Raw genomic sequence first — 288,358 nt, 5'->3', positions numbered from 1 at the left:
CTATGCTGGAACCATTAGGCCTTCCTACCTCCTTTGGAGATTGAGACATAACAGGTAAATCAGCCATCGTCTCCGTCTTTTCCTTCTCTTCTGTTTTCTGCACCAAAGAGACTTATTGCCTGGTGGTGACCAATGAGATGAGTCAAGAAGATCAAGATTAAGAACTCAAATGTTAAATTGTTGCCAGGTCATGGACATGCACCAGCAAGGCTTATACAGAAACAGGTGCTACCTGATGTTACCTATAACAACAAAAGACTACGATCTGAATTCTTCTAATGGACACCTAAGGTGTCCTCTCATGAGAAAAATGCAACAGTTGAGGAAGATCTTGGATCAGATTGCTACTCCTAACCTGTGTTCCTGATCACGTGAGGTGCTGAGCACCTCATCTGCCACTGATCCTGTCATTGTGAATGATTCCCTTCACTGGGCATGGAATATTTGGTATGCAAATCTCTTAGTGATTCTTTTATTACTTTGCCTTTTTGCTTGCTTTGAGTTGTTTCGATTTTTCTCTGCATTTTTTCATTTGCAACAGTTCTTAAGAAAACATGCTAGAGTATTATGAACCCATTTCCCCCTGCTGAGATAAGGCACAATTAACTGCACACAGGGGATGAGTCATGAAACGGTTACAGGGGATTGTCAACTGGATGCTGTGAATGTCTCTCTTGGACCCTTGTCAGATTTTTCTTTTTTGACTCCTTTGTCTGTTACAGAGTTTGTTCCTTCCCACTCCCTCATCCAAAGAAAAGTAATTATATAAACTGTTTGTATTGCACTACAGAAAGACTGAAAAAGAACACAGCAATGTGTCACTATATGGATTTCCGTGGCCTTACAATTATATTTAAAAAAAAATTTTTTTTACAAGTGAATGGTAGATGAATCGCTGCCATCTATTGGTCAGTTGAGGAATGTTTCAAGAGATATAGTTATTAATCCTAGTTTGTGTCCAATTAGACTCACTTGGGGCTAGAATTGCTAAGAAGACTTAGGTCTGACATTGCAGTCCCTAACTTTAGGCACCATATCATCCAGTAGAAGCCAAGGCCCTGGGTTAGGTGCCTAGGCTCCCTATACAATGCATAGGAGAATTGGGTGCCTAAGAGTAGGATTCACAAAAGCCAACAAGCTGATCCAGGAGCTGCCTAAGCTATCCAATAGGAAATGGTGAGGAGAGAAGTGAGCCCTGAGCTTTGACCTTCAAAGAGTCCAGATGGAGGTGCTTATCTCCACTTTGGATTCACAGCGGTAAACCTTTTTGTGGAATTCGGCACCTCGACCAGGTCTAGCATTGCCAGCCCTCCAGGATTAATCTTTAATTAAAGGTCATGTCATGTGATGAAGCCTCCAGGAATTCATCCAGCTAAAGCTGGCAACGCTAACATGGTCAGCCCTTTCTCACACAAAACTAAGGAAGAGGGTGTGAGGCACCCTCTTATTCCCAAGTGCTCAGTGTTTACAGAGCTCACCCAGGATCTCCTCTCTTGGTTTGGAACAGGGACTTGGAATGAAATACTTCAATATTCATTGAAGCAAGGACTGGAAACCAGCTCTCCCAGGAAAGTGTGCCCACCAAAAGGTTACAGAGTCTCTCTGGCTTAAGTGTTTATGAATGCTTAATTTATGCAAGATGAAACCACTTTGACAGGATAGATTGAAAAAGATTTAACCCAGAATACCCATAGCCCAGAGGTCAGGGCACTCACCTAGGAGATAGGACACCTAGGTCCAAGTCCCTATTCCAAGTCAGGCAGAGGTGAGTTATTGGATATAAGCTTCTCCGTGACCTCCTTAGCCATGTTTTATGCCAGTTAGGCCCCACAAGCAAAATAGGGAGGAGAATGCACCCTTTGTGAACCCTTCTGGGGCATAGGAACTGAGCAGCTCAGCATTGTCTGCACTTCTGGGCATCATAAAGCCAACTTAGCAGAAATTTAGGGGCCATGGGGTCTTTATTGGCAGGAATTTAGGTGTGTACAGGGTTAGTGGCAGGTGAGAAGAGGTTTTCAGGATCAAAATTTTGGACATAGACCTCTAGAGCAGCAGTTAGGCACCTAAATCCCTTGGGTATCTAATCCTTAGCCTATCTGTGCATCAGTTCACGGCTTATAAAATTGAGATAACTGCCTACCTCACAGGGGTGCCATGAAGATACATATCTGTAACACTGTGAGGCACTCGGGTACTGTGGGGACCATAAGTACAAATCGATCACTTCCCAGGAAAAGCTCTCTAAAAATGTTTTTTTCAGCAAAAAAAAGTATTTAAATATATAATGTGTTCTTTAAAGTGAGTCCCAGAAGAATGTATTATTGTGATCTTCTTATGTAAGTTTAAGAAATGCATTCTGGTCATTTTCCACAATCGATCTACGCCTTTATTTTAAAGAAGGAAAATAATGGATTTGGGTAAGGGTTGGAAAATCTTCTGAATTAAGTTCTACTTGCTTCAAACATAAGTGTGTGCCTTCAAAGGCTTCCAAGAACCGTGTTAATAGCATGTGTTAATATTATTTAACACAGCCCCAGAAAGAGCTCAGAATTCATTATCATAAATTTACTGGGGAGTGTTTTAAGATCTCAGACTCAAGTGTCTTTCTGTGAAAGATATCAGAGCTACAGTTTCATAAAAAACAGGGAGTCATTCCAAAAACATAGGATACATATTTTTGATCCAAGTTTTGTCTGGAAGTTGTTCAATTTTCCCTCATTTTGCAACCTAGCAAGGATTAAGAGACTTCCTGATGTACTTCTCCTCACAAAAAAAATAAAATTTCATGGATGACGCACTCGTTTTACAGCATCTTATGTGCAGACACCCAACCAATGCAAAAGTCTTGCAGTGATGCCATTGGTTGAGTTACTGTTTGCTTTTTTCATGAGAAGGACCCCGTGGTGAAGCAGAATGATGAAACTCGTATCAAACTTGAATGGATTTAGGTGAATGTCGGCCAGCTAGAAAGGTAATGAGCTTCCTGTACCCCCTATTGTTTCTTAGTTCCCAGGCTCCAAGGAATAGGAGAGAAAACAGCATGAGATCTTCTCCAATGGCAGAAACAAAACAAAAAGAATAGGAAGGAGACAATGGGTCTCCATGATAAATTATTCTTAACTTTGCTGTGTTTATGAAAGTTGTTCGCGTACAGCGGGGCTGATTTTCCACAGGGGCTTGCATAGGTATATCTGAGAGAAGAAAATAAAAGTCAGGTTCTATAACACACAGAGCAGACTTGATTTTCTGCAAAGAGTCAGTAGCTTTTTAAGGATCTGATTCAGAAGATGACATTTACTCTAAAGCTGGAGTTCTCCATAAATGTTGTTTAAGGCCTCAATCTTGCAATCCATGTGGGCAGACACCTGCTGAAAGTCTACTGACTCCAGACACAGGAGGTGTAAATCTGTCATCCATAAAGACTCGGCAGTGAAGGATCACGTTAGACACATCCCCAGAGGTACCAAGATACCTATATCATTACCATAGTATCTGAGTGCTTCACAGCCTTTAACAGATTTATCCCCTCCATATCCCAGTATAATTGTCCCTATTTTACAGATGAGGAATGGTGGCACAGAGCCTTAAACTGATTTCAATGGACATTACCTTGGAGGGCCTGAGCCAGAGAGGCTAACTGACTTACCCAATGTCATACAGGAAGTCTGTGTTAGAGCAGGGAACTGAACCCGCATCTCTCAAGTCTGGACCATCTTTCTTTGGATAATATAGCTGAAGACCCCAAACAAAGGGTCTAAGGGCCCAAAAGCCCTTAGTCACTTTGGTGGGTGCATCCTCAGATAAGTAGCCTGATTGACTTCAGTGGGACTGTTCATATGAGCGTGTGCTCATCAACGTAACTAAGGTCTCCATAAATGGTCTCTAAAGCATTAAAGGCTCTTTTGAAAAACACCGCAATCATCTTTCTTTCTGTTCAGTTTGATCACCCCCCCAGGTGTGGCCTGGACCTGCTTAGTAACCTGAAACAAATGAACTGCAGCTCTCTGGGACCCTGGAAGACTAAACCTGCACTTAATGATCCCTTTGTTTACATTTCTTCCACTCTCAGGAGAAAGCCCAAAGCTGTAAATAAAATAAATAAGGAATTAAATATGGGGGCAAAGTGCAATTTCCTGTTTCACTTTTAGTTTCTGCTTTGCAAGCAAGAAGCCAACAGCAAATCTGTCACCAACAACTTAAATAATGGTGCAATTTTTGTGTTATATTACAACAGAATCCAACAGAAAAGATGTATTATAATCTCATTACAACTTGCAATCATAGTATGGAAGCTTGTTTTAACCTTAATGCTTTGCAACCACAGGCCAGCTGTGGTGAATGGTGGAAAGGCAAAATTCAAATTCAAGGCAAAATGCTACTCCAAACTGACTGTTTCTGAATCTCAGGCAGACAATGATAGGATATAAGCTTTTGCCCCTAAGTAAAATATTCTTTCAGGGAGAAATTTGCATGCAGTGATACTGAAACTGATGCAAAATGTGCATCCCAAGAAAACAACAGTGTGTATAAATGCCTGTATGTAAATACTGTTCCACATGCAAATGCAGGGCTTGCACAACTCCCTGTGAGAACTCACAGCTTGCAGGTTTGATTTAGGTACCTTTTGATATTTATTTTTATTTTTCATACTTACACCCCATATAAGTAAGATTTTAAACAAAGAAATTCAGGTAACCCCAATATTAAGAACTCAAGGACCTCCAAACCACTGTAAAATCAGGGGGCTGGATAACCAGGAACGTCTCTGACATTTAAAGCCCACAGAAGCTCCTGAATTCTGAAGAAGCAGAACTGCAAAGGGGGTCAGCAGGGGCTCATATCCCAGGCCTGCGCAGCTTGGGAACACAGCTGAGGAAAAGTTCTTTGAATGTTGAGGTCTGACATACTCGACTGAAGCCCACAGCTTCCTACTTCTCAGAGCAAGATCAGACAGTTTAACTCAGAGGAAGGAACAGAACTGATTTTTTGGCTTTTAAAACCAGAACTTATAAGATAAACTTCTCCTTCTTGCCAGTTTTCTAATTGCAGGAAAGTCTGTTCACTGCAGTATGAAAAGACAATAGGCACAAACCACAAACTTAAGTAAGCTGTTCAGTTGTCATAATTAAAGCTTCATGAAGTGAAAATGAAATTTCAGTCACATTCTCAAAGAGCCACACACAAGCATATTCTCACTGCCACACAAACGTGCTGCTTATCATGGCACAGGATTTAATACATCTGACTTGATGCTGTTGAGGTGGAAATGAACATGGTTCGCTATAGGCGGTGGTCATAAGCCAGATAGAAGTGTTTCCTCTGTTTAGAGTGTGGAAACAAACTAAAATGAAAATTTATTCTTGTTCGATGTCCAAGTTTAGTGTAGACAAGGAACGTTGCTAATGGACTCTCTACATCTGCTGTTTGATCTGTTTAACTGAAAGGTTATTCTTCAAAGTCTGAAACTTTTTCTTTTCACTCATGTGCCCCCCAGTATCAACAACCCCATTCAAATGGCAAACACATTTCACTTAGAGGAACAACACAGGACTATATTTTCATTCATACTTGTATATTGTGGATCAGATTTTTCAAAGTAGCTTCTGAGTTAGTGATACTTCTATAATTCTGTGATGGCTCAGGAATGACATGACATCTTATGCTAACATCACAGCATATTATAATGCCTTATTTTTATCCCACGTGTTAGCATAATACACTTTAGTGAGAATCAGTCCCAACTTCCAAGATAAAGAACAGACTGGCCTGGAGAAAGTGACTCAGAAAGGAAGGGAGAGAACTCCAGAGAGCTCGGGCAAACATAAATGAAAGAGGAACATCTCCATCCCTTCCAGCTGTAGGAGGCAAGGATGCCAAGAGCTGTATATTGTACATCAGCCATTTTGTAATTCCTGGGAAACAAGTCACTCATGAAGTTATCCTGATAGTCTGAACTGCAGCAATGAAACACTGGTGACCTGAAAACAAAGAGGATAAAGCGATGACATTTCTTTGCTCTCCTTATTTGAAATATGAAACCAGTGGATGACATTAACAGTCCATCTTAACCAATCAAGTCACCACCATGCCACATGGAGAAGCACTCTGGCTTCATCATTCTAAAGACAAGAAAAGCTCCATTCTCCTCCCATGTCCTCCAGTATATGCCTGCCTTGTGATATCCTGCGGTGAGATACAGGATAGGGGCAGTTCAAGTTATTCAACTCACAGTGATTTTGTAACAAAGGAAGAGGAGGCTTTCATGCATCTCTGGCCTCGAACAATGAGAAAATGAGGTCAGGAGATTCTCTCAATGATAGATATTATTTTCAGGAGAATTGGGAAGAGGGAAATTAATCGAAACATAGGCTCCGACTCTGTGGGTGCTCCGGGGCTGGAGCACCCACAGGGGAAAATTGGTGGGTGCTCAGCACGTACCGGCAGCTCCCCACACAGCTCACCTCCACCTCCACCTCCCCTCCTCCTCCTCCCCTGAATGCGCTGCGTGCCTGCTTTTTCCCCCTAGCTCCCAGCGCTTGCATCACGAAACAGCTATATTGCAGCTGGGGGGGGAGGAGGGGGAACACAGCGGGCTCAGGGAAGAGGTGGGACCGGGGCAGGGATTTGGGGAAGGGGTCCAATGGGGCAGGTAGGGGGCAGAGTTGGGGCAGGGACTTTGGGGAAGGGGTTTGAATGGGGGCAGGGCAGGGAAAGAGTGGCGTTGGGGTGGGGTTGGGCGCGGCATGAGCACCCACCAGCACTGGGGAAAGTTGGCGCCTATGTATCCAAAGGGCGGTCTCCCTTTTGGAGGGCACAGTCCTTGCCTACAAAATGTACAGCAGTATGGTTTTATTACCAGTGATAATACTGATTGTGCCTGCAATTTTGTTCATAAAAATTTGAGTATTTGTGCCTCAGGGAACTGCTGGCAATAGAACTCAGATTTGTACCTGCAAATGTTGCAAGTGGAATTTCTGAGTGGAGTAAAAGATGTGAGTTCTCAGGCTGAAATTTATCCAATAAGTTGCTTTTTACCTTTTCCCCTCTGGTGAGGACAAAAAAAATATCGCCAAATGACCTGAAACTATCTAATCGTGCATATAGTTAATCTGCATAATCACATGTTCCTACAACTTTCATTCCATTGTTTCTTACAGCTACACATTGTGTCTTATCTTAAGCCAGTAGGTGACACACTTTGCTCCCTCTGTAGGCTGAGTTTAGGGTACACACAATGAGTTCCCCATCATTCCACCGCACAAGCTCCTAGTGTGCCAACATCCCTCCCCCCTCTGTTTCACGGACTCCCTGCTACTCTCCCCAATCTGTCCGCTACCAGAGGCTCGGTGTGCCCTCCCATCCCTCCCTCCTCCCATGCCGAAGTCATCCTTTCTCCTCATGCCAGCGGCTGTGGGTGAACCCCATTCCAATTTCCTACCATCCTTGCAGTCCCCCCTTGCTGACCTTGGCTGAGGCTTTATGTGCTCCCCCACACCTCTCCTCCCACATACTGAGTGTCCAAATCTACCCCTGCCAGGGGCTGTATGCATGCCCCCATTCCCTCTCCCCTTCACCTCCTGACCATTAGACTAAGATGCACCAACTCAAAGTGGCACCAGACCCTGCCAGAACAACAGACGAAAAACCTGCAGACATCTCCCCACTGCTCCATGGTCAGCACCCTGCACAACACACCTTTCAAGATTCATGGGTCCTACACATGCTGATCATAAAATGTGCGGTACCTTATCAAGTCCATTAAATGCCCCAATAGCAACTACGTAGGTAAAACCTGATACTATGCACTCCAATGAACTCACAGAGGAAAATGATAAAAGACAAAAACACCCTATCACCTGTGAGTGAACACTTCACAAAGCAATCACTCTATATCATAGAATGTCAGGGTTGGAAGGGACCTCAGAAGGTCATCTAGTCCAACCCCCTCCTACTCAAAGGAGGACCTATCCCCAGAAAGATTTTTGCCCCAGATCCCTACATGGCCTCTGCAAGGATTGAACTCACAACCCTGTATTTAACAGGCCAATGCTCAAACCACTGAGCTATGCCTCCCTATCCTTCAAAGAAACCTGCACAATACTTTTAAAAGACAAGTCTGGGAGCTTACATTCACAATATTGCTAGACACTACAAATCATGTTCTAATAAAGACATTGGATTTATGGTTTATTACAACAATCTGTAATCCACCAGCCCCCATTTTTGTCCTATGACTACAGGGGTGTTAACAGGCCACTTCCCTTTGATTGGTCCCTTAGTGTGCTAAGTACTTATGCTAAACAATCTGTTCCATCTTGTATTTGGCTGTGATATTCTGAGTACCTTTCCCAGACCTCTCTCACCCACAGAAGTTGGTCCAACAAAAGATATTATCTCACCCACCTTATCACTGGGAAATGAGTCATCCATGGTGTCAACATATTAAACTGCGTTGGGAGGATGGGTGGAGATGAGATGGGATATTATTATGCTGGAAGCTGTTAATGGGTGCCATCAGACAGTTGTTTGCTCTATATAGACAATTTTAGAGGTGCTTGAAGATGTAGCTGTGCTAATCAGATGACAGAGATTACATGCATCTGCCTTTTCTCCCTTTTGGTTTTCCAATTCTCTCCTATCTAAATTCAATAGGGTTCTCGCCAAAGCTGCTTAGCGCATTCCCAGAAATGTTGGAATCGGTTGGGTGTGGCATTCATAAGTTATCACATTACTGACAAACACAGAAATGCCATCAAGTTGAGTGTCAATGCCTTTGCAAGTGCCATCATTTACACCTCTACCTCGATATAACGCAACCCAATATAACATGAATTTGGATATAATGCGGTAAAGCAGTACTCCGGGGGTGGAGGGGCCATGCACTCCAGTGGATCAAAGCAAATTCGATATAATGTAGTTTCACCTATAATGCGATAAGACTTTTTAGCTCCCGAGGACAGAGTTATATGTGGGTAGAGATGTATATTGGGTGCTCTTCAGAACAGGGACTGTTTCTGACTATGTGTCTGTACAGGATCTGGCACAATGAGGCACCAACCTAGAGTGGGGCCTCAAGTCATTAGTGCAATACAAATAATAATAATAAATCAGCCCTTACCAGTCTTGTGATTACAAGAGGTGGCAGAGGATGGTAGGAACACAAGGGTGTGAACGAAGAACACACTGTCCTAGAGATAAATTCTTTTAATATGTCGGTTTATTTCTCTCCTAATATGATAAAAGTTACGACTTCCTTTCATGCTTATAAACTGTTACTGCTTCCTACACCTCTTAGGTGGAAATATCAGATTATATCCTGGGCTTTGGTTTTTCTTTTCCTCTCCCCCACCTTGGTGGTTCAAATTTATTTAAAATTACCGACAGGAGTAAAATATCCTATAATACTCAGAAGCAGCTGCCTTTATACAATGTCATAATCCATCTAGAAAGGCCAGTCTGGGAGGTGTTATTGGAGGAAGCATTGTTACTTTTGGTGTCCATAATGCCTCCTGAGCTGACACAAACAGAACAAAATGCCAGAGCAGCCAAAAAAGAATCCCCATTGTGAGACTGGATCAGAGAGAGCTATTTAGACAAAAATTGGCTGTGTTTCAATTTAAGATTGATTTATACACATTTATGACTTGTATGCATATTTTGCTTGTTTAGTTTTATCACACTGTGCATGATCTTGAATTGCTGCCATGGCGAACAGAACTAAAACACAACTATACATTACATTTACATTATAATGGATACACTTTAAAATCCCAGCAACTTCTTTGTGCCCCATACAGCGTGTTGTACTGCCGTCCTTGTGCTTAAAAATATCATGCAAGTAAAATGCTTGCAGGAAAAGGCCCCAATCCAGCAGATATTTATGAAGGTGCGTAACTTCAGTTGCACAACTTGTCTCATGCATATTTGTTTGTGCACAAGTATCTGATTTCCCACTTGCAGTCATGATTAACTTCAGCTCCCATGCAGAAAGATAGAAACATGTTTAAGTGTATTGCTGGACTGAATTTCTTGTCGAAGTGCCCATATGTGCATATAAATGGAAGATATGAAGAAGCTGAAAGCGTGCCTGCAGATTTGTAGGTATAACTTAGGCACTTGCATTTGGAAGGTGAGACCGCTGGATCTATGACTTATTTCTGCTCTTTAGCATATAGATAGAACCTAAAAGTTATTAACATCTGCCCCACCTACACATCCAAAAAACCAGGTCCAGAATATCAAACCCTTTAGAAATACAGATGACATCTAATTTACACATGCAATTACCATGACTCCATATGCAAATCAGGTACTTGCACATACAAATATCTATAATTGTGTCTTTGCACAAGCAATTATCCAGTTACAATTATATAAACTACAGTTAGCCAGCCTGGATATATCAGACTAAATCCATCTTGGGTGGTTCTCCACTTAACAAAATGGAATAGGGCGAGGGATGAAATTTGCACGAGGAATGAAGTTTACTCTTTGTTAAAAAAGATTTTAAAAAACCAGCTTGTCACAAAGATTTCAGGTTTCTTATAACTGCACACCAACAATTCAGCACAAAATGGAGTCTCTGCAATACAGTCATTGTTGCCTTAACATAAGGAGCTATGATCTAACAGCACAGTTTTACTCAAGAGACTATTATCTTATCTAATATTTGGGACCCGCTTAGATGAGTTCAGCAGAGGGAACATGCACCCTGTCTTGAAACAGAACCAGGGATCTTGTCAGAGGGGAAACCTTCCATCCATATATCAGAAATTATTGTTTACTCTCTGATTTTCAGACTTTTCCAATGAAAGGATTCTCCTACCCCCACTCTTTTTTTTAATACCCTCTTCAAAGACTGAGTTAAGTGGTGACTTTATATCTGGATCCCAACAAGGGTAGTCAAGGCCATGGGTCAGGGCAGGGGCAAACCTGTGGCTGGGTGAAGCAGAATAGTTTGTAGTCAGGTCCAGGCCAGGGCCAATTCCAAGGGTCAGAGTGTGAATCAGGTTTCAGAGTCCAAGTCAGGAGACTAAGTCCAAATCAGGCTGAGATCAAGCCAAGAATTCAAGAGCAAGGGACAATCGTAGCAACTACAAAAGATCCGCACTGTTACCTGGACATGTCCCAGAATGCCCCTTGGATTTGTATAGGGCAGGGAGCCAATCAGGCACCACGGGTCACTGTCTGTCAAATCCTATAGGTGGAACTTCCCACAGTCTGTGTCCACAGCAGGTCATGGAAAGTGGAGTTCAAGTTATTTAGAAGCTATTGCTGGGTAGCAGCTTGGAGCTGTCAGCTGCTTAGTAACGTTATGGTCTTGGGTTCTAGACCCATAGGCCTTACACTTAATCACAGTCTATAAATAACTACATTGAGAACAGGTTTCAGAGTAGCAGCCGTGCTAGTCTGTATCCACAAAAAGAACAGGAGTTTTTGTGGCACCTTAAAGACTAACAAATTTATTTGAGCATAAGCTTTCATGGGCTACAGAATAGAATGGAACATATAGTGAGGATATATATATACACACATACAAGAACATGAAAAGGTGAGGGCTAGTTGGTTGGGCAACTCCCACTTTTTCATGATTTTAACTCAACAAACAGCCTATATACATATTTAGTCTCATCTAAACTTATTCTTCATCACAAGGTAAGTTAGACTTTCCTCTTACGTTAGAGGAAGAGAACAAAATTACATTCTCCCAGCCAGCTCCAAACCTCCTGGGAATCTCTTGCCTTTCCCCAATCAGGCGATGATGCCCTCAGCAGAGCCATTAAGGCCACTGACTCTGGCTCTTTCTTTTAACGATCCATTCGGTTGCAATGAGCTGCAATCACTGATCTGGTGATTGTGTCTTGCCTGTGAGTGAAGGTGCTGAAACTGCCTGGTTCCCTCACAAGGTGGGCGAGACAATATCTTTTATTGGACTAAACTTCTATTGGTGAAAGGGACAAGTTTCAAGCTGCATAGAGTTCTTCTTCAGGTCTGGGAAAGGAACTCCCAGCATCACAACCCTAACTACAACGTGGAACAGACTGGTTAGCATAAGTAGTTAACACATATCACAAGAAGCCATTCAAAGTGAAGTAGGCATTTAATACCTCTGCAGTTATAGGACTCATAGACTTTAAGGTCAGAAGGGACCATCATGATCATCTAGTCTGACTTTCTGCACAACGCAGGCCACAGAATCTCACCCACTCACTCCTGTAACAAACCCCTAACTTATGTCTGAGTTACTGAAGTCCTCGAATTGTGATTTAAAGACCTCAAGGTGCAGAGAAACCTCCAGCAAGTGACCCGTGCCCCCCCCCACTGCAGAAGAAGACAAAAAACTACAAAAAGAGATTTACAGATTCTTGTAATAAGCCATCAATCCAGCGTCTCTGCTGAGTCTATGAATTTTAGTGTCTAGCATAATTATGAATTTAAGTGCCCAGGCTTGTCTTTTTGAAGGTGTTGTTCAGCTATCTGTTAAGGACAAGGACTGACAGGTCAGATATGGAGTGATCACTTTGTGAAAAGTCTTCAGCCCAGAGTGATATGGTGTTTTATCGTTTTCCTGTGTGAGTTCATTTGAGAGCATAGTGATTGTCTGGTTTCCCACGTAATTGTAAGTGAGCCATTTAGTGCACTGCATGAGGTACACCATATCTTGTGATATCCATGGTTTGAGGTTTCTTCCCCACTTTGAACTTTAGCGTCCAAAAAGTGGGGACCTGCACGATCACTTTTAAGCTTAATTACCAGCTTAAATTTGATACGCTGCCTGTCATAACCTTAGTCCCAGATTTGGACCTTAGCGTCCAAAATATGGGGGTTAGCATGAAAACCTCCAAGCTTAGTTACCAGCTTGGACCTGGTACTTGCTGCCACCACCCAAAAAATTAGAGTGTTTTGGGGCACTCTGGTCCCCCTGAAAAACCTTCCCTGGGGACCCCAAGACCCAAATCCCTTGAGTCTCACAACAAAGGGAAATAATCCTTTTTCCCTTCCCCACTCCAGGTGCTCCTGGAGAGATACACAGACACAAGCTCTGTGAATCCAAACAGAGTGACTCCCCCTCTCCGTTCCCGGTTCTGGAAACAAAAAGGACTTTCCTATTCCCCCAGAGGGAATGCAAAATCAGGCTAGCCAATTCAACACACACCGATCTCCCCTGATTTCTTCCTCCCACCAATTCCCTGGTGAGTACAGACTCAATTTCCCTGAAGTAAAGAAAAACTCCAACACGTCTTAAAAGAAAGCTTTATATAAAAAAGAAAGAAAAATTACAAATGGTCTCTCTGTATTAAGATGACGAATACAGGGTCAATTGCTTAGAAGAATATTGAATAAACAGCCTTATTCAAAAAGAATACAAATCAAAGCACTCCAGCACTTATATTCATGCAAATACCAAAGAAAAGAAACCATATAACTTACTATCTGATCTCTTTGTCCTTACACTTAGAAACAAAAGATTAGAAAGCAGAACTACTTCTCCAAAGCTCAGAGAAAGCAGGCAGCCAGAAAACAAAGACTTAGACACAAAATTCCCTCCACCCAAAGTTGAAAAAATCCGGTTTCCTGATTGGTCCTCTGGTCAGGTGCTTCAGGTGAAAGAGACATTAACCCTTAGCTATCTGTTTATGACACTGCCACCAGCCAAAAATATAGTGTTTGGCACACTTCCTGTTCCCCCAAAACCTTCCCTGGGGAACCTAAGACCCAAACCCCTTGGATCTGAACACAAGGAGAAATTAGCCTCCCCCTCCATTTTTCCCCCCAGACTTTCCCCTCCCTGGGTTACCCTGAGAGGCTACACTGATCCAAACTCCTTGGATCTTAAAACAAAGAGGAATTAACCATCCCCCCCCCCTCTTTTTCCCCCCACCAATCCCTGGTGAGTTCAGACCCAATCCCCTTGGGTCTTAAAACAAGCGAAAAAAATCAATCAGGTTCTTAAAAAAGAAAGCTTTTAATTAAAGAAAGAAAAGGTAAAAATTATCTCTGTAAAATCAGGATGGAAAATGTTTTACAGGATATTTAGATTCATATAGCCTGGAGGGACCTCGCCCCACCCTTTGCCTGAGATTCAAAGTTACAGCAAACAGAGGTAAAAATCCTTCCAGCAAAAGACACATTTACAAGTTAAGAAAACAAACTTAAGACTAATCCGCCTTTCCTGGCTATTACTTACTATTTTGAAACATGAGAGACCGATTCAAAAAGATTGGAGAAAACCTGGGTGTACGTCTGGTCCCTCTTATCCCCAAGAGCGAACAACGAACAACACAAACAGCACAAAGACTTCCCTCCACCAAGATTTGAAAGTATCTTGTCTCCCCATTGGTCCTCTGGTCAGGTGTCAGCCAGGTTCAATGAGCTTCCTAACCCTTTACAGGTAAAAGAGACATTAACCCTTAACCATCTGTTTATGACACATGGCTTCTACACATGTCTTTTGAAACGTGTGTTGTGTGGGGTAATGATCCTCATAGCAGTGAACAAATACACCATAACGATCAATGATGTCCCTGAAATACATTCGTGAGATTTTCATCCTCTGGACAGATTACCTAAACTCCCTTGTAAATTACAACCACAACTTCAACAACCACCCATCAAACTCTCTCTTGAATACTCTACACCAGCACCAATTTCCTGGACATCATGATCAGTTTCAGCAATGGAACCCTACAGACAACTATATACAAGAGGCTGGCGGATCACCTCAGTTTCCTCCACAGATCCAGTAACCACCCCAAACACACCAAGAAACCTGTTATCTATAGCCAGGCACTCAGGTATCACAGACTATGCTCTGGGGAGAAACTCCAGGATACACACTTACAACCACCTTCACCAAACAAGGACATTCCACCAGAGAAGCCAATCATTTCATGGAAAGGTTACCCAAATACCCCAAGAGCATCTGCTTCAATACAGAAAAAAACAATCCTCCAACCTCATACCCCTAAGTTGTCCCTACGAAGGCGTCAATATGATATATCAATAAACAATTACAACCCATACTCGGATGGAGATGACATCCTAAAAGAAATCTTTCCTGCATGCACATTTCTAGCCTTTAAATAGAGCTCTCATCACCTGAAGCAAGATCCCCACAGACCAAGACACACCAACTCTAAGCAGCACCACACCCTGTCAGAGCAACACATGCAAAACCTGTAGACTTATCTCTACTGCTATAATGATCAATACCCCCTACGACACATCTTTCAAGATCTATGGATTCTACATACATCTATCACAACATGTTGTGGCCATCCAGTGTAATCTCAAAAGCTTGTCTTTTCCACCAACATAAGTTGGTCCTATAAAAGATATCACCTCACACACCGTGTCTTTCTAATATTCTGGGACTGACATGGTTACAACACTGGTCCCCTAATACACCATTCTAGAAGAACCATGTTTAAACCATATTTTAGGGTACAGATCAACAACCCTTACCAAGCACCCCTGCATTCATCTATATCTTGTCAGGAATTTTTCCAGCAGAACTAAAATTTCTCAGGAACTCATTATTTTCATCAAGAAGCTCTCTTCGATCGAGGATGAAATTTCTGATCTTAGCCTTTGAACCTTGGTCTCCCACATTCCAGGTGAGTTCTCTAAGCTCTAAGATACATAGTCAGTCTCATTCAAGCTCCACTATTGGAGCATTTCTACTATGTATAAATAATTAAATATTCATTGGACCAGAGAGAGAGAAATTGACTCCATAACCCCATGGTTAGGGTATTCATGATGTAGGAGACTTGAACCTGGGTATTCCATATCACAAATTTAGTTATTTACACAAAGTGGAACAGCTTCAATAGGAGCAATTATGAGAGATATCCACCTCCCCACTCTACTCAGAATAGCCTATAGCCTGGTGGTTAGGACACTCACCTGGGGTATAGGAGGCCCATGTACAAGTGCCTAGCTCTGCCTAATTCAAAAGGTCTCAGTTTTGTCCCAGTGCGGGAAAAGAAAAAAGGTTGAAATCTTGAAAAATTTTGCAGGATGAGAAAACTGCTTCTCATCCTGCTCTAGATTCACCACAGTAGCCCTTGAGGTAAACTGCCTTTTCAAAATACAGAGAATAGAAACATAGAGTTCAAGGTAGAATACCTTTTGCTTTCCCAAGCAGGCTTGCATCTTAACCACTGTATTTGCTGCATAAGAAGGAATTGCTCCATTCCTAATAATTGCTTAATCATGTCCATAAAGACAAAAAACATTAATTAAAATACAGGCAAAAACCAACAAGTGACTGCAGATGGAAATCTGCTTGGAATAATAGGACCGCAGCTGCCCATTATACTAATACAGCAAAGTGTACACTAGTTAAATAGAGTCTTTCAGAGGGATTGTGATCTAACCAAGCCCATTATACCATATCCAGTTGGTTGGGATCTTTCTCACATACCCCCAGAGGAATTATGGTGCTGAATGGACAGCGCTATTGTGCCGTGTCCAAGTGATGATAATCCCGTCCATTCTCAAGAGATGTTAATTAGTCTCCTGTCCATAATTAGGTTTTACTAAGTAATAATGCTAATTTTATTTGTTTACAAGACAGGTTACCATTGCATGTGTAATATAGCCTTCTTGAGGGTATAAATAAATGCTGTCTTCTGAATCTATTTTGTATAGCAGTTATGGAGCCAGATTTCCAATGAGCCCCTTTAATTATCACCCAGCCAGTTATAGTCACATGTCACACATGTCCTAGCATGTGAAAATTGAGTAACTGAGGTTACAAATGCTGTTTGCAGTGTAGATGTAGGTGTCAGAATATGAGAGAGATGAGGTAATATCTTTTATTGTTGGTGGAAGGGACCAGCTTTCAAGCTTCACCGAGCTCTTCCTCAGGTCTGGAGAAAGTAACCTGAGTGTCTGAGCTAAATACAAGGTGGGGATGGATTGTTAAGATTAAGAGGTTCATATTTGCTGTAGGAGACCACTTAAAATTAAACAGGTAATTATGAGTTAGGAGGCAGTAGAGTGTGTGACAGATTTTTGTAATAACAGAGACACTGGTTTTACAGGTTAAGTCCATGTTTTTTTAATGTATAGCTGAGTTATGAATTTAAGTTTCCAGGATCAACTTTTGAAGATACTGTGCAGGTTTCCTTTGAGGATGAGGACTGAGAGGTCAGATATGGAGTGATCGCTCTGTGAAAAGTGTTTGCCCCCAAGTAATATGGTGTTTTTGTCTTTTATCATTTTTCTATGAGTTCATTTAAGAGCATAGTGTTTGCGTGGTTTCACCCATATAGTTTTTCTGATATTTGATACACTGGATGAGGTACACCACACATTGTTATAGGCTTGTGTAGGACCCAAGGATCTTGAAAGTTGTGTTGTGTTGTGCGCAGGGTGTGGTGCTGCTTTGAGTTGGTGGGCCCTGGTCTCTGAGGAGCTTGCTTCTGGTGATGAGCTTAGTAAGCTTGGGGGAGGTTGTCTGAAGGCTAGAAGAGAGGGTTCAGGAATGATTTCTTTCAGGATATGGTCCCCCATCAAATATGGGTTGTAACGCTTTGATGATACCACACTACATTGCAACCCATCCAAGGTAAGTGACAACTAGAGGTTCACAGTTAGTGGGTTTTTTTTTTCTGTATTGAAGCAGATATTCCTAGGATATTTGGGTGGCCCATTCCATGATGCAGTCTACTTCTCTAGTGAAGTGTCCTTGTTTAGTGAAGGTGGAAGCGTGTTTATATGTGTCACCTGGAATTTCTTTTTGGAGCAAGTTCTGTGGTATCTGAGTGTCCATCTGTGGATAACAGACTTCTTGGTGTTTCTGGGGTGGTTGCTGGATCTGTGGAGGTAAATGTGGTGATCCATGGGGTTTTTGTCTACAGTCATTTGGTGGGTTCCATTGCTAAAGCTGAGCATGGTGTCCAGGAAATTCATGCTAGTGTGGGGGTGTTCTAGAGATATGGGGGTGGTTGTTGAAATTGTTATGGAAATCTACAAAGGAGTTTAGGTTGCCTGTCCAGAGAATGCATCTCACCAGTGTATCTCAGGTATATCATTAGTTTTGAGGTGCATTTTTCCAGAAGTTCTTCTTCAAAGTGACCCATGAAGAGACTGGCAAATGCTGTATTTCACACTCCGACTTCACATGTGCAGATCCAGTGGAGGCCAATGAAAATCAATATATACCTCTTGCAGTACTGAAATATACTATGGTACTTGCAATATTTCCCATTCTATATTTAGGGAACCTGCAAATGCTATGGGACAGTAAAAGCTGATTTTTAATGACACTCATTGTACCTGCGTGTGCACAAGCCAATTCACATTTCTGTAAATGGGAAACTTGCACTTAAGGAGCTTTGAAGCTTTCTCTCTCCTCTGATCATTTCTCCATAATTATTAGAGCTGTGCAAAGTTCAGTGATCTGGATTTGTGGGGGGCTCAATTCTCCTTTCTGGCTGAGCAGAGGCTCTGCTTAGAGGAAGTGAAAGGGGTGTCAGAGAGCCCCTGGAGAACCAGTTGTGGCTCTCTGATTCAAAGCACTGATTCATACATGGGGAAGTCCTAACCTATACCAAAATCTCCACCGAGACAGCCATATTACTCAGTGTTCCCAGAAACACAGCTCTTACACCAGACCCCATAGCATATTGCTTCATTTTCTCTCTATGTAGTGACTTATGTAGATTGCAGTTACATACCACACAGGCATATTGGAAGGGTAATAGGGTCAAATCCTGAAGTCATTAATTACTCTTAACTCAGGCAACGTTCCCAGGCAACTGTAAGGAGTTTGCTTACTGACTGAACCAAGTCTAAATGATTTAAAAGAGTCTAATCTTCCCATACAAGGTGTGTAATGAAAACTAACTTATTGTGCAAGGAGAAAAGGGTTAGGCCTAGAGACTAGATACATGAAGAAGTATTTTTATGAGTTGCTATTTCAGCACATTTGTTTTTATTTTACTGGTCATTACTGGGCTCTCTTTTAAATTACATTATATGTTGCACTCTCTTCCTTTGCTACTTTCCAAGGGAAGGGCGAATGTTATTTTGCTTTCAGACTTCAGTTGGAATGACTTTCTGACCAGGGTTACATTATCTTTGACCGGTGTTCTCATTCCTTTTGACACTGGAAAAGTTTATTTATCATGGTTGGAAGGAAAAAAGTGAATTGAGTCACATGTATCGATTTCTAGGAAAAGCTTTTAAAAACACTCCAAGATGCTTTCATCTAAGTCTTCAAATGTAACATCTGAACATTTGCCAGACCACCATGACCATAGTGCTATCAAATGTAGTAAAGTTTTCTTCTTTTTCATATCCCACCAGTTGGAAGTAATCAAATATTGTTATCACTGTGCGGAAAAGGGCAATATTTAAACCTTAGTAACATTAACCAGTATGTGAGATGGAGAAATACAAAAGACCCTCTTTAACTCTATATGCCATGTTTCCTAAATCATCATCTGTGATGCTTCCTGGGGAGAACCTAGGGTGAGGCACCTTGGGACCATTTGCCCTTAGCAAGAAGGGGCCTTGTCTGTGTCTGCCATGGGTCAGTTCCTTGACCCCACTAGCCACGGGCAAGTGCTCCCCCTTCAAGCTATGTAGGCGGGGTTGTCCCTCTGCCTTAGACACACTCCAACCTCTGAGCCCTCCAAGCAATCCCCTGGAATATCCAGCCCCAGTTCCACAAGACACTTCCACTAGTCACACAGTTGCTGCTCCCAAAGAAGCAGCTTCATGTCAGCTCACCTCTCTGTTTAACACACAGCACTTAGGTTTGTTTAGCGTGAAAACAAGTAAACATTTACTTAACAAAGTCTAAAGATTCACAAAGTAGTAAGTACTGGCAAACAATAGTTACATGGAAAACAAAACCATAAGGCACATTCTAGAGCCTAGACTTCATTTACAATATACTTTCCTGTCTAATGAAGTTTAACTCACCCACTCTTTGCAGTGTTTTCTAGCCAGGTGGCAGTGACCCTCCTTTCATAAAGCAGAACATGGCAACAGTTCATCTCTTCAGTGAAGGGTCCAGGGTATACGCCAAAAAGCCATTGCCTTTACTTATAAGTGGGATATCCTCTTCCTTTTTTTGTTTTTTTCTGCAGTTTCTTCACATGATTTTGCAATCTCTTCATTAGCATCAGGCTCAGTAATGCAAATAGACCTTCCTTGTGAAATGGACAATACACAATACAGACATGATAAGCATCTGATACCTCCTGCCTGGTGGAACCTGCCTAAGGGTATGTCTACACTTAAAATGCTACAGTTCTCCCATTGGTGTAGGTAATCCACCTCCCAAACAGACAGTTGCAAGGTTGACAGAACATTTCTTCCATCGACCTAGTGATGTCTTCTCCTGGAGTAGGGTCAGTATAGCTAAGTCTCTCAGGGGTGTGGATTTTTCACACCCCTGAAAGAAGTAGCTATACCAATATAAGTTTCTAGTGTAGACCAGGACTAGGACATTTCATCTCCTGCTTACCTGCTTTACCTTAAGAACACAACTTTCAGTATAAATATATAACTTTTACAATATTATCCTTACATACATTTTGCAGTGATTATGATGACCAGAGAGCTAATGGCTTTTGGTGGAGACTTTACATGCCACCCTTTAACAAACTATTATGTAGATATAAAACCCAGGAGATCCTTGTAAACCTCTGTGCACCCCACCCCACCCCTTATACTCTCTGTCAGTTGGTCATCATCTAATATCAATTATAAATTACTTTTGCTGGAAAGAGATTGAAAATGCCATTGATTCCACAGACTACAGGACATAGTTTATGTTTCTCTATAGGTAATGCTAGGTCAAAAGATAAAAAATGTAAATGCAATTTACATTTTTCAACATTACTTCAGTGATATGAAGCTAGAGGCATTATAATTTTACCCTAAATGATTTTCTATTTAAAACACAGACAAATAAATACAAGATGAAGGATAACAGGTCAGATAAGGAATGGAATACAGAGATCATTGATTAGAATAAGGTAGGGATGATTTCTGGAAGAAGTGAGTATTAAAGAAGGATCAGAAGGAGGAGAAAAGTGGGCAGTAGGAGCAACAGCTAGTTGGAAAACAGGGACATTTCAACTTTCTGTTGAAAAACCAAAAAATTTTGGACAAAACCCATTTGGCCAAAAAGTTTTCAGTTTGCAACCAAAAAAACAAACAGACATAAAACCCTTTTAAGTTTTCATTTTTTGACAGAGTCAAAAAAAATTCCATGCAGAGCATCCACTTTTTGTTTAGTCAAAGACCCAATTTTCCATTGAAAAAGTTTTGACCAAAAGTCTTTGACTAGCTTTACTAGGAGCACAAGAAAAATCAGACTACCAGAAGGTGGGACTGGATGACAGGAGATGGAGCATGTGATAATTGCCCATTCTGTTCATTACTTCTGAAGTACCTGGCACTGGCCACTGTCAGAAGACAGGATACTGAACTAGATGAACCATGATCTGACTGTTGTTCTTACTGTTGCAAACATGAATGACTGAACACAAAGTGACACAGGGAGGTGGAAAGAAAGGACAAGCAAGCAGAGAGGATCAGGAGCAGCACAGGGAACAAGGAGAGTAGGAGGAAATGAGAACAGTGAGGCTGATGACACGCTGTTTGGTCATCCTGCAGGATCCATCCATTTGAGCCCTGCCTTTTGGAAATCCTCTCTGATCTTCCATCAACAAACTGGGTACTGAGACATGTATGACTGAAATCTATTTCTCAAACAATTACAATAATTTCAAATCTGCCACTAATGGCCACATCACAAAAGTGGTGAGGGAACCTACTGAATAGGAAATACAAACGTGTCACTCTTGAAATGATCACTAGGGTCTTGAACCAAAGCCTAGTGACGTCAAAGAAGGTGTCCTTCTACTGACTTCAGTGAGCTTTGGCGATTAGACGAATTAGACAGAAGCATTCATCTGTCACAGGTTATTCTCCCAACAAGCTTGCTCACATGGCCAGCCCTCCACCCATTCCATATTGCTGCTTGCAGAGAAGCAATAGTCCTGGAGAAGCTGCTCTCTTCCCTCACCATAGTGGCCAACAACAGCTATGAAACAAGGAAATCTTCAGAGCTTAAAGCATGAGTTTCTACAGAGCCAGGCTGTGTATTGCATGGGTCTATAAAAGACACGTATCCTCTGTGAATCAGGTACAAAGGAGGCAAACAACACACATTGACCAGAGGGTTCCACCATGATCTTTGATAAGGATAGCCCAGGCAGAGTGGAAGGAGGTTCCTAATATCCCCTTGCTGCCTTATATCGATACATAAATTGAGGCAATTTTGTCCTAAATAACTACCTAGAGTGCCAAAATGGGTAAATTCTGCAAATGAAGGTGAATAAACTCTTGTATTTTAAAGAAAATAGTTCATGTTTTTCTGGCAAAATCTCAGACATTACTCTGCAGGATCTGCTTATGTTACAGGGCATAACATACAATGCATGGCCGGAAACATCTAGTATGATCTGTCCCAAGCCAAAACAGCAGCCAGAACATTTAGGAGGAAATTTTTATTTATTTCAAAGCCATAACATTTATTCAGTGTCTTAAATAAAGACATTTTTCCTTCTAACAGCTCATGAATTGTGTTGGATTATTGTTGGCTGTCCAGTCATTTGTGGACAATTATACATCTGTTAGCTTGTAAAGATGGGCATTGTTCTATTCTCCCTCTCTAGTTTGGGTTGTTTGGGAATAGACAACTCTTACTTGAAATAAGTTTCATCTTGCCTGACACTCATTTCAAAAACTAAGGAGATCAACACAACACATCTATAAAAACAACACATGGCTTCAGTATAGGAACTGTATGGGCTACCAGCCCTCAGATATTGTCTTTAATCTCTTGATGCAAAGTCCTCCTGCTAATTCCCACCAAATCATTCTGCCATCAAGAATGGCTGCTGCTGCCATGATGTCATGGCACTCCATCTGAAATTGACAAGCGCAAATGTACTTTGACAGCAGCATGACTTAATTTTAACCAGCAGCACTCTAGCAAAAAGAAGATATTTGTACTTGTTGACATGAGACATGTGGAATCACTCATCTGACGTTATGGCAGGGTCATAAGTCTGTCTGGAAATGAGGCATTAAATGAATCATAAAAATGTATAATCAAAACTATAACACTCATTTAAAATTTATAGCTAGTGACTTATAGAGCATATTAAAAGACTGAACTTTAAATCAAATGGTGTCCATTAGTATATTTATACAGACCTTGGTATAAAACTTCTTTTCTTTTTCTATTCCTCCCTTCCCCCCCTCAGTGAAAGGTCTAAACTGTAAAATATCTTTCCATAAATATAGAATCTACAAAAGAAGCTGGAGGAGAGATGTCATCTGAACATCTGTAGATGAAAAGGTAACACAAGGCTGCCCTTGTAAATGATTTACAGTATAGGACGTCCAGAACGTAAAGATATGGGTCTTTTTCAGTTCAGCAAGCTCGACGGGGTCTAGTGAACCCACTCTTCCATAGGTCATTCAATTCAACAGACATCATGCTTCCTGTAGCCAATTATTACTTCTATTTATTTTATTTCTTTAATTAAAAACTTTCTTTTTTCCATCATGCCCTCAGCTGAGTAACCGTGTTATCTTACTGGTGTCACTCCACCCCTCCTCCTCCATTCCTTTCTTACAGTCTGGCCAGCCCTCCGTCACATCTTTGTAATTAACTTGTAAATTCCTCAGAGCTGGGATCCTAGCTCTTTAGTTGCAATGGGAGGTGCTTGGCATATGTTCGAGTTCTATTAAAAACAAAACCAAACACCCCATTCCATAAAGCAGCAATGTTCCCAATTCACTAAAATTCACCACCCTGCTGTTAAGTAAGACATTTGCAAAGAGTTATGTGGGATAGAGGGTTAGTGCACTAGACTCTCCTTAAGAGATTTTGACTTAAGTCACAAGTAATGAACCCTGAAATTGCTTTGTGGTCTCAGAAGTACTAGGCTGATCTCAGTAATATGCAAGAGTTTAAAACAAATTGTGAAGGAAAGAATAAAGACATGGAAGTATGTAATGTAACATGAGTTTACCAAAGGTAGGTCATGCCAGACTAACCCGATTTCCTTCTTTGAGAAAATACCTGATTTTTTTAGACAAGGGAAATGCAGTAAATCTAATATACTTTGACTTCAGTAAAGCATTTGACATAGTACCATATGGCAAATAGGTAAACTAGAGAACCATTACAAGAACTGTAAGCTGAAGAAGGGACTGGCTAAAGGCAAGAAAGCAATGGGCTGTGCTGACTGGTGAATTACGAGATTGGAGGGAGGTTATTAGTGGATGGAGTTCATCAAGGCACAGTCTTGGGACCAATCTGAGCCAATATTTTTATTAATGACCTTGGCACCAAAAGTTGGTGTGTGCTAATGAAATGGGCTGGTGATACAAATCTGGAAAGCATCATCAATACATAGGAGGATTGCAATATTATACAAGAAGTTCTGGGTGACCTTGAAGACTTGATGGATAGAAATGGGCTGAGATTCAATAGTAAAAAATGCAAGGCCATGGATTTAGAGTCTAAGAAGAAGAATTTATTCTACTGTCTGGGGGCTCATCAGCTGGAAAGGACAGATGAGGAGAGAGAGACCTGGGTGCATGGGTTGATCACAGGATGACTATCAATTACCAATGTGATGTGGCTGTGAAAAAGGCAAATGCAATGTTAGGATGTATTAGGCAAGGCATTTTCAGTAGAGATACACAAGTATTAATGCCATTGTACAGGGCACTGTAAGATCCCATCTAGAATACTATGTACAGTTCTGGTCCCCCATGTTCAAGAAGGATGGATTTAAGCTGGGACTGGTGCAGAGAAGAGCTACTAGGATGAACAGGGGAATAGAGGGCCTGTCTTATGAGAGGAGACTAGAAGAGCTTGGATTTAGTTTAGCAAAAATAAGGCTAAGAGTAGACATGGCTGTTGTCAAAGAATACTTTTGGGGAGTAAATAAAAGGGAAGATAAAAGAGCTATTTAAACTAAAGGACAATGTTTGCACAAGAACAAACGGGTATAAACTGTCCAGGAACAAATTCAGGCTGGAAATTAGAAGCAGGTTTCTAACCATCAGAATGGTGAAGTTCTGGAACAGCCTCCCAGTAGGAGTTGTGGGGACAAACAACTTAATTAGTTTTGAGAGAAAACTGGAAAAATTATGAGTGGGATTGTATGATGGACTTTCTTGTGACAGTAGGGGGAAGGGCTCACCAGGACAGAGCTTTATATTCCTAAAGCTCATGCTTCAGGGTTTCCGCTGGCCACCTGCAGGGATCAGGAAGGGATTTCCACCTCCCCGCATGCACAATGTATTCTGTTTTTGTGGGTTTTCTTTTAATCTCCTTCCTTTGAAGCATCAGGGATGGCCACAGCTGGAGATGGGGCATTAGACGGTGTAAACCAGTACTCTGAGGTGGTACCAAGCATTCTCTCTCTCTCTGGAGCTGTCCTGGCTGTTACACACATGCTGGGGATGTAACTGAGGGCCATATTTGCCTCACAGTCAGATTTGCAGTGACCTTGAGGGATTTTCGCCTTCCTCTGCATTTTGTGGGTGAAGGTCACTTACCAGGATTAACTGGGTGTGGCTCCCTTAATCAGTTCCCTGCGAGGTCTTGGGCACTCCTATTCTCTTTGTTGCCTCCTATTCTCTGCCTGTGGCATCTAGTTTAGTATCCTGTGTGCTGCAATACTTAGAATTTTCTTTTTACAGTAATCACAAGACAATCAAACTCCAGCCCTGGCTCTTTAAGAATACATGATCTGCAGGGTACATTCTATTTAAAAGGACCGAGTTTCTAAAGAAAATTACCTGACATCCCCTTCCTGCAGCACAGAAGTCTAGGAAGCTGTTAGGATTTAAAAAAAAAAATCTAATTAGACTGTGAATTCCAGAGGGTTTTATTCTGCAAAGGGCTTTATTGTAGCTTTGCAACAAACACTGAGTGAATGAATGGTAGCATGTAGTTGTACTGGCCCAGAAGCAGACTTGGCACCAGCCTGTGATTCATATAATCATATGCTCTAAGTGTGTGTCAGGAGGGAGAGAAATATGTGCTAGCTCAACACCTGGTGCAAGCTCCATTCCTCTGCCTGCCTCGATGGCTGGCTGGCATGTTGGCAGGGTTGCAAAGCCAAGATTCTGCCTGCTTTCCACCCGCCTCCATCCCGCTGCGCAGGAGAGTCTCACGGAGCCGGTTCTTTCCACCACGGTGCAGTCGCCTGCACAAAGGAGTGCCTCACTCCCTGCCAAGGTAGCGCACAACTGAACCCCAAATTGACCTGGCATGAGAAATGAGGATAATGAACAATGTCTAACTGTCCCTGTTGCTGTGTGGCACAGAAAAGGTTATTAATCCAAAAACATGAATGAGAGAGGGCAGTAACAGAGAGCCAGATCTTGCAAGCACAGTGCGGGTGGAATAAGGAGAGCTCCAGGAAGGCTCTTGGGGGAGGTTCCGTGACCTGTGTTACTACAGGTCGCAGTTCTCCCTTCTGACCTTGAAATCTATGATGCCATGATCTGCCCCCAGATATCTTCTGTTATCTCTAACGTTCTATCCTCACAGATCATCGTCTCTGTGTGTGCCTCACATTATCCTTCATTCCCTACGGTTTGGGCATGACAGATTTTCTCTCCCTCTGTGACATGGAGCACATTGACACTTAGAACAAGTTCTCATACAGAATATGATTCCCTCTGGAATGAAAGCAGACGGACAGAATGTCCCGTGTTGCAGTCCAATATTCAGGGTTCCATTTTATCACCAGGACGCTGGCTGCATCTTCGCTTTTTTCTATTTTTTTAAAAGACTTTTTGCTCTTTCGCTTATTTCTTTTTCCAAAGAATTCAGCTCGAAATCTGTCGAAATGACTCATGTTTTTGCTGTGGAGTCAGTTGGAATAATGTCAACTATCAAACTGAATTTTTACATGCAGTGAGTATTTGTTTCGGTCTTCACTGAGTATTCAGAGTATTCACTGAGTATTCGGTGAGTATTTCTTTCGGTCTTCACTGAGAAGTCTGAAGGAATGTCTAACACAGTGAATGCTTACGGGAAGGGGGTAGGTTTAGAAGATAAAATAAAAAAAGAGCAAGTTAAAAATCAATTAGAAAAGTTAGATGCCTGCAAGTCATGAAATGCATCCTAGAATACTCAAAGAGTTAATAGAGGAGGTATCTGAGCCTCTAGCTATTATCTTTGGAAAGTCATGGGAGACAGGAGAAATTCCAGAAGACTGGAAAAGGGCAAATATAGTGCCCGTCTATAAAAAGGGAAATAAAAATAACCCAGGAAACTACAGACTAGTTAGTTTAACTTTTGTGCCAGGGAAGATAATGGAGCAAGTAATTAAAGAAATCATCTGCAAATACTTGGAAGGTGGTAAGGTGATAGGGAATAGCCAGCATGGATTTGTAAAGAACAAATCTTGTCAAACCAATCTGATAGCTTTCTTTGATAGGATAATGAGCCTTGTGGATAAGGGAGAAGTGGTGGATGTGGTATACCTAGACTTTAGTAAGGCATTTGATACGGTGTTGCATGATATCCTTATTGATAAACTAGGCAAATACAATTTAGATGGAGCTACTATTAGCTGGGTGTATAACTGGCTGGATAACTGTATTCAGAGAGTAGTTATTAATGGCTCCCAATCCTGCTGGAAAGGTATAACAAGTGGGGTTCCGCAGGGGTCTGTTTTGGGACCGGCTCTGTTCAATATCTTCATCAACGACTTGGATGTTGGCATAGAAAGTACGCTTATTAAGTTTGCAGACGATACCAAACTGGGAGGAATTGCAACTGCTTTGGAGGACAGGGTCAAAATTCAAAATGATCTGGACAAATTGGAGAAATAGTCTGAGGTAAACTGGATGAAGTTCAATAAAGACAAATGCAAAGTGCTCCACTTAGGAAGGAACAATCAGTTTCACACATATAGAATGGGAAGAGACTGTCTAGGAAGGCGTATGGCAGAAAGAGATCTAGGGGTCATAGTGGACCACAAGCTAAATATGAGTCAACAGTGTGATACTGTTGCAAAAAAAGCAAACGTGATTCTGGGATGCATTAACAGGTGTATTGTAAACAAGACACGAGAAGTCATTCTTCCGCTCTACTTTATGCTGGTTAGGTCTCAACTGGAGTATTGTGTCCAGTTCTGGGCACAGCATTTCAAGAAAGATGTGGAGAAGTTGGAGAGGGTCCAGAGAAGAGCAACAAGAATGATTAAAGGTCTTGAGAACATGACCTATGAAGGAAGGCTGAAAGAACTGGGTTTGTTTAGTTTGGAAAAGAGAAGACTGAGAGGGGACATGACAGCAGTTTTCAGGTATCTAAAAGGGTGTCATCAGGAGGAGGGAGAAAACTTGTTCACCTTAGCCTCTAATGACAGAACAAGAAGCAATGGGCTTAAACTGCAGCAAGGGAGATTTAGGTTGAACATTAGGAAAAAGTTCCTAACTGTCAGGGCGGTTGAACACTGGAATAAATTGCCTAGGGAGGTTGTGGAATCTCCATCTCTGGAGATATTTAAGAGTAGGTTAGATAAATGTCTATCAGGGATGGTCTAGACAGTATTTGGTCCTGCCATGAGGGCAGGGGACTGGATTCGATGACCTCTCGAGGTCCCTTCCAGTTCTAGAGTCTATGAATCTATGAATGTATTCAATATGGCAACTAGCACCATGACAGTGTTTGAAAGTTCACACAAAGCAAACCCATCTAATCTAACTTCTTCTTCAGTTAGGGGGAGAGCGGGGCTGGGAATCTAGATCTTGTGTTCCATTACCAGCCCTGCCTATCCCCTTGTGTTACCTTGGACAAAACATGTAACTTCACCCTGCCTCAGTTTACACCCCTCCTTTGCTCTGTTATCGTGTCAGAACAAGGAGCTGGAGGCAAACCTAACGAGGGGGAGGGATGAGAGGGATCTGCTATCAGAGCACTCTGCAGAGAGAGGCCTGCTTGGTGAAGAAGGGGAAGAGTTTAAGTGAACAGCTGTTATTGCCTCTCTGGGATGCGGCTGTGGCTTTTGCTGTCTTGACAAGGATGCATATTCCCCTTGGAGTTGTTCAGGGGCTGCTTCACAGGAATGTGTGGTGAGCAGGTGGTGCTGCTGGCGGGCAGGAGAGCGGATGAAAAGCAGGTGGGGATGAATGATTAAAGGAATGTGTTGCCCCTTGGGGAGGTCTGATGCCAAAGACAGCTGTGTTCCCAGCATCCTCCCCCGGCTTTTCACCTTCGAGAAGTGTTGGAAAAGCAGAGTCCTTGTTCAGCTCTGACTTTCTCATCTTCCGCGAACTCCATGTTAAACACAAGCATTTTGGCTTGCAGCTATGTCACTGAACGAAGCGGTCATCATTCCACTGTCCATGCCCTGCACCCTTCAGAAGGCTCTCAATCTGAGATCAGGACATCTGGGAGGCAAATGCCATCACGTATGCCAATTCCAGATGCAGAATGTTACAAAGTGAGTCACTGTTTTCCCCTGACTCATGGAGGCTTCCGATTTGTTCTTGGTGGTTCCCCTTGATGTGAAATCAAAGTCCTCAAGACGGAAAAACACGATTCGCTGTTTGCATAGGGAAACAGTTGCAGGATATGATGCACATTGTGTCAAGCAGTGACCCTTCCCAGAATTAGTACTTACTGCTACTGAATTGCTTTCTGAGCCTCATCCAATTCCCCACTGGAGTCGATGGGATTATTTGAGGATCTTAATTCATGGTCATAAAGATCCTTATATATGGTCTAGGTGGGATGTTGGTCTCTGAAGCATGTCAGAATTGATTAATCTTAGTATTTCTTAGGAAGTTAAGGAGCAAGTTGCATAGCACAAGGATTATGTAGCATTTGACCAACCTGCCCGCCAATCAGTTTTACCCTGTGAAGGAGGTTTGTCTAAGCAGAACATGCCAATCAACACTCTGTATATAATCTGACCGAAAAAATATTAAATAAAAAATTAAGGAGTTGGGGGATTGAAGACCAGAAAGAAAATTATTTTATAAAAATGATGGAAAATATGGGAATCTTTCAAGGGGTGAGTAAATGTGAAGCTCCTTTATGTGGTGGAAAGAGGGCTGGGATACCACAGATGGACTCACTATCAGTCATTCACAGCAAGACGAGGCTACCCAGCTATAGAGAACTCAGGCTACCCAGCTATAGAGAACTCAGGCTACCCAGCTATAGAGAACTCCGCATTTTCCCAGCTATAGAGAACTCAGGCTACCCAGCTATAGAGAACTCAGGCTACCCAGCTATAGAGAACTCCGCATTTTCCCAGCTATAGAGAACTCAGGCTACCCAGCTATAGAGAACTCCGCATTTTCCCAGCATGATTTTCCTCTCATTAACACATAGCTACACACACCCATTGCTTTTAAGTGATGTATTCATGATTTACACCACTGTTAGAGACAGGAGAATTGTGTCTACAGTTTGTATTCTTCCTGTGACCTCATGCATACTGTAGAAAAATTGTACAACCACCAAAGAAACTGAACAGATGTGAGTTTGCATGCACCAAGTCAAAGCCTAAGAAAACTTATCATTGTATTGGAAAACATTTACTTTGCCTTTTATTTGTTCACTAACATCTGGTAACCAGCCCCTGGAGAATAATATTGTGTTTTGCAGCTCCAGGAATCTCTCTGTATTGTCTTTAGGGTAAACAGAGAATCAAGACACCTGTACCTAAAACATAAACGTATTGGAGTTGGATCTGACATGCTTCCTGAGAGAGATTATATTTTTAAATCTCAGGCCCTGACCATTTGTGATGATTAAAGCTCATATGACACTTGTTGCAACATCTGGAGTATTAATCTTAGTATGTGAGTAAAATTCCAACTTGGAAAATTAGCATCTTGTCTTCCTCCAATTCCCCACTGAGTAACCAGTTGGATACATTTTACTTCACTTTCTTGATAAAAGAATCTAATGTGCTGCTGGCACACATTGACTGCTGCTGTCAAACCCAGAGGCAGCTGCATCGCTATGGCGAGCAACTGAATACACTCTGCATAAGCTGCCATCGTAGAGGAAATTATTTGGTTTTCAACCAGCAGGTAGCGTGTGAACATAGATACCTATAAATATAAGGCTAAAGACCCGGTCTCAGGTTTAGTTCAGCTAGGTCCAGCACTGTTGAGGGTTTTCAAGCTGGTAATGGCAATTTAAAGTCAACCCGCCTCTTTATAGGTACCCAATGTAAAGAATAAAGGGTAGGCATGACATAGGCATGATAGTTCAGAACAATGAGCACAGCCCTGGCGCCTTACGTCCTACAGCGATGGAATTACAAAGATGGAGCCATAAAGTCATGCAGTGTTATAGCAAGATCATTCAAGGCACAACAGCACAAATGGAAAAAAAATAACCCTGGCACAGAATGGAAAGAATTTGTGCAAACAGATCCGCAGATTCTTAACCTGCCTCACTGTCTCCAAATGAAAACCTTCCAGCCCCATTGCTGGTATGTATGTTCCCTGCCAGGGTCTAATCAAACTGCTCTGAGTAGCTAGAGAAAATTCAGGGGAAGGGTGCTGTGGGCCATGCCCACATCTCTCCCCATACTGATCATCAGTCCCAGCTGGAGGAGCAAACCTCAGGTTAATCTGAATGCTTGCAGGCACAAGGAAACAATTATATAACAGCTAAGACTGGCAGGCTGAGCCATGCATGACATGCAAAGGCAAGGAACAAATTAAGTGACCTGTAAAGCCAAACATTTGTGTTGCTTTTATTGAAAGAGCGTAGGGTACTAGTGGTCTTGAACAGAATATAATGCTTTGCCCAAAGTCACTGAAAAGTCAGCAGAGTTATCATTTCTTGTGGCCTACAACTCTGCAGAAGTATCTCTGCATTTGTGTGATGTGACCCTGTGATCTTCTCAAATGGAACTACTTCAGGAATAAAGAGGTTAACTGAGATAAAGAGAATGAACAATCATTCCTGAAAAGGAAAGGTGAACATAGGGCTTGGTTCAGGAAAGCATCCCTAATTAGTTCAGTGCTTAAACATAAACTTGACTTTAAGTATCTGATTAAGTCCCATTGAAGCTGGTGGAACATAATCTCATGCTTATCTATTGTGCTGAATAGGTCTGTATTTAAATGTGTGCTTGAGTGCAATCCTGAATTAGAGTCTTAGTTAGCAATATACCAGTCAGCTCTGTGTTCTTGGGGAACCAGGATGCAGTATCTAGCCTGTCTGACTCATGAAAGACAACTTCCCCGCCCCCAAGTCTCTGCTTCAACCCAAATAGATCAGAGAAAAGCAGGGCCGGCCTTAGGATTTATGGTGCCCTAGGTGAGATTATTAAACTGGTGCCCCTGTGCCTGATCTGCTCTTAGCAACACAAACATAAGCTTACAGTATTGGAAAACTTGCCACATTCATGTTATTAAAACCAGTTTAACTTAATTAAGCACACTGTAATGCTGATGGACTAGCACTAAAGAAGCAGCACTATAGAAAAAATTCTGATATGACAGAATGATGCAAACAATTTTTTTTTAATTTATCAAAATTTTATTGGAAATTTATATGAAGAGGTATTGAAACAAAGATTTGTTTTTAATTAAAAGCAATCTTTCTGGCTTTTTTGGCTGGAAAATCAGTAATAATGTCATCGTATGACAAAGACAAAGTCGTGTCTTATTCGATTGCAAGAATAGCAAGACCAGTTAAGCGTTCCTGACTCATTGTAGAGCGGAGATAGTTTTTAATGAGCTTTAGTTTTGAGAAACTCCGTTCTCCTGATGCTGCTGTTACAGTAATTGTCAGTAGAATACGAGTGGCAATGTACACGTTAGGATATATGTCAACAAGTTTGCGGGTATGAATAAACTGTACAATGTCCGTCACCGATTTTGCATGTGGCAACATTGATGACAGTGTACTCAATTCTTCGTACAGTTCAAGTCCATTTAAATTAAAACTATCACTGTGCTTCAGGAGGCTCTCTAAGTTCTTGCACTTTGTCATTAGTTGCTCTTGTTTTCCTATTTTGTTGAATTTAGTTATGTCATACAAAAATCCAAACTGTTCATGGTGTACTTGCAAGGTATTAAACCTTTCATCAACAGCAGATACTGCTTTATCCATCACAACATTAAAAAATTCAACCTCAGATTTCTTTTCTGGATCATCTATAGGCATGATCTGCTGTACAGATTCTTCACAAAGAAGTGTCCCTGGCCTTTTTAACTCATATTAACTATTAACTTTATGAAAGTTGGAGAAAACATTGTGAAAACGTAAAACATTGGCTGCCCAACTTCTGGGCTGACAAAAGTTATACTGACTCACAGGGAAAAAAAAAAGCAGGAGAATCTTAGTACAACATATGGTCACTCTATACCAGGGGTCGGCAACCTTTCAGAAGTCGTGTGCCAAGTTCACTGTAATTTAAGGTTTCTCGTGCCAGTAATACATTTTAATGTTTGTAGAAGATTTCTCTCTATGTCTATATTATATAAATAAACTATTGTTATTATCTGATGTCTTGGCCACCGGTCCTGCTCAGGCCACTGCCAGCTGAGTAAATGAAACCCCAAACCGGCAGCGGGCTGGTGGCTGGAACCCTAGACAAGGATCCCAGAGCCTGCTCAGCCCGCTGCTGGTCTGGGGTTCTGACCACCAACTCCTGCCAGCCAGGATCCCGGCCTCCAACCCCCCCTCAGCCCGCTACCAGCCTGGGATTCTGCTCACCCAGGCTGGCAGGAGGCAGAGTGGGGCTGGCGGCTGAGCTCCTGACTGGCAAGGGGCCAGCAGCTGGAACCCCGGAGTAGCAGTAGGCTGAGTGCTGCTGGCACTCCAGACTGGCAGCAGACTGAGCCACTCAACCCCCCACCGGCCCTGCTCAGCCTGCCACCAGCCCGCTCAGCCCGCTGCCGGCTGAGTGAATGGAACCCCAGGCTGACAGCAGGTTGAGTGATTCAACTGGCCTGCTCAGCCCACTGCCAGACTGGGGTTCCTTGGGGGTCCCCAGGCCAGCAGCAGGTGCTGAGTGGGGCAGTGGTATCCCAGCTGGCAATAGGGCAGCAGCCAGAACCCCAGAGCAGTGATGGGCTGAGCCGCTCAGCCTGCTGCTGCATACCATCAAAAATCAGCTCACCTGCCACCTTTGACATGTGTGCCGTAGGTTGCCGACCCCTGCTTTATACACTAGTAAGGAGATGAGCATATTACAGTTGTTGGAGGGCTCTTATCAGGAGTAACAGGCTATAGGAAAGTCAGTCAACATTTTTTGTTTCTCTGATGAAAACTGGCCCACTCCCTGCCTCAAACCAAACCTGTCACTAATAATTGTCAACAACTTAATTTTCTGTTTTTGGCTAAGATATTGATTTTAAAAAAATATTGAAATTGGTTTCAGGATTGTTAGCAAGAATTTTTGGCAAACAAAGTTGTTAAATGACAATCTAAATGGCAACACAGTACTGCTTTCATGCTTGGCTTACCCCCAGCCTGCTGGTCCAACAGCTGCAGTAGAGGAGGAGATAGGTGAAAAACTGCAGGACCCCAAAATCCACCTCTTGGGGTGCAGAATGGCAACAGCAGCAGCAAACCCTCAGGTCCAATCACACGCCAATGGGCACCACCACCAGCCTTATGGACCATGGTGAAGTTAGCACAGCATCTGATCTCAGGGACAGGGCACCCATGGAGCCACAGCAGCTCATCCTGCCCTGTGCAGCTCCCCCCAGATGAGATGGATCGCTGGCAGCTGCCAGCCCGGGAGAGAGGTGCTCCCCAGCTAGGGTGGCCAGATCCAGATGTCCTGATTTTATAGGGCCAGTCTCGATATTTGGGGCTTTGTCTTATATAGGCACCAATTACCCCCACCTAGAGTGACCAGACAGAAAGTGTGAAAAATCAGGACAGGGATGGGGCGGGGGGTAAAAGGAGCCTATATAAGAAAAAGACCCCAAAATTGGGACTGTCCCTATAAAATAGGGATATCTGATCACTGTACTCCAATCCCCTATCCTGATTTTTCAAACATCTGGCTAACCCCAGCCAAGCCCTATGTGACATTCCAATCCTGGCTGCCTGCCGAGGAAGTGAGTTACTTTCACTTTCATTCCTCAGCAGGCAGCCAGCCAGCCCTCCCCCCACCTATCCCCCAGCACCTCACCCAACCCAGCCCTGACAGAGGGGAGGGAGGAGAGAGAGAGGGGTGCTCCTGGGGAGGAGGGAGAAAGGAGGGGGTGCTCCGTGGGGCGGGGGGGAGAAGAATGGATGTTATGGGGGACAACAAAGGATACTGGTTCCAGAGCCACAGAGCCTGCCTCACCTGACCTCAGCTGGGGGGAAAGAGTCACACTCACAGGTGAGCTCCTTCCCCAACCCCTACCCCCTCCCTTTCCCAGAGACCCCAGCAGCCAATCCCATTCCTCAGACTGTGCTGCATTCGGCTCTCTCTAGGACCCAGCAGCCCTGCTTCTACACTGTCTGGGCTGCCTGCAGAGTGGTGCCACCAGGCAGAGTGAGGCCCTACGCGGCTGCCTATTCTGCCTATGCCTAAGGACAGCCCTGGAGAAAAGGCTTGCAAAGAACAGTGAAGGGCATTGGGAGACACACCTAGACTCCTCCTGACAAGGGCAACAAGATTAAGACATCTCCATTTGCATACAGAATGGAGAACAGGGACAACTCCCCTAGCCTCATCTGCATGAAAAATGGGACAAGGATTCATCTCATTAGCATACAGAATTAGGAACAGGGAACTGCACTGAACTCTGGGACCAGAAAACCAGAGAAGCACTGCATCATGGGGGATCTCTGCTCCAGATGTTAATGAATGTACACCTGCCCACACCAGCTCAGCAGTTATTAGACCAATTCTAGTAATGAATCCTTTACTGGTATCCAAAATACTGAAGCAGCCTAGTTGCATTGTGAGCTCCCCGAAAGGAACACCTCCCATAGCCAAGAGTGATCAGCTCCTATTGTCTAGTCTAAAGAAAACCCTTGATTCATCAGTTTACCTATAAACAAATCTAGCGTTCTCCCTTGAACCATTGTATTTTCTCTACAAAAATCCCTACTCACCCTGCAGTCAGGGTTCTGATGCATGGACCCAAACTCTGCATCAGTTCTACTGGGACTCCATCTCCGGACTGATTATGCTGGGGGCTCTGTCTGTCTCCAGCACTCAGGACCCTGAGCTACCATCATCACCTGGGAACCTCGACCAGTTCAAGCCTTATGGAGTGGGTGAGATCCCTCCCTCCTCTCTCTCTCTCTCACTCTGTGTTTTTTTTTCTACCTCAGGCATTAACCTTTAATAATGTAACTGTTATGTTTCGTTAACCCTCTTTGAGTAGTTATCACTATTATTCAATAAATAACGTTTATGGTTAAGCTGGTTGCTTCCCCATTTACTCTACAGCAACGCTTCTTTTACCTAAGCTAAAGATCCCTTTAGTGCCCAAAAATACTGTGGGGTTTGCTCATCAAGTGGGTTACGAGCAGTACAATTGTGATTTGAAACTGGGGATAGGGACGTGCTGAACCTGTGGCACATGGGAGGACAGCTTGAAAGTGCTGCTTGACCCGGTCCGCTCAGACTTGCTCTGTTAGTGTGCATGTGTCTGTGTCTGTGGAGGAACCCAGCCTAAGGGAACATAGCTCCTGCAGGATAGCTCCATCGGGAGGGGACTTGCACAAAGAAGAAATAGAGCTCCATATAAAAACACATGTGACACAAGCAGTACATTGATAGAATTACAGAACCACTCCCCTCCCCCCCCCAGAAGAGTAACCCTAATAAATGAGCATACCCCAAAGTAACAGGCAAATCTGGTAAGAAATAGCAGATGTTACATTTATCTTGACAAAGTCCATTGCCAAAAGGCAGGACCTAACCCAGAGCCCCAGATTCAGACACTAGGACTGTTCGCAATCCAAACCTGATCTAAATCTGAATTTTGGGACATTAGCTTTTTCCTGAACTAGCTCCTCGGGCGCTGTAATTTGGTGGATCTGTGTTTATTTCAATGGAGCCACAATAATTTACAGTAGCTGAATAACTAATTGTTGATTCTGTCATGTTATCATACTTAACCATGTGTCTACTTTGACTGAATTATTGCACTAATCTCTAAAGTTGGTTAATTCGTCTTCTGGATTAATTTTTAAAATCTAGAGACAGATAATATGCAAGAGAGAAAACTTCACCTGTCAACCAAAAATGGATTGCAATTTTATACGCGTCCTCCACTCTCACAAATTTTGCACCTAGCAAATCTCCAGTTTGCATATATAAGTTATATTTACTTGCACAGTTTCAGTAATAATAACACCTCTAGCTGCCCAATTTGCTTATGCAAGTCATGTTTGCCAGTGCAAATTTCTCCAGAGGAAAGTATGGAGCCTCACTGTTTATTTTACATGAAGAGACTGATTAGGGCCATACAGTTCATAAAATTAGTATTCCTTGGCATTTGGAGATGTAAAGAGATAGCTGCTGAGCATAATTTTGACTATATGTGGAGCCCTGGAAAAACAAGACCATTCTGTCTGCGTGGTTATTTATGCAAAGATCTACTCACTTTGTGTAAAGTCATATCCTAAGGGCATGTTCGTAACAGCGCTGAGTTATTGTTCAAAAGGAAAAGTTGAACAAGGAAGTGTCGTTCCACATTGTACCACTGAGGGGAGCTGCTAATTGTGTTTTTTCTCTTGCATACAGCAATACTGGGTTGGATGAGACATGATGGGGCGGGAAGGCTGATCCAGAAAGAAAAAAGGAGAGGAGTGGCAGAGGCTAGTGAGGATGTATGAGAGGGACCGTTATGTCATATGACTGGGGTTGGCAGAATTCTTTTTTTTTTTTTTTTATAATTTCAGTGGGTGACATCAGTGTTTATTTTTAAGCATTTTTATCTATTGAAATTTTCACAGTTGCTGGAAATTTCGTGGTGTGTGACAGAAAATGGGAGGGGCCCATAATTAATAACAGCAGATGTTAAGAATCAAAAACTTAAAGTTTTATAAGCATTAAACCACAAATTGTCAGCATCACACGTCAAAATATACAAAGTAAACACCCTGGAATCAAACTCTATTAATCTCTCAAGCTGCATTTTTTTTTCTTACTTTGCTCATCTGTAATTTTCCATCATCATCTATGGAAATATTTTTTCAGTTTGTGTGTACAGTGAAATCAACATTTACCAATAAAAATCTAATCCTTCCAAGCCATCATATACCGATGATGAGAAAGCTAGGATTGGGACAAACAACGGGAGAAGAACAGGCAGCATTCTTGCTGGGGGCAGAAACAGGAATATACTAAGTTATGGCTTCCAGAGCACCCTTAACTTTCCTTTGTGCGCTTGGATGTTGCAACACACAGGCTTTCCCATCACAGTAACCTAAACATAAGGCCATTCTGTAAATTTAGGTTGGGCAATTAGTTCTTAAAACATGCTGTATCATGGTGGATGCAAGATTTATAAACTAAGGGCCAAATCCCAAGTCCTTACACATTTTTGTCTCAGTCTTTGACTTACAGAGGAATTTGCTTTAGTAAGTACTGAATTGGGATCCAGATATGGACACAAACCAGAATCCAAGCATTTCCCAAACTTTAGGAAAGTTTATGTTCCAATCTGGTGTTTGTGGCTTAGGCCACAATGAACCTAAGAAATCTTTGTGTTCAGAAGAGCAGTTGTACCTATTTGTAAGTCTTAATAGCAGCTATTTTAACCAGGGAGGACAGTCCTTGGAATAGAATCTATGTTATTGTGGGAACGATGAATGAATGTAAACCTAATTCAGGGAGCATGATTTATTTATCTCTTTTGGCACCAGCTGAACCAGAATTTTCCTCTGGATTCGCAAACCACACTACTGCAAACAATCATTAAATGTTCATTTCACTTATATAGGCTAAGCATGTGCCTGGCTGTATGTAAGGAGTCATCCAAATTACATAAAATAGACACAGAACAGTATGTCAACATCTGGCCTAAACAAACTTTTTATATAAATACAGATGGTTTGGTTTAATAAAAATAAGTGTAAATAACTATGTAAAGTTTTTAGAACACATTAAGCCTGGTTTTCTTTCCAGTTTTTTTTCCCCATGCTCAGTACGTTGTGTTCCTTTGTTATTGCATTTAATCACATTTATATAATAAACCATTATTGGGAAATAGAAATTGCTTTTGGTTTTGCAGAATTTCATTGCTTAAGTTTGCAATTGATCCAAAGCCTCAAAGTTGAGGAATTAAAAGAACTGGCTCTGTTTCCAGCCCACCTCGGATGAAAATTTATCTTCAAATGCTAATCCATATTGCTTAATATGCTTCTAGAAAGTGCTCAGCTACTTGGGTGATGAATTTGGACTAAGAACCTGAATACAACAGAATAGACTAGAATTCACCTACTGGCCAGATCCTGAACTCCTTTAACTCAGGGCTTGACTCTGCAGAAATGAACACCTCTTTCCAAGTGTTGAACATCACAGATCCCATTTGCCTAGGGCCTGATTTGCATTCTTTACTTGTGTTGGACAGCTCTTTGCTCAAAACAAACAGTTCTGTGGACTTCAATGAGATTACTTGTGAGAGTAAGGGTCTACTCAGAGTGTATAAAGGTATTAGTAATGAGTCCTTAAATGAGAGTTGATGTATATACTGTACCTTGAAGGACGAGGCTGTCAGATTTTAAGATTTCTTACCCAGGCAATGGGAGTTTTGGCAGAATAAAACAGAGTGCCAGGTTCAGAATTGGTACAATTATATGGCATTCTCCACTGGAAACTTCACACATTAGCAAAAGAGGTCGGAATTTTCTAGGAGAACTGAAAAATACATTTTACATAAATGGCCCAAATTTGGGCCAACCAGATAGAGACATCTCCAAGATTAACTGATGATTTGGGTTAAAAAAATAATCTACTAACACAGCTTATTTTGGCTGACAAAAATACTGAAAATGAATAATTCTTCAGCATAACTTCAAGACGTCTGCATAATGTATGCCTCAAGCCTGACACTTGCAATGACCATTGATGACTTCCATCTTGCAAACATTATATCACGAAAACTCCATGCTCCAGGGCTAATAATCCAATAAACCCAAATCTTTGCATTGCTTCCTGTTTTGCTAGGCTTCCGAATCTCTCTCTCTTGCTCACTTTTCTTCTTTGTAAACAAAGCCGAGGGATTAATTTGCCAGATGAAACATGCCTTGTCAGAAAGCTCTTGGGGCCAACAACACAACAATACTCTACATGAGAAACTAATGAAAAGTATAGAAGCTAAATATGAAAAATAGAGTTAGGCCCACTGTTATCTGGAGAGGCAGGGAAAAATACATTCCTTGGCTGGGAATTAATAGAATGTTTACAGCAGGGGAACAAATAGCAGGAATTAATAATGTCTTTGGTTTCCCTCTCGAAATAAGCCATGGACTGGGAAGATTATTATTTTGGTGTTAATTTTATCATGAAAGCAAAACTGAGCACTACTCTTCTACAATCATCGTCAGCTATTCTTCATTATCATTTTTTAATTTAGATAGCGTAACCTGAACTTTGCAGAAAACATACCCACTACTAATGTCCTAGCTCATTTCTGGGCAACTTTAAGGACATTTGCATTCATATTATGCACCCAAAATGGTACAGTGCCCATTTTGTACTTGGTCTAACATTGTAGCAATGATGCTTTCCGAGCTGCAGGCCTTCCATCATTGAGTGCATTGATTTGGTGCTATCAGCGCTGTACCAGTGTTGATATTGCTGCTGCTCTTTCCTGTGGGGCTTCTGTGCTGCCTTTTAGGGGTGCTGCAAGAAAGACCTGCTACTACATTTTCCTGTGGGGCTTCTGTGCTGCCTTTTAGGGGTGCTGCAAGAAAGACCTGCTACTACATTTTCTCCAGTTGTACATTTTCCCAGAATAATTAGTTCTAGATAGGATTGCACAATCAAGTTGTATCTTAAGGCCAAAACCGCTCTGTCTATTATCAGGACACAGAAATGAAGGATTTTGCTTTCCAACTTTCAGTTCAAGTTACACAAAGTGCTCGCTTTCTTGCCCCTCTTTCTTATATGATTTTTTCTACAGTTTCCTTAATGAATACAAACATAATTAAATAATCCTAAATAAGATTCAAACAGCACTAAACTAGCAACATAAAGTGCTCCCATTCATCCACTGCGTAGGCTAATTTATTCTGACACTGTTTCCTATAGCACACGTACCAGTCTTATATGTTATGAAAGGAGATTATGAGCCTGACTGAGATCAATGGATTTGGCCACCACGGTCCAGATCCCATATTTACTGTGTTGCAATAAAGGGTGGATGCCATTGTGTTCCTCTCCCAGGGCACCCCCTAGAGGCAGGGCAGGGCCTTTGCACTCAGTCAGCTGCTGGTCCATGACATCCAAGCATCTTGTTCCCTGGAATTATCATCTGTCAAAATTAGGCTGAAAACAATAAGCTTGAATTTTAGCCCTGTCCGATCTTATTTTAGAGCTGCGTTACTGGAGGTTTAAATCTGTATCCTTGGATCCAACCCCAACCGCTCTGAGGGTTTGGTTCTTTAGTCTAGTCCAGATACAGCTGACAGGTCATGAGGATGCTCATTCTCATGAGATTTGGACTTGAGGTCTATCTAAATAACTTGAAAGTGCAGTTGAAGATGTTCAGCTAGTTCCTAGCTGGCTAATTATTAAGTTTTGGAAGACAGCAAAGGATCTACCATAATGCAACACTGGTCTCTGGGGCTACTGACTCCCCATACCAGCTGACTGGTGCTAACGGTCTACTACAGTATCTCTCCATTTATTTCGATCTTTCTAATGCACTTATCATCATAGTATCTGTGTTTTAATGTGATAGCTGTCATCTTGGCTGAGTCAGGAGATTGAACTGGGGCCACTTCCGAGATGAGAGTTAATGACAGCTTGAGCTAAAGACCCAGAGTCTGTAGTTTGAGGCAGTAACAGACTCTCATGCTGCACAGATCAGGCACAGAAGGGTGTATATAACACACAATGACCCGTGGGCTAAAGTAACAACCTGAAGCAGAACAACCATCAGATGGTAGAAATCTCACGAGACTTGATGATCATGTGAGAATTCAGCCCTTTTTGGCCAAAATTTCACAAAACCAGTTCATGAGATTTTGATGCTGTGAAATGCAAACTTCAACCCTCAGCTTGGATTCCAAACTTCAAACCCCAGCTTAAAACTAACACAGATCCAAACACTGCCCTCCTTTCCCATCTCCACTGGAAGCAGAGACCTCTGAGAATGGTGTCACAGTGCCAGTCAGTCAGTACTTTTCTAAACCGTGATGCCACTTGTAAAGCAGATCTGAATGTCTTCTCTGTAACACTTAACTCATTACTATTTACAGTATAACTCAGTCCTCCAAAGGTTTTATCAGCATGCCAGAAATCTCCGGATGTTCAATATAACACACCGGCTCTCCCAAGCCTGTCCCTGCTTTGTAGGTTTGAAGCTCTGGCCCTCTGGAGCTCATAAGTTCTAAATAAAAGAAAAAAATACAGTTTAGATACTTTTCAAGATTGAGAAACATACTAGCTCCAGATCTACAGATTATTACTATTTATTATTTGTGTTACCAAAGTGCTTAGGAGCCACAGTCATGAGTCAGGATCCCACTGTGCAAGGCCCTTGTGATGAGTCATCTCTGCACCAGAGAAGTACGGCTGAGCCCAATGAGTCACCCCTCAGTCTATCAACCAAGGCTAAGCCAATCCACAGACAAAGGTTTAACCAGATGCCCCCAAGGTCAAGGATATAGGGTCTCAATGAGAGCAGCCATTCCAGTCTGCTCAACACTGCCATGTGACCAGGAGATTCCCCCGCTGCAAGGTGGTTCTGAGAGACTGATCCTGCTCCTGCCTTATTCAAACCCTGCTCTTGGTACCTGACTCCTGCTCTGACCTCCAGCCCGACCATTACGTCTGACCACCACTGCTCCAACTACAAGCCCTGACTAATGCTCCTTCAGCCACTAGGCCTGACCATCCACGTCTCTGTTGACTACACTGTACAAACACAGTCCCTGCCCTAAGGAACTCACAATCTCTGTATAAGACAGGAGACAACAAACAGCTACAAAGAGTTGGGGGAGCACAAGGAAACAGTGAGACAATATTGGTTAGCGTGACAAGGCAACTGCCTCTGCAGACCAGCAGCCTAAACATTGTCAAGGTATTTGTACGCATCACACCACAGGAGAAATCTGAGGAGGGATTTCAAGGTGGACAGTGAGGTGGATTTGCAGATGTTTAGGAGGGGCCCCTCTGGAGCAGCATGGGAGACAGCACAAAGGTGTTCTTTGAAAACAAGTGGGCTGTGGAGGTTGGTGTGATGGGCCAGTTACAGGTGAGCGTTGACAGCACGATCGCGAATGACAGCTGCTGGTAGGGTGGGGATTTAAAATTCACCTTTGTGCAGGTGTCACACTGAGCCTATGTTCCACTTAAATCCCACGTTAGCCCTCAGAACAGTGGGATTTCAGTAATGCCTAAGCCTTGTGTGGTTCCTTTGTACAGCAGAATTTCAGGCACTAAGACTTTTGATTCTGTCCTCCAAAGCTCCCATACTTTGCAGGATCAGAATTCTTGCACCACGTGGGTCTTGTGGAGCTTCAGTCAAACCTGGCAGGTCATACCCAACCTTAGGATAGCAGAGTTTCTGTTAAATGGGATTCAGATAGTCAAGGTTTCATTGTACAACCCATAACTGCCTTGGGCGATGTTACCTGAAGCAAAATATCCTAAGTTCCAGATGGGAGGTACAGCAGGTGCTGCAGCAAGCCAATTAGACGAGAAATCTAGGAGATATTGTAGGAAAAATTCCAAAAGCTTTCAACTCCATGTGCAGCTGCAATGAGGAAAGGAAACAGGATATTAGTTGCACTGATACAGGAATGCAATAAAACTGAAAAGAAATGGTTATTATTGTACAGACGTCCCCTACTTACTCAGTCATTCCATTCCGGAAAGCCTTGCATAACTCGAATTTTGCGTAAGTCGGAAACCCATACCTGTACGTTATGCAAAAATTTCTGCAACTCGAAAATCCTATTTCTGGCTTATGGAACTTTTTCCGTAAGTGTGAATTTGCGTAAGTTGGGTCTTGCACAACCCAGGGAGCATCTGTAGAAGGAAATTATAAGATCTTGCCTAGAGAATGATCTACGGTAAAGAAACTAGATCAGATCTCAAGTCTTAAGGTAGGCAAAATGTTCAGGACAATGTGTTTATCCCATTACTCCAATACCCATGGGTCAATTGGCTGCAACTGAAGAGGATTTTTTATGTCTTTGTTTTGCTTTAATGCCAAGTTGCGAAAGAAAATTAATAAATTGCTACAAATAAACCTTTGACAAGAGGATCACACCCATTGCTAGTGTTGTTGTCCAACCAGTCACCCAACCACCCTTATTAACGCCACCAAATACCTCACAAAGCAACTGTAATTCAAAAAGTCCCCTTATGCGCTACTGGCAAAAGTATCCCCATGAAGAGCTCCCACAAAAAACAAACAGAAAGGAGCAATACTACCTCTTAGAATAAGGTACGGCACGACTTTGAGATTGCTTAATGACCAGCCCTTCGAGTGAGTCTGCCTTAGTTTACAAAGTAGAGAGTCAGGGTGGCTGAGGTAATATCTTGTATTGGACCAACTTCTGTTGGTAAGAGAGACAAACTTCCAAGTCACACAGAGCCCTTCTTCAAGTCTGGGAAAGGTATCTGAAGAAGAGCTCAGAGTGGCTTGAAAGCTTGTCTCTCTCACCAATGGAAGTTGGTCCAAAAAAAGGTATTACCTCACCCACCCTGACTCTCTAGCATCCTGGGACTGACACTGCTACAACTATGCTACATACAACAATGTTAGTCTGGAAATGTCAGAGAAGGGACAGCGTTCCAAAAGAAGTGAATTTATGTCAGCTGGTGCTTCGCCCTCTGCTATATTTCACCCTCTGCAAAGTTTAAACCAAATATTTTGTAAACATATTTCAGCAAAAGACACACCAAAGAAAGAGAAGAACAAGAAAAAAAAAACCCTGTTCCTACTTAAGCAAATAAAGCAGGGTTGCTTAATAAAAACAGATCCGACAACAAACTGCCCTTGTGCAATGTTAAATAAAGAATTTGTACTTGTTGACCCACTTCTTTTTTAAAGTAACAACATGTACAGCCTCACTCACTCTCATCACAATATTAATTTGAACAGATTTCAGAGACAACATATTATGATTTGTCAATCCAGTCTCTAAAAATTGGTAATAAATAAGTATCCATTATATATATATACACACACACACACACAACAATAAAAAAAGATAAGGAAACAAAAAATCTTTTTGTTCTGGGTTTGAATATTTGAGACCGTGAATGCCAACAATAAGGTGATATATGAAGATATAAACTCACTCCATTCAGGTATATGATCCACTATGAATTCTATAAAAGATATATTGGAAAACTCAGTTATGAATAATTTCCCTCGGCACATATAGTGTGTACTAAAACTATTGGAGCTCACCCCTTCAGGTCATGTCACATTGGATCATGCCATGCAAAATGTTCATTTTAGGACACACAGATTTAGCAGGCTCAGTTCTAATTGTCATTGGATACCGCTGATAAAATTCTCCACTCTGGAGTTTGTTCCAGGGATGAGGCATTCCCGAGAATTCCAGATTTGTTCAACAGAGTTCTTCATTAAGGAGTCATTTTGAGAGGCTAAGTGGTTCAATGAAAAACACCGAACTGTGGATAGGTTTCGTTAACTTTCAGGCCCGTAAAATTGGTCTGGAGTGAAATGTCAGATAGTAATCGCTTACTTGCCTTTAGAAGTATGTAGCTACACAACCAATCCTATTGAAATCAACAGAACTACTAGCAGAATACAGGCTGCCACTCAAGGTCAGTAAGGGAACTGCAATCTGGTCCCTACAAGAGAACAAACTTTTACATGAGATTTCTGTACTTCCTGCCTCTAGTTAGATTGAAAATATCATGAGAAAAACCGAATATTTCAGTGCGTCCTGTCCCAGCTAAAAGCAAAAAACAGCAAGAGGCCCAGGAAAATATAAAAAGTATGGGAAAAAGTTACTTACTTTATTTTAGTCTGTGCTGAGCTCTTATTTATCTGATCTTCCCTAGTTACCAGTGCATCATAATTGGCTTGTACATTTTCAGAGAGTAGCATAGATGTTACACAAACAACTGACATTTTCAATGTCTACAAAAGAACATAGAGGAAAATACTTCTTTTTATTATTTTAAAGGCAACTTTTGTGCTGCAGAATTGCAAGAAACCATTAAAAGATCAGATTTCCACCACAGAAAAAGTCAGCATCAAAGAAGACATTGAAAGGAAACTTGAAAGTGGGGGCAGAGAGAGGAGAAAAAAGTGGAAGGAGTTTTATTTCATTCAATTTTTCAGTCTTTATCTTCACCTTAGACCCTTAAGTCTTCTAACTGGTCATTATCTGACTAAAAACCTACACATGGGTAATTATTTCCTAAGTATTTAGCTATTCATCTTTTCTGTTCTACATGTGGTGACATTTTTTATCTTGAAAAACTTTCTCTGTATGTCAAATACATACCTCTCTCCTTGTTTCTTAATAAGGATTGCTCATTGCATCATCTGCTCCTGCTACCAAATGGAGACCATCTATTTCACTTGGGCTATATTGATTTGTTTTCTGTAGAAGACACAATGTTTTTAATAGCATTTCTGGATTATTATTTTTTCTTAGTTGAGAAAGCAAATGTTTCAAAACGGCATAAAACTCCCACATATGTGAAGGACTGACTGATCTCCCCCTGGGTGCCTTCATTTTGCTTCCCTGTCATTTTCTGCAGGGATGCACAGGAATTCTGGCATTTTCTACGGGCGTGCAGTCATGCAGAATCCCCCCAGGAGTAGTGTGCGCACATGGCCACCTCAGTCTAGATGCCTGGCAATCTAATTCACACCTAAAACCCAGCAGGATCTTCATACTAGGAATTCTGTGTCACCCGATCCAGTAAGTATTCTCAGAGTGTTCCTAAACCTACTCAGAACGGCCAGTGATACGTCTCCTAGAGTGCCCTAAACTCTGTGCTGTGGGTATCCTGGTGCAGGCTTCTCTCAGTTTCAACTGTTAAAGCCATTCCACTGTGTATAAATAATTAAATATTCATTGGGGAACATGAGTCTCCTACATCAGTGCCTTAACCAAGGTGCTATAGAGGCATTTTCACTCACTCTGACCAATGCAGTCCCCTGAGAGGTGGGATAATGAGGTGGGAGACCCATGTTCAAAAAGCGTCTCCACATCAGGCAGAAGAGGGAACCTAATGCAGGTCCCCTACATCCCAAGTGACTGCACTAAAAGATGTAGGGAGGCACCACCACCTTAGGATGGCCAGATGTCCCAATATTAGGGGCTTTGTCTTACATAAGCCATTATACCCCACTGTCACAGGGTACGTACACCCTGTCATGGAGTGTCAGCATGGGCAGTGTGTGAATTGCTGGCTGGGAAAGGCTAGTCCCCAGCCCCCCACTTCCATCCGAGGCCCCACCCCTTCCGCTCCCCCAAACCCAGAGCCCCCCCTCCCATGACCACCAGTCCCCATCCCAGGTTGGCTAGTGCCCACAGGTCCCTGCACTAGCCCCAGAGCACCAGGAGGGAGAGTGCACGGTGACGTTGCTGCAGCCCCGAGAAGGTGGACAACATGGCCCCAGTGGCACTGCTAAAGTGGGCCCTTGGGGGCAGAGTGTGGATGGAGCCATGCCTGGCTGTTTGGGGAGGCACAGCCGCCCCCCCCCCCCAGCCCATCACCCATGAGTGTCTGGTCATATATGTTTGGGGGGAAAAAAAAAACTGCCATCAGTGGTTAGGTTCTATACTGGTGACCCTGACTATAACGCATGGCAGTATGGCCTAGTGTCTGGAGTCAATAAAGTGGCCCTTTCTTACAGGGCTGCATTGGTCTAATGGCCGGAGTCACTAAAGTAACCATCCTCCATGGGGCTGTGCCCCCTATCGGCCAGAGTCAATAAAGTCACCCACCACCATGGGGCTGTGCCCCCTATTGGCCAGAGTCACTAATGGTGCCCTCCTCTGTGGGGTTGTGGGGCCTATTGGCCCATCAGAGAAGAGGGACACCACCTAGGGGGAGTGTGGCATCCAGGGAAAGGGGACTCGGACCCTTCCTGCTCCTCCAAGTCGCAACGCAGGGCCCTGGCAGTGGTGAGGGTGCTCATACTGAGTCAGCAGGGATCCCCCCGAAATATGCTGACCTGTTCTCCAATTCTACAACTAGAGCAATGTCCAAGCCCCCTGGAATGCTTCCTACCCAGCCTTCCACTGCAGTGGTCCACAGTTCCCGTAGGTCTCTGGGTCCTCGGCCTGGGCAGCTCCTAACAGCTCAGTCTGCTCTTTGGGTCTCGCAGGCAGCCTGGGATCCATCTGGGGCTCGGCGTGCCTTGTAGCAGCTTCTGGGCAAGAGCTTGAAATCTGTGTCCTTCACCTTCTGCAGCCTGCCCAAACTGAGCTGGGGTGCTTGCTTTTATAGCCTGTCTCCAGGCTGAGCATGCCCAGTAGGGGCAAAGAGGTGTAGCCTTATCAGCCTGCAATGTGCACTTAACCCTTTCTGGGCCAGGACGTGGTAGGTACACCCCATCACACCCACCCATCTGAAAGAAAAAAAAAAGTCCCTGTTTTTTGCAGTTGCTACCTGGTCACCTTAAACCACCACCTTCTCTGTTTCTTAAGATAAATAGCTTAGGCACCAAACTCCAAGAGAGGGTTTATGGCTGAGAATCCCATTGTACTTCCCTCCAGACTGGACTTGGGCACTTAAGGCCTTTGAGAGGCAGGTTTAGGCCACACCCATTCCTCGGCATTTCCTACAGGCTAGCTTAGTTGGCTCCCTGCTCCACGTGCTGGCTTTGAGGATCCTATTCTGAGGTGCCTCTCCCCAAGCATTGTACATAAGGCCTAACTTGGGACCATGGATTCCATTGAGTGGCAAGACGCAAAAAAATTAGGCCTTGCAACACCTAAGTCCCTTTGAGGATCTAGCCTTAAGACCTGCCCCTCTCCCCCACACATCATGAAGCTCTCTTGCTATTCCACAGCCTGGAGAGGCATGGGGTTTGTTAGCATAAGTAAGAGAGAAGGATTCTAGCATTATCTGCACCCCCAAACCATATGATTCTGCAGCCAGCGGGTGGAGACAGAATTTGGGGATGTTCCACAAGGGGTCTGCAATCACTGTGCATGCTCCCTGCCTGTCCTCATGCAGCATAGTTCAAGAGATGTGTTAGAGTACACAGAGCAGTTAGCAATTGCCCCAGCAAAACTGGGACCGAGGAACAGCAAAGAAGCGTGGCCTGGGGAAGGTTCCTTTTCTCCCAAACTTCTACAGAGGGACCCTGTATCAAATGCAGCTACTCAAGTTTTGTATTAATGTAGCCATTAATGAGCTCACAGACAAAATGATTTTCCCCAATATTCAGCCTAAATTATCTCTCCCTTAATTTAATCTCATTCACCTTACTTTATCTCTTTGTACCATAACCATATCCTTGTGCTGGGATGCGATGTGACCCTATGGCCAACAGCTTCAAGGTAAGAATGTGCTTTTGCTGTGTATAGCTACATGGGGTAGATGCACAAAGCATGGTATGCTTACACAAGCCTTATGGAAGGTTTGCTCCATTGTACAATTGAGCCATTACACACCAAGTTCCAGGAAAAAGCAGCTGTTGGCATTTTACCGCTGAACTGAGGCTGTGTGTCTTTCCAGTTCTGTTTCTCATTCTCCAACCTAATTGTTATTCTTAATGTGGTTACTCCCCCAAAGCCTGCTTTAGAACAAAGTCGTTTGACCTTGGGATACCATTTACTGTGACCTTAATTGAATGGTTTTTTCGGACTTAATTTATGAACATCTGTTTCATATAAGCAGCCAATAACCCAGGACCTGCAATAAATCATAAGCATCATCCAGACATTAGCTTTATCATATCATTATCAACCTCTAAAAACCCTAGTCATTTTCAATTCTTCCTTGCATTCATATGGTCATAATACTCTGTATGATGAGTATAGCATAGCGAGCCATAGACCAGCATAGCATGGTAGCACCCAAATATATGATAGACTAGCTAAGCTATGGGAGAGGGAAAATTCGGATGAGGAGACAACTTGAATGAAAACCAAACATAGAATCTAGTAGGTTTGGTGTCTCAAACTCCAAGGGCTTGATTTTCCAATACACCGAAATCCTATCGACTTCAGGGAGAATTCCCCTCGTGGGACTAGGGAAGTACCAGCGTAACCAACTGCATTGTCAGCAAACACCAGCTCTCCACAACCAAAGCATTTTCCAATCATGGAGAACTCTAAGGTAGGAGTCAGTCAGATCAGCTTCACAGGGTACGTCTACACTTCGAGCTGAGGGTATATATCTCCCCACTCAAGGAGACATATCTGCACTTGCTTTGAGCTAGCATGCTAAAAATAGAATGTAGCTATGATGGTGCAAATGTTGGGGAAGGGCTAGCAATCTGAGGAGAGCAACAGTGCCACAGCCTCTTTGACAAACACCCACACGAACTTTACGAAATTGTCTCATGGAAGGTAGCACAGGCTCACAAGCTTACAGGCAACTAACAACGTGTCCCATATGTCTCCAGATGCAGGAGATTGTTCTTTGTTCTGTAAAACACTTTGGTCCAGGTGCTCAGCTGATGGGAACTGCTGTGCCTCACCACTGAAGTGATTTCGGCACGCATCCATTTCGGCCGATTCACTTCTGAGAAGTGATGCGTACGTAATGCCTAATATCACATGGCACTGAATACTCTATCCTTCCTGGAATGAGTGGGAACCATCCAACACCTTGAAGGGTCAATGCTTTAGGTTCAGCTCCTGCCACACACCATGTATTCACAGAGATCACTGAGAGAAATACAGCAAAGCCAGACCTCAAAATCCTTGGACATGCCATTGCTGAAAGAGCTATCGCTCTTCAAACTACTTGGGTATCCTAGAATAAGAAAAACATGGAACAGAGAAATGGGTTGGCACCATTCCTTGATTCATATTTCAAAAGGGAAATTGAAAACACTCACAATGGGTGCAGCCATGTATCACTGGAAGGATGTTCTTATAAACAAACTAATACAAAACATATTAGGGTCCTGCTGTTCTTGGGCTATTCCATATCTTCCAGTCTATCACTAACTAGTAAAATATCAGAATAAAGAGGGGAGTGTGGAGAGTTTTCCATTAAGTTTTGAAATTAAAAAGAGAGCGAGAATGAAGAATAGCACTGCTGTAGCAGTTTTCCTTAGCTTTTTACATATAAGAGCAATGAGACAGGAAACAGATATTTCCCATCAGCAACAGGTGCTTAAGAGACTCAGTCACAAGAACTATATCTAGTGGCATGACTGGAAATAATCTTTTCTTGGCTCATCAGATTTCATTTAATGGGCAATTAAATATTGATCATCTTTAAACCTACTTTAAACCTACTATTTAAACCACAATAATTTCTTCATGCAAACTCAGCTTCAAAGATAGATTGTTAACAATTAAGTAGAAATCATTTGTAACAAGGCTAATATCTCCATTTTTCTTGTTAATTGCTGGCATCCTCATGATTTTTTCTTTTGCTTATGCACATTAATATCTTCATCTTCTGTTTACTGAGAACAGAATCTTAACAAACCAATGAGCCAGATTCACCACTCTCTCATTCCAATTTTACATGTGTCAAGTTCGAGTAAGAGGTGAATAGGGCCTGTTTGTCTCCATTTTCCTAAGGTTCTTCCCTGGATTTTGGATCAGACACTTAATTATTTTCACTTAGAATCCAGCTAAAGCAAAACTATCTAAATGTGAACTAAACAGGCTATTTCTGTTTCTGCTTTTGTTTAACCCTAGGTGGAAATGAGTGGTCCGTCCCCCTTCCAAAAGACAAGATAACAGGACTCCTTGTCCATGTATTTAAGAAACAAGATGGACAAGACATCTTAAGGGTAAGCTGAGTAGATCCAACATAGATGCAATGGACTGAAGGGCTGGTGTACGTGTTACAAAGAATATTAACTCCCAGCCTCAAAACTAAGGAACCGGCAAGCATAGAAATGAAGATACCCCAGGGAATGACCACTCCAGTTCCTGGTGAGGACACACGGGTAGTAGGAATGGCCTGGAGAAAGATAGCACTGTATCTGTTGAACTTGTTCTGTGTAGAACTTCATTCTCCAGAGTGGCCCATTCTGAAGCTTTCACAAGCACTTATTTCATTAAAAAACGTATGTCCCGGCTCAACCACAGGTTATTGGGCTCAATGCAGGAAATAAGAGATGAAATTCTATGGTCTCTCGCAAGCAGGAGGTCAGAATAGGTTGTTCATAAAGGCTCTTTCTGGCCTTAAAACCTATACATAAAAAAATATCCAAATGCACACTTCAATATTCTTCTTCCTCTACCCTGTAGAAGTATTTCCATGAGCAGAAGCTTGGATGGATTTTTCTTTACTGTAGGCTGAGAGGCATTGGCTAGGTTTAAGAAAAGCTGTGCTATAGAAAAGGAGTGAGAAGCTTATTTATTTAAAATTCCCAGAGATAAATTGTATTTTTATCACTTAACATCTGTACAACAGCTGGCCTTATCCTGTGATTCATCCAGCCAGTGTATCGTGTTACTGGACTTTCTGTTATTTGTAATACGCATTATAACTAAAATCAAGAAAACAAATGCGGAGGGGGGAGAGATGTATTTGCTGACATTGATCTGTCCGTGATTTGGCCACCGTTATACTTTGCAGCCCATGGGAGCCAAAAGGCAATTAGTAAAAGCCATTTGCTGGAGTTTCCTCGTTAAGTTTATTTCTGTTTCTATGCCCATTAGATTCCATGCTGTAGAAACTTTGATGTGATTCTGGTTGCTTCTTAACCAGGCTTTCCAATTGGAACAGAAAAAATCCATCAAAATTTACATAATTCATGGTTATTCCTCCAGGTTCGTGTACTGGACTCTACCTAGGGACAAGACAGCTTTTATTCTAACCGCTCTTGGAAACAGGGTTTGGGCCATTGTGCACGACATTCTACATCATTTTTTGTTAGTGCCTGCAATGTGTTTTTCAGGCACTCATGCTGGAGAACAAACACATGGGGCCCAATCCCCAGCTGAGATAAACTGATGTAGGATCACTGACTTAAAGGAAGCTACATCACTTTATCCCAGCTGAGAAGCTGGTCACATTTATTTACATTATTGAACAATACATATAGTATCCCATTCAAATGTTGAAAATTGCACTTATGTGTTCAATCACCTGGAAAATTTACAGAAAGAAATCCTTTCCTTGGAATGTATTCATGTGATCCATACACCAAATCAGTCAAAACATAATCTTATTAATTGTTTTTCATCAGAAAAAATCCCATTAAGGTGAAGGTCTCATTTTAAATGGTTACCTCGCAAGTTAGCTCAGGGACTACAATATTACTTAACCATTTTTACATAACTGATATACAGGACTAATTATACAGGTTCACCTAGACATTGAAACAAGACGAAAAAGTTCACATGATCACCAGTGAGATCATGAAAAATAATTATATATGTCTACGTAGAGTTATTATTCTCAAATCCTGAAAAAGCCTAGATGTGACCAATTTTCAGAGTATAATGCAAGACCCACCTCTTCTCAAAAGCCAGTTTCCATTAACAATGGCTGACATAATTTCTCCTAGAAAAATCATGATGAGAAGGAGGAGGTAACAGGTACACAGGGGAAAGAAAAGAGAAAGGCTGAAGCAACAGCAGCTGAAGCATATTATGAAGAAGTGCAGGGTCCTTTTTGGACAATTTCAATGTCATTCTTAATTTTGCATCTGATGCTATGATACTGTGGCGAGTGCATTAGAAATGACTGAGGTAGATGAGACAAGAAAGAGGGAAATGAGACTGGAGCTGGCTGAAAAATGGAGGCATTTTCACAGAAAATTTTACAAAAATCATCATTTTCATCAAAATGTTAATACAAAAAAAAATGTGGAGAGAGGAGGCAGTGAATCATGAGAGTTTTAATCCAGCCATGAAGCCCAGGTTATAAAGGAGAATGAGGTCATGAGGCAACTGACCTACAACTCCCATGCAGCACTACAACTGCACAGTCAGAGTAAGGACTTGCTATCTTTACCCCCAATGCTGTCCTGTTAACAAGAAGCATCTATACAGAACCACTGTAGGTGGCACTGCTAGGCAGTTTTCCATGCAGCAATAAAGCTCCATTGACTTCTATAAACTCTTGAAAGGGCAAAAGTGTCATGAAATGGGAAGGTTGCAGTCTGTTTCTCCGGCATGTTACTTTAATCAAATATCTTTTGCTGACACATATTCATTCTTTGTAAATAATCTTGTGCTCCCTTTTATTGTTACCCACAATCCTCATTGTATATTGTGACAAAGTTCCTCCTTTACCTTGGTGGGTCCTGCACTTATTGGCAGATTTGCTCACCTAAGTGATCTTCCCCACAGTCTGGATCAACTCCTCCTGTGTCTTATCCAGAGCTGGAAGGTTTGGGGGGAACAAGGGTCCTCCCTCTACTCCGGGTTCCAGCCCAGGGCCCTGTGGATTGCAGCTGTCTATAGTGCCTCCTGTAACAGCTGCATGACAGCTACAACTCCCTGGGCTACTTCCCCGTGGCCTCCTCCGAACACCTTTATCCTCACCACAGGACCTTCCTCCTGGTGTCTGATAACACTTGTACTCCTTAGTCCTCCAGCAGCACAGCCTCTCCCTCTCACTCTCAGCTCCTTGTGCCTCTTGCTCCCTGCTCCTCACATATACTTCCTCTCCTCTGGCTCCCCACTCCCTGACTGGAGTGAGCTCCTTTTTAAACCCAGGTGCCCTGATTAGCCTGCCTTGATTGGCTGCAGGTGATCTAATCAGCCTGGCTGCCTTAATTGGTTCTAGCAGGTTCCTGATTACTCTAATGCAGCCCCTGCTCTGGTCACTCAGGGAACAGAAAACTGCTCATCCAGTGACCAGTGTATTTGCCCTCTACCAGACTCCTGTATCCCACTGGTCTGGGTCTGTCACAATATATTTATATATGTATATATCTCAGCTACAATCTCTAACCAGCACCTGCAGTGGAAATGGGCGAGCATACTGTACTGTCTGGAGACTGTGCCAATGAGCAGACTAGTTTGTTTTCATGCCTTATACCTAGCAGCCAAGTAACACTTCTTAGGTCATCCTATCATTCACTTTCAATCAGAGAATGTTCCTCTCCCCATTCCTCCATTTTTGATTCAGAGTAATAATGTCCAGTAGCTATTGCATGTAACGATCCAGAATACATTTGACACTGATGGTTAAAATGCTGAGAGGTTATTCATGGTTATTCACGGTATCCAGCTACTAGGCACCAGAATTTCTGCTTATGAAGCAGTCATATCACTCTGTTGACTCAGTTTCATAAGCCACATCACCACAGTCACAGCATGCGGGTTTAGTTAGGAATTAATGCAATTTCAAGGAGGCACCACTGTGCCCACAGGAGGAGGATACATACTAGCAATTCAGGCCAAACACTGGGTGACTCAGGACCTGATCCTGTACCATTGAAGTCAATGAGAGTTTTGTCAATGCTGGTAATGGAGAGGCTCAAATTAGAAACCCAGTCAAACAAATGAGTACATGAGAGTCAAACATACTGAAGGTTTAGTAAGTGGCTACTATAAAGGTGGCATATAAATTGCAAGCAAGGAGATTTTTAAAGGCACAGTTATGAGTTAGAAGCCCAACTCCTATGGACTTTCAATCACATGTAACTGCACTCTTCTGAATCCTCCATTTGGGATGACTGTGACAATGGTGGTCTTGTGCTTAGTCCATTTCTCTTATGCCTTTTCTTTCCTTCCCTGCTTCTTCCACACTGGAAATAAATTATTCCCTCCACACACACCATAGTCTTAATCCTGTAAACTGCTTAAGCATGCAAATGGTTTCCTTGACTTCCATTGTCTGGCTCCCTACAGGAAAAAAGCCAGGAAGAAGAACTAGGGTGGTTAATTAAACACACAACCCCAAACATAAGGAGGATACAAGTTCCACATCAAAATTCAGAAGTGAAACCAGAATAGGCTCCGGAGTTAAACAGGATTAAAGGTGCTCCCTAAAGGACAGAGGAATGCAGAGTAGCGAGAAAGCACTTACAAGTGTGAGGGAATTCTTGTTTCTAACCCATTGAGTGAAGTGTGTGTGGGAGGGAATTATTTGCTGGGGGTCAGAAGACATCTGTAGATGGAGTCTGGAGACATAGAAAAAGAAAGTGACATAATCAAGAGACAAAACAGCAAATCAGAATGTGTTGGGGAGTTAAGTATGATATTATTCCTGTTAAAGTAGTTGCCTACAAACATCAGTCACTTGTCAAAGAGAGCAGATAAGAAAAACAAAAGAGCTGTCAACTTGTAATGCCACCAAGGAAGTCCAGAGGATTGACCCAATGGGTGTTTAAGGAGAACAGATTTTTTTCAAAAAAGTACAAATGATTAAAAAAACTGAACATGATATGTTTAGATTTTATAACGTTTACAGTATAAGGGACTCCCCCCCCCCACACCACACTGCTGTCCCCTCTAAAAGCTCCAGAATCCCAAGGATACCAAGACCCATCAGTAGCCTGTAATGGGGAAGGAAGAAGCAGCTATTTTTTGTAAGTTGTTCACCAATTTATGATTTGATTTTTCACATACCGGGTGAGAGACAATATCTTGGGTCAGAGAAGGGGGGGAAAAAAGATGGAGGACTACTGGTTGGAGAAACCCAATAGGTAACCATTATGTAGATGATCTTCAGATTTGATGTGACCTATCACCAGTCTACGCTTCAGCTGCCCAAGAGACAGAAACAAGCAGGGCTTTTGGAAAGAATCCATTAATAGCAAAGTTTGCCACTGTTTCAATTTCTCATTAACTGCCCAGATATCTAGATCATTTTCACTTGCTAGGTTAGAAATTCTGAGGAGGAACCATGATATGATTGTTCACCCCTGGGCTATGCTGCTCATACTTTAAACCGTTTAATGCATGCCAATTATGGTGGGGCTCCCTCCTTGCTGGTAGCTCATTCCATACTCCCATCCCTTGCCTTGGGGCAAAGATCACTCTCACAGACTTTGGGGAGGCAGAAATTGCTCCAATATCTTCACCAGTAACCAAATAATCAGCTTGCAGGGCACCTGCAATCCCCATCCACCATAGAATCTAAAACTGGCCAGTGCAGCTGCAAAAATAGACACAGCTGGCCAGAGGAAGGGCATGGCCAGGTTCCCTGGATGATGCACTGACACAGACATAACCCAGGTAGCCTCCTCTAGCTTCCTGTGGTGTCCAAGCCACACCTTCAAGCTTAAATGTCACCAGTAGGCAGTGAATCCTTGCTGGGGTGCAACAACGTATTTTGTTCCAGAAGATCAAAGTTGGTGCTCCCTGCTTCAACTGGTATGTATCAAGGCCATAGTGTTTGGAGGCCATTATTGCAGAATTCAGTTACACAGCTTTATGGTGCCCGCTCAATGTTCAGCAATTTTGCACACTCTAGTTTTTGCAGGCACAAAACCTGGATTTGTACTGGCAATTGCATTTGTGCATGAAAGCCAGGGCGTTAGACATCTGGACTGCTGGAGCAAAAACTAAGCTTGCAACCTTGGGGCACAAGTGTAAAGGTTGCCTTGAGGCCTGTTTGAAAATATATCCCATAAGATGGATCAATAGTAAATCTTGAAGGCACTTCTTTGCTAAGGGATAGATGTAGTTGTAATGTTTTCAGTTCTGATCCTGGGTTCATGCCTCAGTCAGAACACCTCTGAGAGGCAATGGGACTTTTACAGATCCAGACTAACACGGCTACCCTCTGATACTTCAGTGCACTATTCACTCTCATTAAAGAGGAAAGCCAAGTTTTTTGGGTTTTTGCTTCCTTCTCCACTAGTTTTTATTGAGCCCCATTTGTCACTCTCTCTGGCAGTCACATAACTGTACATTTTCAGGTCCTAGCAGAGATCACAAGAGACAAACACACCAAATAGCTTTCAGCTTCCCCACTACAAATAATTAAGGGGAAAAAAACATGCCTGTGCCCTATAATCTGGCATTGGGTTGGGGAGAAATGTGTATCCTTAGGGAATTACTGATTTGTTTGGAAAAACAAGAAAAAAATATTTACTCTCCAGCAGGTAAACATAAACTTAAAGGCGAGAACCTAGTTATTCACGCTGTCGCCTACCTCCGCTGCAGAATCTATAAATGAATTCCTTGGGAATTATAATAGAAGCAAATGGAGACAGCGTCTTTTCAACACAAAAGTTTTTGTTTGACTCTTGTAGAGCGGTGGTGCACTGTAAGCATGACATGCCCCCGAGAGAGCCTGCAGAGACACTGGCAACAAAGTCTATTAATTTGTGAAAACCAGCTGATTACTGCTGTGCTATTCTACGCCCAGAGCCCGGTCACTACCATTCAACTCGGGTGTGGGGGAGGATGAACGCAAAGCAGAAAGTGTGTAAATTGCAAGGCTTCCACTTTTAAATTAAAGACTAAGATTACAAAAGGCTGGAAGGGCAGGTGGTATTAATTAGAAGGGAAAGAGGAATCGTTTTTCAGTTTCACCCAGTGAGGCTTTGATGAAAACTCAGCATCTGCCAAGATTTTGGCACCCAGAGGAGAGATATATAGCTCTTGCCCTTCCTCCCTGCTACCCACCAACAGCACCACCTCGGGACTTGCAGCCATCTGTTTCATTTTCCGAGCATCTCCCACCAGCACCGCTGGGCTGTAGGTTTTCAAAGGCCTTTGTATGTAATAGAAACATCCCCATACTGATATGTTTGTCTCCTGCTGTGAAATAACCCATTTATGCAGAGCATGCAGAAAAGTCAGCGTAGCAGAGACGGTGTTCTCCTTTCTGTGCACTGCAGCGTGAAGTGTCAGGAGCCGCTCTGCTCAGCCACTGGCTTGGTTTGGGAGTCCATTCAGGTGTGAGTAACCCACACTGTGCTCTCTCTCACTCACACACAAATTTAGATCTTTTTTCTTTATTGTTGTTTTCCTGAACCTCAAATTAAAGCCAGCCAGCCAGCCTGAACATTTTGCTCTTTGAATATGGAAATAAGAACAATTTGCATTCCTTGGGGCAGGAAAGAAACCCTGGTCCTTAGGAAGCAGATTCTGATTCACTCCCCGTCAGATTTTTTTCCCATGACAGGAGGCATCAGCATAAGAGCCTGACTGAACCTGGACAAGGAAGAACACACACATGCACCACACACACATACAATTGACTATGTGCTCAATCCACTGGAGAGACACACATTGATTTAAGTGGGCACAGCATCAAGCCCTTAACTTACTATAACTGTAGAAGAACTGTTGCTACCTTCTCCAGTGAGAAATTGCCTTTAAATGCCCATTTCAGTTGAGACCAGCAATAGGAAATTCATAGTTTATAGCAGAGGATGTTCCTGGTGAAAGGCAGAGTTGCCTCTAGCCCCTTTTTCTCATAGTGTTTCAGGAAAGAGTCAAGGACTGCCTGGGGATCCTCAGCTAATTCCCAGCATAAACAACACGCCCACCAGAGCCACAAATGGAGAGTGGACAGAGTGGGTGAGGGAGAAGCAGCCTTAGGGACATAATTTCTAAAGTGTATCAATGTGTTGCTCATTAATTGCTCCATGTCGACCCTGCTCATGAACACTAAAAGTTCCCTCATGCACTTTTAACATAGTGCTGTTTTAGCACTATACTAAAGCACATGAGTTAACTTTTAGTGCACCCGGCAGAGTCTACGAGGACCAACATGCACCACATTAGTGCGCTTTAGAAATCATGTCCCTGTAGAGTGCATTGCCACATGGTGTAGACAAGCCCTTAGCTTCCCCCTCCTCGAGATGCCCAGGTTCGGTGCGGTAAGAGCAGGTCAGCTCTGTATACAGTTGCTAGCATCCTGTGCCAATACAGCTCCCAGCTCTGTTAGGAATGAATATTTATCCTAGAGCTCACAGTATGGCTTTTCTCTGCACGTTGGAAAGAATCCAGAGACAGAAAGAAGAAATCTGTAGAGTGACTATCAGTCCCCGGTTCCTGGAAGGTGGCCTGAACCTGCCATGCTTCTCTAACCCAAAAAATAAAATTCAAAGTTTCAGACCTGAAGCCCCATGCGCTAATTATTTAATCAAATGCTTGCAGCTAAATACTTTCCCCTGCAGATGGAGTGCTCATTAACACTTGGGTATAGTTGGAGCGATGAGAAGTAAGCTGGATAACAAGGAACAAAAAACAATTTAGGATCAGCGAAGCAGCAGCAGAGTCCTGCTCCCTGCCTACTTCTGGCACGGTTAGATGCTCAGCCAGCTAGAGAAGGAGAGGGAGAGATCTAAAGCCAGTAGTAAAGGGAGGAGTATAATAGCCACTGGCGATGAGACTCAGTCTTTTAATAACAGGGGGAAGTAAAGGTCTCTTCCCTTTGGGAGAAACAGGAAGTTGGGTTTCTGATGGGACAAAGCATCATGATCACCTTTCTTCCCTTTCCTCAAACAACCCCACTGGTGTTTGGGGACTGGCTTCCCATTCAGTCCAGTGTCCGTTTCAATGTTTTCACAAATCTCCTTGGACTTACTTCAGTCTTCTTTATGGTCTTCATTTCTCAGTGAGCCCAGGTTGCCTCTTTCATAGATTCTGGTCCTGTTGATACAAGAGTGTCTCCTCTGCTGCTCTTGCTGCCTGGATCATCTTCCTCTTTCATTGACTCTTCACCTCCTCCTCCTTTCTAATCCTAGCAGAAAACATTTTCCCTTTCTTGCCCATACTGTACCTGAGTCTCTTACTCACTCCTCTGCCATTAATCATTATTTAGGTCTGACACTTAAAGCTGGTAAAAGATATATTCTGTATGGGACATTTTGAAAAAATTCCAATGTACATTTTTCAATTTTTCAATTAAAATCTGAAAGCCAAAACATTTCACTTTTTGACAACTGCTTTGAGTAAAAATTAAATTAAAAAAAAAACAAAAATAAAAACTGGAGATGTTTACCAAATAGGAGGAAGAGTTGGCTGAAAAGCCATTTTTCATCCAACAAAAATGTTTTGATGGAATAATTAAGACCACTTATCCTGTCAGTGTGTTACTTAACTCTGTTAAAGTGCTGTGAAGATCCAGGGTTTGCATGAAAGCCTGTAGTTGTGAAAAGAAGGGGTCATCTTGGAAACAAAAGCTCATCTATCTACAAAGCAACTATCACGTTCATTGGGCTTCCCAGAGCGCCCCACCACTGACCTTCAAACTGATATGAATTGACTAAGGCAAGCTGGCTTCCTGTCCTTGCTGCTCCGTGTACAATGCTTTTCTTCAGCACAGCAGCCTAGCTGTGCCAAAGTCAGCTGAATCTGACCTAGTTTTCCTCCAGCGAAGACTGTTGTCCCCGAGGGACTGGATTGAGCCAAACCAACTTATTTGACCTGAAACATTGGGTCAGATCCCCAGGATGAAATACTGGCACATACAAGACAAAATGAGTGGAAGAAGGAACACATGGACCTTTCTGTATTACTGCATATGAAAAGGATGGCCTTAAAAACCCCACCAATATTTATATTTCCAGTATATGAATTACTAATATTTAGCTTTTGGAATCATGAATTTGTGACTCATTAATATTTACTTTAGAAAGTCTTTTTATAAAGTTTGACTGGCCTCCCTGCTGGAGGAGCTCATGGAGACTCCTGTCATCAAAGAGCTAGGGAACCCTCCCTGAGCAAACTTTTTTGGTTACAATTTAAACTGGGCTGCTGGATTCTTTCATATCCCCTGAACCTCTAATGCTGCGGCCCTTAGACTGGCAAGTTCTCTCCCAATAGCTATGCAGAGGCAAGACTAATTTTAAATCTGGCTCTCAGAGCAAAGAAAAAACACTTTTTTTTCTTAACTGGCAAATCTGTCAATGCTACATGCTGCTTACAGACCACAGGAGTAGACTGCAAAGAGACACAAACAATTTCTTTATTAGGGACTTAGTATTAATTTTACCTGAGCTCAAATATTATATCACGTGTGGGTGTGTGGGAATTTTGACCTTATCAGTACAAAATGTTCAGATAATTTTTCATTGAAAATTTGACACAATCGACATGCTCTTGCAAAACAACTTAATTGAGTCAAATTGGCCGTTTCCAGTAGAAAAATGCTTCTGTTGGAAAATTTCTCACCAGTTCTACTTATAAAACACTTCTCTTTGGAATAGCCCATCTGTCTTACTGGACCTGTTTAGCCTAGCTTTATCTTACATTTTCATCTTGAAAGGAAAACACATCCTGGTTCCCCAGCTGGGTCTTTGACGCCAAGATTGTTTTATAACCCTTCTGAGGACAAAATAGATCTCCCTGGTGTCTAGCAGAAGTTTGTCCTCAATTCCATTCGGACAGTGTTAACTCCCTGGCACACTCAGCTGCCTCTGCCAAGCTACAGACACCGCATTCTTGGGTGGCTGTGGTTAACCCATAGGTGGACAGCTGTTAGAAAGTGGTCCCCACCCAGAGGCAAGTACCTCGTTCTGTGACATCTCCTACAATGATGCTAGCCTAGATTGCCCATTTGTGAACATTTCAAACAAGCAAACCTCATGCTTTTTCCCAGGCTGCCTCCTTATGCATGGCAAGAGCTCCCTGGAACCATCCACAAAGCCATGTTCCTCCTTAAAATTCTCCGTTGCCGTGCTTACAATGGCCAGACCACTGGTGTGCAGAGACCACTGCTTCCCATATCGACTCTTTTCTTGTACTTCTCGTGTCCCCTCATCTGTTGTCTCTCATCTCATACCTAGATTGTAAACTCTTTGGGGGGCAGGGACCATCTTTTTAGACAGTTTCTGTACAGAACCCAGCACACTGGGGTCCAGATCCATGACTGGGGCCCTTATGTGCTACCAGAATACAAATAATTTTTTAATCTGGCTTCATCCCTCCTTAACTAATAAGGACTCGATCCTTGCCCCACCCCTGCAAGGTGGGTATTCACCACAATTTACAAAGGAGAGCCAAAGAGATAGGCCACTTGCTCAAGACCATAGAGTCATCAATGTTAGAACCAGGAGGGTCCCTCAGGAATTCCTAGCTCTCTGCTCAGAATGCACTTTGCTCCCTCAGGGCCAGATTTGCAAAAGGGTGCCGGCTCACACAGTGGCTCTAAAGGAAATGACAGGGCCCTGAGCTCTTTTGAAAATCTGCTCCTCTATCTTCTTGGTGTAATATGCAAGGGGGTGTGAGAGTAACAGAGAAGTTCCCTTCGTTATCTTACAGTGATCACGCCCATCAAGAGAAGGATTTATAGAAAGCTGCTGAAATAAGAACCTCGAGGTGCTTTGGGCCACCACTTCTCTTAACAATCTATTCTGAGTGTTTGTTTACTGTATTCTTGCAGGGTGACTGATTTCCCACAGCTGTTTTCAAAAGGGGTCCTCTGGGTCTATGATGGACTGTGTTTTCATGATATTTCCAAAGCATTCCTAAGGACTTAGTTGGCTTTGTGAGCTAGGACCTCAATCATCTTTAGCTTGTAGCTATAATGTTCCTTGTGTACCTTGACTTTTAACCCCACTGTAAATAGGCTTATATTTAAGTCTGACACTTAATAGCACTGAGATGTACTTGGCTCTGAAGGAGAGGGGAGATGAGGGAAATTGCATGCAGCATTTCACTGCACACACAGTACAGCCGGTGATGAGCAAATACTCCAGAAGGGGGTTGCATAAGGTATACCTTGTCTGTTGATTCAACTCAGCAACCCTATTTTAACCACAGTCGAGAAGATATAGGGGCTGGTTTCCATTTACACTTTTGTACTGCTCTGGCTTTACACAAAAGGGGCACAAATGTAATTTAAGTGTCTTAAAGAGAGTTTCTCGTGTAAATGAGTCTCAGGTCCATAGCTGGCAAAGTGGTCTTGAAAACCATGCATTCTACAAATCACAGCAGGGTGCTAGATTTTTTGCCGCCCAAGCAGAGAAAAAAAAAAAAAGTCACCAGTGGAATCATGCCACTTTGCTGGTGCCTAGAGCAAGTCTTGGCTTTATATTTATAGCCTCTGATTAAATCAGCCCATTATTAGAAAGAATGTAAGTAAGGAATTGGATGGCTCAGAGACTCTGTAACGTGCCAGGGAGCTTTTTGCTTCTAGACCAGTGTTTCAAAACTTGGGACGCCGCTTGTTTAGGGAAAGCCCCTGGCGGGCCAGGCTGGTTTGTTTACCTGCTGCGTCTGCAGGTTCGGCCAATCGTGGCTCCCAGTGGCTGCGGTTTGCTTCTCCAGGCCAACGGGAGCTGCTGGAAGTGGCACAGGCCAAGGGATGTAGTGGCTGCCGCTTCCAGCAGCTCCCATTGGCCTGGAGCAGAGAACTGCCTCCAGTGGGAGCCACAATCCGGCAAACCTTCGGAAGCAGCAGGTAAACAAACCAGCCCAACCTGCCAGGGGCTTTCCCTGCACAAGCGGCATTCCATGTTTGGGAAACACTATTCTAGACTGCAGGTTTGCGTCAAGCCCAGGTGAGAGACCTTTCTACCAAGCAGTCACACTTCCTATGACAGTAATCTCAGCACAAGTGAAGAGATGTCCAAGTCAAAGAAAGAAAAGCACCCTTTTGCCCCTCATTAGGGTGACCAGATGTCTTGATTTTATAGGGACAGTCCTGATATTCGGGGCTTTTTCTTATATAGGAGCCTATTACCACTCACCCTCTGTCCTGATTTTTCACACTTGCTGTCTGGTCACCCTACCCGCCAGAGAAGGGTTATCACATTCCAGGGTGCAATATAGACCAATGAGGGATTGTGTCACTGCCTGTCCCACAAACTTGGGTTCCTCACAAGGCTTTGCTGTTTAACTCCCAACCTGACTCACTTATAAATACCCTACCAGCCTGCAGGGCGCACCGTAAGGGTCTGTGTATAGCTGCAGCCCTGGTCTAGCAACTCTGACCCCAGCAGCCTGTCAGCAACATTAGCTTCCACTAGCCTGGGTTACTATTTGCAGGGTGACCCCAACACATGCCCAGTCCTCAATTTCCCCCAAAAGGAGTGTTCTGCACTGTCCAGCCCTTTCCTGCAGAGTTCAGCTGTTAAAGGTCCATTGCCCCTGTAAAGGGTCAATATTCAACAGGAGATACCAAATAGTTCAGTTTAAACTCAGTGCTGGGTTGGTTTAGAATAAAAATGAAAAGTTTATTAACAGAAGATGATGGGATTTTAAGCAAATTCAAGTCTCAGTAATGGTTATAAGAGAAATTAAGATAAAACACTTTCTAGTAGCTAACACTTAACAAGCTAGACTTGGTTCATGGTAAAATCCTTACCATATGGTCCTAGCAACAGGACTGACCAAATTCTCAGGTTGGGATTTCTACCCCACTCCCCACCCCTTCCAATGTGAAAAGGCTGGTTTCTTTGTCATATTAGGTGAGAGAGAGAACCTGGGGTATTTTGCCCAGAGCAGCAACCAGGACAGAGCAAACTGGGTGGACGCCCAAGGTGCAAAGCCAACCACGTGGAAAAATTGGGCCAAAAAACTGTAGGGGGGCATAAATATGCTTTTTCTTATTCTCTTCCCCTCTTTTTTGACCAGTGGCCTAGGCCTTTGCTCATCTGGCTCATACATACAGCCCTAATAGGCAGTAGCAGTATAGGTTGCAGATAGCTCATGCTATGAATAGTTTTTGTGAGCGGGTGCATGGTAGGACATGTTGCTTAAAAAGAGATAAGGCAAAGGGGTGGATGCTCAGCTGGTGTTAGGTGCCACAGCTCCATTGAAGTTAATGACAACTGACACCAGTGGAAGTTCTGGTCTGAGTTATCAGTAAGAGAGTAATAAGACTGTGGACAAGGCCCTAGGTTCCCCCTCTGGACAGCTAGACCTCAGTTTTGCAGCAAGGGCCCTGGGCATTTTGCAGCACCCTGGTGCAGCAGACCAGAAATTCTACAGCAGCTTCATTTAAGATGCTATTGAGGGTTTTTAATGAATTAAATATGGAAACAACTATACAATCCACATGGCAGCCCCTGTGTATTTATTTTGCTATTACATTCAATTTATATGACCCTTCCCACCGGTTTATCATCGTAGGTTTGGGGAACTGAGTAGGGAGACCGTTAGTGTCCTTTGCATCAGGGAGGTGAAGAAGGCAGTTTGAGATTGTGGAATAAGCACATTAGCTACCAGAAGTGCTTTGCTAAAATAATGAGCAGTGAATACTGTTGCTATTTATGGTGTCATCTTTTTTAACATTAATAACCCATCAAGATGATCGGGCAGTTCATACCTCTCAGAGCTATTGTATCAGTCTGGCTGCAGGCTAAGATGACAAACTTCACTATGGCTTGTCTACACAGGGCACTCAGGAAAATTAATCCAAATTAACTAACAGTGTGAATTTAAAGTGCACTAATTAAACCACATTAAACCCCTGTGTGGAAGCTCTTTGGGTCTGCCTACATTGCAGCAGCTGGAGAGGCTGTGCGTGATACTAAACATCCCACACATTACAGTAATCTTTGTACAAAATATACCATGTAAAGTATCATTTGAAAACTAACTCCTCACTGAACATTTGTATTCCTGTGTGATGTATGTACACAGTGGGTATTAAGAGTTATGGATATAGGCTAGAATTATGACTAAAGTGTGTTTAAACAAGGCATGTCAAGGGAAGTTGGTAAACAAATCTGCCCTAGACAAAGGACTGTGTGTGTTTGATTCTCTGATCTTCAGGCAAAAAATGACAGCCCGTTTTTACATATTAGATAAACAAAGCTATTAAGTTTGCAAGTGGGGGAACAAACAGCATGGAGCTTCCTTCACCACCAGACTCCTTGTCGCCGTCCTCACAGCTCGAACAGTAACCTTCAGAAAAACCCATTGCAAAACGTTCCTGCTCTATAAAGACAGGGAGTCTGAACCTCAAGTGATAAGCAGTTGAATCAACTGATTGTATACAATCAATACTACTGCATTATAAGAGAGATCTTTTCTGAAAGCTAATGAAACTGGTGATTAATATCTTCATGAAATGTATGTGAGGAAATATGGATACTTAATGCTATTATGTTTTAAAATCTATGGCCAAACAGGGAGAAACAGTTTCCCTCCCAGACAGGAAAGAAGACAGTTTTCTGGAAGCTAGAATGTTGGATTGTTGCCAGTCAGTGGGAAATCAGTTTGGAGGTGGAAAATCCAGATGAGAAGCCATTGTCATACAAGTGTGCAGGGCCATTAACTGCCTCCTGCTATGCAGGACTCTGACTCTCAGCAGTATGCAGGACATAGTGGGTGGCTGTGCAGCAATAGGGTTCCTGAACAGCAGCGGGGCAATAGATGGCACACTTATCCCTACTTTGGCACTAACCCACCTTGCCACAGAGTATATCCGCAGGAAAGGGCTACTTTTCGACAGTTATGCAAGCCTTGGTGAATCACCAGAGAGACTTCACTGATATCAATGTGGACTTGTCAGGTAAGGGGCATGACAGTCAGATTTTTAACACAGGACTGGTTCAGAAAATTGCAGGCAGGGACATTCTTTCCTGACTAGCGGATTTCCATTGGCAATATTAAAATGCCTGTAGTGATTCTGAGGGACCCAGCCTACCCCTTGCTCCCATGGCTCATGAAGATCTTTGCTTGCTATGTTGACAGGAGCAAAGAAAGATTCAAGTACCAACTCAGCAGGTGGAGAATGACTGTCCAAGGTGCTTTTGGAAGATTTAAGGGAAGCTGGCAGCGTTGACTCACGAGATTGGAGCTCAGTGAGAAAAATATCGCAATGGTTATAGCTGTCTGTTGCATCCTGTGTAATACCTGCGAGGCAAAGCTGCCCCCAGGGTGGAGGACAGAGGTGGAGCGGCTGTCTGCTGACTCTGCACAGCCAGACACAAAGGCCATTACAAAAGCTTGAAGAAGTCTGTGAACAGCACTTTAACGGTCAGCCACAGTAGTGTTCAGTGCTGGGGTGTTCTCTCAGCCTGAAGCGTTGGGCGCAGTTAGGAATGGTGTAGCACTCGCTGTACATTTATAAACACAGCTGGGTGTTTTCTTGAACGCACGAGGTGCTCTACATTTCTTTGGTGCTCTAGGTTTACAAGTTACTGGGTGCTTTGAGTACCGCTGTTCATTCTTCAATACTAGTTGTGATCTATCATTTTATTTTCAAAAAACAGAAAGGTACTGAGGTGCAAAACATTGTGGAAAATCAACGCGCAAAAACAACAGGTAACTTTGGACATGGATGGGACTTTGAAATTGGAAAGGCAGCACAATTTTTGTCCTTTTCAGTGCACATATATAATTCATTGGGGCTCTCACGGGTCAGCTCCTAGAACCCTACCCTTAGGAAACCCTAACCCTAGCTCCAAGTGCCCTACCCATAGAAACCCTAACCCTAGCTCCAAGTGTCCTACCTATAGGAACCCTAACCCTAGAATGGGATGCCCAACTCATAGGAACCCTAACCCTAGAATGGGATGCCCAACCCATAGGAACCCTAACCCTAGCTCCAAGTGCCCTATCCATAGTAACCCTAACCTTAGCTCCAAGTGCCCTACCTTAGAAACCCTAACCCTAGGGCAGGACGCTCTACCCATGGGAACCCTAACCGTAGCTCCAAGTGCCATACCTTTAGGAACTCTAACCCTAGCTCCAAGTGCCCTACTCTTAGGGAGGGATGGTTTTATGCCTATTCCACCAATTCTCCCAAATTGGGCCCTGTGCCCAGTGAGAATCCTTTCCCTGGCTAGAGGCGCCTTTTTAATTTTTACTCACCTGGCAGCGCTTTGGGACTTCAGCGGTGGTTCCTTCACTCTCTCCATATCTTCGACGGCACTTCAGCGGCGGGTCCTTCGCTTACTCTGGGTCTTCGGTGACACTTCGGCAGTGGATCCTTCAGTGCCGCTGAAGACATGGAGCGAGTGAAGGCCCCACCACCGAAGTGCCGCTGAAGACTCAGAGCACTGCCTGGTGAATACAAGCCCCATGTGATTTTTTACATGTGTTTTTTTTTTTAAGTCATCCCTGCCAGGGCTTCGTTGAAACTGTTTGAATTGGGCCCTGCACTTCCTAAAGCTGGTCCTGGTGTCTCCCTGTCCTCAGCCCCGCAGCCGGAGAGCCAGCATGGCAGGCACAGCGGTTCCCAAGCAGCCAGAGGAGGCAGCAAAGGCTGCTGTTGCTGACGCTCTGCCAGACTAGCAGGGTGCAGCAGTGCACTGGCAAACTGTTACTGTCACAATGAGGGATGGCGGTCTGTACTGAGGAGCAGGAAACTGGAGTTTTTTTGGTTTTTATCTTAATTTTTATTAAAAAAAATACATATCTATCCTTTCCGTCCAGGCCCTTTTAAATCACAGGGCCCCGGGCAATTGACCCACTAGCCCCCTCTCCCGTCCGTGTCCCTGGATACAAGGGATGTCCCTGTGTCCATAAATGAACTGCTTTGCATGCCCAACAGGGGAATGTAAAGCAGATAATAATTCTGCCTCCTCTTATACGATGAGTAAAATAATTAAGAGTTGACACCTGTGTCATACCTTGGGGACAGGGATAGGCACCATCTTTAAATTTAAACACTGTAATGGAAAATGCACGTACACACTCACCTGAGGTCCCTTCCCTTCATCAGGCTCATCTGTACTCAGCTTGCTAGACTGTGGTGGAGTCTCGAGCAGGTCCTGGCCCATGACTTGGCCACACCCTAGGGCAGGAAGCTCTACCCATGGGAACCTTAACCGTAGCTCCAAGTGCTCTACCTATAGGAACCCTAACCCTAGCTCAGCAGCAGATCTATTGTTGGCGTCCCTCGCCTTGTGTAATGCCTTCCACAGTTCCCTTACTTTCATATGACACTGCTGCAGATCCCTGTCCTACCCCTTTACATGTGTCTCCTATGTAATCTTTCTACAGCTGGTCCATAGCTGACCTTACACAGCCTTTTCTCTCCCACAGGATCAGGAGAACCAATACTTCCTGTCTACTCCAGGCATGAATGCATCTAGTAAATGAAGCTGGCATGGTCTCTTGGGCAGTTGCACACAACAAGAGAGCACAGCTCAGTGTGCCCCACCAAGGCAGGCAATCAGGAAAAGACACTTTCAAAATCAGGGCGGGCTTTAGGAAGTGCGGGGCCAAATTCGAACAGTTTCAACTGGCCCCTGGCAGGGATGACTAAAAAAAAATGTTTCAGAGTAGCAGCCATGTTAGTCTGTGTCCGCAAAAAGAACAGGAGTACTTGTGGCACCTTAGAGACTAACAAATTTATTTCAGCATACTTCAGCATATTTCAGCCCACGAAAGCTTATGCTGAAATAAATTTGTTAGTCTCTAAGGTGTCACAAGTACTCCTGTTCTTTTAAAAAAAAACCACACATGTAAAATAACATGTGGGGCTGTACTCACTGGACTGTGCTCCGAGTCTTCGGCGACAGGTCCTTCACTCGCTCCAGGTCCTCAGTGGCACTGAAGGACCCGCTGCCGAAGACCCAGATTGAGTGAAGAACGCGCCACTGAAGTGCCACCAAAGACCCAGAGCGCCGCCAGGTGAGTAAAAATTAAAAAGGCACCTCTAGACAAGGAAGGGATTCTCACTGGGCTCAGGGCCCTCTTAGGCGCAGGGCCCGATTCGGGGGAATTGATGGAATAGGCCTAAAGCCGACCCTGTCCAAAACACTTGGGAGATTTTAAAGGAATTGTGTGGCTTCCAGTCTCCGTGACTCATGAGTAGCGCAGTTTACAATCATGGCCAGAGCAATCGCTGTCACAGGGACTAGGACCCTATGGGACCTGAGCTGATGGAGGACCGTTAGGGTCTGCACAGGTTGTGCAGTGTCTACGCTCACATTGTGTCGACTTAGGTAGCTCGACGATGGCTCCACACTATTAGGAAAGGTGGTTTTACTCTGTCGCTCTAATGGGGCACTTATGTCAGATGGAGACAAATTTGAGTGTAGACATAAGTCAGCCTAATTTTGTAAGGTAGCCCAGACCTATATATAACCTATTGTTCAGTGTCTATTGTAGATCCATAGATTCCAAGGCCAGAATGGACCACTGTGATCTAGTTTGACCTCCTGTATGACATAGGCCATAGAACTTCCCCAAAATAATAGATTCCCCTCTGTGCCCAGTCTACAGAAGATGTGAGTCCATTACAACCCCAGCTACAGAGCCCGGTCCCTTAGTTAAAGCTGTAGAGATTTACGTTTTCAGCTTTGGAAGTCCCTGATTCAATCCACGGTATGTCGGCCAAGATGGCCGTTGGCACATTTGCACAGCACCAAGCACCTTGGGATCTCAGTTGGGGAGGCCAGGTGCTAATGTATTATAAATAAATAAATAAAATCGGTAGCTCAGCTCAGCCTCCCAAATTAAGCCACTGAAAAATTAAACATTAAATACAAGGGGTTGTCATCTGTTTTTTGCATGGGTTTTATTTCACAATTCAGAAAACAAAGATATTTTACAGTTCTGCATTTAGAAAAATGATAATTTTATAAACAAAAATGCGGCCCCATAAAGATCATGTGAAGGTAAAACCCATTTACACTAAAACTTTTGTACACAGGAAGCAGTAAAAACAAAAACCCGTTTTTCATAGAAAAAAGGCAAATACATAAACTGCAGGCTGAGGCAGCCTATAGTCAATAGCTATTCAAATCAATCGCTGCTTCAAAGCCAGGTAAGAGCAACAGAAATGCAGTTGTTAGGGAGGGGTTTCAAATGATCTAATTCCCAACTTCAATTGCCGTAAAATCTTGGTGTGATACTAAAATAAAAACCCAAGTGACTCCTCTTATGTTTTAGTGGGTTTTTTCCCCTCTTTGCTGTTCTCCCATATCCACACACCGCATAGTGAAAAAAATCAAAATGGGGCCAAATTCGGATACACGAACTTATACTCAGTACAGTAGCACCTTACCATGTTAATGTGTCACAACCCAGTGGCTGCCTCCCTCAGGGAGAACCCCCCGGGGAGGCAAATCAGCATTGTATGTTACTAACGCTGTTGCGAGCATCGCAAGCCATTTTGGGAAGGGTTAAAGGTTTGCCTGTGGAGTGGAAGATTCCTTTGCAGGTTGTGAGAGGCCGAAAGGGGCGGCAGGGAGAAGAAAATGGGTTAACTCAACACCTCAGCTCAGCCTGAAAATAAGATGCGGGCTCCAGTCCAAGGTCATATTGCTCGAACAGACTATGTAGCCAAAAAACCTGCAACCATATCTGCTTCTTACCCAACCCCAGCCAACTGTGGGAAAAGGGGGGGTCAGCTAGATAGGGGATTGCAAAACTGGTGAAACGATAAAGGCCAGCAAGGAGGAAAACAGAAGCCCACGTCCCTGAAGCCAGTGTGTTTTGGGAAAGCTGAGGAGGCCACAGAAAGCCAGTCTGAAGTGATACAAAAAGCAATGGGGATAAAGGTCCCTAAACAAAACACCCCCCAAAAACCCGAGGACTTAAAACCCTCCTAAGAGCTAAAGCAAATCAAAAATCAACAGTGGACCCTGAGCGACCTGTGCACAGGACAGAATTCTCGTCCACTCTTTCCCCTCTTCTTCTTACGTTACACTCAGGATTGACCAGCTGTGGGTTGTGTAAATGTGAGTATGAAAATGGATTAGGGCACAGGCACTAACGTGTTTTTCCTTCCTCTGAGTAACGTGGGGAGCCCCCAACACTCACTGCTGTTATTCTATTAATAAAGTTTTAAAACTTAGACCCTGGGTGTGCTCCTTCATCTCCTCCCCTAACAATCCTACAGCCTCAGACAGATTGGTAACAAAAATCTGTCTCAAATGGTACCATTGACTTTGGGTACTCTGCCCTAGATTGCTTCCAATGCACATTAACTCCAGTGGGACTACTCGTGGGGCCCTGATTCAGGAAAGTGCCCTTATTTAGAACAGCAATTCAGTAACTCTGACCAAAGAAACTTCTTATGCTCTCTGGACATCCAGCATGTGGAACCAGATTCTTTTCAGTGACAATTGTGTGACATGATGTTTCTCGTTGATTTTACTGGGGTTGAAATTAAACTTATTTGCCAGCAATGAAAACCTCTGAGGCTTCAATTCAGTGAGGTGCTTAGCTACTGGATCCCTAATGCCTGTTGATCTCAGTGTAGTTAGACACCTAAATACCTTTAAAAATCTGACCCCCTTGACATCAGTGAAGCTACTCACATGCTTAAAGTGTGGCACGTTCTTAAGTACCTTGCTGAATAGATGCCTAAATCAGGGCATTTGATAACATAAAGACAAGGAGACACTGCCTCTGAAAGCTCTATTGGAACATATTAGACTGAGAAATGCTTTGGTAAGACAGATGTAAAATCAGTATATAATTGGCTAAAACAGAGCCTGTTCCACCTAAATATGGGCAGCTGGTATATACAATTGAACACAACTAAAGATATGCCTTAATAATGCCATGCAGGATGTGACCCTTCCTAAATATGGTTCAGATATTATTTAACTAATAGCACCCAGAACTTCAAAGAATGATTGTTCACTGAAGTCCTGATTTCTCTGTTGTACAGCATGTATAACACTAACCAGAGACACAGACGTACACTAATACCGGTTTCTGAAAATCCAGATTGTTTGGCTGAAGATAATTCAAGCTATAGAATGGATGATATAATTTATTTTATATTCACAACTTCACTTTTTATGTTTTGCATTTTCCTCTTTTGTAAGAAAGTCAATTGAATTTGTATATATACTTCTTGGTGATTCTCAGATTTTCCTGCTATTCCAGGCCAGATTTCTGTCCATCCTTCTACAAGATGACTGATTCTCACGGCCAGGGCAATGACGGAAAGATTGATCCTACTTTGACTGGGATGTACAATAGAACTAAACGTGAGCCCAATCCAACACCCATGAATTCAATGGAAAGGCTGCCACTGACTTCAGTGGACATTTGATTGATCCTTATTACATTTTCCATTTCTAGCCTCAGCTATTGAAGGTGTAACTCCTATTTGGCCTTTGAAGGCCACAGAATCATACTACGAAATTTGGTGGGATTAGAGTAGCCTGTTTCCAATCTTACTATTCATAATAGGCAAAACAAGGAATCTGACTTATCTCATGGCCAAGATTTTAGTCACTTCCGAACAGGTACTTTTTAAAGACACATTCCAGCTATTTGTCACAGAAATTTACCTTGAAAATGTAACTGGTTTTCCTTACTACAAAGCAAACAACATATCTTAAAAGACAACATTAAATAAATAAAAGAATAGGTGTTTACCAGAGCCATTCCAAAAGTAGGTTTGCCGTGTGTAACTTCTCAAAAACGTGCAAACCTGCTCAGTTATGAAAGGTCTCTTTTTAAACTCAGATTTTGCAAAGAAAGGAAACCTCAGTTATGAAACAAAGGGACTGACATGTAATTTCCTTGCTAATTTCATGGAGTTTAAAAATTAAATAAGTACTTATCCATATAATGCTATTGGTCCACGTTTTGGAATAGGTTTATAGCTGGTTTTCCTATCCCTCTAGTTCAATGTAAACATAGCTTGGACCTTGGAAGGCTATGGAAAGGCATGAAACATCTGCCAGATAGAGTGGTTAAATAATTGTAACAGTAAGTGAAATATTCCTCATATGTCACATACTACAACTGAGTTACTGAGTGAAGGGATACCTACCCTTTTACATCAACCAAAGAGTTAAAGGTTATGTTGCCTTCTCAGGGTTAATGTAAGTTATTAAGTTAAGATGCTTAGACCAATTCTAATAACTCTCTAAAAGTTGAGAGTTCATACTAGGCTGATTTTGTGGCTAGTTTTAATTCCCTCTAAACCATTCTATGCAATGTATTTAAACAGCTGGTCATAGCAGAATGACTCAAATTATTAAATATAAATTCATTAGAAGACATACAAGTTTTTAAAACCCAACACTTTGGATTCCAGATGCTCACAGACACAGCAATCATGTTAGAAGCTAAGATCACTATATGGTATTGATTGTATGCAAGCAAACAATCCAGCCCCATTCCGTATATTTAAAGCCTCAGAACTGTACAAAAAACATCAGAAAGATAAAGTGAACACACTTTATATAGATGCACCCATTTCTAAAAAAAAATAAGTAACTTTTTATCACTGCTTAACTACTACAGACAAAACCAGCACTGCTGTATAGAACAATAAATTGCATTTAACTGTAAATTAAAAAAAAAAAAAAAGGTGTGTAGCATAATACAGAGATGTGCCAGGACAGGAGCTCTAATTCCACAACTTCTCATAGGTAACTCAAATTCCTAACTATCTGATAATGTTTGGCCAGCAAACATCAACACCGTATGTGTGGTTGGCTGGGATTCTTGTTTCTCAGCGGCGGGGATCTTCACCACTTTTCTTACTTTCACCACATTTTCCAGACAACCTCATCTCCAGGAGTCCTTCAGGCAAGCCACGAGACCTCTGACAGCATGTTACATCATGACATCACTTGCCCTAATGCAATATGCCACAGACCTCACTCAACGTTTCCTACGCACATGTGATCTGATAAGGAAAACAAAGGTTTTGCTCTTAAACAGAAAAGCCAACCCTGTCATACAAACAGTTCCAAAGAAGTTGTATGCCTCACCCCACAAAAGGAGCAGCTTTAAAACTATTTTTTTAAAGGGCCCACCATCCGCACTACATATTCCATCTTGCCAACATGTGTTGGTACTTCCATTGGGGTAGGTACTTCAAGACCTAAAACACTATCTGTGGACCAGCCGGGGGTTCCGATACTTGTAAATTAATCCACACTCGAGCTGTTCAGCACACCTCTTTTGGAATTTGAAGTTACAACAGTCTGAATGCCCTAGAATTTGTAAAAAAAATAAAATAAAAAAAAATAAAAAATACTGAGCTGGTGCAGATGTGACGTGGACAGTTGAGTCAGAACCGTTTTTCCCTGAAAGAAATTGGCAAGGAGAATGTGTTCAGAGCAGATGCCATGAAATGAATGTTGCTGTCCCTCAAGATCAGTGGATTGTTCTCCAGAAGAAACTTGCCAGGGAATTTACTGCTTCACGGAAAAAATTCGGAAAGCCATCCCTTCACTGGGACTCTTCAAGCTGAAAAAGAACAATCACTATGAACCTTAGGGAGATGCACCAGCTCCCCACATAGTCATGGCAGTAAGGAAATCAGTTGTTTCAATTATTCATTTGATTCAAATGCATCTTTATTTGCACATCTGCATTCTGAATTTCTGAAGCACCTGAGCTTCCATTACTCCCAGTTCAGGAGTTTCCATTACCACACTGAGCCCTGATGCTTGTTGTTTTTTTTTGTTTTTTTTCACGGAAAGGCACTAATGTATAGCCGGTGAAACTTAAGAGTGCACTGAAAAGCTGTTACCTACCCGACCACCTCCCACGTGATTCTATACAGGAGAACAGTGAGCCGTCACTACAACAAGGGAGTCAGTGCCAGTGACAAGGAGGCCATGAGTACCACACCAAAAGCAAAAGCATAAAAGTTGAGGGGCATCTATAAGCACGGACTCCATGGGTGTTCAAGGGCTGAAGCACCCACGGGAAAAAAAATAGGGGGTGCTTGGCACCCACAAGCCATGGCTGTTTGGCGGCAGTGCCAATCAGCTGTTCATTGGGGCAACCGATCAGCTGTTTGGTGGCTGGCAGGAAGTGCTTGGGGGAGAGCAGAGAGCAGTAAGTGGCAGGAAGGCGGGCCTCAGGGGATGGGGTGGAGTGGGGGCAGGGCGAGAGCAGGGTCTTGGGGGGGCGGAACAGGGACAGGAAGAGACAGAGCCAGGTGGGGCCTTGGGGGAAGGGGTGGAGCCTCAGGGCAGGAGCGGAGGTGGAGTACCCACTGGGAAAAATAAAAGCAGCTGGGTCTCTGGAGACAGTCTGAGCTCTAGAGGCCTCTCTTTTCACTAATTCCTGATGTAAACTGTCTTGGGAAATATTTCTCAGTCCAGCACCCCTGCGGGAAGGTGGGCTGGGGGGGAGAGAGAGAGAAATCTGGACACTGTATTTCCTCCTACTCATTCCTGCTGACAGGGCTGAGCAAGAGATACTTGTCTTGCTGGACTGGTGGAATTAACCCAATAACTTCTTTCTTGTATGTTAATTACACTGTGTGTTCCAAGGAACTGTTAGGAAAAACATAACAGTGGCAGTTTCCAGTCCACTGCCAATTCCAATTTTTTTAAAAAAGAGGGTTTTTTCCTGGTAAATGCACTTTGCACCTCACACATACAAGAGATAGCAACCCTACAGATTTCCCATCAGTACAGTTCCCAAACGCTATCTGCTAACCAGAGGCAACTTAGCTGAGTCTCATTCTCCTCTCCCCTTGAGCCAAACTGTGACCGTTTTCAGACTCTGAATTTAAGTGAGATTATTAAGTCTGTTGGGTTGCATTTTCAGAGTGCTGCACATGCAAAATGTGTGCCTAAATTCAAGTGCGTTTCACATACAACTGCACCAATTGTACATTCAATAGACCAGTCAGGCACATAACGGGGCATTAAAGCCTGCAGTCGCTTGCTCCATCAGAGTAGGAGGGTGGACAATGTAGGTCTGCAAAAAAGCAAGATCTGAAAATCTCCACCTTTTTGAATTGAGTTCTTCTTTTGTGTGTTAAGGATTTAATGTATTCACCATTGACAAGTGGCTGAGCGAACATCTTGAGGGGGCGTGTCCATGTGCAAATTGAAACAAACAAAATGTTTGCACAGTGTAACTGCAAAAAATGTGATGCAGAATGATAAGTGTACCCAAACTGAGCCCTGGATAGCTCACCAGCCTTGTTTTAAGATGATGCCAGCTTTATTCCATGCATCTCAACTACTCTGTAGTAGATTTGAAGGCATGAAAGTCTGTAGCATGCGCATGCATGCTCTCTTCTCACACACACACACACACACACACACACACACACACACACACACACACACACACACACACACAATATAGTGCCAAGTTGGACCATCCCCAACCCCCCAAAAAAGAATCAGGAATTGTACCTTCATGTGACAACCCACTATTCAGAAGCACTGTTTTATCCTCTCAAGAGAGGATGCTGGCATGTTGATTGATTTAGAATGCTTTCTACAAGAACAGAGAAATCACTTCTAATCAACAGATTCAGGCCACTGTCAGAAGAGAGGATATTGGACTGAAAGACCCATGGGTCTGACCCAGCATGGCCATTCTCATGTTATGCTATTAAATATATTAGACTTCCCAGTACTCAGCAGTGGAATTCCCAAGTGAAAGCCACAAAGCTGACTGTCTGATGAAAGATGCAGACCATGTGTTTATCTTTTCAGTGGTGTTAATTTGCCAAAATGTTTTAGGATAAAACTCATGTGAAACTGCTCCCCTAACATTAATTAATAATGACTTTGCTAAAAACCAGAGTAAATTTTAAAGGGCTGTATACCCAGTGAAATTTATTAACAGTGTATTCACATTTTGACTAGTTTAAACTCATTTGTAAACGAAGGACAAGCTTAACAGTATTACATCCTTAATATACAGAGTCCAAGAGTAATGCATTCAGTTGCAAAAGGCAAAGAAGGGATGACACATTATTTTGGTCGTTTCCTTCTCTGAGCTTACAGTGACATGTTAGAATCACTTAGCTTGTATATTCAATTCCTATCATCCACATTTTCACAAATTGATCACAAAAAAGGAAAGTGACCCTACCTCTCAGATTGGACGCCATTCTTCAAAGAGCCAATGTAGTTTTTCTTCTTGTCCACAGGCATTACATCCACATAACCGCCAGTCTCATCTTTAATGACTCCAGCGTGCACGGCTGTCTTGCAGATACTGGAACTCTGAAAGATCATAAAATAAATGGATTTAGCTGAGGCTCCAAGACCTTTTTCTGATGACTAGGAAAATGAGGAAGAACGAAGAAAGACTTATGTGAAGGAGAGACGTATGGGAAGGTTGTTTGTCTTCCAGCCTGAGCAATGAGAAAGGACTCTACAGATCACAGAATCATAGAGATGTAGAGCTAGAAGGGACCTCGAGAAGTCATCCAGCCCAGCCTTCTGTCTGAGGCAGGACCAAATAAACCTAGATGAGCTCTTGCAGATGTCGCATGGTCCCTGCCACTAATTGCAAATGGTGAGAATTCAGCATAGCTGGCACAGGGAGGTGTAATGACTGCCCTATGGAGGCTAAGCAGCATTACCACTACTTCTCTCTGTGCACCTGTGTCAACGGGTTGGTCTAACAGCCCATTGGTCACAACAGGAACTCTGCCAAGAGGAGAATGATTGAATCAATGGATTTATCAGCCAGCCAGGCCCTGTCTACATTAGTCAGTGCGCCCTCTTTTGGTGCTGCAATGGCACATCTTGTCCTCCTCAACCCTGCCTTTGTCCACATGAGAGGGTGTGGCCACTTTGCATTGTCTGCAAGGTAGCAGAGGTTCTGCAATTGTTTGCTGGTGGGAAACAGCAGAGATCCTTGGTGAATTTGGCCTAAAGAAATAAATGATCATTTAACTTGAGACGTGTTAGGTCCCATCTTTCCAAAAACTAAGATGAGCTTCTTTCATCATGATCTGGTTTTCAGAGGTGCCGAGAACCCACCGCTCCTATGACTACACCAAGTGTAGCAGGCAATCATGAAAATGGGCCTGCAATCTCTGTAGTGCATGCTTCTGTTTTTTATTTTGTTTTGTTTGCCGCAGGAACAGAACCTACCAGCAACTGATGATTAAGCTACAAAAACATTCAGGAAATAGAGAGGTAGCAGAGAACTCTAAGGCTCAATATGAACTTGGACGTGAACCTTCTGAAAGTTATACACTGCTAGTTAGAACAACAAAAATCAACTCTAGTAACAAGGATCGGAACAGGTGAAAATCCAAAATCCACAAACTTTTTGATCTTTAAAAAATCAAACTTCCACTGCAGAACCTGCAAAGCAATATCCCAGCAGCATCTGTGTACTATAGATCATGCTCACTCACTCTCCAAGGCCTTAAAAGGCAGGTTCCCCCCCATTTCCTATATATTTATCATTTTGGATTGCCTATCTCTTGGCAGCTTTTACAGTTTTAATTGCCAGTTTGGTTTTGCTTCTATATATGGGCAAGACAGCACAGGAACACTTTGTTTGGAAGATATGCCCTGAATTTGCTCTAGTATGCAATGGGAAATCTGTAAATCTAAAATTGGCTCATTAAACTGTCCTGAATGCACTGTCCAAGGCTATTTGTAACACTCTCCACTGGGACAAATCCTTAATGGTGTTCTTTCCAAGGCATTCCTTTCTTCCAGAACTTGTTGTTCTTCTGCCTGCTCATTGTTTGGCCATTCTGTTTTTTACATACCCCTTCCCCTATCAGCCTATTGGGTTCCTATCTTCTATCTTGCCAAGGAGTCTTTATCTTAATGAGTTGTCTGAAAAGTGCTCTGAAGATGGGAATTACTAGGAGGATGGAGGAGTTTTCTCCCAAAAGGTAGGGCCCTAGCACCTCAGGAATCGCACAGCAAAAGATACCACATAGCAGGTTCTCTGCTTCTGCCTCAGCCCCATTTTCTTGGGATGGATCCTAGTATCTCTGAAATGCTTCCCTCCCTGCAGAACTGGGATCTTGGGGGGGGGGGGGGTGAGGGGGGAGCGCCTGTCCGGCACCAGCTGCATCAAACTATTAATAATGAAATAGGCCTATGAACTAAGTCCTAGTCTACACTAAAAATGAGGTTGACCCAGCTAGATCACTCAGGGGTATGAAAAATCCACACCCCTGAGCAATTTAGTTAAGCTGACCAGACCCCACTGTAGACAGCACTAGGGAAAGAGAAAACTAGCTACTGCCTCTCGGGGAGGTGGATTACCTACGCCAACAGGAGAACCTGCCCCATTTGCATACGCAGCGTCTACACTGAAGTTGTGTCACTGTAGCAACCCAAGTGCAGACAAGCTGTAAGTCACCCATCAAGTCTCCATTTAGTGTGACTAGCCTGAAAACAAAGATGTGTCCCTCCTCAGGGGTTCGACAACATGCTGCAGTTTCCACTGGTGATAAAAATCGGCCTCGTTATGCAGGCTTCCTTCTTCAGGAAATCTCTCCCCAGCTAATTGCCTCACAAATGAGACTGCTGGAGGCTAAACTACCTTTATCTCACAACAGCAAGGAGACAATCTCTCTCTCTCATCTCCTCAGGGTTTCTGAACATGAATGGGACACACATTTCCCTTTCAAGCGCAAGTCTCACCATGAACCAAGCAAGACGGTTGCATGATTCGTTATGTATACATCTCCCAGTGCTCCTGTGTTTTGTAAAAGCTCTCACATAGCTTTGATAAAGATCCCTGCCTGATACACAGCCCACAGACTCAGAGACATTCCTTTCAGCATTAGCAACAGTGGAATTTGTCTTCACTGAATAAACAAAGGTGCAGAGGAGAACAGTCCAACTTTTTATTTTAACCGCTACAAAGAACCAGGCCAACATTTTCAAACCTGGGCACTTACATTTAAGATCCTACATCCACATTTAGGTGCCTAAAATAAAAGCAACCTGATTTCTAGCAGCACCACGCACCTGTAGCTCTCATTAACTTCAGTGAGAAATGGCCGCCTGCAAAACCAGGAATGAAATGGCAGATATTTCTAAAGGTAAAAACAAATAGGAGGAGGGAAAATCCCTGTGGGGCCTCTTTATCTACCATAAAGAAACAAATCCCTCTTAAAAACAATCTTTGGCAGGTTCACCTTGCAACTTATGCATAACATGTCCATCACCATAGAATATAGGCCAGCAACTGTTCCATTCTCCTCCCCCACAGCTAGTATTAACATTACTCTCCTTTCTCTGTCCCTCCATACAGTCTGGCCATTCGTTCGTGCAAGAGCCTTCTCCCTTGCACATCCTGCTGCCTGGAAGCATCTGTTTCTCTCTGCCTCATTTCAGATCTCAGCTGAAACACCTCTCTTCTGTGGTGTATTGAAACCTGTGTTAAAATTACAAGCTATCACCCTAAGTTCTAAGAGGGGTCCCTGGTTCTGCTTCCAGGCTAAGAGGCTGTGTAGGGAAGCCTGAAATCTGGCTCTTTCAGCAGTCAGTCTGATAAAGAGCCAGTCTGGAGCAAAGGTTGGTTGAGCTGTGCCTCTCTGCCTTAGAGGGCAGCCTGCTTTCTCTGTGTTTCTGGTTGTTGCTGTGTTAGGTTTCTGGATTCTAAGAAATAAAGTAGTGTTACCTTGCAACCCTCCAGGAACACAATAAATGAACAGGGCGGGGGGGGGGGAAAAGAGGGGATTCCTAACTCTCTGTGCGTATGCCATGAAAATAACACCTTCCTCTTTGGCTGTGCCAGTTCATTTCCTTCTCCCGCCAATATTATTTATCTCTGCATTTCTACTGCTTAACTCAACAAGGCCTTTTGGGACAGTTTGTATGAAAGCCATTCAAAAAGAAAGCACCGATAGAAACTGGAACAACTTGGAATGAAAAATAAGTGACGTTATTGCTGATAAAGAATGAAAAATCATCAATATTTTGGTTTGACACACTAAGGCTAAACCAATCAGAGAGTTTAAGGTCAGAAAGAATCACCAGATCATCTAGTCTGATCTCCTGTATATCACAGGCCATCAGCTCCACTCAGCACACACGCACTAAACCCAACAACCACCCCTCACAGCAAAGTCATTTTGTGGGGAGGGGTGGAAGGCTAAGTTAGCTTCAATAGAAAATGAGGCCACATTTCTGTCTCAGCCCATAACGATCCCCGTCTGAAACTTTTAACAGCAAACTTGGCTACTCAATCCGGTTTTAATCCAAACAATTATTTGGCTTCTCTCTCAGACGTGGAAAGAGTCAATGACGTCCATTTATTCTATTTCACTGGACAGTGATGTGTGCATTTCTTGTGATCTTTTCAAGATGAAATTTGATCATTGCTTATCCCAGCTTCAGTGTCCAAGATGCCCAGCCATCTGTCCCCCAAAACAGCAGGACTGTTAAACACAGCAGAAACAGATGGATTTTTTTTGAAGCAATGGAAAATGGAGTTTGTTGGCCACATGGCTCCTGCTGAAAGGGTATTGGCAGTTGCTCCACCATGTCCCCTGTATACCACTTGACTTTGCAAACCTAGTGTAAAGAAACTCTGACTTTTCTTAACCCTTCTGTTTCTTGGAAACTGGACTATTTTGGAGATGGGCCTGAGCTGTGAAGTTTGGAGCCATATCTAAACTTTTCCCTACAGCATGTGCTCTAATGCTCTGCCCACTTCAGTTTTAAAATGTCCAAAATACTAAGGTTTCCATTTTATCTCTGGAGAAACTAGTCCATTGTCCTGCTGAATCACCATGAAGGATTTCACCCTGGTTTGGTAATTAACACAACGCTGGCTATTTGCACATAATCCACCAGAGATGGTCAGAAGATAGCACCATTGCTTTGCAAAATATGCCAGCCTTTACACCTGTCTTTGCATTTGTGGGAGGCCCTCACTGGAAATTTTTTCAACGTCTGTAATGGAAGCCAGGATTGGTCCATCCAAGCTGTCTGTTGCCCATAAAAGATAGGGGTGAGAGAGCTCAGTTACACCTCTGCTGAGCTAAATCTCTCATATTGGAAAGACCCAAACAAAACTTGCAAGTCTAACAAAATGCAACATTAAAGTTAAAAATGCACCTTTTCCAGCTTTTGGTGCTTCATCCATTTAATGCACATGGCCATGTATTAAGATGCATCAATGCGTGGGCCTAACAAATCATTTTATGCCTGAAGCCAGGAAGGGGAGAGTTGTGCATGTTCTTCCATTTGTCTGTTTTTAACCACAGTCAGTGCCCTGCTTTCCTCAAGGTCATGGAGCATCTTTTTCTACATTGGAAATAACTTTTAGCAGAGCTGCAGAACATCTGGCTTTGATGACCTGCATTTGCCTTCTCCTCCTTCTACTTACTGTTTGCTTCCACAATTTATCATGCACATTTTAAGGATCTAGCAATTACACTTCAGCAACACATTAGAGGTCATTGGTCATGAGTACCTTGGCTTCTTTGTCTCTTTGGTTGGTTTCCAAAACTACATTGACCTCACTTCCTATAAACATACCTTTCCCAAGCCCTTGACATCACACAACCTAAAATAGCATCCTTATTTCTATGGGAAGAAAACAGAATCTTCTTTAAAACTGTTAAAATCCCATGATGGAGAGGCTATGGACTAACCAAAGTAGAACCAAGTACAGCCCAGATCCTCTCTTCCTGATGTTGGAGCTTTGTTCTCCATGGTAAAACAAATGTTCACATGCATCCTGGGATCATGTAAACATTGAAGCTCTCCAAGGTGGACCAGAAGGTTACAAGCTCATTGAATTGGATTCTGCTACCTACTTAGGCCTTGGCTACACTGGCACTTTACAGCGCTGTAACTTTCTTACTCAGGGGTGTGAAAAAAACACCCCCTTGAGCGCAGCAAGATACAGCGCTGTAAAGCGCCAGTTTAAACAGGGCCCCAGCGCTGGATGCTAAACCCCATCAAGATGTGGAGTACATGCAGCGCTGGGAGAGCTCTCTCCCAGCCCTGGCGCTCCGACCACACACACACTTCAAAGCGCTGCCTTGGGAGCACTTTGAAGTTTGAAGTGTAGCCATATCCTTAGTAGTGACTTTATGATGCTAATGCCCACAGGTTATTTCCCCATTAACTCCTCTGCTGCCAAACCATTTTGCAGGTCAGGGTTTTGGATGTGCTGCTAACATGACAGAGTGTGAGAGTACAAACTCAATGGAGAAAAATACTTTGTTTTCTTTAGTTAAGCTATTAAAAAGGACAGAGTCTGTGACATATATACACAAGTCCCATGAAGGTACAATTTTATGGATGGGAAGCCACAGGGCACGTGAGAAGACTAGCACTTGTCTAGTTTTGTTTGTTATCTGTTTTAATTTTTCTTCTGATTTGTGGCTTGTGCTACTTCATTGCATGCCTTCTCGCTGAGCATTCCACACAGGCAGTACTCTTTGTGGGAAAGGCTTTGGACTAAATTCTCATTGCACCAAACGTTTGCTTATTTTGTCAGCCTTCCAGTCCTTGGATTTACCGTTAATGAAAAGAACTTTTCTATTTGTACTCCTCAATGTGCTTACAATCTTCTGCCACAGCTTCCTCAAGCCCCTTCTTCTCCACCAAGTCCAGGGCCGCCCAGAAGATTCAGGGGGCCTGGAGTCTTCGGCGGCGGGGGGGGTCCTTCCGCTCTGGGACCCGCCTCCGAAGTGCCCCGAAGATCCGCAGCGGGGACCCCCCACTGCTGAATTACTGCTGAAGAGCCAGCACTTCGGCGGCGGATCCCGCTTCGGCAGTAATTCAGCAGCGGGGGGTCCTTCTGACTCGGAGCAGAAGGACCCCTCACCACCGAAGACCAGGAGCGGAAGAAGCTCCAGGGGCCTGGGCCCGCGAGAGTTTTCTGAGGCCCCTGGAGCGAGTAAAGGATCCCTTGTTAGACCCTTTTCATCTCTGACGCTGTCATAAACAGATAGTTAAGGGTTAATAGAACAGGAGTACTTCATGTCTCTTCTGCCTGTAAAGGGTTAACAAGTTCAGTGAGCCAGGCTGTCACCTGACCAGAGGACCAATCAGGGGACAGGATACTTTCAAATCTTGAGGAAGGGAAGTTTTTGTGTGTGCTGTTAGTTTTTGGTTATTGTTCTCTCTGGGTTCTGAGAGCGACCAGACGTGCAACCAGGTTTCTCTCCAATCTCTCCAATACAGGCTCTTATGTGCTCAGAATAGTAAGTAGTAGGCAGATAAGGTGAGTTAGGCTTATGTTTGTTTTCTTTATTTGCAAATGTGTATTTGGCTGGAAGGAGTTCAAATTTGTATTTTGCTGAAAGGATTTTACTTTGTACTTGTATACTTAGGCTGGGAGGGTATTCCCAGTGTCTATAGCTGAAAGACCCTGTAACATATTCCATCTCAAATTTACAAAGATAATTTTTACTGTTTTTTCTTTTTTTAATTAAAAGCTTTTCTTGTTTAAGCACCTGATTGGTTTTTTTTTATTCTGGTGAGACCCCAGGGGACTGGGTCTGGATTCAGCAGGGAATTGGTGGGAAGAAAGGAGGGATGGGGGGGAGAAAGGTTACTCTCTCTCTGTGTTAGGATTACTTTCTCTCTCAGGGAGCATCTGGGAGGGGGAGAGAGAAGGAGGGGGGAAGGTGAATTTTCCTCTCTGTTTTGAGATTCAAGGAGTTTGAATCACAGTGATCTTCCAGGGTAACCCAGGAAGGGGAAGCCTGGGAGAGGCAACGGTGAGGGAAAGGGTTTACTTCCCTTGTGTTAAGATCCAGAGGGTCTGGGTCTTGGGGGTCCCCAGGCAAGGTTTTGGGGGGACCAGAGTGTACCAGGCACTGGAATTCCTGGTTGGTGGCAGCGCTACAAGTACTAAGCTGGTAATTGAGCTTAGAGGAATTCATGCTGGTACCCCATCTTTTGGACACTAAGGTTCAGAGTGGGGGATTATACCATGACAGATGCCCTGGCCATACTAGTCTAGTGGAGATCTAACAAATCTTTGACAGAGCAGTAAAGTATTTTTTCCCAAAATCACATTCCATGCCTCAGTTTATATAATCCCAAACCCAGAGATTCACAAGAAGTGGGGCTTGTGAACCAGGACACTAGTGCCTCAGTCAGTATAAATCATAAAATTATGCAGGACCAAGATGGTGGTACTAAATTAGCGCCTCAGGGACGTCTTAGCAACTACGGAGTTCTTTCAGATCAGATGCAAAACTGAGGTCTAGGGTGCTTGTGACCTTCAAAGATCTCATGACATTCTTCACCACGCCTCCCACTGCAGATCTAGTGTGGACAGCCACATTCTTGATTCTTCCCATTAAAACTTTCCAGGCTGTTTCCACTGGATAGCATTCTTCTCTACTTCCTGTCCTTATGCAGTATTCCTCTCTACTTCCTGTGCTTATCCAATACACACAATGAGCACGTGCTCTGGTTCCCAGCAGGGGTGGCTGTTTTTCAGAGATATCGGAAATCTTTCCTGCATGATCTGGATATATATAGGAAACAAAAATGGAACCTAGATCCCACTCCCTCCCAAACTGAAAACTCTCTTTCTAGGTGGAAGTTTAGGCAGGGTTGATACAACCAAATATCGAATGGTGATAGTAATACCAAGCATATTATTTCATATACGCTGATGATCCTGTTAGGAATAATTTTCCAAAAATGTGCTAACCACCACAAAAGTACTTAAGTCAAAAAAATGACTCTACACTGACCCTCACCAAACCACCAACAAACAAGTGGAGCCCATTTTATCATTTCTCAGGAGTTTGTAAAGATGTTTGCATCTGTCCCATGTGGACACAGAGCCATAAGAGAAGTGAGAAGCTATATTAAGCCTGTACTGTCAGTGGATTTTAGACACATGCTATCTCTAAGTGGTGACCAAAACAAATGTTCCTTTGCATATCTGTCCATTAGGTTATTTTTTGCCATTTAACCTCTGTCCAGTCACTTCAACTCTACAGCTGTTCACAGAGCTACAAAACAAAAAAAAACCCAACCACCCACAGTCTTCATATCCACAACAACTGCTCACAAATCATATTCTACTTGCAGAAAAGAAAGGGGGTGGGGAATCTATTTTTGCAAGGTAGGTCGAGTAATAATATAACATATGGAACAATAAAAGCGATTCGCTTTTCATCTGTATATCTCAAGAGACTTTACAACAGTGGACGAGCATTAACGCCATTTTACAGACAAACACCCAGAGAGGTTAAGTGACTTTCCCAAGGCTGCAGAGCAAATCAGTGCCAGAAATGGGAGTGCAACCCAAGTCTGCTGATGCTAACTCTGAAGTATAACATTAGATACATTTAATCAAAGTGTCCAACTAATGCAAGAGACATTTCTATCCCATGTGCTGGCAGAGTATTTCCTTATTGTTTATAGGGACTAATGTAATTCTGACCTTCCTAATTCATGGAATATGAATCTCTTAAATGACCGTGGGATCCAGTCATTTCAATACAGTCACTTTGTTATTTGGAGAGACACAGGAAAGTGCAATACTCACATCTGCATAAACCTTGGAGCCAAAGACTGGTGCCCAGTATGCTGGCTCACCTTTACAATGAGCTGGACAATAAGCCCTGAAAAACATTTTATTCATATTTATTCGCTACATCAAGGAGTAACAGAACAACAAGTTGCATTCTTGAGCTCTTGGAAGGAAGCCTTCAAAGGCCCGCATCTGGTTTGCAGGTGGCAGCAGCTGACTGACTCTTTTTTCCCCCTCTTTCAGCTGAAACTAACAGCTGCAAATGAGACTTTTTTAGGCCAGTGAGACAGAAGGTAATGAAGGCCATTGGGACAAATTCTCCAAGCGTAGCTTCCGTCCTTCTGCCCTCTCTCCCCGCCCCCACACACAATTGTTTGCAGGTGGAGGTTTTTGCCCATCATCATCCATACAAGCACCTGATGAAATTTCCATGAGCAGAGCTCGTTCGCATGCTAGGCTGAGGAGGAAGGTTGTGTGTGTATAAATTTTATCGTTTGGGCATACAAGTGACAGCATCCCAAAACTGCACGTGCATGTGAATGAACAAAGTGTGAAAAGTTGCACATGCCCATATTGAGGCCAATTTGAGGGGATCTTCTATTCGGACCCTCTTATATTGCTGCAGCATGTAAAAAAATTCAGTAATAAACCCACAAAAATATGGATTTTAAATCCTGGCACTTGTTTGTATGCCAGTGTTGAGAGTATGCTCAGATCACAAATATGTTTGTGAAAACAGGCGATTTTATTCATATAGTATATTGTTTTGGATGTGAAAAAAGCTCCTTCATTTAACCTTTATCCCAGTTAATCTGACAATCTCTAACTTTAGTTTATAATCTTCAAATCGGAGTCATTCAATATCACCATCCAGTCCCTCAGCTTCTCTTTCCCTTACCCCAGTACAGGTCTAGGTTCAAAGGAAATAGCATCATACTTGAGATATGCAGCTTACCTTGGACAATGAGTTGCTGGCTTTTTGAACGGACACAGCTCAGCTACAGTGGTGTAACAATCCAGCGTCTGCACTGTGGAAATCAATTCAGAGAGATGAATTACAAAGCCAAATAGCTGGTGCTCCTGAAGTAAACAGAAGCATTAGTCATGCATCACATCTGACAGGATGCATGTCCAGCTGATGCAGCCAGAAGAATAACTTCAAAGGCTTCATTAGAAACAGCTTGCATTGAAGAGCTATTTTTATTAGGATTTATCCTGGAGACCTACTAAACTGCTAGAAAATCCTTTTCCAAGGACCATGGCACTTTTTTTTTCTTATTTAAGAAATTCATATCTGAGTGATGTGATTTTGTTACAGATTTTTTTTTAATATGGCAGGGTTTCCATATGGGGTCAAATTCTGAGTCTAAATGACTTGACTTTAACTTTTCACTTGCCAATGCCAGAGAGACTTCACCTTAAAGCAGCTCAAGGTAACACAAGCCTTTTTAAAGCCCTGTTCTGGTCGTCCCACCTTCTTTGGCAAAAGTGGGCATGTGCCCAGTTTGCTCTCACCAACTTGGTTAGTTGGTGAGAGCAAACCAGACAAGTGCCCACTTTTGTCACACAGTGGGGTGTGGAGGAACCTGGGGGAAGGAGGAGGCGAGCGGTGATGTCAGCCCTGCGTGGGAGGGCGGGGCTCAGACGCAGGGGCAGGCAGGGCTTGGGTAAATATGGTCACCATATCTAGTATGAGTATCGCTGCTCACCTACGTTTTGCCTGAGGGAGGGTGAGCAGCTTGGGCCAGCCCCAGATAGGGGGTGAGGAGGACTCAGGCCAGCCCCATGCACTGTCCCATTTTCCCTTTGGGAAATACGGTCACCCTAGGCTGAGGCATTATTTAAATGGGTTGTAAAATGTTTTGAAAAATGCCACTTTTGTTTTTCCTGACCTGCTCTAATCATAAATAGGGAGAGTCTCTTGGCTACAAGAAGTTTTGCCCATTTAAGACTAAAAACAGAACATAGCTATGAAATGATGATGTCCATGTATAATAATAAACTCGAGCATCACTGATTTCTTCTCAGCATTATAGCGACAAAAAGGGCATTTAAACCTACCTGTGACTTTGGAAACCACGAATGAATTTGAAGGTTTATATTTACTGAAAAGCAAAACAAGAAATATGTATACATATTTCATTGACCTTTAAAACATAAATGCACTACAGTCAGCATCGGTGCAAGGATGTTTCACACCCCAGGCGAAACTTCCACCTTGCGCCCCCCCCGTGCCCCTTCACTGAGCCCCTCCACCCCCCTGCGGCAGCTGCCCCCCTTGCGGTAGCTCCCCACCCCCCATCCTGAGGCACCCCCCTGGCCCTGCTCCACGCACGAGCACGAGCACCCCATCACTGCTTCACTTCTCCTGCCTCCCAGGCTTGCGGTGCCAATCAGCTTAGACGCCGCAAACCTGGGAGGCAGGAGAAGTGAAGCAGCCACGGCGTGCTTGTGGAGGAGGCGGGGAAGGGAGGGGGCTGGGGCGGGGAGTTCCCCTGCATGCCACACCCCCCCTTTACTTGCTGCAGGCGACCCTCCCCGCGCTCCCCTGCCCCAGCTCCCTCCGCCTAAATGCCGGCCGCGACCGGGGCGGTCAAAAATCCGACTGCCACGGTCGCTGCCGAAGAAAATGGCACCCCCCAAATCCCAGTGCCCCGGTCGCCTAAATGGTTGCACCAGCCCTGACTACAGTTACTTTAAGATCTACTCTCTATTGCTTGTAAACAGTGGCAAATGTGGAACAATAATTTATTGTATAAGTCATGGTCCTCCATACACAGAGGTACATTTTCTGAGGGAAGAATTACCTTAAAGATTCAACGCCATTTCTTGTAGACTTGACAAAAAGGGGTGATCTCCCTTTCCTAGTGATGTCGACCAGGCCTCCTTTATCATCTAAGACGCCAAAATGAATTGCAGCACGACATATACTGGATGCCTGGAAAGCACATAACAAATAGTACGGTAATACCACTGTTTCCTAAATAGTTCTAAGCCAAAAAGAAACATTTAATAAACAAATATGTAAAAGAAATACTTAAAGACTAGAGTTTACACAGACTTACAAATGTTGCATTGGCTCAGCCTGCTGAATTTTACTGTTGTAACACATGGGCATGTATTTTCATTCTAAGCCTTACTTAATTTAAGGACAAACATGGATTTTTTAAAATAAAAAAATATAGTATTTAAATGTAAACTCTAAGGAGAGCTGGTTGGAAAATGTCCCCCACCCGAGGAAAATGTTGAACTTTCAACAAAAACATCAGATCTTAAATATTTCAGCCGAAAACCCCTTGGTGAGGGGAGGTGGTGCATCATGGCAGTTCTGTGCCACGATACATCATGGGAGATGCAGTTTGGAGGGAAACCCAGCCCACAGAGAAGAATAGGGGCACTAAGCAACTGAACTACAACTCCCATGAGGCATCTGCAGCAGCATTTCAGCTTCAATATATTTGGGACATTTTATTTATTTATTTATTTATGATTAGAAAAAATCAACATTTTCATCAGAAAGCAGATACATTTTGTAAAAACAAAATTGTTTAATCAAACCCCTGGTTTTCCGTCAATAACAGTTTTGACAGGAAATTGTTGACCTGCCCTAATTATAAACTATTTTGACAATTCAAGATTCAATGAGTCACTTTAAAAATAAAAATCCAGCATCCTGTGAACCATCTTGAGAAGCAATTCTAATATAAAGTTTCTTTTCTATCCCAATAGCTTACTGCTCTGAGGGATAGATCTTGAAAGATGCCATGCACTCCTGTGACATACAAGAGGGCCCTCAACTTCAGTTGAACTTAGTGGGCATAGAGGGCACTCAGAACCTAAAATCAAGCCCTGCATAGATACTCTTTTCAGCACTTATTTTATCATATAGATGGCAAAATGCAGATTACCTTTGTTATATAGACAGCACCAGTACAGTTTACAGCACCAACATGGGAGGGCAGAAAATCTACGTTCCATTAGAATTGCCAGCATTTTCCATTTCTATTTTTACCATTAAAACCCCAATAAATGTCATCTATTAGCCACAGCAAAGTACGTACTGTCTCATAATAGAACGTTCCAAAGATTTTTGCCTTGCTGTTCACGCAGCCAGCTGGGCACAGATACCTAGTTAAAGAGATATATATATATATATTTTTGTGGTGAGTATGAAATGTGAGCCAGACTTTTATTACATTTTATTACATTTAATTCAATAGTGATCCCATTAGTGTCATTTAACTACTCCATTTAAAACCAGCATTGCAAAACAGCCACGTTTTCAAATACCTTTTCCCTTAAGAATGAGATCAATATTTGAATTCTGCAGATTTGTTTTTTTCCCAAGCGATAAACTTTAGTGTACCCTTAACCACAGCTCTTGACCTCCTGGGCGGGGACAAGCTTTGAACTGATGGTCTAAGGTTGAACGGGAATGGAACACAAGAGGAGTGCACAATGATTATGCCAAGGTTTACTAAATGGGGCTGGCCACCTGGGAACTGTGGGTTACCATAGCCGTTAACCCTTTCGAGCATGAAGTAAATGGAGTCACCTTACTGATAAACTTAGCCGACTCATCATTTGTATTAAGAGGAATGAAAGACTTTTTTCATAGGGATTTAGACAGCATTTGGATTCTAGTCACAGTCAACAGAACTCAGCCCACTCCATGTTTGCAAAAGCCAGCCAGGTTTAAAGCAGCCATATCCATGACCACTGCAGCAGAAGTCGATAAAACGTTACCTGTTGCATGTTGATCCTCTGCATTTGTCCCTCATTTTGGTATCACACTTAATATCCTGTGCTAGAAAAAAAGAAGTGGGGCGGAGGGGAGGAAGACGTAAGAGATGAGAATGCAAGGAAAAAACTGACCAGAGATAAGTGGTCGACTTGCATTTTAGTGATAAGTCAGGTACATGACATGGTCTCTAGGACTACTTCTGTGTGGGAAGACAATTCTTATCACAGAATAACTGGTCAGTAGTGAACTTCTAACTCAGAACAATAAGCCTGAAGTAGTTTTACATCCATCACCTGGCCACTTTATTGCCACTTTAGCCATTCCTTTTATCATAAAGGTGTCTTTGTAAATATTAACTTGACGAAACATTTGACATCAAAAGACTTCAATTTACAACCGAAAGACAGTGCTTAGCACTTCTATCATCCACTTAATTATAGGCTACCCACATTCCAGTAGAGAGACTTCAGAAGGATATGCTCACTCCCCTCAGTTCATTTGCAATAGATCACTCTTTAAATTACAATGATTACAAAAACCTGTAAAGAGATGCTATCAATTCCATAAATATTTCATCAGACCTTGCCAAGCAGAGCTGGCCGCCCTTCTCCCTCTGGACAAAATCCAGAAAAGATGTCAAGGTGGTGAATTCCGAGTTTAGAATAGTTCAAATGAGTAAAATAGTAAATCACGGACAAATAAAATGCCTAGATATGAATATAATCTAGCGATCATGGCCAAAATTTTCTAAAGGTGCTCGGATACTATGATGATGAGTGTGATAGAAGAACCAGAATAGACCAACTAGTGATTTTGAGTGCCTCAATTCTTCAGCATCCAGCCCGACATGCTGTAAAGGGGCCTACTTTTCAGGGTTGTCTAAACAATCAGGCCTCAAGACACAAAATATTGCTTCCAAACAAGTTGGCCAAAAAAAAATATCCAATTATTTTAACTGGCCCTCAACACAGGTTTGCACTGGAGGCTTCTTGGCATCTCATTCTGCATCCACACACTTGCGCGCACACAATCCTACAAGGATATTTAAAAGCTTATAGGATCTGGAAGACAAAGAAGCTCTCTTACTCATGAAACTGTTCGCGGTTGTGAGGACTTTCTTGATCTTGGTTGATTTGGTGGGTTTGGTCACCCGTTCTTGCACCCACACATGTTTTTCCTCTGTAATTTGTGGGACCTCCACTTCGTTAGTCTCATCCCGCTCAGGCTTTTGTACGTAGTGGTCATCTTATTGGGTGGGGGGAGGTAAAACAACATCCTGGCATTAATAGCAAAGTCAGAGGAGCTGCAGGAAGACTGATATTTCATGGAAGATTCTGTTTGGTTTGACAAAGATCTATTTCTAAACGACTAGAAACTCAACAAAATGCAAGTTAAATACAGAATGGGCAGATTCCTAGGGTTGGTAAAGTACCAGGAAAAGAGGCCTGGGTTCATACCATTCCTTTACTCAGTATCTAAAGCACTGCTTAAAGAATTAAGGTGTAACTGGTTGAAGTGATCTGTCATTATTAGTTAGAATGCTGATGAGTGTGTGTGAATCTCTTACTATTATTTATCATGCTATTTACCAGTACAGCTTTTACTCGATAGAGGAAAAGATCAGTCCCCTAAGATAGTCAGGCATATTAACTGGAGACTATCAAGAAAGGACCCTAACCAGTTAAATGGTCAGGTGGCTAATGCCCTCCCTCTTTCATGCAGGTTGTCCTCCTCAAAACTACCTTCCCGATCCTCATCACAGATTTATTCTGTCCACTCTGAAATGAAGGTCCTGGTAGTGTCATCATTGCTAGGTCAAATCAAGCTATTCAGCATGCACTACTCATTTCTCCTTACTTTGCTGCAAAGTTAATGCTCTTGTGCTCTCTGAGGATATGTCTACGCTGCAGGTAGACACCCGTGGCTGGCTTGTGCCAGTTGACTCGGGCTTGTGGGGTTTGGGCTCTGGGGCTGTTTCATTGCAGTGCCGACTTCTGAGCCCAGGCTCTAGAAGGTGAGATGGTCCCAAAGTTTGGGCTCCAGCCTGAGCCCGAAAGTCTATACTCCAATTAAACAGCCCCGCAGCCTGAGCCCTGTAAGCCCAAGTCAGCTAGCATAGGCCAACCACAGGTTTTTAATTGCAGTTTAGACATACCCCAAAATCCATAGTTAAGGGGAAAAAGCTCCGAAGTGGTGCTAGCTAAATCCACTTCCCATGACTTGCCCTAGCTGAAACCTCACTTTGCTTACATCCCCGGCAATGAAGAGAGGAATGATACAGACAAACTGATGACTGATCTGGTAGAGGAATTTCTCCCTCCAGCTGTACAGCCAGTGGTCTCATTCCATTCTCTCTTTTCTCTTCCATATGGAAATACATTGCATACCTGCACTCTGATTGCTTCCTCATTGCTCAGACTACTAAAAATCAAGCACCTAAATTGATTTGGGCCCAAAATCTTTGCTTTGAACAAGTCTCCAGGGAGTTTGTCTGCATCTATGAAAACAGGCACACTCCTTCACAGAGGAAAAGGCTTCTCTAGATAAAGAAAGGAGATACCATCGACACACAGCTCCAGTGCATCCTCTATTTTAAATGATATGAGCAATTTCACTGATGGTGTCAGAATAATAGTTTTCATTTACTAAATAGAGCACCATTTATAGAGCAAGCCAAATGAGAATGGTATTGCTTGTACCTGCAACATACACAAGCCTAAATTCATTGGGCCAAACTGATCTCAGTTACACTGGGGTAACTCAGAGAAACTTCCTTGAACTGATGGAGTTAGTCTGGATTTACACCAGTGCATACAAGCAGAATTTGAGCTCTAGGTTTTAGGGAGTTACGTGGCATTCCTGCTTCACCTTATTCTGTATGGTGAATTAAAAGCATACAAATCTGTAACTGCTTTTAATGAAAAGTTTCCAGAAACGTTTCTTTTCCAATTTCTCCACACCACACAGCAAAGAACCTAAGTGAGACCACTGAGCTGAGAGAAATAGCTTATTGATCACCTACCTTTGTAACAGAGGTTGTTCTGGCAGCTTCCTCCGTAGCTCGGTGGGCATTCAGAGCAGGGCCTGCCATTTTTATAAGGAGCTTCTCCAATCCAGTTTCCCCTGAAAAAAAAGCATGAGAGAATATTTTTTCTGTTAAATAGCCTCTATGCCACACACACAATTCCCTTCCTGCACCCCTGAGCTTCAAGGCACTGAGGAACTGTGGGAAATGAATGTTTCCACTGTACTTCTATGTTACTAGATTGCTGTAAATATAAATAGATAAATAAATAGACTTTAAGGTCAGAAGGGACCAATATGATCGTCTAGTCTGACCTCCTGCACAATGCAGGTCACAGAATCTCACCCACCCACTCCTGTATCAAACCCCTAACCTATGTCTGAGCTATTGAAGTCCTCAAATTGTGGTTTAAAGACCTCAAGGTGCAGAGAATCTTCCAGCAAGTGACCCATGTCCTATGCTGCAGAGGAAGTCGAAATGGCAACGGACCACCAGTCTCTGATCTTTCCATGAACGTAGTCTGCAGCGTTCTCGTGATAACTCAGCAAACTAAATAAACGAAGCACAGTCAGGGCCGGTACAACCATTTAGGCAACCTAAGCGGTCACCTAGGGCGCTGGGATTTGGGGGGCGCCATTTTCTTAGGGAGCGACCACGGCGGCCGGATCTTTGGCTGCCCCAGTTGCTGCCAGCATTTAGGCGTAGGGAGCTGGGGCAGGGGAGTGAGGGGAGGGCCACTTGCAGCAAGTAAGGGGGAGGGCAGCATGCAGAGAAACTCCCCGCCCCAGTCCCCCCCCGGTCCCACCTCCTCCCGAGCACGCCGTGGCTGCTTCACTTCTCCCGCCTCCCAGGTTTGCGGCATCTAAGCTGATTGGCACCGCAAGCCTGGGAGACAAGAGAAGTGAAGCAGCAACGGGGTGCTCATGCGTGGAGCAGGGGTGAGCTGGAATGAAGGGGTGCCTCAGGATGGGGGTTGGGGAGCTACCGCAAGGGGGGCACCTCAGGGCGGAGGGGGGGAGCTGCCGCAGGGGGGTGGAGGGGCTCAGGGCGGGGAGCAAGGTGGAAGTTTTGCCTAGGGCACGAAACATCTTTGCACCAGCTCTGAGCATAGTACAGTAGTTTCTCTTCTGCTTCACAACTGGTTAGTCACAGACTAGTATCTGCCTTTAGCTCTCTTGTGTGTGTTCATCAAGGTGATCAGAGCCACAAGTCCACTATCATTTCTTTGCTCTCAAGATTATTCCATCAGCTACACAGGCCAGCCTGGAACGCAACTTGTTTCCATTTAAAAGCTGTTCCATTTTCCAACCTGGAACTGCCTCCAAACAGAAAAACACAGGGCTTAACTTAGCCTGAAACATCAGAAGTACTAGTCATGGTGAGCGCTCTAGACAATTTGCTGATTTCTCTAGACAACTTGTCTGGGAACGTTTATCCTCACACTCCACTTTCTAATGACTCAAAACCCCCTCAGTTTTGCCTCTGGTGCCACGGCCGCATTCTCCACACTTATGGTAATCACTACAGACCGACTGAACGTAAGGCAGCTATCTCACAAACTTTAAAGGTCACCACTGCAAGTAGGTTACTTTAAGGCAAAGGTTTCACCTCATTTCACTTCTAAAAGGCCTGCTTCAGAAGGGTGCATGGGTGCGTGTGTCCTTGGGAGCCAAAAAATCTTACCACATTATAGGTGAAAGTGCGTTATATCGAACTTGCTTTGATTCACTGGAGCGCGCAGCCCTGCCCCCCCGAGCACTGCTTTACCACGTTATATCTGAATTCGGGTCTCGTTATATCGGTGTAGAGGTGTGTGTGTGTATATATATTATAATATTATATTAAACTTCTACATTAAAATCCTGTGCAGAAACTCCAGGAGAGTCTTATATTTGAGTATTTGTCCATTCTGCCATCCTGAACTGATGATACTCAAAGCAGTTCAACCTTCTCCTGAGAAGACACATAAGGTACAACCCTGCATGATGACAAGTTTCCTCAAATTCCACTCCGTTCCGTAGGAGAGAAAGGTGCCCAGTATCTCACGGGAGGGCAGGCTTACTGTTGGACTCTATATCCATAAGATTCCCAACATATTTCACCACAAGAAACTGTGATGACTGTGTTTCCCCCACACCTTAATGCTCAGCAGAACTCAATAGAGTCTGCAATCAGAGTCCCTTCATGTATATACTGACTTCTTTCTCCAGATCTTTCAGTGTTGTGTTGCCTTTCTATAACTGTATTCTAAACTCTATGCTCTCTGGGACAGGAGTGTCTTTGATATTTGTGTCTTGTGCTGCACAGGGCAGATTTCTAAGGCCTACCAATTAAATATGAAACAATATTAACATCAATGTCAATTTGTGACCCAGGCCAAACCTCTTACTAAAATCTTGCCACAGATGCATTCATTCAAAGGTTTTAAATCATAGAATCATAGAATATCAGGGTTGGAAGGGACCTCAGGAGGTCATCTAGTCCAACCCCCTGCTCAAAGCAGGACCAATTCCCAACTAAACCATCCCAGCCTGTAACTTCCACTTCTAGAAGAAGCCCAGCCCAGGACTGGCTCAATCCTGAATGCTTGACGGTAACTGTAAGCTCTCTGGGGCAGAGACTGCCACTTGCTACATGTTCGTATAGAACTTAGCACAACAGAGCCTCTGATTGAAATCTCTGCACCAGATTCTATATTTGTTAAGCAACTTGCCAGGATGCAGTTTCAAGAGTTTGCGGGGGGAGGGGAGGGGTAAGGAATATATTGTATCTTCCTTACTTGGGAGAGTAGTTGCAGACCAGGTAGACGGCATTCTCCCAGATTTCTCCCCAAACACTCATCTGTTTGCAGACATTTACAGCACAGCCAACCTTGTTTGTTGTGGCCCAAACAATCTGAAAGCGTAACACAGACATTTTAAAAAACAGAACGCCTCAAAAGGCACATTCGATCAAGCTTCCTGAGTATATTTTCACAATGAGTAGTATCTACATCTCCTCCCACCTCCACAGACAGGCTGGGATACAACTTTTATAAGAAGTTACGCTGATGCCACTCTGTCTAATGCATATTCAGTACGGGTTTCTTCCTTCTTCCTTATTTGTATTTCCTCGCCCTACTAATGTTGAGGTGCCCTTCTCCTATAGGTTAGTATATTAATTATCTTAATTTATTATCATATACATCAATGCATTGCCATGGCACTCTTGTGGTCAGACATCTGCGGAGGTTCTATCCAAAAGCTAGTATTAGCTCACGTTCCTGTGTCTGGCTGGTGTCATTATGGACAAAATTCCCCCGCACACACTCTATTTCCAGTTCCCCAAAACATAGGAGGTGACTGTCAGGCCGTTTTTCCTTCCTGACGTCGTCGTACAAGATACACGCGTGTAGGTGCCTTGCATTACTGCTGAATAAAATAAATGCTACTGCTGGTTTAATGCCAACAGACCCCAGCCATCGATGGGTGGGATCGAACCTGGGACCTCTGGAGCTAAATGCATGGGCCTCTACTGCATGAGCTAAAAGTCATGCAGCTGTTGGCTAAGGCTGCAGAGCAGACTCAATCTCTCTAAGTGGTCTTGGTGCCACTAGATGGGACAGAACACCACACCCATGAGGTGTATGGGTTACACTAGCGCTATGGGCTATGTGGGATGTGAGGGAACACACCAAGTTCAGACACGGAACTCAGGACTTCATGTTTCCTTCCTCTTCCTTACCTGGGTATAGTGAGTGCACATTGCTCCAGAGCATCTTTCTGGACACCAAGGGTCACATTCGTGGGGATACGGATAAGTATAATCTTTAACTTCGTCATACCAAGATTGGACATGGAAGGCTGGAGAACGATACCTGAAAGACCAAAGATACATTACGAGCTGGATCGCTAACTAGAACTGTCGGTTTCCAACCCAACCTCAGCACGCCCAGGTCCCCTTTTGTTAATATGAAATTGTCAATAATTTGATACAGGATAACTGTGAAGTGAGTTCACAGTGCAATGTGATGCCATCTTGGTAAGGAGCTGCAACTTTAACAGAGGAACCATAGCAAATCGTAGAAAAAGCCACCGTCATATTTTGACCAATGACTAATCTCTGGTGTTTTAGATGCAGGCAAGTATTAGGGACTGTTTCTTTAAAATCCATGACCCAATCGGACATTCTGTAGTATTTATAGGTTTAACTTTCTCTTCAAAAGCCGTTGACCTGAAATGTCCACTTGGCTTTTCCAGTCAATTACAGAAGACTTCTAGTTTGGCAGAAGGTTGTATTTTGAAAGTAAACATCAGCTAGAGGTTGCCAAACATATTAAATGGAAAGTCATTTGCCTATTTTACCACTAGACAATTTGTTACATCTGGAAGTACACTCATGTCCTCAGCAGCCGTGCAGTATGCACGTGCGGTATATGGTTCGGGTGTGCAGCGCACTTCTAAATGTGGTTTTTGGCTCCACTGCTCTGTGATCCGTGCTTCTGTTGTGAATGTCGGCATAATTATTTAGACAGACACTCATACACACAAGACTGGGACGGGAGATCTACAGTACGTGATTAGCCCAAGGTCATTCAGGAAGTCTGTAGTGGAGCCCAGGTTAGAACCCTGGCCTCCTGACTCCCAGTCCTGTACGTTAACCACCAGACAGCCTCCTCCCTTGTTACTTCAGTTTGTCCAAAAAAAAAAAGGGCTCAATTCTGATGTCACATCAGTCTTACTATAAAGAAACCCCATTGACTTCAACTGAGTTTTACAATGGGCATAATCGCAACCAAGCTGATTAAGTTAATGATGAAAGGAAAAGATTTGCCTAATGAAACAAATTATGTTCTGATTCCGCTAGCTCCTTTGTAAAAACAATTAAGGCTTTAAAAGAAACATTAAATTCACCCTTAACATCTGCACCAGATGAGTTCCAATTTAGCGGTTGGTTGAGCTCACAACAGCTTATCTGGACAGACTCCAATGTGGTTCATTAGGCCAACAATGCTCAGGAGAACGACAACAAAGAAACAGATTGCCATTTGATGAGTCTCTGCAGTGGAAAGCACCAGGAGCTGGCACAGCAATCCATGTGGATGCAGAAACACAATAATTTCCAAAGTCCCAAGTTTTTTTCCTGGGAGTATAAAACAAACTATTTGCTCACCTAGAATTACATGGCCATCCACAAGCAAATACAAAGTGGTTGCAGTAAAGATAAATTGGGAAGTGAAAAGGGAAATGTGGTGCGATGCACTTAGAGGATTTATAACAGTGTTCAGACCTAGTGGGAAGGGCCAAAAATGGTTCCTGAGAAACTTCTTTGCTGGTTAATGGAGAGAGCAAAGCTGCGTGAAACAGGGGACTTGGGAGTCAGGGTCCTAGATTCTGATGCCAACTCTGCCACTGAGTCTCTGTATGACGTTGGGCAAGTCCCTTCACCTCTCTGTGCCTCACAGGTAAACCCAGCAAACAGTGAGGTTTAGTTAACGTTTCCTAAGCATGTTGGGAACTGCTGGCTGAAAGGCCCAATCGATGTCATTACTGTATCGGTTTCACAGAAGCAAAACGAAAACACTAATCACGTCCCCGTCCCCAGCTCCTTTTTTCCAGCTAGTCAAGTTCTTTTTACCAAATATTGACAGGACAAACCTCCCAAACTGTCAAACAGGGGGAGAGCCAGAATGCCACTATGAACAGATATGGCACATTAGACACTCAGCGTTCCATCTCTTACCTGCCCCAATGAACAGCCAAATTCTGACCAATGGACATAATGAGACTGGTAGGTCCATGATCCCAGATGCACTCCTGGGCCCAAGCCTCTGCAGATCTTTCCAGCTCATCATCCCAGGTCTGCGTGAGAATCAAAGAACAGATCCATTGACAAATACTCTCAGTCTGAAAACCTCTTACATTAGACTTAGGTTATGCCTACGCTACACAGCGCTGGCGGCATGCAGGCTACGTGTAGCCAGGACCGGTGCTAGGGGTTTTAGCGCCCTAGACACACGTCAATTTCGCAGCCCCGCGCGCTGGTCCCGCGGCTCCGGTAGAGCTGCCGCAGTCGTGGCTACGGACGGTCCACTGGAACCACACGATCAGCTGACCATCCGCAGCCTCGACTGCGGCAGCTCCACCGGAGCCGCCTGCCGCCCCCTCCGGCAAAACGCCGCCCACCAATAATCCTGGCGCCCTAGGCGATTGCCTAGCCCGCCTAAATGGAAGCGCCGGCCCTGCGTGTAGCTACGTGCACAGTGAAAAGCAAGCTGCTTCCACACTATGATGTGTAGCTACCCATATCAATGAAAGACTCCAGCAGCAGGACGCTACATTGCTAAAAATAGCAGTGTAGACGGGGACGCGTGGCTCAGGTGAGTAGAGAGCTATGTAGATATGTACTCAGGTACATTACCCACCCCTTCAGGTGTGTCTTTACCTGCCCCAGCTATGCCTCATGGTCTGCACTACTATTTATACTTATGTTAGAGGGGCTATCCGTGTCTGTATTCTACATGCTGCTGAAAGAAGCATGCAGTATAGACATACCTCAAGAACCAAGAGACGGGACAAGCAGAACCTATGAAGGTTAAGACTTACACATAGTCCCCAGCCCAGCCTCTCAGACCTAGTATTATGCAATGCAATGCAGGGCCCTGACCTGGGAGTGACTTCCCTATTTAATAAAATGGGAAATGCATGGATCCATCACAAAACAGTCCCACTTTTCAACGTCTGGCATCGCGCTTCTTGGGAGGTACCACATATGATCAACTCTAGTTTGGAGCTGCCGATTCTTCGGTGCAATGGCGCGAATGTGGGGTGAGGATCCAAACTTAACATCAGCGTATTCCTCTCAACTACCCTTTTGTGCACAACTTCAGTGTGGAGTGTGCTGTTCTCTGAGCTGATTGCAGTTTATCATGAACAAATTTGCTTAAAAGTGGATTTTTGGACATAGTAGATAGTGCTGTGATGATGAATTGCAATGCACTTGCAGTGTTTAATTACTGACAGTCCTACTGACCACAAAAGTACTGCTGGGAAATTGTATTGGGATTAAAATGTTGCTGCACGTGTCCATAAATAAAATAAAATCATAGGATCCAGAGGCAGAAAAGACTTATTAGTTCATACCTAGCCCACCCAGGCCAACACAAGATTGTTCCCTATTGAACATTTACCAGTGTTTTGGATTGCATAGGCTATGAAAGAAAACATTACTTTTTTCTTAATGTACCAGCAGATCCTTCCATCTTCTTCCTACCCACTGGGCCCAAACCTTGAGGTGCTTTGCTCTCACAACTCTTGCAAAGGTCTATGGAAGCTGAGGGCACTTAAGATCCAGCAGATAAGCAACTATGGTGGCATCTGAGCAACTAAACATTTAGTAGGGTGACCAGACAGCAAATGTGAAAAATCAGGATGGGGAGGGGGGTAAATAGGACCCTATATAAGAAAAAGACTCAAAAATCAGGACTGTCCCTATAAAATCAGGACATCTAGTCACCCTAACATTTAGGGACAGAGTCTGGCAGTTACATTGGGGCAATGCAGGGTCACACCACACTGGCCTGAGAGAAACACAATGTCTCCTGGAGCTTACCTCACATACAGAGGGAGTATGACCACTATGCACTCTCCATTCCAGCCATCCAGCTCCACTGGCCAATAAGTGAGTAAGTAGAGGGCCATGGCCCTGGTCATCCCTGCCCCTTTTTGGGTGACTTGTTGATTCAGAACAGAAACAACAACTGCGGTTGGCCCTTGTACATGGACACAAGACTCCTCGTGGTCTGCCTCTTTGTGCACCATATAAACACCAGCCATTATCTGACACTCTTCAAATCCAATCTAAAGCCACCGAAACTCTCACAAGATCCTAATGTTCCTAGTATTTCAGAGCTTTCCACCAGAGCCTTCCAGAGTACAGCCTCAAAGGCAGTTGCTTTCCAGGAGGCAGTTGCTTTCCTAATTTAATGCAGAGACCACAGGACATGAGCAATAGACCACTAAATGGAAATTGACATGAACATATGTGCTACATCTTCCTCTTGTGTCTATGGATAAAACAAACCAATACAGGCAAGAGACACTTAACGAAAGACTGGGAACGAGCTTGGGGTTTTTGAGTGGATTCATGCTTGATTCAGAGATGCTTGGTTCTGCCGGCATCACATTACAAAACCATGCTATTTAAATTAGAGCTGCCCTTTGCTTCTCTTTCAACATATGAATGGCTTCAGGAGACTGGAATGATTCCAAATGTAATAAATATATCAACAAAATAGACTTCAGACTGTTCTCTGAAGACCCCTTAATGCCAAATACTCAAATCAATAATCTAACATCAACATTAAAGCCAGAACTGCACTAACCACCTACACTTACTGTGACTTATTTAAATTTACTCTTTGGCAAACTGAAAGAGCCTAAGTCTAGCAATCTGCAGGGCAAGATGCAAGACACATTAATTCAGGGGTTCTCAAACTCGGAGTCGGGACCCCTCGGGGGTTATGTGGTTATTACATAGGGGATAGCGAGCTGTCAGCCTCCACACCAAAGCCCGCTTTGCATCCAGCATTTATAATGGTGTTAAATATATTAAAAAGTGGTTTTAATGTATAAGTGGGGTCACACTCAGAGGCTAGCTATGTGAAAGGAGTCACCAGTACAAAAGTTTGAGAACCACTGCATTAATTAGTTTTAAGTGTCAGCTTAAGGTGGTTTTTTTTTTTCCTTTTTTCTTGTGTTCAGACTAACTGCCATAGCAACAGGCAGCTGTAACCCAGAGAAAGTAAATACATATCGTATATTGGTGAATGTGACTGCACAAGTCTTCACTGTGGAGGATACTCTCCAGGAAAAAGACGGTTACTCACCTTTGTAACTGTTGTTCTTCGAGATGTGTTGCTCATATCCATTCCAGTTAGGTGTACGCGCCGCGCGTGCACATTCGTCGGAAAACTTTTACCCTAGCAACTCAGTGGGCCGGCAGGTCGCCCCCTAGAGTGGCGCCACCATGGCGCTCCATATATACTCCTGCCGGCCCACCCGCTCCTCAGTTCCTTCTTGCCGGCCACTCCGACAGTGGGGAAGGAGGGCGGGTGCGGAATGGATATGAGCAACACATCTCGAAGAACAACAGTTACAAAGGTGAGTAACCGTCTTTTCTTCTTCGAGTGATTGCTCATATCCATTCCAGTTAGGTGAATCCCAAGCCTTACAAAGGCGGTGGGGTCGGAGTGAAATGTGGCAGAATAAAACTGCTGAGCCAGAGGCTACAGCCTCTCTTGACTGCTGAACCAGGGCATACTGCGAAGCAAGGTATGGACCGAGGACCAATGGAGCTTCGCGACAGATCTCGTGGGTAGAAACACGAGCCAGCAAGGCGGCAGATGAAGCCTGAGCCCTGGTAGAATGCACAGTGATGTGGCTTAGGGAAATATGAGCCAAATCATAACAAGTGGGGATGTCCGCCATCACCCAAGATGAGATCCTCTGAGAGGAAAACAAGTAAGCCCTCCCTTTGGCCCGCTACCGGGGCAGAGCTGGGGCACCTTAGGAAATGATTCTGTCAATATAATGCGAGCACTCCACAGATGCCCAAGGAGTGCAACGGTTATGCCCATTGCGTTAAGCTGTGGGTAACATGAAAGGCCAAAACACCTTAGGGAGGAAAGCCGGGTGCGGTCATAACTGCACCTTGTCTTTGTGGAACCTAGTGTACGGCGGAACCCCCGTAAGGGCTCTGCTCTCAGAGACCTGTCTGGCCAAGACTAGGTTGAGGTCCCAGGGCGGGGCTGGGCGGCGCACCCGAGGGTGCAAGCGCTCCAAGCCCTTGAGGGACCTCGAACCCATAGAGCGTGGGACACTGAACGTCCATCTTAGCCTGCTGGAAGGTAGAGATGGCTGCCGAGAGTATCCTCAGCGATGATACCGCCAGGTCCTGCCGCTGAAGGCCAGAGGCAGGCCAAATAGAGGGGATCGAGACCTCAGCAGGAGCAAGATCGAGCGTATTGCAGCTGTAAAGGAAACGCTTCCACCTGGCCCGGTACGTTGACCAGGTGGAAGGCTGCCTGTCACCCCGACTCAGGTACGCAGGAGCCACCGTGAGGCGAAGAGGCTGCAGGTCCGAGCGACGAAGTCTGTCGTTGCCCTGAGTGATGAGGTCTGGGCTGACAGGCCGAGCAACGTGGTATGCCAGTGCTGCCTGGACCACTCTGGAGTGATCATGATGATGCGCGCTCTGCCCCTGCGGAGTTTGAGCAGGACCTAATGAACCAGTGGGAACAGTGGGAAGGCATAATGCAGTTGGCCTCTCCACGGCATCAGGAATGCGTCCAAGATCGATTCCGAGGAGAGACCTTGGAAGGAGCAGAACACCTGGCATTTCCTGCTCTCGCGGTGAGCGAACAGGTCTGTGTGAGGAAACATCTCCACTTCCGGAAAGCGGGACGCCTCACATGGGGCAGAGTGATCACTCGTAAGACAGGAAAAACCTGCTGAGTCAAAGAGTTAAGACGTTCCGAACGCCTGGGAGAAAAGACGTCGCCAGCTCCATCGAGTGGGCCATGCAAAAGACCCGGAAATGGATGGCCTCCTGACAAAAAAGGGGGGAGGACTATGTCCCCCCTGAATACTTATGAAGCACCTGGCCCTTGTGTTGGCTGTAAACACCGAGATACAACGGCCTCGCAGCTGCCGCTGGAACCCCTGGCATGCCAGGCGGACTACTCTCATTTTTGGGGCATTAACGAGGAATGCCAGCTTCTTAGAAGACCAAAGGCCTTAAGCTCGGAGGCGACCATGAGCACTCGAGCAGAGAGATGATACGTCCGCCGTCAGGGGCAGTGAGGGCTGGGGCGGATGAAACCGCATCCCTGTCCACACCAAGGAGGGAGTTAGCCACCACTCTAGGGAGCCTAAGACGTTCGAGGGAACGGTGACTACCATGACCATTGGCTCCCTGTCCAAGCGGTACGCCGAGGTGGGCTGGACTTGGAGAGGACGGAGGCGGAGCTTGGCGTGTTTGGTTAGAAACTTGCGGGCAACCATGGACCCAGGAGACTGAGACAAGAGCGAGCTGAGGTCGTTGGGAAGCCTTCAGACCTCAGATGATTGTTGCCCTCGCCTAAAACCGCAGTTGTGAAAAGCAGGCTCCGGCTAGGTAGGAGACCAGGATAGCCCCTAGGAAGCCCAACCTCTGCGTGGGAACCAGAGTGGATCGCTCTATAGTAATCATCAGGCCTTGATCTGTGAATAAGACCGTGACGATGCCCACGGCTGAGCGGTTTGTGTCTCAGAGTCTCCTCGGATAAGCGAATCGTCCAGATACGGAAAAACGCATATCCGACATCAGCGACGGAAGGCGGCGACTATGGCCGTAAACCGGGAGTATTCACCGCTGGCTATAAAGCGGAGGCATCTCCCGTGTGGAGGGAAGATGGCACTGCGAAAGTACGCGTCCTTCATATCCAGGGCGGCATAGTAGCCCCCAGGAGGCAAGGATGGAATAATGGTCCCCAGGGATACCATGTAGAACTTCAACCTTATCCTAAACCGGTTGAGTCCATGCAGGACCAGGGAGGTCTGAGACCTGTGTTCGAGTGGGGGACTAGGGCATAACGGGAGTAAAACCCCTTGCCCCTTTCGTCCGCTGAAGGGGGACAGGGCTGGAGCAAATTAAAGGTGGTACCTATGCTCCATCGTGCGCAGGACCCAGCGATCTGAAAGTAACTGGGGCCATGCCAGGAGAAAGCGGGATCGGGATCCCGTCCTGCGACTGGTACACCGCCCTCCGGCGAACCTTGGAAGGTCCGTCTTTGGTCCCAGTGGTAATTGCGAGGGACCTTGACTTTGGCTTTTTAGGGGGCTGACGTTTGTCTGCAACCACCTTGGCCTTGCCGTTTTCCAGAGTTCTGCCTCTGGCTAGGCACAGAGTATGGCGGCTGGGGCCATAAAGGCCTGCGTTTGGTCGCTGGCGTATACATGCTGAGACGCATTAGGACCCTATTGTCCATCAGGCTTCGCAGTCTGGGGCTGTCTCTGCCGCGAAGATGCCTTACCCACAAAGGGTAAATCCTGAATGGCATACTGCAGCTCCGGCCGGAGGTTTAAAACCTGAAGCCATGAAATGCACCTCATGGCGACACCCAAGGCCAGAGTGCTGGCCGCAGAGTCTGCTGCGTCCAACGAGGCCTGGAGGGACGCTCTGGGAACCTTCTTTCCCCCGTCCTCCAAGACGGCAGCGAACTCCAGGTGGGAGTTTTGAGGGAGAAACTCCTTCACCCAGGTGTTATAATTATCGCAGCTAAGCAAGGCTTGTTGCTTTGCTACCCAGAGCTGCAGGGCCCCTGCAGAGTACACCTTGCATTCGCCAAGCCTCTTTCTGCTTCGGGGCTGGCGCCCGCTGGCCATCATATCAGGATCGTGGTCCTGAGCATAAAATCTGCGCATATGGGATGACACGGATGCGCGTCCGGACTGCCATGGGGGTACTAAAAGAAGGCACGGGCAGAGCCTCTGACTCACTCGGACCTTGCCCAACTCGGCACCGGGGACCGGCATCGGGAGGCGTATCGGTACCTGGCACGAGATCCAGACCCGCACGGTGTCGGGAGGTCGACCGAGATCTCGAGGCTCGGAGAAAGGCTACAGGAGTCAAGGTACCTGCCCCGGTGCCAGATGTCGGAACGGTGCCGATAGCGGGTCGGCGAACGGGATACCGACCGGTGCAGCGAGTGCGACCAGTACCGAGGAAACCAGCACCGGGACTGCCAGTGGTGTCCGGCGTGCCGACAGGACTTGGAGTGTCTGCGGGACCGTGACCATGAACGGTGCCGCTCTGCTGTACTGACAGGGGACAGTCCCCTGAAGAGACTGTATTACCCGTACCGGCGGTGCCCGGGTCAGGCAGCACTGACTCTGTCATGGCACTGAGAGCCCTCGCCGTTGGTAACATCTCCGGCGTGAAGGGAACAGCAGGCTCAACCACAGTGTGTACTGGGGAGCTACCAGGCACCGGATTCGACGGCCCTCGTGGGACCGGGATCCACGGTACCGAGGTCATCAGAGCTTCGGTAGGTGCCGGTGCCGGGCGAACCTAGTTAGATAAGTTGTCTAGCTGCGGTGCCGTCAGCACTGAAGCAGCGGGAGTAATACGCTCAACCACGGCGCGTGCCGGGGAGCCGTCGGACACCGGATTCGATAGCCCTTGTGGGACTGGAATCGACGGTGCCGATGTTGTCGGTGCCTCAGAGGCTTCGGTGCCGGGCAATCCGACTTAGACTAGCCCTCTGGCTGCGGTGCCGTTGGCATGGAAGCAGCCGGAGCAGGAGCTCAACCACGGCGCGTGCCGGGGAGCCGTCAGGCACCGGATTCTACGGCCCTTGCGGGACCGGGATCGACGGTGCCGACGTCATCGGTGCCGCAGCAGGTGTCGGTGCCGGGCGATCCGACTTAGACTAGCCCTCTGGCTGCGGTGCCGTTGGCACGGAAGCAGCCGGGGCCTTAGCTCGACCACGGCGCGTGCCGGGGAGCCGTCAGGCACCGGATTCTACGGCCCTTGCGGGACCGGGGATCGACGGTGCCGACGTCATCGGTGCCGCAGCAGGTGTCGGTGCCGGGCGATCCGACGTAGACGAGCTCTCTGGCTGCGGTGCCGTTGGCACGGAAGCAGCCGGAGCAGTAGCTCAACCACGGCGCGTGCCGGGGAGCCGTCAGGCACCGGATTCTACGGCCCTTGTGGGACCGGGATCGACGGTGCCGACGTCATCGGTGCCGCAGCAGGTGCCGGTGCCGGGCGATCCGACTTAGACGAGCCCTCTGGCTGCGGTGCCGCTGGCACGGAAGCAGCAGGAGCAATACGCTCAACCACGGCACGTGCCGGGGAGCCGTCAGGCACCGGATTCTATGGCCCTTGTGGGACCGGGATCGACGGTGACGACGTCATCGGTGCCGTAGCAGGTGTCGGCGCCGGGCGATCTGACTTAGACGAGCTCTCTGGCTGCGGTGCCGCTGGCACGGAAGCAGCAGGAGCAATACGCTCAACCACGGCGCGTGCCGGGGAGCCGTCAGGCACCGGATTCTACGGCCCTCGTGGGACCGGGATCGACGGTGCCGACGTCGTCGGTGCCGGGCGAGCCATCTTAGACGAGCTGTCTAGCTGTGGTGCAGTTGGCACAGAAGCAGCAGGAGCAGTAAGCTCTACCACGGCGCGAGCCGGGGAGCTGCCAGGCACCGGATTCCATGGTCCTGGGGGACTGGAATCGACGGAGCCGAAGTCATCGGTGCCTCTGCAGGTGTCGGTGCCGGGTAACGCAACTTATGCGAGCTCTCTGGCTGCGATGCAGGTGGCACGGAAGCAGCGGGAGCAGGGGGCTCAACCACGGCGCGTGCCGGGGAGCCGCCAGGCACCAGCAGGAATCGTAGACTCTCTCGACCTCGGAAGAAGGGAGCGGTGCCGAGTCGACCTCGGTGCCGGCGACGGTCGGTGCCGAAAGGCCTTGGTAGTACCGGCGGGGTCCGGTGCCGAGGAGGCGCTTCTGCCCGCCGCTTGAACATCGCTCGGCGCCCAAGGTGGAGGGGTAAGTGAAAGTCCCGCACCTTTTTGTTCTCGGCTTAAAAGCCTTGCAAATGGGGCACTTATCTGTCAAGTGTGATTCCCTGAGGCACTTCAAACAGGAGTCATGTAGATCTCTCTTCGGCCGCGGCTTCTGGCAGGCCGGGCCCCTTTTAACCCGGTGAGCCATGCATGGCTCCGGCACTGGGCTCATGGAAGGGGCTACTTCCTGAACCCCGCTAACTAAACTAACTATGTTAGCAAAGAAAACACGTATAACCATACAAATATATAAATAAAAGTGTTATAACTGCGTAATTAAATACGAGAAAAACGAGTAGCTAGGGAAGTGGAGGTCAGCTAAGCCGCGCTCCACTGTTCCAACGACCGACACGGGCGGTAAGAAGGAACTGAGGAGCGGGTGGGCCGGCAGGAGTATATATGGAGCGCCATGGTGGCGCCACTCTAGGGGGCGACCTGCCGGCCCACTGAGTTGCTAGGGTAAAAGTTTTCCGACGAATGTGCACGCGCGGCGCGTACACCTAACTGGAATGGATATGAGCAATCACTCGAAGAAGAACTGTTTAAAATGTGCCAGTGGTCAACATGGTTCAAAACAGTTTTGAACACTTCTTACTTCTGGAGACTTGGGATAGTTTTGAATGAAGTTAAGGACATAATTATGTACACAAAACACATGCACAGTTTACATAAACCATTATCACAATTTGCACATATAGCCACAATAAGAGCATGCACAGTTAGGCATGCATTTGCTCACCTGTCCTGTTTGTAAATGTGACATTCGGGTTGGAATACTATTTTAACTCACACAAGTAACTGGCTAATCTCAACCAACTCCACTGCTGTGGCAGGACTGGTGTGGAATTGGAATAGCAGATATTCTACAAGGTGGTTTGAGGTGCGTTGGCAGAACCTTGGACCAGCTTGCTTGCCCGCCCTGCCTAGTAATATGATCCCCTCCACGTTCATGATTAGTAATTTCACTACTTTTAATCACAGAGCAGTGGTCCCCAACCTTTTTGTGGCCAGTAGCACATTCATGTTTTCAGAAGAGTGTGGAGGGCGCCAACAATTTTTCAAGGCTTATTTTGTATTTGTACATTAAATAATATGAAAAACATCATATTTAACATAACATGATATATGAATCCAGAGAGAAGCCGCAAGGACAGAGAATGCCGGCGCCTGCAGCCCTGGAGTTCTTTGTCCCCGGCAGCCATGGGGCTGCGGCTTTTCTCTGGCTTAAGCCATGGCCCTGCACCTGCCAGGGACCGAGAACACTGGCACCCGCAGCCTGCAGCTCAGGAGTCCTCTGTTTCCATCAGGCATGGGGCTGCGGTTTCTCTGCCCTGCTCTGCTGGGCACTAGGCGGGTGCACATAAATGCCCCAGTGGGTGCCATGGCACCCATAGGCACCACGTTGGGGACCACTGACAGAGGAAGGACAGGTTAGCTTCACATGCAAGAGAACCAAGATACTTTCTTTCTAGGAATACACGTAGCCCAAACATTTGTAGCCTGTTCATTTGTTGGAAAAATCCATTGAGAACTGACAGACGATCCAGCCCTTCTGGGCAAGGTAAGGGTTTTGATGTTCATTGCTGCTGACTAAGCCAACCTAAAGGTCACTGGTCTCTTAGAAGCTGCTGCTTATTTTTCAAGGTTTATTATCAACATGGAGCTTGTTTTGTTTTGGCCGTAAGCCATCACCATTACTACTGTTCTATAATAAAAACATACAGTGAAAGTGTATGTACTAAAGTTGCAAGGTGGTTAGGGTAATCTTATTTCTGGCCAGCTTCATCTGGAAGAATATACACTGTTCACATCTGGCCTAGAACAAAGCCTGCCAAAAGGGAGCCATGGAACTCATTTTCCATTAACACTGAATACCACTGTTAACCTTGAACTCCATTATCCTAACACAGTCAAGCAAAACAGCTTGCACTGCACTAGGTTACGGCTTTATTGAATTTCTATTTTCTCTCCACTCTACTGTTACCCCACCCGCAGACATTTCTTCCCTTTGCTTGAATCATTCTCTTGCTTCAGTTATAGGTAGTTGGGACAATAAAGAGTATATGTTGCTCAGAATACGTATATATTATTGAACTGGCTACATCATTTAATTTTGGTATATGTTGGCTAATAAGAGATAATGACACAGCAGATGAATATTTCCATTTCCTGGAAAACATCTCCTCTCTGTGCAACTTAGGTCATTTAAGTGCATCAGATACAGACATGGGACAATGGAGTTTCACAGCCAACACATGGATGCTCTTAGCCAAGAACCCACTTCTCCATAAATTAATGCCAAGTCTTCTCCTATGAAGAGTTTGCTACCAGTATCAAATTAAAAAAAAATTAAGCCTTTAGCCTCTCTCTTTCTGTGCAGCACTAAAAACAGCCCATCATCTTAAATGAGCAAAGGCTGAGACGTGTTCTGTTTAAAACAAAGGATTAACGTTAACTTCGCATTCAGAATGCGTGCAAAGATTTCCGAGGAATATTAGGTAAACAGGAACACATGAAAGGCTGATTATAGTCTCTCCAAGTAGCACCATTTTATACCCAACTTCTTTCTTCACAGAATACAAGGCTCTTTCATTTGTACAAAGTCACCCATAAACTCACTAGAAAAGCACACTGAGCAAAGACAAACATAAAACAGTAACCATCCTGGCCGAGTAAACAGAAGTCAGCCAGTGAACACTCCACAACTGAAGCACTTTTAGATCCCCAAAGCCAATGAAAATGCATTTGACTTTCTTGCATTGCTTTGTGTTTACTTTCTTGGACTCAGTCAAGCCACATCTTCCCTTGCAGTATGTTACAGGCAGCCCGCAGAATATCGCAGTCTACTGAACAACAGGGATACAATAAAGCAATTCTTAGGAAGGACTGTAACTCTTTCTCACTGACAAAGCAGCAACAATTAATAGCAAGGAATCTGGCACTCTTAAGACTTTTCTGAAGGGCTGATGTAAAAGTAAAGACAGATAGAGTAAGGGAGAAAAGGCAATATTCTTTCTCCCTGTTCTCTTAAGGCAGAGTTTTACATTTATGGCATTCAGTCAAATGGCAAAAAGGTATTATTAATAAAAGATGCCTTTTATATGACATGAATCCTTTTTACATACTGTCTCCATTACCAGCTCACTGAATCAATCCAGAGGAGACAGACTGTCAAACTGGTGCTATTTTTGCAGTAACAGTATTTGCAGGAGAGATAAATGCACAAAAATTACTACCCTCTGTCATTCTCTGATTCCACAATATTTTGAAGACACCCCAGAAATAGCTCAAGGTAGGGCCCATGGTGCTGTATGGAAAAAACTATGGTGAAAATGTAGTCATCTTAATTGCTGCTGCTGGTAAAGACACACTTAACACTTTGACTTTTCAAGGGCTCTCTCTGAAGTGAGAATACACATTGAGTGTATTTTGGTTCCTTGAGCTCAGGGAGCAGGAAAAAAAACACCAAATACCACCAGTTCATCTACCACTGACCTCAGTGGGAAGCTTTCTAAAGATTTTAACAGATTGGGCCTATATTGCACATGGAGAAGTCCTGATCCTCCAAGGTGCTGGGCATCTTCAACTCCCATTGAAGTCAATGAGAACTGGTGGTGTTAGCATATCACCAGAGGCACTGGGCCATAACTACAGCAAGCTAAAGAATCCCAGCAAAGGTGTGATTACTGTAGGTGAGTAAATGCTTCTCAGAGATGCCAGGTGTGGCTTCTCTGTGCAGACAATGGCATTCCACAATGCCAGAGTCTTAAGCGGCTGAAGCTTAAACAGGGAGAATGGAGGTTAAATGTTAGGGAAAACTTGGTACTTGGATGACATTTAGGTATGGAATAAACTGCCAAGGGAGGTTGTGGAATTGCCATCAATGGAGACATTCAGGTCTAGACTAGAGAGTACTGGGGATGTTTTATGAATAATGAAATCGGTCCTGAAACTATGCAGTGGGATGGACTAGTTGACCCACTAATGGCCCCTTCCAACAAAAACAATTCAGTGGGATAAGATAGCTCCAGGAAACCACTAGCAACATTTGTTACTGTTCTCTGGCCAGAAGAAAAACTGACGTGGTCACACAAATTTCAGTACCAATAGTTGAACTCACCATATATTCCATATTGGAGGCTGAAGGATAGACTTCACCTCTCAGCTTGTTATGAAGCATCAAAATCTCCTCCTTGTCTGACCTTGGAATGGCTCTCTTGGCTCTGGAGTGATATCGGCTCAAAATGCTCTCGAAGTGCGTGCCATTGGGCAAGAAAAAGCCTTGCGCTTCATGCATCAAAACCAGTAAACATCCAAGAGGGAAGAACCGAGACAGGGCAGGACTCATGGTCATTCTCTACTCAATGGAAGTCGAGATGAAGGAGATGGAAGCACTCTGGTTTTCTCAAAGGCAGCTCTACTGCTCTGTACAGATCTGGAATTCAGGTAGGAAACAAACAGTCACTTAATCTACCACTAAAGAACACTGACATCCCATAGAATTTCCAAAAAGGCAAGAGACCTTAGAATCAGATTTTTGCACAATAAAGGAGTGATGCTGAAAGTTAAACAAATTATTTTCTCTCCTACACAACAGTGGTGAACCTCAATGTTTCCCATGTCACAGATGGGATGTCCTGTCCTATTTCCTTCTTAAATTAGGTATTATCTAGATTTCACAGTGAATACTCTCTGTTTCCATATCTATCCACTTCCACATACAATCATTGGGGTATTATGGACTAATTAGATATGCTGTTGCACATGAATTTTGCAAAGCCAACTTTTTTGCCTGCACCCAATTCCAGCATGCCCACCAAGGAGGGAAAAGAGAGCTGCATCAATATTATGTGCTCATAACCTCTTTGCAGCCCATTCCACATGCAGAATCTAGAGGGACCCAATACAGCTTCAAAAATGGGTGGGACTACGTGGGGGTGGAGCACTGTCCAGACAGCCACGGAATGCCCATAAAGGCAGATGGGAAAAACTGAATTTTCCTTTGGAGTATATATAGATTCTCCTTTGAGATGTAATTTGTATCCATAAGGGTGAATCAATGCCCAGGCCCTTAAACTATCACATTATCCAAGCTGTGCCTTTTCACATATGCAGGGTGAGCAATGACACATTATTTCTTCCAAGTGTCGTCCTTAAAGGAGGAGAACAGATCCTAACAAAAGGGAAAGCAGACTTCCCCAGCAGCCAAGTCACAGAGGTCAGACATGAGCTACAGCTATTTCAGAGGCCTTCGCCTGCCAATAGACTCAGGCAGAGCCTGCTGCCAGCTCCCAGAATCTGTGTATGTTTATGTGACAATGTCATCGTAATATCAGAGCAATCAAAATTTCCGTCTGCAAGCGACGCACTGGGGGGTTCTCGCTGACGTTGTTAATGCACTTAGCTAGGACAGACGTGCAGCCAGATATATTAATTATTACAGGAGAGAAGCCAGAGCAGACTTCCCGGCCTCCTCTCGAATAGGAATCACTTCTGCACTGCTCAGTTGCCATGAGTCAGCCTGCCTTTAGCGGGAAGGGTTAACCGGAGATGAATGCTGGCCCTGAGTGTAAATGTGCTGACTTGATGACTGTTTAAATCTTCAGCCTTGATCATCCATGTCCTCAATTGCAAGGCCCCCTGTCTCCCTCCTCCTTCAGACCCACCTGTAATTTTCCAGCAAAATCTCCACCTTGATTCTCATCATTAATAGTCTATGCTTACTCCCTCACCGGAGAGCCATTTGTCTTGGCTTATATAGATCCTCAGCTGTCTCTTACTAGAGGTTTGTCCAGTTGGCTGTGATCTCAAGTGGGGCCGGTAATAGCTTCCATCATAAGAATAATATGTAATAGGGTTTAAACATTCACACCGTACATCTGACAGCAGAACTCTCTAGTCTCCTCTTCATAAAACCAAAGTGGTGAATAAAGGCCTTCCAATGTTGTTGCATGACGCTTGCAATAGGGGAACCACCATGCCAACGGGAACAACTGTATGTCAGGGCAGCTCTACAAAGAGGGAATAGTCCAAGAGATGCAGCCTTTCCCTAGTCAAAACTACCCTAATGCTGTCATGTTAAACATCCTTTTGTGTGACAGCTGTTAGAGCCCTTTCCTGAATAGGCCCCCAAATATTTTCTTTAGGTGATGGTTCTGCAGTTTTCACTTGTTTAGATTTACAGCATTGCAAATGACCACTACACCTTCCCCCACTGCGTGTTTTCAAGCAGGGGCGTGTACAGCTTGATATTGTTAAACGTGTTTGGAATAGGCGATTCATTTTCTTTCTTGCTGAGTGTTATGTCTCTAGGGGGGTAGCAGAACTGCTTTTGATGGAAAAACATAAATCAAAGCATGCTCTATATTTAAATCTAGAAATATTTTGCTTCCAATCTATGGAAATACAGCCAGGTGTGAACATCATCTTTTTAGGCTGGGGTACAGACACAGCACACAATTATTTTGATGATGATGATGCTCAGAATGCAAAACATAAAGGGTCTAATTTTCAGAGGTGCTGAGCTCCCACGACTCCAGATGAAGTCAAGGGGAGTGTCAACCCCCTGAAAATTGAGAACAGGGCCTACGTCAGGGATGGCCAACCTGTGGATCTGGAGCTGCATGTGGTTCTTCAGAGGTTAATATGCAGCTCCTTGCATTGGCGTTGACTCCGGGGCTGGAGCTACAGATGCCAACTTTCCAGTGTGCTGGGTGGTGCTCACTGCTCAACCCCTGGCTCTGCCCCAGGCACTGCCCCCACTCCATCCCTTCTCTCAAGGCCCTGCCCCTTCCCCCAAGCCTGCCATGCCCTCGCTCTTCCCTCCTCCTCCCCACCAGAGCCTCCTGCACATGTGAAACAGCTGATTGCTGCAGGCGGGAGGCGCTGACTGGTGGGGCTGCCGGCAGGCAGAAGGCATTGGAGCTGAGGGGGGCCTGCTGATACATTGCTGTGGCTCTTTGGCAATGTACATTGGTAAATTCTGGCTCCTTCTCAGGCTCAGACTGGCCACCCCTGGCCTATGCTGTCCCGGCATGTGTCTAGCACAATGTAGCCCAAAACCCTGACTGAGCCTTGTAGGCACTACTGTGACACAAATAAACAACCAACCACTAATAAATTTTTCCTAAGCAAGTGTTAAGCAGTTGAGCTGGGCTTTGCTAAAGCAATGGAGATGACGATAAAGTCATGCAAAGAAAATGTCTTAATTACTTCACTAGAATACCTCCTTGCCTCAAAGGGGAAGTGTAACATGCAAGCATCATCCCTATTCAGTATTTCATTGGTTAAATAGAGGTTGAATTAGGCCAGTACGATCCTTAAAGGCAAACAACTTCCAGTTTTTTAAAGATAAATATTGTTTTAACCTAATTCTCTTCTCAGCTTTGTTTGCTGGCACAAACCCCTCCATAAATGAAGCCTAACTGGGGGGGGGGGGGGGGGGAATGAGCTGTTACTTTTGTAGACCATCTGGCTCAATTCAGGGAACAATTCCTACTTTCAGACACTTCCCTAAGAGGTTTGAAATATAGATGATCTGCCATGGCTATTTACAATGTGGCTATTTCTTATGAGCAATTTTCAATGCAGCCTGCTTCTTAGCTATGGTGGACAGAAGCAGACAGCTGGCATAGGCTGCTGCAGTTCTACCTACCGACCCGGATTTACTCCCTTTTCTAACCAGGGGCTCCGTCCCCCACACAGTGAAGGTACAGAAATTGCAACCTGCGAATCAGCTGAACCCTCTGACCGCCCAGAGACATACCAAACCTGTTACTATGTGATGACGTCAACATGTCAAGTCCTCAACAGACCCTTGGCTACTTTGCTCAAGCCCTTTCAGCGGCTAGTCAACAAGGTGTAACAGATGGTGCATTATTCTCCGAGTCCTCTCCTCTGCTTGTGAATTAACAGCATTATCCCCTTTCCCCAACTGGGCTGCCTTGAAACCTAGTTTTAAGGTTGGTGGATTAAGTATTCAGTCCCTGCTTCAAATATATGCCTTTCAGGTAGCGGGGAAAGTATAATTTCCAGCACTTTAGACAAATCACCCACTGCATCCTCTGTGAATGTGCATCCATAGGATCACTGATTTCAGTTAAAAATCAAGGTGAGATTTAATTTCAGTCGGGCTAGAACTTGGCCCAAAGACATTCAGTTGCACCCAGTTTCCCAGGTGAAGGAAATTTCCTGAACAAATAACTTCTGGCATACCAAGGAGGGTATCGAATGATGGGTGAAATGGAGGGAGTGCCAGTGGGGGGATATAAACATGCAAGCACAGTAGGTAGTTACCCTATTTATAAGATGGCAAGGGTCCATCTGGCCCAGTAGCCAGTCACTGACAGTGGCCAAGACAAGATGCCTCAGAAATATTTAAATTAAACAGGGGACAATGGCAAAGACATGGTTCTATTACACAGGCAAATACAACACTCCTTTGTATAGTGGATGGCCATGGGAATTTGGGTGGGCAAAGAATACAAGAGCAAGCTTTCTCCTAAGATCCATTTGTCCCGAAGTGGTGTCCAAGCTCTTCTTAAAAAAAAAAAAACAGCCCCCAATTCAGCAACACAGTTAAGTAACTGGTGAAGTAACCATTCAAGAGCTTTGCTGAATCACGGCTCCAGTTATTCAGCTTTGTGTCTCCAGACTGCACAGTTCACTGGCATCCCAGTTGTGGAAACTCTTATAAGCTTTGGACGCACATTGTGTGCGAGTTGGAAGTTTGACAGCTACTTCAACCACTGTCCCAGCTGACTAAACTTCGCTTTATTCAGGGGAGGGGAGGAAGCATTTCTATGACCTCTTTTCAAACGCATCTGGCTCATGGTATCGATGCCATGTTAACATCTGGGACTGATCAGAAACCAGTGAATCGGCAGAAGCTGCCTCCTGAATGTCCAGACATGAAGGCATCTCACAGGCAAAATATACAGGAACTCCTCACTTAACGTTGTCCCCGTTAAGGTTGTTTCATTGTTACGTTGCTGATCTATTCGGGAACAAGCTCATTTAAAGTTGTGCAATGCTCCCTTATAACGTCCTTTGGCAGCTGCCTGCTTTGCTCACTGTTTGCAGAATTCTCTGGAAGAGCAGCCCCTCCTTGTGGGGATTAGAAATGGGAGGGCAGCAGCCTCCCACTCCATCAGCTCCCCTAAATTCCCTATAAGGTATGTGGCCCAGCAGCAGTTCAGGTGACCCTCCCTCCACTGCAGTGCTGCTCCTGCCCTGCCCTCTGCCTTGGAGCTGCTCCCCGGAGCTTCCTGCTTGCTGGACGGGCGAGGGGTGCTGATATCAGGATGTTCCCCCTCTCCTACCCACCCTCCGCAAAGCGGAGGAGGGGGACAGGGCTCAGGGACAGAAAGGAGAGAGCTTCCTGGAAACTGTTGCTTCCTGTCTGAGCTGGCTGTTCTGCTTAAAGGGGCAACGTACTTGAAGTGGGGTTAGCATACTTAAAGGGGCAATGCATGTCTTTCTCTCACACTCATGCACACCCCCTCCAGCACTTTGGAAAGTCAGCACCTGTGCAGCCAAGCATGTGCTGTCAGGAGGAGGGAGTGGTGCGCTCCAACTGGATAGCATGGGCTCATCATGTGCGGTTTTTGCAGGGAAGTGTTTGCAGCTACTGCTCTGCATCTATTGTGTTTCCGCCCTCCAACCTCAGTCGATGCTGCCCTGTGGAGTGTGCGGCTACATTAACAGCAGCATATTAACCCTTGAGGGCTCAGCTGAGTGCTAGTTCATCATTTAGCAGCAAGGCATTCCCTGGGAAATATCTCATCCTCTTACTCCACCAACTCAACCAAGCATTCATTGTTGTGTACAATATTAAACAGTTTAAAATTAAAACTTACATTGTAAATGTTTATAATGTCTTTTGTCTGGCAAATTTCCCTGGAACCTAACCCCCCACTCCCTATTTACATTAATTCTTAGGGGGAGATTAGATTCGCTAAACATCATTTCGCATAAAGTCACATTTTTCAGGAACATAACTACAACGTTAAGTGAGGAGTTACTGTATTATAACGGGACAAAGGAAGTATTTTCTGAGATCTGAGGAGGTCATATTTAAATGGGCTTTGAAAAGATTGTTCACAAAAAGTTACTTCCTAGGCTAATGGAAAGCTTCTGATCTCAGAGGGTACAAGCATGGGTAACCTCTAGAAGTTGCCATGCAAAACTTCCTACTCAACCCACAGGAAAACAGACAAAGTCAGCCTCAATGTGGTGCCCACACCAGATGTTAATGCTTTATTGTTATTGATCTCTAATATGTCCCCTAGTTAAATATTAAGTGGTTGGATTATCCCCCTGGTTATACATGCTACTGCTGCAAATATTTGCAGTGCCATGGGATACTACTATACACAGTGAAGGCAGAGGAAACCGGCAAATGCTAGAGTTAACATAGGATGCCAGCAACAACTCAAAATGAGCAAAGCAGAGCCAGTGGTGGATCAGGTATTCACTCATGGAGATAAACTCAGGATTCAAGCACTATGCCCACTGTATATTTTGCATATGCAGCCTTGTCTTTTTAGCCACGATGCACATATTTGACGCTTTACAATGTTGTCGGGTATTTCCCTGCAAACATAATACCAGCAGAATAGTCAGAGTGAAATTACAAATTCGGTGACTTAGAACACGTTGTCCTCTCTACCACATGAAACTGTAAAGTCTGTGTTTTCAAGGTCAGAGATAAAACATCTGATGTACCATCATCCTCTGTAGTGTAATACAAGAGGGTGAGTTTCTACCTAAAGCCATAGTAAAAGTTGGTTTTTAAAAACTGTTAACAGAAGTTACCTGGTTCTACTAGTACTTGAAGGTTTAGTCACAGACCTAGTTTAGATTTACAAATATAATAAATAGCTTATATATAATAGTTCATATATATATAAATAGTTATAAAAGTTTAAGAAAAAATCAGATGTTTTAATAAATGGTCAGACTATTAGAGGTTACAGCATTCAATAGGTCTGATTATAATTATCAATGACACCTTCCACCTATGTACTTATAAGTAACTGTCTAACACTAGTAATACAATTTATGTAACATCTATTACTTTATTAAAGTATTATGAACTATTTATAAATGGAACTTTACTAGTAAAGTGCAATTTTGTATCACACAATCTTTTGGAGAGGTTATTAAGCACACCCATCTGCAACACAGAGATTTTTGATACACACAAAAAAGGTTTAAAACAGTCAAAAATCCAGTGCTAAAACTTAACACTTACCTCTCAAAATCAGCAAGTCCACCAGAAGCTAAAACTCGTCAAAAACTTGCTTGTGGAAAATAAATTATATATTTTAAAAATACCAACAGGGAGGGAGGGAAATGACAGCTATCACTAGGTGCAATGAATTGTAAGGTCTCAGCGCAGCTGGTAGCAACGAATGCTGTTCTCACACAACTTCGCCATGGATATTTATACTCTCCAGGGTTATGATCATTTCTTGGCCCTCTATGATCTTGGCAACTGCTCTTTATTTTCTGAGAAAAGGAAAAAATAGAGGGTGTCATCAAATCTCTCAGGGCAGCAGGGAGACACCATGGAGCCCAAGAAAACTGAGAATCGCCCTATTAAATGGAGTAATATAACACACACACACAAAACGAGGGGGGGGAGCGGCGGCGGAGGAGACAAAGACGGTGGGGGGGAGGAGGGATCAATAATTAAAACCAAATGATAATTTACAACTTTTCCACAAAACCAGCTACAAGAATGGAGCCAGAGAGACGGGGCTCTGGACTCAGATGGAATTCAACAATGAAATATCCAAGGAGACCAGTTAGCTGCAGTCCTTGAAGTTAAAAAAAAAGAGCCCAAAAACAAAACCCCAAACCACTAACTCGTAGTTTTCCAGGGATCAGTCGAAGCTGTGGCTCCTCCTGCTCCGGAGCTTCTGGCTGCGAAGGAGAGAGAGGAAATGCAAGCCCCAGCTAAGCAAGAGCCTCCTGCCCGCAGCAGAAAGGGAGTGGGGGGAGAGAAATCAAAGGGAAGGCTTTAACTGCAAAACAAACCAATCTAGATTCAAAGGGAGAGAGGAAGGGGGGGGGGCGCAGCATAAAACCCCGCAACCAGACTGCCTTATAAATGAAGCCAAACGAGAGACCTGCGAGTGTGCTTCGGTGGAGGAGGGGAGGAGAGGTGGGGGACCGCTGCAAGAAGGAAAATCGCAATTAAACGGTTGCAAATCTCAGTTCATCTCCCATTGCTTTGCTGTCACTTTGCAAAGCTGTCTTCTCTCCCCTCGCCGTCCCACTAGTCCGCGTCCTACGAGAGACGCCAGGGGGCGCTCCTCCGCAGGTCCCGAGCAGTCATTGCAAGCCTGAAACTGATTACTGGTGGGTGGTGCAGGGCAGCGTTCAGGCTCGGCGAGTGCAGAGCTGGACTGCACTTGCAGACTGTAACAGGGCTGTTTCCAAAGCGCCTGTGTACTTAGCTCCGCAGAGAGGCGATGCCAGTCCCGGCTCCCTTTCATTAAAAAAGAAGAAACGACAAAATAACTGTGATTGGATGTGTACACATACAGAAGGATGGAGGCAAAAAATGTTGGTATTTGAATGCCTCTGGACAGAGTGAGAAAGGGACTCTCATTCAACCAACAGATTGACATTACTGGTTTATTTCCTCAGCCCTTTCTCACTCTGTCCAGAGGCATTCAAATGCCAACATTTTTTGCCTCCATCCTCCTGTATGTGTACACACAAATACACGCACACCAGAAACAGCCAAGGTCTCCTTAAAACAGTATGAATCATTTTCTGTTTAAAACTGCTGACCAATACCTGAGAGTTTTATTCTTTTCAACCGTCGATAGTATAACCAGTCAATTCTGGTTTGAAGACTGCAACTCCCAGGATATTCTTCAAAGAACTATACATTTAAAACACGGCAAAGCTTGCACACCAAAAATAGATTTATCATACTTGATATATGGATTATTAGAAACACCATCTTCATTAAACAACAAACAAGGCCACTCCATTCAGTATAGTGGGGCAATTTACATGTAGGGGGAACCCCCTCTCTTAAATGTTGGTCCTATAGACGTCTTTGCTTAGTCACTCTTGGCTTTTTGCCATTTTTCAGAGCTAAGCTTTTTTTGAGAAGTGGTGATATCTTGTTTTCATAATCCAATCTATCTGGATATCTGTCTGCATTACAGAAATCCCCAAGCATGGCATCCAGCCTGCATGGCTTTTTAAATAATTAGATCCACTGGCAAGCATTATCAGTATCTTTCTTTAGAACAACATGGGTGCAGAGCACCTAGTCTTCTTAAGAAAAATCTAAGATGAAGGTCACAATATTATCTGCTCTGTCAGGTCAGTCCTTTTCTATTTGTATTTGGATGACATTTTGGTTTATTTTAAAGGAGTTCCAGATGTAAAACAATGGCATATGGCCCCTTATCTGTAGCCCACAGCTCTATCTTGCTAATAGAAATTCAGTGGACTTTGGATATGTTTGAAAATCTCAGCCTTAACCCAAAATGTGTTGATGCTCGGATGAACAGGACACTAGACAGACTAGAGTGGAAGACAGGTAGCCGTAGTTACTTTGAAGTCATAGATAAAATTAATTCAAGAAAAATACAGTTTTCTTGCTCCACAGCTTCCTCCAGGACTGATGGTTTTGCCAAGTTCACAGAATAACCCCTTTTCACCAACTCAACAGCATTAGGCCCATTGACCTCTATTTAGTTCTCCCCTGCAATGGCAACCATTCAGAATCATCCAAATCCAGAGACATGACAAGGCTCCAATTCCCAAGATAGTCTGAGCACTAGTGTCTTAAGTGGTACAAACCACACACTGCTCTGGCACAGTGAGTCATCTGCCTCTTAAGGATGCTGCATTAGTATTACCAGAAAGCTGATTAATTCATTTAAACACCACAATTTTCAAATAATTTGCAGATCCAGGGGGAATTTGTGATATTGTAATTCCCACACATCCCTGCTGTGAATTACCCCTTTCCAGTGATTCAGTCTGAACAGAATTACCCATCTCCCTATTCTTGATGCTTAAAGGCAGTGATTCTTACAGAATTAACAGGGTTGGAAGGGACCTCAAGAGGTCATCTAGTCCAACCCCCTGCTCAAAGCAGGGCTAATCCCCAGATTTTTGCCCTGATCCCTACGTAGCCCCTCAAGGATTCAATTTACAACCCTGGGTTTAGCAGGCCAATGCTCAAATCACTGAGCTACCCCCAAACTTTTCTCAAACTTTTGTACTGGTGACCCCTTTCACAAAGCAAGCCTCTCAGTGTGATCCACCCTTATAAATTAAAAACAACACTTTAAAATATGTTTAACACCATTATAAATGCTGGAAGCAAAGCACGGTTTGGGGTGGAGGCTGACAGGTCTCGACCCTCCACATAACCTCACAACTCCCTGAGGGGTTCCAACCCCCAGTTTGAGAACCCCTGCTTTAATGGATGTATTCCTTTGATATGTACAATTAGCTTCATCACCCAAGTCCAGAAACTGTATCCAGTGGTACTATGGACTAGGATGAGTCCACTAAACTTCTCGTCATTTGTGACCTAGAGCCCATTTCAGTTGAAGTATGAAGAGGTAGAACATTATATTGTCTATATACTTCTACTACTTATCTCCACTGGGATTCTGTTGGATATTTTTGAGCTATACAAATTCAGTGGATGAAGTTTGTCCCTGATGTAAGCTCACTGAAGGACTTGAATACATGAATTTGGTCCACTTTGTGTTTCCATGGACCTGGAACGACATGATAAACAGGCACGTTTACTGTGAAGGATCAAAGAGAGAAGACAGTTGCATCACGTTCTGCAAGTATTTTCCCAGGAGTCCAAAACATTCAAGTCTCTTTTGTGGCTACTGTTAAAGGACTAAAAGAGCTGGATTTCCATAATGTGGACAGGTATCCAAAAATATCTGGTTCCGAAAACAAACGTGCCAGAAACAAGACTTCCTATCCGGTGCAAATCAACCCTTGATTTCTTTGGCACATATGCTGCTGCTAAGCCTTGATTCACTTCAGATCAAGAGGTGATTGTTGTGGCTGTGGGAAGAGTTGGAAGCTACACGTTTTAGACAAAACCAACACTTCACACATTATGTTAAAATTTTCATTTTGTCTTCATTCAGCTGTTTCAAGTCCTACATTCAGCCAATGCCAAAACAAATCAGAAGTTATTTTTACCCATTCACTTCATAGTTATTATGGTCTTGATTATAACTTCTCTGGTTCATATGCAAGAAAAGCCACACAATGGGACTGAATATATAAGAAAAACCTTTTTTTGTAACAGCTAAACAGAAACAAAGACATATTTCAGTTATTCTACTCTCAGTTTAACATGCAAACACCATGCCTTGATTTTAGACTCAAACAGGATTACACTCCATTTCTAATTCAAATGTATGCTCACATAGGAGGCACGTTAGTGTACCAAGATGGGTTTTTTATTCAAGTTTGTCATAACAGAAAGTGTGCACGCCTAGGGACCTCAATCAGAAAATCAAGACCCCTTTGTGCTAAGCTACAAACAACAAAGACAATCCCTTCCTCACTGATCTTATAATTTCTGGGCCACAGCACACTCAATATATATATTAACCATTCTCAAACATAAATGGAGGCCCCCAAATACTCTACTTCTTCTGATCAGTTTGGAAGACAATGGGGCATGCTCCCAAATCTGCGTAATCCCCTCTGGACTAACCTCCAAAAAGCCTATTTTTGTGAATTTCCATTGAAAGTTTGCAGATGCAAGAAGCTGGGAGAAGCTTCCCCGACTCTCCCACTTCAGAGATTTTATCCAAGGAAAAAGTGTAATTATAAATTTGCTCAGATGTAAACCACCATAATCTCCTTTTGTCACCAATATCATAAAGCTAACAAAATAAAATGCACAATTACCCATAGATCTCTCTGCAACATATAACGCCAACAACTTTAAAAAGTGAATTTCTATTCAAAATGAAAATATGCGCTTAAGATTTCTTATGGCAAGAACTGCGTGACCAGCTATAATTTAGAACTTTAGTAATAAACCATTCAGTGCGTGTGACACCACTGCACTCTACTGGAGAGACTCAGACCTACACCTCTGTAAACCATGGGCCATACACAGCTAACAGCTAAAAGCACAGATGCTCCATCTTCTCCAGTGGTCTGCCCTGCATTTTTAGAGCAGGATGTTCTGTTCTAACAGACACCATGACATTCCAAATAGCCATGGAGCGTGAAACCCGAGGTTGCATCAGTTTAATGACACAATGAAACGAACAACCCAAATCCATTTAAAACTGCAGATGTTTGGCAACTGGAATAGGATTAACCAACTTGGCTACAGCTTCAGAGCTAGCGCCTCTGCTCTTGAGAAGGGTGTCAGGGGATTTTTAATGGCCAGGAGTGGTTAGGCCAGGCGTGTTTGTTTTTTTTTTTTTTTTTAAAGGAATGATCACAGCACCAGCAACACAATGTCCTTATCATCATGCTGAGGTATTGGTCAGGACTGACTCACATGGCTGACTCATCAAAACTACTTCAGCATCCTGGATTTCCCATGGCAGCCTCCCTTAGAGAAATGAAAAGGCTTAGCATGAGACTGAAGAGCATGAGCTATATGGCATGGCAGAATCCATTCAAAATTACTCTATATGAATATTTCTCTTAGGTCAATAAAAATCATTACCAAAACTCTTTAAAGTAGTTTTCTATCAGTGATTTAAAAGGTTTTGCATGAATGGATTTACAAGTGACAAATTACAAATTCAAGAATTAACTGAGATGGAGGGGCAAGTATTTCTATTTGTTTCTGGTTTTCGCACTACAGGCTAATATTTGTGTTCCCAAAGCAATACACTACTCGCTGACTGTCTGTAGTTTCCATGGTACAAATCCCTCCCAAAACACAAAAACAGTAAATATTCACTATTGGTACTAGTTGTATGGATTATAAAGCAAGTGACTTAACCTCTGCTCCTCTATCTGCAAATTGGGAGAGAACAGTAACGACAGATAGCAAAGGACCAATCTGGAACAAAATTCATGAAAGATTAACCTTGGATGGATGGCCCTATAGGAGAGTGAAATATTCTAACTAAAACACATAACCAAGATGCTTCCCAAAGACTGTCTGAAATAAAAATACTTTCAAACATACTTCATAAAAGGATTAATTCAGTGGTTTTCCATGGTGCTCCTCCAGTATCTTAAAAATCTTGGGCTGAGGCATAATGGTATATAGGTAGCCAGCCTATGGAGGTGGCTAAGTATTTCACAAAGCAACGAGACAATTAAATGCTATTTCAACTGTTATTAAAACACATACTTACTACATAGCACTTAACTGTTCTTTATTTTTTTTAATCAATATTCTGATATGCTGGACTTTTTGACTAATTCACTAGGGTTAGAATTTTCCAAATGTGACAGTCTCTTCTGAAAAAATCACCCCCTAAACAGCCTGTTTCAGTATGAACTTCTGGCATGCTCCGATTCCTTATACTTAGACCAAGATTTTTCAAGTATAGGATTCAGAAGCCCTATTTTCAGGCGTCTGTTTTGGAAATCTTGGCCTTTTTTTGCACGCAAGCCAGTTTTCTTCTAAGGTTAAAATCTGCTTTAAGAACATCACTAAATAATTATAACACTTAGCTCTGATGCATTTGACATTATCAGTTACAGATAGAAATCAAGGACATACATACTGTTCAAAAACAAGGAGAGTAGGTTAACAGAAAATCAAAATTGTGGTTGTGTAATGTCAGACGTTGCTACATGCTTTTCACTGACTTCTTTGAGTAACTCACTGCACCGGTTTCATCAACAATTGTATGTGCAACATCCTTAGTGCAAATTAAATTAAAAAGACCTATGGAAGTTTATTTCGTACAAACAGACATTGCAATTTGTTTTTACACCAGAAATTAATCACTGCCAGTTCTCAAAACAAAATACAAAAAAAACCCACTTCTACTGAATCTCTCATTTTAGTTTAGCAAGAAAATTATAAAGAGGACACGAATATGCAGAATCAAAGTGACTATTGTACTTCACTTTTACATTCTTTGTAATAAAATTGTGAAAGAGGAAATTCTATCACAATATTTTCTAAAACATCACTTGACACGGTTCTGAGTAACCTCAGCTAAAGGAGCTCCAGATTCTTTTGCAAGAATGATTTATAGTGTAGTTTTTGTGAAAAGTCTCTTATGGGCAAGTCTCTTGTGAGTAGACATAGCCTTGGTTTTATATAATAACCTACATTTACTAGAGACAGACTATATATACACATACAAAAAATGTCATAAGCTAGATATTTAAAGTAATAAGAATCACCACTATCATCAGAAAAAAGGAATATAAACTTATGTCTGTTTCACGTTTCAGCTCCGGGTTTGTTTCAGATTTATTTGACATAGGAAAAGCTCGGTGCAGGTTTGTGGGATTAAAGTGTATATTAATTACAAGTGGGATCTACAAAATATTTTTAGTGAGGGTAAAATGATCTAATTGTGCACCATTGATATTAATGGGACTTATAACATCAACTTCAAAGGGAGGACAGGCAGGCACATAATGTGAAATGTTATATATGTATTTAATATTATAATGGATGGATTAATCTTGTCTTTAAGCCTGTGAATAGTCTCACTGCTTTGCTGGATCAGGTTTTAAGTGAAATAATATTATTTTCTCACTGTGTCCAGTTCTAATAACTCCATTTTAAGATGACTAGTATCCACATAGGAAATTTTTAACTGCAGAATTAATGGTTCAGCCTGACTTACATTGACTAGTGACCATGGTTCAACAACTTTACATGTGATTTTTGTTCAAAATTTGCAACTCTCTCTATCAAACAAGAACGTTCTCTGCCCATCTCTAGGAGCCCTGGCTCTGGGGCAGTCTGCCAGGTACGTGAACTGGCAGGAAACCTATCTGGCAGGTCAGATTCCACAGCAACCCTGCTTGGTTTCTTGTGGAATTTCGTCAAAATCAAACTGTCTTTACGAAGCGCTTAGCTTTCAATTCAGCAAATTCCAAAGGAAATAAGTTTCATTAGAATTTTTCCAACCAGCTCCAACAAACATCTTTATAGCGACTTACGTCCAAAACACTCTCAGTATATAATATATAAACTATATGGCAGGATTGTAAAACGCTCCCACCTCTAGGATGGAAGACACCGGCAGTTGAACAGTGCACATCAATTCCTCTCAGCAATTCAACACAAAGTGAAAAATCCAACTGAAGCAAGAGTGCAAACTTTGGTAGGGAGAATGTGGTTACTCAACTCGAATCTGGCCAAATCAAGGGGAACATCTTTACTTCTTTCTTAAAACGTTAGAAGATAAACAGTCAAGACTTGGTTTTATAACATCTAAATAAAGGTTTTCTTCTAATTTCACTGAATATAATTATATGACTAATTAAAGATTTGTAACAGACACTTGCAACTAAGGGAAATACAATTTTTACTTCTTTTTAATGTTTAAATAAAAGAAATATGTTAAAGACAGAGTGTGTGTTCATTCTTTTTAAGTCACTTTCAACCTCTCCTATTCAACATCAATCTTCTCAGTATCAGGGAGACTTAAATGAAGTTCTACTGAGAGAGGGCAAATTGTACAGTTATTTCAACAAAAGGTAAAAAGCAGCACAATCACAGAGAAGTTATATGGAAAGCAAGCGTCCTGCCTGTGCCAGACAAAGAGAGAAAAAGTGAAGAGAAATCTAGGAAGCTTAAGAAAATGCTACCGAAATTTCCTAGAACATAAAGCCTAAAAATATAGAGCAGCTACTTCATTTAAAAAATACAAAGGGAAAACAGTGGAGAAAATACACTTTTTCCTGCAATTTGCTTTTTTTCTTTTTCAAATGCAAAACTCATTTGACCTAGTAGGTATGTGGTTTTTTTTAACCAAGGAAATGATTATGCTTTCAGGAGTATAATAGCATTATTTCGAATTAGAAAATGCATAGTAACTCTAGACTAGAGTTTCCACAACTGAAATTTACACTCAAAGTAAAAGAAACACAACCCACAACTTTAAACCAACTTTGTGACTTTTATTGATGGGCAACAACTTTATACTCCTAGATATCACTAAACTGTGTACAATTAGGAACTCAACATTATTGGGGAGCAGACAGCAAAATTAAACAAAGCAGACTTAAAGAAATATCAATCTTCATTATTTTGCCCATTTTTAAAAATCTTGTGTACACAGAAGCATAAATGCAGTTTGAAATCTCTTAATAGCAATAAAGTTACAATCACCCATCTATATAGACTAACATTTTAACTCCAAATATTTGATCTGCAATGTGTACTTAAGCAGTTTCTCATCGCACAATTATTAAAATGTGGTTTCTTTCCTATTAGGAACCAGCAACTCACCATTTTGTACTTTTGTACATTGTTTTGAAGCACATAGAACCATTGTCTCCTGATACCCTCTGGCTCATGTTTTACCATTTATCAAAAACTACCGGGGGAACAGAGAGGTTTGGTTTTTTTTTTAGTTTTTTTTATTTAAGTAAAGATAAAACTTATTTTCACAGAAATCTACAAGTTTTGTTGCTGGTGCAGGGTTTTCTTCTACTATGCAATTCGAAAGTGGGAATCAAATGCAAACCCCCTTTATCATCTTAGGATTCAGCATTAACTCAGAGATATTTTATCTTTTTGTGATTTGTGAGACTAAGTCTTTCAACCAAATGACTTCATTCTGGAAAATCAAAAGTCGACACACAAACTATGTTGTGCACAACCCCCAAGGTAGTTTCCTTTTTCACTCTAGCCCATAGTTGCAAGGGAAAAAAGGATTCACTCAAACGAGCATTTAAAGGAGGAAAAAAGTTAGTGATAGTTGGCGTTCTACAAAGCAGGTATCTTGCACACACAGCATAAAGAGGAAAGTTTCACAGCAGGTCAACTCGGCGATAGTACAGGAGGTAGGCTGTGCGTTCAGCAGACGGCTTCACCACCTGGTACTGATTTATCACTTTGACTGCCTGGTCATCAATGCGTAACCAGCCATTAAGACCAATCTGGAAGACATCTGTAGTGTAATGGCCACCAGTTGCACTGTTTCCATGATGATAGACAACTACAAAGAAAGAAGTTAATGTTTATCCTTCCACTGGAAACAAAACAGGAATACAAATTTACCAAGATATTCCTTTGTTTAAGTTCATAATTCAGACAAACTTTCCAACTCACATGAAATCAAGAACATTATTTTCTGAAGCGTTTAACTACATGTTGAGTGGCATGTTTACATGCTATCCTGTACTGAAGTTATGCTTATACAGTGGTCACCAATAAAACCTTTACAAATACCTTTGCAAATACTTAAAGTTATACCAGCATTATCTATATGATAGAAAATACTGTCAAAATTTTATCTACTTACAAAGGGAAAAATCTATTGTGATGCTAGTGATTTTTCACTGGCAGCACAAAAACGCAGGATTCTAAAGTAGTGAAAAATAATATCCTTAAGATCAAATGTCCCAAAAGTCTAAGACAGATATTTTTAATTTACTACATGGCTTTCAAGGAAGGATTTATTTCACAGGAAAAGACCAATGGGATTGATAGACCATCTTCCTGCAACAATTCAACTTAGCTTCAGAAAATTCATTTAGTGCTGACAAACTTAGTAAATAGTTGAGAACAAACATAACTGCTTGAAATCGCCTACACGTCCAGTTTGTTGCTGCTTGTCATTTCAAGTCAACATGATTGTAAGTTAACTGTTCAAAGATCAAAGTAGATATTATACAATACTTAGTATCAGACACCTCTGTGACTTAAACCAGAAGCCTCTGACTCAACCTTCCCTCATATCTAATCATAAAACCTCAAATCTTCATATACAAGAGGACATTATGAAACTTTACAATATCAGAACTCTGTTCAAAAGTCTCCTATTACAAACATAAGAAACTCCCCATCTAACCCATTTAATTTTGCTTTAAGTATTGTTCCACCCTACAAAACTGATTCCAGAAGAATCACTGTATACTAACCACCTGAATGTGCTTAGTTTACACGTTAGTTTTGTGAGTGCCAATCCTGCAATCTCAACATGGAACCAAGCTGGATTCTTTATTTTGAGAAAGTCACCACCTGTAATATGTTCTGAAGCAAAATTAGGTCCATTTGATGTTGTGGAAACTACCCTTCATCTTCAAATTGTGCTATCCACTACATCTGCGGACTTTTACTGCTTTCACTGGAGTTGCACAGGTGTAACTGTTTGGAATTATATTGGTATATAATTTTGGTAATAATGCATAAGAAGGAACAGAGTCTAGCTCACTCTGTTAGCTATGTTTGGGTGCTGAAGCACTGGAATGGGTTAGCTAGGGAGGTGGTGGAGTCTTCTTCCTTTGAGGTTTTTTAAGGTCAGGCTTGACAAAGCCCTGGCTGGGATGATTTAGTTGGGGACTGGTCCTGCTTTGAGCAGGGGGTTGGACTAGATGACCTCCTGAGGTCCCTTCCAACCCTGGTATTCTATTATTCTATGCTTGTCTCTGCAATGCTAAGTGGAGTAAACAAAGCAGTAAACACAAGTAGCAGTAGGAAAGTGTCATTTTCACAGTCTACCTTTCAGAGTTGAACCACACACTTTAAACTTACTCTGATTTTGTTTACACTTCTATGAAGACAAAAACATATTACGAGTACTTTAAGTTAAGCAAAAGCAGACAGGCATGATTTATGGTATACAGTATACACATTCTAAATTATTGGTATATTTCAAGAGTTCTTTAAGACAGAAACTACTCTAAGATTTTCTAGGATGCAGTTTGTATTTTATCTTACTGCAGAAGAATATTTAGGCAAACCTCTTGTTATATTTATAATGAGAAATATCTTTAATTCTAAAAAATCCTCTTTTTAATCATTAAAATTTTGTACAAGTAGTGCATGCTGTGTGTGTGAAGTTCTGGACTAAAACAATGAACTGGAGACTGAAATGGTGTGCGTCTACAGAACAGGCACAAAAGATAAGGCAGTGGCAATGCAAATTTCCTCATACTGTTTTTATCCAGGCTCTCCAATCCTGTCTTGGAAAGCTCACCCCAGAGGTGAGACTTGTTCCACTAAAGTAACTACTGCCCTCTGCTCAGATTTCCAGTCCGGATGGTATCTTCTGTAACCTGGTTATACCACCTAAACAGAACTGGATCCAAACCACCTCGTCACACAAGCCCACCAGAACTGAAACTAAACTGGTAACTTAGAAGTGACAAGCTCCAGTCTGAGCTTTTTCTTCTGATGCTAATACAAACAAGCAGGTGCACATCTTACTAATCTAGGTATAGTTTTTAAAGACTGTAGAGATTAATGTTTTGTTTATTAATAAAATGCTTCAGAATATTTATACCAGTTTCCAGTCTTTAACAGCAACAACAGGCTTTCATCTGGTACTTCAATATATTCTGACCATAAAAATGTCACACTAACATCCAACTCGGTGACACCTCTATAGTCATACAATATGCCATTCATACATTGTCAGACGTACTCATCTTGAAAGTGTTTAGAACCATGCAATGAATGAACATCAAAGTGGCAATTTTAAAAGACATTTGAAAAGTTACCACACAAATCAGCGGTATGTGTCAAATATAGCTATATTAAAGTTGCAGATGTTCTTCTGGCTATGCAAGATGTATTTACCATTCAAGCTGTACGTCACCAACACCAATTCATCATCAATAACAGTTATGCTATACAATTTGTGTTAAGCGTCATCATAAATGAATAATAGTCACAGAGGAATTGATACTTAAAATTTAACCCCGTTGAGAAAATATGAATATTGATGTACACCACTTGAGACAGAGCAGCCCTATATGCATCTTAACAGAAGTTTTGCAGTCTGCATTCTTTCATTGAAAAGCAAGTATCTGTATACCCTGTGCAGGATGGATCTGGTACCGAACTGTGATCCTATGTTACTTAGGCAGAAGCTGAAACAATGTGACAGTAATCACATAAAGGAATATTCAGTACTTATGTGTCACTTTACACTAGAACTTACTATCCCTGCAAGTGACATCACTTTAATTTAAAGTAAACATTTTATAATCCATCAGCAGTAACTACAACATTTCCACAACCAGAATTCCTATATGTAATGCAATATTTTGGGATAGAGAGTGACATAAATGGCTAAATACCTGCAAAGAGCCGGTAGGTTCTTTGGCCTTTAAAAATCTTGCTTTTCACACCTGGAGATAGTAACTCTGAAAAAAGCAAAAGCAACATTTTTAACAAGCTAAAAACTTTTGTGTTAACAGATGTCAGGTGAACATTTATTTCCAAGTAAGAATCAAATAGTTTTTCATCTGAAGCTTCCTATATCAAAGAAATGGCTGAAACCTCAGCACGCTGACACCGGAGTCTTTTCTGTGGTAGGAGATAAGGGAGTCAACTTCTAGTTTTTTGCTGCCAGAGCACTGGCCTTTGCATATGTGGTTTCAAGCAAGAGTACTACTCAAAACTACCCCAGGGAAACAGAGGAGAGGGGGAAAAAGGACCAAGACACTAGTTATCTCCCCTGCCATGCCTCTTGTTGGAGGATGAGAGGGTGAGCCTATAAGCTCCAGTGACTGTAAAGAATATAGCAGTTGCTTGTTTTGCTTGACCAAAGCAGTCTGTAACGTTTTACAGATTTCAACACCCCTCCCCAGAGTATGTATTAAAAACAAAAACCTCAATATCAAATCATACTGTCTGATACAGTAAATACATCATTTATAATGTATCCCTATATAATTAGCCTTGCAATTTCCAGGTAGCTTGGAACATATTGCAGACAGCAAAAAAAAATATTGGTCAATCTGAACTACTGGTTGACTGAACAGCGAATGTCAGAATAAAAAGATTCAATGCAGCAAGGTACACATATTATTCTGGTGTTTATATATAACACACACTTTGTAAAATGAATAGATATTAACATTTAAAAACTGAAGAAACTTTATAATGCATTAACACTTGAAATCTGACCTACCTATTTGGTTGCTTTGAGGTTTTCAGTTTGATTTTAGTTTGGTCTTAAAAAAAACTCTCATTTCTCCTCTCCAGTCCAATCAATGATTTTTATTATGGTGCTTTTACCACCTCTTTGGATGGATTCTGAGCTGAAGTATTTTTATTCATTATTTGATTAACAGAAGCCTTGCTCAGGGTACTCCAATCAGCTGAGGGAGGGCACTGTACGAACACATAGTACAGTTATCCCTCAGCCCTGAACAGCTTTCAGTCTCAGTCCCCAATTCTACAAGTTTCACTCAGGTGGACACTGGACCTGCATGAGCCCCCACTGAAGTCAATGGAGCCTGATGAATGTTCCAGAGTCTGCCTACATAGAGTTCTTTGAAGGACTGGGGTCTAAGTGCTGTAAAAATAAATAAATAAATAAATAAATAAAAGCCTGAGCACATCAGTTTGGAGCATCAGTGGACTGGATTCTCCTAATCCACAGCTAGGACAGACACAAAATAAAGCACACAAAATAATACAGATTTCATTTAGATTATGAGAGTTTTCGCATGTATACAACCCAACAGAAAAAAATCAAGTCCCTCCTATACTGAACTTGCAAAAATTCACTATTACCCTTTGGAAATCACAGAATATTCTCTTTTCCTCAAAACAAAAAGAAAGTTTTATTTAAGAGTTTCACCTTTACTAATTTCCAGGTCAACAGGATACTCAATATTCTTGATAAGCTTCTGGCATCCACCAGTTTTCTCATATACAAATCTTTTGAGGTGTAACACAAGAACAGGAGGGAGCTCTTCTAGGGTCATCCTTCTACTGATCTCCACCTAATACAAAGAACACAAAAATGTATTAAAATTGTATCTTAATTTTAGGATCAGTATATCTTGAAGTTAACCCCTTTAAAAACAAAAAGCAAGGGAATATGACTAAATGTGTGTAGAACATGAATTTGATCTAAATTATGCCACTTGAAAGTGTCTGTATTGTGTTAGTTTTATGACAAATATCCCATTGTTTGTGTACTTTAAGACTCTAAAGCACATTGGATTTTCCCACTGAAGTGATATCTTCAAGGAAAAAGTATTATAATTTAATATAATGTCCTGTGGGGTTCTTTCCATGGGGGTTCTTTAATCTAGGGACTAACTATATATTTATGAAACAGGAAGAATAGCTGGCGCAAATGATGGAGTTCAACATTAGGATTCAGAAATAGTCATATTTCTGCCTTCACTTTCTGTCTTTAATTTTCTCGTAACTCAAAAATGTTTTTTTTAAAGTCTTAGGTTGAGATTAAACTCCAAAATTTTAAACTTCAAAAGGAGAAAAACCTGGTGATTCTTAAGAGGGAGTGAAAATAGAGAATCCAAAGGGCAAGCTATATTTACAGTGAGTGGTTGTCACTCCTAAACCTGAGAAACCACAAAAAGCGTAGCTCAAAATCTTGAGAATTTGAGACAGTTAATGATGCTCTCACACTAACGTTAAAGATCATATTTTAACAGAATATTGCGTAAAAATTTAAAACTAAATATAACAAAGGAGAGTAACACCATCATAGCATCTTTCAACCTGACAATCACATTAATATCCTCATCTGTTACAGAATGAGGAATAAACCATCAGGTTTCTGAGGATTTTCAATAGAGACTCTCCATCTGAAGAGCTCTGAGCTTTGCTTAGCTAATACTACTTTAAGATGGGGGGGACAAGGGGTAGTTATAAAAATACGACATGGATTCTAACATTGACACTCTTTCTGATGTTATTTAAGCAACTCGTTTTTTCCCCCCATCTGGAAAGTGTGGATGAAGTATCTGCCTTCCCCACAATGATGTTTTGAGAATTAACATCTGTAAACCACTAGCTATGCATAAGAATTATTAAAGTTCAATATTTTCACAACAACATGTAATATGAAATCTTCTATTTTTTCCTGAATATCTGTCAAAAAAGAAAGATCTAAACGGCGTTTTTGGATGCTTTTATTTCCATTCAGACACTAAACCAGACCAAATCACTAGCACCTAAACTGAACCCATTTCTTCTAAAACCCATTATCTGAACAGTGGGTTGTCCCTAAAGAAGTTAAAACCATCTGCAGCAAAAACCAAAAAGAAGTGACTAGCAAAACAAAATCCTTGTGGTAAATTATGATGAGCTTGCATTGCAAACGTTCCTTCCACATGAGAAGAAATCCCTAAAATATTTTTGCACTTCAACTTCTACTAGAGGACTGGACATACAATCCAGACAAAAGCTGTCTGTCTACCTGTAACTTTTCAAGGAAAATAAATAGTTTTCCATTCATTTTCCAGGTGACAATTACATTCTGAATGTTTGCATAAACAGTGAGGTGGGTAAAATATATGGACACAACACCTTGTTCAAAGGCTCCTTTTGCTTCTTTGTCTGTTTAAGTTAATTGGGAACACATTGCACACGATATTTTAATCTGAGCACCTTCTGCTGACCATGCACAGATGCGACTATGTAGATACTACTTCTTTACTCACACACAGTAAATACTTTACTCACACACAGCTGGAGAAAGGGAAGAGAATAGTGTGAGGAAACTCAAAGCAAAATATAATATATCCCATCATTCAAGAGCAGAAACTGCCAAACTGCAAGGTACAGAGAGCTGGCTGGATACATGGTGCTTTCCCAATATAGCTTTTGCATGAGAACAATTGTTGTAGTTTTCAAATAGATATTACGCTATTGTAGTTAAATGAGGCTCATAGTACAAAAAAAGTTTTCTTATGGATGGTCACCAGGCTGTTCCTTCTAACCCAAGAAGAGAAAGCAACACAGGTCAGCATTCTGAGTCATGAGACTGTTACAAATATCTACTTCAAAAGCCAGGAAATATTCTCAACCAACCAACATTTTGAAACACGTCTGTCTTATTAGGAGTGTCTGGCAACGCCCAGGTCACCTGAGCATCTGTGCTTTAAAATTAGCGAAAAATTGTTTTCCTTCTGACAGTACATATTATCACTTCTCAAACAGAGTGAATTTAATTTATATACCTCTCCCAGCCCGGCCCCAAAATCCCAAACCAACTATTACACCAGTTCAGCAAATACATTGATTTACTGTCAATGATTTCATTTAACAGAGCTAGCGTCTTCTTGTTTGAGTCACCATGACTGTATGTGTTAAATATGCAGTACCCCACTTGACACTTGTACTATACCTTGCGAGGTTAGTACCTCTTAACATGAGGATTAATGTTCAAGCAACTAGTGAAAAACCAACAGCTGTATGAAAAGCCCTTAAAAATGTAATGTTTGACTATAAAAAGGTCCAGCAGACAAGACCAGAACACACCTCCTGTTTGGTTTTTGTGGTGTAACCCTGGACAGACTCTCTTGCCACCAAGCTTTCCAATGCATCCTGGACTGTGCGTATCTTGTCAGACTGGATATCCAGTTGTAGAGTGAAAAATGGCTGCAGAGTGGCAGACTCCTTAGAACTCTGCTGGTAAACCACAGATCTACAGAAATAGGAAACAATGTTGAACATTAGATTTACAATAGAACCTCAAAGATATGAACAAAGAGTTACGTACTAACTGGTCAACTAGACACCATGTGAAACCTGAAGTAAACAATCAGGCAGCAACAGAGACCAAAAGAAGATAAATAAAAATAAAAAAAGCAAATATTGTACAGTACCTATATTGTATCTTAAAGGTAGGCACATCTGGGCTGCCCATCCCCACCCCCACCTGCCACTTATAGCAAGATGCTGGGGCTGCCAGCCGAAGGCAGCTAAAGCCAGCAAAGCAGAGGCAGCACTGGGGTCTGTGCCACTTTCACCCCCACTCTCCATGGGGATGGGAACATGCTGTTTACACAAACACCCCCACGGGGAATGGACAAGCCTTCAAACTCATGCTAGCACTGAGCAGGGAGCTCAACTGCTGCTGAAGCCTGGCCTGGAGTGTCAGGTGCTAGGTCTGGAGCCTGAACTGCGCTTTGTTCCGAGTTACGGACAACCTCCATTTCTGGGATGTCCACAGTCTACTGTATAGTCATCCTTCAAAATTTAACAGTGGAGAAGCTACTAGTCAGGGTGTCTAAAAATTGATTTTGGGGGGAAAAAATCAATGATTTTTTAAATTTAAATCAAGTTTTTAATTTGTCATTTAAATCATATTAATTTTTCTTTTTAAAATCAATCCACCTGCTACGAGAAAGAGGACACTGAAATGCACCTATGAATCCACCCACGTTCTTTACCTCAGACCTTAGTCCCTCCTGTGCTTTGCTGCACATTGGGCTACCAAAATTAACACAAATATCAAGGTTAAGCATCAATTTCAAAAACTTGATTTCACTTTAATGCAATTTCAAGTACAATGATTTTGTTTAATATTTGTTAACATGTATAATTGGTTAGTATATTTAAATCAGTGTATTCATGCATAGCTTCTTTGACAAGACATCATCATACACTTGGAGGAGCATATGATCACTCCCTTTGTTTTCATTTTTCTTTTAAAGAACTTTATCTGAGGTTACTATGTTGCCAACAAAAGCCTGGGATACCAAAATCACCTAAAGGTGACTGTGGAATCATCCAATGTGACAAAAGGGGGAGGGGGGAAGGAATCTTTGATAACTAAACAAAAAAGAAACTGATTTTGAAGTATTGTGTTTTACAATGAATTATGTTTAAATCTACTAATCTTCTGTTAGTTTGGGGTCTTCAAAATAATTAGTCACATTTTTCTTTACAAGTTTTGCAATATATTCACCTACTTCTCTCCACAGTATAAGAGAGTAATAGCTTGATTTATGAAAAACCTCACACACTGGGGAACAGTTATGCAGAAGGTGAAATTTACACTGATGATACAGGTACCTATAACATAAAATCAGATCTGTCATATAGGTTTTGCCAACGCTGTTACCCAAGCTAATAGAAGCTGACAGTAAAATTATATTATCTTCTCCATTTGGCAAACATCATATCTTTGCTATGTTGCTAACTACAAAATAGCCAAGATAGCTCAGCTTTGTTTACTTCTGTGGAACATGGACAGTTCTGGGAAAGGTGTTCAGAAATTAATTGTTGCTGCAGAGTAGCATATGGTGCTCATGTGGAAACTGAAAATGATAAAATTAACATTTTAATATCTCAATGACGATGCTGGATTTCTGAAACATTGAATGTTTTAGAACAGATATTTAGAACTGACAAGTACTAATGGTTATCTAGTCGTTTTGTCATGTTGCTGTGAAAAATTTAATTGAGTTCAGGTTCTCTAATCATAATACTTCAAAATTTAAAATCTCTGCATGGTTTTTAACAATATATTCCAGAATTGTTTTAGAATTTGTTTTTTCCTCAAGTCAGATTTTGCAGCCAGGCTTTGTTCACTTATTGGTTTGTCTTGAATACAAACCAGAGTCTTTTAGTCTTTATGTGTTAAAGTAATAGAACCAGCTTCCTATTTATATTTGGAAATTTAAATCAATTTCAGCTTTTATATGAAAACTGAATATATGATTTGATAGTTCAATTGTTTGCCAAAGATACTATAACAAAAGGAGATTTTTGTATTGATTTTCAGTTTGCTTGAATCTTGGTTAAAAATATATCTAATCACCCTTTGTTTTCGAAGCTGGTACTTAAAAGCACAACCAATAATGTCTTTACAGCTAAATAAGTTACTGTTTGGCATGTTACAGACCTTCAGAAAACTCTAAATAGCAAGTCTTCAGATAAACCACAATTCAAGTCACTATGTTAAACTCTCAGAATTATCAGTTAAATATTAACATAGAAGTTTAATACTTGAACTGCAAGCTTGTATTAACAGCTCCTCTGATTCAGGCACAGGCCTGAAGCACCAACAAAAGCCCAATCCATCTCTATATTGGCTATGTATATTCCTTAGAGTGAAAGGACTCTACCACAGACATTGGCATCTTTATTTCAGGTTACTATTGCCTTCTTGGCTTATATTTAAGGACAAAACCTTCAACACATGTGAAGGCTGATGTTTTCAAAAGAACAGATTCTCCACTCTTGAGAGTTGTGCTGTTTTTGAGACACCTTCCCATTTCCCACAACCAGATTATTTAATGTAATAATCCACTGCAAAATACAGTAAACAAACTACAGTACACAAACTTAAACCAGTTAAAATCAACAAAAAGAAAATGAGATTAATCTACAAATAAAGATAATATTCCAAAATGCAATTTCCAGTGGTACATTTTTTTAAAAAACAATTAGAAATACAAGTATAGCATTTTTTCAAAAGTGCATAAAAGTACTGCATTTGATAGCAACAATATTGCTGGATATTAGGTTTGCATAACATTTAATGTGCAAAGCATTTTCTTTTGTAGAAATTACAGCAAAAGTCAGTCACAAGGAAAAAAATGCAGCAGTTTAAACAAAATACAGGGATTATTTCAACTACAAGTTATTGGAAGGATTTGAATAATACTATGATATAGAAAATTTTTCATAAAATTTCTTTGGAAAAATTTGTGGTGTCCATAATTTCCTTGCTATTGTAGTACCACTAATAGCGTTTACTGACACTGAGTGTAGCTAGTGCATAAAAAACAGCTTTTAAATTTCTTCAAAGCAAAGCTCTTCCCATGCACAAGCACACACTTGATTTTTTCATCACAGAGCATCTGAGAGAAAAGTCAGTGCATCTTGCGGTCAACATTTTTGCCAGGCCTCTGATTTATGTGTATGCCAAATTTGCATGAAAAAATATTTGAAATCTGAATGACAAATATTTGAAGTTTGAACAAGTTATAAATGTAAAAGCTCTCTGTTAATGCACAAAATCAGAAGCCCAATGAAAATGTGAACCTACAGGTTTATGTTTAAGTGTTTATAACCATCTACTTTTTTCTTCATAAAAAATTATTTAAAGAAATGATGCTGAAGTAGAAATGCAACAAATCAATTAAACAAATATAGACGAGAGGCTAAAAATCTCTCTAAGCAAATTCAACTATGTTTTCTTAGCTCTCTTTTTCATTTGATTTTTCTATTTCTGATGCTTTTATTTGGTGGACTATTACCAGCAATTTTGCCTTTAGATCCTCCCTATTTCCACCCTCAGTCTTAGCGGAGGAAGCTTTCCAACATCTCAAGACGGGATACTGTTTCTGTGGTCTACTGCATGACCTAGTTTGTAGGCTGAATGAGATGGGTGAGCTGCAAGTAGACAACAGATGTGGAAATGGACCCTGTGGTTCTGCTGCTCGATGCCAATTTATTCTCTTTCTCAGAAATCCCTCTGATTTATTTTCTGTGGATTTCAACAGGGAACATAGTGTCCCCCCAGATATCCTTAATTTCATAGACTGCATACCTGGCAACACAAGAAGTGCAAAACTAGCAATTAAATGCCTGCCCTCTATTTTAAAAATAATTCTTCATATTCTTGTTGTTTTGGAATATGTTTCTTTTAAGTATTTACTCTGTCTTTATAGTCTAAACTATTTTTAAATAATCTTTTTAAATGATTTTTTTCATACCCCCTTTTTCCCTCCCTGTAATCCTATCTGGGCCTCTGCTCCACATCACTGCAAGCTGATGCAGGAATTAATAACTGAATTCAAAAAAGATCTCTTTGGGTGTGACTTTTTTTTTTTTAATAAAAGCACAGCATAAGGTTATGACTACATTAGAGAGCTTACAGTTGTGCCGCTGTAGCACTTCTAGTGCAGACACTAAGCTGACGGGAGAAAGCTCTCCTATTGGCTTCGTTACTCTAGCCCCCATGAGCAGCAGTAACTATGTCAGCAGGAGAAACTCTCCCACCTAGCACTATCCACATCAGCGCTTATGTTGTTGTAATTTACGTCGCTCAGGAGGTAGTTTATTCACAACCCTGAGCAACATAAATTATGCTGACAAACTATAGCGTAGAAATAGCCTTAGTCTTTCTTGCTTCTGGAAAGCAGTATTGTGTAAAGAAATGACAGTCAGTTTTCCCTCTAATTTTTCCTATACATGTGTGGAATGAATTTTGTTACGTGCAATATCACCTCCATACTGGTGTACATAACACAATTGAAGTGGTGAGAGTGGGGCCGAGAGGTTTGGAGTATGGGAGGGGGCTCAGGGCTGGGTTGGGGCCGGGGCACCTCTCCCTCTGCCGCAGCAGGTCTAGGGCAGGACTGGGGTCAGGGGAGGGGTGCCCCTCCACCCCAGCTACGGCAGATTCAGGGCTGGGCTAGGGGAGTGGCGCCTCTGTCCCCGGCTGCAGCAAGTCCTGTCTGACAGTCATGTCTTGAGTTCTAGTCCCATTTTTATCCACTCACTGCCTTTGTGAACTACACAAGACACACACTATATCTCAGTTAATCCACACATGAAAAGGGCTAGCACTTCATAAGACAGTACTAAACCTGAACTATTTAATTATTGTAAAGTCCTTTAGATCCTTGCATGAAAGCAACTATACATATGCAAAGTATATGTATTTTTTCAACTTATTATTCATAAACAATTGTTGTAGATCTCTGTTCTTCAAGGCAACCTTTGCTCTGTAAAACATAAGACGCACCTATTATGTGACACAGATCACAAACTGATTTTTGGGAACTAACCTACACAACGACATTAAATCTTTTGAACTCTCTCTTCTGGAAGACTGTTTCATGATTAGGATGTTAAGTTTCCCTGGCCTTTGTGGACTAGTCACATTTCCTTTTTTAAACCACCAAAAACTGGTCATGGAATAATGGAAGTCTCTGGTGGCTGTGTATCTTCTCAGTTGCAAAGCAATGGAAAAATTTATGGGTGAAGGCAATGCAACTCATGCTGCCACAAAGCTGCAAAAGTAGTATCATTTACTGTATTAAAAATAGTCTAGTAAAAGATACCATACCTTACGTGACCACCAAAAATATCAGTAATAGAAGTCTTAACAAAGTCAGCCTGTCGAGTAACTGATGATTTGTTGCGGGGCCCGACTTGTTCCCATTCATCCTCACTACCTTCTCCTTGTTCATCCTGATCCTCCTCTTCATTTACAGATTGTGTCTCGGGACCATTGGAAAAACAGATTTCTTAAGAAGAAAAGTGTATAGATATTGATTTAAACAAACAAAATAATCCCCAATTTTTCCTTAAAAGGGAGAGAGAGCTGGTAAACAACAGGATTATCTTTAGTGATTAGTAATAGGTCCCTGATGTGTCTGGCGTTGTAATGAAAGGTATAGTTTTAAAAACAAACTATCAAAAGTTTTGATTCAGAACTTGTATGAGGTGGTTTCAAGTTTCTTATCCTCTTTACAGGAATAATTATCAGAAGATTAGGAGGCTTTCATATTTTACTTAAAAAAAATTGTGAAAAGTCAAGATGGAGGCAATATTCTGCACCATTCCTTGAGCATTTTGCAACTGGGAATACTCAAATGTTTATCTACCTAACATAACCACACTTGAAAAAACAAGTAAGTTCAATATAGTTATAGATAATTAACCTTTGGGGCTGTACTTTAGAAAGTAAAGGGCTGTTTTTGAAAAATTAAAACCTTGGCTTATCCAAGACACCGTTGTTTCCTGGGTATTTTACAGTGCACACAAGGTTTAGCAAATATTTGTAGGGATGCCAAATAAAGAAAGTTATGTACTTAATGTAGCTAGAGAATATGAAATGATAGTGCTACATCACAGAGAATTTACCCAGTTAAATAGATTGGATACCAAACCTTAAAAAACCCCAAAATTCATAATGACAAGACTGTATTACTGCAGTAGTTGTGTTTTATTTTTAAATGGGGCAACCATCAAACATAAAAATAAAACAGTTGCTGTAAGAAAAAACTCCATTTTTAAGTTCACTGTAAATCCTGTCAGTTCTTCCAGGGTAAGATGTGGAGTTTTCAGTTTGTATTTTTTTCACTTCAGCAACAAAGCACTAGTAAAACCAGTTACTATGTTTCATTATAAATGGGTACAAAATTATTAAAAATTATTTGTCTAGGAAGCTTGCTGTGCAGAAAACAACAAGAGCTTAACCAACAGTTTATCAGAGGTCACCGACATAAGCTACACCAGAGGTGGGCAACCTGTGGCCCATCAGGGTAAGCCACTGGTGGGCCACCAGACCGTTTGTTTACATTTGCATGGCTGCTTGCAGCTCCCAGTGACCACAGTTCGCTGTTCTCGGGCAATGGGAGCTGTGGGGAGCAGTAGGTTGCCCACCACTGCACTACACTGTTACACTATACATCAACCAGGTAGAGAAAGAAATTTAAAAACCATAATTCAGATACTGGGCATAGTTGGAAACAATGGCTATGCTTGGTAGACAAAATCTGTTTTAAAGAAAATCATCCTGAGTTCTGATCACGCTCACTTGAGTTAGGTATCCTAATAATACAGAAGTCAGTAGCTAAGGAACGGAGTTCATGCCTTGAACAAGAAGCTACTTTATTATCATCAGATCAAGTCCAATATGCCTATATGGTCAACCTAGCCGGGGAAGCATCTCACTGGTTCAGTAGCTTTCATAACAACACCTTACATCTTCTCCCACCCTCCCAAAAAAAAATCCTCTCCAGGATTAAATTTGGCACGTATTGTCCCATTCTATCTTCAGTATTTACTGATTTTCACAATGAAAGACTGTTCAAAATAAAAGCTATAGATTTTTGTCTTTTGTGTAAGCTCCCTCTGGCACTATGTCATAAGTGGCATCTTCCCCACACATTCAAACCACTCTCCTAGAGTTAATTCATTCCCCCTCCTTTCACTCTTCCAAAAAGAAAAACCATTACAGTTAAGTATTTGAAAATGAATTCAGCTTGCTACAAACAAACTTACTTTCATTGTGTGGGGAAAGAAGTTTCTTTAGGGTCAGCATTTCCTCATGTAGCCCATTTAGGATAAATCCCAGGTATTCTTCAGCATCTTCTTGTCTGCCCTGAATACAAGATTAATTTTTTTAAATTATTATTCCGCAGTATGGTGTCTACAAATTTTAAGTAGATTCAGGACATCGTCCCCTTAATTTTCAGATACCTTAATGAAACTGCAAGGTATTTTGTATCAGACAGCACTATCAGTTACGGCAAAACTCAGAGCCTAGGAGGGAAAAACTAACTTTAACTGTGAAATATAGTTTTTTTGTGAAACAAACACAGGACTAATTTTATGGCTTTTATTTTGTTAAGAAAAATAATATTAAGAATACTGGCTGCTTTGAAATGCAATTTAGTTTATGTACACTGTTAGATACACGCACTTTAAAGATTTTTAAACAGCACCTTTTCTGACAGGCTTGACTTGATAACCGTCAGCAGTCTATAGATGTATGTTGGTTCAAAGGCAGCTCCAGGCCGGATGTCTCTCGCAATTTTATCACCTAAAGCTGCAAGGCAAACAGATGTGACATAATATCAAAATAAGCAAAATTGAGAAAGCATGAAGTGGAAAATTAGATTCACTGCTTCACCAAGTAGTTATATGACCAATCAGCTGAAATAAACCATACTCAAATGACATGTTACGAGCTGTTTGACCAAAGGAAGATTGTCTGTATTAAGATTTAATTTTTTATGATTTCCAGAGAAATTATTAAAGTGTATTAATGACTAAAGTTCAGTATCAAAAAATGTTTCAAGAACTTATATTTCCCCCCTTTATAAGAACATTCAGCGCACTAGTGCACACACATTCATTTTACTCCACAAAACCTGCCCAAACAAAAAAGAACATCTTCATCTTCTAACTTAACAAATGGTGTGTGGTGGTTTACTTTTTTTAAACAGACATGTTTTAATATAGCATTGTATTAGCTACTATGAGCATTAACACAAAATGTCACCTGCAATCTCTCACTATTTCATCCAGTTCGGGCATTTTATCTAGCAGTGTAAGAACTGAACCCCACACACCTTTATTCTATTTTACACTTGTTACACAAGCTTCACAGATCTTAAGTGGCTTTTGGAATCCAGAATTGATTTTTAAATGGTTTTTGACCAACTAAGATTCTCTTAATTTAAGATTAGAATCTCTAAGATATGGCCTTTTTTTTTCTGCAACTTTCCTCACGAATCATGTGTCTCCTTGAACCAGCAGATGGTCCAGAAAAACTAACACCAAGTCAGTGTTTTAAAAGACATTAATCTCTTACGCTTTATCAAATGGACCTGACCAGAACATATGAGAAAATGAACGAATTTACAATTCTGGAATATTTTTTTCCTGTGTCTACTTTGTACTCAGAGAAAAACTAATCTTAAGTCACTTGGTTTATGTTCCTATTACTAACAGGTCACTTGTTACATTACATATCAGCTAGGGAAAACTCCATTTATTTATCTAGCGTGTGCATAGTCGTGTAGCCAAAAAATGGCATCTTCAGTGGTGTGATGCAGTTCTTCTAGGCCACCGCTCAACCTAGTCGGCAGGCATTCATCGACAATGTGCATCGTCGTCTATATTGCACCGCAGCTATACAAAAGGCTGTTACAAAGTCCCCAGCAATACTGGTTGGCTGTACAAAGATTTTGCCTGGTCCAGAATGTTCAATAGGGACCACTGGCGATGAGGCTGGTCAAAACCAGGCGGGCAAATTGTGGGGCTGGGAAAAACCCATGTTCAAACTAATGACGGTATCTGGCCTCAGAAAACTATGATGACAGATTACCATGTGTAGTTAAAATGACCCCAAAAATTAATCACATAAGTAAGACAGATTTATTTCACAGAGGCAAAAACTAAAAGACAAACCAAAGAAATGTCTCACCTGTTTGGAAGTCATTGGAACTAATGACTCATTTTATGGTCTTTTTTGTACTATGAAACACTACCATTAATTATCTAACCCAGAATAGCGTAACAAATGCACATAAATTTCTCAAGTAAAACTATTTTTTTCTGTAAATGCATAATACCATGGATTAGTTTGAGATAAAGTGAAACCCATGAGACAGCTTAATTACACAGAGAAAAGCGTTTTTTTTCCTTATGTATGTGATGGACCCTTTTCAGCTCCGGTACAAGTCATACTTGGAAAATTATGTACATTGCATTAGTGCTTACTAACTTCAATCCCATTACATCAGGCACTACCCAAAACACACAATAAGGAAAGGATCCCGCCCTCAAAGAGCTTATACCATTTGATGTTAGCGATCTATTCTGAAGACTCTTTTTCCCGCCACTCACCTTGTTTTGCTTTAGGAGGTACTGGCATATTAGTGAACTCATTCATTAGACGAACACTGAAAAAGAAAGGAAACAACAACTGGGTATCACCACGTTAACTAAATATTATTTATCTATACAGGACAGACTTCCATGTAAATCAGTCAAAATATTAGATCAAAGTGGGTGCTGGCAGGCCAAAATCAAGCTAAGATCACGCTATAATAAAGTGAGTAATATTAGGTTCAAATATGTGAAAATTAACATGGTTACTGGTCGTCTGATAAGGTAAAAATGGCTAATTTAGGTCTTGGAGCTTTATTACAATCTACTGTTGCAGATTCAGTACACTTCGATATATCTGAAGTGATGTTTCTGAACAACATTTAAAGAAATAGTCTTCTCCCTTCACTAACCAGAAGCTAAACTACAAAAGCGAAGTGTCATTAAACAAATCAAAGCCCATAGCCTACTGAATGTAATTACATATCAATTTTTATCAGCTGCAATACTACAATGGTTTGTTAGATCTCTGTGTTCAACGATTTAAAACGATCACAGTAAATACTAGGATTTTCCAACAAATTACTTACAAACTGTCTATCATTGGTGTTGAGGTGCATGGCCGCTGTGATTTTGAATACACTGGAATTGACTTCATTAGGTGATACATTGGAGGGCAAGCAACCAAAGCCTGCAGTGTCTGTCCATTGCATTAAGGAGCTATTCAGAAAATATAGTCTAGATATACATTAAATATCCAAACGTCCTTTATGTGCATACAAAAGACCAATGCAATAATCACAATTAAATTAATGAAAGGATTTTCCTCATTTTGTAAAAAGATAATGCTCCTGCTTTCAATTCACAAGAGTCACTTGAAAATAAACCTACAATATAGCATGATATAGTTTTATTCTAGTCACATATTTTAACTAGGGCTGTCAAGCGGTTTAAAAAATGTATTGTGATTAATCATGCTGTTAAACAACAGAATACTATTTATATAAATATTTTTGGATGTCTTCCACATTTTCAAATATATTGACTTCAATTACAACACAGAAGTATACAGTGCTCACTTTATATTTTTATAATAAATATCTGCACTGTAAAATATTTTTCAATTCACTTAAGTAATGTAGTGCAATCATGAAAGTTTAACTTACAAATGTTGAATTAGGTACAAAAAAAATTGCATTCAAAAATGAAACAATGCAAAACTTTAGAGCCTACAAGTCCACTCAGTTTTACTAATACTTCATCCAATCACTCAAACAAGTTTGTTTATATTTATGGGAGATAATGCTGTCCATGTCTTATTTACGTCACCTGAAAGAGAGAACAGGCGTTTGCATGGCCCTGTTGCAGCCAGCGTTGCAAGATATTTACATGCCAGACGCACTAAAGCCTCGTATGTCCCTTCATGATTCAACCACCATTTCAGAGGACGTGCGTCCATGCTGATGGTGGGTTCTGCTCAATAACAATCCAAAGCAGTGCAAACCAACACATGTTCATTTTCATCATCTGAGTCAGATGCCACCAGCCGAAGGTTGGTTTTCCTTTTTGGTGGTTTGGGTTCTGTAGTTTCCGCACTGGAGTGTTGATCTTTTAAGACTTCTGAAAGCATGCTTCATATCCTGCCCCAATCAGATTTTGGAAAGCATTTCAGATTCTTAAATCTTTGGTTGAGTGCTGTAGCTATCTTTAGAAATATTACATTGGTACCTTCTTTGCATTTTGTCAAATCTGCAGTGAAAGTGTTCTTAAAACTAACAATAACATGAAACACGTAGCAGAATCTGGGTAAAACACAGAGCAGGAGATATACAATTCTCGCCCAAGGAGTTCAGTCACAAATTTAAGTAACACATTTATTTTTAATCAGCATGGAAGCATGTCCTCTGGAATGGTAGCCCAAGCATGAAGGGGCATACGAATGTTTAGCAGATCTGGCATGTAAATACCTTGCAATGCCAGCTACGAAAGTGCAATGCCAACGTCTGTTCTCACTTTCAGGTGACATGGTAAATAAGAAGCAGGCAGCAATATCTCCCGTATATATAAACAAACTTATTTCTCTTAGTGATTGGCTAAACAAGAAGTAGGACTGAGTGGACTTCTAGGCTCTAAAGTTTTATATTGTTTTGTTTTTGAGTGCAGTTATGTAACAAAAAAAATGTACATTTGTAGGTTGCGCTTTCATGATAGAGATACTGCACTATGGTACTTATATAAGGTGAACTGAAAAATACTATTTCATTTATCATTTTTACAGTGCAAATATTTGTAATAAAAATAATAAAGTGAGCACTGTACAGTTTGTATCCTGTGTTGTAATTGAAATCAATATATTTGAAAACACAGAAAAACATCCAAAATATTTAATAAATTTCAATTGGTATTCTATTAACAGTGCAATTAAAACTGATTAATAGCGATTAATTTTTTTTGAGTTAATTGCATGAGTTAACTGCGATTAATTGAAAGCCCTAATTTTTAATGCTTACATTTCAAATAAAGGTAAATGTGATATATAGTTTAGGAAAAGGAGAGAACTTCTGCAAAACTTCTCTGACTATTCCCAAAAATTTAAAACTACAGGTGACAGTCTGAAAGATCTTATCTGAAAAGCTATTGCAGAGAGGATCCACAAAACAAAGCAAGATGGCATTTGTGTCTTGTTCGTTAGGTCTCACTGAAGGTTGCTCCTCACCCGCAAAAAATCCCAAATAAATGAACAAAAAAATCCCATGTCAACAATAAAACCAAATATTCAAATCTGAATATACCTATTTAATCCTGTCTTAGGACAGATAGCTTCTCATAAATGAATGAATGAATGGAATGAAGCAGACATATCTATGAGGGTATGATATAGAAGACTGGTATGTGTCTTGCATTTCTCTCTTTTTTTTTAGTTCACCTGAAAAGAGAAGATTACTCACCCTGTGCAGTAAATGAGGTCTTCGAGATGGTGCCTTGTGGGTGCTCCATTTCACATGTTGGTGCATCCCTGCACCTTTGATTGGAGAAATTCAGGAGCAGTTGTCTGGGTCGTGCATGCGCTCTCCCCATCTCACGCCTTTGTGAAGCCTATCTAGTACCATGCAACCAGACCCCACCTCAGTTCCCTTTTCACTCTGAGTCCATAGATTGAACTCTGAAGTAGAGGGGAGAAGGGTGTGTATTGAAGCACTCACAGGACACCATCATCTCAAAGATCTTTCTATTTCAATTTTGGAACAATCTAAAGGTTCTGCCATTTCCAAGCGGAAGCTGTCCAAGTGGATTTCTGAATGCATTCACCTATGCTACCAACAGCATGACATACAACCCCCAGTGAAGACCCGAATCCACTTTGCTAGGCCATTATCAATCTCAGGAGCTTTTCTCAATAGCGTGCCCATCATGAACATATATAAAGCAACCACCTGGGCATCCATGAACACCTTTACAAAACACTACGTGATAGATCAGAGCTCAAGATTGGAGGCACTGGTAGAACTTAGAGTATTATCAATTACTCATGAAACTCCAAAGCCCCTTCCGTCCACCAAGGGGCACTGCTCACCAGTCACCTGAAGTGGCGCACCCACAGGAAGGCTCCTAGAAGAAAAGAATGTTACTCACCCTGTGCAGTAACTGAGGCTTTGGTGACTTTCTGAAGGTCTTGGTTCTCTAGGTGGAACACTAAGGTGTTTGTGACATTCAGGGTGTGTAATATTGAGTCCAGTTTACTCCCATGAAGTTTGGGGAAGAATGAGGGAAGATGGATTTGTTGACTCAGGCGGAAAAAGGGAGGCATTTTAGGTAAAAATTTAGGATGCGGTCTTAGAGTGACCTTATCTTTGAAGAAGACAGTATAAGATGAGTGTGCCATGAGGACTCCTAACTCTCCCACTGGATGGGCAGACGTAATAGTCAAGGAGGCGTTGGTTGTGAGAATCAATGAAGGTAGAGTCTGTGTGAAAAGGTGTCCCACGCACACACTGTTGGATTGCATCCACAAGCGTAGTGAGTCCTTAACTCTGAATGGCATTATGAGGTGTCTGTTTAGGCTGTGTCTGTGTGGTATGTAGACGGTTCTTAGTCAGCCCTGAAGGCAGTGCATGTGAAGATGTGCGTCATATCACAAACGTGGTTGCCACCATATGGCCTAGTAGTCGGAGGCAAGTCTGTGCCGATATCTGTAGTGAGAAATCTCGAAGTGAACTTCTGCCTCTAGAGTGTCAAGATGCACCCTGAAGAAGTTCAGTTTCTGCACAGGTGTTAGTACTGATTTTTGTATGCTGATCTATAGTCCCAGCTGTGAGAAGAGTGTGACTGTCATCTGCGTAGTGTCTATGGCATTTGCTTGGGTGGGTGCCTTTAACAGACAATCGTCCAGATAGGGAGAAACTGTCACTCCCACTCTATGGAGTTTGTGGAGGTATGCCACCACTACCACAAGTACTTCGGGGAAAACACAAAGTTCTGTTGAAAGGCCAAACGGCAGAACTTTGTATTGATAATGTTCTGTGCTCAGAGTACATTTGAGGAATCTCCTGTGCACAAGATATATGGTTACATGAAAATAGGGATCTTGGAGGTCAAGGGCTGAAAACCAGTCCCCCCATTCCAGTGCTGGTTTACTGTTGCTAATGTGACCATCCTGAACTACTGGACCCTTACAAATTTGTTGTTTTCTCTGAGGTCTAAACTAGGCCTCCATGTTCCCTTCTCTTTCTGGGTTAAAAAGTGGTGGGACTAAAAGCCCTTCTCCTTCTTTGTTGAGATAGTATGTGTTCCACAGTGCCCAGATGCAGGTGGTGGTTTACTTCTTGCCATAGGGGTTCATGAGAGGGGTCCCTGAAGAAGGATTAGGATGGAGGATGGGTGGAGGAGATAGAGATGAATGGTATTGTATAGCCTGAATGGATTATCTCTAGAATCCATTTGTCCATGGTGATGGATTGCCATGCTGGGTAGAAAGGGGTCAACCATATCCAAAACGGGATGGTTAATGATGGCGTCAACACTGAAGAATGGGGGAGGTCTGTTGGGCCCTCTACCAAACTCTCAAAATTGCTGTTTTGCAGAGGGTGGGTGGGATGTCGGTGATTGGGCTAGAGGTTGGCGATACTTTGGAGGCTTCTGTCTTTGCCATTGCACGTCATAGTGCCTCTGTAGTGAGGCACACGGGCCAGACCCTGCGCGCTGTGTGGAGCAGTATTTACCCTGTTTTCTATTTGATGTAGGGATGTATATACTCTGGGAGTGCAGCATCACCCTTGAGTCTTTCAGGGTATGAAATGATTCATCAGTTTTTGCCACCAAGAGCTTCTGACCATCGAATGCGACGTCCCTGACAGTGGATTGTACCTCCCTTGGGAAGCATCTAGAGACGGTTCTGGATAGGAGTTGGCCCTCTGAAATTATAGACTTAAACTGATCTTCTCTGTTCTTCAGCTATAAGGTGAGTGCATAACTGGCTGGATGACCGTACTCAGAGAGTAGTTATTAATGGCTCCCAATCCTGCTGGAAAGGTATAACAAGTGGGGTTCCGCAGGGGCCGGCTCTGTTCAATACCTTCATCAACAAGTGGGACCGACTCTGTTCAATATCTTCATCAACGATTTAGATGTTGGCATAGAAAGTACGCTTATTAAGTTTGCAGATGATACCAAACTGGGAGGGATTGCAACTGCTTTGGAGGACAGGGTCAAAATTCAAAATGATCTGGACAAATTGGAGAAATGGTCTGAGGTAAATAGGATGAAGTTCAATAAAGATAAATGCAAAGTGCTCCACTTAGGAAGGAACAATCAGTTTCACACATACAGAATGGGAAGAGACTGTCTAGGAAGGAGTATGGCAGAAAGATCTAGGGGTCATAGTGGACCACAAGCTTAATAGGAGTCAACAGTGTGATACTGTTGCAAAAAAAGCAAACGTGATTCTGGGATGCATTAACAGGTGTGTTGTAAACAAGACACGAGAAGTCATTCTTCCGCTTTACTCTGCGCTGGTTAGGTCTCAACTGGAGTATTGTGTCCAGTTCTGGGTACCGCATTTCAAGAAAGATGTGGAGAAATTGGAGAGGGTCCAGAGAAGAGCAACAAGAATGATTAAAGGTCTTGAGAACATGACCTATGAAGGAAGGCTGAAACAAGTGGGTTTGTTTAGTTTGGAAAAGAGAAGACAGAGGGAACATGATAGCAGTTTTCAGGTATCTAAAAGGGTGTTATCAGGAGGAGGGAGAAAACTTGTTCACCTTAGCTTCTAATGATAGAAGAAGAAGCAATGGGCTTAAACTGCAGCAAGGGAGATTTAGGCTGGACATTAGGAAAAAGTTCCTAACTGTCAGGGTAGTTAAACACTGGAATAGATTGCCTAGAGAAGTTGTGGAATCTCCATCTCTGGAGATATTTAAGAGTAGGTTAGATAAATGTCTATCAGGGATGGTCTAGACAGTATTTGGTCCTGCCATGAGGGCAGGGGACTGGACTCGATGACCTCTCGAGGTCCCTTCCAGTCCTAGAGTCTATGAGTCTATGATGTAAATAAATTTAGAAAGTTTGGAATCATTTGTGTGGTTAGGGCAGCATAACTTGCAATCTGGAACTGATGAGTGCCGTATGAATAAGCCCTGCAGCCAAAAAGATGCAAACATTTCCATTCTTTGTTGTAAGGAGCTGGATCTGGGTACTGAATTCAGTGCAGGGTGAGAAAATTAGAAGTCTAGTCCAGTAGTGGGAATGTAGTACTTCTCATCTGGTCACTTATGAGAAGCACAATTATAGATGAGGAGGCTATATGAAGAATATCCAATCGTTTGTATTAGCAATTCTTTTAGAGTTCTTGAAAGACTTTAAAATTGTCCGCAAATGTAGGTGGCAGTGGCATTATGGCCTCGTCCAGGGACAGGGAAGAAATGTTGGAGATGTATCCTGATCCCAGGCTTCCTCCTGTTCAACACTCTTCTCAGGGGGTTCTGAAGGTGAAGCAACTGAGGGTGGTGAGGGAGTATGGGGTACTATCTCCTGTATGCGACCCAGGATTCCCAGGAGGGCCACTGAGTGGGAACGGTGTAAGTGGTGGCATCCGTGTGAGGCTGTACCTGAGTGTCAGCCCTGTGATGGATTTTAAGACTGTACAGGTGGGCCCAGACCTGCAGTAGATTGAATGGGAGAGGAGTGCTGAGATGAGAAGGCACCCTCCTCTTCAGTATCTTCTTCCTCACTAGAGAATGGAGGGGCCAGAGGTGAAGTGGATATATAAACGGGGAAAAAGAGATAAGTAAACCTAAGTAGGGTACTGCGCTAAACTATTCTAAATTCTAAGTATAGCTATCAGTCTTAACACTGCTGGGAGCTCTGTCTCAGGCTAAGGACAGTTGAGAAGAATTGAGGGGGGTCGGGTCCTGTGGCACTAGATAGGCGCCAATAACAGCACGAGACGGGGAGAGTGCATGTGCAACCCAGACAAGCACGGCTGCTGAAATTCTCTGTTCAAAGGCACGGGGATGTGCCAACACCTGCAGTGGAGCACCCACAGAGACATTCCTCAAAGAACCACCCACTATTTCTTATGGTATACAACTGTAAGGACTCTGACAACATACAACAGTCATAGCTGAATTTGTATGCAATACTGGTAATTCAGATAGTTAATGCAGCTAATTAGAACCACTGTCAATCTAATACTGCAGGTCTATTGTGTATTCTAGATAACACTGACAATTACCATACTACACATATTCATGAATTTAAATTAGATTTCATTGCCCCAAGGTAAGGATACAGCGTTGATATAGCACCAGTTTCCTTTATTGATCAGCCCTCGTGGTTGCAAAGATACTGGTTTATGTATTAATTTTACATTCTCCAGTAATTCTGTAGAATTAAAAATAGTAAGTTTAGCATCAAGGAAATGTACAAGGTAACTAGCAAACACCAAGTTAATTCAGCTATACAACGCAAATCACTCCTGTAAATTCCTATCATAGATTAGGTACATTAGCAGTCCCACAGGCTTGGAATCAGGCCCTGTGGGGATGGGGAATGCTGGCTCCCTTTGTATCATAGATTATTAGGGTTGGAAGGGACCTCAGGAGATCATCTAGTCCAACCCCTTGCTTAAAGCAGGATCAATCCCCAAATGGCCCCCTCAAGGATTGAACTCACAACTCTGGGTTTAGTAGGTCAGTGCTCTATTAACAACACATTTCTCTGCCTCAAAGCTTGTTTTTGGCTAAATTTGAAGTACTGTTGCCCCTTTTTGACCCACACAGCTAGTCAAAGTTTAGGGCTCTATGGATGTTCCAGTTGGATACAGAAATTGATGCAGTCTGGTATTTTCTCAGATGCAATCTTGTTTATTTGCAAGTAATGTACATGTCCCGTTTCTTTGAATGCAGAACAAATCAAGAACAAAAGAAGCAGTTTCTTAGCTTACAGCTGCAAACCTCTTTAGCCAACAGACCCAAAAGCACTCTCTCAAGGTTTTTCAACAATCACACTGTGCTCACTAACTACTGCTTCGCTTTCTTGCTTTTTTTGCCTCTGCCTTCCCTCACTCTCACACACACACCACACCCCCCCCAATACTAAAAAAAAAAAAAGCCTTCCATCCAAATTCCAGAGCAAGTTCACGACCCCCCTTATCTCTTAGATTGGTGGCTTCTGATTAACTAATTCTGAAAGTTATATTCATTAAAGGGTGCGGTCACATCCAACCTCAAAGATGCAGTCTGCATTACTCCTCAGCATAATAGCATACTATCAGATACATCCTTTTCAGTGAAAGATTATCTCCAGTTTGGGTGAGGATGAATATCAAATCTTTAATAAGGCTTTTCCTACTCCTATGATCTTATAAAACCATGACAAGACTTCGTTGTCCATATATTTTGTTAAAAAATATATATAAATCTCTGTTAGTTGTAATCCCCTGCAACCAAATTTATTGGATATTTAGCCAATTTTATTGAACATTTAGCAAACTTCTCCCTTGGTTTGAATGGAACTGATATTTACAATTGTTTCAGTTTAGAAGTTTCAATGTACACAATTTTGTACCCAAAATATCTTTGTGTACCAGCATGGACTGATTAACATAATGAATGTTAGTTACTGGCTGTTTCAGAGCAACAAAGGAAGCACAACACATTGATTTACATAAATACCCATCTGTGTCTCTTGTCCCCTATGTTTTAAAAATGGGGCCAAGATCTTCAAAAGTGCTCACCATCCATCATTAGGGCCACCTTCCCAAAACTGCTCAGCTTCCATTTAGGATTCAAAATAAGGCAATCACATTTGCGAAAGTGAGAAAAACAGGGGATGAGCGTTTTTGTAAATATTGCCATTTATTCTAGTACCTACACAGGAACCATTAGATACAGGGCTCTTTTCAAAATCTGATGAGATGTTTAGAACCTGCACAGCACCCCACAACAAAATTTACAAGATAGGTGAAATGTGGAGCTTAAGCAAATAGTGTACCTTTACAACAAGAGTGGATTATTACTACTTTTATTACAGAAGCATCTGGGTCCTAAGAAGATTCGGGCCACATTGTGCTAGGCTGTGTATAAATAAAAGACACTGACTTGAAATGCTGCACTGCGACACTGTAAAAGTTCAGTGTAAATGCTACCTATGCCAATAGGAGGGGTTCTTCCATTAGCACAGGTAATCTACCTCCACAAGAGGAAATAGCTAGATCAACGGATGAATTTTTCCATCAACCTAATGCTGTCTACACCAGGAACAATTACGTTGCTATGGGATGTGGATTATTCACATCCCTGAGTGACATAGCTGAGTCGACCTAACTTTTCAATGCAGATCAGACCTAACATGTTCACAGCAAGCATATCTAAACAGACGAATGAGACAAAGGGTGGGAGGAGAAATGAAAGCATAAAGAGTTGAAGTGACCTGCCCAAAAATCACACAACAGGTAAGTGGCAGAACCACAAATAAAATCCAGGTCTTTTTACCTCAAATCCAGTGCCTCATTGGTAATATTATTCTTTACTATTTTAATGTAGTACTTTCACCATCAAGTTAGTTCATATCATAACACCACATACTGGAAACTACCAAACAGTTGAAAGATTTAACAATCCAATTAATTTGTCTTAAGAGGCAGCAGGAAACAAAAAGGTCCCTAAAAATTGTTTAGAAGGAAAGATTTTAGCTTTTAAAGTTTAGACATTATCCTATACAAATATTTTATTGGGGAATAAAAGGAAGTATAAATATTTAAGCTTTTCAAAACAATTAAATATTTAATTTAAGTGTGTTTGCTATATACATTATCTTCCCCTTAAAGCTTTCTTAAGTTGCACCTTAAAATTGCTGGTACAAGTCTCTCTGAATTTTATCTATTACAAAACAATCTGCACTTCAAAAAGTACCTTTCCATACTTAAAAAGAAATTGCCATTCTGATAATATATCACCTCTTTTCTACATCAGATTAAAACGAAGTTTCAAAGCAGTAAATTAGGAAAAATGCTTCCTGATATTCTCTAAACACTTTGAGTTTATATAAAAGCTAAACTAAGACTCTGTCCTAGAATGTTCCATTCTAATATCAATATTGAAGTTTGGAATTTGTGAAAAACGTTAATTTCATTCCTCACCATTATCTTCTTTAAACATAAATTAAACAATTTTTTTCTTACAGTCAGAAGTAAACTGAAGAAACAACCAGGATCTAGGATCTTTAGCATCCTCTTGTGGCCACAAAGTTGGCTTTGGAAACAATGTTTAGCTCTAGAACATCTCCAGGAAATAAAAAAACAAACACTCTGCTTTAACCTGAGGGAGGTGCAGCAAGGGAGAAGTGGGTTTACAAACATTCTCTTCCCCTTTCTTTATGACTAAATAGGTGGGAGATTGACAATTTTTATGTTCTAACATAGGGTCATGGTATTAAAAAAATGGAGAACCACCAACCTAGACAAATAAATTCCACTTGTTTCAGAGTGTTTTTAAAACGTGTAGTTTTGAGAATCTTGTTATGATTTCAATCCAATTGTTGGAAAATTCATCGAGTATTAACATGCGTCTATTTCTAATTCTCTCTAATCAATATCATCCTTTAAATAAGAGGTCAAGTTCAAAGCTTAACATACTAGTAAAAGAAAAGAAATAGACACTTTAAAACAGAGTGGATATCCTCTATCCATCCAAAATAAGTTAATAGACGCTATCTAGGTAGAATTAGCATTCTTTTTTTAATTCAAAAAAACCCACTAAATATTGATTTGATTGCATCTCCTTATGATTAACTATAACCCCAAGTTGAAGAATATTGAAAGTTTCAATGGCAAATACTATTCAGGTGGACAAAGAGTCCCAGCAGGACCACAATTGCGAGCAACCCTAAAATTAAACCAGTGTCTACAAGTTATGATGTGATATGAAAACACATTTCAATTTCACATTTCCAAGGCATCCCACTGGCTAACTCTGCCTTCTTCATTTCTAGTCCTGAGTATTGTGTCCCTAGACTGGCAGTAGCTGTGCCCATGTCAGCCCTTGGAGCAAAATTAATTACTTCACTCAACAGGTGGCATGTTTGAGCTTTATAGAACCTTCTTCCAGAAAGCAGAGGGTTAAAAATCACAAAGGCCCTAAAAGATTATGCAATGATTCTTTGGCACTACTACAGCATCTTCTATCTGAGGTAAAAATACTTTACAAACTTTAAGTTAAACCTCACAAATCACCTGTGAGGTCTAAGTCCCTATTTAACCGTTGGTGAAACTGAGGCACAAAAAAGTGACCTGACCAAGGTCACACATGTATCTATGATAATGTCAGAAACAGAATCCAGATTTCCTGATTTGAACCAGAAGATGGAGGGAGGGTGATGTTCTCAAAGCTTCCGGGGAACTCAGATGACAAGACAGAAATAAAAGTTTGAATACTAATTCTGTCAATTATGTCCACCTAGGAAAAAGGGAATCAGGGCCTGAAATGGAGCACAGCAGAGCTAGGCAAAGGGGATGAATTAAAAAAAATAAAATGAAATTCTTTTAATATTTTACACACATTTGTATGTACTTATACAACCCCTCTAACACCACTTGAATGTATTTCACATCCAAAGTTTTAAAAAGTTTTTCAGCGCTTGCAGCCAATAATCAAGATTAGTGATTATCTCTTCCCATAAGATCAGAATACCACAGTGTTTACAAGTTTTAATGAGGTATTTAGATTCTCAGTTGAATGGCCAGTATGCATACAGAAGCTCTCTATATTACAACAATCACTTTATTACAATTAAGCCAGCTGTTACTAAAGACAGTCTCTTTTTGACTGGAGAGTGATTTCTACTGTGAACTTTTCCCTTTGAAAAACAGTTCTCAAAATCCAAGCTGCTAAAGAAAATGGAATATCATCATATTGTTATATTACAAACACACACTATGAAATGTGTCTCTGCTCCCACCTGGTGGAAGAATAGTACAGATTTATTAAAAATCTTGCAGTCATTTTGAAGAATGAAATAGCAAAGGATAATTTAAGAATGGGGATCTTAGTCTCAAAATGCCTATGAATAAACTAAACTATTGTAACAATATTCTAATGATATTCAGTATGTGTAAAGCTAGATTTTAATGTAAATTCACTTACGATACAGCAGTATAAGTTATTTACTTTGGTAAAGAAAATAAATCTTGCCAAAATTAATGGAATGAAAGTTTGTTGGAAAATTAACCTACAAGTCTATGTTCCCACATTTCTTCTAATATCAGGAAAGGTGGTAAGATGACAGTCAGAAGATAAAGGCGCTTGTGGAAGAACTGATCCCCAAGAAGCACCATAACCATATCTATTACGTGTTCATCGAGACCATTACAGCTTCAGACCAACATAATTTGTTGATGTAAGCAACAGAGGTGTTGGAAGTTAAAGTGACTGATAAGGCCTTTCATCTTGGGTAACTGGTTCTAACTAGGGCTGTCAAGCAATTGAAAAAATTAATCGTGATTGCACTGTTAAACAATAGAATACCATTTATTTAAATATTTTTGGATGATTTCTACATTTTCAAATATATTGATTTATATTACAAGACAGAATACAAAGTGTACAGTGCTCACTTTATATTTATTTTTGATTGCAAGTATTTGCATTGTAAACAAAAGAAACAGAATTTTTCAATTAATGTAATACAAGTACTGTAGTGCAATCTATTTATCATGAAAGTTGAACTTACAAATGTAGAATTATGTACAAAAAAACTGCATTCCAAAATAAAATAATGTAAAATTTTAGAGCCTGCAAGTCCACTCTGTCGTACTTCTTGTTCAGCTAATTGCTAAGACAAACAAGCTTGTTTACATTTTAAGGAGATAAATGCTGCCCTGTTCTTATTTACAATGTCACCAGAAAGTGAGAACAGGTATTTGCATGACAGTTATGTAATAAAACAAACAAATCTACATTTGTAAAGTTGCACTTTCATGACCAAGAGATTGCACTACAGTGGTTCTATGAGGTGAATTGAAAAATACTATTTCTTTTGTTTATCTTTTTTATAGTGCAAATCATAGACTCAGATTATTAGGGTTGGAAGAGACCTCAGGAGATCATTTAGTCCAACCACGTGCTCAAAGCAGGACCAATCCCCAAATGGCCCCCTCAAGGACTGAACTCACAACCCTGGGTTTAGCAAACCAATGCTAAAACCACTAAGCTATCCCTCCCCCTTATTTGTAATAAAAAAAATTATACACTTCGATTTTATTTACAACACAGAATACAATACATATGAAAATGCTGAAGAATATCCAAAATATTTCATAAATTTCAACTAGTATTCTATTGCTTAACAGTGCGATTAAAACTGGGATTAATTTGAGTTAATTGCATAGGTTAACTGCAATTAACTGACAGTCCTAGTACTAACTGATACAAAATGGCTTAACAGCAATATTCGCTATTGCATGATGAACATGACACTAGGTGGCTCATGTACATATACATGGTGCAATTTAAAAATCTTTGTTCCAGAGACTTTTCTTCTTTTGTGCGTACACTATCACTGATAAAAGGATTTTTAGAAAGTTTTTTCTTTTTAAAGACAGAATAATACATTGTTTAGATAAGAGGTATTTAAAATCTTATGTAAATACCCTATGGTATTATAACAATTTTAAAGTTGGTCGAATTTTTCATTAAATTGCACAACGCTGCTACTTTAAATCACTTAAAATGTAAAATGACAACACTAACGGGCCCAGTTAGATGAAGTGATAAGCTGGTAAATGCTCTTACCTCCCCCTAAAGCCAGAACTCACCACATTAGACTGTGCAAAAGCATAAAAGCCTAACACAAATATTAGAACCTAACTATAACCACTAAGCTCAAAGCATGTGAAATACTGTGTTAGTTTTAGACTGATGACATGACAGATTTAAAGGTATGCCATCAGGCCAATTTAGGCCCCAAATTCAGATGTGCTTTTTAAATTAGAGAACCTAAAAATCAATAGAAAATTTAATATTTTAACATTAAAATTTTAGTGACATGAGGGTTTTTTTTTACGTTTTTGGTACATATTTTTGATATATTTATTTGTATTAACAAATTACAAAAAGTTAAATGTATGTATATGTAAGTATGTAAATGACAGACATACGTGCCCCACCACCCATTCGGCTACATTCTATGGTCTGGCTCATCAAGTACATACAGGCGGCTTTGCTTTTATTGCAGCCCTATGTAGAGCTGATCCACAGAACAGATGGAGAAACCCCAAGACTGCTCTAACTTACTCCAGCTGCTAACAACTGAAAATAGGAAATTTGTTTTAAAATGTTTGTTAACTCAGCTATCCTTTTAAAGTACTCACTCAATTCAAAATAAATAAAAGTTAAAAAAACTCAGTTTCACAAAATATATATGTTAAATCTCACTATTTTACGATACTATTTTTATGAACTTTTAACAAAATACATTTGACTTTTTTAAATAATGAGAGCTTAATGCTCATCCGCTGCCTGTGACCCGAGAGCCACAGTATTTGTAAAACCTTTCAGAAACAATTAACTGCAAACCTGAAAATGAACATATATATTTTCCAATGGCCTTTTAAATCAAAGGGATAAAGGGCAAAGTCAAATTGTTCTTCACCATTTTACTACAGCAATAACCTTCATAATTTTTAAACTTGTTACCAATAGTGCAGTTTATAACATTTTAACCAAAGTATAAGTGCATCTTGTGATAAAATAAATACATGAATAACAATATTGATATTGAGTCAATGGCTGGATGCTTACATCTAGTCAGTGTAATCTAATCACTTAAAAAAATTACAAGTAATTTAAAGGACTATACCCATTTACGTCCCCTTTACCAACTTTGTAGTTTTATGATAGTTTTCAAAAAAATACATTTCTCTCTCCTCTTAGGTGGTGAAAGATACATATAAGCAGAGGAAAAAATAGTATCTGGCTATACAGAGAAAACAGTGAAAATAACAAAACATGAAGTGCTTTCAAATCAACAACATCAACTAAAGAACAGTTCCTGTAATTTCTTTCACTTATAATATTTTAGGTATTACAATAATATTAGGGGAAAAAATCAACTGTAGTGTAATTTTAAAGTTGACATTCTCTTTAAACAGCCATTTCTGTGCTACTCTGAATATGTCTGATCTAATCTAGTTTAAAAGCAATGCAGAGCTGAGCTAGGTCAGTACCATGAGATTTCAAGAGCCAAACACTGATCGTCTCATGTGAGTAGTTCCATGTAAGCAAACAAGACTATATGGGTGAATAAGTCATGTAGGATCTGCCCCGGTCCGGAGGCAAAATTACAGATTGTAAGCATCTTTAGTGAATGAGACTACTACTTACAAGCCTCAAACAGAACCACTAATGACAGGGAAAAAATAGTCTATTTACCTCCACAAGTAGTCCTGCTGGTTTGGGATAGAAAGCCCCCGGTCAATTTCTAGTTAGAGTAGAAAACTCCCAAATACAGATAATCTTTCATTAGAAATTATCCGCACACTAGTTTCCAGTTTACTTATAGATTGGTTAATGGCATATCAACAGGATTTTGTACAAGCATTTTTACATAAGGCATTCTACTTTGAAGATTCACATGACAACATTTTGGGAAAAGTAAATATCCATGGACTGAGTCACTTTAAGGACAATTAATTAGGTTATTTTACATATTTTGCAAATTCTTATTCAATTTTGCCAGAACATATATTTTACCGTATTTCGCTATAGCTATGGATACGATGGCAAAGTATCATTGGGCTGAGGTTTCTTATGCTTTTGCTTAGGCCTGTTCATTGGCTACAAATAAGAGGTGATTTTTTTTTTATTATTATTATTATATTGTTTAAAGAAAGCCTCACCAGATGTGGGAGATTACATATTCACGCAAATGCAAGTAGGGTTGTTTTGACTGCTTTCTGAAAAACACTAAATTTTCTTTTTTGGGGGGCTGTCAAGTGATTAAAAAAATTGCAATTAATTGCACAATTATAAAATTAATTGTGATTAATCGCACTGTTAAACAATAGAATACCATTTATTTTAAATATTTTTGGATGTTTACTACATTTTCAAATACACTAATTTCAATTACAACACAGAATACAAAATGTACAGTGCTCTTTTTTTTACAAATATTTGTACTATAAAAACAAAAATGTATTTTTCAATTCACCTCATACAATTACTGTAGTGCAATCTCTTTATCATGGAAGTTGAACTTACAAATGTAGAATTACATACAAAAAAATCTGCATTCAAAAATAAAAAACAAAATGTAAAACTTTAGAGCCTACAAAGTCCACCCAGTCCTACTTCTTGGTCAGCCAATCACTCAGACAAACAAGGTTGGGTACAATTTGCAGGAAATAATGCTGCCTGCTTCTTGCTTACAATGTCACCTGAAAGTGAGAACAGGCATTCGAAAGGCACTGTTGTAGCTGGCGTTGCAAGATATTTATGTGCCAGATGCAATAAAGATTCATATGTCCCTTCATGCTTAAACTACCATTCCAGGGGACATGCTTCCATGCTGATTTTGGGTTCTGTTTGATAATGCATATTCATTTTCATCATCTGAGTCACATGTCACCAGCAGATGGTTGATTTTCTTTTTTGGTGGTTTGGGTTCTGTAGTTTCCGCACTGGAGTGTAGCTCTTTTAAGACTTTTGAAAGCATGCGCCACACCTCGTCCCACTCAGATTTTGGACAGCACTTCAGACTCTCAAATCTTGGGTCAAGGGCTGTAGCTATTTTGAGAAATCTAACATCAGTACACCTCTACCACAATATATGTGAACTCGCGATATATTGGGTCACGTTATAACATGGCAAAGTTCGTGTTAAGGGTGTCGGGCCAGGCCAGGGCTGAGGGGTTTGATAAGGGGCAGAGGGTCTTGGGAGTGGTCAGGATTCCCCCTCCCCAGGGCCTGGGGGGCAGGAGCTGTGGGAGGGCACTTTTGGGGACCCCGCAGTCCCAGAGTGGCCCGGGGGATTAGCAGGGGGCCAGGAGCAGCCCACTCTGCTTCCCTCGCCCCGGCCCCAGGCATATCGCTCAGGGAAGGAGGCTTGGGGGAAGGGATTCCCCTTGCACTCACCAGCAGTGGTGGAAGCGGAGCGGCCCGGCCCCAACCGGCTTCACTCTGCCAGCTCCCAGTCGCAGTGTTCCGCTTTTCGCCTCAGGTGAGTACAGGGAGGCATCCTTTCCCCAACCTACCCATACTCATCGGCAACAGGAAGCGGAGTGCTGCAGATGGGAGCTGGCAGAGTGGAGCAGGCTGGTGCCACCTCGCCACCGGTGAGTGCGTAGAGGGGCGTCTTTTCCCCAACCTCCCTGCACTCAGCAACGACAGGAAGCGGGGCGCAGTGGCTGGGAGCTGGTGGAGTGGAGCGGACTGGGGCCGGGCTGCTCTGCTTCCCGCCGCTGCCAATGAGTGCCTGTCAGGGGGTGGAACAGTCAGGGATCAGGGGCGATGGTTAGGGGGTGAGGTCCTGGGGGTGATCTCTGGAGGGGGCAGTCAAGGAACAAGGGGAAGGGGCAAATAAGTTTGATATAACATGGTCTCACCTATAAGGCGGTGAGATTTTTTGTCTCCTAAGGACAGCGTTATATCGAGGTAGCGGTATACCTTCTTTGTATTTTGTCAAATCTGCTGTGAAAGTGTTTTTAAAACGAACATGTGCTAGGTCATCCTCTGAAATTGCTATAATGTGCAACATATGCAGCATGCAAGTAAAACAGAGCAAGAGACATACAATTCTCACCCGGAGGAGTACAGTCACAAATTTAATGGACATTTATTTATTTTTTTTTTTTAAACAAGCTTCATCAGCATTGAAGCGTGTCCTCTGGAATGGTGGCTGAAGCATGGAAGGGGCATACAAATATTTAGTATATCTGGCACGTAAATACCTTGCAATGCCGGCTACAAAAGTGCCTTGAGAACACCTGTTCTCACTTTCAGGTGACACGGTAAATAAGAAGCAGGAGGCAGTATCTCCCATCACTGTAAACAAACTTGCTTGTCTTAGCGACTGGCTGAACAAGAAATAGGACTGAGTGGACTTGTAGGCTCTAAAGTTTTATTCAGTTTTGTTTTTGAGTGCAGTTATGTGACCAAAAAAATCTGCATTTGTAAATTGCACTTTCATGATAAAGAGATTGCACTTCAGTACTTGCATGAGGTGAATTGAAAAATACTATTTCTTTTATCATTTTTACAGTGTAAATATTTGTAATCAAAATAGTTTAAACTGAACCCTGTACACTTTGTTTTCTGTGTTGCAACTAATCAATTTGAAAATTGGAAAACATCCAAAAATATTTATTTAAATGGTATTCTGTTACAGTTTAGTAGTGTGATTAAAACTGCAATTAATTGCAGTAAATTTTTTTAATCGTTTGACAGCCCTAAAAAGGATAAAACAAAATCAAAGAATTACGTTAATGAAATGATATAGCTGAAATATTTAACATTAACTGAATTTCTTAATTCTAACATAAGCAATCTGAACACTCTTCCCTTGAATGTATGCATTATAACAGGATCACAAACACTGAACGATGAGACATACTATTTAGCAAACAGTTCAACAGAAAGCAAACACTTTTTTCCTAAACTGCTCCTCCAGTAAGACAGTTAAATTAAACTCTGTGCTGTTAAATTTAAACCACACCTCATGTAGCTTTAGATGCTTATATGTAGCATTTATATTACTGTATTTTTGTTGCATGATCATATGATATTACATTATTGCAATGTTTATTCAAAGGACAGAGTTGAAATAGTTACCCACTTTATAACTACATTAATTTTCGGATTTGTTTAATTAAAATCAACCTTAATCTTGCATTAACACAAGCGTGTCTCTTCTCTCCTTCAACACTGTACACTCTTGTTTTAAGGCAAAATGTGTTACTCTTCTACCAGAATGTCCACTCTAGGGTCTGTTAACTATACCTGCAATCTTTATGGCTACAGGATCCTCTGAAACTGGAACAGGTCCCTCTTTGACTTCAACCTGTTTTTCAGGGACCAGAGTAGATGTGGCAGGAGGGGTACACTTAGTCTCAACATAGGCCACAGATGTGGAAGCAGAGGGCTTGGAATTGTGAAAAAGACTAGCCCACGATTTTGCAGGCTGATTAACAGGGACTGATCCTGAAACTGGGGCTGTCGCCTCAGTAGTAGGTGAAACATCTTCAGGCTTAGCTTGGTCTGAATCAGTGCTTTCCATAGTGTGCAATTCTACCCCATTGGCAGCTGTGCCCTCACCAGATGATTCAAGTGTTTGTCCATTTGTAACACCAAGATTTTCAGTAGTATCAGTACCATCATAAGGTTCTACAACAGCTGTCCTTAATGGGCTATCTCTGCCAGCCTCTGAGGAGATGCAGAATTGTTCAGAATTGGTAACACTGCATATCTCAGGCTGCCCTGCAGTCCTGGTATTGTCTAATACACTAGAAACAGAATCATCAGACACAGCTTCACTAATGAAGTCCACAGAATTTTCAGGGCTGTTACAAGTCCTTGGTGAGGCTGATGATGGTCTGTCTCCTGTAAGTTCCGTATCTTCTGTGCTTATACTATTCAGTCCTGATGAATTTGCATGGCCATTTACAAGAGCCTCTGCAGGAACAATGCCATCACTGACATCTTCCAAATAACTGTAGTATCCAGGTGGTCTTTTTTTCTTCTTTTTACGCTCCCGTTGTCCAAGGCCCCCAGATAAGCTATCATTTTCAGGATTAGAACCGCTATCCAGAGCAAGGGCAGGATCAGTGAACTGGCAGTCTATGGAGTTGAAGTTAGTTTCATTAAGAATGTCATCATGGGTTTTCTGAGTTGATGCACAACCGAGAATAAATTCTGGAGCCTGAGGATTCAGAGTGCTCGAAATACTGTAGTCATTGTTATTCAGCACAGATGACTTTGTCTCAATAACTTCATTAACACCAAATTCAATTCTCCGATAATCCTCCCCTGGACAAAATAAATTAAAAACCTCCGTTAGTAAAGTCCAGTCACAAAGATACAAAATTAGTAACAGACAAGTCTGTTTCCCTGAAACATAAGTATAAATGACATTCCTCATAAAAACAAAAATCATCCTCAATGTCCATTTGTATCTTGAAAAAGGATGGTTTTAAAAGATTTTAAAATGAAATGAGGATGCAAAGAGTATCAAAGTTTTCCTGCAACACAGAGTACTTCACAGGACTTCAGTTTAAGAAAATCTGGGCACAGATCTTGCAATAAACACAGTTGTACCCTTTCAACCATATGGAGTCTGCTTGGATTCAACGGCAGCATGAGGAACATAGAGTGTTCTTTTTCATAGTACTGAACATCTTTAAAGAAGGTCTTATTTTCTATGACAATAAGTCTATAAACTGCACTTTGCCAAAAGTAAAGTAAAATCCACCTTTGCAACTGATAAGATTTTTTATTTAAGAATATTTAAGACAAATCGCAAATGGCAGAATGATATTTTACATTCTAATTAACTGGAAATGTTACAATTTCAGGTTTTGGAAATCCAAAATTTATCAGCAACTTAATAAAAAAAGATATGATATACATTTTATGTGTCACAAGAAATACAACTAATGTGACTAGATCAAAGCCAGACATATTACATTTAAAATATAAATTGATTGAAGGTGAGTATATAAACAATGAGAAATAAGTTTACCTCAATAATTTCATAACTTTCAAGAAATGAAAAGAAATTCTCATAATAGACTGAAATCTACCAAAATGCTGCTATAGTCATGTTTTTTTACATGTAAAACTCTAATTAAATTCCTGTTTAAACATGATATCAAAGAACTGTATGTTGCAAGTGTATGGAACTTAAGTGACCACCATATATATTTTATTAATAGATTACAAAAACTAGTAACACTACATGCCTCAAGCTGCCTTGACATTTAAAGTGTATAACTGTGACAGAAATTGTCATGAATACTAAATAGGGGTGTAATGTAATTAAGATACTAAAATTCAAAAAACAGCATGAATTTTATAAATTCCCAGGACAAATTTTCATTAATATTTAATCAGAAAACAATTTTGCATGATTTTCTATTGTACATCTATTACTGCTTCCATGAGCTTGAAAATATTTGTTTTCTGTTTTGCAAAAGGTAAAAAAAGTGTTGCTAGAAAGTGAGTTTCAGATCATCCTTTTCCTACAAAATTCCTGTTCAAACAACACTGATCACTATTTCAAAATAAATACGTATAATATGGCGCACTAATCTTTACATCTTCAGATTCATCTAGTTTACCTATACATTTGCTAACAGGATAAGACCATTTTGTGCAATTTATTTGTGCACACGGCATTTCAACAGATCCACGTTAATGAGTGTATCAGTGTCATTAACACTAACACTTTATCCAAAAGAGCATAACTGAGTTGATGCCAATCACAGTATTTTTAAGTTTGAGGAATAAATTGTGTATTTTTCTTAATATCTGTTGAAATCTTCCAATCCCTAATTAAAACTTAATAAAATTTAAAACCAATCAAGCAAAGGATTTTTCCTAAATTCTTATTAGAAAAAATTGCTTTTGGACCAAGACTTGGTATGCTATTTTATAATCTGGAGCAAAATTGCACATGCTATTGATCCCGCAAACCAGGGGACTATTAGCAAAGGAATTTATATCTATTACCTATAGCCAAACTGCAGTAAGAAAAAAGATTTACTTTACAATAACTGTAAAGTGAATAAAATCAACCAAAAAGGAGTTAAGACTTTTTACTCCTTCTTTAAATCAAATCCCTGAAATACTTCTTATTTACAGGAACTGTGAAGGTTGGGTCATAACACTCATTTTCATACTGCCACTAGTTACAACAGAATTTCATTTGTTTTAACATTATATTTAGTGCCCTTTTAAAGAAAAATATGAAAAAGAGACCAACTTTCTTTTATGGTTATTTTTGTACCTTCCACTTTGCTTCCAGCCACCTTTGTTTCAATCCATTCCGTGGTGTTTCGAGGATCTATTGTTGCATGGATTGAAATGGATGCACCTGAAGGTATGAAGAATACTGCACATTGACAAGATACCCTTTGAAGATGTTACAATGTATCATGTCAATGCATTATAATGAAAGCTGTGAATGCGTATTAAGAATTAGTATGCACTGTGTATCATGCAGCTTTTTAGCTAAATGCAATTATTCATAATATGCATCAACAGCTCCTCCAGCCATTCATTGTAGATATTATTATACCATAAAAACAGCAACATTTTATACTATGGTTATGTGATCAATAGGTCGTCTCAATGTTCCTCAGGCAAAGTCTTGTTAGTAATTTTTTTCCATTTTAGTTTCAACTGCTTCTTATGCAGCCATAACTATGATACTATGCAGGCACATTACAGTGCAGGTTTGTTAAGACAGACACATTTTTCAGGCAAAGTTAGATTTGCCATCATTAACCAATCTCAGGGGAGGGAGGAAGGGAGGGAGGATTTAGAGTTTGAGCAGGATCTGAAAAACATTTGCAGAAACCAACTTTCTATATAGCTTGTGCTAAACCATACAGAAAGCCATTTGGGTAATCATCCCTATTTCAAACTTAGGCATTTAAAGTCAGACACCTAAATTCATATTTAGGCACCTGAAAAAATTTTTACCAGATTTCCAAAGGTGCTAAGCACTCACAATTTCCACTGACTTTAGATGGAGTTGTTGCTCAGCACCACATTAGTTAGGTACCCTGAATCTTTGTTTAGGAATCTAAGTTTAGTCACCAAAACCTGAAATTTATGTCCAATGACTTATCTTTATGTTTATGCTTTCCCTAATGTTACCTTGTGGGTTTTGTTCTTCTAGAAAATTTTAATGGCTATTCCAAATGCTGCACTAATGACGTGCCAAATTTAAAACAAACATCAAATATATTTTCAGCTAAAGGAGATCTGAGTTCTATTCCCAGTTTTGCCACAAGCTTCCCAAATACCTTTGGACAAGTCTCAACTTCTCTACAACTTTGTTAACTCAGCTGTAAAATGACAATATTTATCTACTTTGTAGAAGTACTATGCAGACTATTATAAAGAATTGAAATCCTAAGCTGGAAGGTGCTATGTAAATATGAAACATTATATCATTATGAAACCTGACAAGTTTTTTTTTCCTTTTCAACATGTGGGGGAAAAGTATGCATGTGAGGGGAAACAGTGACCATTACTGCTTTAAATCAGAGCTCGGTAACACATTTTCACATTGCGAGTCATACTTTCTCTCACTCCCTCCAAAAAAGGATTTTCCAGAAAAACAGCTGAGCCACATAGAAACAGAATGTCATGCTGAACACTAAGCAGAACACTGCTCTCAGAGTCATCTTCAGGCTGCAACTGTCAAAAAATACTGGTGTTGAGACTTTTACAGAGGGGGCAGTAAAAGTCCACAGATGGTTAAGTGCTATCCAAGCTATTTATTTTAGTTGCTCCTTGAGTAAGAACTCCATACTAAGCTCTAGCCCTAAGCAATTTTTTCAACTGAATTCTAAAAGCTTCAACAAGAAATTTATTAATGGCATAGTTAGAGCATAAGCTACCACAGTGAAGTAGCGAGCACACTTACCACAGTTAGCTACAGAAAAATGTTAAAACAAGATTCTCAAACATTCTTGTAGATTTCAATGGGCTAGCAAGTATTGAAAAAGCAGCCTGTCAAACACATGCGCATATACATGCTAATCAACCTGAACTGGACTAATTTAAAGACAATCTACTATATCAGGACATTATGGGGAGAGCCCCACACCCTGAAAAAAAAAAATTAATAAACGGGAAGAAAATAAAAGGAATGATTTCTTACCATCATGACGCTCACCTGTGGACTTAACACCACAAGAAACTGTTTCATTGTATGGAGGAAGCTGCAAAGAAAAGAAAATAAGACTTAACGATAGGCAAAACAGCTCTTTAAAAATAACATTTTATATTAATTTAATTAGAAATACCTTGATCATTTCAAAATAACTCTTTATATTCAATTGTCCTAAGTGCTGTCTTGAACTTATATTTCTATATATACACACACTCATCCCCACACATTGTAATTTGACACTCTACAGAGACTAATTTACCATAATCAGAGATGAGAGATAAAGACTACCATCACCTTGAGTTACAAACTCTAGAACAGGGGTGGGCAAACTTTTTGGCCCAAGGGCCATATCTGCAAATAGAAATTGCATGGCAGGCCATGAATGCTCACAAAATTGGGGTTGGGGTGTGAGGGCTCCGTCTGGGGGTGTGAGCTCTGAAGTGCAAGAGGGTGCGCTGGGCTGGGACGGAGGGGTTCAGAGGACAGATGGGGAATCAGGGCTGGGGTGCGGGAAGGGGTGCAGACTCCAGCTGGGGGTGCGCGCTGTGGGGTGGGAATGAGAGATTTGGAGTGCAGGAAGGTGCTCCGCGCTGGGATCAAGGAGTTTGGAGGGCGGGAGGAGGATAAGTGCTGGGGCGGGGGTTAGGCTCAGGGGTGCAGGCTCAGGGCAGCACTTGCCTCAAGCAGCTCCCAGAAGCAGCATATCCTTCTCCAGCTCCTACACAGAGGCGCAGTCAGGCAGTCTGCATGCTGCCCTGTCCCATAGGCACCGCCCCCGCAGCTCCCATTGGTCACGGTTCCTGGCCAATGGAAGCTGCAGGAGCGGTGCCTGGGGCAGCGTGAAGAGCAGAGCCCCCTGGCTGCCCCTACATATAGGAGCTGGAGAGGGGCCATGCCGCTGCTTCCAGGAGCCGCGTCAAACAGCTCCCGACCCTGCTTCCCGATTGGAGCGCCAGAGTGGGGCCCCAGACCCCGCTCCCCAACAAGAGCTCAAGGACCAGATTAAAATGGCTGGCGTGCCAAATCTGGCCCGTGGGCCATAGTTTGCCCACCCCTGCTCTAGAAACATGAGCTGTCCTCCAGTTCACTTCAGGATTCCCTGAGTACAGCAAAAACATACCAAGAATTAAAGGGATGGAAGGACAAAGAGATTAAATAGCTTGCTAACATTCACGACAGAAACCTGTGGCAGAGCCATAATAGAACTCAGGCCTTTTGACTCAAAGCACTCTGTTTTATCCACAAGTAGTATTATTGCCTTTGAAGAGTTCTAAACACTCTGCTTAAAAATACAGCAAAATTTAAAGCAGCTAGTCTGGATCATCTTATCCTGTTCACTATAGCAAAATGAAGACTACTAGATTTGCACTGCCAGTCTAAATAGTGCCACCATGGTTACTGTCTGGATAGAGAATCAAGCACTTTGGTATAAAATGTAGGTTCCATTACCTGGAGCTAGTGAACGAATGTAACTCTTTCACAAGTTACATTAAAAAAAAAAAAAAAAAAGTATAATTGCCTACATATTAGTTTACCTTAAATATGCTGAAATTAAAGGATAAATAAATTCTACAATAAATATTTCACATCAAAAAGTAAGATATACTAAAGCTTTGCACCTATAGTACATTCCATGTGGTGTTAAATTTCATATTGCTCTTTAGCTTCTTCCACAAAGCTTGCCTGGTGGTCTGTAGACACATAATGCGTCACTGAGCAGGGGACCCAACTGAGTTCCAAACGTATAGGCATACATTGATCTTGAAATCCACTATGCTTCAAGAAATCTTAGGATTTTCTACAGCATCCATAATCACATTATACATGTGCTTTCCAGCTAAATTAGATCTGCATAGCAAGTTCCTTAGTGGAGCCTCATGAAGTCTTCTGTTCTTTTTTTTCTGGTTATAGGAGGTTCTGGATGGAGATATATACTTTAAAAATAAAATAATTTTGATTATACTAGGAAAGCTCTCTTTACCAGCAAGCTCTTGCTATGTCCTCTGAGGGTGGCCAATTTTAGACTCCTCCGGAAGTTCATTCCACAGCTGAATATCTTAATCTGCTCTCATATATTCTGCCCTGGACATTATAAACTGCTTTGTTCCATGGAAGAACAGCTGTCTTGAAGGCTCATGAGAGGAGATTTGGTTGATAACATACAGGGGCTGGCTTTGAAGGTCAGGCTCACTGGTCTTGATTTGGCAATGGAAGCAGACTGGGAATCAGTGACAGCTCACTGAGAAGTAAAACTGACACATTTTTCACAAACTAGAACCTCTGCATCAGTTTCATCTTTGGCCCCGATATAGTACTCCAGTTTGGAGATAATGAAAGGATCATGATGGCCAGATCTTTTTTCCTCAGAAGGAGGGCTGAAATTTATAGCAAACTGAAAGTGAAAGGCATTTTGCACAATGGTGCTCTCTTGTTCATCTAGACTTAGTGACAAACTAACAGGATCATGTGGTTTTGCACCATTTTGATAAATGGGTCCAGATACCTTTTATGGGATGGATGAGATGTACTGCTGGGTGTCCTCAGTGCGCTACTGGCAGCACTGACATGAAATCTTACCTCACCTTGTGGTCTCAAACAGCTATTGAAGAGGAGGGAGGAAAGAATAGATGACTGGAGGACTCAGGGGAAGCATCTTCAAGTTTTGGGAAGAACTTGCTGAAATATAAGGAGTTTGTGCTAGACAGGAGGAAGAGATAAGTGGGTGGAATCCCTAAGGAGCCAATGAGATGTTGGGGAGTAAGGAAGAAAGAAAAACTCTCAGCTGTCAGAAACTGACCCTGAAATTGATAAAATAAAATAATTACTAAGTAATCTATGTCATGGAATCTATGGCTGAGCCTCAGCAATATTCTAAACGGTGGTAGGGAAAATAAATCCTCATTTAACTTAAAAAAAATTAAAAGTCTATTTTACTAGAAAACTCTCTTTGGTGATGAGCTAGCTGGGATAATTAAAATAAATTCTTTTTTGTAGAACTAGGGAATCTATTTTTTGCTGCATGCATTTTCATTTAATTATTTGTACACATGTTCCCTGAATCCTCCCTGTGAAGGTTCAAACTGTGCTCAACTGTAAAAGCAAATCAAATCTAAGCTATTCAAACAAGCAGATATATGTCTTCCTTTGTTTGAACCAGTGTTTGCTGTGTAGACTGGCTGTCTCTTTCTTCCCAGCCTCTCCCCATATTCTCCCCCCTCTGAATAAAAGCAATCAAGCTTTCAAGCTTGCCACTGAAAACAGAAGACAAGCTGCTATGCAGATAACTGGTACCATTGTCCTAAATGCTAATGGTTCTGGCCTTAGAATGTCACAAACATTTCTCCACTGAAACTGATCCTTTCTATTTTCTTTAAACATTTAAAACATAAAATACTTTCTTGTATACTATCATGTAAAATTATTTTAGGTACAGTAACAGAAAAAAAAGTATTGAGACTTCTGTATTCCTAATGATCTATTCATATTTTAGACATTTTTAGCTCTATAAACATTATCCCTTCTTGGATGAAAGTGAGAATGAATGGGTGGAGAACAGGAAGATAAAGAGTAAAGTAGAAAACAGAATGTGGCTTAGCAAAACAGAAAAAATATATATACGCACTCTTTCTAGATCTTTGAGTAACTACAGGGCTCGGTGACAAAACAAATACAAATGGACAAAGCATGACAGATGTTCAAATTCTATTCCACAGTCAAATAAAAGAGTAAACTGTCTCACTCACAAAAAATATTAAAGTCAAAATATCTGATATAGTTACTCTTTCAAGGCCAATGCTCATGTTGTTCAAGCTATTATGAAGGTTTTAGTAAAGTAAAAGACGGTTACTCACCTTTGTAACTGTTGTTCTTCGAGATGTGTTGCTCACATCCATTCCAGTTAGGTGTGCGCGCCGCGCGTGCACGTTCGTCGGAAACTTTTTTACCCTAGCAACTCCAGTGGGCCGGCAGGTCGCCCCCTAGAGTGGCGCCGCCATGGCGCTCTATATATACCCCTGCCGGCCCGCCCGCTCCTCAGTTCCTTCTTGCCGGCTACTCCGACAGTGGGGAAGGAGGGCGGGTGTGGAATGGATGTGAGCAACACATCTCGAAGAACAACAGTTACAAAGGTGAGTAACCGTCTTTTCTTCTTCGAGTGATTGCTCACATCCATTCCAGTTAGGTGACTCCCAAGCCATACCTAGGCGGTGGGGTCGGAGTGAGAAGTCGCGGCCCGGAGCACCGCAGTTCCGAAGGCCGCATCCTCCCTCGACTGCTGGACCAGGGCGTAGTGGGAAGCAAAAGTGTGGACCGATGACCAGGTTGCTGCCCGACAGATTTCCTGGATGGGCACACGGGCTAGGAAAGCCAGCGATGACGCCTGCGCCCTGGTAGAATGCGCAGTCACACGGCCCGCAGGGACATGGGCCAAGTCATAACAAGTCCTGATACAGGACGTAACCCAGGAGGATATCCTCTGGGAGGAGATAGGAAGACCTTTCATACGATCTGCTACCGCCACGAAAAGTTGGGGGGATTTTCGGAAGGGCTTAGTCCTGTCTATGTAGAACGCGAGAGCCCTACGGACATCCAGCGAGTGGAGCTGCTGCTCCCTGCCTGAGGAGTGAGGTTTTGGGAAAAAAACCGGAAGGAAAATCTCTTGGTTGACATGGAAGGCTGAGACCACCTTGGGCAGAAAAGCAGGGTGTGGTCTCAGCTGCACCTTGTCCTTGTGGAAGACCGTATATGGGGGGTCTACCACAAGAGCTCGGAGCTCCGACACCCGTCTAGCTGAGGTGACAGCCACTAGAAAGGCAGTTTTCCAAGAGAGGTAGAGCAGGGAGCAAGTAGCTAACGGCTCAAAGGGGGGCCCCATGAGTCGGGACAACACCAGGTTAAGATCCCAGGTGGGAGCAGGGGGACGGACGTTAGGGAATAAACGTTCCAGCCCTTTAAGGAATCTCGACACCGTCGGGTGAGAAAAAACGGAGCGACCGTCCGCACCCGGGTGAAAGGTGGAGATAGCAGCTAGGTGGACTCGCAACGACGATAAGGCCAGACCTTGCCCTTTGAGGGACAAAACGTAGTCTAATATTTCGGAAACCGAAACTTCCATAGGGCGGAGATTTCTCTCTACGCACCAACAGGAGAAGCGCTTCCATTTCGCTGAATACGTGGCTCTTGTGGACGGTTTCCTGCTGCTCAAGAGCACCTCTCTCACAGGCGTGGAGCATCGCAGCTCTGGGCCAGTCAGCCACGCAGGAGCCACGCCGCTAGGTGCAGCGACTGCAGGTCTGGGTGACACAGGGTCCCGTGGTCCTGGGTAATCAGGTCCGGATGAAGGGGCAGGGGAACTGGGTCGGCTATGGCCAAGTCCAGCAGCATGGTGTACCAGTGCTGCCTGGGCCACGCCGGGGCTACCATGATCACGAGCGCCTTGTCCCTGCGCACCTTCAGGAGGACCTTGTGGACCAGAGGGAACGGGGGAAATGCATAGTACAGGTGGGTCGACCACCGGATGAGGAAGGCGTCCCCTATCGACCCCGGTTCCCTGCCCTGAAAGGAGCAGAATGCTGGGCACTTCCTGTTCCCCCTGGACGCAAAGAGGTCCACCCGGGGATAACCCCACCTCCGGAAAATGGAGAGAGCGACATCCGGGCGAAGGGACCACTCGTGCGACAGGAAGGATCTGCTCAGTCGATCCGCCAGAGTGTTCCGTACTCCAGGGAGGAAGGAAGCCCTGAGGTGAACGGAGTGGGCTACGCAAAAGTCCCAGAGACGTATCGCCTCGTGGCACAGGGAGGAGGACCTGGTGCCGCCCTGCTTGTTGATATAGTACATCGTCGTCGTGTTGTCCGTAAACACGGCGACACAACGACCCTGAAGCTGATGACAAAACGCTTGACAAGCAAGGCGGACCGCTCTCAACTCCCGTATGTTGATGTGGAGCCCCACCTCCTCCTGGGACCACAGGCCCTGTGTCCGCAGGGTCCCCAGGTGGGCCCCCCAGCCCAGATCTGAGGCATCCGTTGTCAGGGATACCGATGGCTGAGAGGGGTGAAAGGGAAGACCCGCACATAACACGGACTGGTCCAACCACCAGCCGAGAGAGTCCAAGACCTTCTGGGGGATTGTGACTAACATGTCTAAAGGTTGCCTTTGCGGCCTGTAACGGCTGATAAGCCACAGCTGGAGAGGCCTCATGTGGAGCCGAGCGTAGCCGGTCACAAAAGTGCACGCTGCCATGTGGCCTAACAGGGTTAGACATGTCCTTACTGACGTCAACGGGGCTGACCGCAAACGCTGAACGATCGCCGCCATGGTCTGGAACCGTTGCAGAGGCAGCGAGGCCCTGCCCATCGTGGCGTCCAAGACCGCCCCGATAAATTCCACCTTTTGCGTGGGCCTCAGAGTGGATTTGTCTGTGTTTATCAGGAGGCCCAGACTTGCAAATACGGCGGTGATCAGGCGGACATGGCTGCTGACCTGCTGCTCCGACGTGCCCCGAATCAACCAGTCGTCCAGATAAGGGAACACGTGGACACGGTTGCGTCGAAGATGCGCCACGACAACTGCCATGCATTTTGTAAACACCCTTGGGGCCGTGGACAGGCCGAAAGGGAGGACTGCAAACTGATAATGAAGAGCCCCCACAACGAAGCGGAGAAAGCGTCTGTGGCGCGGCCAAATGGCAATATGAAAATACGCGTCCTGCATGTCGAGGGCGGCGTACCAGTCTCCCGGATCCAGGGATGGAATAATGGTCCCCAGGGATACCATGCGGAACTTCAACTTCACGAGGTATTTGTTGAGTTCTCGCAGGTCGAGGATAGGCCTGAGGCCCCCCTTGGCCTTGGGGATCAGAAAGTAGCGGGAATAAAACCCCTTGCCTTTCTCGTTTTCCGGAACCGCCTCTATGGCTCCTTTGCTGAGGAGCGTCTGCACCTCCTGTCGAAGGAATTGCTCGTGAGAGGGGTCCCTGAAGAGGGACGAGGAAGGAGGGCGGGAAGGAGGAAACGAAACAAACTGCAGGCGGTATCCCGTCCGCACCAGGTTTAAGACCCAGCGGTCCGATGTTATTTGGGACCACGCCGGGAGGAAAAACGAAAGGCGGTTTGAAAACGGGGGGAAAGGATCCATAGGGGAAACTGCTACAGCGCCCTCGGGCGCACCTTCAAAATGAAGGCTTAGGACCAGGCGGGGGTTTCGAGGAGCCTTGGTTCTGCCCCCCTTGGTTCCCAGACTGCCTGCGCCTGCCGTTCCTGCCGCGGCGCCTGTAAGGGTCCTGCCGCTGGCGGAACTGGGAAAACGGCCTACGGTACGGCTGCTGCTGTGGCCTAAAGGGTCTACGCTGCGTCACGGGGGTGTGCATCCCGAGGGACCGCGCAATGACCCGGTTGTCCTTCAGACTCTTGAGTCTGGGGTCTGTCTTTTCCGAAAACAGGCCCTGGCCTTCGAAAGGAAGGTCCTGTATCGTGTGCTGGAGCTCTGGCGGAAGGCCGGAAACCTGCAGCCAGGAGATGCGACGCATCGTAACTCCCGACGCGAGGGTACGGGCAGCCGAGTCCGCAGCGTCCAAGGATGCTTGTAAGGCCGTGCGCGCGACCTTTTTGCCCTCGTCCAGGATGGCCGTAAACTCCTGGCGAGCATCCTGTGGCAGCAGCTCTTTAAATTTGTCCACTGCCACCCAGGAGTTAAAAGCGTACCTGCTCAGCAGGGCCTGCTGATTAGAGACCCTGAGCTGCAGGGCCCCAGCCGAATATACCTTACGGCCAAGGAGGTCCATCCGCCTGGCCTCTCTGGATTTGGGGGCCGGAGCCTCCTGGCCGTGACGCTCCCTATCGTTCACCGACTGCACCACCAGTGAACCGGGAGTCGGGTGAACGTGCAAGTATTCATACCCCTTGGAAGGGGCCATGTACTTTCTCTCGACTCCTTTCGCTGTCGGAGGGATGGAGGCCGGGGACTGCCAGATAGTATTGGCATTGGCCTGAATGGTCCGTACAAAGGGCAGGGCGACCCTGGTGGGAGCATCCGAAGAGAGGATGGTAACAATCGGGTCCTCTATCTCCGAGACCTCCTCTGCCTGCAGACTCAGGTTTTGGGCCACCCGCCTGAGGAGGTCCTGGTGCGCCCTGAGATCCAGCGGGGGGGGACTGTTGGAGGAGGTACCCGCCACCGCCTCATCCGGGGAGGAGGATGAGGAGACCCCAGGCACGATAGTGTCCAACTGAGGGTCTTCCTCAGCCCTCGCCTCTACCTCCGGAGCCACAGCGGAGTCCTGCTGTTTGGACCCTTCCTCCGCCTCCGGGGAGGGAGGGGGGCGAGACAAGGAGGCTTCAGGGGCCCTACGCTCCGCATTCGCCGGTGTGGGAGGGAGCTGCTGGGGGCCCTGGGCCTGATGGTATGCCCAGGGTGTCCAGAATCCCCACTGTGGTGGGCCTTGGTCTTCCAGCGGCGGATCCCCGAAGAGCGCCGCCTGCCGGTCGGTGCCGAGCGCATACGCACTGTCCGCCTGCGAAGATACGGACGGCTGTCTCGAGGGCCACGGCGGGGCCGACCCCGGATGGTACGGGCCGGCGCGGGCCGGCACGGAGGATCGTCTCGGTGCCGGGGACCGGTGCCGGGAGTCGTATCGGTGCCGGGATCGGGACCGGGACCTGGATCTGTCACGGTGCCGGGATCCTGATCGGTACCGGGTGTCGCTTCGGTAGCGGGACCTGCCACCGGCTCGGTGCCGGGAGGTCGACCGGGACCTACCACCGGCTCGGCGCCGGGAGGTCGACCGAGACCGGGACCTGCCACCATCTCGGTGCCGGGAGGTCGACCGGGACCTACCACCGGCTCGGCGCCGGGAGGTCGACCGAGACCGGGACCTGCCACCAGCTCGGTGCCGGGAGGTCGACCGGTGCGGCGAGTAGCGATGGGACCTGCTCCTGGAGTCGCGGTGCCGGTGACGCCGACTGGAGCTTGACCGCGACCGTCCGGAGGTCGACCGTTGCCGCGAGTGCGACCGGTGCCGCTGAGGGGAGCGGTGCCGGGACTGCGAGCGGCGTCGGGATCTGGAGCGCCCAAGACGTCGGGACCTAGAAGGCGAAGGACTGTCTCTGGGCGGCGCCGACATCATGGGCTTGCCCCTGGACACGACCCGCACCGGAGGTACCGGGGGTGGCAGCCGAGTGGGCTCCGTCAGGGCAATAAGGTCCCGAGCCGAGGCGAAGGTCTCCGGTGTTGACGGGACCACTATCTCAACCCCAGATCTCATGGGGGAGCTCGGCGGCACCGGACTCAACGGACCCGCCAGGCCCGGAGTCAACGGTGCTGACGGTGCCGGCGGTGCCGCGGCCGATGTCGAGGCCGGGCGCTCAAGCCGGGTCTGCCTGGCCGGAGTAGCAGACTTCGACGGCCTAGGCTGTGATTCCGGTGCCGGAGAAGGTCGGTGCCGAGGAGTCTTCTCGGTGCCGGAGCGATCCGGTGCCGGTGCCGAGACCACGGTCCGCGAAGTCGACGGGTCAAGTGCCGCCTCCATTAGGAGAGTTCGGAGCCTCTGATCTCTCTCCTTTTTTGTCCTCGGCTTGAAAGCCTTACAGATGCGGCACTTGTCAGACCTGTGCGATTCCCCGAGGCACTTCAGGCACGCTTCGTGGGGATCGCTGGTGGGCATGGGCTTCTTGCAGGCCGCACACTGCTTGAAGCCCGGCGAAACAGGCATGAGCCTGGCGCCGGGTGCCGGGAAGGGCTAAGCCCCCGGCCAAGAACTATTTAACAACTATTGACTAAACTATTTACTTAACAACACTAATTAACACTATATAGAACTAGAGATAAGCGATTGAAAACTAGGAGAGCTAGGGACGTGGAGGACAGCTAAGCCGCGCTCCACAGTTCCAACGACCGACACGGCGGTAAGAAGGAACTGAGGAGCGGGCGGGCCGGCAGGGGTATATATAGAGCGCCATGGCGGCGCCACTCTAGGGGGCGACCTGCCGGCCCACTGGAGTTGCTAGGGTAAAAAAGTTTCCGACGAACGTGCACGCGCGGCGCGCACACCTAACTGGAATGGATGTGAGCAATCACTCGAAGAAGAACCTCTATGTCTAAATCTTAAATATATTTTAGGCATGTAAGTTTGAAGTGCCTCATTTTAAGCTCCCAACTGTTGATTAAAGTATCTGAGTCTGCACTTAGATTTGTAATGACAGATTTATACTCGTTCATAAACTGATTGGGGGGGGGAGGGAGGAAAGGGAAGTACCAGAAAAGGGAGTCGGCTTATGAAAGGGTATAGAGAGGGAGAGGTGGGACACAGCCCCTCCGCCCCCAACAGAGGGAGCACGGAGAGGCAGCACAGCCAGCAGAGACAGAAGGGAAGAGGTAGGGCCAGAGTCTCTCCACTTCTGGCCACACTGCTCTCCCCCCAGCCACTGAAGGAGCAGCTCCAGGGTTGGCAGGCTGCAGCCACGCCGCCCGACCACAGCCCGCTGGAATATGCTGTGGCCACGCCACCCGGCCGCAGCCCGCTGGAAAACGCTGCAGCTACGCTGGTCAGCCTGCCAGAGCAGATCCGACCAGGACAGAAACATCCTCCCCTGGCCCTCTCCAGATAAGGTGGGAAGGAATGGGGAGAGTGTGGGGGTCCCGGGCTAGGGGCGGGGTCATGTGGGGGTGGGCACAGGTGTTACTCCGCTGACCCCCAGCTTCTCCCCCCAAAACATTTCCCCACCAGTTGCTGTCCCAGCCCGTCAGGGTAAGCAGCTGGAGGGCCAGGACACTTTGTTTACTTAGGTTTACCTCTGTGCCCGCGGACGCTTGAGGTAAACAAACCATCTCGGCCCACCAGCAGCTCATCCTGATGGCCCAGGAGCCAAAGTTTGCTGACCCCTGAATTATAAGGTCGGCTTATGAACAGGTCATAAAAAATTTCCATTTTTACTTATCCATCTTGGAGAGAGGGATCGGCTTATAAACGAACCGGCTTATGATCAAGTATATACGGTACTTACCTGTATGCACCCAAGTTTGAAAATTTATCTTTGTATTATCAAAAGAATCCAAGATGATTTATGGTTATAAAGTCATAATTCTCAATGAAGTGCTGGAAGATTTAAATTTTACTGCATTTTTGCAATTCACCTACGCTCAGCCCACATTCCCTCCATGGTCAAGGCAAAACAGATTTGCTTTGCAAAAGTCTATGTTCAGTTGTGATTTACAGTAAGCTTTATGATTAATGCTTTTATCTTCTTTATCACTAATTTTAAAAGTGGCTTAAGAAAATGCAACTTTCGAAATAAAGAAAGAAAATAAAATGGGGGGGTTAAAATTATGAAATCCATTCTAAATTATTCCTAACTAATTATTTCCCTCACCATCAATAGTTTGAAATGATTCACTACCACCCAGAATAAAATTTCATAAAACAGGAAATTATATCATGACTCAAATGATCTGCTTTTCAATAAACTGGGGTTCCTCAAAATTGGGATACCTTATTTAATTTCATGGATGAGTGGAGAAGGCACACAGTGATGTGCAGGAGAAAAGTGGCACAATGGAGGGTTGAAGGCAGCTGATAAAGGACACATCACTAGCTGGGGTTACTCGCACTCTACCCCACATGTAAGCTTCTTCACGACTGCCCCATTGGGCGTCTCTGTCAGTTTCCTCTGTTCTACCAGAATGTGCTTTGCTTATCACTCCAAGTGATGGTGAGCACACTGAGGAAATCATAGTTCCAATGTAAGTCTGTCAGCTAAATCTTGCAAACCACAGGGATACCAGTGCACTAAGGTTTCAGATACTTCACCAGGAGCCCTAATGAACATTTCTGCTCCTTCTTTAGCTAGAGTTCTTAGAAGATACTCCCATACTTTTTCAGTAAACTTGAGCATCAAAAGGCAGCTTTGAGGGAGAGTTCTAAAGGGCCAAATTTGGAGTACGACAGAAGGGTTATGTTTTCCACAGTTCAACTTCAGGACAATACAAAAAGGCCTGATTTAAGACACTAGCAAGCCATAAGAGCTATCAAGGGCTCAAAATGAAAGCAGAGGAGAGTGCATATTTTTTCTTATCCCTTTGGAGGCGCTCTCACCTCCAATCAAGAAGTTTGATGAGAGAAGCAAGGAAGTCCTGATAACAACAACAACTTTTTTTTTTTTTTTTTTTGGAGCAGAGTTTGGAGTACCAATCATGTGTATTAGTCAACTTCATAACTAGCTTGTAGCAAAAGGCATTATATGTTTCCCTTTATTCTTTCTATCCACCCACTGCCAAGGATATAGGAATATTGCTCCTGCTGGTGTGCTATAAGGCGGAGGAAGTAGAAGATTAGACCAGAAAGAACTCGGTAGTAACAAATATTTTGTACTCCTGCCCAGTCTTCACAGAAGAGACAGTCATGCATCACTCCAGGCTGGTGTCCTCCAATGCTGTGGAAACTATATTTTAATCTAAAACGTGTTTTTGTGGTAAAAGGACAAACTATTTGGTGTTTGTGAATCCAGCAAATGAATTTGTTTTCTCCAGTCTGTTGGCAGCAGAAACATTTGTATATAGCTTTACCTTACTCACAAAAGCAGGATGTCACTACCTACCTGTTAAGTTCTCTTCATGCTGGCCTCACCGCCCCTTTTTTTGCTTTCCTCCCCTACCCTTTGCATGTCTTCCTCCAACCTATTTTTCCTCATCCTCTTCTTCTAGTATCCTTCACATTCCTTCATGCAACCAATATGAAAAGCTACCGGGGTTGTTAGCTATACACCCATGAACTTGAAAAGCAATGAGGTAGTGAATTTCCGTATGCCACAAAGAACTTGAAAATCAACTACAGTAGAACCTTAGTAAAACACATTAATGATTGACAACAGAGCTTACTTTATAAATATATTCATTCAGGGGAGGGGGAGGATTTTCCTCCCATATACATGCAATTGAGGGTTTGTTTTGTGTTGGAGAGAAGAAGAGCGTCAGAAGAGAGAAGTGAATATTTAAAGTATTTATCACTTTCTCAGTTTTGTTCTTTGTGACCTTTACCTTTAGGCCAGGTTTGGTCATACAGGGATCTTGGAGGTTCTTGGTCTTTCCGACAGGACGCAAAAGATACCTCCTTTCACTCTCCAGTGCTACCTGTGGTATGAGTCCAAAGAGTACAAAGCCTGGGATATACTCGACATAACAGCTACCAGGAGGCAGAAAGCTACACCAGGCACTGTAGTGAGAGCTCTACTCTTCCTCTTTGGCTCAAGAGATCTGGGATCTCACCTACAAACAGGAATGTTGCTGAAAAAGTTGGTACTAAGTCCATCACTGAAAAGTTAATTAAAGAGAGCTGCTCGTTCCACTGAGCAGATCTTTCCTTTCCAACTCCAGCATGCAATCACTACAATTGCAGATATCCCAGCAATGAGGAAGGGAGAAAGAAGAAGCCAGGATCCTTCTCTCCACATTTCAGACACTGACTCTAGAGTAGAGTAAGGACAGATTAAGAGACCATTGCTTAACAGGGACTATAGCTGCCATATAGCTGCAGGAAAAGAGCTGCAGGAGTAAGCAACTAGTGTGCGATCAATATGAATGCAAATTGAAATTATAGTCTAAGGAGCTCTACAGTGAACAACTGAATTTTGTTAATTCACAAGTGAACAATAAAAACAACACTGATTGTTTTTTTTTTTAATTATATACTAGTAAACCTACTACATTTGTGTAAAACAATATGCATCACGTCATCCTCAGGTAAAACACTAAAACGTAGTTCTTACCTCAACGGAGCATCGAGGAGTCACAAAGAATTGATTAAATTCATCAGGGCTGAACTCCCCAAAGATATACTAAAAAAAGAAAACACATTGTTATATGAGGATTTACACTTTGTCTCATTAGCAAATTAAAGGTAAAATGATTTATTTTTAAAAGAGCAGTGACATTTTAAAGCTCTGTGCGTGGCAGTGGGAACTAAAACTTCTATCTTTGCATCCCTGCTCTCTTTCAGATTCCTTTCTGTTGCCCTGAGCAAGTTACTTAATTTTTATAGCCTTGTCTACAACAAGCTTTTTCTTACAATTCCCACTAGAAACTGGAACTCCAGTGTACACTGACAGTTTTACAGAAGGCTCCCATCACTACAGGTCTTAATGTTAAAAAAAGAAAGATGAATTTAGAATTTACAGAAAATTCACATAGTAAATGACACAAAATCCCCATGAAACTGTCTAACAAATTGGGTTTCATAAGGCTCAGTGTTGGGTCCAATCCTATTCAGAGACTCAGGATCTTTCTAAACTTACAGTGATTCACTGTAGCACTTAGTGAAGACACTATCTACGCCGATGGGAGAGCTTCTCCCGCTGGCTTAGACACTCCACCTCCCAAGATGCAGGAGCTATGTCAACATGAGACATAGTGCTATCTACGCAGGGGTCAGATCCACACCTCTGACTGTCACAGTTATACTGACATAAGTTGGTAGTGTGGACCATGGCTTAGGACGTGGAACTAGTTGAATGGTGTCCAAATATATAGATGATGCAAAGTAAGGTCATTGGCACAGTTTAGATTATTAAAAGATAGACTGGGAATTTGAACAAACTGAGGAAATAGGTAGAGGACTGGAAGAGACTAGTTTTCAATGTCTAGAAATGTAAGAGGATACAATGCATCAGACAAAGTAGCCACAGAAATTGTTGTTGATGGCCAGAGAGGGCCCCAAAAAATGGTGGTGTTGCCACAAAGAATTTGACTAGGTGCTTTTCCTCAGCAATTTCCAATGGCAACAGTAAAATTCTCCCACATCATCCACACCTCCCTCAGAAAACCCAGATGAACAACAACGGTACCAACGCCTACCCATGCTCCTGATAAATCCTCTTGGCCATCCAGAAATGTACATATCCAAGTCTGGAGTTGTGTTACATAAAAAGTTATCTGAGAGTTGAAAATATGAGTGGCTGTTTCATCTATAAAATCAAAGGCTGGGTTGTGGTAGATTATATAGCCCTATTGCATTTTATATTTTTAACTCAGTTTCCTTTCCTTAAAGAAACAATAGGTGGATACACTAGTAATTCAAAAAGGAAGTTTAAGCTGCAGCTCCAAGCAACTGCAAAAATATGCATAAGATTTAACATTTTTGAACTTGGAGTCTTAGAAGAACCTGATAAGTATTTCTAACCATAAAACTGAAGTACATACAAATATCTTCAGTTCTCAATACTTCACACAAAAGCCATACATAAAAGCTATTGTTCTCAAGACCAAAACAATCATAAGATCATAAACTACATACATAAAGTAATCTATCAGCTTGAAGTTAAAGATCAACATATGAGACCATGAAAACATTAAGTCCTTGAAGGATTCTTTAAGCAGCCGCTATATATCAGTTATTCAACACCAAAAACATCACTTAACACCTAAAGAGCAGAACCCTTAAGACATATTACAGCGAATTGGCCCATAGCTCTTAGGATAGGCCTACACTTAAAACACTGCATTTAACGTCTCCCAAAAATGTTCCTAACAAAAACATTTGCTGAATCATAATTTGTTTTTATGAGACTTCTTAGGTGCAGGTACACAGTTGAGCCACAGTAGATGTACTGAGGTTGACGCAGTAAGACTGAAGAAACTGCATTACTTACATTGATCCAAACAGTCCTCCAAGCAGCTGTCTCAGTGCCAGACACTGACCACCCTGGTCACAATTACGAAACCCACAGAAAAGTGGTCATGGAAACTAGAAGCGCCCCACAACCCCTCCTTTAAGCCTTGCAAATTTTTGAAATACCTTTTCCTGCTTGTCCATCTTGGTGAGCACACCTAGCAGCTCTTCACTGTTGTATGCAACTGCCCAGCTGACAATGCCAGCTACATGATCCATATCTGGTCGAGCTTGGAGTATACAGGAGATACTGGGTCTCCTGAGCCTGTGGGGAGAAGAAGCTGTGCAAGCACAGCTACGAACAAGCTACAGAATTGTGGACATTTCTGAGCAGATTGCAAGGGAGATGCAGAAGGGTACAACAGGGACTAGCAGCAGTGCCACATGAAAGTGAAGGAACTGTGTTAGCATATCAGAAGGCCAGGGAGGCCAACAGTTGATCCAGTACCAAAACTTAGACCTGCAGCTTTTACAAAGAGCTGCATGCCATACTTGGCAGAGACCCCACTACCACCCTGCAGACCAAAATGGATACCTCCAAGAAAGCTGAGTCATAGGACCCTGTCATGAACAGCAAGGATGAGGAGGTGGAGGAGGACAGGGGAGATCTGACTAGGGCATCTAGCTATGCTGCAAGCTAGAACCTGTTTCAGACTCCTCTGCAGTTCAGTCAGTCCTGCCAGTCAAGCATGGGCGAACCCAATACACCTGAGGTTCTTCAGTTAAGTGTGTAATTGTACTTCCCATAACAATAACATGTACTGATGGTGCCCCCAATATAAGAAGACACAGCTATCAACTTTTCATTCATTTACTAGACGAGGTAGCAGTACAACAAAGAGAGGCAGTGTTATCTGCTTTTCACTTCTCTCTAAAGTTAGGCAAGAGGGGCCATGTAGAGCAGTTTATGTTCGCAGGGATGTCCTTTGAATCCTTCTGAGAGATCTCAAGGAAAATTTCATGGAGTTACTGTGCAATCCTCTCCCAAAGATCAAGGAGACTGGCACAAGGACCCAGTGGTAGGAAAGCAGACAGGACTGGGAGGGGATGGGGCAGGTGTTGTGCTTCTGGTGGAAAAGGTACAAGAGTCTGTGACTACTAGAGAAAAAAACTCTCCTCTCCAGAGACTTGGATGGAACCAAAGATTCCTGAATCTCACCATTCCTCCGCTGTCAGTAAATATTGTTAAACCCTCTGGCAAACTGCATCTCTGCCTACGTCCCCTTCAGCACTAGTCCACACAGAAAATGACAACTTACTAAAAGTCATAATTCAAAAGGCAGAGGTCTGCTCACTGAAACTAAAGATTATAACCCTGCTGATGCCCGATGTGTCAATATGATGCCATATAGTGTAATAGCTTAATTTAAAAAAAAAAAACATGGAAATGATATTAAAAAAGTGTTTAAAACATTACTGTTTTAAAGTCAATCACTGAATAGTTAGGAAATGCCACTATTAAAGACACTTATGCAACCATAATTCTGCCCACTTATTGTGCGTACATAATGAAAGGTCATCATAAAGCAATCACATTCTATTTTTTCCACAGGATACTTGCCCCATTCAGTGGATTTTCAGACAGCCCGTTGACAAGGTCCCTCACCAAAGGCTCTCATGCAAAGTAAGCTGCCACTGGATAAGAGGGAAGGTGCTCTCATGGATTGGTAAGTGGTTAAAAGATAAGAAACAAAGGGTAGGTATAAATGGTCAGTTTTCAGAATGGAGAGAGGTAAATAAATAGTGGTATCCCCCCCAGGGTCTGTTCTGGGACCCATCCTATTCAACATATTCATAAATGATCTGGAAAAAAGGGTAAACAGTGAGGTGGCAAGATTTGCAGATAATACAAAATTCTTAAAGATAGTTAAGACCCAGGCAGACTGAGAAGAGCTACAAAAGGATCTCTCAAAACTGGGTGACTAGTCAACAAAATAGCAAATTAAATTTAATGTTGATAAACGCAAAGTAATGCACATTGGAAAGCGTAATCCCAACTATAAATATAAAATGGTGGGGTCTAAATTAGCTGTTACCACTCAAGAAAGAGATCTTGGAGTCATTGTGGATAGTTCTCTGAAAATATCCACTCAATGTACAGAGGCAGTCAAAAAAGCTAACAGAATGCTGGGAATAATTAAGAAAGGGATAGATAATAGGACAGAAAATATGTTGCCTCTATGTAAATCCACGGTACCCCCATATCTTGAATACTGTAAGTAGATGTGATTGTCCCATCTCAAAAGAGATATATTGGAATTGGAAAAGATTCAGAAAAGGGCAACAAAAATGATTAGGGGTATGGAACGGCTTCTGTATGAGGAGAGATTAATAAAACTGGGACTTTTCAGTTTGGAAAAGAGATGGCTAAGGGGAGATATGATTGAGGTCTATAAAATCATGACTGGCGTAGAGAAAGTAGATAAGGAAGTGTTGTTTACTGCTTCTCATAACACAAGAACTAGGAGTCACCAAATAAAAATTAATAGGCAGCAGTTTTAAAACAATAAAAGGAAGTATTTCTTCACACAACGCACAACCAGCCTGTGGAACTCCTTGCCAAAAGAGGTTGTGAAGGCCAAGACCATAACAGGTTTCAAAAAAGAAATAGATAAATTCATGGAGGATAGGTCCATCAATGGCTATTAGCCAGGATGGGCAGGAATGGTGTCCCTAGCCTCTGTTTGCCAGAAGCTGGGAATGAGCGATGGGGGATTGATCACTTGATGATTACCTGTTTTTTTCATTCCCTCTGGGGCACCTGGCACTGGCCACTGTCGGAAGACAGGATACTGGACTAGATGGACCTTTGGTCTGACCCAGTAGGGCCATTCTTATGTTCTTATGACAAGACAGACTTACTTTGGGGATGGATCAGGTTTGTGTCATGTAGAAAGCACCCCTGCCTCATCTGTAGCTGATGCTGGAAGGCATCTAATGAAGGAGGCAGGGGATTGCAGAAACACAAAGGTACAGTCTGATAGTTAAGGCAGCTGAATGCTGTCCCGGAGAACTGGATTCTGTCCCTGCCTCTGCCACATTGTTGGATATCCAACTTGATATCCTGAGGTCTGATTTACAGAAGTGCACAATATTCACAGCAGTAACTGAAATCAATGGGAACTGTGCTTTGAACAAATGAAACACTATATAAATGCTAAGTTATCAGGTCCTAGATGTTTCAAATTGGGCATTCTGAATTTACGGAAATTTCTAACCTTAGTTTCTGTGCCTCAGTTCCTCATCTGCAAAATGGACATAAAGCCACTCTCTCATCTCACCAGGGTGTTTAGAACATAAATTAATGTTTGACAAGTACTTAGAAACTATAATGTTGAAGACCGTAAAAAAAGGCCCATGAGGTAATTAATGTCTCCAGAGCAGGGTTTGAATAGTGTGCAGTGAATAAGGCATGGAGCCATACACTGAAAAACAAGGATAAAACAAAATATTGCATAGACTGCTCATGAAGTGAACACCATTGAATCTCTACTTTGAACAAGGAAGCAGTTCTGTGGGGATAAAAATAGTAGATGACCATGTAATTAAACACTACCGTAATGTATACACACCCTGGGGCAAATACAGGTTGCAAAGGCAATTTTTAAAATCCCAATTTTAACAAAATGCATCTCTCTTTTTAAAAATAAGACTCTTTAAAATTAAATTTGATATTATGACAGCTTATGTTGAGGTCTAACATTACTATAATCTATTCATATAATTTAAATTAAATTAAATACAAAAATTCAACCTGTATCTGTTTTAAAGAAAGTTAAACCACTGAACTGGTGGAATTCACTGGCAAAGCACCTAGAACCAGAGTTTGTGGAAGTGCTAAACCAACTTTAGATTACAGTGGCCTGCTCTGCAGGTACAGAGGGATAATTTTCCTTATTTCAGTTTATTCAACTAGTTCAGTTCAACAACTACTTCACTCAAAACTGAGAAACCAACTGGAAGTTGAAAAAGCAGGAAAGCTTATTTTCCTTCTTCCTATTCATCCCATGAATAAAAATAAGGTGTGAGAAGATGAGATCTACCAATTCTAAAAGCCTGAAAGATATGGTGACTAGAAACATCAGTCCAATTCAGTCACTACACATAATACTTATTTTATTTAAGTGTGTGTGTTAGTTTTAAATGCAAACATATTTTGATAAACTTGTTTTTCTCTTACGTACCTAGCACTTTCAAGGTAGTTTTATTTAACTAATAAAAACAACTTTTAAATGGCCTAAATAATCTAATAAACTTCTTATCTTATAATCAGTGCAATATCATTATCTACTGCACATTTACTAATGTGCATTTACAAATCCTTTGTCTAATTTTAAATGGCCCAAAAGATGGGGGTTTTACTACTTCCCTTGGGAGAAAATTCCACAGTCTAAGAGCAGATCTGGGATTCTCTCTCCCTTAAACATGTAGCAAATGCCTATTTGTTAAACACTGACAGACCTATAAACCTAGACAAGACTTTTTGGTCTCTACCATCCCGGACAAGCATGGAGCCCACAGAGTTCTGGGCTACTATCATAAATGTTGCAAATACAAGACACACAATTCTCCTGTGTTTGTAGACCATCAGGAAGTATTTCAACAACTTGGGCTATGAGGATTTCTTCTAGGACAGTTTGCTGAGGGACACAGTGAAAAACAATTCAAGGTTGTTGGTGGCATTCTGGAACAGCTGCAAACGGTGAAGAGCCACTTCTGGGCCCAAGAAATGAGCACTGACTGGTGGGATCGCACCACAATGCATGTTTGGGATGACAAGACATAGGTGCAGGTGCATAAATTCCGAATGTGAAAGGCCAAATGCTGAATCAGTGCCCCGAGCTCGCCCCAGCCCTTCAGCACAGAGATACCTTCGTAAGAGCTACACTGAAAGTGGAGAAGTGAGTGACAATCACACTCTGGAAGCTTGAAACATCAAATTGCTACCAGTCAGTGGGAAATAATATTGGAATTGGAAAATTCACTGTGGGGTTCATTGTCATGTGAGTAGTTAGCAGGAGACGATTAACATGGCTATGCAGGATTGTGACTCTCACCAATGTGCAAGACACAGTGGATGGATGTGAGCAATGGGGTTTCCAAACTATGGTAAGGCAACAGATAGAATCAGAATATCAGGGTTGGACGGGACCACAGGAGGTCATCTAGTCCAACCCCCTGCTCAAAGAAGGACCAATCCCCAACTAAATCATCCCGTCCAGGGCTTTGTCAAGCCTGACCTTAAAAACCTCTAAGGAAGGAGATTCAACCACCACCCCAGGTAACCCATTCCAGTGCTTCACCACCCTCTCCTAGTGAAAACGTTTTTTCCTAACATCTAACCTAAACCTCCCCCACTGCAACTTGAGACCATTACTCCTTGTTCTGTCATCTGCTACCATTGAGAACAGATCCATCCTCTTTGGAACCCCCTTTCAGGTAGTTGAAAACAGCTACCAAATCCCCCCTCATTCTTCTCTTCTGCAGAATGAACAATCCCAGTACCCTCAGCCTCTCCTCATAAATCATGTGCTTCAACCCCCTAATCATTTTTATTGCCCTCCGCTGGACTCATTCCAATTTTTCCACATCCTTCTTGTAGTGTGGGGCCCAAAACTGGACACAGTAGTCCAGATGAGGCCTCACCAATGCCAAACAGAGGAGAATGATCACGTCTCTAAATCTGCTGTCAATGCTCCTACTTATACAGCCCAAAATACCATTAGCTTTCTTGGCAACAAGGGCACACTGTTGACTCATATCCAGCTTCTTGTACATTGTAACTCCTAGGTCCTTTTCTACAGAAATGCTGCCTAGCTGCTCGGTCTGTAGTCTGTAGCAGTGCATGGAATTCTTCTGTTTTAAGTGAAGGACTCTGCACTTGTCCTTGCGGAACCTCATCAGATTTCTTTTGGCCCAATCCTCTAATTTGTCTAGGTCCCTCTGTATCCTATCCTTGCCCTCTAGCGTATCTACCACTCCTTCCAGTTTAGTGTCATCTGCAAACTTGCTGAGGGTGCAGTCCACGCCATCCTCCAGATCATTAATGAAGATATTGAACAAAACCAGCCCCAGGACCAACCCTTGGGGAATTCCACTTGATACTGGCTGCCAACTAGACACAGAGCCATTGATAGCTACCCATTGAGCCTGATGATCTAGCCAGCTTTCTATCCATCTTATAGTTCATTCATCCAGCCCATACTACTTTAACTTGCTGGCAAAAATAATGTGGGAAACCGTACCAAAAGCTTTGCTAAAGTAAAGGAATAACACGTCCACTGCTTTCCTCTCATCCACAAAGCCAGTTATGTCATCACAGAAGGCAATTAGGTTAGTATAGCATACATACCCCTCATTTTGGCACCAGCCCAAGTACATCAACAGAAAATGCTACTTTTCTATGGTTTTGCAAACATTGGTGGCTGCTCGGGAAAGAGGAAAATGTGCGCATCTTTAAAAATACAGGACTGTTCTGAAAGCTGCAAGCAGGGACACACTTCCCAACCATCAGATTACCACTGGCAATAATCAAATGCCAATAGTGACTCTGGGGGACTCAGCCAACCCCTTTCTCATGAAGCCCTACACTGGTCGTCTCGAGAGTACCAAGGAAAGATTCAACTATTAGTTCTGCAGGTGCCAAATGACTATTCAATGTGATTTTGGTAAACTGAAGGGCCGCTAGCAGTGTTTACTCACTAGACTGAATCTCAGGGAGAAAAATAGACCAGTGGTTATAGCTACATGTTGCCTCCTGAATAATGCATGAGAGGCAAAAGAGGGAACGCTGCCAATAGGGTGAAAGTGGAGAAGCTGTGTGTGAACTTGGAACAGCCAAACACAAGGGGTATTACAAGAGCTCAACATGGAGCTATGCAGTTGAGGGAGGCTTTGGAAGAGCACTTTAACAGTCAGCCACAGTAATGTTCTATGCTGGAGGGTTTTCTGAACCTGGAGCTTTGAGTGCTGCTAAGAATTCTGGGGTGCTTGCTGTACATTTACAAACCATTGTTGGGTGTTTTCCTGAAGCTATGAATTCTGTGGTGCTGTTTCCTTTGACCATTGCTATGCATTCTGCAATATCTGTTGTGAACTAGTAAGATAATTTGATTTTCCAAAAATAGAACTTTATAGAGTGGGAAAAAGTGCAGAAAAAAATCAGTGTGCAACCAAAAAAAAAACAAACAAAAAAAAAACCCACACCGGCCAATGTTATACAAGTTTTTAACATAACTGAACATAGTGAAAATTTAAAATTAGAGAAGAAGTGGGCACGCATTCATCTGAGTACACAAAGATAGTTCATTGTGGCTACACATGCACCAGTTGTGGTTCTCACAGGTCAGTGTATGTGAAGCTGTGGCCTTCCTTGATGTCCTCCGGAGAGGAGTGGTAGGGATAAGAATGCACCCCATGTTAAGTTGAGTGGATAGGCAGCAGCAAGCATGGAGTACTCCAAGAACAGCAGAGAGTGGAGGATTTCTGGACCTGCAGGCCAAGCAAGGTCTGCAGCAGTGGAGTGTGCTGCCTTAGAAGCCCCATTATGTCCTGCTGCATCTCGCTCTCCTTGTGTTGCTGGGACTCCTAGGTCTTTTTCCTGTCCTGTCTTTCTCCATGCTGACAGATATACTGGCCCTCCAAGTCCTGAGTTTACAGTTCGATGCAGCACTGGCTTTCAGAATCTCAAAGAACACGTCCTCCCTAGTCCTCTTCTTTCTCATCCTCAGGGCCAGGTGTTTTGCAGGCATAGAGGGGGCACCCCTCAAGGCAGCCATGCCAGAAGCTGCTGATAAAAACAGACATACGTACCATTGGATTTACAGTCACAAGGGAAAGGGGAAAGTTTCAAATCTCCTTTCCCTTATTTCCATAAACAATTTTAATAAGAAACGCTTATTGACACTTCAGTTTTGGAGCAACCCAACACAGCACTGCTCTCTAGCCCCAGCCATGATAAGTATGTCTCCCAGCAGCAAGGGGAAGGATTTTCTATTACATGAAGCTATACAATTTTGGTCCCTATTGCATGGGTATGAGTATAGGGCAATAGCACTAAATACTGGCACTATTTTTCATAGGTGGTGGTGATTTTAGCTGATCTCCCACTCTCGAGGGTGACAGAGACACATAGAACACAGCCGCTACTGACATCTCAAAGCTGCCAGGCCCCATATGCTGCTAGCCAGTTTACTGCAATGTTGCCAGACAAACACTGCAGAGTGGTGTGAGAAACTATCCTACTGAGGAGGGAGAAATAAGGTAGACATCCCTAGTAACCTTTGGGAAAAAAATGCAAAATGTCTACATGAAAGTTTAATCAAGATCTCTCAAGAGATAAAAGGAATATCCCTATGTACATAACCAGCTTCACATTCCTCTAGCCCCAACTCACTCAACAGGGGAATAAAAAACAGATGCCAACTTTGCTTCTGTTTGTGGTTCCTCTACCTCTTCTTGTAGAAGTAAAAGAATTTGATGGATGGGCACCATCTTTACATTTAAATACTATAAGGAAAAATGCATGCACAGAATTACCAGAGTTCCTTTCCCTTTCATCAGGCTCATTTGCACCTGCCTAGCAGAACTGGCTAATCTGTGGATGAATCTCAAATAGGTCTTGGCTTGCTGTATGGCTAGAGTCCCCCACCGCATCTTTTCCCATCTCAGCCCTGGCTGTTAATGGCAGGAGTCTCTGTCTCAGGGCCTTCCAACATATCCACGGTGCTCTGCAGGATGCGACTGGGGTCTCTGTCAAGTATGGCATGCAGTTCCTTATAGCAGTGGCAGGTCTGCAGCACAGCACAAGAGCTACGTGGAATTGTGACAAAACTCCTTTACCTTCATACAACATTGCTGCTGATCCCTGTCATACTCCTTTGCCTGCATTCCCTGTACAATCTGTTTGTAGATGTCAAAGTTTCTATGGCTGGGCTGCAGCTGTGCTTGACACAGCCTCTTTTCCTCACAGGTCCAGGAGTGTAGACATGGCCTGAGTACGTGGCTGGGCAGTTGCACACAACAAAGGTGAGCTGCGAGGTGTGCTCAGCAAAGTGAGAAATCATGAAAAAGCATTTTGAAAACACACAAGGAACTTAAAGAGGGAGCAATTTCCAGTCTCTAGCCCCTGGGAAGCCGAGTTTTAAAATGTGATCAGAATGATCACTATCACAGGGGATGGGGCATGCTAGGACATCTGCTGGAGGACAGGTAGGGTCGACAGATTATGCAGCATCTATACTTTCACTGTGTCAACCTCAGTAGGTTGAGCATGGCTCTGCGCCATTCAGGAAGGTGGTTTTACTGGCTTGCTGTAGAAGGCCTCTTACATCGGCCAGAGGCAAATTTGAGCATAGACACATGCACAAATAGACTTACACAAAGTGACTTATGTCTACCTAACACTGTAGTGCTGAAGGCCTAACTATTTTGTAACTTATTGGCATATTAAACTCCTTTGTTTTTCTTACAGCAATTTATTTGTCTTGAGATCTTTTTAGTCCATTCTGCACATTCCAATAAGAATATAAGAGTGGAGAAAACTAGATTTCGGAAACGTGAGACAACTCAGTTTATCATCTTCATCAAGTTTAACTTCTCTTCCTTTCCTCTGAAACTAAATGAACTTACTATGATGGTGAACTCTAAAATGCTACCAGTGGTAAAATAGCACAATGCTCCAAAACCATAAATCAGATTTCTGGAGATTTTAATCTTACTATTGTGAAGTCAGCATAGTCCTCACTTAGAAATAGTACATATTAGCCAGCACATTAATGGAACAGAGTACTGGTGTGACTAAGTGTTTTCTCCTGTGGTTTCAAATCCATTTCTAAAAAAATAAATTAAAAATTAAAAAAATTAAAACACTAGTAAAATCTGTAGATATTTCATAAGCAGCAGTACAAGAATTACTCACATTGTTACTTACACAATACTAGTTCAAGTAGTTGGAGGATATTAACTAAACCAGTGGTTCTCAAACTATTGTTCTAGTGACCTCTTTCACATAGCAAGTCTCTGAGTGCGATCCCCCTCATATAAATTAAAAACATTTGTTTATATATTTAACACCATTATAATGAGGGAGGAGAAGCGGGGTTTGGTGTGGAGGCGGAGAGCTCATGACCCCCTATGCAATAACCTTGCGATTCCCTGTAGGGGTCCCAACCCCCAGTTTGAGAATTCCTGAACTAAATTAACAAGGCTTCAGTGAATAAGAACTTTTTTCCTGATTTCATGCTTGCCAATCACTATGTCCCACTTTTGACTGCTCCCGAAGTATATGGGATGTGTTGAACCTTGTGCTTAAACTCATTTTAGAAAAGTTATTTTCTGGCCTTCATGAGATGAGAAAATGCCTACAATTAATATACAACCTAACATTTTAAACAGTGGCTATCATGCAAAAAGTCATTATGAAGCACTGTCAAACAACATACAAAGCATGGCGGGCAAAGTCTTGCTTAAACACTTATGGCTCCAAACTGTTGCTGCAACTTGTGCAATAAATTGATCACAGTGAAGTCTTTCCAGGACAATCAAGATATTCCCAAGCTGTGGAGTGGAGCACTTGCTGGTGGCCCACAGAAAGCCAAGCGACACATACTGCTGGCTCTATTTCCAGCTATTAAACCGGCACAAGATACAGCTTCAAATATGGTATACTTTCCTAATAACACTTCTCTATGTCTGCTGTAGTAGCCACCAGATATTATGCCATCATGAGCCAAAGGGGATGTCATCCACAGAAATACAAAGGAACAGGAGATCGATCAGACTCTCTCTGTACTAAAATGTAGACCACACAAGCAAAGAGGTCAGTCTGACAACGTCAGCTCTGATCACAAACTGTTTTCCCTGGTCACACTTGGGTTGGAAGAGATAGGCAAGGCAAAGCTGGCTGACTGGAAGGTTGGAGAGAGTGTGTTGTCGGCACTATGTAATCCATTCTGATTGCTAGTCCACTCAGAGGTGACGAAAAATGAAACCCCAGTGTGCCTTAAACTGTACTTGTGCACTGTTTGAAAGATTTATAACATGAAAAAAGTAAGAATAGGGATGTGACAGCTATAGCCCAAAGACGACTTTTGATGGGAACTACATGAAGTGAAAATCAATTGAAAGAATACTTTCAGAATAACTTAATTAGCACTACTTTCTTTACTTTAACTACACTGCTTTCATGGTTGATATCAGTAACAATCCTTTGGAATTTTTATTCTGCAGCTAAAGTCAGACCCCAGCAATGATAACAACAACCCTTTATGGCCTCTATATAATAACGACAAGTACTAATCATGATAACATGTTCATTATCTTTACCCTAACTAACAAAGCAAACTTGGGTGAGTAGGCTCTTGGCAACATTAAGGTATCTCAGATTGGTAAACTCTTCTTTTGGAGGCGCCTTACACAGGCAGATCCCTAGCAAAATTGGATTATTAAGTAGGAGAGGTGACCATCATAATCCAATTTTGTTTGTGAATAGAACACAAACTTGCCAAGACAGAGAATGGGACTTGGGTGACTAAGGGCTTGTCTACATCACAAATTGCAGCGCTGGTGAGGGGGTTACAGAGCTGCAACTTAGGAGGTGTACACATCTGCAGGGCATCACCAGTGCTGCAACTCCCTGTTTGCAGTGCTGGCCGTACTCCCGTTTTGTCTCGGGTGTAGAGGATCCAGCGCTGGTGATCCAGCGCTGGTAATCAAGTGTAGACACTTACCAGCGCTTTTCTTGACCTCCGTGGAATAAGCAGGTATCCCAGCATACCTGAGGAAGCGTCTGGTAATCAAGCAGGTCTCCTTCCCCGGTTTGCAGGGGGGTTCGGGGAACGCGAGAGCAAACCGCGGCGAAGCTGGTCTCCTTTCCCGGTTTGCTCTCGCGTTCCCCGAACCCCCGTGCAAGCAGGTCTCCTTCCCTGCGGTTTGCAGGGGGGTTCGGGGAACGCGAGAGCAAACCGCGGCGAAGCTGGTCTCCTTCCCCGGTTTGCTCTCGCATTCCCCGAACCTCCGTGCAAGCAGGTCTCCTTCCCTGCGGTTTGCTCTCGCGTTCCCCGAACCCCCCTTGAAGCCGCCCAACAGCGCTGCAGTGTGGCCACATCTAACACCACTTGCAGCGCTGGTTGCTGTAAGTGTGGCCACTCTGCAGCGCTGGCCCTATACAGCTGTACTAATACAGCTGTAACAACCAGCGCTGCAAAATTGTAGATGTAGACATACCCTATGCCAATTTTACTCTTACAGTTTTACTTTTTATATTCTGAAACTGGACTATTCCTCTCCACTCTTGTATGGTTTTATTATGTACTTTATTTTGTTGTTGTTGCTTTTAATCCCAAGAAGTTGCCAGTAAAATTAGTTCTTTCCTACTAAAACACAAATACAAAAATATGTTTAAATGATCATGTAAATAATGTATGAATATTTATTTTCTGTCTTAAGCGCTATTCGTCAAGGGTGGATGGGAAAAACTAATTTAAATGATCTATAACTTTCATTTGATTTTCAATACACCTTACATTAGGATTTTACTTCAATGAATAGTAATAGATCACACACCAGAAATTCAAATAGGAATGCATTAATTTTTTTTGGAGGAGACAAGGGGTGAGAGGGAGTGAGGAGTGAGACAAGGGGTGAAAGGAGACCAGTGTCACTTTCCATTCTACAGGAGCATCATTTCTCACTTTCTTTTACTACCAGTCCAATTAGAAACCACTACTAGAGGCAGCATGGTCCAGTGGATAGGGCACTGGACTGGGACTCAAAGAGATCCAGATTCTATCCCCAATTCAGCCATTAACCTGCTATACTACAAGACACTTTACCACTATATGCCTTTGTTTCCGACGTCCACCTTAAAATTAAGTAATTCACTTTTTCTCCCTCTCTTCACTCCACCCCATGCCCTTTCTAGAATAATCTGGCACTTTTATAACATGCAGAAATTTACAAACCTCACTTCCCTTTGTTTGCATTCTGCTCCCATTACCTCCTGCCTTTCAAGACTGGAAGGGAGGCTGGCTCTGAAACTGTCCCCCTATTCCAGACCTGTACTGGGCCAGGCAATTGGTCAAAAAACAATTGAGGGCAGAAGAAAAGTGTGCTTGTGTAGCGAAAATTGAATCCTGCAGCACAGGATCTATGCCTCGGGGCAAAGGAAAATGTGGTGGCTTTAAAAACAAAAGTGTACGTTTCTGGTAACCACATACTGAATTTGAAGCCTTGAATAAGTTTGTATTAATATTTTGTTAAACTGTTAAAAATAAAAGCATGATGTGGATAAGCAATCTTTAAGTTTCACAATATGTAAAGATCAATGCTCTGCCTACGGCAAAACACTAAATTATACATCATGGTAACAGCCTTTTTTCAATAGATATTGCTTTAGATTGAAAAATGTTTTAATGTCTGCAGAGAAACCTGCACCAGGAGTTTTCAACACCATGATTTTCACCACAAATAAGTTCTCTTTTTCTGTGTGCCAAGGACGTACAGCTTCTTTACTTCTAATATGAATAGTAACAATGCTGGTAAATCCATGACAAATATGTAGCTTTCAATGTGAAAACAACAGAGTTAAGAGGAGATGCTCTGACTTTGTGAAATTACTGCAGTAAATTGTAAGTGATGTATGAAATGAAAAATCCTTTCCACTGCCCTCAGGAAATACAGGTCGCACTGCATTATTACTATGGTTCTAGGATATTTAGCCTAGTTCCAACAAAACAATACCCTAAAAAGCATCTACCATGCACACTATTATTGGAGGGAAATCAATCCTTTAATACGTTTTTTAAAATGTTTCCCCACACATTATCTTTAGGGGAAGCTTGGAAACTATAATTTTTTATACTGAGAGTTTTCCTATAACATTCTTCTGCTCCCTCTTTTTGAAGACCTTCAGATCCTCTTCCCCACTTTAAAAGAATTTAAACATTAAATAAACTTATGGTACTTTTTCCCCCCTTATCCAAAGTGATAATGTTGCCCTAGTGCTGTACATGAAGATCACAACAATCAACTCAAATGAATTACCCAAATATTCAAACTAGTGGCAGCAGACAGAGGTGCACAGGTAACAAGATACAACACTGAGGGCTTGTCTACATCAGAAAGTTGCAGCGCTGGTGAGGGAGTTACAGCGCTGCAACTTTGAAGGTGTACACATCTGCAGGGCACCACCAGCGCTGCAACTCCCTGTTTGCAGCGCTGGCCGTACTCCCGTTTTGTCTCGGGTGTAGAGGATCCAGCGCTGGTGATCCAGCGCTGGTAATCCAATGTAGACAGTTACCAGCGCTTTTCTTGACCTCCGTGGAAGGAGGAAGCCTCTGGTAATCAAGCTGGTTTCCTTTCCCGGTTTGCTCTCTCGGTCCCGGAGCCACCCAGCAAACCGCAGGGAAGGAGACCTGCTTGCTCGGGGTTCCGGGACCGAGAGAGCAAACCGGGAAAGGAAACCAGCTTCGCCGCGGTTTGCTCTCTCGGTCCCGGAACCCCGAGCAAGCAGGTCTCCTTCCCTGCGGTTTGCTGGGTGGCTCCGGGACCGAGAGAGCAAACCGCGGCGTTCCCGGTTTGCTCTCTCGGTCCCGGAGCCAGCCAGCAAACCGCAGGGAAGGAGACCTGCTTGCTCGGGGTTCCGGGACCGAGAGAGCAAACCGGGAAAGGAAACCAGCTTCGCCGCGGTTTGCTCTCTCGGTCCCGGAGCCACCCAGCAAACCGCAGGGAAGGAGACCTGCTTGCTCGGGGTTCCGGGACCGAGAGAGCAAACCGCGGCGAAGCTGGTTTCCTTTCCCGGTTTGCTCTCTCGGTCCCGGAACCCCGAGCAAGCAGGTCTCCTTCCCTGCGGTTTGCTGGGTGGCTCCGGGACCGAGAGAGCAAACCGCGGCGTTCCCGGTTTGCTCTCTCGGTCCCGGAACCCCGAGCAAGCAGGTCTCCTTCCCTGCGGTTTGCTGGGTGGCTCCGGGACCGAGAGAGCAAACCGCGGGGAAGCTGGTTTCCTTTCCCGGTTTGCTCTCTCGTCCCGGAACCCCCCTTGAAGCCGCCCAACAGCGCTGCAGTGTGGCCACATCTAACACCACTTGCAGCGCTGGTTGCTGTAAGTGTGGCCACTCTGCAGCGCTGGCCCTATACAGCTGTACTAATACAGCTGTAACAACCAGCGCTGCAAAATTTTAGATGTAGACATGGCCTGAACTGCAGACTGGCAATCCTTTTAAAGTTTATTATCTGAATTCCAAAATAGCTGGGCCAATCCCCATTATCAAAATAAAAGATAGCTACAGAACAGAAAACTATTATTGATTTCAAATTAAATTTTAACAATGCATATTATGACAATGATTCCACAACCACACCCTCCTTAGATTATAAACTATATGGAACAAAGAATGTGTCTTATGCTTCATTTACAAAGCCCATGTAAATTTACATCACTGCTTACATGATTAATAACTACAACCAGCGTCACTTTCACAGAATGTTAAACACTTATTTCAAATTCTCCTACACTACAAAATAAAAATCCACAGTAGACTCTGGGCATCCTTGACAATCTCTTAAAAATACACAACAGTATAAACAGAATTTTAATAAGCCCCAAGACAATCTTACCCACCTCCATATAAGCAAGGGAGAAAAACAGAGGCCTTGCAGCATGCTCTGAAGGTTAACAAACTTGGGCTATTTCAAGCTCCAGAGAAGTAGAGAACTCCAAGATACAATGGAGTTGTTAGGATCAGATGCAAATAAACTAGGTATTAAGACTGCTGAATCTAATAATCAAACACAGTGCTGTGCTTCATTAGCGCAATAACTCTTAACTAATTTTAACAAACAAGTCTATACAGTTAAACTTTGAATAAATTAACAATAACTGATTTATACAAAGTTATATCTTTTAAGTAATCTAAAACAGTATAATCCTATTATACTATTTAGACAAAATGGGGGGGGAAGGTTCTACCCCTTCTCTCCTTCCTTCGCCCACCCCAGAAAACACTGACCCATCACTGGTAATATCACCCAAAACGTCTGTACAGTCCTATTCACTAGAATAAAACACTAGTAATTACACAGACCAGAAATAGGGATTTCTAATCCTAATTTTAAAATGTATCAAATATGTCATGAGGCTTTTCCACTATGAAGTACCTTTGTTCTGTACAATGTTCCTTAATTCTAAATTGTATGTTAAATGGTCACAAATAAAGCATTTCCACTAAGAAGAAAAACTGCAGTTCTAGCATGAGTAATTCTTTGTAAATGAACATCTACATTGCTGAAATGGCAGTAAAGTGACAAACGACTATAATCCAATGGCCAAAGGCCAGCAAGTTCTATTACAAACAGATTTGTCTGTTTTATATGACACAGCATGCTGCACATGTATCACAACAAATAGAAACTGAACAGCATACTTTCCCCATGTGCAAAAGCATCACTTTCCCCCCTCTTCAACTGTAAAACTACTTTTAATCATAACATGAATGGAGGTGGCAGTGTGTCTAAGCAACAAACAGGCTCCCTAAACTGACACTACAAAAATCATTAAATAAGCAAACTGCAGTAGCAATTCTAAAAAAAGGTCTGAATCAGTACTGTGGTCTAGAATTTTTTTTGGAAGGGGGGCAAGCAGACTGAAAAAAAGTTACAAATTTTCCTTCTAGGTACCTGTGTGGCACTAAATTAATCTTGTCAAAGAACAAATAAGCAAGAAATGATTCATCCCACTTTTGTATCTCTTTGCCCATTTAATTTGTTTATTTAGGTTTATGCAGGAAGTTTGTCATATAACTAATTCTACCTAAGAGATAAAAGAAACAAACAAATAGGAACCGTTCCTAGCGTTCATGACTAGCAGTGTGTATTAATACTTCCAATAAAGAAACTTCCAACATTTGCTGAAGAATGAAAATGGTTTTATTTTAAGAGTAGGATTTTTTAAGCTTTCTTAATGTAACATAGTTTCAAAAACACAGCTAATGTTAAAACAAAGCTTAATACCTGTAATAGGACTCAAGCAGTGATGCAACAGGTTTATCTCAAGTTCTGTCTTTGAAGAGAGAAAAAAAAACTAATAGATTTTAAATGTGCTCAGAAGTACACACCCATAAGTATAGTAGAGTGATAGGAGTGTTTAAGTGTCTGATTAAAATGATTATGAAACAGCTTCATTAAATAAAAAGCCCAAAGTGATGAGTATATTTGACTTATATTGGGATATTCTGAAATGCATTTTGTACAGCATGTTGTCAAAACTGTCATTTCAAGATACTCCTTTCAAAAGTCATGTACTATCACTTCAACAGAAATAAAAATACAGTAAACATGGAATTAAAGCCAAGTGTATTCACTTTCTCCACTCCATTAAAGTTAAACTTTCTGGATGATATTGCTCTACTGAAAACAGACTGCATGTTTCATGGATCCCAAAACAGCCATAAAGAAGTAGAATAACTTTTCCTTGGAGACAAATATTTCTCCATCAAGATAAACAAATTTAGTTCATAGCCACATGAAAAAATAAATGCTTTTACACCTTTACTGGGTCTCGTCACAGAATCATAGAATATCAGGGTTGGAAGGGACCTCATCTAGTCCAATCCCCTGCTCAAAGCAAGACCAATCCCCAGACAGAGTTTTGCCCGGAACCCTAAATGCCCCCCTCGAGGATTGAACTCACAAACCCTGGGTTTAGCAGGCCAATGCTCAAATCACTGATGGTATGCACATAATGTGTTAAAAAATTAGCAATGTGGTATAGTCTCATACTAATAGACAAGTCCTATCAAAACATACTCTCACTCCATTTCACTCTAATATTGTCTCAACTTAAAATTATTTAAAAAAAATAACAAAAAATCCACATCTACATCTAAAATTGCATTTCCACACACAAAAATACACACCACAAATATGTACAGAACTTTCTCTCTTCAGGTTCCACTTTTGGGAAATGCAGTCCTGAAGATGCCTTCATAAATTTCTTTTCTCCCAAATAATATTCTCTTCCTACTTTGGCAGTTAAAGCATGCCTTCCTACAATACTATCAATCACTGACACCTACAGTGATACCAAAATAAAAACAATATGCAGAACTGGATTATAACAGCACATGGTCAGAGATTTATGCAAAAATTTTTAAAAACTAGACTATCTTCAGGAATAATGTAAGTGACAGTGAATAAACAAATATCAGCATATGACAATTGTAAAGTGCCAAGATGATTGATTTAAAAAAAATCTGCAAGTTTATTTTCTGAAGGATACACAAACTTCAGTCCTGATCCTGTAAAGACTTACATGCTTCACTTTATCTACAGAATAGTTGCATTAACAGTAGTACTACCCACAGTTGGTTAAATGGCCTTGAAGATACTCACTGTGAAAAGTGTATATTAGAAAAAGAGCAAAGCTGCATGTATAATCCTCTCTAACTGCTACAACATAAACGTAAGTTATCAGTTGTGTGCTTTTTCATTACAGAAGAAAGATAGAGACTTAATGAACTAAACATCAATACAAAAAATATCTGTCATTCTCCATCAAGAAAGTCTGAATTTCTGTCTTTTGCACTGCATCTGGATAATCATCACACAAAATACTGCTTATTTTACTCACTTGGGGATGGGGTAGAAGAGAGTCCAAAAAACTTTAAAGCTTAACTTTGAGTTTCTCTCAATTTTCATTATGGTAGGTGTTGTAGTCTGTCTGTTCAAGATCATATACTGATCACTTGAGAAACAAAACCACATTAATTCCCATAGACTGCTTACAGTGGAAGTTAAAGGTAAGAAACTCTGTAGCCATTATTTTTTTTATAAATATTAAAACCAAATGAACAGGCCACAAAAACTAATTGCCTCCAGCACTCAAGGGTCCACAAAAACAGCTCTCTCAAAAATCAAGCCTGACAAGTACACCTCAGTAGTTTTGATCAAGTATATTCCTGGCTTTAAAAAACAAACAGAAGAAAAAAAAAAAAACAGCCATCACCATTAATGCACTACTTTTACTATATATAAACACTTTGATGAATGACTTTCAGAAAAACATGCTACACAACTAATGCATTATAACGTTGCTCTAGACACTTTCATTTTCAGAAAATATTTTTCTCAACTAGTAAAACAGCATACTACTATTATTTGTATTATGCCTAATCTGATCAAATATAAAACTTTGTTTTTTAAAATACACATCTGCCAATGCAGCATATTTATTCCCCACTTCTTTGATTGGGAACAAAACTTGCACACACAAAGAAATTGTCCCATTCAATCATTTGCCCTTTTTTTTTTTTTTTTTAAACACACTGGACATTGGACCAAAGAATCAAGCCTCATGTGCTAACTTTGCTTCAAGTTCTAACTTTCATGCAAAAGCTCCCAGAAATGCAGGATTTTTATTCCATGCATAGCTATCTTGGTTGGCTGATCACACACACATCCCAAATGCCGGATTTTTATTCCCTGCACTGACACCTTGGCTGGTTGATCTCACACACACACACACACACACGGGTTTTCACACACATCGCAGCGCATGTTAATCTCGTTCCACAGCCCTTTGCAGCATCGTGCACTGAGGTTTGTTTGGGAAGAGGGGAAAACCCAAATCGATCCCCAAACTCCTTATTCCCTTCCCATCACAGAATCACTCCCCCCCCCCACGCAAAGGCTTGGAGGGAGGAGGAATCACCACATCCCGCAAAGGACACCCAAGAGGCCGCCCGTTCCCCGCACCAACCCGCAGTGAAACCCCGGCGATTAAGGGCCAGGATCCCTTCCCCCCCACCAGGGGCTGCCGGGATGGAGGCGCTGCCGCCCCCCCAGGGGGGCTCAGGGCCCGCCGGGCCCCTGAGGAGATTCAATGAGGCTGCAGAATCACCCTGGGCCTAGTCCCGGGCAGCATGCTTCCCCTGGGCCGGCGGGGCCCAGGAGCCCCCCAGGGCCGGGCACGGCTCCCCCGCCACCCCCCGCCCGGCGGGCCCCGCGCTGGGCAGTACCTGGGCGCTGTTTAAGGCCATGGCGCCCGCGCTTCAATGGGGAGCTCGGCGTCCGCTCGGCTCCTCACGCTGCTGCCCCCGCCGCCGCCATCTTCTCTCTCGCGCACACACACCGCCGGGCGGGCAGGCGGTCACCAGGGCGCCTGCGCGCAGCTCGCCTCGCCGGCAGGGGGAAGGGCTCTGCGCCTGCGCGCAGCCCGGGAAGGGGGTGGGCCCTGCAGAGTAGCTGAGCCAGCGGGAGAGCGGGGTGGGAGTGGGTGAGGGATGGAGGAGGGGAGGGATGGAGCTGGCCTGGGGGCTTTGGGCCTCTCTCTGGCCCAGAGGCCCATTGATTGCAAGGGATCCAGCCTGATCTGCCTTCCTCTGAGGGGACGCAGGATGGCTACACAGAGCGCCCCCCCCGCACCCCTTGGGAGTGAACGGGGCTGCAACAGAGACAGCCTCACAACCCCCTCCCTCATCCCAAGTGCACGTTAATGGCAGCAGGGCTGATGCTCTGCCCTTTAAGCTTCATACATGTCAGCAGTTGGGCTGCCCTGAGGTACAGGTGCACAGTCCCAGCTGGCCACTGGAGATCTCTCTGTCTCTGTAGTTGTCACATGTTCCACCGCTGGGAGAATTCTGCCTGGGTCAGGCTGACTCAGCCTTCTGCAAGGTTGCTGGCATTGGCAAGATGTTTGTGGGTCTTAAGTTCTAGCCCAGGTCCCAGGAAGTGTCACCTCACGGCAGCCGCCTTTCATTCAGTTGTATCACCCAGTGATGGGAGCTGTTTGCTCAGCTGGAAAAACTCAGAAATATGATGTTTCTATTAACCACAAACTACCAGTGTAGACAAGCCATTTATGCACGGTATAAAATCAGTTCCTCAGTGAAAGCAATATATCTTCAATGTGTTAATAAAGAACACACACAATTTGCATTCATAATGGCAGTACAAAAGGTTGCCTCCAAGAAATTTAAGTCTTTATACTTTGGTAAGTGACCGTTACAACCACTGCTGCAACCTACCAATGTTTTTAGCTGTGACTTTACTGGTCAGACAGTTCATTTCTAAAGCTTCCCCACCCCAAATACAAATGTCTTTTAAAATATTTCAGAAAGAGTCACATCATCTGCTTCACTTCTCAATGTTTTCCATGCTGGGACCCTTCGCTCATTTAGTAACATGGGACAGGCAGAGTGGTCACAACCTCCACTATTGCCAACGCTTCAGTTTTATTGAAAATCTTTTGCTTATTAAGACCTAGCTCATAAATTCATGTTATTACTTGAGAATCTCAGCTTTATTAACAAAATAAAAAGAAAAGTAAGTTTCTAAACTTCATGTCACAGAGAAAAGTTTGAAAATATGGGACCCTAAAGCCTCAAACATCAGAAAGGAAATTAAAACAACTCAAAATTTGTATTTGACAAAAAAAATCAAATATTTAGGACAATTTCATGATGTCAAGGGAGCTGATTCATGCTTTTTGAATGCCTGAGGTTGGCAATACTTCAACCTCCAGGTTGAGAGTCCACAGTATACTTCACTAATTAGTCCATCAGTGTGATATGTTTATTTTGCTCTATATTTGTTCTTTTAAAAAAAAATCTTGCTGTACCGTACAAAGGCACAGCTGGAGTTAGAGTCTGACAGTGAAAAAAAACTATGAATGTCTTGCTATGATCAAACCTATGATTGTTTGTTTTTCAGAGAAAAGGCAATATTGGGGGGGGGTTGAGGGGAGGGCTAAGAAAAATATAGGGGGGTGTAGTGAAGGGAAAGGAGACATTCATGTTGGGCTTTTCTTCTGCGTACAGATTATTAATTTTGAGTGAGCTCACCCAATTCTCTTCCAGCTGAAATTAAATTAAAAAAACAACAATCAAAAAATAAATCTGCCCTTTTTTACCTGAATAGAAGTCTGTATCAAGCATGGAAATATCTGACTCTTAGGAAGGTTTGTGATTTTGCTTTAAGCTAAAGCTTTCTTTTAAGGAGGTCACTGCAAATGAAAAGTGTTCCTCATCCACTCTGCTTTTGGTAACACAGTTTACCCCAACCTATTTAAAATGAAGTTGCGCTCAAGGCATTTGCTAATATATTGGCATTTGCAATGCTAGGAAATCTCACAGCTTAATTTCTTAGGCCATGTCTACACTAGCAAACATACAGCGACACAGCTGTACTGATGCAGCTGTGCCGTTGTAAGATCACTTGTGTAGCCACTCTATGCCAACAAAAGAGAGCTCTCCTGTCGACATAATAAAACCACCCAAACAAGGAGCAGTAGCTATGTCGGCGGGAGAAGCTCTTCCGCCAACATAGCACTGTGCACATGAGCGCTTTATGCCGGCAAAACTTATGTTGCTCAGAGGGGTGTTTTTTCACACCCCTGAGCAACATAAGTTTGCCAACATAACTGGCAATGTAGACATGGCCTTACTGAATAATTGTTCTGGGTTTTTTTTTCTGTCACACACCCTGTCTCCACCATTCCCTCTCTTGTTTTTGGGAAGCGTAGCTCTTCTGTCTCAAACTGAGAGAAGCAGAAGTATTAAAATCTTAACAAAATAGCTGCTATTGTTTTGGGCATTACATATGGTAAAATAAAACACCAATGGGTGTTTAGTTTACAGAGAGAATTATGGACTACTACCCGCAGGAAACTCATCTAGTTGAAGGCAGGATTCACTTCAGCATAGAGTACTACCTCTCATAAACTGCTAGTATTTGTTAAGAAAAGGCTGAGTGTATAGTGTTCTACAGTAGGGTGCCACCCACATGAACTTTGAATAACGAATTAAAAGCAATTGTTGATGGGAGAAAATTGGAGTGTGGCTAAAAAAAAGTGATGCAAGATGCGAAGGAGTCAGAACTGAACTCCAGCCTTTAAAACATTGTAGCAAGCGGATTTTGTGGGAAAGCGTGGGATATTTATAAAAAAAGTAATGTTTGTAACTAGAGACACTCCTGCAATGTTCTAGAAGTGTGCAGTTCAAAACCTTGTTGAACCATAGTCAGAGGTTAAATCTTACAGCAAGAATATAGAAGATTACTTTGACTGACACCAATTCCTGGTAGGCTAATGGGGACCAAGTCTAACCAATCACTAATTCAGGATGCCTATGTTGAGTGGGATCCACAAAGGTACTTCAGTGTTGCAACACTGAACCTCCCAGAGCCTACCTTTTAGGCACCTAGAACATCATAGGAACAACACAGAGATCCACAATACCAAATTAGGTGCCTAGGCTCCCTATACAATGAACAGTGATAGGGGAGAAATGGGTGCTTAAGAATGTAACCCACATAAAGCCAGTGTGCTGGGCACAGAGTTACCTAATCCAGTCAAAGGGTCTCAGAGATGCCAACCAGAGGGTGTGTGCTAAGCTTCACCCCTCTCTCTGAGATAAGTGTAGATCTGCCTTTAGGCACCTAAGACAATCAAACGTATGTCGCTCAGGGATCTGAAAAAGACACCCCCTTGAAAGACTCCAGTTACAGAGACCCAAGCGCTGTCCACTCCGACCCTATGTCAGCATGAGATGCTCTCCTGCCGACTTAGATCCCCCCTCTTGCAGAGGTGAAGTAATTGTGCAGATGGGAGATCACTCTCCAGTCGGCATAGAGCATCTTTGCCAGACGCGCTACAGCAGTCTCCAGCACCTTCTAGTGTAGACCAGCCCTGAACTTAGTGATCCACTAGTGAATGGAAACCAGTCACTTGGAGTCAGACGGGCTTAGGCACCTAAGGTTTTCTTGCAGGAATGAGTTAGGAGCCTGCTGTGCTCCAAACAAAACGGCAAGAGGAGGAGGTGATACCACTGGCACCCACTTTATACCTTTCAGCCCAGTGGTCAGAGTACTCACCTGGCATATGGGAGACCTAGATTCTATTCCCCCCTCTCTGTCAGAAGGGGAGAAAGGATTTGAATAGAGGTCTCTCCCACCTCTCGGGAGAGTTCTTTAATCACTGGGCTATATGATATTCTCATGTGGGGTTCCCTTGAAAGCTGTTCCATTGTGGAAGAGGGATTGGAGCAGGGGAACTGGACCCAAGGTGTCCCATCTACCAGCCCTAGTCCGGAGACTACAGTCATTCTCCCTCACTCTCTTTGTCTCTGGCCAAATGACTGCTCCATTGTGGATAAATACTTAGGGCTTCTCTCCACTTCAGTGTACCTATGCTGACAGCAGGGGTTCACTCACCAACAGGAGGGGTCCCTGACAGACAGTAGCTAAATTGACTGGAAAATCCTTCTGTCAATCCAGTGCTGTCTATAGCGGGGATTAGGCGGTTTAACTACCTGTGGATTTTTCACACCCCTGAGCAAGGTAGCTGGGTTGACCTAACTTTTTAGACCACACCTAAGTCAGGCCAATCTTGCTGCACCAATCAGTGTTTCATTATTGAACTACAGTGGAACAGCTTCAACGGGAAGATTGAGGGAGCCTCTCCCATCCCCCACCCCCCGAAGAATATCCCATAGCTCAGTAGCAGAGAACCTTCCCAGGAGGTGGGAAACCCCTGCTCAAATCCTTGCTTCCCCCTGGCAAAGAGGTGGGAATTGAACCTGAATCTCCCACATCCCACACAAGTGCTCTAACCACTGGAGTAAAAGAAGTCATAAAGGTAGGTGGGCAGATTGTGAATGGGACCCAATCCAATAGAAGGCGTTTGAGCATGCCGACTGGATTGAGCCCTGCACTCCGCTTAGGCAGATGACTGCCTATCTTCCCCCTGAAGAAGAGCTCTGTGTAAGCCTGAAAGCATGTCTCTCTCACCAACAGAAGTTGGTTCAATGACAGGTATTTCCTCACCACCTTCTCTCTTTCTATCTTCCCCCAGTTCGTGAATTGCTCTGGGGCTCAGGTGGGAAATAGGCATCAGGATGCCTAGAGGGAGGTATTAGTGTGCATGCCCAGAGGCAGGAACAGAGGTACCTATATGTTTTGGAGGCGCCAGAACTGGGATTAAGTACTTAAGTATGAGTTTTAGGCATCTAAATATCTTTGTGGCTCTCAACTATTATGCTTATGATAGTCTTCGGTTCTAAAGCATCATATAATGATCATCACCATACCTCTTAACTGTCATTTCAGATCAGCTAAAGACAGAACATTTCTGGTTACATTTTCACCTCCATGTGAAGCTAATTAGGTAAGCAATAGTTAGTTCATGAGTACATTATTTCATATACTCCAGAGTACTGATCAATTTCCTCTCATTACAGTCCAAAATGAATATTTTAGGTAATATTTTTCTCCTTTGCTTCATTGTAGAGTTAAAGATCTTTTCAAAGCTTTTTAAAATAATAAAACAAATATTCACTAATTACAAACACAAATTTACTTCTGCAGTAAAGAATGTAATTCATCTCCAGTCATATCTTATGTCCTTTATAGTTAGAGAAACAAGAAACTCTGGGTTTTAGAAACTTTAGAATGTTACCCGAGCTAAGAGACGTTTTTTAAGTAATAGCTGATTGGAAAAAAAACCAGACAATTGTCAAACTGTTCTCATGTTGTTACACAAGACCAAACAATGAAAAATTGGAAAACCCCATATAATATCTCCTGAAGTAACTGAGTTTTGGTTAGTTTCTATAAAGATACAATAACTGCAACCATTAAAAACACCCTCAGTTTTATCATGTCTTAAATCAGTATGGGTTTTATTTTAGAGACCATGTAACTGAGTTCTTTAGAATTGCAACAGTATTTTATTTGAAATTTGCTTTGGAGATGAATGCTATTGTTACATGTCCACAGTTTTAGCATCCTTTGGAAAAAAAAGAAACTTTCAGTGGCTGGAAGAAAGCCTCTTCCTTTAATTCCGCTTATTCTCTATTTTTATCTGTTCGAAATAGATAATGCAAAAAATCCACTCACCTCGCACTTGTTATGCTCATTAACATTCAGCATGAAGACTTCCAAATAGTACAAACAATGGATCCATTTTCATCAGCAAGACTTAGCTCCACTTCTATGCTTTAGCAATTGTACAGACTCAGTACAACTTCGCTTCCCTGTGCTCCTCTTAATTCTTTTTGTAAATATTGATCAGTAGCTCATGTAGATGTTTGTCACTTTATTCCATGTTTTAATTCTCTGTAAAGAATTACTGATTAAATTCCTTTAGTATCTCAACCTACCTTAGCTTAAATTCAAGCCCCTTCTTGTGCAAAACAGTCTATTTTAGCATTGTCACAATCTCAACCTCCTAGCCTCTCTTGCACCTCGCAATTTCTTTCATCATTAGGCCCACCATAATCTTAAAAACTGGGGGGCAGGTATGTCAGCAGTTACACTCTGTGAATTTACCTTTGTACCCCCTGAAGTCCCATCCAGCTACAGATTGCCAGCTCAACGAGATGCTGCAACATTCACCTGACAATGTCAAATCGACTGTGGAACCCTGGAAACTGCATCTGGTCTACAGGATAAATTAAGCATTTATACAGTGTGGACTGCCTATTTTTGATCAAAGTGGTAAGAATGGACTGAAGTAGGCAGAAGGTAGCAGATTATTGTCCTTGAATTCAGTTTCTGCTTCACCCCCTGGTCCCCTTTAGTCTTGCTCTAGCTGATTATTTGAGAACACTTTATGAAAAGAGCAACCACAGCTGCATGTGGGGCTGTGACACTGTATAAAAGAAAGGTGACCATGTTTACACTAATGGATCACCATTATTGCAGAATTGTGATAAATCTTGTACAAAGTATGCCTTGGGGTATGAATGGAAAAGTTATAAGCTAAGTATTATTCTGTTTAACTCCATCTTTGTAGATGAAGTTATTAATATTTGCTGGGTTGTATCTCAAACATGTTTTCTTGGGTGATGCTCCAAGACAGATTTGCCAGCTAGCTTGCTTGATGTCTCATTAAGGACAATAAGCTTGCCCAGTGAACCCCTCCTGGAGAGGTTTCAGAGAAAACTGAGGCATTGGCTGCCCAAGGACTCAGTAAGGCATGTAAAGACATGGCCTAAGACTCCATCTTTTTGCCAGTAACTTTCCAGGCACGTGGGCTGAAAGTATAAAAGACGAGACTGTGACATCACATCTTGGTCTTCCATTCTGCTCCTCTTCTCTGGACTGTGATTTCTAACAAGGCAGCTTTGAACAAAGGACTGATGACCCCCAATGTTTTAGGTGATCCAGAAAGACTTACTGCAAGCCAGCAGACTTACCCTCAATGTGTATTATCCTGCCCTACAGACTCTGAAATCAATTGTAAGGTATATGATTCCTTTAACCATTTAATAACTCTCTTGTTTTACTAATAAACCTTTAGTTTAATTACTAAAGGAATTGGCTGCAGCATGATTTTGGGGTAAGAGCGAAAGCATATATTGACCTGGAGTGATTTGTGTAACTTTTCCTCAGGGTGCCTCACGGCATTTTTATTACCAATATTCATTCCTTTCCATGGTAATGCCAGGGTGTATTTGTATGGGAAAGAAAGGAAGGGAGCATTTTGACAGTTGGCTTGAATAAAAATCTTGAACTTCTATAGCACTTTAGACTCATAGACTTTAAGGTCAGAAAGGACCATTATGATCATCTAGTCTGACTTTCTGCACAACGCAGGCCACAGAATCTCACCTACCCACTCCTGTAACAAACTCCTAGCCTATGTCTGAGTTACTGAAGTCCTCAAATTGTGGTTTGAAGACCTCAAGCTGCAGAGAATCCTCCAGCAAGTGACCTGTGCCCCATGCTGCAGATGAAGGCGAAAAACCTCCAGGGCCTCTGCCAATCTGCCCCGGGAGGAAAATTCCTTCCCGACCCCAAATATGGCAATCAGCTAAACCATAAACATGTGGGCAAGACTCACCAGCCAGCACTCAGGAAAGAATTCTCTATAGTAACTCAGATCCCACCCCATCTAACATCCCATCACAGACCACTGGGCATACTTACCTGATGATAATAAAGATTAATTGCTAAATTAATTACCAAAATTAAGCTATCTCGTCATACCATCCCCTCCATAAACTTATCAAGCTTAGTTTTAAAGCCAGATATGTCTTTTGCCACCACTACTCCCCTTGGAAGGCTGTTCTAGAACTTCACTCCTCTAATGGTCAGAAACCTTCGTTTAATTTCAAGTCTAAACTTCCTCGTGTCCAGTTTATATCCATTTGTTCTTGTGTCCACATTGGTACTAAGCTTAAATAATTCCTCTCCCTCCCGGATATTAATCACTGATATATTTATAAAGAGCAATCATATCCCCCCTCAACCTTCTTTTGGTTAGGCTAAACAAGCCAAGCTCTTTGAGTCTCCTTTCATAAGACAAGTTTTCCACTCCTCAGATCATCCTAGTAGTCCGTCTCTGAACCTGTTCCAGTTTGAATTCATCCCTCTTAAACATAGGCAACTAGAATTGCACACAGTATTCCAGATGAGGTCTCACCAGTGCCTTATATATCGGTACTAACACCTCCTTATCTTTGCTGGAAATATCTCACCTGATGCATCCTAAAACCGCATTAGCTTTTTAACGGCCGTATCACATTGGCGGCTCATAGTCATCCTGTGATCAACCAATACTCCGAGGTCCTTCTCCTCCTGTTACTTCCAACTGATGTGTCCTCAATTTATAATTAAAATGCTTGTTAATAATCCCTAAATGCATGATCTTGCACTTTTCACTATTAAATTTCATCCTATTACTATTACTCTACTTTACAAGGTCATCCAGATCTTCCTGTATGATATCCCGGTCCTTCTCTGTGTTAGCAATACCTTCCAGCTTTGTGTCATCCGCAAACTTTATTAGCACATTCCTGCTTTTTGTGCCAAGGTCAGTAACGAAAAGGTTAAATAAGATTGGTCCCAAAACTGATCCTTGAGGAACTCCACTAGTAACCTCCTTCCAGCCTGACAGTTCACCTTTCAGTACGACCCATTGTAGTCTCCCCTTTAACCAGTTCCTTATCCACCTTTCAGTTTTCATATTGATCCCCATCTTTGTATTAGGTGCCTTCTCAAAAATGAGAAGAAATAGTTACTTATCCCCATTTTTGTGGAAGGGGAAACTGAGGCAAGGAGAAGTTATGTGATTTGCAAAGATCACAAATGACGTCTGTGAAAGCGATGGGCACAGAAAGTTTCTGACAACACAATATTTTACCTTCCACTCCTCCGCTCTCCTTCTGATCCTCAACCAAGTTTTCTGGTTGATTGGCAAAATACCCATTTGGTTTATGAAACACCAAAAAGTGTGAATTCACTGTCACTACATGTAGAAATGTTCCTGTAGGGAGATACATGTTTTGTTTTTGCAAGGATCCCAGGACATCATATAGTGAGGGTCTTATTCCGAAGTATTTCAGTATGGAGCAGCTGTGTTTACAGGTCACTTTAAAATGCAATGTGCCATAGTTCAATAACCCTACTAATATGTATTTCATGAGGCAAGTTGGCCATACAAATAATTAGATAGATACCAATTTCATTATGAGTCTTGAGCCCCCCATTAGGGTCTGTAGCTACAAATAGTAATAATCTGTTCTTTTGACAGGTGTAAATTATTTATGCCAATAATGCATAGTATACCCCAAATATTCTGAAATTGCATCTGATCCTGCAAGTACTCTTGTGAGTAGCCCCCGACTTCCATGATGCTATGTGAATAAGGGTTACTCCCCCCACTAAGAGTCTGTAATACTGGGCTTATATTTTGCATAACCAATTAAGTTTTGTACTATGGATTCAGTAGGGCTTGATCCAACTCAGTGAAATATTCTTTTTGACTCCATTAGAAACTGAACTGGGTTCTCTATGTTTTGACTATCCAATGCTTTGCTGAGAAGTGGGGGCAAGATGAACCATTTTTTGGTGTGTTTGGATCAGCCAGATACAAATTAGTGTTCTTCTGCCCCCTCAAAATGTAATTACTTGAGCCACAGTGGAACTAGCTACCACCTATACCTTGTCAAAAAGTTTAGGCTCACACTGTTGAGACTACCTCTGAAATACTTACAAAAAGAATTACTTCATTTCGGGTTATCAATAAAAAGAAAAAACAGTTAGGGAGTAAACAATGCACACGAAGAGGAATAAAGTCGGAAATTCTTAACATGTTTTATTTTTCAAATGTGTAAACACATCAAGAATGTAAGACACAAGCATAACAATTAAAACAAACAAAAAAAAATATGAAAAGTAGCCAATCAGTAGAAACAAAGAAGCATCTTGGGGAATCTTTGTTGTGTATTTACACATGAAAAGGGTTGGAGGAAGATGAAGTAGGAGTTGCCAGTCAACAAATGAGTTTTCAGATACCTAAATCAGCTAATCTGTTTGTTCTAACTTAAACATGCCATTTTTTTTTTTTTAGGAACAATTAAAAAAATAACTATTTCCTCATGCAATGTAAAAGATAACATTACTGCACATAGAGGACTTTTTGTAACTTGTTAAATTTAATAGTTTCTATTGTTTAAGAGAAGCACTCAAAGATATCCAGAGGATTTTTACAACTTATATACCTCAAGCCTGTTTTCTTCAATCTTTTTGTGTCACACGGCATCATTTGTTTCCTTTCTTTCACTCCAGCTATTCACAAGGTGCCACTTTCAATTAAAAAAAATAAATAAATAAAACAATTGAATCCTATTGATGGATAAAGAGGACCCCAACCTCCAAATGCTGTTGAAAATGGATTTTTCTTTTATAGTGCAAACAAGTTTTTCTTAGAAGAATTTTCACATTAATGAGGCAAATACACCCCCAGTAGCAAAAAGTAGGCAGGACATCCCTTATACATAGGATAAAAGGAAAAAGGCAGATCTGAAGTACGTGGTTATGTTGCACAGTGATGGAGATGTGGATGGAGAGGGACTTGGAAGGATTTAGAGAAAATGGATCAATAGCACCAAAGCAGAACTTTAAATCAAGGCTCTTGAAATCCATGCAGTGGATCACCAAGTGACAATAAAAGAGCATTTATCAGCATGTCTGACTATTTGAACTGCCAGTGACAGCCTTACAATAGCCACAATTATAGGTCTGACAATGCTGAGAATGTGAATGCTGCTTTAACAGCTGCATCACATCACAACTGACTAAACACAAAGCCTGAAAGAGCCAACAAATTATGAGTTCCTGACTATAAAAATAGGATCACGATTATAGGGCAGGAACTACAATAGTAAATAACATAACATGGCAAACTAGAGACTAGGTATTAGAAAAATGTGTTATAAAAAAGTACAAAAGTTTCAAAAATTTCTAAAAATTTCTTTGTGTTGGGATGAGAGAGTAATCTGTGGCCTGGAATTATTATTGTTATAAAAATTACAGAGACTGTACGAAATGACTGGTTCTTAACTTCTTGCAAATCAAACAAAAGGCCCATTTGTACACTGCTTTGGGTGAATGCTTGAAGGCTGGCCACACAGTTGGTAAATTTAAATACTTGCAGTAGACACAACCCTGCCAGTGGAAGATGGAATGACAGAAGGATTGTACACGGTGGATAATGCACTCTACAGGGGTGTACTTTCTAAAGCGCACAAACACGTTGTGCATTAATTAGTCTGTGTTAATTCTGCTGGTGCACTTTAACCCAGTGCTACTTTAAACTGTCTTCTGTGAAAGTGCACTGGCAGGGTCTACAATCAAAATGTCTTTAGTGTGGTGGGCATAAGTCAAATTCCTGTGATATTACTCCAGTATGTGATTCTCCCAACAGTTCAGTCATCTGTGCCCAAATGGCATCCCAAGAATCCACCACAACTTTTCCCCCATGTTAAGCCCATTCTTCCAAAAGAAACAGTGTTGGAGTCACCTGACCAAAGAGTGCTGGGTTAGATTCTCGTCCAGAGTCTGTTAATGGTCCCTTGCACTGACTGGTAGGGGTCATCATTGCTAGACCCATGCTAAATTCAGCAGTTCCCAGCTCCTGCAAACTTTTTTTTTCCCCATCCCATTGCCCTTTGTAGGATGTGTTTGCTCTTTGTCTCAAGTTCATTTTGAGCTTTTGATTTCAATACCTTCCCTTCTCCACCCCCAATAAAACTCACAGTGAAGTCTACTTGTCTCACCTGGTTTAAAGTAAGGACCAAGTTCTATGTAACTTCTGCCTAAAGCCACAAATCCATTCAGAGTCTCTGAAAGGTTTAAAAAGCCTGGTCCTGAACTAGGAGAAATCAACAAAATCAAACTTGGCACTGGGTTTTTTATGAAACTTTGCACAGTTCTAGTCATTAACAAGTGACGTAAAGGTTGTGTCACCTCCCCTGGATCTTGTAGATCATTGCACCACTGGAAATACCAGCTGAGCTCATAAACTGAGCACAGATCAGTTACATGGCCATGCCTGCACCCGAGCACTCACACTCTGGTCACTTAATAATATCCTCTGAATCTTAAGAGTACAGAAATGTCATTTGCTTACCAAGATGCCTGAGCATGTGTATAAATTTGAATGGCTACTCATGCATACCAGAAATCTTTTACTCACAAATCTAGAAAGTATTGTAAATTAAAATTTAAGGGGAAAAAAAAAATCAGGACTTACAACAAGATCCATATCAATTTTCAATAGCAACTGCTTTTAGACTTCTCTTTGTAACTTTAAACTGATGTTTGGTCCTCTTTTCCCTCCCCATCATTGAATTTTCTAAGCCAAAAAGTTTTCAAATTTTTAATTTTTTTTACCTTTATTATTATTATTATAAGTGTGTAAAAGCTAAGAACCATGGAAGTAACAGACTACACCTAAATGTACAGGACGGGTAGCACAGCACCCTTTGCAACCTTACCACCATGCAGTAGTAGTAGTTACCTTCACGTGACCCTCACCCAAAGATGTTCGACCACATGTTCTCTAAGGTTTCAGAAACTGTTTTCTTTTTTTTTTTAAACGAAGATTAGAAAGAGATGATTAGTTACAAGGTTCCCAAGCTGTGTCATCTTCCTCGATCCTGATGCTTCTTCGTTTTTGTCTTTTTCTTTTTGTCCTCCTTTCTGGGTTTCAATGCACAGACGCACGCAGACACACCAGCAATAGCTTTGGGAAGGTCAGTTCCTCTGTACCACTTGTTTTTCTCCTTGTCATACACCTGGACAGTTTTGGAGAAGACAGTGTCTTCCCAGCTATAGCCTCCAAGAATATAAATCTTGTCTTCCCAGACTGCCACTCCAGACTCACTGTTTGCTTGAAACAAGGGAGAGACTCTGGTCCACTGGTTACACTGAGGGCTGTAAGACTCCACACTCAGAATGTCAAAGCGTGCCATAGTTTCTATGTTGTCATCACTGCCGCCAATGGAATAGATGTTGTCCTCCAAGGTGCACATGCTGTGCCATCCCCGAGCAGTGATCATTGGCCGCTTTTCCTCCCAGACATCTGTGCGGTAATCATAGCAAAGGAGATTTTTTCTATAGGGACCAATTTGGTAATCATGGCCCCCCGAGATATAAACAAATTCCTTGTAGACAGTGCCAGCATGCCCATAGGTAAACCTAGGATAGGCAAACAACAACAACAACTTATTGGTTTTGCATACCAGTGCAAATATTTAACAGTGATTGTTAAATATCAGTGCAGCACATACAGTGAAGAGGCGAGTTATTTCATATCTGTTACATTTAAAAGTGATATTTAAAATTGAACTAAAATAATAATAAAAAAGTTAGTTATTCAACGGGAGTCCACTGAAGAGTAGTTTGGGCATAAGCTTTCATGGGTAAAAAACCCACTTCTTCAGATTCATGGAGTGAAATTACAGATGCAAGCATAAAAATACTGACATCATGTGTCAGTATATTTATGCCTGCATCTGTAATTTTCACTCCAGGCATCTGAAGAAGTGGGTTTTTTACCCATGAAAGCTTATGCCCAAATAAATCTGTTAGTCTTTAAGGTGCCACCAGACTCCTCGTTGTTTCTGTGGATACAGACTAACACAGCTACCCCTCTGATACTAAAGAGTAGTGTTTGTTCAACTTTCTCAGCAGCATGGAAAAGGCTTTAGGAAACAGCAGAAGTAGCACTGCTCTCCCTAGCATTATTAAGTAAGTAGTAAATTATTTTGGTCTATTAAGGTCCCAAGGAAAGTGTGGAGCAAAAATAAGAAAGGAAGATTTGCTGGGCAAGGAGTAGTTATGAGGGCTTTATGGGAGCAGTGATATCATCCGAGAGTGTGGTTCCTTTGGCTTCCAAGAGATGGAGTGTAACTCATGGAGAGTCTAGCCGGTGCTAAATTTAGAACTGGTGAAGTGGCGTTATATGAAAATAAAGACAATTCACTAACTGAGTGTGGGATTTTCAAAACCAGTCAGCTTTAACTTAACTTGACTTCCACTGATATCAACTCCCATTGACTTCCACAGAAGCAAAGTTAGACCAATGATCAGCGTTTTTGAAAATCTCACCCTAAATTTGTATGCCAAGGAGGAATTTCTAACCATAGCATGGGCCAGGTAACATCATCATCTATAAAAAAAAAAACCAGCTTCAAAGTACCTAGAGCCTTAACTTGCTTTATTGCCTTTTTTTAAAAAGAAAGATCAGATTCTGACAGAAGCCAGTCACCTCAGAGAGACATACCCACAACTGCAAACCCACTATAACTTTTTGCTGGGAATTTTTTGTTAGTTTGACAGTCCCCAGTGAGAGTCCACAAACTCAATCCTCAGCACTCCCATTCCCAGAATTTAGGAAAACCCAGGTTCAGATTTGCCAATCAGAGAAATATTCAAGTTTAAATCAACCGGGGGAAGAGGGAAGGGAGAGGAGAGGAGTTCTATATTCCTCCTTTGCAAACCAGGACCACTGTTCTGGGATACCCTATAAATCTAAATATGGAATATGACCAGAAGATCCAGAACTGTTTGGAATAAAGCTTAAGGAGGCAAGCAAAAAAAGTCACCTGTTTAATTTCCTCTGTTTTAATTCTGCTATCAAAATCGCTGATGACTATGAATATGCAAAATAAAATAAATAAATAAATAAATAAAAATCTAGAATTGTATTTCCTAGAACAACAAACAAAGCTCAGAAACCTCTCTGGTCTCTATAGGAATAGTGCTCCGTGACAGGAACTCCAAAGAGAATTCTGAGGCTGTGCTTTTTAATTTGTTGTAAGTTTACAAAACAAAAGTTTTGCAACCAAATAGTGGATTAAATAAGCAATGGCACTGAGGATGGATAGAAGTATCAGATTACCAGAATTCTCTCACTCACCACCCCCTGAAAAGACAAAACCACTCCCTCCCTCCCATACCTCTGCATGCATCTAGTTCAGAAGCATTAATTCTTAGACAGTTATATTTCCCCCCTCCATTCTTGCTATATAAGAATTCAACATTTCTATAAATTCTGTTACAGCAGAAATAGATTACAGTGAAAAACACTTCCCTCCTACCAGAAATCTGGGATTGCCATAAAGGAATTGGCAGAGGATGCTATGATTAGTTCTCTCTACTCTCCCATTTGAGTCCAACTCAACATATATCTCTGTAACAAAGACATGGACAGCTGGTAAAGTCAGTATAAAACCAGAAGCGCATGCTACTTCCTACAGGGAGACTTGCACCCCTCCAACTCCATCTATTCTTGTAATACAGCCATGAAAGAACATGATTCCTGAAGCAGTTATTTTAGGTTCACACTGAAGTGGTTTAAACAGTGTTAGGTCTAATCCTATGACTCGTGAATCCATGTTAAAATCAGTTTAGTGTGAAATGATTTAAAACCACGCTTAAACATGCTCAGGACTCAATGTAGACAGAGCCTAAGAGTTGTTTTTATTTCACAGAGCAAGATTCTCTCTCAGCTACAGACTGCAAACTCTTTTGGCCCACTAGTGTAGCTTCTTTCACATCTATATAGTGCCAAGAACAAAGAAAACCAAGGTTTATCTTAAATTATCATTTTGAGAGAAGACAAAAGATGTATACTTGTTAATCCAGATGCATGCAAAAGCCCATGACCCAGCACTTCTTCACAATACTTCTGTTTGGAAGATCTGTTATGGAGACATACAAGCAAGCTCCAACTATAGGACGCAGAAGGGTCCTTGAGCTGGAATACAAAGACCACCACAGTGCCATCTCACTTGGTGAAATGGTGCCAAGTGGCTGGCGCATGGCTGTCCAAGTAGCAGCACCATTCATACAGAGACTTTGGCGTGAAGACGCCCCAAGACTCTGTTGCATTTGACCAAGTCAAGACTCTCAGAAGAGGCTTTAAACTCTACATGAAGCGAGAACAAGTTGAAAGACATTCGAAAGGAGGATCCAAAAACTCAGATGTTTTGAGTCACAAGCTGAATCTGCGTTAGGACCTTTCAGCATGTCCTCCCCACACAAAACTAACTAAGTTTATAGATGATGCTGAGCATCTGCTGCCCTCACTTAATACAATGGGAGCTGTCGCTGCTCAGTTGTTTTGAGGGGGAAAAAAAAAAAAAGAGGAAAAAAAAAAAGCCCACACAGGCCAAATGAGCTTCCTTTATATGCTGTGTTGCATTCCGTTGTACTGCTGATGTGGACAAGATCAACAATGATCAGCGCCCATCATAGCAAATCAGTCCACCATGGTTTTTTGTTTGTTTTTAGAGACAATTCTATTGACACTGAGTGAACTCAGCTGACTTTTACCTATACCAACAGGACAGCAGAGTATAGTCATGGCTGAGTGTGGGGCCGCATTTGACAGCCCCTTTCAGTCACAGGTGGGAAATCTAGCATAGACACAGCCATGGAAAATGCCCTGAGATTTCTCCTTTCTGCCTGCTGAACAACTTCACTGGATAGCATGAATTCTACTGTAGGCAGATTCCTGTGAAACATCAAGTTGTCCATCCCGTCATTACTTTCTAACACAGCCGCCGATCTGCTGAAACAGTCTAGTCGCATTTCAGCTAATCTGACTTAAAATGTGCTTGTCCACAGCCACACAAACCAAGCAGACTTAGAAATCATAGCAAATGGTTTTGCACACCTAGCTTTTGTCACCTTGAATTCCCCGCAAACACCATTGCTTAAGCCTTTGAAACCAATGTGGGTACAACAGGACTGCGGTAGTTTTAGAACAACAGGCCCAGTCATGCTCCCATTGAAGGCACCAGGCATTTTGCCATACGTGTCTAAGGGAATGTTGTCAGACCTGCTGAGCAGAGGTCTTTAGGAGGAAACGGTTTCAAGCCACAATATCAATTAGAGATGCCGTGCCAGTTTTGAAGAACCTTCCCTTGATGCAATGCAGTGCGAATTACAGCTTCGGCTGCAGCAGAGCCATCCCGTGACTGCGAGAAAAGCTCAGAATTTCTCTTTTTTTTTAAAAAAAAACAACAACTGGATGAGCAGCACACTCTTCTCCTGATTTTCTGAATGGCTAAGGGCCCACAACTCCAAGTCAATGGCAGCTGCAGGTGCTCATTTTTCAATGATAGACAGTGCCTGTCCTGCAAAAATATTCCTGATATTATTAAGGTGGCCGGACACTTCCCATGATAAGATCCTATTTTCAGCTGCTTATAATTTTGCCAAACTTGAATCATTTGGGCTGAAATTTTCCATGCCAAGTGTCTGCCTCTGATGGAATTTAGAAACCAGCCAAAATGGTTTAGTCATTTTCAAGTACCAGGCTGAGGTTTTGTTTTGCTCATGTCAAAAATTCTAGCAACCATTGCTTTCAAAAGGGTGAGCACCACCAGACTTTAGATCAGGGACTTAAAATATGGCCAGGGGGAGGAGGGAGGTAGTCCTCTGCATCAGGGTTTCTCTACGAAAATCTGTCCAAATTTGGCAAAAATGTAATATAATTTTCACCTGCCCAGGAGAAACTTCTTCAGTTTTAGCAGCTATAATCTTCAATGAGTCTGTCCTGAGTATGCTCCAAGCCCTCACAGCTCCTACTGCTGGCCAGACCACTTGTGCCACCCCTACCGAGAGACTCAGCATGGGCCCTCTAGTATAGGCCTACAGAGGTGAAGCTTTCCTTGAGATTACTGCTCCAGTCCAGGGTGCAGCCAGGCTGGAGGGGGTATGGGAAACTGACTGAGAGCAGGAGGGGTGTATGCAAAGACTGAAACTGGCTGGACATGGATACTGGGGTTAGGAACCAAGGGAGTATGGGACAGGGGAGACTGGGACTGGTTGGGCAAGGAAACTGGGAGCTAGTTTGTTGGGGAGGGGGGTTGGGTGGGGATATGACAGAGATTGGTGAGGAGCTGGGGGAGAGACTGGGACTGGCCTCCAAGAAGACTGGAGCTAAGAACCAGTGTGTATGTGCTGGGGGGAGAAATGGGGCTTGGAGGACAGGAAACCGATCTGACAAGGAAACGAGGAGAACTACCACTGGGTCAGTAAAGAAACAGAGAAGGAACTGGGGGTGGAGACTGAATGGGGAGGGAGGGGAAAGACAAAAATCAGACAAGAAACCTGGAGGAGGAAAACTAGAACTGGCTGGGCAAGGGCAATGGTACAAGGAGCTGGAAAGGCGAAGAGAGGACTGGGACAGGGACAGATTGGAGGGGATAGGACAGACAGGGTCATGGTTGGGGAGGGAAGGGGGACGAGGGGAGATGCAATGATCTGTGACTACCAGAAAAACACTCCCACCAGAGCCTATAATGGAACCCAAGATTACAGAGCCTCACCATTCCTCTGCTATCAGCAAACAGCTGTGAACCCCACAGAACAGAAAAACTGGGAAAGAGAGAGAGAGAGAGAGAGAATGCTCACCTCAAAAGCATCTGAGAGCCTGGTGGGTGACCCTGGGGTGAGGTTTTTTGGGTCAGAGGGGCAGGCTAAAAGAGCATTCTTGGTGCTGAACAAAAGAAGCTGTTTCCTGCTATTTGTTTCCGTCTGCATTCAGAGAAACCACACTTTGTTCACTCTTTTTGTAATGTAACAAAACTGCAAAGAAAACACCAGACTCCAACAATTTCTACTTCCAATTGGAACATCTTCAGGCCTGCAAAACTTTGACTAGCCACTCAGGTCAAAAAGGGACAGCAATATTAACATACTTGCAGAATGCCACGTAACAGTAATCGCTGTAGTTGCCACAGAAACATTATTTGACCGTGAAGGGGAGGGTGTGGGTAGGATTGTCCACAACTGTATTAAAATATAATCCACACTAGGGGCTGGCTTTCCCTAGGCATGAATGGCAGTTAGGCCCTTAACTCTTACTTGTGCAGAAACCTCTCCCCCATACCCAGGAGACTAGGGGATTTGATGGTGTTTAATCTCAACTGCCAAACCCACATATATGTGCAGAAGGATATCTGCCTCTTGTTTCTCAGGAGCACTGAGCCAGGTTGTTGGTCCAGGTCATATTCACATAGCTACACGTGTCCAACACAGAAGTGGAAAAAGGAGTCCTCTCCGCCATCCATGTCTACACTAACTGTCTAGGATTCTGAAATTTGGCAGATAGGGACTGAACTGTTAGCATCAGAGAATAGGAAACACACCACAAATTGTAGGCAAAGTAGACTCTGAAGGATTCTACTGGAGATACCACCTAACAACAACCAAGCAAACGTGACCACTGAAATCATAGGCTGCTGTGCACTCTGGTAACACAATATGAACAGCAGCTACCTTTACAAACCTCAGAGACACATGCGGTATCATGAACTGCCATCATACCAGTGGGAAAGATCTCACTACCACCTTCAAACGGTCACCACCCTGAAGTTCTAAGTATCAATTTGGGATGTAAGTAAAATCAAGTGTTAATGGTACTCATGGTACAATTAAAGCATCCTCAGAAGTGGAACAACTAAGTTTTAACTTGGACTGCACAATTGTGGCACGTGGATCTCTCCATATTGGCATGTGTACAAGCAGCCAGCATAAGGATGAGCAGGCGGCAAAAAGCCCAAAATAGAGGACATAAAATACATGGTACTAAAGGTACCCACCCAAATAACGCCTTGCACCGAGATCTAAACGATCTAAAGGGATTCCTCTGAGACCAACCTCAGGAAAGACACTCTACAAACACAGAACATGAAAATAAAAAGCCCTTTTCCTTGCCCTGTTACAGCTGTAACCTCAAGGTGGAGACCAAAGACAACCCCAGTGGATCTCAAATTCATGGCCTCGAGGAGACAGCTGCTCAGATATCACGGGCTCAAATTATTCCTCTTTTTCCCTCCCAGGATAATCACATATAGGACTGAACACAGTGGATCTTGGAGAGTTCTTTTCTTTAAGGAAAACATGGTTTTCTAAACAGACCACTGTTACCTTGGCAAGCCTGCTATATAAGACCAGGCGTCTTTTTGAGGACTGTAGGTCTCAGCTGAAGAAAGAGCCCCATTTTCATTCCTCCCACCAACAGCTACCAGCATATCTGTAATGGCTGCAAGGTAGAAATCTACTCGTCGTTGTCTCATGGAGGCAACCTGTAAAATAAATAAATAAAATAAAATACTGACATCCTCAAACAATCGGTAAGTAAGTTTAAGAAGATTTGTTTCCTCCTACAAGTTTTAAAAAGGACTGCTATTTGTCTTCGCCATACATATTAAGACAACAATAAAACTTTGCTCTTCTGTAGCACATGATACATTAGCATTGACATTAAAGGTCATAGAAGGATAATGGAAAGCATCTAAAGCTGTATCTATACTTGGAGCTCACGGCTAGCTCCCTTCGAGTGTGCTTGCTAAAAATAGTAGCAGAGCTGTGGTAGCACAGGCAACGGCATAGTCTAGCTGCCCTGCATAGAATCCCACCTGGACTGCACCGATATGCACTTGGAGCAACACTACTATTTTTAGCTAGCTTGATAAGAGCGAGCACAGGTATGTCTACGCGAGCTGGAAATCCCACCTCTAGCTCCAAGTGCAGATATAGCCTAGGAGACAAACCACTCTATACCTTAGAGATACACGCTCCATCGCGCAGTATCCTGTGAGCCCAGAGATACCGCAATAGACTCAAACACTGAACCCCAGAGGGTTCTGAGTACACAAAGAATGGAAGATCAGTCCAAAATGTAGTATCGGTTTAATATTGGGAGGGAGGGGGTTCTCTACTCAGACATGAAAGGGGAAAGACTCGATTCAATAGATGTTTTCCATCTTTAATTACTCTGGTCCCTGTATGGCCTTAAAATCTTGCAAAGTGGTCCTTGCACAGCATTTTGGGCCAGATTTTCATAGGTGTTTAGGCACCTAAAGGTGTAGATGGGTGCCAAATGGGATCTTCAAAAGTGTCTAAGCAGGTTAGGTGCCTACAACCCAATGGGAGTTGAAGATCTGGCCCCTCATCACTACCAATTTTTGAAATGTCATAGTCTTTCACTACTGGTCGAACTACAGTGTTCACAGAAGTTATCCAATTAGCTATTTCTACTGAGAAGGGTGTTTTACATTTTCAAACAGATATGCGGGTAGATTTTAGTGCCCACCACGAGTGTTCTCCTTCCACCAACAAAGATAAAAATTAATTAAGGACTTTAAAAGAATAAGATGTAATACAGCTTGAGTCTCACCTTTATCCACTGGTTACAGCGGGGATCATACCTATATAGAAGATTTGAAGCTGCATCCCCTCCATTGTCTCTTGAAAAGCTGCCTCCAGCTATGAAGATAAAACCTCCCAGCACTGCAACACAGTGGTGACTTCGCCTGGCTGGGAGTGGCGTTTCTGTTATCCATTGCCCCTTTTTGGTGTCCAGGAAGCAGGTATCATCGCTTAACTCCAGGCATCGTTCCGAAACCTCCCCCCCCACAAAGAGGAGCCTCTCTTCATTTGTACGCAAAGCCGTCCGCTTGTTCTGGAGCACTGGCTGGGCTGTGACGTTGTTATGATAGTTCACCGCTTCTTCTATAAACCCCTCACAGTTTGCTTCCTTCGGGAGAAGAGAGCAGACAGCAGGCTTGACTCGATGGAGGAGGTCACTCTTCGGTATCAAGGGAAAATGAATGTTGTCCAGTACCTGGTAAGCCTCGTTTTCTCTTTCCGGGTATTGTGTCAGCCACTGCAAGGCAGCCTGCAGCAAGTCGTGCTCACACTCCTGCTGCACGTCGCTGCTCCCCAGATACTGGCAGAGTTTTTGGAGGGAAATGTTCTGCAGGAAGTTAGGCGTGAAAGAGAGCGTGCCAAAGTTCTGCAGGATGAAAGAGTCGATGTAGGAGTCCAGGCGTTTCAGGTTGTAAATAGAGGCCAGCTCTTGAAGGTACAGGTAGTTCTCCTCGCTGACCTCATTTTCGAGATACTCACAACAGAAGTCAACCACCTTCCAGATCTGCAGCAGGTGAGCTGTTTCCAGCACATAATCAATGTTGCCACCATCTAAGGACAGCTCACTACCATATAGGAAATCCACCACAGCTTTGAGACCAATGTAAGAGGCTCCAAAAAGTTCGACCTCCTTTTGATAGGCCTCTCGCATGCCAATGGTGAACATGGAGTTGAAGTAGTCACTGCAAACAGCCAGGAGATTCCGATGGGCAGGGACTCTTTGTTCATCCACCACCAGAATAATATCACAGAAAAGACCTTGGTGTCTCTGCTCATTCAGACTCTGAAGGACTAGACTAGGGTGGTCAGCCCACCTGTACACCTGAAATAAAGAATTTCACTATATAAATCCATGGTAAGCCCACACCTTGAATATTGCATGCAGTTCTGGCCATCCTAGCTCAAAAAAGATGTATTAGAATTGGAAAAGGTACAGAGAAGGGCAACAAAAATGATTACGATATAGAACAGCTTCCATATGAGGAGAGATTAAAAAAATTAGATTAGAAAATTAGATTAGAGATTAGAAAAGAGATGACTAAGGGGGGATATGATAGAGGACTATAAAATCATAAATGGTGTGGAGAAAGTAAATAAGGAAGTCTTATTTACCCCTTCACATAACACACAAATGATGGGTCACTCAATGAGATTAGTAGGCAGCAGCTTTAAAACAAATATAAGAAAGTACTTCATATAACGCACAGTCAGCCTGTGGCGCTGATTACTAGGGGATGTTGTGAAGGCCAAAAGTATAACTAGGTTTAAAAAAAAAAAAGAATTAGAAAAGTTCATGGTGGATAGGTCCATCAATGGCTATTAGCCAAGATGGTCAGGGACACAACCCCATGCTCCAGGTGTCGCTAAACCTCAAATTGCCAGAAGCTGAGACTGCATGACAGGTGACAGATCACTTGATAATTGCCCTGTTCTGTTCAGTCCCTCTGAAGCACCGGTCATTGGCCACTGTCAGAAGACAGGATACAGGGCTAGATGGACCATTTGTCTGATGCTACATGGCCATTCTTATGTTCTTAGAAATTATATCAGACAGCAGCTTCCTTCGGTAGATGAAGTGTTCATCCTCACAGAAGAGCAGATATTCTTTTTCACCAAGTATAGCACACATACACCGCAAAGGACCTATTAAGTCTTTTAAAAGTAACCTACTAGGTATAACATATATATTGGGAGTGGAAAATGTTCATACAGCAATGCTTGCAGTTTGGTCATTCAACCCATGTATAATAATTGTCATGTTGGGTTTGTGTCTGATTTCAACAGTCACCCTGCCAAGACTTACGTAAAAGCTACTGCTATGGTAAATCTTGGCAGGATAGCTCATTTGTAAGCTCCTTAGGGCACCGATTGTGTCTTCCTCTCCGTACAGATCCAACACACATCATCTGCACTCAAATAAAATAAAATAATAATAATAATACTGTTCATCTGTGTTTAGAGCCACCTAGTATGATGGTAACCCATTCCCAACTGACTGTTGCTATCATCCAGAAGCTAAGGTAGTTTTCATTTTTAATTGTTGCATATTATATATCAGAAGTCTAGAATGTGGTACATGGTCTGTCAAATGCTAGACTAGTATTAATAATTATAGATGTAGAGAAGGTTACATCAAGGTTGTGAAAGCATTTACGGGTGGGATTCTGCCCTGTGACCATGCCCCTACCTAGACTGTGGCACTATATCGGAGCTGGAACTGTGCTGCAAGGGATTAGAGAAAATTCAAATAAGCATCCCTAAATTGGGGAAGTTTTACCAGTTATAGCGATAAGTATACAGCTACAACTTGCCATGTGGAGACACACTTTCTGGTGTAAGAGTGGCTTTTTTAGCTTCATCTTCAACCTTTCCTTAGGCAACATAAAAAAAAATACACTATTTTATTGGAATAACAGTGTTCACACAGGGAATGGGGGGATTATACCAATATAACCATGTTGCTTTAAATTTGCACCTTAAATTATTAAAATTGTTCCCCATGTAGACAAGGTCTTAGAATTTAAGTTCCTCGGGGCAGGAACTATGTGTTTGCACAGGACTCAGCATCATGGGGCCCTGATCTCAGTCAAGGTCTCCAGGCACTACTGTAATACCAGTAATAAATAACAAAAATAGCTCTGAAAGGGTCTAATTAATCATAGAAATGTTAAAATGCTGTCAGCAGACTCCAAGGTGAACCCCCAATGACAGGTGGAATGTACTTAAAAGTTTAGGAAGTTTTTATCTTTGTTAATGCATTTTTCAAAAGCAGTCATAAGTAACGTCAAATAAATAAGAGCACATGCAATGACACGTGTGCGCTATATGGAGTCTCCAAAAGGTAAACCAGTAATTTTGAGCAGATTCTGCAAGACAAACTTTCATTAGACAATGACCAGATAATAGCAGACAGCTTGTAACACCCTGTTCTGAAGTCCTCAGATGTATAGATATTGGATTAAACTAAAAATAATATATGCTCTCTTCCCTTTGTAACAGGATTATCATCTCTCTCTCTTACATTCTTTAATATCATTGTCTTGCATAACGAGATTACAGCAGAATTTACAAGTTACCAACGCCTCCTATTTATTAAACATGCTGCAGAATCAGCAGGGTAATCCTGAACGCCACTTATGACAACTTGTATTCCCTGACTTCTTGTCTCAGTGGAGAAGTGCTGCCACTTTGAACACCGAGCATAAACTGAACACACATGGGACTATGCAGTAATGACTCAAAATACGTTAATACACTTCACCCGCTTACCAAGTCATCTGTTCACTCTTAGAACTTGAGAAAAACAGAGAGCTGCAAAAGTCAAGACCAAGATGACTTTGAGATTAAAAATTAACAGTTTTCTCATGCTATTTATATTCTGTATAACAGGTTTAATATTAACTAGTAATTCTAAAGTTAATAAATAATAATAGCAACTGCATATGCAAAGAGACAAAACACTGCTGTTGAGATTATAGATTTGTAAAGTGATTGTTATTATGCTACAGTTTTTAAAAGCTACACGTGATCTGCGCAGTGGTAAAGAGACAAGATTGAAAGTCATGTATTTTAAAAATGTTTATTTACCTGTTTCTCAACCCTTGTAGTTACTATAGTCAATAAAAGTTTGAAGATCCATTTTACTCTGGTCTATTATTAATGCTTTACTCTTTGCTTTTCATTCAGTTTTGACAACAAAGATATTGAAACTGACGAATTTAGCTTTTCTGGCTCCCTTGTACTAGCATAAGGGCATAGTGTTCAGATTGCAAAAAGGGCAGAGCAATACTGAAATACAATCCTCCCCCATTTGCACTAAGGTTAAATAAAATTAATGGAATCATTATTAACATTAAGAATTTACAACACTTCGTCTCCAATTCGGCATCAGAGTCTACTGGTATAGACTACCGTAGGATCCCAACTGAAGTCAATGTAGCTGTGCATTGGTGCAGAAACAGATCCCAATAGCACCCTTAGCCCTTACATAGAAAGTGAACATTATGCTTGTGAGCAGTGCCACTGAGGTCACAGAGAGTTCTCACATGTGCAAGTGTTTGCAGGATCAGGGTTTGGATTTGTACAAAACTTAAGCCTAGGTATAAAATTTAACTGGTCTCTCTAACAAATCTTTAAAAAATTAAATTCAGCAACAAAATTAAATACACCTCCTTTGAATTACTGGAGAAAAACCTCCAGATACAGAGAAGGATTACGTTTTGCCAGTATGTGCCATTTTTAAAAATCATGAGTCACTCTGAACAGATGGCCTATTTGCTGCAGTTTTTTTAATTGCAGCCAGTGGAATCAACTTACATTTTAAAATCAACTTGTTACATGCTACATTATATACCTAGGAACTAAATATTCAGTTGTTTCATCATGATTGTCTCATCCCCCCTTAAAAAAGGAGAGGCGTCTCTTTCAAAGTAATCATAATTTTAATTACAAGTTTTAGCAAGCAATGCAGAATTCACTAACCTTGGAGGATTCACTTATCTTGTGCGGTCGAGAAATTCTCGTTTGTCTGGTTGCCTCCATTATAGGATGATTTGTTTTACTTCTAGAACAGAAAACAGAAAATAAGTTCTCAGCATATGAGCCTAACATCAGCCTCTCAATGATGGCCAAACAGTCACATAGTAATTAAAAAAAACAGACAATAGGAACACTTACATACACCTGTATATATTGATCTATCCATTAAAAAGAGTTCAGTGTTGAAAACAGATTCCCTAACCCCCTCTATTGGTCTTATTTTGTCATTTGGCCAACAATTTTTTGTACCAAATTTATAGATAATACATTATTGTACACTGAAGTTATCAAATCTCATCACCACACTTTCAGTTATGTACCAATATTATCGATGTCATCACACCTCTGAAAATATTGCTTATTGATTTACTGCTAGTCCCTACCACACCATGAGAAGTCTGAATAGTAATAGGACACAGAGCTTTCCTCTAGGTTGCTGGTTCCAATCCAGCTCAGGTCAGTAGCCCATGGTAGCTGAAGGGAGTTTAGTGGGTTTCAGTCTAGTTTTCATTAGGGATAGTGACTATATCACCAAAATCACCACCATAACTAGTTCCCTTATTAGCCGAGAGAAGGGCTGAACAAGCCAGAGAAACTGATCTACCAGATTACACCCACAGATGGTCTGTGAGGCACATTGGCAGGGATGACAGCGTGAAGGAATAAATAGATTACTTCATTTTCAAGTGCTATTAATACAGCACTTTTCACCAGCACTAAATTCACTTTAAGAATAAAGAAAAAAGTAACCAAAAACATTGTATTGGGGTTCACGTCACCCGCCCCCCCCCCAAGAAGGGGCAGATTGAGTTGGAGTGACACACTTCTTGCTCATTTATTTATTTTAAGAGCTTGTATGACACAAAAGAGTTTCTCCGACAGTTCTAAAGCTACATCGCAGTTTGGAGTAAAAAAACCCTTGAGAGAATCCCTCTGAACTATTTAGCTATTGCAGGCAGATTCGGCCACAGGGATGGGGCGGGGGCATAGTCTCAAAAGGCAATGTGCAGCTATGTCAAACACTATTTATGAGCCCAGCAACAGATTAACTCACACTCCATTAAAGACATTTTGTCTCACCACCGACTGGTGGAAATTCACCTGGAGCTGCACAGGTCTGCCTGTCTGAGAACAATGGAGAGAGGTCACTCACCTCCCCTGAGACCTATGCTTGCTACCCGGAGCAGAGCTGTCATTTGAAAGAGTTATGGGTTTGGTCCTCTCCATACTAAAGAGGCTGAGTAACCACATCATCTGCCTCAGGATTTCTTCTATAACAGATATTCACAGACTCAGATACATGGACAGAGAGACAGTGTCTGAGGGAATCCGCTCTGATGAAAGGTAAGAGATTCTTCTTCAGTTTTAATTCAAAGCTATTACCTCACCCAGCTTGGCTCAGTTTTTCCACACAAATTTAAACACTGTAGAGCCCTTCCAGAGACCAGGTTCTGCAAGGGTTGGGCGTACATATGCACCCACACCCCCCTGACAATTTAGCTATAGCCAAACAAGAATCTGGCAAGATGCACTGAAACCCTGAAAGCAGAGAGAAAAGAGGGGAAAGCAGCAATCTGGATCGCTCGAATTTTACATTGCATTTTATTGCAATGTCTCAGATCACTATTTGGGAGGAGGGGAGGAAAAGGCACAGAGTTGCCCTGACTAAAGGGGGTGGGAGTTAACTAACTACTCTCAGGTTATGCTGTACTCCACTTGGCTCAATGCTGCAGCACGAGGCATGTTCCTGTTCTTTAGTGCAATTGGGAGGGATGAAAGGCTGGGACCCAATGCTGTCTAGGTACTAAGAAAAGGAGAGTTTACCACTGTGCAGCGTCCCTACAGTCTCCAGGCCGGAGTGCCAGCTGCCCCAGTGGGACTCAGCGCCGCAGGCTGATGCTGAGGCTGTTCTGGCCGCTGCTGGTGTCCCTCTCTCCTCTCCTTCTGCAGCCATGTCTCATCCAGGAAATGCTGGCTGGATTGAAAGGGGAAGGAGCCAATAGCGAGAGAGGAGCTGTGCTGTTTGGAGGGGAGGAGAAGGGTATAATAAACGGGGTGGGATTAGGAGAGGCTGCTTGAGATCAGGCCAAATTACTGCAAACAAACAAGCAGCCCCCAAGCCAGGCAGCTGCTGCTCTGGCAGCCAGAGGCTCAGTCCGTGGGAATTAATATTCCACTCAGGCAGGACTGTGGTTCCTGTCTGCCTTTCCCAGGGAAAAGTGCAACCTTGTTTTGCAGAAGGAGAGGGGAAGGGATAGGTTACTGTGGCCTCCTGCTCCCAGTTTTAGCTGGCACTTCCCCCTGCTCACGCTCTTAGGGCCCAGGCCTGCCATTACCTGATCCTGAAAGTCAGCGGAGCTACTCCCCTACAGAAAGTTACCGGCATGCATTGATTTTTGCATGACCAGGGCAGGGGGAGATGAGTTAATGACTTTTAAGTTAGTATGTACTGCTCCCCAGCTCTCACACCTCCTCATGCCTCATTATCCTACCTGAGCTGCCTCTCTTCCCACCTGCTGCAGGGATGCCACAGCTCAGGCTCTGGGCTAAAGGCCAGGACTGCTGAAGGGTTGAGCCTGGCTGCTGGACTCCCACTTCCAAACAGATCTCAGCACCTCCTTACTGGCCATGTCCCAATAAGGGATGGGAGTGGAGAGAGGCTGCTCTAAGATGCTGAATATCTCTTGACTTTCCTGGGAGTGGAGGGTTTTCAAACCTTGCAGGATTGGGCCCTGTCGGAGACATAAACTCCCACCCAAGGCAATTTTGAAAGTAGATCCTGGCAGGAGGCGAGCTGGAATAAGCCTTCGTGCTCAGCAAACAGTTGGATGCTTCCTTTAAAATGACTAACTATTCTTTTAATTATCCTAGAGCACTGGTTCTCAACCAGAGGTCCAGGGACCCCAAGGGGTGGGCACGAGAAGGTTTCTGAGGGAGGGCCAACCAGGGCCAGCATTAGATTTGCTGGGGCCCAGGGTAGAAAGATGAAACTCCACTGCATGGGGCTGAAGCTCGTGGCCCTGAGCCCCGTCACTGAGAGCTGAAACTGAAGTCTGAGCAATGTAGCTTCGTGGGAGCCCCTGTGGCGTGGAGCCCCAGGCAATTGCCCTGCTTGCTACCCTCATGCCAGCCCCGATCTTTATATGCAGAAAACCAGTTATTGTGGCACAACCGGGCCGTGGGGTTTTATAGCATGTTGTGGGGGGTAAAGGAGTTTAGAAAGAAAAGGGCTGAAACCCCCTGTCCTAGAGGATTTTTTGGGTAACTCTCCACACCAAATCCCTATCACTTAAAAAATTATCCCTTGGTAACAGGTTGTATGGCAAATATCTAAACACAGCCAAGCCTAATATATCCTGTTAAGTTTTCCTAGCACTTCTTACATGTGATATTTGCAACTATTGTTATAATTCCATGATTGTTTTGGGGGTTAGCAGCAGTAGGTGTGTAATGCAAATAAGGTAACTGTTGCAAATATTTGAATGAGGACAATCACTATAAGAGACTACACTATTACTTAGGTGATGATGATTACTTAGGTTCTATTTAACGTTGTGTTGTTAAAAATCTCTGTAAAGGGGTGTGTGTGTATCTAACATGTAGCCAAGCCATCAAAAAGTGTTCATAACAACGCCAGTAATCCTGTGATCTTTTTATTTATCTAGATATGAAACTATATGTCCTCAGGAAAATACAACGAGGACAAAATGCAGCAGCACACCTCTTCAGCAACTTGGGTTGCTGTGAGCACGCACACCTGTGATGCCCACAATATCCACCACCCCTGCGTGCACGCACTCACACATACACACAAGATTTGCAGCCTGACCAGCAGTAACTTCTGGGCAGATTTGTGTCTGGAAATCCATCTGCACCTGAAGGTGCACAGAGCAGCCATTCCGCATGTCTTCATTCTCCTAGCCCCTGGCTGCACTGTTCAGAGCAAGCAGGGTTCCTGGTGGAGCCTGGGAGTAAGCAGGGAGAATGCAGCAGATCCACAGCTTCCCCACCACACACACATACTATGGGTTCCACCACTCTCGGGGGTGGGGGATTTTTCTACCCTCCCTCTGTCTATGGCCCAATGCATGCACCAAAATAGCAGGGTCATTTCATGAAGGGAAGTGCTGCTCTCCCAACAATGCATGCTGAGCTAGAAGCACAAGACGGCCCAGCAGAGTGGAATAGTCGAAATAGCTAGAAAAGAAAGGGCAGGAAAAGAGCAGAGGTGGGATGCATGAGTGGTGAAGGAGCAGGGGCAAGCTGCTAACGATCCATTTTAACTTATAGTCTCCCATGGCCAAAAGCCTCCGGGAGCCTTAATAGAAATCCCATTACATGCATTCCCTCCTCCCACTCTTTCCCTCTGGTCCAATGACTGTTCTACTGTGGATAAATACTTACATAGTCACTCGGCCAGGGAGTGAGTGTGAGTGAGAAGGACTCTGTAGTTCAGTGGTTAGGGCACCCTGGTGGGAGATCCTGGGTCCAGTCCTCCATCTCAATCACTCTTTCATTATTTATCCCCCATGGAACAGCTTTAACAGAAGAGAATGAGGGAGCCCCACATCAGACTATCCCCTAGCTCAATGGTTAGATCATCCTCCCTGAGAGGTCCTGTCTCCTCTACTGGAGAGAGGGCAAGTGACCCTGGATCTCCCATGCAAGTGCTCTAACCACTGGGAAAAACTTATGTGGTGGGCAGCGTTGGCAGCACTTGAATGGGACCTGACTCAGCCAGCAGCCTTCCAGCACATCTAGTGGACTGGGCCTTGCATACAATATCTGTCTTCTCCTGGTTTGTGAATTGCTTTCCTGCTTAGGTGGCATCTGGCTGCTAAGAGTGAGGCAATAGTGCGAATACCCAGAAGCAGAAACTTAAGAGCCTATTGGTTTTGGTGGATGGTAGTGCAGCCACAAACGGAGAATAATATCATCACGGAAGAACAGCCTGGCTTTCGTGCGGGAAGAAGTACCACAGAACAGATTTTCAATCTTCGTGTTCTATGTGAGAAGTACTTGCAACACCAGCAGGACATCTACCGTATCTTCATAGGCTTCTAGAAGGCGTTCGACAGAGTATGGCATGAAGCTCTCATAAAGATCTCTTGGTCATAAGTTTATTCTTACCATTAAACAACTGTGTGCTAAGGCCAGCAGTGCAGTTCTCGTCAATGGCATAATAGGAGAGTGGTTTCACAGCACTGTTGGAGTCCGGCCAGGCTGTCTTCTTTCGCCCACACTGGTCAACATCTACTTGGAGCACATAATGACTGATGCCCTAGAAGATCACATATGCACAGTCAGCGCTGGGGGGGCGAACAATCTCAAATCTTCGATTTGCTGAGGATATTGATGGCTTGGCAGGTAACGAAGATGAACTTGCCAATCTTGTGAAATGATTGGATGAAACCTCCTCAAAATACGACATGGAAATCAGTGCAGAGAAAACCAAGCTGATGACAAACAAACGTGACGGGATCAGCTCACATATCACTGTCAGTGGACAAGAGCTAGAGACACTGAAATGGTTCAAGTATTTGGGGCAATCATCACTGATGAAGGATCAAAGGTAGAAATCCTGGTGAGAACTGTGCAAACAACAGTGGCAAAGCTTAAGCCAATTTGGAGGAAGAACATCTCCCTGGAATCCAAACTGCAATGGCTGCATGCACTGGTCATCTCCATTTTTATGTATGCATGCGAGGCATGGACCCTTACGGCAGAACTTGAATGGAAAATACAGGTAGTGAAGATGAGATACTTCCATAAAATCCTGGGAATTTCCTACTTCGACCATGTCACTAATGAAGAGGTCCGCAACATCATCATCCAACGCGCTAGGTCAGGGATCGGCAACCTTTGGCACACAGCTCGCCAGAGGGCTGGGCCAGTTTGTTTACCTGCCGCGGCCCCAAGTTCAGCCGATCGCAGCTCCCACTGGCCGCATTTCGCAGCTTCTGGCCAGTGGGGGCCATGGGAAGCTGTGGCCAGCACATCCGTTGGCCCGTGCCACTTCCCATGGCCCCTATTGGCCAGGAGCAGCGAACTGCGGCCAGTGGGAGCCGTGATCGGCCGAACCTGGGGCCGCGGCAGGTAAACAGATCACCCTATTAAACCAGGGACGGCCAACCTGTGGCTCTTCAGAAGTTAATATGCAGCTCCTTGCATAGGTGCTGACTCCGGGGCTGGAGCTACAGGCACTAACTTTTCAATGTGCCGGGGTGCTCACTGCTCAACCCCTGGCTCTGCCCCAGGTCCTGACCCCACTCCCCCAAGGCTCCTGCCCCTTCCCCCCCAGAGCCTCCTGCATGCCATGAAACAGATGACTGTGGTGGACAGGAGGCACGGGGAGGGAGGGGGAGGCACTGGTGGGTGGGGCTGCCACTGGGCGCGAGGCGCTGGGGGCGGGAGCTGATGGCGGGGCTGCTGACATATTAATGTGGCTCTTTGGCAATGTACATTGGTAAATTCTGGCTCCTTCTCAGGCTCAAGTTGGCCACCCCTGTATTAAAATGTGTGACCACATTTCCATCTAGTGGCTGTAGCCTACCTGAATGTAGGGTCTGATCCTCCCAGAAGACAAGGGGAGTCCCATGGACTCTGGCCATTGGGGTGTGCTTCCCTGAAGACAAGGTGAGTCTCATGGAGTTTGGTGATTGGGGTGTGCTTCCCTGAAGACAAGGGGAGTCCCATGGAGTTTGGTGATTGGAGTGTGCTTCCCTGAAGACAAAGGGAGTCCCATGGAGTTTGGTGATTGGGGTGTGCTTCCCTGAAGACAAGGGGAGTCCCATGGAGTTTGGTGATTGGGGTGTGCTTCCCTGAAGACAAGGGGAGTCCCATGGAGTTTGGTGATTGGGGTGTGCTTCCCTGAAGACAAAGGGAGTCCCATGGACTCTGGCCATTGGGGTGTGCTTCCCTGAAGACAAGGGGAGTCCCATGGAGTTTGGTGATTGGAGTGTGCTTCCCTGAAGACAAGGTGAGTCCCATGGACTCTGGCCATTGGGGTGTGCTTCCCTGAAGACAAGGGGAATCCCATGGAGTTTGGTGATTGGGGTGTGCTTCCCTGAAGACAAGGGGAGTTCTGTTGCCTCTAGCCATTGGACTACACAACCCTGTGGCTGAGTGCAACCATATTGACTTAACCATGGGGCTACCACACCCTTACCCCTCCCTTAGGGTGACAGGGGTGGGGGAGAGGTATTGGCCCTGTGACATACTACTAAAACTTCATCACTTTTACAAAATATACAACAGCGTATTCTGAAATGCTTCTAATAATTCATGTAGTGTTGTTGTAGCCAGGTTGGTCCCTTGAAATATGTTAACTATTTTTGCTAAACCATCTGTGTTCTACCTTGTATTTAGCTGTGATACTGAGTCAATTTCCCAGACCTGAGGAAGAGCTCTGTTTAAGCGCCAAAGCTCATCTGTTTCACCAACCGAAGTTGGTCCAATAAAAGAGATTACCTCACCCACCTTGTCTGACTAATCATTAAAACTATTAACAGTTGTCAAGGGAAATGAACAAAGTATGGTGTATAAAATGTGATGGAATAAGCTCTTCTTTTTTATTGTGGTTGTTCATTTATTTGAAAAATTCAGTCATTCACAACGGGTCTCCAAATCTTCAAGAACCAGCGAGATTCTACTGTAACTGTCTAGTTTTCAGAACTCTGATTTTCTTCACTATTAATTACAACCTCTGATTAATGGTGACACTTTCTCAGGGAGTTACAGGCTCAGGTATACATCTCCATTCTTGTGGGTGAAGAAATGCAGGTGCAAATTTTACAGCTGCAAATCCACTTTTTATTCTCTAGCTCTGTAAGTGAATGTCCCAAATTCCATCATATGCACTGGGGTTTTTTTTGGTAACACTAGTTTGAACTGAGTGTTTGTAATTTGCAGACCAAGAGGGGGAGCTAGCTGCCTTTGAAACACAGAATAAAACTCTCCCACAAGCCTACAAAGACCCAGGAGCTGGCAGGGCCCCAGTCACAAATTGAAACCTGGGGTAATCCCGACTGAGGGAAATGCGAAATCACCCACACCCAGAGTTCAAGATCTTTAATCTTCCTGTCATGGCTAAACGCTTTTGGCGGACTTCCCTTCTTTCCTGCCAATTTTATATGCAGCACATTATTTTACCCTTACCATACTTTTAAAAAAAAAAAGTGCATCAGCAGAATCGCCTATTATTGCATTTATGGAACATCCTCAGGTGGTTTGTTCATGCTCTGGCTCTGCCCAGGGCCACCCAGAGGATTCAGGAGGCCTGGGGCAAAGCAATTTCGGGGGCCCCTTCCATAAAAAAAAGTTACAATACTACAGAATACTTTAATCTCGTGGGGGCCCCTGCAGGGTCCAGGGCCTGGGGCAAATTGCCCCACTCCCCCCCCCGGGCGGCCCTGGCTGTACCCCACTTTCTGAAAATTCACTGTTGTCGCCCACCAGGATACAGTCCCTTTCTTTCACATCTCCTACCTGCACCAGATTGTTCCTTGTCATGTGTCTTCCCGTTGGGCTACCTCTAGATCTTCTGGAACCTCTTCTTGACCCAGAGGAGTTACAAGGGACTGTGTCATCTTGCACAAGGGTTGTCCCTGTTTCCTGAGCCCTGGTGGGAGTGAATCTGTAATGCATCACTTTCTGGTCGAGCCCGGGGGGTGGTTACCCTAACACATTCCGCCAAGGACTCTCTCTAGGAGAATCCTCTTCATCATCCCCGTGAAACCCCGAAGCCAGTGACAAATCTCTGGCAAGATGATTTTTTTGGTCAGTTTCATGGGCTTCCCGCACCCTCTCGCTAAAGCTATTACATCATCGCATCGCAATCCCAGTAATGCTTTGCAGAGGAGAATGGGGCGGGGGGTGTGAAAAAAAAGCCGTGGGAGGAGGGGGGTGGTAAGGAAACGCCACTGTGTTGCAAAGCGGAGGGAGGTTCCTGCACTGGATGGGCAGAAATCAGCGAGCACAGGAGGCAAGCTCCCCCTGCCGCCACCGGGGTTGGGACCAGCAGGCAGCGAAGGGGTTAAGAGCCGCCTGGCCTGATCCTTCAGCAGGGCTCTGAGCAACCCGGCCGGAGCGGCCGCAGTGGGAATCCCGAGCACAAAGCCGCAGCCTCATTTCCCCGCGCGCGCTGCAGCCCGGCTGCGGGATCTTTACAACAGCCTGCGCCGTTCCCAGCCCTGACCTTCCGCAAGCTTCATCTCCGCTGATTTCTTTGGTGTTTTGAGGGAGAGGGGGGCACAGGCACTTTCCTTCCGCTGAAATCCCATCCTCCCTCCTGACCCCGCTTCTCAAGCAAATGGCAACTAAAATCGACAAGGAGGCGTGCAGAGAAGCCTACAACCTCGTAAGGGACGATGGCACGGATATTACCTGGTAAGTTTCAGCGCCTTGACGTTCTTCGTATCCTCCGGGCACAAGCTTTCTCGTAGCCCAGCCTGTAATGAGATTCAGCCCCGCCACACTGCCCTGGCAAGCTGAAGGATGCGGATTTGTACAGTAAGTGATTGAACCGGGATTTTCAATGTGCTCTGTAGTAAATTGAAAATACTGGGCAGAATTTGCTTGTCCTCCTATTAACAATGACCAGCTACATACAACACGCAAACTAGGATTGTATTTGTAGTCTGAAAGTGCTGGGATCCCTCTAAATTACTACAGTCTCGATTTGTCTATTAATGCTTGAATGGGGAACATGCTTTAAGAACATTAAAACATTTAATATTTTCTTGTTTCCCTCCCTTTCCCCTTCCCCAAGGGTGACTTTTAAGTATGACGGCTCTACAATAGTCCCCGGAGACCAAGGAACAGACTATGAAGAGTTTATAAGGGAATGCAAAGGTAAGGCTGGTCTCATTGCTTGGGTAGATGCCCGACTGATGCTTGCTGCCTAATAAAAAGGAGAAAAGAATTGGAGTAAACTTGTGTAAAGTGGAATGTGTCCCTGCTTGTTTCAGTAGTTCACTGTCTCATCCTGTCCACAATGATTGGATTTTCATACTGCTACAGAGTATAACTCGCCCGATGCAATGCACTCACATAGCAGTCAAACTCTTTAATAATTCCTTTGTTTCACCCACAAATTTAAATATGTGGAGCATTTTTTTTTCTTTTGCACAGTGGATGAGAGTTTTGATTCCCTTCCAGTTTCCCTGTAAAGCAGAGGAAAATCTTATTAGCTCAGATCTTATTGTTTAACTCAAAAATTTAAAGAGTGAAATCTGTTACCAAAGAGAGAAAGATATCCATTTAAGTTATTATGGTTAATATAGCCATAGTATTAAAAAAAATCTTTGCATTATAGAAACCTACAATAAATTCTTTTAATAGCACTAATTTATACAGTAAGAACAACACTAATTTAAAATCACAAAACTTAAGAACTAATAGTGAGAAATTATATAGGAGATTGTTTGAACAAATACAGTGTTGAAAAGAAATTAATTATGTGACACTACATAACCCTAACAGTTACAGTTCAAGGTTTAACTGCAGCAGCTGTGTGTTGAACTGTGTCCCAGAAGCAAAGTGCTGAAGGGCTGAGGGAAGGTGGTAATGGAATGGTGGATAGCCAGGAAATAGTTAACTACTTCTGACATTAAGACATGAAGCGTTTGCAAAACTCAGGTTTGTTGCTTTCACACTATCCCTATGGGGATATTGTAGGGATAGTCCGCTCCCCCCTCCTGCTTGCTCCTGTTGGCTATGTGTCATTTAATTCATATGGTGATGTGCCAGGCTTTAAGTATTTATTGCTAATTGTTCAAGTACTAGCCTGGATTCATTTCAGAATGTTGGTCCGTAGCTCTGGCAAAGTCTTCCTAGTTCATCTATCCCAGCTATGACTTTTAATTGCCTGTAATATTAATTATCTGTCTCACCGAAGCCAACTGAGGTCTGTTCCTCAAGGAGTAATGTAACAGTCCCTGACCTGCTAAAATGCTAGTAACCCTGTGAAGGGACCTATCTGTGCAAAAAGGGCCCAGCCATGGACCCAGCTAGGGTTGGATCATTTTGCATTGAATTCAATGCCAAAACTTCCATGAACTTAAATGGGGGAGGATTGGGACTCTAATCAGCATGTAGCTGTTGGCAGGGAAAGATATTAAACTCCCAGGGGCTAGAAATATGTGTAGTCATTGAATCAAGATGCCTTAATTGTCCTATTCATATGATTGCTGGAGGATGCTGTCAGGATTGCCTGGATACTCTGTAAAAGAGCAAAAGTCCCCATCTGATCTCATTTACTTTGCCGAGAAACTTAAATTCATGTAGCTCCTTTCAGAAGAGTTGAATTCCTGTACCCTGAAGAGACCTCTTTCTCTCTCATTCTGACCTTATAAGAAGGTGTGTGGGAGGAGTTAGCAGGCCAAAGGAGAGGCTCTGAGAGAGAGGAAAAGGTATTTGTCCTAAGAGAGGTGCCAGAAAATCCTTTCTGAAGGGAGGACACATCTCCAGATGGGAAAAACAAACACAGAGGCGCTGCAGCTCCCAGTGACATCAGCTGTGTTTCTGTGCACTCAGCTCTTCTGAAAGTCAGGCACACATTGCCTAAGAGAGGGTCAGCCACAGGGCTCTGGGTTGAACAAGGGCGATTACTAGCTGAGGTTACTGAATGCCTTCCATACTTCTCTCCCCTGCCAGTGACTAAGGCAGTCAAACGGCTTCCCAGGCTGGAACCCTTCCACACTTATTTTCTCTGCCATTTATTTTTAAAGCTTAAATCTCCTCTTTTGTCTGGCTTGACTCTAACTGCTCTGTCTGGGAAGATACTTACTGTGCCTCTTCCTGACGAGTGCTTCTTACCTGTCATCTCTTCCTTACCTGTTATCCCCTCCTTAACAAACAGCCTGAGCAGATAGTTGGAGAGAGGAGGGCTCTCGTCAGAGGCAGCTGACCCCCAGAACTTGTCCAGGGCAGGCTGTAGAATAGTAGCCACTGGAGTATGACCTCTTGGGATCATAATCCAGTTTCAGTTTCTTGCCAGCAATTTTGTCCATCAAACCCTTATTACAAGCAGGACATGAAAAGGGACATAAAGCAAAGCAGAATTCACCCCACTCTTCTCCGAGTGAATTTCTCAGTGCAGAGCTGATCCCGCTAGCCCTGAAGTTACTCCAACAAAAAGGATCTTCAAGATCTATGAAGCTCAGACTATAAAAGGGAGGTTTCATATAAAAGGTTTGGTCAGGGTAGACCTATGTTCTAGCATTACCCCATGCTAGGGGCTGGACAGGTCCCTCAGCAGGCCTTGAATAGAAGAAGGCAAGAGCAGATTAACCCGTGACAATAAAATATCTCTGAAGCACATGTGCTTGAAGCTTTAATAAACTATAGGAAGTGAAGAGGTACCGGATATACAGGCCAAGTGTCAGACAGCTACTTCCTCCACCCACGAACTAACGGATGTTACATGAGTTGGGGAAGGAAGATATGCTAGTTTTAGTGACTCCATCTGTGCAACCAGCCTGAGCTCAACCACTAGACATCAGTCAGGAAACGGGATTGGTGCCAGCTGTGAGGACAGAGCTTTCCTTCCCATCTGGAGGAAAGGTGACAACTCTTAGTACACCATAGAGCTGGTTGGAAAATTTCCGTTGAAACAAAAATTCAATGGAAAAATGTGGATTAAAATAAATGCCACTGGCTTCAAAGTAAACTTCTTTCCTTGTTTTGGATTCCTACTATCTGAACAATACAGACTTGAAAGCCCCTCTTCCCCCCCACCCCCCAACCTGCAGCTGCCTTTTGTAGAGCCTCCTATGATTCAGTGGTTGAAGATACGAGTGGGAGCTGGAATACAAAACCTCAGCTCGCCAGGCGTAGGCTGAGGTACCTCAGTGCAAATTCGCTCTGCTCTGCTTACCAGGCCATCTGTTAAAATATGCTCTCAAACAGAAAGCATCTGTGTCTCCTGCTTTCTCTAATGGCCATTCTTATTAAAAGCACCTTTGGTGTGGTGTGCATATTGCTTTCCTCCTGGGCATTAGATTATAGGGAAGGCAGAGTCAGTGAGTGCTGATTCACTTGGCACAAAAATACAGGAAGTTCTTTTGTTCACAGGTTGCTTGCTTTTTGCACTTCCTGCATTGTGCTAAGAGTTCTCAGTAGCATTGCCTGCCCCTTACCTGAGACAGACAATCTCTTTTAGACATCTCCATTCTGAATACCCCTGGGGATCCCAGAATGTCTCTGCAGCAACTACAGCAATAGCCTCCATGGGGAAAATCAGGAAATGATGTCGTGTATATCTGGCTTTTTTTAATGTGACTTAGTGTAACCCTGACAGACCCCGGTCACTGGTGTGCAGGATTGAACTGGGGACCTCTGGAATTTATTAGTTTGTGAGCCTCTACTGCATGAGCTAAAAGTCAGCTGGCTGTCAGCAGAGTCATTTTATCTCTCTCTCTAGGTGGACTGAGTGCCACTAGATGGGACAGAACACCACACCCAGAAGGTGTATGGGTTACATATTTCCCCTAGCTGAGAAAGCACATCCTGAGCTTCAGAGTCTTTCCAGCTGAAATCCTGAACAAGCCCTCACTTGTAACACATCTGTCGGTGGGCGGGCGGGATCAAACTTGGGGTCTCTTTCGCATGAGCTAACAGCCAGTAACTGCCTGTTAGCTAAGTCTGCAGAGCAGACTCATTTTATCTCTCTCTCTAAGTCGTCTTGGTGCCATTAGATGGGACAGAACACCACACCCAGGAGGTGTGTGGATTACATTAGCAGCTGGCAAAGATACCATGTGGCCAGCCAGCTCTCCATAGACACTCTGGACACCAGTTAATGAATATATTAAACATTGTTAAGTGTTCGGGTGTGATGGTAATTGGGACTGTATAAGTCCCATGGATCACAGTTTGAGCCCTGCTGCACCCAATGTATTGTGTGAGGATTTGTTCCTCTGTATAAGAGGAGGTACAAGTCCATTCTACACTAGAGCTTTGCCTTAGATGGCCCTACACATCCGACTTGTTCCTGAGCCTTGTACCAACCATGAGGTTATTTGCAGAAAATCATAGCAGTGAAAGATGCAGTAAACCCACGTTCCCTGTTATTCTGGGACACTGAAACTACATGGGTGACATTTTTAAATAGGAAGAGGACAGACTCATATTGAAAAAACTGTTACTGTGAATGTGTCAGTTCCTTTGAGCATAGACCCCAGGGCTGCTTAACTGGGTTTGCTAATACACCTCTACCCCGATATAACGCTGTCCTCGGGAGCCAAAAAATCTTACCGCGTTATAGGTGAAACTGTGTTATATCGAACTTGCTTTGATCCGCCGGAGTGCACAGCCCGGCCCCTCCTCCCCCGAAGCACTGCTTTACCACGTTTTATCTGAATTCGTGTTATTTCGGGTTGTGTTATATCGGGGTAGAGGTGTATTTCATGGGCTTCCTCTCCATTAAACAAGGATTTCATTCCAGGCTTTTGATCCACTTCATTTTCCAGAGATCGTTCTCCCTTGTGCCTGCGCTGGTGGCATGGATCCAGTCGTGGCATGAATTTGGCATTAAACACTTCATGCCATCGATACACTTTTAGACAAAAAAATGAGTTGTTGGATTTGGAGCCAGAAAAATAGAGAAAGGTTTGAAGGTTTGTTTGTTTTTTACAACAGGGTGGGAAGATCTGTTTTTCTTTCAAACCCTAATAATTGGGGATGTTGAATGCATGGCTGAGAAGAGTGGAGTGACCTTACCTGGGATCCTGGACTTAAAATAATCCCAGTCAGAAATACAGTTAAGGTTTTGTAAATATCAGTGATGCCAGACTAACTAATAGCAGAACTTATTTTGCTCTCCCCAATATTATTAGAGGAACAGAGTGGAACAGTCCATATTTGCAAAAAAAAAAAAAAATTATGGCTACACTGCAGTTTATTAGTGTGGAGCTTAGAATTTCCTCCATCCCACTGAGAACCAAATATTTACAACCATGACAAAAGAAGCAACTATGCTGCTGTTAGGAAAGTCCCAGTACTGATAAATACCTGTCTTGACAGCATGAGATGGAAGAGCTATTCATGTGTCTGTAAAGAGCAGACCAAAGGTACTGTGCAGTCAACATTAGGAGAAATTCAAACTCTTGGTAAGGAATAGATATAGCATAAAGCGTTTCTGATTCGCATCAGCTCTGTGTGTGTGTGTGTGTGTGTGTGACGGGGATGGAACCAGCTCCTAAGAGAGTGCATAGTGCAGTGCTTCTCATATAATGGTGGATTGCAATCAGAATTTAGTAGTTAAAAACGTAGGCCCAGATTTATAAAGGCGTTTTGGTGCCTAAAGATGTAGGTCGGTACCTGAGGAGACTGAGCAATGCACCAAAGCAGCAAAGGTTCCTAACTCACTTAGATGCTTTATAAATCCCATTAGGTGTCAATTTGCATCTTTAGGCACCAAAATACCTTCGTAATTTTGGACTTTACAGGATATTGTTGATTCTTTCTTGTGCGCGTCTGGAGTCCTTCCTTTGCCCGCTTTCCCCTTTAACATATATTTGAAGGGCAAACCTGTGAAAATTTGCCCTTTATGGTAATTATTTTGGGGGAATTTCACATTGACTGTGCATTCCTGGCTGCAAAGCCACTTTGCTCCTGCCTCCTCCCCCCCACTGCTGTGTAAAGCATAGCTCCTTGGAGGATCAGTTAAAACAGCATCTGTTTGAAAAGCACTTCCCTATGGCCATCTGGAACTTTGTCTGCTTCTGCCATCCCAGTGTTGAACACAGGAAAAAGTGGGGAAAGGGGTTAAGTCCTCTTTATGCTCACTGTATTCTGGAGCCTGTCAGGGGTCTGTCTGGTCCTTGGCATCAGAGCTGCCTCAGGACTGCTCTAATTTAAACTCTCTGCTTCCCATAGGCTCAAAAAGTAGCCAAAGCTCATTGTCCTGGGTTCACATCCAGTCTCTACATCATCACAATAGCCTGTTTCTACACCGTCATCAGTAGATCTCTAGGTGTTTCACAATCCCTAATGTATTTAGTCTCACAATGCTTCTGTGAGGTAAGGAAACGTTGTTATCCCCTTTTTGCAGATAGCCTCTCTGGGCCTCGGTTCCCTAAGTGACTTGGCCATGGTTACACAGGAAGTCCCTGCTGAAGCAAGGAATTAAACCCAGGTCTCCCCTGTCCTAAGCTAATGCTCTATCATTGGACCATCCTTTCCCTTACACTAGGAGAGAAGCCAATAGAGGGCCACTGTGACTAGTGGGGGTATTCCCCAAGGCCATTTATATCCCTTACAGGCCCCACAACCCTTTAATGCAGCAGAAAATCAACCCCAGTATTTGTTTTAATGGGATGTATCAACTCAAGATGCTAATGATGGAGCTGCATATGGATTTTGTGTGGAGGTTGGGGGAGGGGGAAGAGTCCACTGTTCACCGTCTTGCAGGAATTTGAAACTTTCTTGACTTTGGGAGGCTGCCGGGCATCACTTCCATGAAAATGTATCTGGAGATGTGCCCTCAGTCAGGCATGTAATAATTATAAGAAACAAAGAGGTAGTTATGATACTGTTGGACTCTAGCTCATGCTCCTGACAACCCATCCCTTAACAAGTCATGAGGACTTTGGTCGTCTTCTCTCTGAACCATATCCTGGCTGTACTGAGGCTTGAGAGCATTTTGATATTGACTTTGGTGAGACAATTACTTAGCCCTTTCTTCACTGATGGGTGAGAGCAAAGGAACTCTGCTGAGGCTGATGGCTCATCAGTCTCCTGAGCTCATGTCCTGGACCTAAGCACACTGGATATGTCAGGGATTGGCAACCTTTGGCATGTGGCCCGCCAAGGTAAGCCCCCAGTGGGCCAGGCCGGTTTGTTTACCTGCCGCGTCCACAGGTTCAGCTGATCGCGGCTCCCATGGTTTGCCGCTCCAGGCCAATGGGGGTTGCGGGAAGTGGCGCGGGCCGAGGGATATGCTGGCTGCCACTTCCCGCAGCCCCCATTGGCCTGGAGTGGCGAACCACGGCCAGTGGGAGCCGCGATCGGCCGAACCTGCAGACGAGACAAGTAAATAAACTGCCCTGGCCCACCGGGAGGCTTACCCTGGCGGGCTGCATGCCAAAGGTTGCCAATTCCTGGGATACGTGTTGGCTGGACATTAGAATGAATTATTGGCCTTGGTTACATTTTGTCTTGTATTTGTAATCATGATGCTAAACATCAGTCTTTCTTTTAAAGAAGATTATAGGACCTTAGCCAAAGCCCATTGAAGTAAATGGAAAGTCCTGTTGTCTTCAATGGGCTTTTGATAAGGTTCCAAAGGCCTAAACTTTACCAGGGACCGAGTGCTGCCCAGGGGCTGGGCCCTCACCAGTGTGATGATGGGGATGGCTGCTCTAGGAACATCTCTTACCCAGGTGTCTCAGAGCATTGGTATCTGCGTACTGAGGGTTAAGAGGTGAAGAATTGCAACCAGAGTCAGGTGTTTAAAAGAGAAAGCAGATGCTGGGCTTTTCCTCCTGCCAAACTGGGCCCATGTCCCTTCCTTCCCCAGTGTCTCCTACACAGTCATGTTTCTCTGAGACAGCTCAGTTCTGAGAGTATCCTTATAATAAAATTTTAAAATGTCAGCTTAAGCAATCTTACTTCCTGTTGGTTAACCTTAGCTTAACATTCTAGCTTGCATCAGGGAGGGTCAAAAGGGGACAGAATTTGTGTACTGATAGCAGGAAACCAAGTGGTCTGACATTAAACAACGAGATGGCCCGAGATCTTTACCATGTGGCTCATTTCTTACAGCTTACCCATGACAGGCAGTAGATATCGGTTAACACTGACCAGGCATCTGGCACAAAATGGATCTCCAAGGCCATGAAGGGGCCACTTCTGAGTCTGCAGTTTGGTTGCATATGAACACAATGTAGCATTAATGTTCTTTGAGACTAGAACCAGTATCTAGCTGTAAGAGTACTCGAAAATGGCACCATGCAAACTAAATTCCCTTTGGTTTCATTACAAGACAGCCTTACTGTTACTTAGGGTTATACACACACAATTCTTCCCCCAAAAGTTTCTAAAACATTTGCAGATGTGTCTTGTTATGCATGCAAAGAGCTGCATCCCATAAAAGTGGTATATAACTGGAATTAACCTCCTACATATTGTCATGTTTGGGAGCTTCATTTTATTTTCTCCCAGTATAGTTGGGTTGCTATGGTAGGAAAAGTGGTAAGCTTTTCCTAGTTTTGTGGTGGTGGTTGTTTTATCCTCAGCAAATTAATCACAAGTCAAAATATGTACACAGACTGAGTATCATTTAAGGGAGCAGGAGCTGTAATTCTTGCTTCCTGTTTGGAGTATAGGGGGAAAATCTTTGGTGTCCCAAAATGTTGGTGAGTGTTTGTCAGTGGTAGGCTTTGTGGAAAACACACAGAGATAGAACTTCAGTGGTTGTAATAGTTGTAGCTCAGGGATTGGCACCCTTTGGCACAGGGTCCGCCAGGGTAAGCACCCTGGTGGGCCGGGCCGGGCCGGTTTGTTTATCTGTCGCGTTGGCAGGTTCGGCCGATCGCGGCTCCCACTGGCCGCGGTTCGCTGCACCAGGCCAATGGGGGCAGCGGAAAGTGTCAGCCAGCACATCCCTCAGCCGGTGCCACTTCCCGCTGCCCCCATTGGCCTGAAGTGGCAAACCGCAGCCAGTGGGAGTCATAATTGGCCGAACCTGGGGACACAGCAGGTAAACAAACCAGCCTGGCCCGCCAGGGTGCTTACCCTGGTGGGCCACGTGCCAAAGGTTGCCGATCTCTGCTATAGTTCAACAATTCACACCATCTGAGGATCTTGCCCCGTAATATTCTCAGCCTGAAGAGCAGAACTTGAGTTGTCCAGTTCTCATTAATATCCTACTTGGCCATATCTGTTAACAGGATGTTAAAGATACGTCCTTGGAGGTTTATTTAAAGGTTGTTTTAATTAGCTATAAAAGTGGAGTAGATTTCCTCAGAGCATTTAGAAGAAAAATTCCTCAGAGCTAGAGCAGTTTTAGTTCCTTTTAAACTCTCTGCTCACCCTTTTTACTTTGTGCAGCTACGGTAGTATACTCACATTGTGATGTCCTGATAAAATGTAACAAGATGGTATGGCTGCTACAAAAAGTGTAGGAAAAGGAATCTGTTCATCCAAGGTTCAACTGAACACGTAATGAAGAATTTTGACTTTCTCCACGCATGCCTCTTTCTTTGAGGATTAAGTAAGCCAATGTTTTCCAAGTAACATATGAATAAAGCCAGATGGAAAGCAATAAGAACCAGGACACTTTTGAGGAAATCTGCCACGTTTTCTCTATAACTAGCTCTGTAGGACCAAGGTATTCATAACACATGGTATGTAAGGACAAAGCCTTCTGTCAGATGTTTCCTTGCAGTCCCTAGGTACAGTAATGCTGGGTGAGTAAAGCTAGGAGTGGTGACCTTATCTAAGAATATGATTGATTTGCCAGTTTGTTACAGCAATGGGACTAATGTTATAAGGCTTTTTGCAGTTAAAATACCTTTCTTGATTCTAGTCGATGTGGAATGTTGCAGCTTTATAGTCCAGTGGGGAAACTTTTTTGATTCAATTGTATTAAAATACTTGGGCGGATCAGAATAGATCCACTTGGGGTGGGGGAGGGGGAGAAACACTACCTACCTACTGATAAGTAAGGAACGAATTTGAGAGGAGATTAAGTGACCTTATTGTTGAGGTGTTCATTGCATTATTACTTCATTATTTACATAGCGTCTACCCCACCCTCGGCATATACAACTGTAATATGCTTTCGTTGAAGCTTGTGAAATCTTCCCAACTGCAGCCATTGTCTATGCTAGGTCCAGGTCTATGAATAATGCTCTTTTGTTTGCTTCAGGTTGTACTGATATTCAAAGGTCAGCGGTTAGGAAGATGGCTTCATGGAAGCAGGGCAAGATTCCCTCTTTCAGAGGGAATGTGCCATCTCTATTATAATTTTGTTTGAAAAACACTGCAGACATCAACATCCATCTTCTAAAGCCAATTTAAATGGTTCTTGGGGAGGGGGAGGAGGAAATTAAAGTGTCTTGGGTTTTTTCAGTTGGGGAGGGGGGAGGACCAGCGTTAACTAAGGCTCTGACTACTTCTACATAAAAACAGCCATAGTGCATCAGAGCAATGATCCATCTAGCCCAGTATCCTGTCTCCTGACAATGACCAGTGCTATATGAATTTATCTAATTCTTTTTTAACCCAGTTACACTTTTGGCCTTCACAACATCCCCTGGCAATGAGTTCCACAGGTTGACTGCATTGTGTGAAGTACTACTTCCTTTTGTTTGCTCTAATGCAGAGAAATGATTTGGCAGGATAGCTCTGGTTACCCCTGGAAAGGAAATCCATGAATATACAAGAACTTAAGTTTGGATCCTGTTTCACTGACAATTTGTCACTGTGAACATGCTTCAGACTATTTGTGAAACTCAACCAGTTCTGCCCAGCGATTCTGACTGCACACTCTGAATTCTGCCAGAAAGACCTGCTTCTCTTGTTGATGATCTGTTATCAATTATACCAGCTTTTTCTTTTATGTCTAACCTTTGCAGTTCTTAAACACAATGAGTATGTCTACACAGCAATTAAACACCCACGGCTGCACACTTGCGGGACTGTAAAATTGTGGTGTGGACATTCAGGCTAGGATTGGAGTCTGGGCTCTTGAACCCTGTGATGGGGGAGGGTCCCGTCTGAGCCTGCAGCAGCTGATGTGCACCAGCTGTGGGTGTTCAATTGCTGTGTAGATATACTCAGAAGCATTGAGTGACATTTGTTGGCTTTCAAAGGCTTCTTACATTGGCTTTGGCACTTATTTTCTGTGGAGCGGGGTCAAGGGAAATGGTACAGAGCCTTTTAGGTTTCTATAAGGCTCCTTGGTGATGCCCTATAGCAATATACATGGTATACAGGAAAATTTTATTATGGATCTAGATGAGGGTGGTGTGACTTAACATTCGACTTCCTACTGGGCATCCTAGATGTCTCACATGGTGGTAGCTGGGACAGCATAGGAATAAAACATGCTGAATTGTTTACAGTAAACTTAAATAGGACCAGGTGTAACAGGCTCCTTTTCCAAAAAGCAAGTGCTCTGATTCATGGTTCTTTTATGTGTCCTCTGGCTGCACTAAAAGGACACCAAGTGACCTATTAAACCGATGAAGCAGCTGTGATTAGGTGTATTCTGTGCTCGCTTGATTGTCCATTTGTTCTGCTTCTCTGGAAGATCGGGGCTCTGATGTAGGTTTCAGTATCTTGTGTGCTCACAAGAAAAGACTGGAAGGGGGTGGTACTATGTATATGCCTGTGATTGCAAATGCACCCAACAGCTTGGGTTGGTGAGTCACCCTGCAGAGAAGAAACGCAGAATCTGTCCAACTCCAGAGATGAGATGCTTGTACGCAGATGGTCACTAAATAGAAACCTTAGTTTGGCCTAACAGAGCAGAAGCCAGGCCTTGAAACAAGGACTATGGTGATGTTAAAATCTAAGGGCCTGATTCTCTGTTCTCTTCTTTCAGTGGAGGGGAAGGGAATGAAAGAGGGCTCGTTCTGGAAGTAGGTACAGAAATGCCTCTGCTGCTGGCTACTCTTCTTAGTGGCCCTGTGCTTTGACTGAGTCACAGATGAAGGTGGGGGCAAGCTAGCCGGAGGGGGTGAGGAGCAGCCATGCCCTGTGGCATGCTCCCTTCCTGACTCAGTGGACCTCCATCAGGAACTCCTAGGGATAGCTAATACAGCCACACTCCTAGGGATAGCTAATACAGCTAATACAAACCCTGTTGTGCCACTACCAGGGTTTATGCCTGGGCAGTACGACATGCTGCTGTGGAGAGGGGAGTAAGCTGCTCTAAAGATTCCAGGATGAACCCCCATGCTTGGTGTCTGCTTTCCCCATACATTGGCAGGCTCCAAAACTTGTGCCCATTCTTTCAGGCTGCAAACCCCCTTCCCTTTGGACAGAGACAATGTGCATGCCAATCCTTTCAATCAGGAGTTAGCAAAGTTCTAGAAGCTCTCCAAGGAAGCAGAGAGATACTGTAGTTTGTTTTTTTTTGTGATTTCCCCCCACGAATCTTGCAGTGCACATGGTATGTCTTCTCAAAGCCCCAGTATCTGGAACTGTGAGAGCTGTGACTGTAATTAATAAAGAAAATTAAGCTTCTAGTCTTTGTTCTCCAGCTTTTCTCTGCAGCCACCTGACACCTAAAGGCTCTCAAACGAGAAAGTAAAAATGGACTCAATTTACTGTTTATAAATCTCATGGATTTTTAACCCAGTCATGATTTTTGGGTGGCCTGACTGTTTGTTTTTGAAACCTTGGGGTTGAAAACACTTGTTTTCCTTATTCCAGAAAAAGCGCCTTGTTCCATATCGTGGGGGAGAAGTGTCTCTTTCTGTGATTCTTTGCCATGGCCAAGTGAAGGAGCAGAGGAAACAAAGGCATTTCTATGAGATATCTTTTGAAGTTCTTCCCCTCCTGTGGGTTTTTCAGCAGCAGAGACTGATCTGTCTGCAGGCATGTAGATCAGACACTTAATTGGAACATTCACAGATCTCTGACTTTGGATTACTCTCAGCAGGGCAGCACCTTTGTAGATTAGCCCAATTTCCTTATGTGGATCTGCAGAAGTTTCAGGGACAGAAGGAAATAGTAATAGCCATGGCTACACTTATAGTTCTGCAGCGCTGGTAGTTACAGTTGTGTTCCTACAGCTGTGTAGGGCCAGCGCTGCAGTGAGGCCACACTGACAGCTACCAGCGGTGCAGTGTGGCCACATTTGCAGCACTTGCAGCGCTGTTGGGAGTGGTGCATTGTGGGCAGCTATCCCAGCATTCAAGTGGCTGCAACGCGCTTTTCAAAAGAGGGGGGTGGAGTGGAATGTGACAGGGAGCGTGGAGGAGATAGACAGAATGGATTTTTGGAGTTGACACTGTTCTCAGCTCCCTGCCTTGCAAGTTCTAAGGACTGGAAGACACACAGTGCCTAACTTCAATCATTTTAAAAGTTCTGACCCCCTTCCCCCCACCCCTCTCTCATTCACTAAATGCAAATTATGTACTCCTAAATAGCCGTCAGCCCAGATAAGCATCTGCTCAACATGGACTTCCCCCTCCCCCTCTGCCGTGTGAGCGTGCTGTTTCTCTCTTCAAGCAAACAGCTGTGAACATTCCAAAGTAATTCCCCTGCCTGCCTCTGCTCGCTCAGCAAACAGGAGCTGTGTTTTTGTTTTTTAAGTAAGCAGTTTGGCTGAACTCCGAGCTCTCCCTTTCTTCCGGTTTGTTGTGGACAGGAATTCTGGGATACCTCCTTATACCCTGGAGGTCAATAAAAGCGCTGGTGGGGTCCATACTTGCTGACCAGCGCTGGATCACCAGCACTGGAATCCCTACACCCGAGGCTCGACCGGGTGTACAGCCAGCGCTGCAACGAGGGAGTTGCAGCGCTGGCCGTGCTTTGCAAGTGTGGCCACATCCTAAGTTGCAGCGCTGTAACCCCCTCACCAGCGCTGCAACTCTCTAGTGTAGCCATGGCCTAATAAAGAGTTTGAGAGCTCTTAGTAGAGAGCACTGGTGATCTAAATGTATCCAGCACATGCTTTTCAACATGAGATACCGTGATAGGGCACAAGCCTAATCACTAACCCAGACCTTAAAGAGTTAATGCAGCCACCACTTAACCCTGACACATTAATGGGAGCAGGGGAAACATGAAGGGTTACCTGGGAACATCTCCCTGCGAGTTGGAGCCCTGCCCACAGGTCTGTGTGTGGAGACTGGTGGTTGTAGTTGCTGTCTTTGTCTTGTTAGGGCCGTGTGTTTTGTTGTTGTTCTGTCTGGACTCTTTATAAGTTCCCCCTGGGAAGAAGGGATCACAGCGGGCTGAAGGCTGCTTGCCTGTTTTATTTTGTGGGCTGGGAAATCAGCACACCAGCCCACTGATGCGTCTGCCCTCAGCAACTTCTGGTCTTGGTTTTTGTTCAGTGAGCTGTTTCCTTGGTCTATATGGTATGGTTCTTTTGGTTGCTGTGCAGTGCAGTCACCTGTTACAGTAACTTGAGTTCTTGACTAGTCTTTCTCATTGCTTATCCAATCAGGCTTGGGTGTGCATCTGGTCATAGGTCTCCTATCCTGCAAACTGCCTTGCACAAGTGGATTCCTACCTTCCAAGAGCAGCTTGTGGCATAGGGGCCAGTGATCAATGTCTTTCCTTTCCTGCATGCTGAAGACTAAATGCGTCATCCAGGTCAGCTGTGTGGACTTGAAAGACCTGGCCAATTGCAAGTGCGTTCCTCGCTTCCAAACTTAACAATGTAGCAGCTGGCATGGTACAGCTGTGCCAGTCAGGTAACTCTTAGTCAGTGAGCATGCCATAGTGAAAGGCAGATCTAACAGGGGAAGAAGATATGCTACACACGTCTGTGTACACATCTCCCCTATTCTAAGAGTGTTTAGATTTGTTTAAATGTTGGTAATTCAGATCAGGACACCACCTGGCTATGCTCAGAATCGATCAAGACGAATTCTTTAGTGAGGTAGTATTTTGTCTCCTTTCTAATGACATCTCCTTTTTGTTTCTTTGTTTTTAAAGATGACATCAGGTTGTTTGGATTTGTCCGATTTACCACTGGGGATGCCATGAGCAAGCGAGTCAAGTTTGCCCTCATCACTTGGATCGGAGAAAATGTTAGCGGCCTGCAGAGAGCCAAAACCGGGACTGACAAAACTCTGGTCAAAGAAGTAGTACAGGTAATGCCACCTTTCTGACCTGCACTGCTTCTAGCCTTTGAGAGCATGGGGTGGGAAAAGAGAAATTTGGTCATCCTTAGAAAACTATTCTCTTTTTAAAGCTTTAACTTTTCACCCTCCTTACCGTCACCAAGACTCAATCTGCCCTTTGCATGCTCAGTTAAAAATGAGCACGTTTGGACTCTCAGCTGTCACCAAAGCTTATGGCTGTAAGGAGAGCAACAAAAGTACGCATTCCAGTCCTTGCCTGGGTAAGTACATCTCTTCGCCCCTGTTCTTCTTCTGTCTCATATAAAAACAGCTTAATATTGAGACATGTATAGCAACGCACTGGTAGTTAGATTGGATAAAGATAATAGGAAAGAGACTGCCATGCATATTGTTTCAGTGATTTTTTTTATTTTATTTTAGACCATCAGAAGGCTCCAGGTTATCTCACTGTGCAGAGACAATAGACTGCAAGGCTGGGCTTGCAATTGGTATTAATTAACGAGCAGCTTTTAATAGTTAACTAAACTTGAATAGTTTCCTGTTTGGCATTGGGTGTAACAGGAACATGGAGATAGATCTGTGTACAAAGCACACATCTTGGAAAGTTTCCCCAGTGGAATTTGTCTCTCCAAACACAAAGTATAATTTAACCATTTAGCGCATGCCTAGGACATTCTGACACAGTGTTGTGTTCCCACAAAATTCAAGTTCAGTGGACCTCAGTAGGCTTAAATCAAGGAGGAGGGGAACTTCAGCATTGTGGAATGCTTATCAAATCCTCTCATCTAAAATAGATAGAAGCAGAGAGGGCACTGGACTAAGAGTCAGGAGACCAGGGTTCTATTCCCAGCTACTTCCACTGGCCTACAGAGTAATCCTGGGCAAGTCATGTCCCTTCTCTGTACTCGGTTTTCCTATCTGTAAAATGGGAATAATGATACTGACCTCTTTAGTAAAGAGCTTTGAAATCAATTGCTGAAAGCACTGTGTCAGAACCAGGTGCTAAAACAGTCTTAGAGTTTAAGGCAAGAAGGGACCACCAAAAATGTTCCTACCGCTTTTGTACGCAGAGGTATCCTAGCCAACAGCAGCGCAACTGTGACTAAACAGATTTACAGTTCAGCATTTGCTTCCTCTGAAGAAATGTTTATGGTGGGACCCATCTGATAAACAAGTTCCCTAAATGTACTGCCTCTTTCTGGTGCCTCAGAACACCCTTTCTCACTGAGCTGTCAGAACAGGCTGAATATTGAAAATCATGGAAGAGATCGGAAGGGACCTCAAACAGGTCACCTAATCCAGTCCTCTGCACTCAAGGCAGAACTAAGTAATAACTAGACCATTCCTAACAGGTGTTTGTCAAACCTGTTCTTAAAAACCTCCAATGACTGAGATTCCACAACTTCCCTATGCAACTTGTTCCAGTGCTTAACTACCCTGACAGTTAGGAAGTTTTTAGCTAGAAGATCAAAGCCAAGAGTGGTTAACTCTCCAATAGCCTATTAAATCAAATAGGCTATTAAACAGGCAACCAATCGAGTTTCATGTAACCGGAAGTTATGGACTGTTGTATGGGTCAGTTGTCAGCATTATAGTTTTGCTTAATGTCCAATCTAAACTGCCCTTGCTGCAATTTAAGCCCATTGTTTATTGTCCTATCCTCAGAGATTAACGAGAACAGTTTTTCATCCTCCTCCTTGTAACAACCTTGTCCCATAGTATGTCCCCTAGTATTTGTCTACATTAAGAAATCTCCTTTGAGGGGGGATTGTGCAGGATGAAAATGAAGGTCCCTTCAGTTTACTGTGTAATGTTTGTTACTTAATTATTTTAACCTACAAATAACTCAGACAGGCCTGCTGAAATTCAAACTGCTTCCTAGGAAATACCCATTTATGCTGCACCTCCCAACATGGGAACTACACTGAAGGATTCATGCTGAAACAGAAGGTTTACCCCGTAAATGGTAGTGATGAAACAAAACTTTATTAATATGAAGTAGCTGAAACTGTATAATTGTAGTTGAAGCAGAAATTATATAATGCTGACAACTGACCCATACAACAATCTGTAACTTTCTGTTATATGTCATTTGAAACTTGATTGGTTGCTTGTTTAATAGCTTATTAAATTTAATAGGCTATTGGAGTGTTAACCACTATTGGCTTTGACGTAAAGCCTTAATCTTCTAGCTAATCAATATATACCCAGTAAAAGCTCTGAACCTGAAATATGAACATTATGGAAATTGTGCTATGAACCAACTTTATTAGGCAAACCTGTCTCTTTTGAGATCATCCCCAAAGTATTTCCAAATGTATCGACAATTCTCGTCCACCTTCTTTAGAAAATTACCTCCATTAAGCAAACTATTTGGAGGTGTCACTTAAGGCAATTTGAACTGTAGTGTTGTGCTCCCCCCCCCCTCCACCCCCTTTGTGGATGTCATAATTGAGAGCCAAAGAATCTAACCCGTATCATGGGGTGTGTGTAGGTATGTTTCATTGAATTGATGCATAATACCAAATAGGCCAAACAGGCTTAACTTTGAGATAAACCCCACAAAATCCACAATGAGCTGGGGAAGTAGCCAACCACAGGACCAAAGGAAGCAGGGACAGAAGCATAATGCATGGTAACCCCCAGGTGGATAATAAGTTGGTAGAGAGCTTTCCTTTCACCCTTCCACTTCCCTGATTCTTGGCACGCAGACAGAAACCACAAGAGACCAGAAGTCCGAAGTGCAGACAATGCGATGTTTATTGGGGTGAGTTTCCAAGCATATTCCAAAGCCCTTCACACCAGCTGGGCTTATCTCTATATGCTGATAGTCTGTTCCCAGCTCTGACACCGCAGAGCCTTGCCTGTGTCCCTCTTCCCTGTTCCCATTCCCCTCAAGTGCTCAGTTACGATGGAAATGAGGACCACTAAGGGCATGTCTACACTGCATTGTAAACCTGGGCTCAGACTCCAGTTTGAGCCCAACCCCCTACTGCCCCTTCTGTCCACACATGAATCTATCTGGCTCAGGTCACCAGGCATTCAGGACCTGGGTCCCAGGACTCACCCATCTGGTGGGTCTAAGCCCAAGTCCCACTGAGACTTGGGTCCAAATTCTGTCATTTTGCAGTGTGGACACAGCTTGATCTGCAGACCCAAGGCAGAAGGTGTGCATAATGAGGCATGGACACATTAGCATGGTTGTGAGACCCGGTCCAGCAATTGTAAACCCAGTTTTACAATGTTGTGTGGATGCTCAAGCACTGGCTTGTACACACCAAATCCACAAGCCCGAATCCCACACACCCAGTTTTACAATTCAGTGTATATATACCCTAAGTACCGAGACACAGAGAATCCCATGCACCCACTTCTCAGTGCTAAGCAACATCCTATCCTATGAAATAATTCAGTTTTATAGTTGTTTTGCAAAATACCTCTTTTATCTTTCTAGAGAAGTATGGCTGATTTCCATTTAATGGTTCAGCTACTTGTAGACGTGGACACATTCTCCCCTCTCCCCCTCAATATCTGTGATATAGCCAGAGAAAAAAGAGCAAGAAGGGCATTAATGTTACAAGGTTTTTTTGTTTTGTTTTGTTTAAAGAGAACGTATTGATGCTTATTTTCAACTGTGGGACAATGAATGGACAAACTTCCATATTTCTTAGAGCTTTGTATTGCATGCTGGAACTAAATATTTTTCAAACAAGAGGCTGCACTTTGCTGCTAGTTGCATTGGTGAAAATCCAGTGTCAACCTCATTGACTTAAGCTCTAGTGGGGTGCAAGCAGAAGTATTCAAATCTATTTATTTTTTGCCAAGAAAGCACAAGCTTTACCCAGTTTTGGTTCACTGGGTGGGATAACAGGAGCTCTAGAAAAAGAAATAACATTAAAAAAACCCAGTTGTGTGAGCTGCTCATTATTTTGTGGCTTCTCTTGCAGCCTGGCCCCCTATGTACACTTAGTTGTGTATTCTACCCATAGTTAACACAGGGATGCCTTCAGAATTAGCAGTATGGCACAAGGTGTTTTTGTATCGCGGATAACAGCTTTGAGTTTTAAATGATCAGAACAAATCTCTGGGTTTCAAACAACAGTCAATGGACCCTGGAGTAAAACATGAAGGGCATTTGCTGTGGTATAATAATTGTGAAAGTCCATGTTCCTTTTGCTAAGACCCAAGTTCCAATGAAAAGGAGTCCTGCTTGGGTATTCTCGGCGAGGTCACAGGGAGGTTAGACTAGATGACCCTTGCAGTACCTTCTAATCCTATGATTACAGAGGCAGAGCATGCAAGTCATGGCAGGTGATCATACTGTTCTACTCGGAGCTGGTTAGGCCTCAGCTGGAGAACTACGTCCAATTTTGGTAACCAATGTGTAGAAAGGATGTAAAGAAAGTGGAAAGGATTCAGAGGCAAGCAACAAAGCTGATCCAAGGGATGGAATGTAAGCCATATGAGCAAAGGCTGAAGGAACTGGATATGTTTGGAAAAGAGGAGATTAAGAGGGGATATGATAGAGGTCTTCAAATACTTGAAATGCCGCCATAAAAAAGATGGAGAAAAGTTGTTCTCTTTTGCCACAGAGGGCAGGACAAGAGACAAACTACAGCAGAGCAGAGTTCAATCTCTGGAAAAACTTCCTCACTGTAAGAACAGTGGAACAAGGGGAACAGACTGCTTGGGAGTTTGTGAAAGCTCCTTCACTGGAGGTTTTCAAGAGGAGGCTGGATAGCCATCTGTCTTGGATACTTTAGAAACAACAAATTCTGCATCTTGGCAGGTCCCTTCTAACTCTGTGGTTCAATGATACACTATAGATGCATTTTCAAATAACGGGCTGAGCACTGTTCAAAGCTTAACAAATGCCAGTAGACTCCGTGCTTCTGCCGAGATCCTAAAAGCAAGTGGAACCCAGCTCGACCGCTGCCAAACAAATGAAATCCATTGCATTGCATTACAGAATAAAGTACATTTACACATGGGGATTATTAAGAGTCTGCTAGAAGCACCTGTAAGGGAACCACTTGGGATAGCAACTGTTCAAGAGGAGATTGGGGCTTGTGAGCAAAAGAATAACTTCCTATAAAGGAAAGGGAGAGGAACTGGCCTGCCCTTTCTTTGTGCTTTGCATTCTTTTGGGTTCCTCTCCTGGGAGTGGCTGCAGGGGCTCTGTATTCTATGAAGTGATATTTTAAGAATTGTAAAATTGCTGGGCCAGATCCTCAACTGGTGTAAATCAGCGCATTTGCATTGGCTTCAGTGTTGCTGAATTCCCTCATCTTAAACTGTGGCAAAAGGTCCAGACACTCTGTGGTTATTATATTGGAGGAGTTCAAGTAAACCTTGGGTGGGTCCTTTGTCAGGCTATTCAATTTCCACCCCCATCCCTCTACCACAGCTGGAAAGCCAACATTCAGGTCTGTGACTTGCCCCAAACCCTTCTGCAATGTCAGCTGAGGACGGGTTTGGAGTAGGGGTGGATGGATGGCCTGCAGACATGCACCCAGAATGGGTGCCTTTTAACATGCTATTAAGGGGCTAGTGGATGGTGACTTCCTGCAGTATAGCTTGTTGGAGTGCAAATTAACTTGATGGAACTCTGTCAGCATGCTCCATCTCATGCTGCACACCTTGTGGTGTGGGAATGGCTAGGTAATTCATGGGGACTTCTGAATCTAAAAGCATAAATCTCCAACTTAAGCTGGGGGACCAAGTCCATTCAATTAGGAGCAGTAACAGCCTCAAACCTATGTCTGTAGTCCAACCAGGAGAGAGGGACAAAGATTTACACTGGACTAGTGTGAATTACACACTCCCCTGGCTGAAGGGACTCATCCCAAATTTCAGATATCCAAAGCAGTTCAAATTCTACTATCGGCCACCATTCATAATAGCAAAGATCAAACACAGGCAGGGCCGGCTCCAGCTTTTTTGCCACCCCAAGCAATGAACCAGGAAAGAAAAAGAAAAAGTCACAATTGGTGGCAGCTCTACCGCACCACTTCATTCTTCGGCGGCACTTTGGCGGCGGGTCTTTCGCTCCGAGAGGGACTCGGGGACCCGCTGCCGAATTTGTCGCCGGAGACCTGGACGTGCTGCCCCTTTCCATTGGCCGCCCCAAGCACCTGCTTCCTTTGCTGGTGCCTGGAGCTGGCCCTGAACACAGGACATTTGGTGCTTTTTGATGCAAAGGTCCCATTGATAAAGCTGACCCAAGCTGGGTGGGTCTGTGGCTGCAGGTTTGACCATCTGATTGAGTAGGCCCCACTTGTTCACTTACAATTATACACTAGTGTTGCACTTTAAACTTTTTGTGCTGCTTAAAAAGCCAAGTCCTCTCCTAGATTTACCTGTTTTTATAATTGAGTTCTGTCTCTTAGTGCTCAATACACAACCAGCCTATTGGCTGTCTCCATTTCTGTAGCTATTGTTTTGACCTGCCTTGCTCAGGAGCACCCAGGAAATGTGAAAAGGTACAGTGTGCGCTAGGGCAGTGGTTCTCAAACTAGGGCTGCCGCTTGTTCAGGGAAAGTCCCTGGCAGGCCAGGCTGGTTTATTTATTGCCGCATCCACAGGTTGGGCTGATTGTGGGTCCCATTAGCTGCAGTTCGCTGCTCCAGGCCAATGGGGGCTGCAGGAAGTGGCAGCCAATATGTCCCTCGGCCCACACCACTTCCCGCTGCCCCCATTGGCCTAGAGCAGCGAACCGCGGACACTGAGAGCTGCGATACGGTGGAACCTGCGGATGTGGCAGGTAAACAAACCGGCCCGGCCCGCTTGGGGCTTTCCCTGAACAAGCGGCAGCCCTAGTTTGAGAATCAGTGCACTAGGGTAGTTAATGGTTTTTCGAGCTGTTCATGTTTCAAGCTGTTTGATCTGTTCTGAGGGCCATGAGTCTTCACTGAGATTGCTGCATGATGACATATGCCACACATGGCCTTAGCACAGGAGGGCTGTCTTTTTTTACCTTAAAAAAAGGCTCCATTTGCGTTTTAAAATGGGCAACTCTGCTGATGACTAATGACCGCCCTGTGCACTGTGGTCCTAACAGTGCCTTGCCCCACACTTCTGGAAGCCAGGCTGTCAAATGCTACTATGCTGATTTTACACCCAGTCTGCACTCGTCTTTGAGCTGGTGTAGATGACTCCATGCGATGCAGAGCCGTGAAGGATCAGGTCCAGCCTTTCCCTGATTGCTGCTACAATGTCCACACATGTGCTACTTGCCTTCGCTCACCTATCTGCTCTTGTTTGCAAAAGGGGTGTCAAAGAGAGCAGGAAGCTGGTAGTACCAGCATTTCTCTGGTGGCCTCTTCTCTTTCTGCAGATTGTAGATTCATTTTAAAAAAAAAGTCTTAGTTCTCCTCTCTGCAGGGAAACTCCTTTTTTCTCTTCCTTCATCTATATCATTCTCCTCTTAACTTAGGGTTTTAAGCTCCTCAGAGTAGGAAATCTTTGTTCTGTAAACACCAAGCTCTTCCATGACTCTGTATAAATAAAGGGATTCCCAGTCCCTGGTTGGATGCGTGCCTGGTACGAATACTCACATTTGCTAGTTCAACATTTACCTTCTGGAAACCTTGACTATTCATGGTTTCCTCCAGCATTCCTGCCCAGAAAGTCATATGCTCCGTTGTCTGTCTAAAGCAAATTTGGGTGGAAAGCCGCTCAATTTTTATGAGCAAATATTCACGGAATTCCTTTGGATGAGGAAATTGCCGGGGTTTGAAGACAAACTTGCTGAGTTCCTGTTTTGCATTTAACAATCAATTCATTTTTTCGAAGTGGGGAAGGGGAAGAAGCCTGGCTCCTCATTTGCACTGAGGCTACTCTGCACTGCACCAGCTGTGCAAAGCATCCCTACAAGCTGGTTCAGTGGCCACTACTCGGTCACTTCCACCCAGGGGTTTCATCTGTGCTGTAATGACTGCTGGAAGCTCACTCCAGCATAGGGTGATCATCCTCTGCCATAGAGTCACTGTGGCTCTGTATCTATTCCCCGTGGGTGGCATAGGGGATGTTGCTGGATAAGAGGCTCCACTGATCCCTTTGTTGCTGTGTTGCCTGCCTGGAGCTGTTGACATCTGACACGAGTGAAAGTAACCTTCAGGCAGCTTTCACTTCTGTTGTGTGGCCAGACTGGCACACAGCTGGCCCAGGACTGGGGCAGTACAAAGGTCCTTAAAGACACTTTTATTCACACACTTGTTTGTGCTATGTCCTCCTGGGCTGCAGCATCAGAGGATCTGGGCCTAAATGTTCACCGTCCTCTTGGGTATGAATAATTCATCTTCTCTTCATTGCTTCTACTGTGGGGAAACTGAAATGGCTAAAATACTGAAAACAAGATCTGAGGTCACTCTCTCTAAATTGCAAATGAAGTTGTCTTTAGCTCAGACTGTGTCTGCTGCTAAGGTAGCGGTGGAGGGTGATGAAACTGCACTGATGTGGTAAGCGAAGAAAGGTGGCTGACTCCAATTTACTATGATTCATAGAATTAAGTACCCTGAGGGAGGAGCTGCAGGCTTAGCAGATCAACACATTCTATATTACTAGGCTGAAATCTTATTTCAACGCCACTTAAAATGGCAAGGCAAATTACCCTTTTTTCATAGGGCAAGAGGCGGCCTGTCACCATGCAGACTTGTAAGATACAAAGTGGAAGCTGCTTCCTTTTAAGGTCAGAGTGATGAGCCTTCACTCTGAACTGAGCTCTGTCTGTGTGTGTGTGTGCTGTGCAATGCTTCAAATGCTAGCACAGAAAATTGTTGAATGAGACACAGTCTGATAACCAGGCCTTCAGAGTAATGTGTGCTGCCTCTAGTGAATATGAATCAGTCTCTCCCAGGTGAGACTGGCTGGATAGCATCTATTAACTCAAACCGTAGTTCTGCTTCTGTCTTAACATGACCATTTTTAATCCTTTTTTTCTCTGCTGGTGTTTTAACATAATAGCTATAACAAATGGAGATGGAATTCCTCCACCTTATAGTCCTGGTCTAGTGAGGATAGTTCAGTGTCTAATGTTCTTAACCCAGAATAAACAACATTCAGTAATCCAGTTTTTGACACCTTGGCCTAACTTTTCCTATCTAAGACCTTTTGTAAGAAGCTAGAGATCAGCTCAGATACAGCTGTCATTGATAGGGTCCACATTTCCTAGAGGATGGTACTGGCTTCTCCCTACAATCAGAATTGGTGGATACCAAGGTTGACAAATGTTGCATTTGAAATGGCCTCACCTATAGCGTAGGGCCAGTGCCTTTTGTGGCTGTGGCACTAGCTACAATGCAATAACTCACCTCCTATTATTCTAGTGCCTAGAAACCCCATTCAGGATCAAGGCTCCATTATGCGGGGCACTGCACACGGCCATGGTGAGAGATGGTCTTTATCCCAAGCTGCTGGCAGACTAAATAGACAAGACAAAGGGTGAGAGGAAGGAAGTATTGTATCCCTTTGTACAGATAGGGACTTGAGGCACACAGAGAGTATGTGACGTGCCCAAGGTCACCCAGAACATGCCTCCTCTAGGTTGCATCAGAACTGGACATAAACCAGCAGCTGCCTCCAGTAGACGTAAGGGGTGGAATTCTGTACTGTGCCTCCAGGGAGGATTTGAGCTGCTGTGGGGCCCACTACAAGCCACCTGACATAATTTTAAAGCAGCCAGGAGCTGCTGTAACTCATCCTCAGCTGCTTTGCAGCAGTACCATCCGCATAGCTGTGTGTGATGCAATGACTTGCCTTCTGCCCTCGGCCCTGCCATGCCCTTTATGCCAGGATTTATAAGGGGGCCTCTGCAAGGCAGCCCAATTGTACACAATACCTGCACCAAGCACATTCTGCCTTGGTTGGCTAAGGAGCTTTTATGGCCCCTGTATTAGAGCATTCAGAGGCCATATGGGAGGAAGAATCCTTCACAAAGTTCCTTTGCAAAGTTTCTTCACAAGGTCCCTTCCAGTCCTACATTTTTATGATTCTGTGCTTCATTTGCACATTCTGCATGGAGGCATTTTTTTTTTAAAGGCATTATGGGCCAGCTACGACAGACTTACATTACTTTAACGTAACCCTGGCTCTGGCAAGCTTTTGTATTGGAGAGGAGGAAGGTTTACTAACCCAGTGGGAAACAGACTGAAACTGCTAAGCTCACAAGAGGCGGGGTGGTGATGGTAATACAGGGCAGTGAACAGCAACTTGATAGGACTCTGTTTGCCTGGGATTAACAAGAGCTGAGCTCCTCTGCAGAGCTTCACACAGAATAATCGCAAGTACAATAGCTCTTTGGGTTTCTCAGCTGGGTAAATCCTCATGGAACTTGAATGTCTTAACACAGTCCCTTCCCCCTTCTGTATTCCAGACTACTGAGCATAGTTGGATTAAGTGCTCCTGGGTTTCTCTCTTTAAAACACCTCATTTTAAATAGTCACAATCTGTCAGTTACTTTCTGGGAAGGTAGCGTTGATCTGTCTTGTACCAGAAAGGAACTGATTATGGGAGTACGGGGAACTGATTTGATCTAGGAGCCTGAAGTACTGCCAAACAATTGCCATTTTCCAGAATTCCTTCTGACCACGATTTAAACTAAAGCAGAGCAGAACAGGCTTCACTTAGCTGCTATAAGCTTTTTTTCTTTCAAGTATCTTTTAAATATTGAGGTTCCTTGCAGTGTGGAAGGGGATCAGTCGCGGTGTGCGTGCCTTCCTTTTCCATTGCATGAAAAAAGTGGCAAATCTTTTCCAAACTGACCATTTTCTCTCCCTTCCCCCCCACCCCGCATACAAATTGCGGCTCTTGAGAAACTGCCAAAATGAAAGCTTTCCATGTAGTGTAGAATTTGATGTCAATATAAAACCCACTTCTTCCCTATACATATAGAGACAGTCTTGGCTGGTCTGTTCCAGAACAGTTTACACCCAAACAAGATGACTGCTTTCCCATGAAAGCCTTGCCTAGTTCTGCTAGGCTTCCTCTTTTAGGGTTTCGGGCTTTCATTATCTAGGAATCCTGGCTCTGCTGACTTCTTGATGCTCTCCAGCTGGGAGATCAGGCTTTCTGTCAGTTGTGCTGTTGCTATTAAGCATCCACGGCCACACAGAGGACAAGGGAACACAATCTTTTTGTTTAATTGCCTGATAGATGTTAGTGTCTGAAATGGGGAAAGGATAAATGAAATGCTTGCAGCTGTGGGACGTGGTTAGGTTTAGGATGCGAAGAAAAAATATGAAACGAGGCAATTTGTGTGTGTATGTGTGTGTGCATGTACCCAACCCCAGCAGAAGCAGACGTACATTTCACTAGTGATCTGAAAATTCTGAATCAGCACCAGTAGACTTGCTTTAGTATAGTAGCAATAGTATCCCAGAGATGCTGTGGAACTGCTTTCACAGTCTGTTCTGAAAAACCTCTCTTTTGCACAAAACCCATGGCAACTTATAGCTTTAGGGTTTCACCGCAGACCATCCTGTGAGCTGCATATACCTCTGCAGCTCTTCTGAATTTCTGTGCTGTGGCACCAACAGCCAGTGTCCCAAAGAATAGTTTATATCAAGTTAACCTTCGGTAGAGAGACTATAGAACATTTGGGAATTGCCAGGCTGGATCAGACCCAAGCTCCCTTTCAGTGACTGTTACTAGATGCTTCAGAGGTCAGTTCAAGACATCAGTTTATCTATTAGATACATATATGGCTCCCACTACTGTGGCAACTGGGCACCTCACCGTTTAATCGATTTATCCTCACGACACCAGAATGAGGTAGGGCAGTTCTGTTATCCCTATTGTACAGATGGGAGAACAGAGGCACAAAGACTAAGTGATTTGCCCAGTGTCACACAGGAAGTCGGTGGCAGAGCAGGGAATTAACCCAGGTCTCTCAAGTCCAAGGCTAGTGCCCTAGCCACCGGGACAGCCTTCCTCAGCCCAGCAGCCTGCTGGATCGAACGACAGTAGTTCCTACTCTCCATAATTATATCTACAGAATGTCTTTGAAACAGCTTTTCTCTTGCATTGGCCAAGCCCAGCCTGGGACAAGAGTGGAATGATGACATTAGTTGAGTTTAAGGTAGCTGTGGCGACACTGGGCCAGCGTAAGATCCCAATGTCTGACTGTAAAGCATTTGAAAAGTAGGGGAGGGAGGACGGTTAACTGTCAGCGGATGTGATCTTTTAATTATTATTATTCATATCCCAGCCATATGGAAATTAGCCTCCCACGCAGATCATGAAATGATGTTTCTGATCAGGGTGGCCTCTTGCTAATGGTTTCAGAAATACCAATTAAAAACTTCACTTTCAAATGCACGTTCACATTAATTCGTGATGACAAAGTGCTTTCGATCCCTTCAGTTTTCAAACAGCCGGGCTGAGCAAAATGGGCCGGTTGTTCTTGCCACAAAGGTTCTGGGGGAAGGGTGATGAGGTTGGGGGACCCTGGCAGACAGTGGCAACAAAAATATCTACAAGAGGTTCATTCTGCAGGGAACCTAACCATGTTCTGTCTTCAGTCATACTGGCTTTCCTGCATTGATTGGCTGCATCGTTGGACAATCCTATTAATTTATAGATCTGATTATGCAGTGTCCAAGATGCTATTAATGGCTTCAATGAAAAATCTTACCTGTACTGCGCTTGGAATAAGAACTAGTCTTTTGTCAAAGTCCCATCTCTCTAAAAAGGCCTTTTTATCTCTATCACAGTAGCACTTAAAAGCACCAAGCAAGGACTCCATTATGCACAGGTATAGTAAGAGAGAGTCCAGGGGTGGGCAAACTATGGCCCGCAGGCCATGTCCAGTCTATCTTTTAGTCTGGCCCCCGAGGAGCGGGGTTGGGGGCTTGCCACGCTCTGGCACACCCGTGTGTTCAGGACCTGCGTGAGGGCACACATGTTACCATGGCTGCAGAACCCTCCCCCTCACGTGCCATCAGAGCCTGGAACATGCAAGCTCACATGCCTGCTACTTATTGGCTTAGGTGACTGCTGTTTTAGTAGTGTTAATTTTCCATTGTTGAGGATAAAACAAAGAGTAGCTGTCCAGGGAGTACCAGCTGCATTGTTCACGTTAATCATGGAAGGTCATGGAAAGTGGGTAAGTTTGGTATAATTATCGTAATCGGTTGTTTTGTATGTATATTTGTAATAGTAAGTAAGGTTTAATGCTTGTTTCCACTAAAATGTATCTTTATTAAATAAAGTTTATTTGAATGTGTCTGAATTGTTAATTTCATGAGCATTCATGGCCTGCCATACAATTTCCATACCCGGTTGTGGCCCTCAGGCCAAAAAGTTTGCCCACCCCTGAGATAGTCCCTACTCCAAAGAGCCTGCAGGCTAAATAGACAACGTGTAGGAGAAAGAGTTGCAACCTGCATCAACCTTGAGGTGTCCTGGGCCAAATGAGGTTCCAATGGAAACAGCCTCCCAGTGTTTACACAGCTGGACAATTTCTGGTCCCCAAGTAATTAATTTCATTATGCTTTTCTCTGTCTCTTTCAGAACTTTGCCAAAGAATTTGTGATCAGCGACCACAAAGAGCTGGAGGAGGAGTACATCAAGAATGAGCTGAAGAAAGCTGGGGGTGCTAATTATGATGCCCAGAATGAGTAAATGCACTAGCCATGTCATACTACCTGCCTGAATCAGGAAGGGAGGGGCAAAGCACAACCACCCAACTAAATTCTGATGAGGAGAACAAGAGAAGACCGGGCTTATTTGTGTGTGTACCTTCTCCCAAAATGGACTTTTATTTTCCGTTCTGCTTCCCTCTTCCATATGAGCTGTTTTTATTTTTTACAAAAGTTGCTCAAGTAACTCAGTCCCCAAGCAGATGCTGATACTTTCTATAGCGTGTTGGTTTACCTTTCTGTTTGGCCCTTCACTTGTCATAGTCAACCTTGCTCTTCTTACAGGCCTGCCATTACATCCTTTTTTTTGTGTGTGTGTGTGTTCACATGGGGTTCAGAGTGGGCTCCGGTTACCACCAGGAGAAATATCTCTAGGAATTGTGCACATACGGCATTTTTTTAAAGTTCCTGATGGTATTCTTAGGACTACATCATTTTCCTTCTTCGATGTTCAGATCTAGTTGAGTTGACGCCACTTAAACTTCGATTAAATTACCTGAGCTTAGATGTCCAGTGGCGATAATGATGCTTAGCAGTTTAAAAAAACAAATCTCGTTTTCAGCTCTTAATCAATGGGAAGAAGTAAATTTGCCTTAAACATTGCTTGATGGTTGCTGTGCTGCAGCTCCACCTTCCCCCTTCTTTAAAATTTGATCCAATGTGATCTGAATGTTTTGAAGATATCATGGCAACAGTAAACTGGAAAAAAAAAATGTCTGGACGTTTGTTCACTATATTGTATACAGCGGTCTCTGGGCTTGTTTTTAAACAACTGCAAAAATAACAGCTGCTGCATCCAAGCAGCCTTTTATATTTACCCCCCCTCTTGCAAAGGTCATTTAAAAACAACATCTTGAGTCATCTGGGGGGCCTTAAGGCAGCTCCATGATGCTCTAGCTTCATAACCCAAGAGATGGAGCAGAGCAGACCTGTCCATTCAGAACAGAATGTTCAACAGCAGTACATCAATGCTGAACATTCAGGGATTAATAAAATAACATTGGCACAGTTTTAGTTACCAAACAAAGATCTTTTCTGGTTTTTTTTTTTCTTCCATCGATGATGAGTGTCCCCGGAATTAAGTTTAGGGAAAACTGTGTATTGGGGTTTGTGAGTTGGCGCTAATAAAAACCAGTAAAGAAATGTTTTCCAAAATAATGTTGTCCGTGACTGTTTAGTTCTTTTAATACAACCTATTTGGGTTTAGTGGCTCTCTTAATTCTGGGTGTTTGTAGTGGGTGAAGGATGGTGGAGTACAGAGCATGCAGGGCTGGTTCCCCCTGGTCTCCCCCCCCCACTGGTTTAAATTCATTGACATGTATTTAGTGTATACCGACCCTGTCTGCACTTCTCCTTCTGGTAAGTCAGAGCTGACCACAGTCAGCTGACACGCTTTGTAGAGCTTTGTTCAGGAGCTCTGTGTCTGAATTTCCAGCACCGGGAGATACCAGCTGGGAATTGTAATTAGGTCATAGCATGTTTCACTCTCACACAGCAGATGCAGGGAGGTCAGAAGCAGATTTCTGAGCAAGGAGTGCATTTTCAGAGCAAGCCGCACAATTTCCCTTAATGACTTGGTCCGTGTGTTACAATGCTGGGCTGACTGTAGTAAAAACTTACCTAAAAGGTAAATCAAATGGACATTTGTTGACAAGTTAAGATACAACAGAGGGAACAGAATGGAGTCTTGACTTCTAGCTCATCAATTCAAATGCAGCCCAGGTCAGTCAGCATTTAAACGCTGTTACGGCCTGTGTGAAATGACTGAGTCAGGTTATAGTTTGGGAATAAGATTGTATGAGAAATTTCACTACATCCGGCTTTGAAGCCTTGTTAGTCATTACACAGTGACCAAGGGCTGTGCTGGCATAGTGAACAAACTGCCCCTTCCCTTGTAGAGCTGCTCCCATTTGATCTGCTTTAAGGCACATCAGCAAGACAGTATGGATAAGCTAGCATAGAAGAATTAAAGGTCACGTTCTAGCCACTGCTTTGCTCTGCTCCATGAACAAAAGACCACCAGAGCCTTTTTAACCAGCTCCCATAGGCATTGCCTGGAGAAGGGGATAGCATAGAACCAGGATAGCAAGCACTATGCATTTCTCCCTGGCACAGGAAGTATCAGGGGTGTGACTAGAGAAAGGGGATGTGGTCAGAGTGCCACTGTGCTCCAGTGATCCCTAGCTGCCAGACCTGCCCACTGAGGCTGCTCTAATTTGCACCTATTTGAGGGTGGAAGATAAAGGTGATGAATAACCACTTTCTGCCCCTTCACGGTCAGATCTTGTGCTGCTGTCTGGGCACAAGGCTCTCCCCTTCAGTGTTTAGAAATGTTAATCCAGCACCCTGCAACCCTAACTACACTTGAAGAAAATGGAAAGGTAATGAAATAATTTATGCTACCTACCAACTCAGGATTAGCCCTTTGGAGCGTTTTGAAACCATTTTGCACCCAGGCTAGAATTCACCAGAGTAGAATTAAATGGGTGGAACTGTATAAACAATAGCTATGGCTCAGATTTTCCTAAGCACTGTGTTGGCCTGACTCTGACTTTAGTTTATACAGTTCTACTCTTTTAATAACCGTGTAATGGTGAATTTAAGATATCGCTGAGCATCAAGTCAGTGACTGTCCGCCTCTTAAAACAAAGACTTTGCTTTGTCTCAGAGACATTTTTCAAACCACACCGTTTTCTGCTGATACTTAAAGCTATTGAATGTAACGTTCCAGATGGTAGCTTATAAGCACATGGAGCAAACTCTTCAGGAATTAAGTTTGTCCCTTCACCCCTCCCAGCCAGTTTTCAATGTAAACTTAATTTAAACTAGAAATTAAAATTGTGCATTTTTTTACCACAACCTCTTTTTCTAAGTTATAGCAGGTTGCTGAGTTTATTGCTAGGAAGCTGAATGCTCCTCTCTTTACTTGTATGATCACTTCCAGCAAAGTCGCTGCAAACACCATTGTTCATAAAAAAACCGATGTTACCTCCTCTGCAGACTAAAACCTTTTTCTGGGGTGTTTGCTGAGCCCTGTCTGGAAGAGCATTCAGCCAGTGTTCCGTGTGCAAATTCTATTAAACGTGTTTCCTGGCTTGATCGGTATAATTGTCAGCCCTAGCTCTTAGCAAACACTTTTCAGCAGCAGATTGCAAAGGGCACAGTATGGGCCATGCCGTGATTGCCTTTCTCACTTTGAATGGGACCTTACACCACACACAGTCCCACTAAGTCAGTGGGGCAACTTGAAAAGTCAAACACCACTTGGTGTGAGTTAGGGCATTCCAATCTGGCCCTGTATGTTAGCCTTCTCACGAGTGTGTCCTTTGCCTAGTGAGAGCTGTGACCAATTAATACCCCAGTCTGGGGTATATTTTAATGGGTGCAGTGGCAATGTTCAGAGGCTCTGTTTTTTACAAATGCAAGAATCCTATTTCCCCCCCATAATCACCATTTTGCATCTGTAGTCCCAGTCTTTCTCCCTTCCCCCACACCTACCCACTTTCATTATGCTTTTAAGTACTATCTCTGCACAGAAGCGTCTGCTGCCTTGTTGTGATGGCACTTAAGTCTTTAAAACACCTTCATTACCACAGCATTGCTCATGCTGCACAGACTTTGTGGGGGTGGAGCTCTCCGGTGAGGATCCCCTCACCCCTCTGTCAACGCCGAGGAGCAAATTAGTTGGAGTGACAAACTGTTGGGGGCTGTGTTTGGTACCAAACAGACTGAAACTGCTCCATGTTACTTTTACATTTGGAGTTCCTAAAATCCTCAAAATTACCAGTGCAACAGATGTAAAAGCAGCGGGGAAACAGCAACGGGGATCATCACACCTGGTCGCCAAAGTGCTGCACTAGCACATGTTTTTGTAAGAGAGCACATCTGACTGCTGTATGATAGCAACCCCCTGCTCTGAGTCAGTCTCACTCGTAAATGACTGGTTCTGAGCAGCGTTCCTCCGAAGAACAAAAACCAGCTGCACAAGATGACCCTTGCTGCAAAGACCAGAGCTCACAAGCTGGGGGTAAATAATCAGTGCTGTGTGTATGTTTTTATGTACCGCTGAGCCATACAGCACATGATGCCAGATTACTGGCCGGTGTTAAGCAGGCCACATTGTATGGAGCCCTGGGGTGAGGTCCTAATCCCTGCAGCACTACGTGTTGTAAGCATTTAATGCCAGGGCACCAGAGGAGCTGGAGGCAAGGGGGAAGGAGAGCTGCAAGATTCCTTGTGAATTGCAGACCGGTTTGCTTTAGTACCCGGTACGTATTGTGTCATTGCGGCCAGGACAAGGCCTACTAATGGATGTGAATTGTCCATGGAGGGTGCTTGAATTTCTTACCTCTATTGGGTTTTTCAGAATGATTCACTGAACAGGCTATGCAAATATACTTTCAGGCTGTAGGTTTTGATTGGACGCACATGGTTAGAGCCTCAGCTGCACCAGAGCAGCAATTTGGTACACCAGTGGGGATAAGGCTTAAGCAGCTTTACATCACTTTTCCAACCCCTCTGATCACAGGGGCTGCTGGGGACCAAATTGGCCGATGGTATGAAGTCAGAGCAACTTCAGGGCTGCTCTAACTTGCATCAGAAGATAATGGCCCTCAAGGGCTCTCTGCGCCAACCATCATAACTAGAACTCTTTGCTCTCTGGCCCTACTGCCTCCCAATGCTGACATGTGCAGGGAAACTCCTGGTAACAGACCTTCTGCAGGCAGTGCCAAGGATCTCGTTGGGCAGGCTGACAGTGTGGGAATGAGGTATCTCATACAGAAGACTCTCCCTTACCTCTAGTAGATCCCCTGGGACTGGATCTCATGAGATCTAGGGATTCATGCGGGTGGAACTTCCATGTCATGGGGGAAACCACAAAAGGAAACACTAGAAGTGCAAACTCATGCAATCTCCACTTCCATACATGAGTAATTCTTCCTCTAGGAGAGCATCACGGGCTTGGGAGTTCTTAAACAAGAGTGTCATTTCAGAAAAATTCAGGGGAAGCAGCAAAGCCATGTCAGTATATAGAGCATCAAATATGATTATCTTATATCCTGCAAAGTCGGGGGGCAGGGCAGAGTGGTGCATATAGACCTATGAATAGTCTGATGAGGAGCAAAGCCAAGGGGCGCAGTTGGGGGGAACAACTGCCCCCCTTGGCCCCTAGCAAATGAGGACCTCTGTTCTCAAAGGGGCTGATAATCATCCCGGATTAGTGACTCAGGTAATGAGATGGGGGTGAACAATGTTGGGAGAATACAAAGGGGCTCAGAATCAGGCAGCAGCAGCTATAAAAGAAAACAAAGCAGCCTGGAAAAAAATTCAGCGTGGCCTGCTGGTGCAGGAATGAAAGCTATTGTCAGTGACCTCCAGCATTTGTGGCCCCTCTTGGGAAGTGTCACGTTATCGGTTATCCCCATGGGCCCAACCTGAGAGTTCCAGTGTGAGGCACAGGGCAACACAGCCAGTCAGCGTGTGAGGGCAGTGGTCTTTTTACAACACGATAAACTCTGTGCTGCTTTATACAAGTTAGTGCAATGAAAGGCCATTGACAGTCCACTCGGTCCTATATCACTGCACAGCTCCGCCATGTTCCCTGATTTGCTCTGCATACACTCTAGAGCAGGGGTCGGCAACCTTTCAGCAGTGCTGTGCCGAGTCTTCATTTATTCACTCTGATTTAAGGTTTCGCGTGCCAGTAATACATTTTAATGTTTTTAGAAGGTCTCTTTCTGTAAGTCTATAATATATAACTAAACAATTGTTGTGTGTAAAGTAAATAAAGTTTTTAAAATGTTTGAGAAGCTTCATTTAAAATTAAATTAAAACAGAGAGGCCCCCGGACTGGTGGCCAAGACCCAGGCAGCGTGAGTGCCACTGAGAATCAGCTCGCGTGCCACCTTCGGCATGCGTGCCATAGGTTGCCTACCCCTGCTCTAGAGGCAACCCAGATGTTCCAAAGACAATCTCTTCAGCTTTCACTTATGGGCCTTAAACTAGCCCTGTTCACCTCACTTGCATAAGCTTATTGCTACCATGAAATAAAGAGAAACTTACGAGCCTAATTCACATTTTTTCAATCAGACTGCCCAAGAGGTTAACACTTCTTTAGAATGAGCGCGCCTTTCTATTTCAATACAGCTGACAGGAAACGAATGGCATCTGTTTGGTGCATATTACACTCGGGCACTAGATTAATCGACTTATCTCCTTTATCATGACTGGCCACATTTCTGCCTTGTAATTTGGCCTATCACTCAACAAATACCATAAGCAGGATGTAATGCGTCCTATTGGCAAATGACAGCAGTGCAGCTGCTTAAAGTGCAGCTGAACCATTCAGCAGTTCAAACGTGATTTTATTAAGAAGTAAGTGAGATACCCAGGTGAGGTTCCACTAAGTAAAGTAATTAAATCCTCTGAAAATAAGCAGGGTGAAATCTTGGCCCCATGGGAGTCAGTTTTGCCATTGACTTCAATGGGGCTAGGATCTCACCCCGAGTCACTAACTGGCTTGGGTACGATGCTGTTCTCAGTGAAGTTAATGGCAATGCTGTCATTGGTTTCAATGAGAGTCCCATATGGAGGCAGGTGTGTGATTACGACAGTTATGGTGTATGCTTAGATACAGGTCTTGGCTGCTGGGTTCTAGCACAGTTGTCTTGTCTCGTGTGCACAAGGATTTTTTTTTATGATTGCTGTGTGTGTGCATAAGTCATGGTTATAAAACTGTGCAATAGATAACCTGGGGTAGAACATCTGTAGCAGTGTGCTTACCACCGTCTTACCTGTCAAAGAATCCATAGGGACCTTTGCTACTAATAATAACCATGATAAGAGTGGATATAACTAGTATAGTTCAAATCTAAGTGTGGATTTCAGTCTCCTAGATCCCTACGGACACTAATGTAATAGAGTCATAGATTTTTAAGGGACCACTAGATCATCTAGTCCAGTGAGACTCAGACTGAGGCTCAGGAGCTGCGAGTGGTTCTTTTAATGTGTCTCCTGTGGCTCTTTGCAGCACATGATATTAAAAGACTGTGTGACTTAATTATTAACCAATCTAAGTTATTAACTAATCAGGATGCTTTTACTATGTTATTAACCAATTGTAGAATACTTGGTCAGTCATTTTGCTGTAAGAATTATATATATTTATATATAGTATATATAAATAATTAAATCTATCTATTTAAAAAGTAATTGAAATAATGAATTGACATGACTGTGGCTCTTTTGGGTAATGCTGATCATTAATTTGGATCCTGAACCAGTAAGGTCTGAATATCACTGATCTATTCTGACCTCCTGCATAAGACAGGCCAGAGATTTTCACCCAGTTGTCCCAGCATTGAGCCCCATACTTGTGTTTGACTGAAGCATTTTTATACCTGGCTATACACACAAGTGGCCCAAAAAGAGTTAAAACAAGAACAGTGGCATGATTTGCAACCTGACTGTGGTCCCAGCTACTCCATAAAAATGAGTGGTGTTTTAATCATGTCAAGGGATCAGTATGTTGTAATTGGATCCCTCAGGACAGATGAAATTGTGGTGCAGATGAGACAGACATGTGGATGATCAACACACATGCATATGTGTCCATATGTAACACTGACAGCCCCTGGTCTTTGGCGGGCAGGATCTAACCTGGAGCCTCTGGAGCTTAGCGGATGGGCCTTTACTGCATGAGCGAAAAGCCACATGGCCCTTAGCTAAGGTTGTAAAGCTAACTCATTAATCTCTCTCTCTAAGAGGTCTTGGTGCCACTAGATGGGACAGAACACCACATCCAGGAGGTGTCCGGGTTTCATAGGCACACTCCCAGCCCTTGTGAAATCAGCACTTCACCTCTTCCTTCAAACCATACCTTCTGCACATCCTTCAAGAACTGCCTTTCCTGTTCTAACACACTTCAGACAAACTATCAGGCGTTTTTTGCTCAGAGAACTTAATTGCTGCTGGGTTAATTTGGCTACAATTATGAAATGATTTGCTAGAAGACCTGAATTGTGACCTTGCACTGGGTGGCTCAGTTTACATCAGAGCCATATATCACTATCACTAGAAAAGTTTAATGTCTTCATCTTCCTTCGTTGAAAGCTAGCAACCTGCCAGACAGAAGTGTAAATCTGTCAGAGCGCCCTTTTGCAGCTGACTACTTCATTAACATTCCAGATTGTCTATGAATCTGAAAACTCTCCCTCAAGATGTTCACTGTCTTTTCTTGCTGATATTTTAGCACCTCAAGTGCTGGAGAAAGTAACCACTGTCTCTAAACAGTGCCTTCCTCCTGCCAACTTTATCAGAGGATTGTTATATGGAGTGAAGCAGCTAGTGATACATTGGCATGGACGTGTGTGCCTAACCTAGAAGGTGTTTTACTTACAGCTTTTTGGGATGGTGTATTCCAGGCTGGGACATGAAATGGGAAGCAGGCAGGGATTCAATAAATGAATGCAAGCACTGAACAAATCCTCTCTGTTGGAAAGTGTAACAGCTCTAAGGGCTTGTCTGCACTGTGCTGCTGTTGATGGTGTAGGTGCAGATACTACCATTGCTGATGGGAGGGGGTCTCCTGTCGAGGTAGCTAATCCACCTTCCTGAGGCGCAGTAGCTAGACTGACTGAAGAATTTGTCCGTTGACCTAGTGCTGTCTTCACCATGGCTGAGGTAGGCCAAGTGTAAGCTCCCAGTGCTGACCAGGCCCGAGATTCAAGCTCCCTGAAGACAAGGAGGGACCAATATATCCTGAGCACCCTGCAATGCACTACAGGCCCAGCACAACAGGAGCCCAGGGCTGAAAACGGACACCAGAGGCATTCAAATTAGAAATGAAGGAAACATTTTTAACAGGGAGGGGGATTAACCACTGGAACAAAGTACCAAGGGAAGTGATAGATTTTCCATCTCTTGATGGCTTACAGGACCAGATATCTTTCTGGAAGACGTGCTTTGGTCCAGCACAAGGCATTGGGTTTCATACAGGGGTAACAGTTTAATGGCCTGGATGATCTCGTGGTCCCTCTGGCCTAAACCCAGGTAGCAACTCACTGCACTGTCCCAGGGGCACAACAGGGATTGAGCTGTGCCTGAAAGTCAGAATTTGATCTCTGCTTCCCCTGAATGTAAACTGAGCCAGCTCATTCACAGAGCTGATGTCTTCTTAATGTTTCCACAAAGATCAGAGCAGAGCCTGTCTGCACCCAGGGGTGGTGGAACTGGGGGGAGAACAGGGCACTGTAATGAAAATATTGGGAGAGCCTCGTCTTGTGTAAACTCATGCATGCCTGGGAGGGGGGCAGAGGCAAGAGTGGGACCCAGAGGGACTGGAGCAGCTGCTGTGGGGCCCAGGTTTGGGCTAGGGAGAGGGGAACAAGACCCAGAAGGTCTAGCACAGGACCAAGACAAGGTAGGAACCCCCATGACCCACGTCTCCCGCTGGCTCTACCCCCCGCCCCCACTGAGTCTCAGAGACCTCCCCTCACACTACCTCCTATCCCTTTGCCCCCATCCCCAATTGCAGAGAGCTTCTGCTCACCCCCATCCCGTCTGCACCCATGTCTCTCATGCAGCTATAAAGACACTGGAACATGTGGTTGAAATGCAGATTTTTCTATTTCCAGCATCATTGTTATTAGAGGAAAGGGCTGAAGGAGGGTGGATGTTTTACACCAAATGCTACTTTGAGCACGGCCAGAAAAGCTGAAGCCATCCAGTGTGAAAAGAATGTAGGAATGGATGTAGAACTAAATTCAGTCAGTAAAAGTTCATCCTCTTAAATCTGAAGGGCAAGACACCAAGAGAGTTTGATTTTAAATATATTCAACCACTTTTTAAAGGCACACCATTTCAGTGAGGGTAAAGGTGAGGCAGTGTGACCTAGCGAGCGAAATATTGGCCTGGGGACTCCAAAGCCCTGGGTTCTATTCCCAGCTCTGTCATTAGCCTGCTGTGTAACCTTGGGCCAATCACTCTCCCCTCTATGCCTCAGTTTCCCCATTGGTAAAATAGGGGTAATGATGCTGACATCCTTTGTAAAGTGCTTTGAGACTGATTGATGTATAAGAGGTAGATCTTATTACTTTACATAGGGTCAGCGTTTCTTCCCTTTGAGCTCCACAGCATTGCTGCTGCCCTGCTTTGGAGACAGGCCAGCCCAGCAACGCTATGAGGATAGCAGAACATCTATTTACCTTGAACCTTCATAGAACAAAAAGATAAAAACTCAGCAGCCCGGTGAAGGATGGGTTGAAAAATCAGGCCCTTTCTCCCCTTCCTTTTTGTGTGAAGGAAAGGGAGAAAGCAGGCTGTTAGATTTTGTAATGCTGCCACTTAAAACCCTATCATTAATCAGCAGCCAGTGAATAAATGAGAAAGTAGCAAAATAATGCAGCGAAACAAAAAACAAACCCCCAAACTGTAGGATCTGCAGGTTTTTTCCTGCATCAGTGATTTTTATCCTCTCCCTGATGTTAAAGCAGGAGTTTTGGAAGATTGTACTGTGTGTATTTCAGTAAGACATTTACCTGATCAACCTCAGCAATTTAACAAATTGTTCAGTGCAAACTGGCCCCTCCAAGGCTTTGGGGGAGTTCCTGCTTCATGTGATAATCTCTCTTGCTCCAGGAACCATTACTAGCTTGTCTGAGTGAGTAGAAGCAATGTGAATATGATAGGAATTATCCTTCTGTTATTCTCCTTTTCTTTGGACCATACCGCTCTGCTGACAAGAAAGGAAACAGTGACTGCTGTGTTACGCTTCTGTCTTTTCCATTCCAATATCTGAACTGCCACTAACATCTAGACAGCAAAAAGTACAGTAACAGACTAAGTCATACACAACTCCACTTACAAAAGATGCTAAAATGAAGGGGGATGTGGGTACTTACTATATATCCTGCATTGTGTATCCTGTGCAAAGTGACACAGACTAGTTTCAAAGCTAAAATTCAGACAAATCCTATAGGCTACCCCTATATCCCACATTTTACAGCTTTAAAATTATGAAAGACTTCTAAAATGTTGCAAGCAGAAGTAATTCAACTTTGCTTTCAACAGTCTAAAACTACCACATATAGTCCAAAATTCTCCCAAAGTTTGGCTTTTTTTGAAACTTGAATCACAATAACAAATCAAACATCAGCATAAACTTTCTCTCCAAGCTTGGCTGTCCCCACAGTTTCCCAGGAATCCCTTCTCTATCCTAGTCATTAGTTCTCTCTCTTTTATACTAGATGGAGCTAGCAAGCTCCACCTGCAAGTGTGAGTCAGCAATAATTACTCTGCATCTTTATGCCGGCTTTAGCACCTGAACTCTGTATGACTCAAAAGTCCTGCTAGAAACTCTCATCCAGTTAGAACGGATCTTTGAGAATATATGTATTTTGAATTCATGCTTTACTGCAAGCTTTGACATCTAGAGAGTCACAAGAAAGAACACACACACACACACACACACACACACACACACACATATATACTTAATGGAAAACTGGTATTGATTTAATTTTTGGGAAAGATTTTTTTATAGATTCATAGATTCTAGGGCTGGAAGGGACCTCAAGAGGTCATCAAGGCCAGTCCCCTGCCCTCATGGCAGGACCAAATACTGTCTAGACCATCCCTGATAGACATTTATCTAACCTACTCTTAAATATCTTCACAGATGGAGATTCCACAACCCAGAATCACGTTTGCTTCTTTTGCAACAGCATCACCAACTTTAGTAAAATCCATATTGCTGGCAGGGATAATTTCAAAGCCAATGGTTCTGGCATGTTACATTTTGAAATTAAAGAAGTTTCTTTGAAAAAAATGCCACATACCTAGAAAGACAAAAAATCTTTTTGTATATATGTGAACGTTGGCCCGTTACTGGATCAAGAACTCCAAACTAGCAAATCTGCACCAGCAATAGACCATTTGTGGACTTTTTACAATAGGGTTTTCTAATATTCATAGCAGTAATTTTTTGAATTCTTGGCTTTTAAAAGGTTCTTTGTGAGGAAAATGTGGTTTAGATTGAATCAGAGATATGAAAGTTGGACTGAAGCACAGTCCACTTTCCCCATTAAATAGAATGCTTTTAGATGGTAGCGTGAATGAATCAGAGATGAATCATTTGAATCAGAGATAGGCCTGATTTATAAAGTTTGGATACACTGCCAGATCTGAACTTCTTCTCTATCTGGGGTCTCGGGAAGAGAAAAGAGAGTCATATCTAGGGTTTTGGTTCCAGTCCAACTCTTATGTAAATCACCGACCAATTTAAAAGGGAAAAGAATTGCCACTCCTGGGGCTTAGCCCTGAATTGCTACATGAGAGTTTTAGAATCAAATCTAGTGCCCTGGGAACTGAAAACATTCAGTATCTCCCTGGAGGCACTCAGCACCTTGCAGGATCCATCCCTTAGTTCAGAATTTCAGCAGATACTATATGAATTTTTGTTTATATGTCAATAACAATGTGGAGAAAGACTGAAGTTTCTAGTTTCCAGGACATAAGACAGAATGATCCATATGTTAAAAGACTAAGGAGGTATGCAAAGACTTGAAATAGTTTCTGAGGCTGTCTCCTGCTGAGTGATTTATGGAACTGTGTTGCCATTGGCCTCTAAGCAGGCAGTAGCTTTGTGATTTGGGGAATCAATTATAAACACACACAAATAGGTTGGACATACTGGCATTCACATCTTTACTTATTGGGGATGGTGATGCCATGTTCACTAAATAAACCTGTGCCAACATTTGCATCTTGAATCACTGATTGAAATTAAATTCATTTCAAATCTCCAGGGGAACTGACTCCAACTAATTTCAACTGTGAAGGAAATATTTTCAGAGGGAAAGGTGCCAACATCTTAGAGCCAAACATAAGCTACAGCTGCATGAGGGAATGTGTAGTAGCATGTGCAAATAGCTGTAAATGTTCCCAGGTAAGCTGTTGTTTTTCATACACGAAGACCCCTTTGCCTGTGCATATTAGGCAGCTTCCTTTGACAATTCGGCCTTTAATGGTCCACTGTCAAAAACATTCATGGTTTTGTATATTGTACATCAACATTCACCATTCAAAAACCTGCCCACGGTTCAACAATCAGCCTGACGACTAGCGCTAGAATGACAAATTTCATTCTATTTTCACACACACACACACCCCAGACCAAATATCAATTCCATGGAAATTTTCTGTGTAGCTCCACTGACAAAACATCCAGACCAATCCTGTTCTGTAACACTTCTGTGGGTAATCAATACCCAGTCACAAAAACTGAATTCCAGCACATCTTCTGCCATGGAATAGCAGCATGTTCACTGTCCCAGCACTTCTGAATCATTAGGAACATTGTGCTATAAATATTACAAAAGTATGGCAGTAAGAACAACGTACTGAAGGAAGGGCAGCTGGGTACCAGGCGACCCTCACACTGGATCGGTGATGGGGTTGAGGCTACTGTTGAAGAGATGAGAGAGAGATCTGTTCCTGTAGGTCACCTAATCCATCCCTGTGCCAGTGCAAGATTGTTCCCTATTGTGAGGAGAAATGTGGTCTCCAATAGGTGCCCAGTTGTGTGTTTCATGGTCTCATATCGAATTTAATTTCATGAATTAAGACTGACCTACAGGATCTGTTAAAGAACATTAGCTGGGGGTCCAGTCCTGGGAGGTACTGTGCTCCCTCAGCTTCACTGAAGATGAGGGGATTTTTATAATTGATTTTCATAGGAACAGGCACTCAGCTATCACTGTGATAGGTGTTCCAGTAGACAGACAATGACCCGATGTCAATGAAAGCTGAACTTGCCCAGCTTCTAGCAGGACTGGGTGCTTACTTAGGATAATAAAAATAAAAAAGGAAAAACAATGTAATTCTCAGGAGATAAGTTATCCATCCCTGTTCTTTCATGCCGGAAGATATGTTTGGTTTCATCAACATAAAATTTGCCTGTTAATAGGTTTATCTGTGGGTCTGCATGGCTCAAAATTTCATTTCTCTAGACTGTTAGAAAGAAGATGAGATCAACCCAGACAACAGCTCCCAGGTGCACTAAGCTAGTTTTTGAGCAGTGAGCCCTATAGAACAGGCTGCTGGACTCTGGAGCCAGGCAGGGCAGATGCCAGAATTAAGTGGTACTTCTCAGCAGGATCCTCAAGAAGATACAAGCTGAGACATTCTTCTCCACCAGCTCAGGAAGAAAGGATTACAAAGAGAATGTAGTACAGTGCTTCAGGTCCAGTAGCTTTGTCAGACATCCAGTGATGCACTGGAGCTGAGTTGCATCTTTGCCCTTTTCTTCAGTGTGATGGGTTGATATTCATTGAGGGAGAAACTTAATGTTGACACTGGCTCAAGTCCATCAATGTTATTTTTACATTAGCCATAATCTTTCTACTTGACACTGTTCCCTTTAGCATATTCCACATGCTGAAGCAGCAGCAGTTACTAGAGAGAACTTAAGAATTTTCACAGTAGATAAAATGTTTTCTTTGGCTTTGGCCATAGGTTTTTGGTATCAATGAGACAGGCGTCAAGGGAGAACAACTATTCCCAAATGTGCTTGCTACATGGCGGCAAGGCAGAGGACACGATGAATTCACTAGGCCTCCTTCCAAATCATCCCATCTGTTATAAGGGGGCCCAGAATGGCAAAATGGTGATACAAGACTCGGATTCAGAAAAAGGAGTTTTACGCTCTAGTATAGCTTTTCTTCAGATTAGAGCAACTATTGAAAACAGTGCCCAAGACAGCTTCGTGTTGCAATATTCTCAGCATGCTGATGACGCTCAACTCTATGGAAATTGTATC

At 43.1% G+C, this 288,358-nt stretch overlaps 4 protein-coding genes across 19 annotated transcripts; 1 reads left to right on the top strand and 3 right to left on the bottom strand.

Annotated features, from left to right (window-relative positions):
* Positions 1-71,607: 71,607 nt before the first annotated feature.
* Positions 71,608-124,836, bottom strand: CRISPLD2 (cysteine rich secretory protein LCCL domain containing 2). 6 transcript variants are annotated; one of them, XM_030581764.1, is made up of 17 exons: positions 123,409-124,836; positions 122,733-123,094; positions 121,853-122,109; positions 114,719-115,033; positions 101,731-101,849; positions 99,733-99,865; positions 98,789-98,904; positions 96,007-96,107; positions 94,071-94,229; positions 92,987-93,047; positions 92,302-92,368; positions 91,048-91,178; positions 90,302-90,345; positions 89,196-89,268; positions 88,256-88,331; positions 78,881-79,014; positions 71,608-76,276 (listed from the first exon to the last, which is right to left on the bottom strand). In XM_030581764.1, the coding sequence occupies exons 4-17, from the start codon at positions 114,950-114,952 to the stop codon at positions 76,222-76,224; spliced, it is 1,503 nt and encodes a 500-aa protein (XP_030437624.1). In that variant the 5' UTR covers positions 114,953-115,033; positions 121,853-122,109; positions 122,733-123,094; positions 123,409-124,836; the 3' UTR covers positions 71,608-76,221. The 6 variants fall into 6 exon arrangements, with proteins under 6 accessions (XP_030437624.1, XP_030437622.1, XP_030437623.1 ...); XM_030581762.1 differs by lacking the exon at positions 123,409-124,836 and having other exon boundaries at positions 122,733-123,222; XM_030581763.1 differs by lacking the exons at positions 122,733-123,094; positions 123,409-124,836 and adding an exon at positions 122,470-122,705.
* A 5,835-nt stretch (positions 124,837-130,671) lies between these two features.
* USP10 (ubiquitin specific peptidase 10) lies at positions 130,672-208,999 on the bottom strand. Of its 4 annotated transcripts, none has more exons than XM_030581383.1 (15): positions 208,877-208,999; positions 186,967-187,035; positions 173,198-173,258; positions 171,311-171,397; positions 168,307-169,332; positions 156,603-156,694; positions 149,407-149,516; positions 148,835-148,890; positions 146,926-147,029; positions 146,483-146,582; positions 144,540-144,720; positions 138,992-139,157; positions 136,335-136,479; positions 134,824-134,889; positions 130,672-131,735 (listed from the first exon to the last, which is right to left on the bottom strand). In XM_030581383.1, exons 1-15 carry the CDS (start codon positions 208,895-208,897, stop codon positions 131,548-131,550), a joined length of 2,472 nt encoding a protein of 823 aa, XP_030437243.1. In that variant the 5' UTR covers positions 208,898-208,999; the 3' UTR covers positions 130,672-131,547. The 4 variants fall into 4 exon arrangements, with proteins under 4 accessions (XP_030437243.1, XP_030437244.1, XP_030437245.1 ...); XM_030581384.1 differs by having other exon boundaries at positions 173,213-173,258; XM_030581385.1 differs by lacking the exon at positions 171,311-171,397.
* Positions 209,000-221,721: 12,722 nt separating this feature from the next.
* On the bottom strand, positions 221,722-247,444 carry KLHL36 (kelch like family member 36). Of its 8 annotated transcripts, XM_030581499.1 has the most exons (9): positions 245,181-247,444; positions 244,515-244,618; positions 243,618-243,750; positions 241,684-242,098; positions 240,261-240,586; positions 235,074-235,155; positions 230,341-231,414; positions 229,089-229,246; positions 221,722-222,341 (listed from the first exon to the last, which is right to left on the bottom strand). In XM_030581499.1, exons 6-9 carry the CDS (start codon positions 235,131-235,133, stop codon positions 221,786-221,788), a joined length of 1,848 nt encoding a protein of 615 aa, XP_030437359.1. In that variant the 5' UTR covers positions 235,134-235,155; positions 240,261-240,586; positions 241,684-242,098; positions 243,618-243,750; positions 244,515-244,618; positions 245,181-247,444; the 3' UTR covers positions 221,722-221,785. The 8 variants fall into 8 exon arrangements, with proteins under 8 accessions (XP_030437359.1, XP_030437360.1, XP_030437363.1 ...); XM_030581500.1 differs by lacking the exon at positions 241,684-242,098; XM_030581503.1 differs by lacking the exon at positions 241,684-242,098 and having other exon boundaries at positions 240,261-240,411.
* COTL1 (coactosin like F-actin binding protein 1) lies at positions 244,040-274,708 on the top strand. Its single transcript, XM_030581506.1, has 4 exons — positions 244,040-244,517; positions 244,900-244,982; positions 259,755-259,912; positions 273,413-274,708. Exons 1-4 carry the CDS (start codon positions 244,441-244,443, stop codon positions 273,521-273,523), a joined length of 429 nt encoding a protein of 142 aa, XP_030437366.1. The 5' UTR covers positions 244,040-244,440; the 3' UTR covers positions 273,524-274,708.
* Positions 274,709-288,358: the final 13,650 nt, after the last annotated feature.

Source organism: Gopherus evgoodei, chromosome 12, assembly GCF_007399415.2.
Source record: "Gopherus evgoodei ecotype Sinaloan lineage chromosome 12, rGopEvg1_v1.p, whole genome shotgun sequence".
In the NCBI taxonomy this organism is placed as follows: domain Eukaryota; kingdom Metazoa; phylum Chordata; order Testudines; family Testudinidae; genus Gopherus; species Gopherus evgoodei.
Note: the sequence above shows the minus strand (reverse complement) of the source record. Positions and strands in the feature narration are given on the sequence as shown.

Excerpts from the sequence above, each read along its gene's own strand:
- COTL1 (XM_030581506.1), top strand. The coding sequence starts at position 244,441 with ATGGCAACTAAAATCGACAAGGAGGCGTGCAGAGAAGCCTACAACCTC. Across the intron at positions 244,983-259,754 it reads GTTTATAAGGGAATGCAAAG|ATGACATCAGGTTGTTTGGA; the intron begins GTAAGGCTGGTC and ends TTGTTTTTAAAG. Across the intron at positions 259,913-273,412 it reads TGGTCAAAGAAGTAGTACAG|AACTTTGCCAAAGAATTTGT; the intron begins GTAATGCCACCT and ends TGTCTCTTTCAG.
- KLHL36 (XM_030581498.1), bottom strand. Across the intron at positions 231,415-235,073 it reads AGATAAGTGAATCCTCCAAG|GTGTACAGGTGGGCTGACCA; the intron begins GTTAGTGAATTC and ends TCTTTATTTCAG. Across the intron at positions 222,342-229,088 it reads TATATAGCAGGCTTGCCAAG|GTTTACCTATGGGCATGCTG; the intron begins GTAACAGTGGTC and ends TGCCTATCCTAG.
- USP10 (XM_030581383.1), bottom strand. The coding sequence starts at position 208,897 with ATGGCCTTAAACAGCGCCCAG. Across the intron at positions 156,695-168,306 it reads TGTAGCCATAAAGATTGCAG|AATTACTGGAGAATGTAAAA; the intron begins GTATAGTTAACA and ends TTAATTCTACAG. Across the intron at positions 148,891-149,406 it reads ACACCAATGATAGACAGTTT|TGTTCGTCTAATGAATGAGT; the intron begins GTAAGTAATTTG and ends TTTCTTTTTCAG.
- CRISPLD2 (XM_030581764.1), bottom strand. The coding sequence starts at position 114,952 with ATGACCATGAGTCCTGCCCTGTCTCGGTTCTTCCCTCTTGGATGTTTA. Across the intron at positions 98,905-99,732 it reads TGTGCACTCACTATACCCAG|ATTGTTTGGGCCACAACAAA; the intron begins GTAAGGAAGAGG and ends TTACGCTTTCAG. Across the intron at positions 92,369-92,986 it reads AGAGGATCAACATGCAACAG|GTATCTGTGCCCAGCTGGCT; the intron begins GTAACGTTTTAT and ends CTCTTTAACTAG.